The sequence below is a fragment of the Molossus molossus genome, unplaced genomic scaffold (assembly GCF_014108415.1).
Source record: "Molossus molossus isolate mMolMol1 unplaced genomic scaffold, mMolMol1.p scaffold_m16_p_17, whole genome shotgun sequence".
In the NCBI taxonomy this organism is placed as follows: domain Eukaryota; kingdom Metazoa; phylum Chordata; class Mammalia; order Chiroptera; family Molossidae; genus Molossus; species Molossus molossus.
The window spans coordinates 31,667,437-31,955,794 of NW_023425352.1; the positions used below are offsets into that span (position 1 = coordinate 31,667,437).

General features: G+C 42.4%; 3 protein-coding genes and 2 pseudogenes across 4 annotated transcripts; 3 read left to right on the forward strand and 2 right to left on the reverse strand.

The window, feature by feature from the left end:
- Positions 1-55,595: 55,595 nt before the first annotated feature.
- Positions 55,596-64,637, forward strand: ANKRD1 (ankyrin repeat domain 1). The gene is made up of 9 exons (XM_036265262.1): positions 55,596-55,855; positions 56,500-56,679; positions 57,600-57,737; positions 57,864-57,971; positions 58,995-59,093; positions 60,601-60,699; positions 60,913-61,011; positions 61,115-61,213; positions 63,834-64,637. Exons 1-9 carry the CDS (start codon positions 55,829-55,831, stop codon positions 63,942-63,944), a joined length of 960 nt encoding a protein of 319 aa, XP_036121155.1. The 5' UTR covers positions 55,596-55,828; the 3' UTR covers positions 63,945-64,637.
- Positions 64,638-71,951: 7,314 nt separating this feature from the next.
- Positions 71,952-102,161, reverse strand: RPP30 (ribonuclease P/MRP subunit p30). 2 transcript variants are annotated; one of them, XM_036265960.1, is made up of 11 exons: positions 102,074-102,161; positions 99,609-99,664; positions 98,664-98,720; positions 98,185-98,259; positions 95,171-95,242; positions 87,712-87,801; positions 78,826-78,942; positions 77,767-77,796; positions 77,328-77,365; positions 76,856-76,935; positions 71,952-72,132 (listed from the first exon to the last, which is right to left on the reverse strand). In XM_036265960.1, the coding sequence occupies exons 1-11, from the start codon at positions 102,153-102,155 to the stop codon at positions 72,023-72,025; spliced, it is 807 nt and encodes a 268-aa protein (XP_036121853.1). In that variant the 5' UTR covers positions 102,156-102,161; the 3' UTR covers positions 71,952-72,022. The 2 variants fall into 2 exon arrangements, with proteins under 2 accessions (XP_036121853.1, XP_036121854.1); XM_036265961.1 differs by lacking the exon at positions 71,952-72,132 and adding an exon at positions 75,112-75,167.
- Positions 102,162-111,796: 9,635 nt separating this feature from the next.
- Positions 111,797-187,397, forward strand: HTR7 (5-hydroxytryptamine receptor 7). Its single transcript, XM_036265144.1, has 3 exons — positions 111,797-112,393; positions 177,762-178,511; positions 185,915-187,397. Exons 1-3 carry the CDS (start codon positions 111,855-111,857, stop codon positions 185,955-185,957), a joined length of 1,332 nt encoding a protein of 443 aa, XP_036121037.1. The 5' UTR covers positions 111,797-111,854; the 3' UTR covers positions 185,958-187,397.
- LOC118632632 lies at positions 121,036-164,148 on the forward strand (annotated as a pseudogene).
- Positions 187,398-189,360: 1,963 nt separating the features above from the next.
- Positions 189,361-189,756, reverse strand: LOC118632438 (annotated as a pseudogene).
- Between the last annotated feature and the right edge of the window lie 98,602 nt (positions 189,757-288,358).

The following is a 288,358-nucleotide window of genomic DNA, read 5'->3' on the forward strand; positions in this document are numbered from 1 at the left end:
AGTGGGCTTTTTATAGCACCAGGTACTGTACTTTCATTTTGAGAAATCAATTTGCCCTTAGCCAAAGTGAGAATTAGATAAATTACTCGCCTCACATCAGATTATTAATGACTGAAACTCTCAGCCTGGAGATGTTTGAAATGTTGATCAGTGCAAACTGGAAAAACAGTCACTTAAGTGCTGCCCGCAATGTTCTGCCTTATAGGAAGTGGAGATGTCAGTAAACCTTTCAAAGTAGACTGTCCCTTTATCAGAAGCATGAAACGGGGACCCGCTGCTTCTTGGTGAGCAGTGTACAGTTACCATGAACATGAATGTGAAACAACTGGGAGCTCGCGGCTCCGTGTGAACCACACAACGCTGAAGTCACAGCTGTCCCTCTGCATCCTTTCTTTGGTTCTGGGGATTGCTTACAGAAGCTGAGAATCTGGGTACAGAAAACAAAAGAAAAACATGAGATCCAAATCTCACCCAGCCCCCGGCCGGCCCATGCACCCTGTTATTTAAGACTGAATTATACAGAAGGTACTGATGTTGGACTCCTGTGATGATAGTCTTGTCGTGTTGAAGCGTGTAGGACAAGGCCACTCCCTAGTGGTAGGGGTTGGGATTGTTCCTTAAGGAAGAACACATTCCCCCTGTCAATCACCCCAAAAGGGCAATTATATCAGAAATTGGGTTAAACCACAAATAAGAGTGGCTTAAACATATAAGGGTTTGTTTCTACGTCTAAAAGAAAGTCTAGAAGAAGGCAGATCTCTCAGGGTGGCTCCTTGGTTGGCAAGAACTAGGGCTTCCTTCTATTCTTCAGTTTAATTAGCCTTAATAAACAGCTTCTGTTTTCAGGGTCACAGGATGGCTGCTAGAGTTCCAGCCATCATATATACATCGCGGGCTGGAAGGAAGAAAAGTGGTTGAGGAAAAAAAGGGGTGTGTGAATGGATATGTCTTAAGGTGAGGCCTCCTAGCTGATTGAACTGTCTTTCTGAGTCCCCCAAACTCTTCCAAAGCTGGCTGAGGAATTAAGAAATCATCTTTTCCCTGGGCACCTCGCCACCCTACAAAACCGGGGGTGTTAGTACCAAGGAGGCAGGAGAATGAAGACTGGGGACAGCAGTCGTCTTTGCGTCTGGAAAGCAGGCCTGAACCCGGAGGGATGCAGAGGCCCTTTCTGTCTCACAGCTATTTGGCAGCTGGGTTCATTAAGAAAACAAACACACCACCACCAGCAAATCCCCAGTGTCAGGGCCCTACCACCAAGGTTTATTTCCCACTCATGCCAACCTTCTCCGTGCAGTCTGCCACCTGACAGGCTGCCCCCCACACCACTGAAAGACCCCCGAGCCGGTTCACGCTGCCCAAACCCCCTGGGCAGAACTTGTCATGTGACCCACGGCCCTGGGAAATGCCTAGGAGCCCAGGTCTGCAGGGCAGGGGTTCTGAGGAGGAGATGAACAGGCAGAGCATCTCGGAGGCTCTGCTTCTGGAGTCAGCATCCACGGAAGCGGGGTCCGGGCAGAGTGCCAGGGCCAGCCTCGGTGCAGCCACCTCGGGAGACCTCGGCTGACTTTGTGGGGGCTTCTGAAGATGAGATCATTTTAGGGCTGTCTTGAGTTGGGGCAAAAGGGCAGGACATTTGTGCCCCTGCAGCAGTCAGTCACCAATCAGGCTGTGCTGTGTGAGAGAGCTCAGCCAAGGGGACCCCAGAGGGCTGACACTTGAGGGCTGTGTGGGGAATGGGGAATACATCCTGCTTTTATCTTTGGTGGGTTTCTGGGGAGCTCATCACTGCACCTCCCCGGGAGCACGGCAGGCTCTTCCGAGCAGACATGTCTGCACAGATCACGTCTGAATCTCCTTTCGTCATCCTGGCTTTGCACCAATCACTGGCTTGACCCGTGAACCACACCGATTGTCTCCACCAGCAAGTCCACTGAGCTTGGGGAGAGAGCACGTTCTTCACCCTAACTGCTCTCTCTGTCCCTGCTGGCCACTGCACAGACTCGGGCACTGCTGAACCCCCAAAACACGTTCTGCAAGATTCCTGCTGCCCCCTTAACCAAAGGACAGATTCTCCTTGTCAACACGTGGGCTTTGCCAAACTGTCTCCTTTTGAGCTGCCTCTGGCTACCGTGGGCCAGGACTCTTCCAAGTTGGACTTCCTGCTCAGCATTATCAAACATCTACTTCTCCAGTAGTGAAAACCATTCTTGATTTTTCTTCGTAACCATGCCATGCCTACTATACACTGGTCACACTGGAAACAGCATGGCCCTGTTGAGGAACACCTGTGTAAATTCAGAATGTGTTCACGAGGTCTCCTGTGGGAGAGAATCTTGAGCTGAAGCCTCATGTTCCAGAGGGTGCTACCAGGACCCCACTTTTACTTGATCTAATCACATTCTTCCTCTGGAAACAACAGTGATGCCTGACATTTATTGCAAAGCACTTTACACGTGGCAACTTAATTTTTACAACTATCTTATGCACTATTGTTACTTTTCCTGATTTACATATAAACAAAACCAAGGCACAGACTATTGAAGACTCTTGCCTGAGGTCACATGAGGTAAAAATGGTAGAATCAGCATTGAACCCTAATTAGTCTGACTGCAGAGTTTAGGCTCTTAATCACTGTCATACTGCTTATCATTGTCCAGGGTTTCCTGTAACTCAGGTTCCTGGGGGTGAACCCACATCAGAGAGGGGTGTTTGCATGGAATGTACGGATCATTGAATGTACCGCAGTTCAAGGCGTGCATACAAAGTCCCACAGGGAACGAAACACTAGCCAGGAACCCCCTTTACAAGCCAGAATAATGCATTAAATGTCAGTGGATTTAAGGACGGGATTCCCCATGAAATATTGAAGCTAATATGAAAATATAAATGTATGAACTTTGATATTTTTAGCATGGGACAACTCATGAGTAGCTGATGTATATGTATTGTGGTTCCAAGAAGCAATAAGGTAGCAAAATTAATCCAGTTTGGAGGAGAGAGATCCATGGCCATTTGTGGGTGTGGCAGCACAGGTGGAACTGTCGCCTCCCAACATGGAGCCCCCTTGTGTCTCTCCCTGCTGAGATGCAGACACAGGTAACTTCAGCCTCACCACCCTCAGACAGGAAGCTAGCTGTCTCCAGAAAGACTCCGAGTTATAAGGTGGCCTCTTCTCAAATAACCTGCTGAGAATCGGGGGACACCTTGTAGTCTGATAAAAACCCTGGACACATGGCTCCTTCATCTCAGGTGTGACGCTGTGATGGACTCGCTCCCCACCACAGTTCCTGGGAAATGGGGCTGCAGGAAGCCTGGTGCCACGCTTCTCGCACAGGCATTCCAACCTGTCACGTTGGCTCCAGTGTTAGGATACAAATAGCCGTAATGAGGCCATAGACCAGGCTTAGCAAGTCCTGCCCGGTGATGAAATGTGCTTGCTTGCACTAGGCAGGGTCTGGAGGTGATTTGGGCCTGACAGCTCGGCCTCCAAGCCGCATTTTCCATGTGTCAGGAAAATGAACACCATGCCCACTGCACATGGTTTCAGCAATTAGACCCTTATTAATACCGCGGAGCAGCTGGAACTAGAAATAGTCTCAAGTGCTCACATTCTTTCAACACACAAATTTCAAGAGTGGTGGCAGCTGCGAAGGCCAGGTTTGCTCATCTTGGGCCCGAATTCTCACACTCCTGACTCCACGTTTTGGGTTTGGACGTTGCGTCTCTGACAGAACGAGGTTACAAAGCTCTGCCGAGGAGTCAGACCCTCTCGTTAAATGAAGTGTCCTCTCCCCCGCCTCCTTTGTCCCCTTCATGGTCACTGGTTGGGTTTTAGAAAGAAGCTTCCCTTTCAGTGTTTGGGTTTCATTTCCCCAGGTGGGAGTGTTGTAGTTCATACGTCTCTTACTCCTGTCCACCCTCTCCCCCCCACCCCGTGACCGTTTCTTCCTGTAGACCTGTGCTGGTCGGGATTCACAGGAAGACTAGAAGTGGTCAAACAGACTGCCTAGCCAGTGAGAATCCTCTGTGGCTTCTGCCTCAGTTTCTCCTAGGCATGCCTTCTCCTGTGGAGTGGCTGATTTTCATCACAGAACAATTCTGGATATTTAGATCTACTCCCTTAATCTGCCCTCGTCAACTCTATCCTAATTCATGGTCACTGCTCTGAATGAAACATTTCCAGGCAGACAGTCCTTATGAGTATCCTGGTCATTCCAGATCATTCTTTTTCGCATGTTGATCCAGCAACGAGGGTTGTAAAGTTAACCCATTGTCCTCCCTAGCAAAGGGTGTGGGACAACTTATCCTTCAGGAGTGAGTCTAACGTCATCTCCTCCAGAGAGCGTCTCCATTTAATGTATTCGTTTTCTCCACTTCTACGAATTCCTGTCATATCAGGTCCTGTTCTGGGTTAAATTGTGTCCCCCTAGAAAAGACATGTTGGCATTGCAGTTCTAGGAAACTAGTGCAAGTGCACTGAGGCCTTTGTCTTCTCTATTTGTTCTTTAAAAGTTTTTAAGCAGAAAAGTATGAAGAAGAAAATAAGCCAGTAAATAAATAAATAAAATAAATAAATGAATAGATAAAGGCTTACAGTCTTCCTGCAATTGTGTGACCCTGTAATGTGTGTGTGTGTGTGTGTGTGTGTGTGTGTTTACACAAAAGCTGTCCCTCAGAGGTAGGGTGTAAACCCAACCCAGGAGCTATTGGGGTGTGGTATGGGCAATGGGGGCGAAACCCCTGGAACTGGTTTAGTTCCCAAAGGAAGAGAATTAGAAACAAGGAGGAGTTATCATACAGACAGGCTAGGAACCATCTATCAAAAAGATTAAAATAAAAAAATTCAGAAATGACCGACTTTTAAGAATGTAGTATCAAAATATATGAACCACGAAAACATCTAGAAATCCACTAGCGTAGTGAGACGTTTTAACCCAACGCTCAATATTAAATAACTCAAGCAAACAAAAACAAAATACTTAGTAAACATGTGAAAGATTAAAACAACACATTTGATCACTTGAGCACAGCATTTCCTGTTAGTAATAAATAGAGAGCACACAGTAAACATATTTTTGAATAACTACATACTTGGACACAAAGCAAGTATCTAAAAGGAACAAATGAATCAATATACCGACCACATTTCCTTTCAAATGCTATTAAATTGGAAGCAATTATAAAAATGTAACAACAACAACAAGAAGGAACCTATGTTTGGAAATTTAAAAACACTTCTGAATTATTAATGGTTCCAAATAGAAATCATAATAGCAATGTACAAATATCTTGAGCTGAATGACAAGGGACGAACAGCCTATCCAAACTGTAAGGTGTGACTAACACGGTATGTCAGAGAGAAAGTAACAGATACACACACATGCATCTGAAAAGAAGAATGTTTGAATGTTACTGAACACAGCTAGTGAGAGATGTTAGAAAAAGAAACTGAACTCAAGAAGCAGCAAAGAGATGCAGATCAGAGAAAAAGTGAATGACGTAGAAAACAGCCGAGATGGCCAACAAAGGTAAAAGAGCAGGAAAAAAGGAAAAACGGTACAAGTGGACCATATGAGGAAGAAAAAAGAAGATATAACTATAGATAAAATATAAATGACAAAGTCAGGAGACTGCCATGTATGATGTTATTGTAATATCATTGAAATTTAGATGCAATGGAAACACTTCTAGAAAAATGTAACTCAACAAGAAATAGAATAGCTGAAAAGACATATGGCCTTTTAAATATTTAACCATTAATTTAAAATCTATCCACAAAAAGACTTGACACTTTAAACAGTTTTACAGGTAAGTTATTCCCGGTTTCAAGAAAAATTGAGTTCCTAGCCTAGGCAATCTGTTCCAGAAAAGAGAAAAAGGAGAAAACTTATAAGTCCATTATATGATATTAATATAACCCTAACAACAAAAACTGAAAGAGACTATAAAAAGACAAAATACAGGTGAATTTTATTTATAAACAAAAACATAAGATTTTCAAATCAAACACTAGTGAACAGAATCTAATAGTGTTAAAAATAGCACATCATAAGCAAGTTGGGTTATCCAAGAAATGAAAGCTTAATAACAGAAAAGCTATTAATATAATTTGCTACACACATGGTAAAGAAGACAAAATGTGATCACTTTAAAAGATGCAGGAAATGCATCTGATAAAATTTAATAACCATTTATAACTGAAATCTCTATGCATACTAGGAATAAAAAGAATAACCTAATCAAGTTTATCTACTATTAATCTATAGTACAAGTTATACTTGGTACATCTCTAAAATAATTCCACTTAAGTTCAGGAATAAGGCAAGGATGACTACTACTCAAAGTCTTTAATCAACATCGGTCTGTAAGTTCTATCCAATGGAGCAATGACAAGAAGAAGCAATAAAAGGAATAAAGATTCAAAATAAAAAATAAAAGTATCCTCGTTTGTAGATGCTATCTACTTTAAAGATCCAAGAGAAGAGAAGTAATAGGTAACTATTACAAGAAATAAGAAAAGTCAAAAGTTACCTAATTTTTAAAACTGATTTTTTGCCCTGGCCTGTTTGGCTCAGCAGTTAGAGCATCGGTCCAGAGAGACCCGGGTTCGGTTTCCGCTAAGGGCATGTACCTCGGTTGCAGTTTGTCCCCGGCCCTGGTTGGGTCGTGGGGGAGATAGCCACTCAATGTGTCCCTTTCACATCGATGTTTCTCTCTCTCTCTCTTCCTCCCACTCTATCTGAACAAAAAATGGAAAAATGTCCTCGGGTGAGGATAAAAAATAAATAAATAAAACTGATTTTTAAAAATGGTTCCTAAGCACCTGCAAAAAAAACTGTTAGAAAATATAAATTTAAAAAATATACTATTTACAGTTGTAGCAAGCACTATAAAAGCCTCATAACATAGCTATTAAGAAGGTGTAAAACATTTACAGAAAAAAAAATAAATATATATTAAATAATATAAATGAGTCATTTTTTAAGAAGATCCAAAGTAGAGAGAGATTTCTCAACATTGTACAAATGGCAAAATTTTTCTGTTTAGATGTACTTTCTTTATCAAATTTATATTATATATATATAGCTATTTTATACATTATGTACATATATAAATATATATAAACATATATACATATTTATGTATATATGTATCAAGTAGCTAATCCTAAAATATTGGAAGGGTCAGGACTAAAGAAAGTCAAAACAAATTTGAATCTATAGTCAACAATACTGTATTGTATATTTGAAATTTGCTAAGGGTAAATCTTAAATGATTTCAGTACATATATACACACAAAAGGTAACTGTGAGGTAATAATGTGCTAACTATCTTTATCATGGTAATCGTTTCAAAATATATACATATATCAAAACATCACGTTGTACATCTTGAACTTAAAAACATTATTTTTTAGTTATATCTCAATAAAGCTGGAAAACAAACAAATTTGAGGACAAAGAATGAGGGGAATCACTGCACCAACTACTAAATACAGATATCAGCTATAATAATGTTAAAATTATGGTGCTGTGGGGGAATAGACAAATGGACCAACAGCATGGTATGGAGACTTGAACCGACTCACTGGTATATGTGAATTTGTATTTAACACAAATGGCATTTCTAATACTGGGAAAGTCTGGACTATCCTTATGAGGTGCTGAAACATTTAACTTTCTATTTGGAAAAAAGATATAATTAGATCCCCATTTCACCATATAAGCAAAAGTAAATTCCAGATGGACAAAATTTAAATGTGAAGAACAAAAATTTAGAATTTTTAGAAAACAATATGGGATAATATCTTGGAGGGAGAGTTATGAACAGATTTATTAAATAAAGAACAAATACCCATAAACCTTAAAGAGATTTATGATTTGACTACATTAAATTTAAAATGTTATTCATAACAAGGATAACATATACAAAATAAAAAAGCTAGATACAGTTGGGGAGAAAATATTTGCAATTCAAATAATAACTTCAGAACAATTACAAATGTATACGAGGAAAGGATAACCCAGTTTTTTAAAAAGGAGCAAAGGATTAGAACTGGTATGTACCTCTTCTTCCTTCCTCTCCCTCTCCCTCTCCCCCTCTCTCTCTGTCTTCACACCCCCCTCCCCAAATTGGCTAGTAAACATACAAAATGCTTAAGCTTATGAGAAATCAGGGATATGTAAATCATGACAATAAAATGCCTTTTACACCTATCAGATTGAAGAAATTGTAGTCTCACAAGTGATGGTGAGGATGCAAGAAAATAGGAATTTCTAATCTGGCAGGAATGTGAATTGGTCTAGTCACTTGAGAGAGCAGTTTGTCAGAACTGAGAAAAGTGAAGAAGTGATTCCCTACTACTTAGTGATTCCACTTCTCAGTGTCTACACTAAGGAAATGACGTCATGTGCACAAACATACATGTGCAAGCATGTTCACTGCAACAACAACAGCAACAAAGCAAATATAAACTGTGGTATGCTAGGCTGCAGTTAAGTGCGTGATTTTTTTTAATTGGATGGACAGAGGACCTGAAAAGACATTTCTCCAAAGAGGACATACAGGTGGCCAACAGACATATGAAAAGATGCCCAACATCGCTAACCATCAGAGACATGCAAATTAAAACCACACTGTGATATCACCTCACACCTGTCAGAATGGCTATCATCAATAAATCAACAATCAAGGGTTGATGAGAATTTAGAGAAAAGGAAACCCTAGTGCACTGTTGGTGGAAATGCAGACTGGTACACCTCCTGTGAAAAACAGCATGGATCCTCAAAAAATTAAAAACTGAACTACCATATGACTCAACAATTCAACTTCTGGATAGTTATCCAGAGAAATCCAAAATGCTAATTGGAAAAGATATGTGCACCCCTACTGCAGCCTTATTTACAATAGCCAAGATATGGAAGCAACCCAGGTGTCCATCAATGGATAAATGAATAAAGAAGATGGGTACATGTACACAATGAAATATTACTTAGTCATAAAAAGAATGAAATCCTGCCATTTATGACAATGCAGATGAATCTAGAGGGTATTGTGCTAAGTAAAATGAGCCAGACAGAGAAAGACAAATACCTACGATTTTACTTATATGTAGAATCTAAAAATAAATAAATGAGTGAACAAACTCATGGATACAGAGAACATTTGATGGTTGCCAGATGAGAAGGACATTGGGGGAATGGGTGAAAAGGTGAAGAGATTAAAACATACAAATTGCTAGTTATAAAAATTGTCATGGGGATGCCAAGTATAGCATAGGGGATATAGTTACAACACAGTTATAACTATGCATGGTGTTAGGTGGGTTCATAAGTTACATAAAAGTCTAATCACTATGTTGTATACCTCAAACTAATGTAATATTGTGTGTCAACTGTAACTGAAAAACAAATTTTAAAAACTAAAAATGATCCTGGCTGATGTGGCTCAGTGGATTGAGCGTCATCCCATGGACTGAGGGGTCCCAGTTCAATTCCCAGTCAGGGCACATGCCCAGGTTGTGGGCTTAGTCCCCAGTGGGGGGCATGCAAAAGGGGGCTGATCGATGTTTTTCTCTCACATCGATGTTTCTATTTCTCTCTCCTTTTCCCTCTCTCTAAAAAGGCAATTAAAAAAAACAAACTGTTAAAAATGAAAATGAATTAACCAGGTCTATAATGTCTCCATACAACATAAGTCTCTAAAATATGTATATATATGCATATATGTATCAAGTAGCTATAGAGTAAGAAAAGCAAGTTGCCAAAGAATATAAACAATATGATTCTATTTATATAAATGGACACACACAAAACAATAGTAAATGGTGTTTTGCATGTACAAATACTTAGTGAAGGTAAAGAGTCATGCATGGAAGTAATACCAGCTTCCCGCAGAGGTATCTCTGCAGAGGGAAGGAGGGATGTGAGTGAAAGGGGGGGTGGCTTTATCTTTTGGTCTTTCTTTTGTTGGGAGTGATCTAAAGCAATATGGAAAAATGATAACAACCGTTAATCTGGATGGTAGGCATGTGGTTGTCTGTTTTATTTTCTGCATCTTCCTATATGTTTGAAATATATCTTTATATTCAAAATCAAAATATAGAAACATTTTGCCCTGGCCGGTTTGGCTCAGCGGTTACAGCGTCCGCCTGTGGTCCGGAGAGACCCGGGTTCGGTTCCCGCTAAGGGCATGTACCTCGGTTGCAGTTTGTCCCCGGCCCTGGTTGGTCGTGCGGGTGGCAGCCACTCGATGTGTCCCTTTCACATCGATGTTTCCCTCTCTCTCTCTCTTCCTCTCTCTCCCTCCCACTCTGTCTGTGCAAAAAATGGAAAAATGTCCTCGGGTGAGAAAAAAAAAAATATATATATATAGAAACATTTTTTAAGAGCCGAAAAACAGAAGTCAAGTATTTTGGCTCTGATCTTCTTGAACATGATAAACATGTGTGCGACTCTCATGGGCCAGGTATGGGAAAGCTAGTTGTCCGAGTAGTGGTCCCAAATTCAAGGCCTACGTGTTTGAATGGGGAGAAAGGTAACAACGATTCCTTATCTTTTTGGTACCTGCCAATGACAAAAACAAGCTGCAGTTTTTCATTTGAGCTAAATATAAATTCAACAAGGAAAGACCCATGTGGAGGGCTTTCCTCAGGGCCACATGCTTGGCTGTCATGCCTACAGATGGCAGTCACAAGTTCCCTTTGATTGCCAAACTGACAGTGGGTGGTGGTGCCTGTCTGTGCACGTGGCATCACCAGGGCTGCTGGGCTCCAGGCCATTTCACGGCCGACAAGTAGCAGGGTTCTTCTGCAGAGGCCGTGCTCTCCCACATCGCCCTGGATAACTGGTTTACTGGGGTAAAAGGAGCGCACTATGGAGAAAGTGGTTGCCAAGGGTTAGAGTGGGGGAGGACTCAGGGGCAAAGCACTGGGGGGTTTAGGGCACTGTATGATACCACAGTGCTGGATACCTGTCATTAGACATTTGTCCAAAGCCATGAAATGTACATGCTCAAAGTGAACCCTAATGTAAGCTATGGACATTGGTTAATTGTGATGTATCAGGGTAGGTTCATCAATGGTAACAAATGTACCACTCGATGGGGGATATTAATAATGAGGGAGTCTATGCATGTGTGGGGCTAGGGGTATACGGGAAATCTCTGTATCTTCCTCTCAATTTTGCTGTTAACCTAATACATACTGCTTTACAAAAATAAGTCTTTTGAAAAAGGACCACAGAGTGTAGTGGGTAAGACAAATATGAAGATTAAGACATATGTCCAGCCTGGCCGGTATGGTTCAGTTGGTTGAGCATTGTCTGCTGTACCAGACAAGAGGTCACTGGTTGAATTCCAAGTCAGGGCACATACCAGGGTAGCAGGCTTGATCCCCAGCAGGGAGCGTGCAGGAGGCAGCCAATCGATGTTGATGTTTCTCTCTCATGGATGTTTATCTCTCTCTCTCCCTCTCCCTTTCTCGCTCTCTAAAATCAATTTAAAAAATTAAAGTAAATAAATAAATAAGACATATGGTCCATAAAAGAGGTAGAAACAATATGTTAAAAGAATGGGAGATGAGGGAAGAAATGATATTTTAGAGGATTTCTTGGAGTCAACAGAATTTCATATCAGCCTCATTCCTGGTCAATGAGTGTATACCACTCAAATCCCTATCTGAAGGGTAATATGGTGTCATCCCAAATTGCTTTATGGAGTCGACATAGGAATGTGCCAGTTAGATTTAAACCACGATTCCACTCCTCTCCCTCGCTCAGGTCATAGCATGCTGGAGGATGCTATTCAGCACAGACAATACGCCACCAGAGTGACTGCAGACACAGCACTTGGAGAGACAGAGAGACAGGAGAGGCAAAGAACGAGTTGTAGCAGTAGCAGGTACGATGTAAGAATTACTGGTGTTTCCTAACAAAGGCCTCAATCAAGAAGTAGCTTTCCCAGCTGAGACCAGTCTCCTTGGAACAGCAGCAAATGGATGGCAAGAAAAGACCTGGAGGTCTCCTCACTTTTAGGTGAACATAAACTACAAATTGAAAGCAGAATGTATGTCCCACAGTTGGCTATGGGATTCTGTGAGAGGCTGAACAATGGCCTGCAGATATACCCCTGCCTAATCCCCAGAATCTGTGAACATGGCGTTATACGGCAATAGAGACCGCGGTGTGTGAGTGAGTTAATGCTGATGAGTCCGGGAGATCACGGTGGATCATCCAGCTGCGTCCTCAGGGCACTCACGTGTCTCACGAGAGGGGGCAGAGGGAGATCTGACACAGAAGAAGGTGCTGTGAGCACTGATGCAAGACCCTCTGTTGCTGGCTTTCAAAATTGAGGAAGAGGCTCTTGGCCAACAGATGCAAAGAAGGCAGCTCTAAGAGGTAGAAAAGGTAAGAAGCTGGATTCTCCCCAGCTTCCAAAGGGCCCAGCCCTGCCAACACCCTGACTCAGTGAGACTGACTGGACTTCTGATCTGAGTTTGCTGTAATTGTTCCAGCAGTCATAGGAAATAATACTGAGTTCTTTGGCTATCTTGATATAAGATTTCTAGGCATTTTGATATGGAGAAGTTGATACCCACTGGATGACAAGAGTCAAGATTCTGCCCCTCAAGAAGGCAGGGGCGAGGGGAGCGATATTCTGGGGCAAAGATTTGCATGTAAGTGGTGGCCTGGGGGTGCCCTGGGGAAGGCCGCTGTGCAGGGGTGCGGGAAGCAGACCTGGGCAGAGGGTGAAACTGCCCTTCACTGCAGTAGTACATAGGCCGCAGCCAACCCAGCAGGGAGCTCTGGAGTTGGGGTGGCCCTGAAAATTTGTCCTGAATTGAGCAAGGGGGCCAATCCTTTGCACCCCCACATTGACCAGTCATCAGATACAGGCTGTTCTAGGGGTTGTAATCTTGAGTCCACAACCTTTATCAGAAGGCAGTCCTGCCCTGGCCAGTGTGGCTCGGTTGGCTGAGCGTCTCCCATGCACCAGAGGTTGCAGGTTCAGTTTGTGGTCAGGGCACACACCTGGGTTTCAGGCTGGATCCCCAGCAGGGGGCATGCAGGAGGCAGCCAATCAGTGTTTCTCTTTCTCACTGATGTTTCTCTCTCTCTCTCAAATCAACATATATAAAGGCAGTTCCTGGGGAGGGACTCAGCTATAGGCTCCTGGCAGCTGGGAGGGGGTGTGCCTTGGTCCTGAGGCAGAGGTCCGAGCAGTACACAGTCTCTGCTGTACCATGGGGGCAGCCCCAACATAATTGTATCCGATTAACTTCCTGCTCTAAAGATGGAAGGGACAGTTTCTTGCTGACCCTGCTCTCTGGCCATCTTTCAGAGGCGCAGTCCAAGTCCTGAGTCTGTGTGATTCTTTTAGAAGCTCGCTGAAAGCGGCTCAGGGACACCTTGGGCAAAGAGGCTGAACTAACGAAGTGATTTGGTTTTGGACTGAGGATTGAAAACAAACCTCCCAATGGAATATTTGAAAAGCCTCCGAGAAAGCCCCCGAATAAATACCAGAGCCCCTTGTGCCATCGGACAGAATTGTTGTTTTGGTCTGGATTTCTGGAACTTGCACTGTGCCCTGGCTGATAGATGAAGCCATGTGGACAGCACAGGGAGCCCAGAGCCAAACCCTGTCCCCACCATCACACCACACCAGGCACCAGCCAACTCTGGCTTCACACTCCAATGCCAAGGCTCTAGTCTAGGGCAAAGCGGAGCTGAAGTTGATTTCCAGAGAGGCCACTGTCAGAAGAACAGCCTTGATTAAACAAGCCGAGCTTTGGTTTCAGCCTTTTTACTCCACATTATGCTAAAAGCCCCCCCTGGCCCTGGCTGGTTTGGCTCAACAGTTAGAGCTTCGGCCTGCAGTCTAGAGAGACCCGGGTTCGGTTCCCGCTAAGGGCACGTACCTCGGTTGCAGTTTGTCCCTGGCCCTGGTTGGGTTGTGCTGGAGGCAGCCACTCGATGTGTCCCTTTCATGTCAATGTTTCTCTCTCACTCTCGTCCTCTCTCTCTCTCCTGCTCTATCTGAACAAAAATAAAAAATAAAAGGTTCCCCGCACTCTGCCCACGACTGCACTGAGCGTAACTTAGGGGTGTATTAGTGACTTGGAACCACCCTGGGGCTCAGTGATATCCCTCTGAACGGACTGGTGTCTGAAGGTCTGGGATCTTGTTTTACTCTGACATCTGTTAACAGTGTGACCTTGGGCAAGGCACTGCTCTCTGAACCTGCTTTCCGCCCCTGCAGGACAGGGTTGCATAAAATTATCTCTAAGATTCTGTCTCGTCTTCATGCTGAAAGAAATCTGTGGTCCTTCTATGGGCATGGAGTTTGCAGAGAATGACATGCATTTGTACAGATGCTGGCACATCCTAAAATCTGCTTTGTTGGGAGCAAATTCCTGCCATCAGATTTCTTTCAAATGGATGAATATATGAATATATCATGCTTATTTGCATTGGCTGCGTTTCTTCAAAATCAGCAGCTTTATATTCACTTGTATCACTAAAATAGACCCCTTTCATCAGCCTGTGAATTTTCCAGGGGCTTGCATAAGAGTGGCCATTATATATTTTTTAAATCCACAGCATTATTTTAGAAGTTTAGTGGGATGATAGAATAGAAAGCCTGCTAACTTACTTGTCAGAATGTTTGCATTGCAATCTGTGCCAGCTACTCACCTTGTGACACTGGCAAGCCATTTAATCCCATTGAGCTGCTGATAGGCATGCCGGTCAAGGTCGACCCCGACTACCACACCGCATGTAGAAATTGCGAATATCAAATGGAATGGAACTCACGAGAGAACTGTGGAGTGTGTAAAGCTTATCGAAATGAAAGCGGCAGTTCTTACTTTAACACCTTCAAAGCCACACACTGGGAAACTACTCCATCACACACATCGGCTCGGGCAAAGCCTTTCCTTTTCAAAGCAGAGGTGTTCAGCCAGTCGGTGTGGTCAGAATATACAGAGTGAAGACAAAGATTTATTTTGCCAGCTTCTGAGGTTCCCAAGAGAACGATTTTCAGCAGTAAAAGTTGCTGAAACAGTTTGTGAGGTCACCTGCCCTTAGCAACCACAACTGGTGGAGAAGGAGCTGGCCCGGGACCCACCAGTGGACTGAGGGGCCCCAAGGCAGCAAGGGCAGTGGCTGCAACTCCATCACAGCCCGCGTCAACCGCATGGCTCTTCTGGCCCCAAGGACGACTGCGCATGTGGACCAAGTCACAGTACAAAATCACAGTCCTTACAGACTTCGATTTCTCCTGTTCAGATGTATTCCTTCCAGACTGTAGCAAGCCCACAGAGCAACACCGCACCTCTTCCCTTCCCCGCATCGGGTCTGAGAAAAGCCCCACCGATGAAAGACAGAACCCCACAGAGAGACCTCACTGTCATACACGCAGCACGCCTCTGCCTCTAGATGTTACAACGTCGTGAGTTCTACGCCCTTGGAAGATGACTGAGACGGCATCGCAGCACCGGTGGACAGCTGACTTCCTGTTCTTGCTGCCAGCCTGAGAGAACCCAGACAAAGCAGCAGAGCAGGAAAGTGAAACTGTGCCAGATTAGAACGGCTGACAAAAGCCCTGCTTTTATTTGCTTATTTACTGAGACTCCATTTTCCTCGTTCCACTTTTGGGAAATGCTGATGTGCTGTGCTGGTGTCTGGTAGGAATAGGCTTGGCAGGTCTGGAGGGCTGGGCTAAATCAGCATGTTGGCAGGTGGCCTCGAACTCAGGGAGTGGAAACTCCAGGGGGACGGGGCCTATTGTCACAGAAACCCAAATCTTCCCGGGTGCACGCAGGTAGGGGCAACAGGTCTTTGGGAACAGAGAGCAAGAGCTGCAGCCGAGCCGTAGGGTTCAGGGCCGGCTGACAGGCAGGTCCACACACGGTGCAGCTGAGCGTGACAGCCAAGCCCAGGAGAGGGGCCGGGGTTCGGCTCAGGATCGAAGCTCTGTCTTCCTTCCTGCAGGCAGATGTGGGCTGGTTAGGTGCACCTTGCTCTCTCCTGAGCAAGGCAGAGCTTGGCAGGTGCTTGTGATTACGGGGCCATCAAGGGTTCGGTCTTCTGGGAGGTTTTTAATGGTCCTAATATCAGTTATCAGGGATCCCATTTGTCTTCAGCCAATGAACTAGAGTTTCATATAACATAAAGTAAAACATGGTCCACTGGCGTTCACTTCCTCTCCGAGTTTCACAAACACAGACATGCACACATACTCGCATGGGATAACACACATACATGTAATACCCGCCCACACACACACTCTAACACAAACATGTCCTCACAAACGCACCCTCACAGGCCTGCCTGGGAACGCATTCCTGAGGTTGAGAAGACTTATGCTGGAGAGAATAGAGCTGAGCTGAGCTTGTAAAGATTACAGCTGTCAAAGGGATGTTCGTTTGGGAGTAGAGTGGTTTCCAAGCGGGAAGGAATTTGGGTTTGAAGTAATAAGGCTCCAGCTCTTTCTAAAATAGCTGGGCTGCCTTGGCTCTGACTGCTTTTTAACTTCCCTGAGATTTGTCATGATGTATGGTTTCAAAATAACCCTGCCCAGGACCCCAAGGTCGACACTTGCTTATTAACTAGTTTTTCCAGAATATACACAAAATGTGTCGCACACCAGACAGGAATAAGCCTGTCCAGGGTACCCATTCCTTTTTCTTTTTTTTTTTAATCCTCACCCGAGGACATTTTTCCATAATTTGTTCAGATAGAGTGGGAAAGAGAAAGAGAAATATCGACATGAAAGGGACACATCGAGTGGCTGCCTCCCGCATGACCCAACCAGGGCTGGGGACAAACTGCAACCAAGGTTCGTGCCCTTAGCAGGAACCAAACCCAGGTGTCTCTGGACCACAGGCCGACGCTCTAACCACTGAGCCAAACCAGCCAGGGCCAGGGTACCCATTCTTAAGGTGAACTCATTTCTGCTCGGTACCTCTGGACCAAGAATCGTGACCTCAATTGTCAGTAAGACTCTCCCCGCCCAGACCCCTCATGTTAGAAATACCCAATAGGATTCTTCAACCCATGGCTTTATCAAGACAACAAAAAGGCCAACTGAGAATGATTGACTCCAACTATGAAATGCGAATTACGTACAGTCTGTTACACAGCTAACCTTAACACATCTCCACGTCCTGCAGCCCTAAATAATATCGGAGTTCTGGAATCAATTTCCACATCCTTTCACCAGAGAGGTGTCTATCGGCAAATGTCTCCATCCAATCCCGTGCAGATCTTTTCCTTCCCACCGTCCAGTTTTCTATGTGCTGCCCTTTCCTATGTGCCTTATCATTTAAATTCTGAACACGTTTATGTTACACAGTCCACCCTGAGGTGGGTATCATCAGAAGGCTAATCCGTTGGCTGGCAAACAGTGTGTTATTTTAGATTATTGCAGAGGAAACTAAGGGCAGCCTGAAATGTAAGTCCATCTTTCCTTCCCTCCCCCTCCTCTTGTTCCCCTTCTGCTGCATCCTCCCTGTCCTGCTTCATCCATGGACCAGAACTCATGCTCCTCCACCCTGCACCCTCCACCCTGGAGGATCAGAGACCTGGCTGGGGAGAGAGCTGGGGAAGAGGACAGTATCCACGGGACAGGATGTGGGTGCCGGCAGGAGGTAAGGACTTGCTCCTTCATGTCCACATGGCTCATCAGTGTCCCACGCGGATTTGTTTTAGGAAAGTAGGACATCTCATGAGCATTAGCAGCCCCTCTGTGTCCATGGGCCACTGGGAAGCCAGAATTGCCTTTTTCTATCTAGAGAGACTCGACTCCCAAAAGGTTCCCTAGTAACACACTGTGAGAGAGAAGAAAAAAGACCTGCCAGGTAAATGAGCAGCATCTCCACCTATCTGGTCCCCACAGTGATCGAATCTTCCTCAAGGAAGTCTGCCCCGCGCCCCCCCCCCCAAAGTAACCAGTCTCAGTGTTGTGCCCAGAGTGAAACTGTAATAAACGATTATTACTACTTTTGCCAAGATCAAGAACATGATAGACATTTACTGAGCATGGGCTCCCAGCTTAGCACTCGGCTAACAGTGGAAGAGGAGCCGGACAGGAATGGTAGGTGAGAAACGCTGCCTTGAAAGAGTTAAAGAAATATGACAAATCACCTAGACATGCAAAGAGAGCCAACAATTCAAGTCTTTACAATGAGAACAACTTCGAGAGGTTAAATGCGTTCCCAAGGGCACATAGCTGGCAAGTGATGGGATCGGCATTCTAGCCCTAACACATCAAAGCGCTGAGCCAGTGAAGGCAGGGAAAGGAATTCTGTGCCATTCATCAAATTCCAGGCTCCAGGAAAAAGGTTTCTGAAAAATTAGTGTCAAAGCCTAGACTAGGAACTAGGCCTCTAACTTTTGGCTCAAATTACCGCGAGGTCTGGAAATTATTTCCACCCCCCCCCCCCAAAAAAAAGTTCGCTTTTTCTTATTGAAAACCAACTCCTTCTCAGATCTTAGTGCAGTTAACAGGTCTGACACTGTCATTATTTCTGGCCAACCCTTTGAATGATATCTCTAAGTCAATAGGTCAATTGTCTCCAGAGTCATGACTAAGGATGGGGGAGGCTTCACACCTTGTTTAGATCTTTCAGGAAGTTAACAGTTTTCCATCAACTGGCTCTTTCTTCTGTCCAATGCTTTGCCATTGTTGTTTCTTACTGGTGATCTTAAGACACCCCAAATTTAAGTTTCTTAGGCACCCCACAGCAATAAAGGCCATTCAAACCAGAAACACAAGTAACTATCACCCAAGACTCAGCTTCATTTGAAAAAAAGTCTCACTGAGATATTTGCACTTTGTAGCAGACTTTTCCAGCAGTCCGTCAACCCTGCCTACACCTCCTGCTCAGGAAGAGGGAAGTAAATGTGCAGAAAGCAGCTTAGATAAGACCCGGTTCTGTGCCTGGAGGGCTGGCAAGGCTGCCTGGTCCTGGTGGCTCTCCAGCCTCTGGACCAGCCCCAGGCGGCCAGCTGCCCTGCCTGCCCTTGGGTTCCGAGGTCTTCGTGTGCCCTTCCAAATGACCCACCTTTTCGTCTTATGATCCTGTTACTGGTCCTGGACAAAGACACTGTCTCGCCCCTTATCCATTTGCCACTGGACTCCTTTAATACTTTCTGTGAGTTTTAGTTGACGTTCTTTGCCACGCCTCTCTAGTTTTATGGGTTTGCTCACCTGTTTGAAAGCGTTACTTGAATTTGCTGTTTACTTAATCAGGATGAAATAACTCACGCGGAATACAGCCGCAAGCCGAAGAGTAAATCAGGGATATCTGAGACAGCAAAAGATTATCCTGGGATATAAAGCTGAATTCTATCTTTAGTCACAAATTGTGAAGGGGATTTCCACATAGCTAAAATAAAATGACTTGTTTCTTTTATTTACACAACATCAGCAAATTCCGTCGTCTTAACTCCTAAAAATCTGAACTGGGAAAACCGTCGAGACTCGTTCAACTCTAATGTTACAGATCAGGAAACGGAGTCTCAGAAAAATTAAATGTCCCATTAGGCTGCTGAGCCCAGAAAAAGTTATCTTAGACCAGAACCTGCACCCCTGGCCTTGACACCAGTGGGGAACATGTATTTCCACATCTCTTCTGTTGGTAGGAATTTCCTGATTCTCCCGGGCCAGTGGCTTCCACCTCTAATCCAAGTCCTTAGGGGCAGGCTGGGGTCTCTCCATGGCAGCCTATGCGTGATGAGATGTTGTGAAGCATTGTCTGAGCTGAAGTTCTTCCCCTGCTCCCGACTTGGCTTTATAAGGCAGAGGTAAAGCACCGTTGAGATGTTAATAAGCTCTCCGAGCTGCTCAGCATTCAAAGAAAGCCCCACTCTGGTTATAGAACTTCCCTCTCACTCGATACCACTCACCACCCACTACCAGGTGCGAGAAAGGCTTTTCTGGGGTGGAGAGTGGTGAGAGAACTGAAATCTGGAAAAAAGTTGTCTTTGGGGAAATCTATCATTTTCAAAGATAGGCTGCCCTTCCCTCAAGGAGAAGGCCACAACTAGCCCCTCCCCAAAGCTGTAGCATTAAGGTCCATGAGAAGTGTCTTGTAAACTCTCCTGGACAGACTGAAGGTCTGCTTGGCCTCTTGACCTGCTAATCAAGAGTGGTACTTGAGTCCTGGGGAGAAGGTGGAGGCAGGGCAAGTAGTTGGAGGAATAAAGGCAATACTCTCAAATTTTCATTTCCCTAAAGGCACATAAAATGGAGCCCTTTTGTGCCCAAAGTCTCCCAAGGACAGATGAGAGGAGGGTGAGCAGGGACAGCTGCACACTGCTGGGGACCACCACAGTGAAGGACAGAGAGATGCTTGTCCTGGAGAAATGGAGTATGAGTCCCCCAGCTGGTGGAGGACATGGATTTTCACAAGGGGCTAGTAATTAATGCCTGGGGGAGCTGATGAAGGCTGAATGACTGCTCACAGGCTCCTGGGTCCACTACTTGTCTACCTGTGGAGAAGCAGCCAAGATCCAGGAGAGGACCTTGAGAGCAGCCATGTTCAGAGAGGTTGTCTTATAGGGTCTTTCCTCTCCCTGCTCCTAATTCCAATACCAGAGAAATGCAGAGAAGTGACAATGCAGACGGTTCTGCTGAACTCCCTGCCCCATCCCAGGCAGCCAGAGCCCCCAGAGCGGCCTGGACTGAATGGAACGCAGGATGAGCATTTTTAAATGAATAGTTCTAAATTTAAGGACCTGATAAGACTGTTTGAATAACTGAAAGTGGAAAAGGTATAGAATCAAACTGAATGTTCTTACCTGGCTGGAAAGGAGGATTGGAAGTATCAACAAATGTTTGCTGCCACGAATCTAATGTTGACAGGAATCCCCAATCTGGGGTGCAGCAGTGAACGGAGAGGCTTTATTCTGGTGAACAGTTTGCAGACCAGGGAATTGCAGCCTCCAGGGAAACGGAAAGTGACCTTGCTGAGACAAAGGGGAAGCCAGATTTTTCTGGTTTTTCTTTTTTTTTATCCTCACCCGAGGATATTTTTACATTTATCTTCAGACAGAGTGGGAGGGGGAGAGAGAGAGAGAGAGAGAGAGAAACATCGATGTGAGAGAGACACATCGATTGGCTGCCACCTGCACAACCCAACCAGGGCCAGGGACAAACCACAACCAAGGTATGTGCCCTTAGCAGAACCAAACTCGCATCTCTCTGGACTGTGAGCTGACACTAACTGCTGAGCCAAACTAGCCAAGGCAGAAACCGGATTTTTAAAGAGAATGGTTCTGCCCTCGTCCTTCATTGGTCCATTTTTATGCAAATGAGGAGTCCGACTTTGTACAGTTTGACTGGTCCAAATAGCACTCTCCTGATTGGTTGGAATCCCATGTCCTGATTGGTCATTACGGAGCTGTTTTGATTGGTCAGTAAAGATGCAAATGAAGATATAGCTGCTGACCTCCAATTGGGCCGGGCAGGTCTCAGTTCATTGGTTAAAATACAATACCAGGAACATTTTTATAAGGGTTGATTCCTGGCAGGAATACAGTGTAGGAGGTTGGCAGGTCAGTCCGTGGCTTTTCCCTGAAATGTGGAGTACCTGAGAGGCCTCTCATGGCGATGGCTGGAGACTCGAGTTATAAATTTGTTCCCAGTTACCCACGAAGAGTTCTTGACAGATACATTCCTTCTTGAGATCCACAGAAGGAGCTGCCATTTTCTAAGTGCTCTTCATGGGCTTTGCTCTGTGCTAAGTATTTCATACGTTGCAGCAGTTATAGTGGGCTGTGGATTGGTGGGCAAAGAAAAAATAGCTTCAAACCCACTGTATGCGTTTAGTATGTGCCTGATTCACTTAGCCGAGGATACAGAAACTTTCAGAAGCAGGAGGCTCAGCTCCATAGGGTAAGAGAGATGCAGTTTATACAGGTAGATTTGCTCCTGACCTCCAGGGTCCCTAACAAAGATTTGGAGCTTCTGATGACTGTGTCCATACAAAGCAAAGTCTTAACATACCTGAGAAGTGTACTGCTTGCTCTGCCAGCGCCTTCCCATACCTGGGGTCACATTGCTATTCTGGAGCAACTGGCACTTAGGCTATCTGCTGATATTTAAGGAAATGTTCACAAATATTAGATTCTCCTGGTTCTTGGACTAAACTTGCTGGCAGCCAGGCCACATTCTCATCCATGGGGAAAAACAGTGTGTGACATTATGATTTATAATAAGCAATATATAGTTGGTCTTCATTCCCATTCCTGGCACAGAGCTCCTAAAATCTTTGACATTTCCTAAGTGATAAGAGTGATAAAGATGTTTTGATAATCATAAAAAACCCCTTTCAACTACACCTGAGATTAGGTAAGTTTTGGAAAGCACCTAAGAATGGGGGCTGGTTGCCAGGAAAACCAATGTGTGATTAGAGGTTTGGGACTTTCATTTCCACCCAACTGACCTCCAGAGAGGAGAGACGAACTAGAGGTCTAATCAGTCACCAGTGGCCAAAGATTTAGTCAGTCGTGCCTACGTAATGAAGCCTCCATAATAAAACCCAAACGACAGGGTGTGAAGAGCTTCAGCACTGTGAACGTGTGAAGGGGCAGGAAGAGCGGCGTGCTCAGAGTGAGCATGGCAGCCCTACGCCCCCTTCCCACACACCTTACCCTATGCATCTCTTCCACCCGCTGTCATAGCCTGTAATAATGAACCAGTAATCCAGTAAGTAAGATGTTTCTCTGAACTCTGTGAGCCACGCTAGCAAATTAATCAAACCTGAAAAAGGGTCTTGGAACCTCTGATCTATAACCAGTGAGTGAGAAGCACGGGTAACAACCTGGTGGGAAAGTAAGGGCAGTCTTGAAGGACTGAGCCATGGACCTGTGGGTTCTAACACTATGTCCAGGTAGACAGTGTCAGATCGAGTTAATTGCTTGGTGGTATTGAAAAACACACATACTGAGCCCAGCTGGTGTGGCTCAGTGGTTGAGTATGGATCCAGGCACCAAGAGGTCACTGGTACAATTCCCAGTCAGGACACATGTCCAGGTTGTGGGCCAAATCCCCAGTGAGGAGCATGCAGAGGGCGGCCAATCGATGTTCTCTTTCGTCAATGTTTCTCTCTCTCTCTCTCTTTCCATTCCTCTCTCTAAAAATTGATAAAGAAAAAAAAAATTAAAAAAAGAAAAGAAAAACACATACACCGAACAGAGTCAATGCCCAAGTGTCCCTGATCATTACCGCTGCCTCCAGCCTTCTGTTCCTCCACATGTGTATCATCCTTGGAAGCCCAGTATCGCAAACAGACACCATCTCAGTAGTGCCCACCACATACCTGTGAAATAGAACAAAACAGAGGTTCAAGACACTACACAAGTTTCCCAAAGTGAGCGGCCGAGCCAGATTTTGACACTGGCCCGTCTGACTGTTAGCCAGTCCTCACACTGCCTCTGTCGGGAGGCACAGAGCCCTTCCCCATCTGCTCCATCTGGTAGCTGGGTCAGGGTGGAGGCAGTGAGTTAGAGAATACTGCATCCTCGAAATGCATTGAGCCTCACTCCCCAAAGTCCTCTGAGCCTTCTAGATGCGGCCAGTGTGGGCCCTCAGAAGCCAGCCCCTTAAACCAAGACTGGCTTTGGGCTACCTTGGGATCCTCCATAGAGTGTCCTGGGCTATAGGTAGCAAAAGGCCTGTCAGCCCAGACACCTCTCTTCATAACCAGAGACACCAATTTTTAAAGTCCCTCTTGTTCGCAGCACTGTACTAGGCACCTTACGTAGATCTTCTTATTTTATCTTAACAATACCTTTGAGTTCGAATCTACTGTTAAGTCTATGTTGTAGTTATGGAAACTGAGATGTTATTTAAGATAGCAGGGTTTGGGGTGCTTTGTTACACAGCAAGAGCTAATGTCTCCAGACCTTCAGACCTGTGCTTTTTCCTCCTCGCTCTATTGAACGCCCAGCCTTAAATGGAAGACTGTTGAAGAGGGACTTCATGTGTCAGGTAAAAGGTTGGGTTAGGTGACTTTCAACTCACTCTTTCCAAAGTTTCCTAACCCTCCAGAGATTCGGTTTCTTCATTTATAAAATAAAAAACAGGCTTCTCCTAGGTCCTGCTATTAATCTGGCAAAAACATTTTTCTCCACCAACATCAATAAAGAGGATCAAACATAGTTTGTACTCATTTGGGCCGGAGAGCAATAAACATCTATTGTCTTGTTTCAGAATCATGTCCCAGGAATCTCTCCTGTCACAACATAGTCCAAAGGGACATGATCACCTTGACATTCCACAGACTGTCACAGAGGCCCATAACTATTGATTGATTATGAGGAGTAGGAAGTGACAAGTAGTTTGGAATTTGTTGTAAGAAAAAAAATTTATATATATATAATACACATGCACACACACATATATATTTATATATAGATATATATATATATATATATATATATATATATATAGAGAGAGAGAGAGAGAGAGAGAGAGAGAGAGAGATTCAGATACTTTCCACATCAGTCACGTTTTGGGTCTAATGGTTGGATCATGCTGGGACATCCCTTCTAAGATAAAGAGCAAGTTGTGTGCTCTGCCTTCCTCTGCACTAACAACAGGTGCAGCACTAAACGGATTCCTTCGGATCCTGGAGGTAACACATACTCCACTTGGGAATTCTTCTCCAACACATGTATGGAGTGATTCAGAAGGCTGCCAGATCTGCGTGGGACCCAGATTAAGAAAGGCTCAGCAGATTCAGGCTGCAATAAAAGTGTCCTGCCATGTGGTCCCTTTGATGCATCAACCTCAGTAACGTTAGAGACAGCGACAGTAGATATCAATGCTGAGTAGTGTCTCCACTGAGGCCCATTAGGCAAGTCACCACACAGAACCCAGGGTTTTGGAGTAAGGCCACATCATCTATGGTAGAGAACTGATCACCATTTGCAAAGCAGCATCTGGTGTAGTACTGAGCTCTCCTAGAGGTTGAGTGCCTGAGCATAAAATTACTAATCATGAGGTGAGTATTATTAGATCTACCAAGTCACAAGGTCAGGCAATCCATCATATGATGGAAATAGTACATTCAGATTTGGATCCAAGCAGACTCCTAAAGTACAAGTAAGTTTATGTAAACAGATAAACAGATAACACAGACTTTCACATCACCTCTCTTCGTTGTACCAATGCCTTGTGCTCAGACCTCACCTATGGCCTCACAGGGTGCCCCCTGCAACCATCTGACAGAGGATGAGAAAACCCCAGCCTGCTCACAGATAGGTGCTAGGTGGACATATACAGCTATCACATTTCAGAGCCACCACACGGAGGTAGCCCTAAAGGACAGTGCTGAAGGAAAGTCCTCCCGGTTGGCAGGGCTTCCGGCAGTACACGTAATCATTCATTTTCTATAAAGCAAGAAATAGCCTACGGTACAGATATACACAGAGAAGTGGAAAATGGCAGGTCCGGATGGTTATGATCCTGGGAGAAGAAAGATTAGAAGACTAGAGAAAAGGAAGTGTGGTCAAGAGGCTTGTGCAAACGGGAGCAACACGACTGTCCCATTGAAGAGGACGTGCTGAGCCCTGGCCAGTTTGGCTCAGCGGTTAGAGCGTCGGCCTGCGGTCCGGAGAGACCCGGGTTCGGTTCCTGCTAAGGGCACGTACTTCTGTTGCAGTTTGTCCCCGGCCCTGGTTGGTCGTGCGGGTGGCAGCCACTCGATGTGTCCCTTTCACATCGATGTTTCTCTCTCTCTCTCTCTGCCTCTCTCTCCCTCCCGCTCTATCTGTACAAAAAATGGAAAAATATCCTCGGGTGAGGATTAAAAAAAATAAAAAAAGAGGGCGTGCTGAGCGGGCAGGCAGGGTGAGTCATCCTGTGGATGTTAGCCACCTTCTCCCCTCAGCCACCCCAGTAACTGGTCAATGGGCCCGGTAATTGACCACTGCGGCAGGGATGGGAAATATAAATGGGCCTAAGATATAAATGGGCCTGAGATCAAGGCTCTCAGGGCTCCTCCAGCTATGGCCACTCAGGAAGGCCCATCCTCACAGTTGCAGAGATGCCACGGAACACTGGATGTGGGACTATATCTTGAAGAAACCAGCCAGCCACATAGTGGTATAGATTATTAATTATATGATTACCAGATTACTAGAAAGGGTTACACTGAACCCCTTCCACTCTGGATAGAGCAATGACTCCTCCTTACCAGAATGATACCTACTCCCTCTGGTTATGGTTTGCTTTCCCCACCTCCAGTGCCTCTTTCTGCCTGGTTTATTGACATGATATTCCCACATAACATTGTCTCAGATCAATGGACCTCTTTCACAGTGGGGGTGACCTTTGGCCTATAACTATGGAACTCATTTGTCCTCTTATATACCAAATCACCAGCCAGCATGATAGAACGATAGGATGGTGAACACACCCTGCAGAATTAGGGTAATACCCTCCGGGTGCCGTCTATACACTGAACCCTTAGCTGATACATGGTGTGTCCCCAGGAGCCAGGCATCAGTGAGGTGAAAGTAGGATTGACCCCTCTCACCATAGTTCCCAAGGATCCACTTGTACAGTCTGTGCTTCCTATTCTTGCAGTTTTAGTCACTGTTATTTTAAGTGTTTTGTTTTCATGAATGGTCAGGAAAGGATGTTTCCATAGGGAGCTCAGAGAGAGTTCCACCGAATCTGAAACTACTCTTAGCATCAAGTCACTTTTGGCATCTCATGCCAATGTGCCAAAAGATTGAAACAGAAATTACCATATTAACTCATTTTCTTGATTATCATGAAGATCTGTTGTATAGTCAGGGCAGGAAGAAGTATATGTTGATCAGAGGTGTTTCTTTTCTTCTTTTTTTTTTTTTAGCCTGCGGTGTACTTTAATTTTATTTTTTAAATTAATTTAGTTTCTATTTACTTACTTGTTTGATCAGAGGTTTTCTTGGTGCTTCCATGCTCGGTGACAAGCACAAATGGGTAATGGCAGGAGTCACGACCTAACAAGGATGAAACAACTGAGTTCCAGTCTCAGGTGGCCGTCCTATACCTACTGCAATGTAGCAAGGGTGAGACATATAGAAAGGAAAATGATAAATATAATGATAGCCTAGGACCAGTTGCAGCAGCAGAGACGAGATTGCTCTATTTAGTCCTCCTGAATTGAGTATTTAATAGGCCTGGAGACTGGTCACCACTTGGCAGGTTCTCTGATGACTGGCTTTAACACAGGCCACGATGGATCCAAGCAGTGTAAAGGGTGGATTGTATTGGTCCAGACATGGTCCTTGCCTCACATCTTCTTAGTCCACCTCTTTACTCTAGAATGCAGCCAATTTTATGGCTTTAAATACCATCTCCATATACTCTAAGTATATCTGCAGCTTGGACTATGCTCCCGGGCTCCTATATCTATACTACTTCCTCAACATGTCTTCTAGGTGGCTAATAGACATCTCAAGCTCAACATATATTTTTTTTAATCCTCACCCGAGGACATTTTTCCATTTTTTGTTCAGGTAGAGCGGGAGGGAGAGAGAGGAACAGAGAGAGAGAAATATCAATGTGAAAGGGACACATCGAGTGACTGCCACCCGCACGACCAACCAGGGCCGGGGACCAACTGCAACCAAGGTACAGTGATACCTCGGTTCTCGAACGCCTTGACTTTCGACCAAATCGGTATTCGACCAGGAGATTCGAGAAACTTTTGTCTCGGAATCCGAACAAATATTTGGAACTCGAACTTCCGAGATGAGCCGAGTTGAGCCGAATGGCGTTCATTCGGCCCAGCGCGCCTTGCTTGCGTCATCAGTGTGAGTGCAGAGAGAGAGTCACGCTTTGTGGAGAGAGTCACGCTTTACACTGAATTTAACCCTTAGACATGGGTCCAAAGAAAGCCAGAAGTGGTAATGCAGACAAAGGTAAGCGGAAAGCTGTGAGAACAACTATTGAGCTGAAGAAAGAAATCATTGCCAAATATGACATCAACGAACTTGTGGAAGGTCACGCTGCTGAGTTAACCGCCGAGGAACTGATGCACCTACAACAACAGCAGCAGAAGGATATGGTGGAAGAAATTTCTTCTGAAGAAGAGGAGAGAGTGGAGGATATTTCTAGTGGCCTTATTCATGAAATGTGTGCAAAATGGGCAGAAATCGCAAACTTTGTTGAACAACATCACCCTGATAAAGTGGTAGCAAATAGAGCAGTTAACATTTTTAATGACAATGTTATGTCCACTTTCCGCAAAATTTCTGAAAGGAGAAAAAAACAGCAAACAATTGAAAAATTCTTCCGTAAAGAAATCAGACAAGTAACTGCAGAGAAAGATTCTGATTCTCCTCAGCAAAAGATACAGAGAACAGAAACACCCGAAAAGCAGTTACCCTCCGTTTTTATTGAAGAGGACTCCCCTTCAAGACAATAAAGGTTGGTACAGGTACAGTAAATGAAACACAATTTACTGTACTTTACAGTACATTTTATTTTATTTTTTTTAATACATACTGTACACTTTTATTTCTTGTTGAGACTTATGTTTTTCTACATATTATATACAAATTAGGCCAGTAAATAGGCATTTTCTGGGGCTTGGAACGAATTAATCCAGTTTCCATTATTTCCTATTGGGTTTCATTGCTTCGGTTCTTGAACAATTTGGTTCTCGACCGTCCTCCTGGAACGAATTATGTTCGAGAACCGAGGTATCACTGTACATGCCCTTAGCGGGAACCGAACCCAGGTCTCTCAGGACTGCAGGCTGATGCTCTAACCACTGAGCCAAACCGGCCAGGGCTCAACATATTTTTTTAAAAGCAAACCCTGATTCCTTCTCCCTGAAAACATGCTTCTCTCAGACCTTTCTGTTCTAGCACACGGCAGCTCCATTCCCGCCAAACACTCAGAGAAGAACCTTGGTGTGATCCTTGACTTTTCTCGTTTCTTATACTCCATCACAATTTCATAAGACAGTCTTGGTTGATTCTACTTTCAAAACATATTCATTCTCTGATCGCCTTTTATCACTTCTACTCTGCCATGCTACAACCAGTCCTCTCCTGTGTTACTGCAACAGCCTCTGACTGGTCTTCCTGCTGCCACCCTTGCCCCAATCTCTCTTCACCAGAGTGGCCAGAAAATCCTTCTAAAATATCTGTCAAAAATGGTCACTCCTGCCCTGGCCTGTTTGACTCAATGGTTGCAGCATTGGCCCACGGATCAAAGGGCTGTGGGTTTAATTCCTATTCAAGGGCATGTACCTAGGTTGCAGGTTTGATCCTAGACCCCTACCTCGTGTGGGAGGCAATCAATCGATATGTCTCTCTCACATCAATGTTTCTCTCTGTCTCTCTCCTTCCCTCCCTTCAACTCTATCTAAAAATCAATGGAAAAATATCCTCAGGTGAGGATGAACAGCAACAACAAAAATTGTCACTCCTCTGCTCAGGCTCACTTGTAGTTTCTCATTTTATTCAGAATAATCCAAAGTACTGCTTATGATCCAGAAAGTTCTTCATGGTCTGGCCCTCACTACCTCTCTGCCTTTCTCGCGTTACTGTAGCTACACTGCCTCTTGGCTACTCCTTAACCATGTAGTTCTGCCTCAGGAGCTTTGCACATGCAATTCCCTCTGCCTGGAAATCACTTCTTGCAGATGTTCCCACGGCTCCCTCTCCCTTCAGGCCTGTGGTGCAGCTGTTAGCTTATCGGTAAAGCCTCTCTTGGTCACCCTCTATAACATAGCAATTTCTAACCTTGTTTTCTTTTTCTGCGTGGCCTTTATCTCTGTGCAGATTACCTATTTACTTGTTTATATGTTTCTTGTTTAGCTCCACCCACTGTAGAATTTTACCTCCTTCATGAGGAACTCCATGTGATCAAGGGCTTAATTTTCTTTACTGGCCTATCCCTAGAACAATAATCGACACACTAGTAACATTCAGTATGTAAATGTGAGGCATTGTTAGGTATTACTAGGCATTATTATTATTAGGTAACATGTTAGGTATTATTATACTCCTCGTGTGCAGAAAAGATGATGTCTAAGGAGAACTTGGGTCTTTTAACTGAAATCAGTGATCCCCTTGGTATCTTGTGGGAACTGGGCTGCTGCGGTAGAGGCCGGAGTTCCAAGTTCAGTGGGGAGATTCAGACCCAGGTCTTCCCAGATCTCACGGGTCCCAGCTTTCATTGTTAGAGGCCGGAAACTGCACGTTACCGTGGTTAGGCTATGAGTGTGTCTCCCGCACAGGAAGTCAGTTAACCATGGCAGTACTCAGAAAACAAACCGACAGAACACATTTCTTCCCAGGTTTGTCTCGGAGCCGTGTCATCCTATCACCAGTGATGAGGAGCAAAGGAAAGGTGAATGCTAGTCAGCTGTTTGCAGGTGCTCTGGTCAGAATTATAGCCTCTTAGAGAGCAGAAATTCTGAAAATCAGGGTTGAGAATAAATTCAACGTAAACCAAGGGGGATTTAACATAGTTTAGTAGAGAGTTTGGGTTCTACTAATTATGTATGCTCTAAACTGTTAGTTAAAAACAATTACCTGGCCCTGGCCAGTTTGGTTCAGTGGTTACAGCATCAGCCCGTGGACCGAAGGGTCATTGGTTCGATTCCTGGTCAAGAGCATGTGCCTGGGTTGCAGATTCAATCCCTGGCCCCGGATGGGGCTGTCCTGGAGGCAGCCAAACAATGTGTGTCCCTCATATCAATGTTTCTCTCTCTCTCTCTCTCTCTCTCTCTCTCTCCCCCTCCCTCCCTTCCACCCTATCTAAAACTCAATGGTAGAATATCCTTAGGTAAGGATCAACAACAACAATAATAATAATAACCTGAACAACTACAACTGTGCACATGAAAAAAGGTTTTGAGAAGTTTGGCTCAGATTCTCAATGCTTTAAGAGGTTTTGGGGTTTTTTTTGCAATAACAGGTATGTTTTGTTTTAGCTTTATCTTAAAAATTATTTTTAATTGGAAACTGGGTAAATAAGTATTTTGGTTATCTATTGTTGCAAAACAAGCCACCCTCAAATGCTGTGATTTGAAGCAAGGATTTGTCCTCCTGTCCTGTGAGCAGGCTGGACAGAGCCTTGTTTCCTCTGGGCTCACTCATGCAGCTGTGTTCAGATGGAGACCCAGCTGCACTCGTGACAAGAGTCAGAAAACCTTTTCTCTAAAGGGCCAAATAGTCAATATTTAAGGTTTTGATGGTCACATGATCTCTCTTGCAAATACTAAAGTCTGCCATTGAGCACATAAGCAACCACAGGCGACATGTAAACAAGGGAGTGTGGCTACGTTCCAATAAAGCTTGGTGTGTGGACTCTAAAATGCGAATTTCATATATTTTTCACAAGTCACTAATTATCTTTAAAAAATATTTTTCAACCATTAAAATATTTAAAACATTTTTAGTCCAAAGGCTACACTAAATGAACCGGGCTGAATTTGGCCAGCAGGCTGTAGTTTGCCAACCCTTGGTTTACGTGGTCCAGGATGGTCTCACCCATATGTTGGGCAGTTGTTTCTGGCTGCTGTCTGGGGCACCTCAGTTCCTCTCAACAAGGCCTCTTATTCTCTAGGAGGCTGGACCAGCTTCATTCATGGAAGATTCAGGGCATCATTCTGAGTGGGGGGAAGAGAGAAACTGTCATCTTTTCTTAGAGTAAGGCACAAGTCCTGCCAGACTCAAGGGATGAGAGAATAGACTTCATCTCTTATTTTTGTTTTATTTTTTAAAATATGTTATATTGATTTTTTAGAGAGGAAGGGAGAGAGAAACATTGATGTGAGAAACATCAACCGGCTGCCTCCTGCACGCCCCCTACTGGGGATTAAGCCTGCAACCCTGGCGTGTGCCCTAATCAGAAATCAAACCAGGACCTCTCAGTTCATGGGACGATGCTCAATCCACTGAGCCACACAGGCCAGGCAAGACTTTATCTCTTGATGAGAAGAACTGTAAAATAGTGTGACTGTTATTTTCTATCTACCATGATGAGTAACTGTTATGGGTTGAATTGTTTCTCCCCCCAAATTGGACCCTATCTCCAAATAAGGCCACACATTCTGAGATGCTGGGGTTCAGACTTCAACATATTAATTTTGGGGGACCATAATTCAACCCATGACCGCAGTAAAGCACCAGAAGCTGGGAGAGAGGCATGGAACAGATTCTTCTCGCAGCCTTCAGCAGGAGCCAGCCCCCGGACATCTTGGTCTTGGAATTCTAGCCTCCAGAACGGTGAGAAAATAAATGTCTGCTGTTTACGCCACTCTCTCTGTGGCACTTTGTCATGGGAGCCCTAGGAAACTAACACAGTGATCTTAAGTAAAAGGCACTTTTTCAAGAGCTGAAAATGCAACTGGAAACCAACGAGAAATTATAACCCATTGAGGACGTGAGGTTCTGCTCTCATATGCCTCTGTTCAAATCTGTTGACTGACAGAAGTATTTCAAAAGTCACTTCGAATGTTTTTACATGTGTGAGTTACAAATACCAAGGGTTGGGAATCTTCACATTTCATACTTTTTCAAAATAGAAATCCAAGCAATAATAGTTTTGATCCTAATTTATATTTCTACACAAACACAAAAACAAATGGAAACAAACCAACAGTCAAAAATCACAATATTTAGGGATAAAAAAGGGGGCATTTGATAACATTGAGTCTAACTTCATTTACTAGCTGAGAAAAATGATGTTTGAGAAATGTGTAATTTATCTAAATCCAGGAAGTTAGTCAGAATGCTAGGGCGCTTACTAGGACCCAGATTGTGGAAGTTCTGTATCTCCTTAATCTTTTTTTTTTCTTTTTTCACATTTTTTGTTTATAACCCTTTTGTACTATTTGATTTTTTTGCAATCAAAGTAAGCAATTTTAAGCAATCACATGTACTACTTTTATAATTAAGCAAAAACACTTAAGGTGATTTTTTTAGGTAAAGAAGTGATCACAATGAAACATGAAATGGAATGTCAGCTCATGTCTCTTTATTCCTAACCAAGGGCTCTTTCAGCCAGCTGGCTCCTCTCCTCCTTTTACCCCAGAAATGTCATACTGTATAATTTTAATTTAGGGTTTGTAAACATATTTTTACATATATATTCTCATCTTTGTCCTGAATGGTAGGATTTATTATCTGTTTTACAGATAAGGAAATGGGAACTCAAGATAAATAATTTAATTGGGCAGAACTTGAACCCAGGTCTTCAGATTCCAAACTTGAACCACCTTCTACAATACTTCAGCTGCTCCTCCCCCCCCAATACAGAACAAAAACATCTCAAAACTCAAAGCCAACTGGACCACAGAATTAGGGAAATCAGCTCGTGCCTTAAGTTGTAAAATATATGTATGAATATATCATTTCTCAAATTTCTGCCGTAAATATATATAGTGAGAGGGTGTGGATTCTCCTTTGTGGCATAAAAACCAAATAGCATGAAGCATACCCCTCATGGGGTGGGGTTTTCAAACACTGTGAACCACTGTTGTCATATTCTTGCCTGTTCGGGACTATGAGATGTCACGAGTGTGTTCACCCCTCGGTTAACCAGAGCCCTCCCATCATTGAGCACTCAGGTGCACGTTCTCACAGGTGCACGTTCTCACTCCTCACAGCAGCATGGGAGAATCGGTGCAGTGAAGAGCGTGGACTCAGGAACCAGCTGCCCTGACTTCAAACTCTGGCTCTGCCACTTGCTGGCGAGTCAGTCTCCTTACCTCCTCTCTATGAGCCTCGGGGTCCCCGTCTATAAAATGAGGACAACAACTAGAAATACTAGCACTGTCAGCACATGGTGGTTCTCAATTTTAGTCACCAGTATTATTAATCCATAGCATATTATTAATTGGAAGGCATATTTAAACGATTGAAGCAATAGAGGTCAGGACATTGGACAGTGATAACCAATGGTGTTCATTCCTTAATCACAGCATGCACCTCCCAGAGCTTTTTTATTTTGGGAATTGTTAACCTAGTTTATCCCTGTTATCACTTAATGAATCATGCCTCCTTTCTGCTTTGGCTGCGAGGAAGATCAGAACTAGATTTGTGGCTTAACACTAGTGAGGATATGGAACTGGAAGGCTTGTGGATCTTTGACCTGACTCTCCCTTTTTCCTGATTATCATTCTATTCAGTTTATATTTTTTCTGATGCTAGTTTTTATTTTCTATTGTATCAAATGGCTTCTCATAAATCACTTTAAGTCTTTTGTGGGACGAAGTCAGGTATGTAGATAGGTTACTAAGGCATTTCAACTGTTGGAGTAAAAACATGAAACATTTTGATTTCTTTCAAATGCCGCTCCCAAGTCCCAATTATACTCCATCAATTCATTCTTTAAGCTTTAACAGCATCTTAGGTATATTCCATAAAATTCTTTTCACTTTTAGCTGTTAAAACTCTGCTAGTAAAATATAAAACTTTAATCTCTTACGTAGTTCAAAACTCTATACCTTTCCTCTCCTCTCATCTGGGTTCTGGCTCCTTCACTGTGTTGGGTCTGCTGTGTTGGAGTAGTGTATTATTCAGGGTTCTCCAAGAAACAGAACCAATAGGATATTATCTCTATATAGCTCGCTCGCTCTATCTATCTATCTATCTATCTATCTATCTATCTATCTATCTATCATCTATCTATCATAAGGAATTGACTCATGTGATTATGGAGACTGAGAAGTCCCCAGACCTCCAGGGGAGCAAAGGGATAGTTCCAGTTCATGTCTGAAGGCCTGAGATCCAGGAGAGCCAATGATGTAAGTTCCAGTCCGCATCTGAGTCCAAAGGTGGGGGAAGACCCATGACCCAGCTCAAAGACAACCAGGCAGAGATATCAAGTTCTCTCTTACTCGGTGTTTTATTCTTTTCAGGCCTTCAACAGACTGAATGAGGCCCACTCACATTAGGGAGGGCAATCTGCTTTATTCAGTCTAATGACCAAATGTTAGTCTCATCCAGGAATACCCTCAAAGACATGCCCAGAATAATGTTTAACCAGATATCTGGGCACTCTGTGGCCAGGTACGTTGACACATAAAATCAACCATCACAAGTGGGGACAGGGAAAGAGAAGGGACAAACTTGTTCTTCCCGAGCTGGCTGAGGTCTTCCCTTCCTGAGGCTACCCATGCTCATCAATGTCGGTGCCTCTGCGTTACAGATGTTCATGCAGCAGTTCTCTTCAGGAGGCTCCTGAAGAACCCCTCCTCCTGCCCCTGCTTTATTACTTTCCAACTAGAAGATTTGGCTCCACCTCCACCTTTCCTACTCCTGGACTCTCCTTCCACCTCCGCTCTTCCCAAGGGCAGGAGGCATATGGAGCATCCTCTTGTTGTGGGGTATTTGCCCTGGATAGACAGCACTCTCAGGTGGGTAACAGTGAGATGGCTCAAGCCCAGCTCCCAGCAGCGTACTGTGTCCAGTTGTGCACGGGAAACTCACGCTCATTGCCTGGGTCAGTGGTGGGCATGCAGCTGCTCCCAGTGGTGAATCATCCATCACCCTCCACATCTCTCCACTCCTCTTTGGTGCAGAAGCAGAAGAGCTGTCTACTCTGATTATCCAAATGGGGGAAGGGGATATCAGGGCATTTCATGCTGGAATACCCACTTTCTATGCCCATTTCTCTTGGTGCCCCTTATTACTTGGCTTTGGTGAGAAGCTGCCCCGGTCAATCTCACCCTGGGAACTATGCTAGTGTCCATGGCTAATGATCCTCCCTTAGACTTCATTCCACTCCCAGTTTTCTCTGTAGAGGACAATGTCCTCAGGGTGACAACATCTCCTGGGAGACTTTGGAAATATGTGGAGCTGTCATGTTGTCACGGTGAATGGGAGCTGGCACTTCAAGGGTGAGGCCGGGGATTCTAGACTTGCAGCAAGCCTGGGGCAGTTCCACACCACAAACTGCCTCACATCGCGCACGTCTTTCCAGGACCCTCCCAGACATTATATAATTATCTAAGCCTAGAACCTAATTTTATTTTATATAAAAATACAGTGTATTTTTATATGGCTTTCATAGACATTAGTTTTCTAGAAATATAACTACCATGTAAATCAAGAGAAGATTATATAGTACTTGTTTCTTTAGAAAATTTACCAAGTACTGTTGACCATTCGGTAGAATCACATCACTGATGACAGCTGGTTGCGCTGTTTAAGCTGCCAGTATACGGATCTGCATTTTGTTTGTCCCATGAAGATTAGGTCTATATATACACATTTAATTATTTATTCTTTATGTCAATGTAAGTATAACAACAAAGAGTCCATGATATTTAACTTTATATTAATTTATTTTTATAAAGAAAATCCAACCATTCATTTTAAGTAAGGTCCAAACAATCAAGAATTTCATTGTCTTCTAATACTATTGTGCCATAGAACAGTATCTACTGAAACTCATACTACTTTAATGTAAATGACCTCCCCTTTATTTATATTATTTCTATCATGTTAGGGCAGTATATTGGTTTTGGGGGAAATTATATGTATATCTAAGTTATATTACCTATCAATTATATTTTATATGGCAATTGGCATTGAGCATGATTATTATTCAAAGGAGGCATGCAGTGGGTGGAGTTGACAGTCATCCACATGGACTGAGGGGTGGCATGGGAGCCATGGTGACGGGGCTTCCATGGGCTAGTTCTACCCTCTCTTCCCTGTGGCAAGGTTTTGGCCCCAATTCTTATAGTGTGTGGCTATTCTTTTTGTTTTGTAGCCATAGGCCCTAGACAACAAATCTTGGGTAGGAAGAAAAGTACCCCTCAACATCTTGTTAAAGGTATATGTTAATAATATGTACTATTAGTTACTTGTGGGCAATTTCTGGATATTGAGGATGTGGGACAGGGAAATGCTCTGTAGCTTCCATCTCACAAATCCTAGCTCTGTTCCTGTGTGATATACTCATTGCTTTGCCTAGCATTACTTACTTTGGTTCAGGTATGTTTAGTTCAAATCAATTCACTTCACTTTGCTTTACATTCATTCAGTTCAGTTTCAGTTCAGTTGGAATCCACTGAATTCAAATTCTGAGAAGATTCCGAAGTTCTGAGGTAAGCCTCAATTTCCTCCTCTGTAAAATGGTGTGGTTGCACTTAGATCAGAGATGACATGACTGAGTGAGTGCTGCCACTCTTCATTCTCGGATCCATGCAGACATAGCTAATCAACTAGGACACCTTTTCTTGCCACGTCCTGATCCACCCTGAGACTGTTTTTCAAAACGACACTTCAGACTAGTCATGATCAATGAACTGGAGTGGTCCCAGGTGAAGCAGATCCAAGGGCACTGGACAAAGAGTCTTGGCCCATGTCTTGATGGTCAGATTCCAGGTATGCAACTTTGAGCCAATTGCTTAACTCACTGGATCTTAGTCTGCTTTTCTGTCAAATGGGAATCAGGGTTCTAGAAGAGATCATCCAAGATAATAAATATCAGGCTCTGTAAATGGTCTAGGGCTTGACAAATATAAACGGTTCTTACTATGACGATCTCCACAACATTCTGAGCCGAATTGACCAGGTTCTTACTATGATGATCTCCACAACATTCTGAGCCGAATTGACCAGGTTCTTACTATGATGATCTCCACAACATTCTGAGCCGAATTGACCAGGTTCTTACTATGATGATCGCCACAACATTCTGAGCTGGATTGACCAGGCCCAGGGAGGAGGGACAGAGGCTCAGAGCCAACTCTCTCTCTCTGTAGCAGGACTTCTAGGTGCCGAGTCTGCTCATGAGACAGGTACTCATTTGAAAACACAGACTGTGAAGTCAGCAGAATCCCAGATCTCTTCCTTCCTAGCTGTGCGAACAAACTGCTGTAACACACCAGGTTTAGTTTTTTCATTTGCAAATAGTGAAAATAATTGTATCTGGATTAAAGGGTTACTATGGAACTTAAACGAGCTAATTAAACATTTATCCAAGGTTGTCGCATATGGGGAATTCTCAATAAATGGTAATAAACAGGTTGGGCTGAGGGAAAAGTCTCATTACAGTTTAGAATTTACCCTAGGTAGAAAGTTTCACACCTTAGATAGCCTTTTAAAAAGACTTTGAAAACCTTTTCCAATCGATTTCATGAGCCATGAATTTAAAATATAAGCTTCCCTGCCTTTCTGACTAGAACTCTCCTCAAACAAAACAAAATACACACACACACACACACACACACACACACACACAGGAAATCTAGAAAAACGGGGATGTACCATTGCATTCTGCATTATAGCCGTTCTCCCGTACCCCTCTCTGCAGATGTCTTCTGTACCTAAAATTCATGCTGTCCATTTTGAAGATTTTCTGTAGGTTCTAGGACTCGGTAAAAATGAATTCCTTAAAAAGCCATGGAGAAATGCTTGATTAAGCAAAGCTCTTTAATTAGAAAAGTTATTCCTCCATAGGTTGGTTGTAAGTTTTTTAGTCAGCCTTTTGCTCAAGGAGAGTCTTGGAAAAATACTCAGGTGGGTTAAATCTCAGGCAAACAAAATTATCCTTTATTCTTCATTCTAAGCAACAAGCAGTTGCAGTATTCTAGAAGGTTCCTGGCTTTGGCCACAGAAAGAAATGAGAGGAATTCTTAGCATTTCAGAACTCTGAAGTGGCAATTTCTTTGAACATTCTTTTAAAAGGAGGTTGGGTGTTTTGTTTTGTTTTTTCAATCTTTCAATAGTTTTATTGTTGTACCTTATCCGGTGATTTACTCTAATTATCTAAGTGATTCTAAGGAAGATGGTTTCCCCTCCAGTAAGAGCACAGCAAAGTGATCATAACAGACATGAATGCATATCACTGTGAGATCAAAAATCAACTGAATTGTAATAAGTTACCAGCAGAGAGCCTCTGCTGCCTTTTGTAAACTGGGCTCTGGCTACATCACTCTGTCTCCTCCTGATCGGGAGAGTCTGAACATAAGGCGGGCCAGTGTCTGCGACAGTCCTGAGTTTCCTGAGCACTGTGCAGAGTGCAAGCTTGCCTGGCTACCATGATCTCACCCGGACTGAAACCTATTTCCATATTTGGGCAACCGTAGTGCTCACTCCATCAATAGAAAATGCATCATAGCAGCAGCCACAGCCAGAGCAAAAGGCAGGAACAAGGAATGGGGGGAGACAAAGAGGAAGAGAGAAAGGCAGATAGCCAGTGACTGAGAGAAATATGCTGAGCTCCATGGAGAGACAGCAGAGACAAGACCTACCCACTGGCAGACACATGCAGAATGAAACCGAGACAGAGGCAGGCAGACCAGAGAGAGGAGAAAGGGAAAAGAGAACACAAGGAATAGAAAGGGAGAGAGAGAAGACCCAAAAGTAATATCTATGTGTCTGTCTATCTATCTATCTATCTATCTATCTATCTATCTATCTATCTATCTATCATCTTCTATCATTTATATAAATATATATGTGTATGTGTGTGTTCAACCCGTTCACACACCAAAAATCCTTGCTGCTCAGTGACCTAGTGGGATCTGCTTTCCATGTTCCCACAGAGGTTGGAGGCATTTATTTGGTTTGGATGTAGAACATAAGGTAGTAGTGAGCTCAACTCAACTACATAAATCTCACCTTACCTAACAAAGGGTCATGAAGAATAAGCTCTCTTCTCTTGGAAAACTATTCATTCAGTTTTTCTAACCAATTCACGGTCTAATTTACGCTTATCAGACTAAATAAACTCTAAATGAGCACTTACTAGTTTTAGGTTTTTCTTTAACATAAACTCAGGGTATGTCCCCTCAAAGGATATCAATTAGAAACCGAGGTGCCCAGTCCAGACAACCTCCCCCCTCGTTAACTTTTGGCCCCTTTCCTCACTGACCCAGGCCTTGCTGGAGAAGATGAGAAGATAAGGACTCAGAACAACTGAGCCCTTGAGTCCCTTAATTTTGCAAGAAATCCATCTCAGCCTCGAGGAACTCTAAATTGCATCGTCACTCTTTTGCCTAAGACGTGGTAGATAAGAGTTGACAACGATCTGGTTTTCTTTCTGTCCTTATTTCCATTTCTGGCAAGAAGGGGCTCCGTCTTCTGGCATACATTCCTTCCTGGCTTCGTGCCCACCGTCCTGGGAGAGCTTAGCTATCCGTCTTCTCAAGTTTGATGGACTTGTCATTTTCTGATGCTGGAATACGTTTGTTGGGGTGAAATTTATGAACACATTTGGCTAACTGGCAGGAGCCCTGAATGTTTGAGGATTTCCTGAAGAGACACTCCAAGAACCTTCTGTGGTTTTTTTGTTTTCCTTAGGATGTGGTGTGATTTTCATCGTCTATTTGTTATAATGCTTCCCTGATGTAAAATACTCATACAGCATAAATAACCTCTCCCTGAAATACTTTAAAATTTCCAATTCTGGAAGTCTGGGTTTCAGCTCCTTGCTTTAAATACACGGCAGAAAAATTATCTCCTGGAAGAGACAGCAAACTTTTATTGGGCCCAAATAGTACTTTTTGCCATGCGTACCATTCTTAGCGTGCCTGCAAACTCGGATTTGGTCTTTAGATATTTCGATGCTGTGTGGTTGACTGCATAAAAATGAATGGCTGGTATTTTTTGTTGGATTACGTGTTTCATCCCTCTTTGTCCCATTTAGGGCTTTTTTTCCTTGATTTATTTTGTCTGGTACTAATCTTACCCCTTCTGCATTTTTGGTAGCATTACATGGCCATCCCTTTATTTTCAACCTCTCAATGTCATTCTGTGTCCCTTATAAACAGCATCTGGCTGGGTTTCTTTGTTTTACCTCATATAGCAGTATCTATGGTTTTTTTGTTTGTTTGTTTGTTTTTTTGTGTGTGGTACATGCCCCTAGCGGCAACCGAACCCGGGACTCTCTGGTCCGCAGGCTGATACTCAACCGCAGAGCCAGACTGGCCAGGGCTCTATGGGTCTTTTAAAGAAGGCATTTCACTGACTGATATTTATTCACTTGGATATAGTCCTGCCACTTTATTTCACATTTATACCAATTCATTTACTAATATGTTCGGCAAATATTATCTCTACTTTCTTGTTGCTTCTTGATATAAAGTTCTTATAAATTGCATTTGAGCTGCGGTTGTATCCATGGTGATGTTGATGGATAATGGAAGTGTACCTTTTGATACCATGCCTTGGAGAAAGAATAAATCTTGTCTGGAAGTTAATGATGTTTGAACTTGGTAAATCTTCTTGACAATGATTGCCATCAGGCTCAAGTTTTGCTGTGATGGGATTTAACGACAATACCGGTGCTCTGGACTGGAAGTCAGCTCAGGGATTGAATTAGCACCCCCCCCCCCCCCAACACACACACGTACACACTCGCTACCTGACTTTGGATATTTAATTAACCTCCGCACCTGCTAATTTTCTCGTCTGTTAAAATCCTGGGGTGATGGAGCGAATTAGCTGAAGCAATCTGAGACAGCGCTCTCCACAATGCTAGGCTTATTCCAGTCTTAACAATGTCTATATAAAAACAACAGCACTCCTCTCGTGGTTTGTGGTGCGTTTCCTTTTCAGAGCTGGGGTCTGGTTGGTATGCAGGAAAAGAGAAGGCATGTGAGCTATGTTATCTGCTTGTCATGACAAGAGGAGCCCAGTGGCAGGCCATGGGCTGAGGCACATCCGGAGCTCGGGCTGGGCCTTGGAATTCCACAGTGAAGACCCGAGATAAGGAAGCCAGGGGTGGGGGCTGCTGGATGGCCTGGGCTTCTGCTGACCAGGGCCAGGCTCTTATGAGAAGAGAGATGAGGAGGGAATGTGGCCTCCAGAGCCACCAAATAAGGAAGGACATCATCTCTCTGCCCTTCATCCAAGTGTAGATGTTAGCAACCAGAGCAGCACCCCACACCATCTCAGCACCCCCTAAACATGGCTTTGAAAGGACCTAGGACAAGCGCTGAGCTAAGTGGTACAGGAGGAGATGCTTACCTGAACAAATCAAACATTCCGTGTACTTTTCTACATGATTTCTAACCTCATTTTCTCCCCTGTGCCTCCGTTTTTTACGGAATTTACCTGGGAAGGAGGACAGCCGTCCTCTGAAGGCAGGGGCTGCTTCAAACATCACGCAGCTCCGGTGATCCCAGCCCCTCCCAGGCCCTGCCTTGCGAGGTCTGTCCAGGTTGGTGGGTCTGATCTGTTACTAACCCAATCTGACTCCCCAGGGAGCACTTGGGCTGTGCCTCCAGAGGTCATTTCCTTGCCAAACATTCCTTTTCGGTGAGAGGACATTTTCATCCCCTGGTAAACAATCCCCAGCCCGCACAAAGCCGGGGAGGATGCCTGTCCCTCTTCAAGCTCTCCACTTAGTCCTGAGCTGGTTCCAACCCCAGAGGCGTCAGTCTGCTCTGTAAATTCCTTTGTGAAACCTGAGCCTCGGCGCCCAAGGAGAGCAAAGATCTTGGAGGGATTGCAGTTTCCCTCCACCCTACCAGATCTGCTTGTGTTGGCAGCAGGAGAGTGTGTCTTTCCAAACAGCCTCTTCCCTTTCTTTGTGAGTTCAGTTCAGAAAGCACTGCCAGCCTCCTTCCAAGTGGGAGAGGTACGATCGCCTCGCTTGCAGGTCTGCACAGGAAAGAGATGACATGCCCGGGGGACTTTTCTAGTTAAAAGGGTCTGAACCTCCTTCTCAAACAGTCCCTCCTGTTACGATGGCATGGCTCCACGTACCAGAGGGCCGCGAGGTGGAGGCTGAGAGCTTCACTTTAGTTTCAATTACTGTCGTGTGTGTGTGTGTGTGTGTGTGTGTGTGTGTGTGTGTGAGAGAGAGAGAGAGAGAGAGAGAGAGAGAGAGGGAGAGAAGGGAGGGATGAATGGCGGAAAGGATGAAAGGGATGGCAAAAGAAGGAGTAGAAAGAGAAAGAGAAAGAGGAGGAAAGAAAAATCCTTTATCTGGCTGGCCTTCAGCTGAGCCCCCCAGTCTGCCACGCACCCCAGAACCCCTCACCACTGCCCTGGTGCTCGCCCCCTCCTTCAAGCTCCCGGGCATTTTTATTTTATTCCTATGCCAGCCATGTCTTAATATATATGTTTCTTCAAGCCCACAGTTTGGAAAAGAAGTAATGCCATCAACTGGTAGAGTCTTAAGAAACTTTGAAGAATAATACATTGCTTCGGTGGCAGTAAAGGAGTTACAATAAAGAAAGCCATGTCACCATTTGCACTGGGTCTGTGGGATCTCGAAGGTTTAACAAACATTCAAGCTTTCCCTGGAACCTACGGGGCACCTGAGCTGATGGACGCCTGCATTTCCCGTCTCATAGAAACGTCTGGCCCTTTCCAGTCAGGTCATGGTGAGAGGCAAGCAAGCAGGTCACAGGTAAGCCGTTCTGGCTGAGCGACTCTTCTGTCCCCAGCCTCCTGCCCAGCCCACGGCACCAGAAGCAGAGGCAGCAGAGAGAGCCCGGCAGCAGGAGCCGAGGCCCTGGCATTCCTGTGGCTCTGGAGCACTGCGGGCACTGTGGGCAGGACCTGTGCTGGACACACGCCGGCCCTCTGGCTGCTGTCCCCTCCACTCCAAGCTGAGCGGCCTTCTTTGTTTTTTATAATTAGAAAAATTTTTTAAAATTGATTTTAGAGAGAAGAAGGGAGAGGGAGAGAGAAACATTGATGAGAGAGAACATTGATTGGCCGCCTCCTGCATGCCCCCCACTGGGGATTGGGCCCACAACCTGGGCATGTGCCCTGGCTGAAATTGAACTGGCGACCTCTTGGTGCACGGGTCGACGCTCAACCACTGAGCCACACCGGCCTGGCAGTGTTACTTTTAACAAAGAGTTGCACTTGCTCTGTTGCTCTTATACGTACCTGCCCGCGTGGGTGGTATGTCTGATTTTTTATTAAACACATGTTTACTGAGTGCCTACTATGAGCCAGGGACTGCTCTAAGTGCTTGGCACACATCAGGGAGAGGAACAGACAAAAAGACACCCCTTGTTTCATGGAGCTTAAGTTCTAGGCTATTTTACTACAGAGTTTTATTTATTTTAAAAATTTGAAACATTGAAAAAATGGAGAGACTAGCACAATACGTATCTGGGTACTCCTCATCGAGATTCAGTTGTTAGTACGTTACAGTGGTGCTCTCTCTTTCTCTTTTTTTCCCTCACTTTTCTCTCTTTTTCTCTCTATCTACACACCTATTTTTTTTTCTTTTTTTTTTGCTGAACCATTTGAAAACAGATATTATGAAACCTCATATCTCCTTGGAGTAAGGACATTCTCCTATATTACCTCCAAACCATTATTACACATAAGACAACTATCATTAATAGTGTCTAAAATAAGTCTATATTCAAATTTCTTTAACTGTCCTCAAAACAGTTTTATGGCTTTTGTGTTTTTGTTTTTTTTTAAATTGCAGGATCCAACCAAAGTTCATGCATTTTGTTTGATTGTTATATCTTTTTAGTTTCTAGAATAATCCCCCACTTCTTTTTTGTTTGGCGTTTCAAGTCATGGACCTTTTTGAAGAGCCCAACTGGTTGTCTTGTTGACTATCCAATGTTCTACACTTGTCTGAATGTTGTCCATGATTGGATTCAGGTGCAACCTTTCTGGTTAGAATGTTACATTAAGTACGAGTGTGGACTTCTTACTGCAACACTTCAGGAAACGCCTAATACCGGTTGTCCCGCAGGGACAGGCTAAATAAACATTTAGTGAATGAATAAGTTACATTTATGACGTATGTATTTTTTCCATAGTCTTAATAAAGCAGAGCCTTTAACCATCAAAATTCTGAGCCCATGATAAGGATGGCTTAATTGTTTCCTACAACTTCAAGGAAGTATGTGTGTGCGCTTACATACGTATTCGTGTAAATCTAAACACTAGAGTGGTATTCTCAATTCTGGATGGAAATTAGAGTCAGCTGGAAAGGTTTAAAAACTACTGCTACCTGGGCCCTCGCATGTCTCTTGATAATATGTTTGGTCACTTGTGAAGAGGGTGTCTGCGGTCTCTCTATTGTAAAGGTGCCTTTTGCTCCTTAGTGTTTAATAAGTGATCTGTGTGATCCTTTAGTACTATGAGAATATCCTGACACCCAGTGACGTTTCACCAGATGGTGTTAGTGTTCATTGATGACCTTTGCTTCAATCAGATATTTCATTGGGGGGTAGTAAAATAGTGAACTTTCTAATATTATCCTTTTCTCTACATTATCTAGCATTCTTCTGTAAAGACGAGCTTTTCCTGTTCCCTTTCTGTCTCCATTTACTTATTTATACATTTATATTATTTGCTTATTGAATATCACTATGGACTCAATAGGTTATTTTTTTACATTCACAAATTACCATCAGATTCTTCTCGACACTCAGTATATCCCAAAGTGAGAGAGCATGAGCCTCTTCCGGCAAGTCCCCACCAGCCCATGAGTATCTGCCTGTTTTCCGCCAGGAGATAGTTCTAAGCTCATTTTGTACTTTCCTTGTCCCAGACCTGGAATCAGCTATTTCCCCAAGGAACGGGAACCTATACATGTTTTTTAACGTGACAGCGCTATAAACCTCTATATAGGAGGAGGGAGACAGAAAACATAAAAAAATACATATGTGGGTATTTACTTAGAAGGGAAATGAGCAGGAAATATGAGCTATCATACCTTCATGAGGAAAAATACTGAGATACTTTTAATCCGGCCTGGATATAGGGAGACCTGGATTTGTACCCTGATGTTGCATGTGATTTGGGACAAGCCACTTAACTAGCTCCATTGTGTTTATTTAGGGGATGGGCAAGAAATACTAAAGCCCTTTCCATGTTCCAAAATTTGATGTTCTGAAGAGCTTAATAATACCTACTTATAAGAATGATTTTCAGCTGAGGGAAGGGGGTAGTTCCTGTAAGATTTTAATGGGAGGAACTTTATCTTTTAGCTTTTCTCCCTTGACCTAGCAAGACTCATGGGAAAAACGTGCTCAATAAATGTCTTTGATGGTGATGGTCTGTCCTGAAGCTAGAATGTGACAAACAGACGAAGCTGCCAAGCTTTCAGTAAATTGTGACAAACTGTGGCAGTGAGATTTTAAGCATCGGGATGTTTACAAAGGAAGATTTTAATCTTTAAGGTAAGACAGTTCTTCCTGCCTGAGCCTGGCCCTTCCTGATGACCAAGGAATGGACTCAACGACCCCTCAGTGTTTTTACTAGCCCTACATTGCTCTGCTCCTCCAAGAACCCACACTTGAGGTTTCTTGCCGTATTTTCTATTTTATTAGGAAACTCCAAACTGCACAAAGAAATTTTTTTTTTCTAATACTCCTCACTTGAAGTCAGAAATTGCATTTTAAAAATAATTCTCCCCTGCTTTAATAAATTGGCTAAAAAGGGTAAATGGATTTTCTTTCTATGTTTGCAGTCACAGAAGCACTTATCTCTAACCCCAAGTGGATGTCCTGTGTAATTGGATGTGAAGTAATTCCAAGGTTGCATCAAAATCTTTTCAGTGTTACTATGACAATCAGACTTCCCTTTTAAAAAAATGCCTCAGTGCAAACTCTCCATCATCCCACTGTCCATTCAGTGAAATTTCATCTCATGAAGTAAGTTCAGCTTTTCAGAAAGTTGACAGGCAGGAGAGGGGAGCATTATGCATCCACATTAGCTGATTCTCCAACATACCTTCTTCCTAAGTTGTAATAGACAGTCCTCTCATCCTTATCACAGTCTCAGAAAGTTGACTGGTAAAGGCTCTGCCCTTCTAAGACTAAGAATTGGTGTAGGGGCCTCAAAAAAACACCCCATTGTTTGAAGAGCTGGTTTTTGAAAAGGTAAACAAGATTGATGGAACCTTAACTAGACCCACCAAGAAACAAAGAGAGAGATCCTAAATACATAAAATCAGAAATAAAAGAGGAGAAGTAACAAATGACACCACAGTAATATAAAGGATCATTAACAAATTGGACAATCTAAGCAAAATGGACAAATTTCTAGAAACACATAGTCTCCCAAAACTGGACCGGGAAGAGATAGAAACCTTGAACAGACCAATAACAACTAAGGAAACAGAAGATGTAATCAAGACTCTCCCAGCAAACAAAAGCCTAGGCTCCGATGGTTTCATGGGGGAGTTTTACTGAACATTCAAAGAAGAACAAACACCCATTCTCCTCAAACTATTCCAAAAAATTCAAGAAGGAAGACTCCCAAACTCGGTTAATGAGGCCAGCATAATTCTAATTCCAAAACCAGAAAAAGACACTACAAAGAAAGAAAACGATAGGCCAATATCCATGATTAACATAGATGCCAAAATTCTGAACAAAATATTAGCAAATCGGATCCAGCAATACATTAAAAAAATTATTCACCATGACCAAGTGGGATTCATCCCAGGGATGCAAGGCTGATACAATATTTGCACCACATAAACAAAATGAAAGATAAAAACCATATGATCATATCAATAGATGCTGAAAAAGCATTCGACAAAATCTATAAAAATGCTCAGCAATGTAGGACTAGAGGGATCATATGTCGACATAATAAAGGCCATATATGAAAGACCTACAACCAACATCATACTCAATGGGAAAAAACTAAAAGCATTCCCCTTAAGAACAGGAACAAGACAGGGATGTCCACTTTCGCCACTCCTATTTAACATAGTACTGGAAGTCTTAGCCACAGCAATCAGACAGGAAGAAAAAATAAAAGGGATCCAAATTGGAAAAGAGGAAGTGAAACTGTCATTATTTGCAGATGACATGATATTATACATAGAAAACCCTAAAGACTCCATCAAAAGTCTGCTAGGTTTAATAAACTAATTTGGCAAGGTAGCAGGATACAAAATTAACATCAAGAAATCAACGGGATTCTTATATACCAATAATGAACTCACAGAAAGAGAAACTAAAAAAGGAATCTTATTTACCATTGCAGTAAAAAAATTAAGATACCTAGGAATAAACTTAACCAAAGAATTAAAGAACCTATTTGCAGAAGACTACAGGACATTGAAAAAAGAAATAGAGGAAGATATAAAAAAGTGGAAGCACATACCTTGTTCATGGATTGGAAGAATTAACATCACTAAAATGTCCATACTACCCAAAGCAATCTATAGATTCACTGCAATCCCCATCAAAATACCAACGACATATTTCACAGAACTAGAACAGATACTTCAAAAGTTCAAATAGAGCCAAAAAAGACCCCAAATAGCCACAGCAATCTTGAAAAAGAAGGACCAAGTAGGTGGGATCACAATACCGGATATCAGGTTATATATTATAAAGCTACTGTAATCAAAACAGCCTGGTACTGGCACAAGAACAGGCATATAAATCAAAGGAATAGAACAGAAAACACAGAAATTGACCCAAAACACAATGCTCCATTAATATTTGACAAAGGTGGCAAGAGCATATAATGGAGTAAAGACAGCCTATTTAATAAATAGTGTTGGGGAAATTGGACAGCCACATGTAAAAAAATGAAACTGGACCATCAACTTACACCATACACAAGAATAAACTCAAAATGGATAAAAGACTTAAATGTGACTCTTGAATCCATAAAAATCCTAGAAGAAACTGTAGGCAACAAAATTTCAGGCATCATACGCAGCAGAATTTTCGCTGATACATCACCTAAGGCAACAGAAACAAAGGAGAAAATGAACACATGGGACTACATCAAACTCAAAACTTCTGCACAGCAAAAGAAACAACGATCAAAATGGAAAGGCAACCCATTGTATGGGAGAGCATAATCACCAATGATACATCAGATAAAGGGTTAATTTCCAAAATATAATATATATATATGTATATATAGTGGTCATACAACTCAACAAAAGGAAGAAAAAAAAACCAATTAAAAAATAGGCAGAGGAGCTAAATAGATACCTCTCCAAACAGGACATACAAATGGCCAAGAGACATATGAAGAAATGCTTAATGTCACTAATCATCCGAGAAATGCAAATTAAAACAACAATGAGGTGTCACCTCACACCTGTCAGTATGGCCGCCATCAACAAATCATCAAACAACAAGTGCTGGTGAGGGTGTGGAGAAAAGGGGACTCTAGTAACTGCTGGTGGGAATGCAGACTGGTGCAGCCACTATGGAAAACACTATGGTGTTTCCTCAAAAAATTAAAAATTGAATTGCCATTTGACCCAGTGATATCACTTCTAAGAATATATCCTAAGAAGCCTGAAATACCAATCAGAAAGAATATATGTACCCCTATGTTCATAGCAGCACTATTTACAATCGCTAAGATCTGGAAACAGCCCAAGTGTCCATCAATAGATGAGTGGATGAAAAAGCTGTGGTACATATATACAATGGAATACTATGCAGCTGTGAGAAAGAAAGATATCTTATCCTTTGAGACAGCATGGAGGGACCTTGAGAGTATTATGCTAAGCGAAATAGGCCAATCAGAGAAGGACAAATAGCACATGATCTCACTTATCTGTGAAATATAATGAACCGGGAGGGCTGATGAATGAAGTGGACCCAGAGACATAAAAAGGAGTATGGTTCAGACTGACAAACCTCAGAGTAGGGGGGTGGGGGAGATGGATGAGATGAACCAAAGAACTTATATGCATGTATATATAACCAATGAACATAGACAACAATGCTGGGATGGGGGTGTGTTGGGGGGAGGGGGTCTAGGGGGGAAAGGAGAAACATTTGTAACAAAAATAAATTAATGGAAACTGGAGAAAAAGAATAGCAAACCCATAAAAAACAAACAAACAAAAAAACCCTCACACCATTGTTTGGAGAAATAAGAATTTTATTTATGTATTTATTTTTAAAATATGTCTTTATTGATTTCAGAGAGAGGAAGGGAGAGGTAGAGAGCGATAGAAACATTGATGAGAGAGAAACAACAATCACTGTCTCCCATTCGTCCCCTACTGGGGATTGAGCTCTCAACCCAGGCATGTGCCCTGACCTGGAATCAAACCAGCGACTTCCTGGTGCATGGGACGACGCTCAACCAACTGAGCCACACTGGCAGGATGAATTAAAAATTTTAATATGAAGTCATTGACAGCCCTTCCTGACTTTTTATTGCTACCTTTTTGACACAAACTCCAGCAAAGGCAAGAATTTGGGCAGCGCTTCTCAGAAGAGAAGGAGGAGAGAAGAGGCCTTATCAAAATCTCTGAGGTCTGGGGACGTTTGGAAAAGCACATTCAAAATGACCATTGCTTTGATTTGGTTTGGACCCAAGTTTATCTCGACATTTCCGTTCAGGTTAACAGAAGGTGTAAACTTTTATTTTATTTTTTTAGAGAGAGAGGAAGGGAGAGCGAGTGAGAGAGAGAGAGAAACATCGATGTGAGAGAGGAACATCGATCAGCTGCCTCCTGCACACCTCCTACCTGGGATCAAGCCAGCAACCCGGGCATGTGCCTTGACCGGGAATCCAACTGGCAACCTTTCCGTGCATGTGACGGAGCCCAACCAACTGAGCCACCATGGCCAGGGCTGAGATTCTCATATTTATCAAATGGGGGCATGTTTTAAAAATTGTCAAAATACACTAGGCTGGTGAAGACTTTATGGACCATTTCCTATTTTAGAGGCTTTGGAGAATCAGCTCTACTGTCTGCATGTAACGCTGCAGTCATGAACGTTGATATCTACCTTTTGATTCAGTGGTTCTGTGACCTCAATAAAACTTTAGGGCCTCAGAAGTCATTTTGTTCAAAGCTGTCCTTTGGTAACTTGAGGATCTGAGATTCTAAGAGGTGAGAGGACTTGCTCCACTAGACACAGGGCAGAGCCAGGATTAAATGCCAGATTCCCTAATACCTCACCCCATGCCTTTTCCTCTTCACAACTTCATACGTCCACAACTGACCCTGACCCGCCTTGGCCTCGTGGCAGAAGTGCGTTACATTGTATGCAGTTTGCCTTTAATACTTCATGTGAAAACCCCATGAGGGCAGGGGACTTTGTGTCTTGGTGTGTCTCAGCTCTAGAAAAGTGCCCAACACATAACAGAGCCAAATAAATATTGACTGAGTCAATTGTGTGTGCATGTTTTCCATAACCTTGGTCAAGGCAAACTCTTTAACGATCAAAATTCTGAGACAGGCATAAAGATGGTTTGACTGCCTACTAGACCATCAAGAACCTATGTATGTATATTTACATGCACATTCATTTAAATGTATACCTTGTAGTGGCATTCTCAGTGCGGGGTAGGAAATAGAATTAACTGGAGAATTTGTTTTGAATGCCAATATCTGAACCTTGGAGCAAAGATTCAATGTCATTTACCTGGGGTGAGGCCTAGGCCTCAGCGCCTTTTAAAATCTTCCTAGCTGATGCTCAGCCATACTAAGGGGATTATTTGTTACTTAGCATTAGAAATGTTACAGATGATTTATCATGGGAAGGAGGATTTGAGATATGTGGTTGGCTAGAAAAGAATGTAAGACTCCTGCCAGTCAGCCGCCAAATATTCAGCCCCACTATGTGCCAGGCACTGTCCTATGCCCTTTGGAGTTCTAGGCCCGTAGCAAGGGCTAGGACGCTGTCAGATACTGGGTTGGGCCACATATGGAAGGTCCTGTCGTCTGGAGACCAGAAATGAGCTGAAATCTGCTGCTAGAATGTGGTTTTCCTTTACCCTTTGTGCCGGGCACTGTCTGAGGGCCCAAATGAACAGATGGCTGTCTTCATTGCGTTTGCAGAACCACGTGGTGGTGTGTCCCTGTTGGCTGACAGGGAGGGGTTCACATGTGTGGCAGAGTTTGCATTGGCACACATTAGTGACTGCGACAAGGCACCTGCTGTCAGGTCTGGGGGGAAGACCCATGTGGCCTTTGCCTACTTCTAGTGTCGGAGGCCGCTGACAACCACAAAGAGAAGCTTCTCCTGTGTTGCTCCCAGCCGTGTGGGTGCATCTTCTACCAGAGCCCTGAGAAGAAGAGGACTTTAAATCTTGACTCTGTCCTTTAAGAAGGGATGAAAGCAGATGTCACCATCCTGCTCAAAATGGCTCAGTACTTTTGGCTTTTCCATGAGTACAGGTGATTCATTCCTTGTGGGTAGGGGAGGGAAACAACCTTGAACCTTGTTTGCTTCACTTTTATGACCTCCCTTTGGCATTTTCGAGTGTGTAACTGAACCAGGGCTTGGCCGTAGGGATGCCTACATTCCTAGTCAGGCAAAGTCAGCTACTTCTCTGAGCCAAGGAAGGTGCGTAGCAGCTGGGCCTCGGAAGGCTATTAAGAGGGATGGCAAAATGAGCAATTATGAGTGCAATAAGGGAACAGGGTGTCTTCCAAGTCAGAATCTGGCTCCAGGTCTTGGAGTCCTTCCTTTTAGTACCAAGGTAGGTGTTCTAAGGACAAGGAGGATTAATAACAATAAAATTTTATGAGCTATAAAGTGCTTTGAGTGTAGCACATAAATGAGAGTGGCTAAATGGGCAATGGTATATCTGCATATGGAAATAAATCCATGAAGTTGTTTAAAATAATAAGATAAATATGTTTGTGCTGGTAGAAGGCAATCTCTAAGACATACTATTGAATGAAAAAAAATTAAGGACCAGATCGACACTCAGTAAGGCTGCAATTAAGCAAATTTCTGATATTAATTTTTTTTTTTATCCTCACCCTTAGAGAAAGGGAAGGAGAGAGAAACAACGATCGGCTACCTCCCTTACTTGCCCCACTGGATATGGAACCAGAAACCTAGGCTTGTGCCCTGACTGGGAATCGAACCCGCAACCTCTTGGTGTACGGGATGACACTCCAACCAACTGGGCCACCTAGCCAGGTCCTGATATTTTAATTTTTAACAAAACATATTTATATATTATTTCTATAGTTAATGAAATATAATATGGAAAATAAAATGTCTGAGTAGAAGTATCTTAAGATTTGGAAAGGTGAAATTGTCCTTAGAGCTGAGCCACTGCACATGAACACGGGTGGCATCTGGGCTTGTCTTTTAAACCCTGGGTGACAGCAATAAGTGCTTTAGGCCCTGCTCCTCTGACTCTGTTTCCCCAGCTGTAAATAGGTTATGTTCTGGTTCCGCTGAAATGCATCAACACTGTAGGGAGGGGGAAGGCTCGAGGTAGCTCTGGCAAAGCTCAGGGACCATTCTCCTGCTCGCTCTGGTCATAGTTGTTGGCACTGGTTGCTAAAGGATTGTAGAACCACCTCGGAGTCTTGTCTTAACTCATCTTGATAAGAAAAGGTTATGCCTAGTCTGAGGCTATGACAAAGCCAAATGGACACATTTCAGGATTTACCCCACTAGGGAAACTTTCAGGAAGGAAGCTCCTTAAAAACAAGTGACAGAGAACTCTCTTCTGGTTAAAAAGTTGTTTCAATTTTGATGAATAGTGATTGGAGAGTACAATTTTATCTTATGTGTTGTTAGGGGGCTATATAGACCTAGAATCTTGTTCTGCAAAGCAAGTCCTCTCGTCTTTGATAACAACCTGTATCCGCAGGGGAAGGAGGGCCCAGGAGTGATTTTGCTGGCCCTGAAGGTATCTGAGGATCTGCCTAGCTTGCTCCTTTTTATACGTTCAGCCCATTCCATCAACCCTTCCGCAAGTGACATCCTTTGCAAAGCTTCCCTCAAGACTTCCTGGAGCCGTCCTTCCCGAATCAGCCAAGATTGAGGGCATGATTAGGTGACGAGAGGAAGCACGGGCATGGGGAGCCACCCTGTCCACTTTCATTTGCACCCTTTCAGGTGGCCTGAACACTGAAGAGCCTTCTCATCAGTTTCGCTTGGACCCTGAGTGGGTCGAGGTATGAACGGCCCTAGAAAACCTTCTCTGAGCTCAGCGATGCTCTGCCTCTGTTGGATGGAATCAAAAGTCTTAACCCTAGCACCCGCCTGTGAGCTGTGAATCTACAGCCAGTTACTTCATGTCTCTGTGCCACATCTTCCTTCTGTCAAACGAAAGCACTGGTCACGCTCAGATGCCGATCGCACCAGCAGCTCTGGGATTCCATATTCAACACTCATGCACCGGCCCTGGCTGGGGAGCTCAGTTGGTTAGAGTGTCGTCCCCATATGCCAAGGTTGCAGGTTTGATCTCCAGTCAGGGCACACACAAGAAGCAATCAGTCAATGAATAAATAAGTGGAACAACAAATCGATGTCTCTCTCTCTCTCTTTCTCTCTCTCTCTCTCCTACTTTCTCTAAAATCAATAATAATAAAGACTTTTAAATGACCCATGACCCTTAACACCCCCCTCAGTTTGAGTCTGACCTGGAACAAAAAGGCATAAGAAATGGTAGAAAAAGCTTACATGGCCTCTTCTTACTTAACGAGACCAGTGAACATGGTTAATGGCCGTCTCCACCTCAAGAGAACACCAGGAAATGTCCTTTAAATAAAACCCTTGTAGGAGAGAACATTAGGAGGCCAGAACAGACCTAGGCGCTGCTGGGAGGGGCTCTCTCAGCCAGTGTTTGGTTTTGGGAGTCAGTGTCTCATTCAGAAAGTTCCAGAGAAAACAACCATGGGCTAATTCGTATAAGGGGGCAGGAGAGGCGTGTTTGTTGAGGGGGTGAGTTGGAAGGAATGTAGACACAGAAGGGTCAATATAGCGTCCTAATTAGCACTCCCCTCATTAATACTCTCCTTCTCTCTTCTTTTCTTTCTTTTTCTGGGAAAAAAAAAAAGGTTTTAAATGGCTTTGAAGATAGTAACCAATTTCTCTTTTAACTATTAAGAGACCTAAATATTTCTATCTAATATAACACCTGAGAGAGGAGAATCCTGAAACAGGTCTCTTTCATCCCTGCCCAAAGCAAAGCTCTAGGCTTCTCTGGCCACGCATCTCACACTGTGCATCAGAGCGGTCTGAGTGCTTGGAAAATCCAGATTCCTAGGACTCCCCACAAATGGACTCCGAATGCTCGCAGGGGCCCAGGGAGCTGCATTTTTGACAAGCGCCCATAAGTGTCTTCCACCCATCACATCTGAGAACTTTGGCTCTATGACCTAATCAAGGTCATACCGTTGCAAAGAACTGGTCTCATATAATCTATCTCAGGGCAAACTGGAATCTTTTTTGAATAAAAACTGTTCCAGTCAGTGTGCTGTTTTAGAAGACAGTGAGCATGTCATATGCTAATTATAGCCAGTGACGCCATCAAACAAAAGTGCATTACTGAATGCTTTCAATTTCTTATAATGATGGTGAGAGGGCATGTCATGGGGCCTTTTTAGCCCCAGACATCACTTCAGAGAATTCCAACAGATATAGACAAGGGCCATGGGGACTCGGATCCTTTCCTCCCGGGCTGTTTACCCATGGGAATAGGATGTCCCGAGGCAACACTTCCCCCAAGTGAAGTGCTGATAAGTCTGGTTATCAGAAAGATATTACCGGGAGTGTGATGTGCAGGGTATTTACATTTTCTTGATAGAGTTAGTCATATGAAGGCTGACAAAGAAGGAAAAGGGCAGTGCTGTGGTGCAATATCAGCCGGCAGCTGTCCCCGGGCTTCCCGATAAATAGGATGACTTGCATTGCTGAGCGGTGTGGTCACCGCCAGAGGAGTGGCCCTCTCACATTTCTTCTTGATTCACATATTCAGTGGGGTGCCTGTCATCTCCTCCCTCTCTGCTCCCCAGACACTGAGTCTGGGATGAAAATTCACCTGCCTCTGAGTTGGCCACGAGGGGGGCGGGGTGTTACTTGGGCTCCCAGGTTGGAAGATTATCTCACCGGCCCTGGCTATATAAGCTGCCTGGTGTGGAGGCGCACGGCAGGGCCAGCCCAAGCGAGTCGCCCCGCAGGAGAAAACACACAGACGGACTTCAGGCCAACATGATGATGCTGAAAGTGGAAGAGCTGGTACGTAAGACACACCATCTTGGCGCAATGAAAACTGGTCTGCTTAGCCTTGCTTTTCATTTGAAGACTGAAATGCCCTTTTCTTTCAGGTGTGCTGCACAGGTGCTCTGCAAATGTCAGAGAGGGAAAATGGTTGGTTTATGTGATGAAATAAGTGAAATTGTAAAAAGGAGCTGGCAGCAATGAATTTTCTACATATTCCTTATTTACTATCTTTCCCCCTGGTTTTATTACTAAAGTGGGGGATCACGTGCCATTATCAAAATGCCTTAGGGAAGCAGCTCTATGGCAAGAATGTGTCTGAACACTTTACAACTCAAGGCCAAGAGTTATCAAAAGTACCTAAGATGAAATTTTGTATAATCAGAGGGGGGTTGTGATTTTCTGGGAGAAATGTGACTGAGCGGATTAAAAGTGGATTTCAGCATATCAATCTAACCTAAGCCTTGATTTCACTGAGACCGCAGGACGAGCACCTGAAGGTAATCCCAGACCATCACAGCAATGCATGGCAGCTGAGGTCTGCCAGCTGCAGAGGCGGCTGTCGCCAGGGAGGACCAGAGACGTCCTGCAGCATCCTCTGCAGACAACGACCCCAGGTCAGGCTCTGCGACTTCTGACCCTGCCATCTCCTTCCCTCGTAGGTGACAGGGAAGAAGAATGGCAGTGGGGCCACTGGGGAGTTCCTTCCTGAGGATTTCACGGATGGAGAGTATGAAGCTGCGGTTACTTTGGAGAAGCAAGAGGACCTGAAAACACTTCCAGCCCACTCCGTGAGCCTTGCGGAGCAGCAGTGGAAAATTGAGAAACAACGAGAGGCAGAGGTAAGAACCTTCCGTGGAATCCACTAGTAGGAGGTTGGGGATGGAGAAGGGAAAGGAGGTGCCAAGCAGGAAGAAGCAAAGAGAGAAACAAAATAAATGCCACCATTCCAAAGATGTTTCTTTACCAAATATGAACTCTTAAAGAGGCAACATCTATTGGACAGGTTGTGGGAAAGAATTCTTGGGCAAGACTATGTCCTCCAGGTTCTGAATCAATGATTGAATGTTCTTTGACCATGTTGTGATTGACAGGCTTGGAAAGAGAAACGTGTCCAATAAATTTCTGATGTCATATGTGTCTAGTTAATCCCAAGCAAGAGACATCTTTTTCTCACTAATGTGATTTGTGGTCCATGGATCATTGTTTGACTGTGTCTACTATCTGTGTTGATAAGGTCCATGCTGCTGGGTGAATTTTCATTCCTTCCTACCTGCAGATAAAACATGCATGAGTTAGCTGTAGTCCCATGACACTGTGTTGCACGGGCTCTGCCTAGTGGACCGCTGGAAGAGATTGGCATTGATATTTCAAAGCTTAACAGTCATTATTGGATTCTTTTGGGTTAAAAAAAATTCTTGAGTATGATAAAAAAATTTCTGCAGAAATCTGGGGTTTGTTTGTGGCAGTAATTACAATATCATCACTTACAGACTAGATCCTATCTTCAATTAGTCAAAAACTGTTACTACATGCAAGAGAAGTGAAGAGGAAGGCAATTCGTTAAAAAAAATCAGACCCCTCCCCCCGCCAAATCCTTGAATAAGAAATCACTAAATAAAAACCAAACATTAATTTAAAAAAATTTTTGTGCTCAAACTGTTCACACACTTATCTCAGACCTTGCAGATTTTGTTTGGGCAGCACCAGAATGCTTGTCAGGAGAACTCAACGTGTTTTGAAATACGAGCTTCTTTTTCAGCTCAAGAAGAAAAAACTAGAACAAAGATCAAAGCTTGAAAATTTAGAAGACCTCAAAGTGATCATTCAACTGAAGAAAAAGAAAAAATACAGGAAAACGAAAGTTCCCGTTGTGAAGGAACCCGAACCCGAAATCATCGTAAGGGCGATTTGGTTGTGTGGCATTGCGTGTCCGGTGTGTGTGCGACAGGGGAATAAATATCTGTGCAGGGCTTGGCTGAGTGTTGGAACGCTCACGCTACCTCTCGCCCTATTCTGATTTTAGACAGAACCGGTGGATGTGCCTCGGTTTCTGAAGGCTGCCCTGGAGAATAAACTGCCAGTAGTAGAAAAATACTTGTCAGACAAGAACAGTCCAGATGCCTGTGATGAGGTAAGGCTTACACAAAGCACTGCAAAACCCAGCTCATTAATTTTGTGTTTCTTATGCTTTATTGCAGCCTTGCTAACATGGTGCCAAAAATCAGTCCACCTGAAACAGTTTCCCCAGCTGTGGCCACATATGCCAGCAGCACACCAGGAGAATACAGTGGTCCAAAAAGAAAAAAAAAAGCTGGATTAGTGTTATGGATTGAATCCTTTTCTTGCACTCATATACTTCTGGCTGATTTTTCACTCGTCTTGAACTTCTTAGATTCTTGGGATAGACTTTTAATAAGGGAAGGCCAACAAATGACCTTTGCAAAAAACATATTATTAGCATCATCTCTGATTGCACCCAAGCACATTAGCTCTAGAAAGGGGATTTAGAGATGGAAGTGCAACTGCTCTATCATTACTTTGCTCCTTGATTTTTAGCAGCTAATTGGCATTTTCTGGACCCCAGTTTCCTTATCTGTAAAAAGAGGGCACTGGAGTGAAATAATGCCTAAAGTTGTTGCAGCTTTAATAAGTCTATCCACCTGTTTGTATGAAGCCAATTTATCAGAAATCACTCATCCTTTTCATATTCTTTCCCCTGTGAGCTGAAATGAGGAATCATTTCTGAAGTTGAATTCAAAATGAGTCTCCCATTTTCTTAAAATGAATGGAATACTTTTTGATATTTAACTTAGCAACAGTCCCAGAGGGAAGAAGACTGTCTGATCTGCATGACAAATACTACACAAACAACGAAGGTGCAAACTACAAAGAGGGAAAAATCAAGTTCACACCCCTCGACCTAGACTTCTAGGCACTTAGAAATGTACATTGCAGGAAGCTCAGCTCTCAGCTGTAGGATAATTGTTCTAGTTCTGCAATTTTAGTGAATTTGACACTTTTAATTCATAAAGAGACACTCAAGTTTCTATCAATTAGGTCATCAGAGTCCCCAGACCCATACTTCTTAGAAAGGATTCACGCACATTTTTATATGCATTTCTCTCTCTCTTTCTTTTAATCTCCATTCTGACAGTATAAACGGACAGCTCTGCACAGAGCATGCCTGGAAGGACATTTGGCAATTGTGGAGAAGTTATTAGAAGCTGGAGCCCAGATCGAATTCCGTGATATGGTAAATATATTTGTTTGCTTGGAAATAAGCCAAAACGTATAGACTATATGAAGCTCGAGAAAAGCTACAATGAAACACTGGGCTGATTGGGTTGGAAATTGATCTCAGAGAACTAGGTGAAAGCTTATTTCTCCATACAAAGGAAAGGTGGGAGAGGAGACGAGGTCATGTGGCAAGTATTTTCTATACATACTGAAAAGGAGAGAAGTGTTCCAGGGAAAAGAAGGAAAGTGAAAGCTGTTGAGCAGAATTCAATATCCTCATCAGAGAGTTGGGTCATTATCAAGTCAGTAGCATTACTGAAAAGTAATACAGTCGACACTTGCCTTTCAACATCCTAGTCCTTCCATTATACACAGCCGTCTGTTCGTGGCCCCTTGGCTGACAGCAATGAATCGGAATTCTCTAGCTGCATGCCTTGTATGATAGATGTCGATTGCCATAGATGTGATTTGGGGCTAGACTGCATACTAAATGAATTGCATCTATGGAAAGCAGCTGCTATCCAGACCTCAATAATTCAGCTACTGTGATTTCTACAAAGACCACTATACAGCATATTTTATCAACTGAAATTGAGCTAGGAAATGCTTCATTTATTTAAATGCAGCTCAATTTGACTTTGTAGCAAGGTGGAAAAGGTATATGAAGACTCCAAAGGACTTGGCCAAAATTAAAACCCAAAAGACACACAGAAAAACAATGAAACAGACAATAAAGTTAGCATGGAAAGACACTAACATCATGAGTGTGGGATTTGAGAGGCCAGGGATATACCACGCCGAGCAGTGAAGAGGGGATAGTCTTTGAGTAAGGGCAGCGTGCAGTGACCACACATGATGATGGGGAGGGGCAGAGGCCATGCCAGCACAAAGGACAGCCGAGATCGGCAAGAGATGAGGAACATACAGGGACACAGGAAGAGGTGTCAGATCCAAATTAAAATCTTTGGAAGCAACTACTTTTATTCTGCCAGAATTTTAAAGCACATTTGTGTAGAACTTTTGAGTATATGTACTTGTCAAAAGTGGTTACAAATTCCAGGCAGATGTGGATTTGCAGACCTGTTCTACCATTTGCTGGTTGTATGTCCTTGGGTAAGAAATGTGAATCTTTTGGAGCCTTGTTTTTCTCATCTGCAAAATGAACACAGTAACACCTCCCTCATCATGTTGCCAGGAGGATGAACATGTCTGGGGTGGGCAGCACCATGCTGGCACCAGGAAATTCTCAACAAATTCTAGTTCTTATTCTTCTTAATAAATATTTATTAGATTAAGAGTCTCCTAATGAGGCACACAGCAGACACAGAAATATGCACTCCCGTTCACACACACACAGTTGAGCTAAAACAGTTGACACAATACTGTAGTTGGAATTGGGGAGCTAGACAGGGACAACCATTGTTACCAGGTGCCCTAGCAAAGCTGGTTGTTCCTGGGTCTTAGAAACCAAGGACCAGATTCTTCTTTATGTTAAGTCATGTCCTTTTACCCTCTGTGTATAGCTTGAATCCACAGCCATCCACTGGGCAAGCCGCGGAGGAAACGTGGATGTCTTAAAACTGTTGCTGAATAAGGGAGCAAAAATCAGCGCCCGGGATAAGGTATTTCTCTTCTTGCTACAGCGCGCCCCCACCCTCCTCCTCCCTCCTCTCCTTTCCCATTTCTCCTTTCCACCTTCTCCATCCTCTCTGCGGTCAGCGGAGAGCCAATACTGTGTGTAGGGTTCAACAGGGGCCCCCCAACCACTGGCCTTGGGGTCTGGGACAGCCTCGTCCTCACACCCAGCAAATCAATAGCCGTCTTGCATTTCCCAGCTGCTCAGCACAGCGCTGCACGTGGCGGTGAGGACCGGTCACTACGAGTGCGCGGAGCATCTCATCGCCTGCGAGGCGGACCTCAACGCCAAGGACCGAGTGAGTAGTCGGGCAGTCCGGCCTCCTCGCTCCACTCCTCGTTGATTCGGGCGCATTTCCGGGCCTGGGGCCCACGTTTAGCCTGTTCACTCTGCCTCTCTAGGAAGGCGATACCCCCCTGCACGACGCCGTGAGGCTGAATCGGTACAAGATGATCCGACTCCTGATTATGTATGGCGCGGACCTCAATGTCAAGAACTGTGTAAGTGCTCCAAACAAGGGACCCATTTACAAACGCGTATCTCACGGTCTCGAAATAGTCCCACAGCGGTCATATTTCAGGAGTCTCCTCTGATGGTTTAAATGCCCCTGTCCATTCCATCTGTGCGAGCCCTGGCAAAGACTGCGTGGCCTGGTCCGAGCCGGGGCCAGCCACAGTGCCTGCTGTGACTTCAGCATCTAATATGGTGTCTAGTAATTCTTTTAAAATCTGGTCGTGAAAATAAAAGGTAGTCAACTTGCTCACCTTCACAAACACAAGTGCAATCTGCCGAGGCATCCTAGCCGAGCAAGGCCTGGGTAGACAGGGACACAGACACTCACCGTTCCTGAAGTCTAAAATTCCAGTGGTCAGTGCAGCCAAGAGTCGGTTAACTCAAATGAATCAGTATATAATCCAAGTGGTTCTGAACCGTCCTCCCCTCCTCCCAGCAGTATGGTATGCTACCACTTTCGCCTGTATTTTTGAGATAATTTCCATCTATGCTCCACTTTGGTTTATCTGCACATCCCTCAAAATAATTTCCTATATTTAGGCCCTGAAAATGCTTGTATAAGTCCCTTCTACAAGTATGTATTAATTTAGTCTCATCTGTAAGCAGGGAACATAACCAACTTCTCATGGTCCCAAATTCCCAGGCAAACATCATCTAATATAAGCTTTAAAAATATCACCCAGAGGAAAAGTTGTAAATTACTGAAAAAATAACTTGAAAGCTTTTGGAAAATCACTTTAAAAAATGAAGGAAGAGAAAATTCCAGTGATCATATAATGTGAATAATTTCTTCTCCTTATTGTATTACTATGAGACAGAGAGGGAATATTTTATCATTAAAAAATAAATAAATAAACTGGCTCGGTGACAGCAACAAAGAATAAATGCAAGAACTAGAGACTTCTGCTTCGGGGGGGAACGTGCTAACGGCAGGATTCCCTCATCCCTGATACTGGAAATGGTCTTATCTAATAATTTAAATAAAGTATCAGAAAAAGAGCAGATTCGCTAAAATCTCCAAAGCTGCAGAAAATATGATGATTTTTTTTCAGGCAGTGAGACACTACCAGCAGAGATAAATAGCATGCAGATTTGGGGAGACTGTAAGTAGGCAGAAAATTAGGAGATAGATTTCAGTGGCGGGGAGTGCAAGGAATTTATAGAAGAGCCAAAAATATACAAATAGGGCTCAAAGTTCTGTGTATCAGATTCAGACTCAGGCATAAGGGTTCTGAAACTCTTAATGTCATTGACCCAGTGGATCAGTGTTCCCCCAAAAGACCAGTAAGCTATTGGACACCGTCTTGAAAGGGATTGGAAACAACACACATGTTATTATACTGTTGTCCAAACTGTCTTCCTGTCTGCCGCTAAGTGTTTCTCAAGGAAGATGCTATAGAGATGAGAAGTCCAGAGTGAAAGTGACAGGGCCACCAACTCAATATGCACAGGGGCCAGGCAGATCATATAATAACTTACGTGGGTGGTCGCGGGAATCTGTGCACATGACTTTTTTTTTTAGTCCTCACCCGAGGACATTTTTTGATATTTTGTTCAGATAGAGTAGGAGAGAGAGAGAGAGAAACATTGACGTGAAACGGACACATCGAGTGGCTGCCACCCGCACGACCCAACCAGGGCTGGGGACAAACTGCAACCAAGGCACGCGCCCTTAGTGGGAACCGAACCCGGGTCTCTCTGGAGCTCTAACTGCTGAGCCAAACCGGCCAGAGCTGTGCACATGACTTTGAAAGGTGGAGGCTCTTCCCCAATCCAGTCCACTGTTGCTCTGCGGAACCACAAGCATCCTGCTGCCAACTCTTCTGATTTTTTTCACAGATCACAAATTCAGTTGGGAAATCTCTTACTTTCCAACTGTTGACAATTAATTCTAACTTAAAAAACAACAACAACAAAAACCCCCTAAGCTCTGTTTGGACCCAAACGAAACAGATCTCTAGACTGATTTGCATCTCAAAGCTGCCAATTTGCAGTCTTGGGGTTAAAGAGAGACTTCTGAATGAATCAAGATGGAAAAATTTAGAACTTCTCTTATTTAAAGACAAGGTGACATGGTTTTAATTCCTGTAAATATCTTGAGACATATTCAAAAGGAAAAAAAAATTGGGGTCAAAAATTATTTATTCAGACATGTCATTGATGTCACCTCCAGAAAGATAAATTTCCTGGGAGAGAGCTCCAGGTAACTAGTTGTGAAAAATCTACCCGCTGGAGCAGCAATAGTACTGAGCAATAGCTGAGTATTTAAGCCAAGGTGTTGCAGCAGCTGGGTTGCCACCAGTTTTTATCAACCAAGGAATGATTTTCCAAACGGATAGGAACTGGGGATTTTTATTAATACCTGAACTAGTCCTATAGGAAAACAAAAACAAAAACAAAAACATTGCTAATGTGAAATGCCAAAAGCATTCCCGCGAGAAACAGTGAAGACTGGTTTGAATATAAACTGCAGATCGCTCACAGAGGAAGCCTAGAACACTTCCATACCATACACCCATCCATCGCCGCATTAACACACGGGGAGAGGGGATGCATTCATAGATGCCTCCCATCTGGAAGTCAAATTCCTTCATCTGTTTTGATTAGGCTGGGAAGACCCCGATGGATCTGGTGTTACGCTGGCAGAATGGAACCAAGGCGATATTTGACAGCCTCAAAGAGAACTCCTACAAAACCTCTCGCATAGCTGCCTTCTAAGAGAAACCACCACAGGCTTGCACCGGCTGCTCCGCACCTGGCACCTGCGTTTGGAAGGCACGGCCCGGAGAGGAGCAGCTGAGTTAGAAAACCCAGCTTCCCCTTGTCCACCTGTGGTCAAGCTGCACCTTATCAAGTTTTGAGAAAGCATGGGATAGAGGCGTTGACATTTCCCTTAGCAAAACTCACTCTATTTATTTGTATTTATCCCTGTCTATTTATTTATTTATTTTTACCTGTACTCCAGTACCACTGCTGCTCAGGTCCTCTGTGCTCATCGCCTTGGTGAGCAGAGCTTCATCTGTACACAACACTCCAGAGCCTTCTTAGGAAGGTCTTAACCCAGGTCAGTGAGCAGCTCTCGGTGGCTACGGACACCTCACTCACGTAGGCTGTTTCAGGGTGTTTTTTGAAGACAAAGGTGGTTATTGCCGCCCTCTCTTCTCCTGAATTTTTATTCCCGAGGTCCGAGGCAATGGAAAGCAAAGAGTGACGGACAGAGTAGAATGGCAGAGATTCTGCGAGGACAGGAAAGCCTGGCATTTCTTAGCAAGCCACGCGCTGTGCCAAGGTGAAGCGAAGGTCGTGAGTGTGATGGAGTGCCGTGGGGGGAGTGGCCACGGGGCCACGAAGAATGGGATTTGCTTAGAAGGACAAAAGTAATGGCAAATTGTAAATGTGTAAATGTATATGGTGTCGTATGTATATTTTATATTCATAATAAAAGCAAACAAATTCTAAACCTTTTTCTAAGTACTTCTAGAAGTGAAAAAGGCCCTGTAGATGGGGTTTAGCCCTCCAAGATGTTCAGATGAGGACCGTCCTGTAGAACAGTACTTCTCAGTATTTAATGTCTACAGATCACAGATGCAGATTCTGATTCTGCCAGTCTCAGGTCGGGCCTGAGATTCTAGAGCAGCGGTTCTCAACCTGTGGGTCGCAACCCCTTCGTGGGTCGACCGACCTTTTCACAGGGGTCGTCTAAGACCATCGGAAAACACATATTTCCGATGGCCTTAGGAACCCAGACACCGCTCCTCTATCCGTCTCCAGGCGGGTCCGCCCACATGCAGATACGCCCACATACAACATGAGGAACTGTATTAAAGGGTCGCGACATTAGGAAGGTTGAGAACCACTGCTCTAGAGGTTGCTGGTTTGCCACAACCACACCTTGAGCAGCAAGGTTGTGAAAACCATCAAGATGCAAAGTGGTAAATTCTTCTGGCCCCAATGATGGGGGAAAGAGACCTCTGGTGGGCAGAAGGTTTACTGCAAGTGAAACAAGGCTCCTTAAGAAGTTCCATCAGGGGTGGACTGACTGAGGTTTAACAATCATTGTGGACAGCCGCTGGCAGTGTCAAAGGCCTCTCAGAAGAAAACACACCTGGTGAGTAACTCTGACCTCCAAGGGTTTTGTTGCCAGGTGTTGGACCTGTGATGAGAGAATCAGAGTGTCCTTGCCCTGCCTTCCTGGAATAGAGGTATACTAAGACATAAATAATCAGAAATAAATATCTAGTAAATATCTATGATAAGTACAGTGAGGTAAAGAATACAGAGTTCTGTGAGCCTGAGAGGTGGCGGCATATCATGTGATGGGGTGAGGGGACTTCTACAAAGACTTCTTTGAGGCGGTGGCTTTCAGGGGAGTCTGAAGGATGACCTGGAGTCGGTCAAGCACAGACCTTCCAGGCAGTAGAGGGAACATGGGAAAAGGCAAGATTATGGGAATAGTGTGGCACTTGAGGAAATGTATGAAGGCCAACGTGAAACACCAGCACTGGTATCCCCTCCCCCCAAAAGCTCACTCCTGACAGGATCATACACATAAACCCCTTAGCTATGCCCCTAACACTTTGAGAGGACTCAGGCAGAGTCTCTGACCAGGCCTTCCAGATAGCTGGTCGTGGACACATAGGAGGTCTGAAGTATTTTTTAACCTTTTCTATCTAGTCTGCTAACAATCCAGAGTTAACTTCCCAGGGAAACAGCTTCTTTCTGTCTCCCTCCCTCCCAATGCCCTTGACCACCCCTCTGCCTCCCTCTAGGGTCCTGGTTCTATCCTCTCAGATCCTAAGGCTCAAGGTTCTTCCATTTCTTCCAAGACGCACCAACAACACAGGCAACATTTCTCTTACCAGTACAGATGTCTCACACGGCGTCATTTCGGTGTGTTGTTATGTGACCAAGTCCTCTCTATGACTTCCTCAAGTCCCCCCCCCCCCACCCCAGGAGCTGGGAGGGTAAAGGAGAGAAGAGACGCCGAGGTTAAAACACTTTCGTGTTGCCACATACAAAGATTTGCACTAGTACAGAGGTACAGATGGCATGGAAAACGTCCCGCGGAGCAAGGACACTCAGTGAGCTCTGCTAAACGAAAGATAAACAGTTCAGGCAAAAATGTCAAGTTCTCGTCCACAGGAAGTCAACTTTTATAAGCTCCTTCCTTGTCTGCCCCCGAGCCAGCTCTTTGTCCACAATCTGCCTGTTGTCTTGTGTTTTCTCAGTGAATGGAACATTCCTTTGGCCAAGAGACTTCTGGAACTTGTTCTTTTTTTTTTTTTTTTATCCTCACACGAGGACATTTTTCCATTTTTTGTTCAGATAGAGCAGGAGGGAGAGAGAGGAAGAGAGAGAGAGAGAAACATCGACGTGAAGGGACACATCGAGTGGCTGCCACCCGCACGACCAACCAGGGCCGGGGACAAACTGCAACCGAGGTGCGTGCCCTTAGCGGGAACCGAACCCGGGTCTCTCTGTACTGCAGGTCGACGCTCCAACCGCTGAGCCAAACCGGCCAGGGCTGGAACTTGTTCTTGACATTCTCTTTCCCTCACCCCTCTTTCAACCCACCATGATGTCTTCTTACTAAATATACTGGTCTGTAATCCGTCCACTTCCTCCCATCCCAGGGGCCACTCCCTTGGTTCAGATCACCACGGATTGCTCCCGGGATTACTCAATGGCCCTTGCTGGGATCCCAGCCTCTGGTTTACTTTCCTCCAGTCTGTTCTTCAAGTTGCAGCTAGAGGGATTTTTCTAAAATGTAAATCTGGCCAAGTCATTCTGCCTTTTAAAATTCTCCAGTGCCTTCCCATTTCTCCTTAATGTTTGCTGAAATCCTTCAAATCCGACCACTGTTAACTCTATTGTCATCTATTTCTCGTTACTTTGCTAGTGCTCAACTCTAAGTGTCAATTCTACGAATTGTCAGTTCCTCAAAAACTCCTGGCACTTGCTTTTGTTTCTCCATGCTGTGCAGTTCTCTGGGTCTTCTTCTCCCTACCCCCACCCCACCGCATAATTTCTCCTCGTTCTTCCTTCGCGTGAGCTGCATTTTGTCCCAGAAACCTTCTGGACCTTTACTTAGACTTTGTTATTCTTCCCAAGTTTGTTCTTGCTGTACTTTTTTCTCCAGGTCATAACATCTATCATACTGTCCCCCAAATGAAACACTTCCTCTCTTCCCTTGAATGAGAAACGCATACTCATAAAGTATTAAGCCAATTATAGAGATGAATGAGAAAAGCAAACATCACATCAATAATCCTAATTTCATGGCACTCTGATTTTTCTGTGCACATTACATATGGGCACTGTATATTTAATTTTATAATTTTGTTTTTAGTTGAACCTAGTCTATATATCTTTATAAATGGTATTCTTATGTTGCAATGTACAATGCAACATTTAACTAATCCTTTTATTATCAGGCGTGTAGGTTGCTTCCATTTTCCCATTATTTTAGACATTGCTGCAATGAACATCCTTATCCATGCACCCTTTATGCCTAAACTGTTTCTGGAGAAATACATTTACAGGAGTATCTGTAAGATTGGTATCCAATTATACTCCTTCCATGTCATTGCCTTTCCCCACAATCATGAAAATACTCATTTTATAAATCTTTTCAACCTGATCAACAAAAGAGAAATCTATTTTTGATAACTTTTGCCTGATTACTAAAAAGTTCAGCATCTTCATGTTTACTGAGCATTTGTTGGGGTCAACCGTCTTTGCCCAATTTTCTATTAAGTCAGCTTCCCTGGAAACACTTGAAATGAGGATTCCTGTGATTTATTGAGAATAAATAGGACAGAGCGGGGGAAGAAAAGAGGCAAATATGTGATTTCAAGAGAAGTCTCTCTTCAGCCCAACCCCAGGGAGCTCAGGAGCATAACCTGCACAGGTGGGCCAACCGCAAGGGATAGGAGCGAAACTTCCCAGGCATCTCTGGGTAAGGTGTCCCATCATCCAGGACAATCCTCTAGAGAAGGACGAAGAAAAACCATTCAGTCCCACCGTCAGGTGCACCAGCCTGGTAAAGGGATCTGGGTGGACACTAACAGCATTTGGCACATTGGGTATGTTTTTTTTGTTTGTTTTTATCCTCACCCGAGGACATTTTTCCATTTTTTTGTTCAAATAGAGTGGGAGGAAGGGAGGGAGGGAGGGAGAGAGAGAGAGAAACATCGACGTGAAAGGGACACATCGAGTAGCTGCCTCCTGTGTGACCCAACCAGGGCCGGGGACAAACTGCAACGGAGGTACATGCCCTTAGAGGGAACCGAACCTGGGTCTCTCCAGTCCGCAGGCCGATGCTCTAACCGCTGAGACAAACCGGCCAGGGCACATTGGGTGTTTTTTAAAAAACAGTTTCTTAAAAGATAAGGATGCTAAACCTGTCTGGAATATGCACTGTATATGTACGTTCCTAGTAGTGCTTTTCTAACAGGTATTTTTATAGAGATAAGTCAATCAAGTTTTTGTTTTCTGGCTTTGATGACCACATTTAGGTCTTTCCTAATCCAAACCTATTATTTTTAAAACTTACATTTCTCTCTATTTTACAAGTTTTGTTTTTTTAAAAAATGTGTATCTTTAATCCACCTGTATTTACTATGGGTGTATATACGGGTATGAGATGGGGAGAAGACTTTTTCCCTAAACAATAGAATGATAGCTGATAGGTAGTAGGTACATTGTACAAGACAGGTCCTGCTGAGCCTTCCACTGATATTAATCTACTTAACCCTTGCAATAATGCCACAGGTAGGGAGAACAGATAAAGGAAGTGAGGCAAGTGGTTACGTAATTTGCCCAAGGTCACAGGTGGTTAAGTACCAGCAAGTTGGCATTTAACACAGGCCATGTCTTCAGTCTGCACTGCCCTCCCGCCTGGGCAACCCACTGTGCCAACACCACTTACCGAACAACCCACCATTTCTCCGAACCGGAGTGGTTCTGGACTCCAAACTCCTTCACTGATCTGTGAGAATTTCTGCGCCACTTGTGCACTGACTACGAGTTCTGCTGTCCTCTGTAACAGTGAGCAGTTCAAGTTCCCCCCACTGTTCTACAAAATGTCCGGGCTAGTCTAGTATTTATTCTTTCAAAACACCGAGTCTAAAAACCAAGCACATACACAAGCAAACAAAAACATAGACACTTTGTTTGGATTTTGTTAAATTCCTAGATTTAGGGGAGTATTTGATGTCTCCTTATCCAAGAAAATAGAAGGTCTCCCTCCACATATTCCAGTCTTTTTTAATTTCCCTTATTTTCATTTAAGTTTTCTTCATAGAGGTCCTATACATTTCCTGGTAGTTTATGTCTTTCTGAATAGGGTCTTTTAAATTTTTTTCTTTATTGATTTGAGAGAGGAAGGGAGGAGAGAGCGACAGAAACATCGATGAGAGAGAACATTGATTGGCCGCCTCCTGCATGCCCCCCACTGGCGATTTGGCCCACAACCTGGGCACGTGCCTGACTGGGAATCGAACTGGCGACTTTTTGGTGCGTGAGTCGATGCTCAAATACTGAGCCACACTAGCCGGACTGAATAGGGTCATCTTTTAAAATGGTTATTTTCTAAAACATCACTGTTAATTAAAACTACTAGCTTTGTCTATTTATTTTGTAACTGGCCTCTTTGCTGAACTTTTATTAAAGGCATGGCCATCTTGCTACACCTCACTCAGCAGTGGCTTATGTTCTAACAAGTACACATCAGAAGGAAACCTGCTGGCTGCTATTCACTGGTGACCGACAATCCTGCCCTAGTATTTTTTTTTTTTATCCTCACCTGAGGACATTTTTTCATTTTTTGTTCAGATAGAGTGGGAGGGAGAAAGAGGAAGTGAGAGAAACATCGACGTGAAAGGGACACACTGAGTGGTTGCCACCCGCACGACCCAACCAGGGCCGGGGACAAACTGCAACCGAGGTACCTGCCCTTAGCGGGAACTGAACCCGGTCTCTCTGGACTGCAGGCCGACGCTCTAACCGCTGAGCCAAACCCGCCAGGGCCTGCCCTAGTATTTTGAACAATGAGATAAGCACGTTTTCATAAATAAAAAGCAGGCACCATCGCAAAAACATAATGCATTTATAAACTAAAAAGCACTTGTATTTCTAATCTTTTCCAGTTGCTCCTATTATATATAGTTATATCTATAATAACTTTACCTCGTTTCGAATATAACATTAAAGTCCTCAACATTATATCTGGTGCACACTTACGTGTGCCAGTCTTTTAAAGAACGGTCAAAGCCTGTTCTTGGGAGTATGGATGCATTGATGAGAGCTCCGCAGATGTTTTTCTCGAGTACCTGTCTCTTTAAAGAAAGAACTTCAGACTAGTAAATCAGTCCAAGTGCAGAATTTTTACTGGATTTCCCCCAAATCTTAGTTATCCCGTTCACACCTTCTTTGACAGCAGTTTTGAAATGATGCTTTTTCAAACCTTTCAAAAGCATCAACTTCAGTTTTCCTGGAAATTCTTCTTTTGCCCCACATGGTTCATCAGTTCTCATAATTTTTAACTAAGTTGTATAATTGTCGAATGCTAAATACAAGGGCACAAAGACTTGTGAATAAACACACACCTAACTTTTGGGACGCCAAGCAGGGACTAGGCAGAAGCAAGCTGTCACTCCTGGCACGGGGGTTGGTAGCAGTGGCCGCCAGCTTATGGGGTAGGCTCATTCATCACATTGCGCGAGTGGTAGTCAGTAAAAAATGCTTTATTTTAGAATCATTGTGGTTAATATATACAATACATAAATATATACGAACATATTGTTGCTTAAATTTTAAATCTGGAGTACATTTTAGGTGTTATCAAATGCCTTGTTAGCATTTAAGGTGATTCTGATTTTTCCACTTGACCTATTAATATTACATAGTACATCAAAAAGAACTTATATATTCTGATTCCTAGAATAATTCTCATCTTGTCATGGTACACTGTTTTGATGGTTTCCCTTTACCAATATGTTATTTAAGTATCTATTTTCATAAATGAGATTGATATAAAGCTTTCTCTTTTTGAAATGATCTTTTCTCTGGCTATCCTTTTTCTCAGAGAATTATTTGTATCAATACAGCAAAAATGCAATTATTTGGAAAAAGAAAAGGCTACTTCTACCCAGTATAACAGTCCTGCTCTTAATTGCTCGGATATTCTTAATACGACTATCAGGGAAATCAGTACGAGGTCTCAGGGGCTTCCACGTCAAAGGAGAGAATCCTGTCTCAAGGACACAGGTGGCGAGCAGCAGAGGGGAGGCCGAGTGGTTTCAGGGGCACTTCCCTCTCCTTCCGCAAACTTATAGCAAGTTCTTCTAGAAAGAACTCTGGCTTGAATATAATAAAAGAGAGGCTTAAAACAAGAACAGATCAACTAAAAGCCCACAAAAATAACCACTTTTTGAGTAGTGGGGTTAAAAAAATAATGTACAACTAAAGCAGAGCTTGCTTTTAAATGAACAAAAAACATTTTGAGTCTCTTGAAACATCGAAACATCTCCTTTAATTATACCTGTCGTTTTATCACTTACACAAAGAATATAAACTAGTCTGTTTTTCTCTTACATCTAAATTCATTAAGTTCAGTCTTTTTTAAAATGCTTCACCAGGTTTCGTTTGTTAGTTTAAAGGCCTGCATATAAAATCGTTTTTATAGACTACCGATTTCTAGCTCCATGTGCAAACAGGAAACTGCACAGAGGTTTGATTTCTGTTGTGGCTGATGGACTCGGACAAAGGGTGTTGACAGAGACTGGGAGACCCTTTCAGTCTTCACACTTGGCTTTTTTGCAAGCTGGAAGAGAATCATCATTTCCTTCTGATGGCCGAGGTTTCTTCACTGTGGAAATAATTCCAAAAGCAGTTTTCCTAGTTTCTATAAAATGGAGAAGGAAACCACAGTGCTTGAGGTTAAGACATGATTTAAAGAGGTAGTTGAACATGCTGCTTTGACATACAGCACTAGTAAATGATAAAACCACCACAAAATACTGAGTGCTGATGCCATTTACTGTTATTACCCTTCCCCTGCCCCAAATCTCCATTCCTGAGGATTACTCCAAGGGTAAGAGTACAGGCCAGGTTATCTCTAATGGCTCATCCATGCACCTTATATAGCCAGGACCCCAGTCATAGGCCCTAGTCCTGCAAATGCTTTACGTATGGGAGGGTGGATGAATCATGACAGCGAGTACAACAGTCAGTTGTATTTCTCCATGGCCGTGTGTGTGCTCACTTCATTTTACAGCACGTACCATCTCTGTCTTCCCCATCAGAGCTTCGATGTACCTCTGAAGAAGCAACCATGTTTACTGTATTGCCAGTATCCAGCAATGCCTGGTTATGTAATAGGTATTCAATAAATACTTGAGTAATGAAGAAAATAAAATTCATGTGTTTAATGATCTCATACATTGGTGATGATGGATACAAGAAAATAGTATTATTAGATGTGTAGGTGTGATTTACAGCAAAGTTCAACTTAAATTTAGCCAACCTCTAAAAATCTCCCAGTGGGCCAGGCACTGTGTCATCTGTGGAGGGTACTTTTCCTACTACACATAAGTGCATGAGAGGAAATGTAATAGGAGTGGAGGTATCCACAGGAATTAACTCCTCCTGGATAAATCAAGGAAGGTACCATAAAAGACGAGACCCTAGAAATAGGAGGGGGGGGGAGTATTCCGTTGCAAAGGCAAGGAGAGAGAGAGGTAAGGAGAACCTAGTTAGGGGGAATACATGGCTGGTGTGAAGGAGGAATGTGAAAAAATTAGGAGGCATTGAGGCTGGCAGAGTAGCTTGTGAAGAGCCACAATGCAAATGAAAGGAGGCCGAAACTCAGTGCTCAGGAAGTGGGGGCGCTAGAGAGACCCCTAAGCCATGAGAGAGTAGAATCAAAAGAACTCACTGAACATATATTTAGTGAAGAATTATTTCTTGGTCAGCGGTTAGAGCGTCGGCCTGCAGTCCAGAGAGACCCAGGTTCGGTTCCTGCTAAGGACACATACCTCGGTTGAAGTTTGTCCCCGGCACTGGTTGGGTCGTGTGGGTGGCAACCACTCGATGTGTCCCTTTCACATCGATGTTTCTCTCTCTCTCTCTCCCTCCCACTCTATCTGAACAAAAAATGGAAAAATGTCCTCGGGTAAGGATAAAAAAAAAAAAAAATTTCTTATTTCAAGTAATAAAAATAAAGTCAATTTTAAAGGGTTAAGCATTACCTTTTCATTTGTTAGGATTAACTTAACTAGTCTACTATATCTTTGCTAGTTATTTTAAAATATAAAAAAGACAAAACTGCTTTTAAGGTCATTAAAATGTCAACATAATCAGAGAGCCTCAAAATAAATAGAAATTGCCAATGATTTCCATTTCCCCGAGTGAAAAATGTTGCAGTTAGGGATGTTTATTTGTATCACTATGGTCTGAGTAAAAATCTAAAAATCAATTGAATGAATAAAAAATATAAAAATTAAATTGTGAAAACCAACACTTTGTAATAAAACAAAATGCATTTAGTTTCAAAATTCTTTTAGTTCCATTTCAGTAATGGTCTCTTTTTTTAATTACATGAATATTTAGTTCATTTAAGCTGGCAATTATAAATAAGACCTTTATAGTTATCGGATAAAGTAACTCTTTTAGTATAAATCTTTTGGAAATACATTTATTTTTGTAATAGTAAGAAATTATATTTGTATAGGGCTTTAGTTTACAAAGTGTTTTCACACATACTATTTCCTTCACTCATCCTGTCAAGGAAAATATACAACTACCTCTCAAGTACTTATGGATGAGTGCGCTATTTTTTCACGAGGAGTTAAGGTGGTGTCCCCAACAGGTCCATTGTGGTCCAATGTCTGACTGAGAACACCAACCTGGTAACCACTGGCTGAAGCCTCTGGCCCTGAACCACTTTCTTCTGTCCCTTCCCCACAACCTGACAATTGTTATTCACTAGTTTCTGGAAACCTATAGGACCCTCTAATTCTGATTCCCTGTAGCAAGACTTCTAATGTTGAAGGCAGGTAGTGTGTGTCCCAAATGTTCTGTTTTCCAGGTATCCATTCCTGCAATGCTCTCAGTATGCCTCTCGAGGAGGTTTCCAGATGCTCTAAGAACCTATTACCTGTCTTCTGGTGGTGCTCCAGCGCTTTGCTGTCCTTAAATGTGGCACTAAGGATGACAGAGAAGCCAGCTGGGATGTCATCAGTGCAGAGGACAATACTGAGACTTTAAATCCCTTTGCCTCAGAATCCTTTCCTTCTTCTACCATAGCCTAAGGCTAAATGAGCAATCTTAGGAATATACCACACTACCGTCTTAGACTGATCCCAATGTCAACTAAAACCAGGGTGACTATCCTCTGTGTGTGGTTAATTCTGCAGGGACAGCAAGCATAGACTAGTAATGTCCTGGGCACACTAGGATGAATGGTAATGCTACCTGAAGTCCCCAAGTCTTTTAGTTTAGCTCCTATAAAAGCCTAGCTTTACATATATTCTATGTTAAATAGTTCAGTTTTTTATTTTTATTTCATTTAAAAAAAATTTCAATCCATCTTGAGGAAGAAATTTTTCTATTTTTTTTAAATAAACTTCTTTTTTTTGGGTGGTACATGCCTATAGGGGGAACCGAACCCGGGACTTTCTGGTCCGCAGGCCGAAGCTCAACCGCTGAGCCAAACTGGCCAGGGCAAACTAACTTCTTTTTTAAATATGTTTTTATTGATTCCTTAGAGAGAGAGATAGAAACATCGATCAGCTGCCTCCTGCATGCCCCCCCACTGGGGACTGGGCCCAAAGTCACCAACCTGGTAACATCTGGCTGAGCCCAGGCAGGTGCCCTGCCAAGGAATTGAACCAGGATCTCAGTCCATGTGACGATGCTCAACCCACTGAGCCACACCGGCTGGGCAATAGTTAAGTTTTTTAAAGTCAAATGCAGAACCTCAAATTTTTCCCTATTATGTTTTTTTTAAAGTGTCCCTTTCTTGCTTTAGTCTACTTTGTAACACGATTGTTATCCAAACTCTTGACTCCCTACATTCATTTAAAATAGACAAAAATAATGGCAGAACTACCAAAGTGTAAGCCAATTCTTCCCTAATTTCAAGAAGATTTTGATAACATCCTGATTAATTCGGTCATTCCCAGAGGTTAATGTGATGGGTTCTAGGCTACATAACACAACAATCTCCAACTAAATATTTGAAACCGAAAGCAAAATTATTTAATTTATGGTAAGTCAATACAGTAGCCAATTCTCTCAATAAAAATAAGATCACAAAAATCCAGACAAAACACACAAGCCTTCAGTAACTTAACTAGTATTTGTATGCCAAATAACTTTGTCTATATGTATCAACCTATTCTAAAGCTTAAAATTCCTCTAGCTGATAGCAAGTGCATTACTTATTGACCACAACCACCAGTGCTAAGATTTTCAAAAAGAATGAAAATAAAACCGAAAAGTGTAAATTAAAAAATAAAAATAAAACCTCATTTTCAATCTCCAAAATCTGGGCATATACTTCTAATTCAAGTTTTCTCATCTGATGGATAAAACAGTCAATGGCTTCTAGTAGTGGAATTAATATGAAGAGGAAGACAAATGTAAATGAAATGTGAGTAAAAATGTATAGTTTGCATGTCCTTGATCATGTGAATAAAAAAAAAAAAAGCTGTATTAAATGTGGAAAGTTACCATTTGAGTTTGTTAGGTTTTTATAATGCCTTTGTTGTTTTTGTGTTCTTAATAAATGGCATGACATATATTGTTAACATTTGACTTCTTTGAAACAATGATTCAGGAGGGAAAGAAAGCACTCTCCTATGAAGCAGAGGGAGGAACAAGGAAGAGAACCCTATCAAAACACAGGCAGGGATGCCCGGCCCGTGTGGCTCAGTGGGATGAGCATCGTCCCATGGACTGAGAGAATCCTGGTTCAATTCTGGGATGGGCAGATGCCTGGGTTGTAGGATTGGTTCCTGGAGAGGGGCGTGCAGGAGGCAGCCAATCGATGTTTCTATCTCTCTAAAAAATCAATAAAAACATATTAAATATATATAGGAGGGACACACACGCAGAGCTTGAAAGAATGTACTCAGTACTCATTTCTGCAATACAAGCTATTCATTCCACAAACTACAGAAATTAAAGCTTGAAGTGAAGGATGAGAAAGTACTGCTGGGTGTGGTTAAACAGGTTGAGAAAAGACCCTCAAGGAATTCTGCAGGGCAGGACCGTAAAAGTAGACATGGCTCAAGTGATAAAAATGACTGGGTCCTAACATGGTTACTGGATGGTTTTTGTTTTAAATCCACACCCAAGGATATTTTTCTATTTATCTTCAGATAGAGTGGGAGGGAAGGAGGGAGAGGGAAGAAGAGAGAGAGAAACATCAATGTGAGAGAGACACATTGATTGGTTGCCTCCTGCATGACCCCAACTAGGGCTGAGGACTGAACTGCAACCGAGGTACGTGCCTTTGACAGGAATCAAACCTGTGACTCATTGGTTGGCAGTCTGACGCTCTATCCGCTGAGCCAAACTGGCCAGGGCACCACTGGATGTTTTTATTAGAAGAGCTTGCTCACCTCCATGGAGAAGCGCTGCTCGGCAGTTGGTGGACACCGCAGCCTTGGCATCACTTTCAGAGAGCCCAAACAGCAACCCTCTGTGGGCCATTAAGGATTTCAACCCGAGTCAGCCAAGGACAGGAGACTGACACACATACTGACACTGCCCGCCCGCCTGGTCGTGCTGGGGGAGACACTGGAAGTCTACCGCAGGTGTTAGCCCAGATGGAACACACACTGAAGAGGCTCATTTACCTTGAAGCTGTTTAAATACAGCCCCTCATTCTTGTTCTCCCTTTTCTATCTCACCCTTAGACCAGAAAACAAAAGACAACAGCTTTCTACCACCTGATGGTCTCTGTTTCTGAAGTTATTAATTGGTAAATTTACAGTAAAAGGTTAAAAGAAAAATATCTTGTAAAGTATATCATTGCAAATTCCAAATTTCCTAAAAGAAAATTTCAGTAACTTCTTACTCAGAAAAGGATACAAGTTAGCCACATCATATGGACCTCTTATTTCTAAAGGCTAAAATAAATTGAACAATAAATAGACATGAAAGGTTACTTATAACATTTCAATGACTACACTTGTAGTAAATAGAATGATTAAGGTCCAAAAGTAAGGAAGCAACTGCATAAATTTAAGTTCTTATAATTTTTGTTTTCTTAAGTTTATGAAAATATAAAAGAACCCTAAAAAGCATTCTGTAACAGTATAAAGAAAAAAACTATTTATATAAACAAAACTTGAAGCCCAAAAGGAATGAGGATAAATTTTATTCTTCAGCAATTACAATGAGCAAATACAGTTAAAAATGAAAATATGCAATAAACGTTCATTAAATTACTATTTTCATTTCTCTCCTAGAAACGTGTCAAGTTTTATAGCTTGAAAAGCGAAATCAAAGTACTCAGTGGAAGACTTACCCTTTCTGCAGCACTAGATATAATTACATTCTACAAAAAAGAAAAAGTGATCAATACTAATCTTCAATGTTAAAAAAAAATTAAGAAGTCTTATAATACAAATAACCAGTGATCAATCACATTTGAACATTTAAGGCTCTATAAATACCAACTTCCTTTCAAGATAAGGTAAATAATAAAGTGAAAGAATGAAAAGCCCTCATGTCAAACTAAAGGCAGCTTATAAGAAGAAGCAGAACAGGCCTTCCCAACGGATCTTAGAAAAGATAAATTAGTTTTAAAAACTAGTTGAAAAGGTCACATAACCTAAATTCAACTCACTGGACAAACAATTATTATCTAGACTATTCTTTTCACAGTGGTCAAATTGCAAATTCTTTATTGAAAAATAAAGGCTTTCGCCTGGTCAGTGTGGCTCAGTGGACTGAGCGTCGTCCCATGGACAGAGAGATCCTGGTTCGATTCCCGGTCAGGACACATGCCAGGGTTTTCTAGCTCTCTCTCTAAATAAAAAAAAATCAATAAAAACATTAAAAAAAAAAAAGAAGAAGAAATAAAGATAAAGGCTTTCAATATATCTTTCCTTCCCTCACATTATTCTTCTCTCGGTATTTTTCTTTCCCTTAAAAGTTGCAGAGCTCACTGAAATGGGAGATTTGGCCCTGGCCAGTTTGGCTCAGCGGTTAGAGCGTCGGCCTGCGGTCCGGAGAGACCCGGGTTCGGTTCCCGCTAAGGGCACGTACTTCGGTTGCAGTTTGTCCCCGGCCCTGGTTGGTCGTGCGGGTGGCAGCCACTTGATGTGTCCCTTCACATCGATGTTTCTCTCTCTCTCCCCCTCCCCCTCTCTCCCTCCCACTCTATCTGTACAAAAAATGGAAAAATATCCTCGGGTGAGGATAAAAAAAAAAAAAAAAAAAAAAAAAAAAAAAAAAGAAATGGGAGATTTGTTCCTGTGCCTTGAGAACTTTCTGCTTTAAGGAAAAGGAATCAGTTTGATAAACCAGTGGATTAATAATAAACTGCTAGATTTGAAAACATCCTAAAATTATGAAACCATACCTTTCCTTTGCAGACCTGCATCAAATTGAGGGCATTGGAAATTGTGTACCTCCTCATGGTGGAGTCTTTGATAGCAGGGCTGTAGACAAGTTCAAAGCCCACGCCTCGGTCAATTGCCTTCACAGGAAATAAAGAAAATACACCGTCAGGGATAAACACACACTGTCCTACTCTATTTTCACTCAAGTTCCCTCTCCCCTCCCTCTTCACCCCCCACTGCCACCTCCTGCATGTCGAGGTACAGCCTTAAACAAAGGTGGATTTACGCCCCAACAGCACCATCCACAGGAAAAGAAAACAGATCTGTGTCTCTGTTTGATCAAGCGGATTTATCTTAGCTGTGGGGAAGCTGACTTTATATAAACAGGAATCAAAAAGAGGCTATGGAGAGTCAAGTCCCAGTGGGGTGGCAAAAAGGCAAAAATTCCATGAACTACCAAAAGGAAGACTGAGATGCGCTCCCTATATTTAGGGTAAACTGTTTGGAAACACAGTAAACCAAGTAATTTGACCCAAAAATGAAGAAACAAAGAAATGAAAAACTGAAAGTTTTCCAGAGAACAGGGGTGGGAAGGCCTCTCGGTTAAGTCCCTTACTACACGTATGTTGGATGAAGTGGTACAGACAGCCACGGCTGAGCGTTAATGTGTCAGGCGCTGTGCTAAGAGGTTTACGCATGTATTTGGCCCTTATACCTCTATAAGGCATTACGGCAGAGACTGCTTATTGCCCCGATACCTGTTCTCCCCTTTTTCTTTATTAATAGAGCCACCGATTTTAAGCTGGGTTCATGGATGCCCGGCAAAAAGATGGAAGAAGGCTGGGCCCTGGACAATTTCACCTAGCTCGCCATGCTCTTGGCTTTTTACATGAGAGAGAAAGAAACTTCTTATTTAAGGCACTGTGAATGTGTAAGCATCCATACGTAAGAAAACAGCCTGGAAGTGGTGGAGATGAGACTGAAACCCACCACTACGTGTTCAGCTTCCTCTTCAACCATTCACGACAGGGATGTTCTAAGCCGCAGGAGAATGTTGAGAAAAAGCTGACATGGTTCCTCTCTTCTAAATGCTCAGTTTAGTGGGGAGACCACCAGATAAGCCAAACTTCAACTGTGACAGTGCTACCAAGGAGAAGTTTGGAAGTGGATGAGGAAGAAATTAAGTAGCTAAATCGTAGTGGGAGGAGCATCTGCAGAGGGAGGGAGGAGCACGTGGAAAGGCTCTGGGGTTGGAGACAGCAGGGTAACACATAACAGAGGCCAGCGGCCAGGGAAGAGAGGATAAGGGGAAGCCTTGGGGGAAAGTGGAGGCTAAAGAGATGGAAAGTGCCAACTGTGCAGGCCTTTAATTGGTGACAGGCTAATCTTCTAAGAGTAATGGGAAGCATCTAAGGTCTTCAGCATGAAAGTGATAATCAGACTTTCAATGGAAGTCACTTGGTTACAGTGATCTTTTGAATGAACCAAGGAAGAAAAACAGGCACAGACCAGGTAGTATGGTCCAAGTCTCTGCCTGGCAAATGAGCTTCAATTACCCAGAGGAAGAGTTGGGACTGGTCCAGATGTAACTGCTGGAGGTCTACTCCTGAGTGTGTACAGGGAATAGAAACACCTGTCTTCTTCCAGAACTGGCAGCCCACCTTAGTCAAATGCGGGCGTACCTGGAAGGCTCCTTCTACTTATCCTTGCTGAACACAAATTTCCTTGTTTACACCCTACAATCTCCCCTCTCCTTAATTTTTCTTCCAGTCTTGAGGCTCCCACATTTTGGATTTTCTTACATATCTGGTATTAATTTAATTAGCATTTACATGCTATTTTCCACACTATAACCTTCCCCCCTCTTCTGACTTTTCTCCACCTCAATTCTTTGGCTTGAGTTGATTATTTCTGGGAATGATATATGTTATAATACCCTTTGTGCCATAGTTAAATGTACACTTTATTCCTCCTCTCTAGCTTGTACATCTTAAGAGCTGGTGTAATACTTCTTTGTAACTCACAACTGCCCTTTACACAAGAATATAAAGCAGTTCACTACGGATTATCCATCATAAAATATACCCGGATGAACTTGGCAAATTGAAATTCACGGACAAACCAAAACACCTCCTTTAGCAATATTCTCAAAGGTCCCTCTAGCTATTTCTTTTACCAAAAGTTCTAATTAGCAAAGAGGCTGCCATATTTCTTTTCCTCATCCTTCTAGTTGCTAAACTCAAATACAAGGCACTAAGTTGGAGAAGAGAAGAAACAAAAGATACTATTACATACACAACTAGATGACCAAGTCCCTAGATATTCTTAATTGAAAAATAAAATTTTACACCCACCCATGGGGACCAGATCAAAATAAAACTCCTTTTTTTTGGAGGGGGAAGGTGAGAGTAAAAGGAACACAATAACCAGCTTAATTATTTTTAAAGAAAAATAGTTCTGATTTTGATCTTAATACATTAATCAAGTTTACTTTAAAACTGCTAAGAAAACTGAGACAGAAATGAGAGATAATGCGCTTCTGAAGGTTGTGAACATTCCTTTCCTAACACCTTGTTTTAAAATTTTAGACAGATAAAACACAGACTCATTACCTGGGCTCTTGCTTTTAATACCATGTTAATGAAAACTGCCTTAAGCTCATCAAATGATTGTTCCTAACAGCCTTCTCATAAAGAACGGCAGCGCCTGACTGATTGGCTTTTGTTTGCTTCTCTGACCAAAGGTGCTAAAATAGGGAGATCTCTTCACTAATGACAGTAACAGTCACAACGATGCTACAAACCAAGGGCAGGTGTGCGATACTTGAATCAAGAGATGTAGGTGGTAAAATTCCAAGAACTAAGAACTAAGCAGAGCTTAACAGAATGAGGAGAAAAAGAAAATAGGAGTTGATTACTGGGATAACATATGAATTCCCTGTTATTTTCATAAAAATTAGTTCTTTATTGAATTCAAAGGATGACACCCTTGGGGTCTCATTCCTGAGACAGGTAATTTGTCTCGGTTCACAAATCAGTTAACGTAAGAAAGCAGCGACAAGCTTACTTCATCACTGCTCCTGTCTCCCCACCCCCACTTCCCACCATCACTTACTAATCTGTGTCCTCTTCCAGTTTCTTCATACAAATATAAGCAAACAAATATATATTATTTTTCCTCTTTTGTTTGTTAGTCCTCAACCAAGGATATTTTTCCATTGATTTTTAGAGTGGAAGGAAGGGAGGGAGGGTGGGAGACAGAAACATAGATGTGAGACACATCCATTGGTTGCCTCCTGCATGACACCAACAGGGGCCAGGGATCAAACCTACAACCCAGGTATATGCCCTTGACCGAAAATCATCAAACCCACTCTAACTGCTGAATACCGACCAGGGCTATTTTTCTTCTCTTTTACCCAAAAGGTAGCCTGCTACATTCTTGTTCTGACTTGAAGGGTTTTCCATGTCAGATCATAACTTCTGCATTGTTTTATACGTGCACAGTATTTCACTGTAGAGGTACTGCATGTTTTAATGAAGCCTCTACTGATAGACTTTGTTGTTTCCATAAATTGGTAGAATAAACACTAAAACAGGATTTCTGAGTATTATGGATTGAATTGTCTCCCCATAAAAAGGTATGCTGAAGTGCTAACCCTCAGTACCTCAGTATGTGACCTTATTTGGAAATAAGGTCATTACAGATGTCATTAGTTAAGTTGAGGTCATACTGGAATAGGTTGGGCCCCTCATCCAGTATGACAGGTGTTCTTATAAGATGATATGACCAGCCCTGGCCGGTTTGGCTCAGCGGTGAGAACGTCGGCCTGCAGTCCAGAGAGACCCGGGTTCGGTTCCCGCTAAGGGCTTGTACCTCGGTTGCGGTTTGTCTCCAGCCCTGGTTGGGTCGTGCGAGAGGCAGTCACTCGATGTGTCCCTTTCACGTCAATGTTTCTCTCTCTCCCTCCCACTCTAAATGAACAAAAAATAAAAAATGTCCTCATGTGAGGATAAAAAAAAAAAAAGAATATATGACCATGTGAAGACACAGAGACAGGGAGAACACATTGTGAAGACAAAGGCAAAGATTGGAATTATACAGTTGCAAGCCAAGGATCACCAAAGACTGCCAGCAAACCACCAAAATCTAGGCAAAGAAGGGCTCCTCCATAGGTTTCAGAGACAGCCAGGACCCTGCTAACAACTTAAGAGAAATTTTTTTTCTGGTTTCCAAAGTTTATTAAAAATCAAATAGTAAAATGTTACATAAAAATGTCAATTTTAGCTTCCAGATTGTTGTTCACACACACACAAAAATGAAACACGGTATCTTTTTGTTAAACCTGTAGCATGTGACCACAGTGGTAGCCAGGCCAATTCACTCAGTCCACCCTAAGATCTTGATTTCAGACTACGGCCTCCAGGACTGTGAGGTGATAAATTTATTTAAGCCACCAAGTTTGTGGTATTTTGTTACTAATACAGTAGGTCACAGGGTATAGTTGTTGCCAAATTACCCACAGGCCCCGTGGAGATCGCTCCAATCTGCATTTATAACCAGTACATGAGAATGCCCACTTTCCCCCAGACTTCGGGCAGCGCAGCTGGGTGTATGCCAGATGGGTGATTTTAATGCGAATTTCTCTTATTATAATGAATTCTATGCATCTTTTCTCATGTTCAAGGGCCATTTGTATTTCCTTTCCTGTAAAATGTCTTCTCCATATATTTAATCCACTTTTTTATTTTTCATCATTTAAAAAAATATTTGACTCCTCAATTTCTAGGAGCTCTTTATATATTAAGGAGATTAGTCTATTGTCAATGATATGAGTGAAAACATTTCTACCAGTCTGTCATTAGTCTTTTTTTTGCATTTATCTTCAGATAGAGCAGGAGGAAGAGAGAGAGAAACATCGATGCGAGAAAGACACATCGAGTGGCTGCCACCCACTCGACCCCAACCTGGGCCGGGGACAAACCACAACTGAGGTACATGCCCTTAGTGGGAACCAAAGCCGGGACTCTGGTTCGCGGGCAGACGATCCAACCGCTGAGCTAAACTGGCCAGGGCCTGTCATTAATCTTTTAACTTTATTATTATTATTATTTTTCTATACAAAATTTTGATGCTTTAAGGTTGCTGGCACAGGTCCAAGCATTAGGTCAATGAAGTACTGAACACATTTCAGTTCACGATGTGTGACAGAAATAGTTTACCGAGCACTCACACCCAGTCAAGTACATATGGCCTGGTTCCCGGAGCCTCGCTGCCCAGACGCCAGCTACTGGGCCTCTCAGTAGGGCTAACTGGACCATGAAGGCAGACACGGATCAGGGTTAAAGGAGTGCTGAGGGGAAAACATTAAAAAGAGAACATAAAACATACAATCACAGAAAATAACTCAATGTATTTGAAGTCATTGTTGAATGGCAACAACACTAAACAAACATCAAAGGGAAAGTAAAGGTACACGCAGCTTAAGAAACAGTCTCAAACCCGAATTCATCAAGATTCCATTTTAAAATATGAAAAGACTGTGCCTAACGAGCTCTATTGTAAAGCAATTTTCAATAGCACTTCCCAGTGGTCGGAAATGACAACAGGTTAGAATAAAAGCTTGAGTACAAATCCCAAGTCAGGCTTTTGAGAGAGAAGTTGATCTGTGTGAGTCACAAACTACCTGGGTTTCAATTCCATTACCACAGTGGAGAGAATTCACATCTACCCCACCCTAGACTGTCCCGACCCTAGGGCTGCTGGGCTACAGCAGGTGTAAAAGTACTTATACTATAAATGCCAAATAATTAGGAGTCATTCGATCATTCAGGAAGAGCAGTTAAATTCAATGTTTTAGAATCCCAACTATCACATGAGAGATGTGATCCGTGTACGGGAGTCTCATACTTTGGACTCCGGGAGTCTGCAGGACTTCAGAGGGCATTACGTCACAGAAGTTATGGTGCCCAAGCACGTGAAGGTCACAAGAGCTGAGACTTATACAAACGGAGGGCTGGCACACCTAGCCCTCTTTCATGACTCCAGCCTTCTCAGCTGACAGTTCCCACATGGCTTCCAGCTGCCGGGTAAAAGACTGATGATGAGTTCCTCAGTTCAATCTCCCACTTTTCACCACCACAAAAGAAAAGAGCACAAACCCTTCCAAATGAGATCTGTGCTTCCTCGTGTGCCCAATAAAGGGATCCCTGTAAAGCCAACCTATCAACTTTTCATGGCCAAAGACTAGTTTATCCTCAAGGCCAACGGAGCAGGCAAGGACCAAGACTTGAGACTGAATTATTAACCAGCCCACTCCATGTTCTGTGCTTTCACGGTGAATATATTCTCATACACTAATGTAAACATACAGTCCCATATCCAGATTAGATATCATCAGATACAAATAATGTATACATAGCTGTACAACTATTATTTACCCCTAACAAGCAGCTGGACACCTTTTACTATATGTTTCTAGCTTCCTCTTTTAAATGAGAACTAGGTGAATAAATTAATTGGGACTCCTCTATGTGACCAGCTCACACTGCTGCCTACTTCTACATAAGGTAGACTAAAAATAATCCTGTGCAGTCTTTCTCTCCACTCCATCATCTAGTTTTTATTAAAGAACATATGCAAGACGCTCACACCAGATTTCTTTTAAAAAGCAGACTTTGTGTTAAATACTGCATATCCCTCTCACTTGTCAAATTTTTACTTTTCAGAATTCTGAAGTTGAAAAATGTAGGAATTAAGCCAAAAGTACCATCGAACAGCAGCCTTCCTGAACTTACAGATGGAATCGGGGGTGGGACGTCCTGGTGCTGTCTCCTCGGGATACCCCAGGGCCACCCTTCCCGCACCTGCCCAACACTGACGACGGACTAATGACACAGGATTTGGCCAGGTTCCCCAAGCTGCACTTTGATATGCTAAGCTAGACATATACTTGTTTAACTGAGAAATTTTAGGGAGGATCCCTTACAGGCAAGATATTGGGATATTTAAAAGGACTATGACAGAGTTGGCGCGCTCTGGAAGCTCACAGCCTGGGTTGAATGGCAGGGCATGTTCATAAGAAAGCAACGGAAAGCCCTCACCAAACAGCCATCAGAGAGCTCACTACTGTTGTGTGACATAAGGAGGTACATGCACTGCTGTCCATTCTACGGACTTGGTCTTAGCTTCACAGCTACCATCTCCTCCCAACCAAGGACATAGTACTGTACACCCTTCCTAGTTCACTAGGCGAAGAGAAAGGTCAAGGTTTTCAGTTTAACAGCAGTTTACAGAGCTGCTGCACGGGCTAATTCCCGCGGTGCCATCTACACAGAACAGGATCGACAGGCCGAGGCTGGTAAGGCTCTGCAGCCTTCTGGAGGCAGGGGTTGCTGCTTCCGGAGGAGCCGAGTGAGGCCTGCCCGACTGTCGTGACCTTGGGTACCGTATGAGTGTATGCCTTTCATCACAGGCAGCTGGGCCACGGCAGAGAGCTCACATGACAGGGAGCAGCAGACTGTCCCGACGCTGGCACTGGAGAGCTCAGTGGCTTCTCCTTGCCAGTCTTCATTTTACCACATCTGACAAGTGGGCCGTTAAACCACACAGATCTCCCACTCTAAATGCAATGGTTCAGTTCTTATTTATTTTTAGTGTTTAATTATTTATTTATAAGCACTGGCAAGCATGTGGGGAAACAATGATTGGAGCCCAAGCAGTATTTTCATGTGCTCACTACTCCTCTCAATACTCATCGGAAAAGAGCTGTTTTATAGTAGTCCCTTTAAATATATGACTTCGAAATTTTGGATACTTTTCAAGTATAGTTTCAGTGGCATATTTTTAGGGGCAGAACATAAGCCAAGTAAAATTTTTCCACACTGAATTCCATTTTTATGCACGCTACTTATCAGTTTTCTCCTCACTCTCTCCCTGTTCCTAGAATCGAGCCAACTCTGAGCAGCAGAGACCGGCAACCAACTTGAGGAGGTTGTGATTCTAGAGACTAAAGAATTGGGGAGTTATCTACCTTGAAAAATATATATATAAAGTTTTAATCTTCCAATTCTGACAGGATTAGGCATGCAATCTGTTTATTAAACTCCTTTTCTCCTTCCATAATACTTTCTGAGAATGGAGACGAAGCTTTGGAAGCCACTCTTCTGAAACAGCACCCTCCCCTCTGAGGATCTGGCTGCCAGTGCAAACAGCTGGCAGCTGTGTGGACCTTCTTGTCAGGATGTGAAGTATCACCTTGATGATGGAATAAGGCTTACAGACCGCGTGACAGATGAACGAGGAAGGGCAGGGAAAACAAGAGAAACTATGTAGAAAGGCACCATGTAGAAAGGTCATGAGAAAGATGCTACAGCAGAGGGAGGAACGAAAGTGCCCTGAGTGAAGGCTGCCCTCCTAGACTATTATAAAGCAACGTGGACTTCTGAGTAAACCAGCTTCAATGCAGACTGTCCTGTGCATGGCCCACGCCCACTGTGCTCTCCAAGCCCTGCTCGCTCCTGCACCTGCCCCCAGCTCACTGGTGCCTCAGGAATCCCCTTCATTTTCCCCTTCTTCCTTCACTGCTCGGACCCTTAGTGTTCAGTGTTCAGGCTACAAGTGTCCAACACTGTTAGTTTTCCTTCTAAGAAATAGACTTCATAAATGTTGGTTTGTAAGCCTTTCAAAAACATCTCCATAATTTACTGAATATTTTTTATTTTAAGCATTCTTTCCCCCTTTAATTAGTTTACAAAAGTAAAAATCCTGTTTTAAAAAATGATTCTTATTTATTACCTAGCCTTTGTGTTTTTCTTCTAAGAACAGTAGTTTCTTCTGCCCCTGGTCCAGCTTGCTAATCTAAATTTCTAAAGATTCAAGTGTAGAATGGAAACTGTAACACTTACCACATTAATAGGGGGTCTTTTGAAGTAAAATGGTAATTTCTCTGTGACAGTTATGCAGACTAAATCCACATCTAAATGTGTACAAGCAACCTGTCGAAAAGAAAAAGAGGTAAGCTCTTGTTTGTAGCTCTTTGGAGGTCGTCGGCTGCTTCAGGATGAAGCTGAACATCTCTTCCCCAGCCGCTGGCAGCCAGAAACTCACTGAAGTGGACGGTGAATGCAAACTTCTACCTCTTATGAGCAGCGTATGGCCACAGAAGTTGCTGCTGATGCTGTGGGTGAAACATGAAAGGGTTATACGGTTCCACTCACTGGTGGGAATGACAAACAAGGCTTCCCCATGAAGGAGGGCATCTTGACCCATGGCCGTGTCCACCTGCTACTGAATAAGGGACATTCCTGTTATAAACCAAGGAGGACTGGAGAGAGCAAGTGCAAATCTGTTCGAGGTTGCATTGTGGATGCCAATCTCAGTGTTCTCAATGCGGTCATTGTGAAAAAGGGAAGAAAGCCACCCCTGGTCTCACTGACACTACTGTGCCTTGTCCCCTGGGGCCCAAAAGAACTAGCAGAATTCACAAACTACAAACTTTTCAATCTCCCAAAAAAAGATGATGCCTGCCAGTATGTAGTGAGAACGCCCCTAAGTACAGAAGGTAAGAAACCTCAGACCACAGCACCCAGGATTCAGCATCTTATTACTCCAAGCATCCTGCAATACAAACATGGGCGTATTGCTCTGAAGAAACAATGTACTAAAAATAAAACAAGGAAGAGGCTGAAAAATACCCTAACCTTTTGGCTAAGAGAAGAAGGAGGCCAAAGATAATCACCAGGAACAGAATGCAAAGAGAAGTAGCTTCTATCTCTAAGTCTGAGTCCTGTCAAAAATCAGATTTTCTAAGAGTAACAAATAAATGAGATCAGACATTAAAAAAATAAATAAAAAAATAAGGGAAAGCCAGAAGGGAAATTCGCACGTTAAGAATGGGAAATAAGGTCAATCCTGACATAAAGAAATATAAACAGATACTGCTCACTCCAAAGGTGTTATGATGGTTCTGTGTTGAAATACACCTGATGAAATACAAAGTCAGTGGTTAGCCATTCCTTCAGGTTTGGTTTGAACAGTTTAACTGTAATCTGGCTGAAGCAGTATGACATGTCCACAGACCCTTAACAGACAGGACCCAGAGACCCTCTGATTCAGGGTCTGCTATGTAAGAATGGGTTGGTAAGACAGGCTCGGTTTGTGGAAGGTTAGACTGCTCTAGAAAGGGAAAACTGTCTGAAATCCAAGAAAAAATAAGCCAAAATGCTCCACTTTTTCTGCAAATCATTTAATTTTGTGCTAGGAATTATCTCAGGCCTGTGGTTCCTGCCAGTCTATTGAGCGGCTGAAGGAACAAGAACATGACACTACCAATGGCATTTTGCTCAAATACAGATGACAACAATCTCCATATGTGGTCACAACAGAGCTGTTACAAATCAAATGATACTGAATGCATCTTTCAGCTTTTAATTTCCCTGACCTGTGTCCTAATTTTTGCTTATAGACCAATATCCTGCATTTACATACAAAGGAGATTTCAAACTGCTTACAAAAGCTGCATGCAAGATAAACAGATAAGAACATCAGGATAAAAGGAAAATCAGGGAAGGAAAATACATTTAGGAAAAGGTTACTAGCTTAAGAGTACAGGCCAAAAGACACTGCTAGAAGATGCATATCTGGCTCTGATTTTGCCTCATTTGATCTACAGTGATGAAGAGAATTGGCCGTTTTATACTGTATTAAAAACAAGACATATTCACAATACTGGCATAAGCAGAATCGATGAACAAATTCAAACGGCCAGGTGGCTCTGCTGACAAACCAACACAGTGGCAGGGACCAAGGGAAAGGACAGACTAAGGAAGAAGGAGTAATAACAGAGATTCCTTCTTGGTCACTCCTACCCCCATACTCAGGCTCCCGGGCTCCCTGGCTTTAAGACAGTCCTAGTAACTTAGTAAGCCTGGGAAGTAATGCTGTTTTGGCAGAAACACTTGGCTCATTAAAAATCTTCCCCATCCCAACCGCTACAGCTGTCCAACTCATAAAAGAGTCATTGAAAATGTAATAAGAATGGATGAAGAGAAGCTCTGAATAGTAGACAATACAAGTTCAGCTTCTGTTCACCACTCTATCAGAATGGCAAAGATCAAAAAGTTCAGGAATACACTGCTGACACAGGAATGAACACACAGGCACTCACAGGACCCTTACATCAGTACAAGGTCTCGGAAAGTACTTCAGTAATAGGTATCAAAATTTGAAGTGTACACACCATCAACTTCACCTACAGGAATGTATCCTGCAGACTCTAGAAATATATTCTATAGCTACATACTCTACAAATGCTCAAGGATATTAGTACAAAGATAGTAACTGCAAACACCAATCACAAAAGACTAGTAGCCATTAAACATGCATCGATTTTACTTAAATAAATTATAAACAGTCCCTTTATACAGTAGAATATGCTGATTCCTAAAAGAGAATGAGGTATATCTCTAACTGACATCAGGGAACGCTCTCCAAGATACACTGTTGGGTGAAAATAGCATGGTGTTACATAAGAGGGGGGGAGGAGGGAAGGACTAGGTAAACAACATTTCTGAGAAGATACACAGAACTGGTAGCAGTGCTTGGCTCTGGAGAAAAGGAGAGGAAGTTTTAGGTGGGAGAAAAATATACTTTTCAATGATTACCTATTTGTACTGTTTGAAGTTATTATCATGAGCAGAAATTATTTTTCATTAAAAAAAGCTGATTAATTTTTTTGTAAACCCTCACCTGAAGATTTTTTTTTCCATTTATCTTCAGGTAGAGTGGGAGGGAGGGAGGGGGAGAGAGAGAGAGGAAACATCGATGTGAGAGAGACACATCAATTGGTTGCTTCCCGCTGGACCCCGACTAGGTCCGGGGACCAAACTGCAACCATGGTATGTGCCCTTGACCAGAATTGAACCCAAGACTCTTTGGTCTGTGGGCTGACGCTCTAACCACTGAGTCAAACTGGCCAGGGCTGATTCTTTTTTTTTTTAAAGGCCTGCTAAACATTCTTCCCCAGACTTAAGTTAAATTGGGCTCCTTTTCACTTATGCACTGGTCCTTTTTTCCCTATCCTATATAACTGGCTAATTAACTACCGCGTTGGTTTAAGTGCATGCATTACAATACACTTTCAGTAACAAAGGGCAGCTCCACTTGGCTCCCTCTGAAGCCTCCAACTTAAAATGTCTCAAACTGAAGAATTCATTTGCTCCTTAGCTTTCTATTAATCCACATGTTCAATTGATACATTTAGATAACTATAAAATAAGAGTGTTGTTCACATTAAAATAAAATACTTTCTAAATCATTAAAAAAGACTATATCCAAAGAATATTAATGATTACGAATCTCATTATAGTGGTTTTGGCAGGTTGTATATGAATTCATACCAGTTGTTCTTAACTTTCTTTTTTGGCCAAGGTTTCCTATGAGGATTTAAGGAAAGAGTATTCTTTTTTATTTTTATCCTCACCTGAGGACATTTTTCCATTTTTTGTTCAGATAAAGTGGGAGGGAGAGAGAGGAAGAAAGAGAAACATCGACGTGAAAGGGACACATCGAGTGGCTGCCACCCGCACGACCCAACCAGGGCCGGGGACAAACCACAACCGAGGTACATGCCCTTAGTGGGAACCGAACCCAGGTCTCTCCGGACCGCAGGCCAACGCTCTAACCACTGAGCCAAACCGGCCAGGGTGGAAAGAGCATTCTCAAAAAATGCACATATATACTCATACACTTAAAACAAGGGGAACAGGAGGACAGGGGTTCAAAATGGACGTCAGGTTAACATTATCTCGGTATTTTATAATAAATATTATGCAAAGGGAACGTCAAGCTTACCCTGATAAAAGAGAAATGCCCATAAACAGTACCTCTCAATCTAAAGTGTGTTTTAAAAAAAAAGCAAAACCAGAAAACTGCCCTGAAGAATTTATTAAAAATGGGGATTATCAACCCCACTCTTAGTGATAAATTCAGAAGTAGGGCTGAATCATCCTCATTTTAACAAACGTCCCCAGCAATTTTGAAGCTGGGGGAGCCAGAAGCACTGTCCTGAAAAACCGCCCCTTTTCCCGGAGCCTGAGGTATTGGTAGCACACTCAACAACAGTACTCTTTAAGGACTTTGGAAGCAGGAAGCAAATACAACTTTTATTTCCATTTATTTTTAATTCACTCTCTTAAAACTTTTGCTTTGTGTGTGTATATTACCTTTTGAAGCACACTGTTATAATAAAATATGCAAATAATTTATAAGAAAATAAGCATACAGCCCCGGCCGGTTGCTCAGTGGTTAGAGCATTGACCTGTGGACCAAAGAGTCACAGGTTCAATTCCAGTCAAGGGCACATTATCTCGGTGTGGTTCATCCCCAGCCCTGGTTAGGGTCCTGCAGGAGGCAGCCAACTGATATGTCTCTCTTGCATCAATGTTTCTTTCTCTCTCTCTCTCTCTCTCTCTCTCTCTCTGTCTCTCTCTCTCTTCCCCCCCCCGTTGCCCCTCCCACTCTATCTGAAGATAAATGGAAAAATATCCTTCAGTGGGGATTATAAAAAGAAAATAAACATACATATATTGGGGGTGAGGCCTCAATATTTTTTTTGAATTAACAGGGTGCACAATCTAAGTTGTTTGGAAGCCACTGGACTAAATAACCTGAGTTCACCTCACCCTGTCCAGTCACTTTAACTCTTAAATGGGAATAACTAACACAGAAGCTCCTGAAGCTTCTCTGAAACTCTCTGCCACATTCCACCCCAGCCCACCCCCACACCAAGAAGCCCTGCCCAGTGGACTCGCCTCACAACCTTTCATCTTTGCCTTATTCCCTGGGGTAGCTATGCAGAGGAAGGGTTTATCTACGAGACATCTTCCAGACACTCTGAGTGGAAAAGAGTATGCTATTTCCCATGGAAACAATGCAACTGAAGGTGGTTAGATTTTATACTGCTAATTGCTAACATGTGTGTGTGTGCATGCTTTTATGACTCATCTTAGAGACCTTGGTTTCAGAATATCATATCTACACCTGTTAAATCAATCAACTTTCAAACCAAAAAATAAAATCAATTACAGGATACAACGTCTTAAACCACAAACTGTTTGCATTTCACCTGATTCCAGACCATGATATACTTTTAAAAGCTTTATTTAAATTGCTTTTCTATAGAAAACAGGTAGAGCACTAACTTTGAGTCTTAGAGAATGGGTCAGAATTGGACAGATAAGAGGAAGTTGTTCCAATTTTAAAAACTGTTTTTATGTAATTTTTTTGAATATGTCTGTACAATCAAGTTCAAATACTGTGTAAATTATATAGTTTTCTTCCCTCTTCCAGAATACTTCTGTTTCAAGCATGTGTTTATTTTAAAAAATTTGAATAGTCAGAAAAAAAAAAGATAAACAACTAAAATTGCTGTATGGAATTATAATGTACTCTAAAACCCGAAAGTCCTAGCTCTACTACATACTACCCATGTGACAAGAAGCAGATCACTTAGCCTGAGCCTCAGGTTTTCTCTTCTATGAAATCGGGAGAGTAAGAAATATGTGTCCCAATTATCCCCCGGGAATGTTGTGTTAAAGGTAAAAAATATGTAAGTCTTTGGAAGATTGTATAAATGTCATGTTTTAAGAGTTCTGTTTGTTTCTCTAAACACTAGTAAATGGCTATGAAAATGTAAGTTATATGCTCTTAGAAATCAACTTTGAAAAAAATGTAGTATGAACATTGGTATGTTACCAACTTTTAGTGTACAACATAACTGAGTTGCTACTTAATAACAAAACTAAGTTATGCCTGGCTGGTGTGGCTCAATAGTTGAGCGTCGACCCATGCACCAAGAGGTCGCTGGTTCAACTCCTGGTCAGGGCACATACCCAGGTTGTGGGCCCAACCCCCCAGTGGGGGACATGCAGGAGGCAGCCAACTGATGTTCTCCCATTGATGTTTCTATCTCCCTCTCTATCTAAAATCAATAAAGAAAAAATATTTTTAAAAAACTAAGTTACTACTTAACATATCTGGGAACTGCCCATGCTCCTCATACTGTACACCAAGGCTCCATTAATGAATCAGAATCTCCTGTGGAACTTGAAACAAACAGATACCCAGACTCGATCCAAAACCTACTGAATCAGAATCTCTAGTGGTGGGGGCTGAACACCCCTGATTTTAAAAAGTTCCACAGGGGTCTCTGATGACTAAGAACCACTACCTTCTACTGACCTCCCCTTTTTTTGAAACAAAATTGAAAACTACTATACTTGAACATTTTATGAAGGAAGTCATCAAAGAGAAAAGTTATTCATAGATAAGTTGTGCTGTTCTCCTGCCACAATATACACATTTAAGAATTAATCATATGCCTTGAAAACTGAAGTCACCACACATCAGTCTCCTTTGTCAACAGCTCCATCTACTGGACAAACATGGGTAAAATCTTCCTATAATTTTAGAACAGATTTTGCCTAAAAATGAACTATGCTGTAAAATTAAACCATCAAAGACCAGTCTTATTTCCCCCCACGCACTATCCCATTGGTGAATATACTTTTTGAAGATGGACACTTTTTGGAACCCAAAGATAACATTCAGAACTTTCTAAAAGTATTTATATCTCATTTTACAATGTAAAACATATTTCTGAAAAACTTTATTACAGGTGTTATTTTTCCTTTGCTGTAATCATATGAAATGCCCCGTATGTTCTGTCTCAAGTTGATAAAAATGAGCATACTGGATACACAACTTTCCCTCTTGAAAAAAATAACAAAAACGGCAATTTTAAAAGTACAAAAGAAATGAAATTCATAGACTCTCAGATCAGGAGGGGGATAGTATCAGCAGATGACTGATTTTAGAGAATTTCTAGAAGTCCGAGGCCTGACATGATCTTAGCATATGGACCACACCTCAGACCATGCACTGGAGAAAGATCAGACAGAAGTAAGAACTTTTATGACACAATAGAACCTCATACCTTTCTTCACTAACGGGCAGCAGCATATAGCAAGAAGGGCAGAAATTGGAGTGATATTAAAGCTGCAAAGAGAGGGACCAACACTGACTAATAGACATTTCCAAAGATGAATGAATGAATGAAGCAGAGATAAAGAAAGAGAAGAAAACGTGATGGGCCGTTCAAATCTGAGCCTATCAAATGTCCAGGAGGAGAAACAAAACCACATATGCCACCTAAATACACCCTGTGAAATTCCAGAGCCATAAATGAAAAATCCTAAAAGTTTCCAGGGAGGGCAGAACAGATCACCTACAAAGGCATAACAATCAGACTTCTTAAAAAAAAAAAATAAATAAACATTGTTTTCTTTTACTTAATTTGTTACTTACATGAAAAAGTTTTTCTGTCTTTGGAAAAACTGCAACAATATCATACAGCCGGACCCTCGAAGAAGTTGCTCTCTAGTAATGAAAAGAATTTTATCATATAGTATCAAAAACAATACTCATGGAATTCTGCCCAGTGGCCTGGCTGCACACCTCATATACCACTGACATTTTTGCTTTGTTTTTTATGTTGGCAAAGAAGCTTTCTAAGCACACGAGAATTTAGATACCAATATCCATTTCAACAACCTTCCACCTTCCTTCCTACACTGTTACACTTTAACCATATATCAAACATTGTGTTTGAGATACAAAACTCTTAGATGGCCCTTGCTTTTATAAACTAGCAGAGGAGTCTGCCAGACACTGACTATCTGCTGTGTGCAGGACTCTAGGGGTACAAAATCATTTAAGGCATGTCTGCCCTTCATGGAATTCCCAGTTTTGTTGGGAGACAAGAAATACACTTGACTAAGTCTGAGACAATTAGATTTATAATGAGAATACTGTTAAACAGAAATTAAACTGCTAGGTGTGTAGGAAAATACCGGAGAATCCAAGGATAGAAAGAGAGAAATATATCAGTTAAAAATAAAGAATTACTATTTAAAAAAGATAATATCAAACTTATATTGTATGTGTATGTGTGTGAAAAGACTGAAAAAATATGTCTTCGAATATATAATCTCTGAATGATGGAATGTGTAATATTTCTTCTTTGCTTGTTGGCACCTTCTAAATGTTTACAGCCTCTTTTTTTTTTTAATCCTCACCCGAGGACATTTTTGCATTCATCTTCAGATAGAGTGAGAGGCAGAGAGGAAGGAACAGAAAGAGAGAAACATCGATGTGAGAGACACACATCGACTGGCTGCCACCCACATGACCCCAACAAACTGCAACCGAGGTACGAGCCCTTAGTGAGAACCGAATCTGGGTCTCTCTGGACCGCAGGCCGATGCTCTAACCGCTGAGCCAAACCAGCCAGGGCAACACAGCCTCTTATTTTGTAAAAAGAAAAGGCATAATAAAAAGTAGAGCAGGACAGAGGAGGGTTTAAAAGCAGCAGCAGGTGCTGTGTTTAAGCAGGTAAGAGGACCTGCTGGGCAGACCTGTGCTGAGACAGGGCAGGCTCCAGGTTTTAGAGAAAGCCAGGGTCCAGGATTCTCTGCCCTCTGCTTACCCACTCCCACTTGGGAAGGGGATACAAAGGGGCCATGAAGTTCACGATAACAAGAGTAAACAAAAGTCTCTGTAACGTATAAAAAAAAAATCAGTTCCATTTATGTCTAACTGGGCTTATAAAACCTGAAGACTGCTTTGTAGCTGTATATATACCACAATTGGTTTTCTAGAACTTTAGCAATGCTAATTGTTTTTTTTTAAATCCTCACCCGAGGACATTTTCCCATCTATCTTCAGATAGAGTGTGTGTGTGGGGGGGGGGGGGGGGGAGACATCAATGTGAGAGAGACACATCAATTGGTTGCCTCCCGCACGACCTTGACCAGGGCCAGGGCCCAAACCACAACCAAGGCATGTGCCCTTGACTGGAATCAAACCTGCAACTCTTTTGTCTGCCAGTCGATGCTCTGACCACTGAGCCAAACTGGCCAGGGCAGCAATACTAATTGCTATAAAGGAGGCTAGCCTTTGCTTGTTAACGCCTGTTCTATGATAGAGGAGTCTACTCTAGCTAAAAACAGCTTACTTTCTCAGGGATCTCACGTTTTCTCTTCTCCACTAGCTCCTTCTCATCATCAGCAGGTATAGTCAAGTCTCTCCCTGCTAACAAACAGAATCTACACAGCAGGTTCTCATCCACCAACATTATGCCTTCTGTTCCCCCATGGTGTCAAATTCTCAAGCAAAGTCAGCAGCACACAGTGATTGCATTTTCTCACATCCATATCATTTCTATAAACATGGTTTTTGCTATGGTAACCAATGGCTTTCCTGTCGATGCTCACCCAGACCAACCTCCCTAGCCTCATCCCAGGTTAGCCAGCTCCGTAGGCTCAACCCTAGTGGTAGTGTTTCATTTCCCAGAACACATCCTGTTTCCTTAGCTTCAGGACCTCTGCATAATCCATCCTGTCTATGAGAACACTCTCTCCCTCATGCAGCACCTGTATAACACTCACTGATTTTTCTGGCCCCACTTTGAACATCAACTTCCTTAAACTGGTTCCCAGAGCATCCTTTATTTACTACCTCCACCTTTATTAGATATTTCTCGCAGATATAAAAGGATTGTGTCTTGCTGTGGCTGGTTTGGCTCAGTGGTTTGAGCATTGGCCCGTGGACTAAAGAGTCACAGGTTCGATTGTGGTCAAGGGCACATACCTCGGCTGCAGTTTGATATCCGGCTCTGGTCCAGGTCATGCAGAAGGTGGCCAATGGATGTCTCTCTCACATCGATGTTTCTCTTTCTCCCCCCCCCCCACACTCTATCTCAAAATAAATACATACATACATACATACATTAAAAAAAAGGGTTGTGTCTGGCCCAGCTGGAGGTGGCTTAGTTGGTTGAGCATTGTCCTGTGCACCAAAAGCTTGTCAGGATACATGCCTGGATTGCAGGTTCGAACCCTAGTCGGGACACATACAGAAGGCAACCAACTGATGCTTCTCCCTCATATTGATGTTTCTCTCTCTCTCTCCCCCACTTCCTCTCTCTAACCATGTCCTTGGGTGAGGATTTAAAAATAAAAAATAAAAGGACTGTGTCTGTATTATTCACAGCAATATCCCCAGCATCCACCTTATGTCTGGTTCATGTGAGTTCAATGACTAACAGTTTTCAAAGAACTCACATACTGTGGTATCCTCTACATGTGCCATGAGAAGAAGAGATTCTTCTATATTATGTGAATTCTGAGGACAGGGAGAGCAGGCAGACATCATTCACTGGGGGTAGGAGTGTAAGAATAGGGTGAGTTGGAAAACAACACTTTCAACATGAACCAATACAACTTACAAGCCCAAAAAGAGAAGAAAGATAATTAACTTACCAAAACATTGCAGTGAGATGGATCCGAAACAATAATTGTCAGTCTAGTTAAAATTTTTATCGGTCTTGATTTTCCCTACAATCAAAAACATGCCATCAAAAAGCACAAAATACAAATGACTGATTTTCCTCTTCACCAGTGGAAGTGTTCATTAAATGACACCAGCAAAACGGGTAGTAAAGATCAGTAAAACTTAGTCTTCATTCTCAAGGAATCCATACTAGAGCTAGAGAAAAAAGATGTATGTTAACCTTCACAATGAGACCATTTAAAGTTTGCAGGACTTCAGGAGAGAAGATTACCAAAGAAGTATGGAATTGATAGTAGGAGAATGTTCCACGGAAGAGCTGAGTCTCGATGGAAAGGTAAGACTTGTAGATGGAGGAAGGGGCAGCTCAGGGTAGAGAACCATGCATGTCATTGGGTGTGTTCACACTGAACGAAAAGGTATTTTGCTTCTTAAACAATAAAACACCCACCTGTACAATTGGCAAAGTTGTAAAGAGTTCTGAAACGGCTACTGGCTTTTCAATTTCCTACAACAAACAATAAACAGTCACCTTTGATTGTACATGTTAATGGGACAAAGCATAATGGGAAACTTAGGAGGGTTGCAGAAAAGATAATTTAAAAAAGAAAGCTAATTTCTAGTATTCAAAAACACTAAATTAGCCTTTTTCTTAAAAAAACTGAAGAAAGCTGAAGAGCAGAGAAGCAGCTGCAAACATGAATAGGAAGGATGAAAAGTAGTTTTTAGACTGAAATAATCTGTAAGGTACAGTTGTTGGCCCGAAGAGAAATACATATATTTACTAATATAAATAAACATATTTACTAATATGTTTATGTTAAGAAGTACGTGACAGTTAAAACAATTAAATATTGTGATTATAACAATAACAATGCACTTTTTAAAAAAAGTGACTTTATTGAAAGTGAATTAACATCAAATCAACTTTAAGAATCCTCACAGTACAAAAAAACATTTGCACAAATATGCATCAACTCCACTATTATAAAATAAGAATAGTGCAAAGAGTGCATTTATTTTATTTTTTTAAATCCTCACCTGAGGATATTTTTCCATTTTTTTGTTCAGATAGAGTGGGAGGGAGAGAGAGGAAGAAAAAGAGAGAGAGAAACATCGACGTGAAAGGGACACATCGAGTGGCTGCCACCCGCACAACCCAACCAGGGCCGGGGACAAACTGCAACTGAGGTATGTGCCCTTAGCACGAACCGAACCTGGGTCTCTCCGAACTGCAGGCTGATGCTCTAACCTCTGAGCCAAACTGGCCAGGGCCAAAGAGTGCATTTTAAAAATTTTTTGAGAAAATGTGATTATCTGTAGGTTCCATATTACCTACATAAAAATAATTAATTATAAAAACTGGATATGATTAAGTTCAGAAAGTGTACTTTACCTGTTTCTTTTCCTTAAATTCAACAACGTGATTGATGGCAACAACTGAATAGCCAACTGAAAAGAAAAAATTGAGCATTCTTCTTAAATACACTTTTGGCCACTAAACATTCTCTTTCTTTTACATATACGCCCATCTCACTTCTAGATGTCAAGACTAGGAGGAACTTTACATAGTGGTATGGGTATGGGGCTCTGGTGTCAGACTACCTGCTTTCAAATCTAAGCATCACCACTCACAAGTTTCAGTTCTTCGTCTGTCAAAATGGTGATAACAGAACACATCATGCACCTGACATGAGAATTAAATGAGATAATACACATTGGGTGTTTTCGAGCAGTGGCTGGCACATAGTTAAGACTTTGTTTGACCTCTGTGATATGTTAATATGATACGATACATCTTAAACTCTGTGCGTCTTCTTTCCAGCTACCATTCTCTTTCATGTTTCTTTTTTTCATTTTCATCCCATCAACTTTATACTTTTTCAGCATCATCTTCATTCTTAGGCATTTTTTTTTTTTTTTCTCTTTCAGCCTCAACACAGATCACTGTTCTGGGCATTTAGACTACCAAAAATATGTCTAAATCATGACTTCTATCTTTAAGTTATTTTAACACCAGCGGGAGGAGTGGGGGTGGGAGGGCAATGACAGGATATGAAAACATAATGCATATTAGTGCCAAAATAGTGGTCCTCACTCTCATCAGTTTGTCCAATTTCCTTCCTCACTCAAATATTTATTGAGTATCCATTACTTGACAGGCCGTGTGCTAAGTGTTGAGAATACAGAAAAACCAAAAGATAAAAGAGAAATTTGCCTGTACAGTACTTTGTGCTTCACCTTTCACTCAGTCAAATCAACCAACTTTCACCACCACCACCCTCACCACCATTCTTCTTTACCATACTCCCAAGTCTACTTTAAGCTTTCTTATTATATCCACTTGGGATACCCTTTTAGCTACTAAACAATGTCACTACTATCCTTCAGAAATGTCAACTAGATTCAATTACTCCACAAACTTTTCCTAGTTTACTCATCTGGCATCTTAGGATTATTTCCCCAATCAGTCTCTGGTGTAACTTTTATTTATATAGCATATTTCTGAAGCATATCATTGGTTTCTTACATCACATCATAAACTAAGAACCAGGGCTCTATCTTCTCTATTCTTTGAAAATTCCCACTCACCAAACAGCAGTCCTTTTTACCTTTGACTTATAAATTGGAGTGACTTTCTGTCACATGACTTCTCATGTAATTTTAACTGTACACACTGGGTAACAATGTATACACACTTTACCATATATCCTTCAAGCATATTTTAAATTGGGGTAATTTTCTAAACAAATCATTATAGCTTTACTAATTTATTCCATTAGCATTAACAGTAACCACCATGTACCAGGGCTGCTGAGTGACTGTACTGAGCACAAAAAATAAATAAAAAGAATGAATAGAAAGACATGGCCCCTCTCTAAAGAATGTCATGATTCATTCAGTAAGGGAAGGCACCAGGAAAAGCTTCGTTGAGGAGGTAATACAACACAAATTACACCCAGAAAAATTAATTTTAAAGAAACCATCATAAATAGTATCGCGAATAGTATTCTCAGAGACAATGCTAATTAGTGGCTGCAATGGAAAGAGAAAGTCATTTCTCTACAGATACTTCATAAAGAGGACAAGAAGAAATGGTGTAATCCACTTTGCCAAGGTGCGATTTTTCCTGGCGCCATCTCTTTAAAGTATCACTACCAGCTCTCAGAGCTGAGAACTGAGGAATGGATCTTCCTGCATAAAGCTCTTTAAACTCTTCTAGCTCCACAACTAAGGAAGAAAACAGCAGTCATGATTAGTTCCAATAATTAAAACAGGTTTTTATGTCTCTGGGCTTTCGCATTAATTGGATTCAAATATGAGCACCCTTCCAGCATTTTGGCCATGTTGTCCCCCTCCCCCCAATATATCTTCTTCTATCTACCCTTCCTATAAATATTATGCCAAATATTATTCCAACACTCATGTCCCTCCCCCTTCTCCGGGCTCCACAGTACTCCTCGTTTGTGCATCTGCTTCCCGCATTTGCTCCTGACACTGTCGTTAAGTGGCAGGCAAGTGTTGACATTAAAGGCACGAGCATAGGAGATTGCATTTGGAAGCCCTGGCTTCTACCATCCTTCAGCTGTGGGGCCCTATACAAATCCTCCACCTTCTCACGGCCTCAGTTTCCTCAATCTGCAGGGCAGAAGAAGCTGGACTGGCTAATAGCTCCCCAGTGCCTTTGAATTTCCCGCGATCGGGATCCGAGCAACACCATGGGAGCCATCAGCTTCCAGGGGCACCCCAGAGACCCGAACGAGTCCCAGCCTCGCCAAGTCCCTCCCAAACGCGGCCCGACAGTCTGAGGGGCAGCGAGGCTTGGCAGGCACGGTGGACCGCGAAGCCAGAGCGACTCACGGTGAGCGGCGTTTTCCACGAGCCCGCGAAGCGCCTTCGGATCGGAGCCGGCTCGCAGGTCCAAATCTGCAAACACCGCCATGCTGAAGTCACATGACCACCCGCGCGCCCGTCTGCGCAACCGCTGGGCCCGCCCCCTGAGGCATGCTGGGACTTGTAGTTTACGTAAGCAGTCACTTGCCTCGCCTTCAAGTACCAGCAAAAATTAGTGTGTCAAAACCAACAAACAGACCCACTTTACTCCTTCTTTGTGTTCTTCTGAATGATAATTTTTGGTTTCCCCAGGAGAAATGCAAACCTCCCACCATTTCTCCTATTAAATGGTGTATAAAGTGATTCTTTAGAAATGTTAAGAACACAGTATTTATTGAGTGCCTACCATGCACCAGTAACTCTCGCTAAAAGCTAGAAATGCTTTTTTAAAAGACATAAATAATCCGTTTTTCTTTTCTTCCCTTAAAGTCCATGCCTTTGTTCAAAATGAGCTTATCGGGAAGAGGGGGACTCCGACCTTAAGACCTCCAAAGAGGACTACTGCCTGAGAACAGCAAGCGGTCTTTTCCGCCCAATCAGAACTGGCTGTGACGTCGCACGCTGCTTTCCATCACACTTAACGTCTGCAACCACAAGGTGGCAGGGCTCTTCCGAGGATGCACGGTGAGCTCCAACACTGGCGTGGCAAAAGACAGGTTTGATAAAAGAGGAACGAAATTGAAATATTTTCCAGTTTTCCAGTAGATAAATGTTCAAAGTGGTGTCAACAAAAGTTCGCTGCCACCAATTCAGTGACAACAGGAATCCCAGTCTACCAGGTAAAGGATAAATTTTACTAAAGTACAGTTTGCAAACGGGAAACCCAGCCTCCAGAGGAAATGGAAAGTGGGCCTCCCCTTTGTGGGCCTCCCTTGAGATAAAGGGGAGACCCACTTACATACAGACAGTACCTGCCCTGGTCCCTGATTGGTCTCTATTTTTGCAGATTAGGAATACAGATTTACACAGTTCCATTGGTCCAAGTAGCATGGAACCTATTGGTCAGAATCATACGTTCTGATTGGTTGTTACGGCGCAGCTCTGATTGGTCAGTAAAGTTGCAACTGAGGATAGAGTTTCATATCTTTGGTTAACAGGGCAATTCTCAGCCCACTAGTTGAAAAATGATACCAGGAACTCCTTTATAAGGGTTATTAAAATGGCGCCAACATTCATTGAGCACTTTACAGAGAGCTGGTCAATGTGCTGAGTACTTATCTACATACCTTATTTAAATTTCAATGCAACTGTGAGTTAAGTACTTTTTTGTTGTTTTTTAGGATTTTTCTTTTTCTTTTGCAATAAATGCATTTTACATCTGCAAAATCTACGGCTTAAATGATCATGGTAGAAGCACATGTAGATTCAGGCAGTTTGGTTCAGTTCTCACTTTGTTAACAGTTCCGTGGGCAAAGCAAGCAGAGAGGACAGTTGGAGGATGTGAAGGGAGGAGGGAGGGAGGAGGAGGAAAAGGAAGAAGAGAATGGAGTGCTGGAGGGAGAGGAAGTAGGGCAGGAGAGGAAGGGAAAGGAAGTGGAAGAGGGAAGGGGAAGTGGGCAGAGAGAAATGATAAGACAGAATAGGGAACAGAGAAGAGGGGCAGATGTTGGCTGGGCGGGTAGCAAGGCAGCAAGGCTCTGGACATTTCTGTCTGGAAAGTAATAGTACTGTATAATTACTTTAAGTATTTTATATTCATTATCTAATTTCATTCTCAAAACCAGCTAATGAGAGATGTGTTCTTTCTTTTATATCAAGGAGGAGTCCTGGGCTCAGAGAGGATGGTTCTTGCAGCATTGCCTCTTCCTTGGGAAGCTTAGAAAGAGAGGATGGGTTTTGGCATCCAAAGCAACCTTTGAGCCCATCTCAGTCTCCCTGAGTACCTTTCTCGGGCTGGCCCATAAAAGTCAGTGCACTCTGGATTAGTCTTTGCCCTTATCCTCTTTTCATTTGTGTCACCTTTCCTGGGTGGGCCAAGACACACTCCACTGGGTTCCTGTCCTCTGGCAGCTGAGATGGAGCAAGACCAGAAAGCAGTATTAAAACATAACTTACGCCCTGGCCTGTTGGTTAGTGGTTAGAACGTCTGCCAATGAGGGCCAATGAGGCTCAGGTTCGATTCCAGTCAAGGGCACGTACCTTGGTTGTGGTTCGTCCCCAGCCCTGGTCAGGTGGTGTGACATGAAGGCAACCAGTCGATGTGGCTCTATCACATTGATGTTTCTCTCTCTCTCTCTCTCCCTCCCTCCCACTCTATCTGCAAAAATAGTAATAAAATAAAACATGATTTGCACAGGTGTGTCGAGAGCATATGACAGGGCCTTCTCTCCCAGATTGAGGGGGTATTTTAAGAGATTTATAGAGGATAAAGAGTGACTTCTGGAGGACGTAATGCTTGAACTAAATTTTGATGCATGAAATCGAGAAGGATTAAGACACAGAGGTCTGGAGTGTATTCAGATCTGGCACAAAGTAGGACTCAGTCAAAAGTTTCAGATTTAATTATTGAACCCAGGAGCTATTGTTCACCTTCATACCCACATCTACACAACTGCAGCATGGTTAGGCATATTCAGTTACCTAAACACATGGTCCCAAATCACTGAGCTGTGCATGTTGTGCACTGGCATGGTATATCAGCAACTCAAACAGATTACAGTTGTCCCTCGCCACTTCGCCTTTCCCGGCTTCACCCTATCGCAGTTGTCTCAAATATATTCATTAAAAAGTTGACCGAGACCGTGAATATGATACAGCGCGTGCTTCATTGTCTGAGTCAATTACACAGCCCTGTATTACAATTGCAATGAAAATTACTGTACGTATGGATTGTAGGCCTATGTATTCGAGCACCCAGGAATCCTTCAACGCCAGGTGCAACCGCTAGAGTCTGGCATGGATTAACCGTAATAAAAGAGGGATGACTGTATCTCTCTCTTCTTCCCAATGATGATGCATTGAGATGCTCTTCCTCCAGGCAGACTTACATTTAACCCTCTCCACCACATGCCTGGTAAATTGGTGCAGTAAGCTACCTGCTCAACTTTCCCCAGAGGCTCTGATAGAACATTCTAGAGGAGTTCATTGCTAAAGCTAGAACTCTAAAGGAGTTCCTTAGGATATCTCCAATCCAGGAAGCTTCTCTCAATAATTCCTCCCTCATCTTGCCTTCCCCCAGAAACTCCCATTACTGACCTGATACCATGAGGACCAGTTCATTTTCTGAGCTGGGGTGGTGCATCCCTGCTTGCAATGTTAGTTTTTTTTTTAAGTGCAATTAATATGAAAGTGAACATTTTTTATCCCTATGATTCTATAAAAAGTTTGAAAATAAAAGACAGATGGATAAAACTTGTATAAAAATCAGCATCATGAAAATAAAAGATACCTTTCTAAGACACAATGTATGTCTGAGAAAAGAATGCAGCTTAAGACATGATTAATGAAAAAAATCAAAGACATAACTATCACCGGTATATGGAAAAGATGGGTGATGATAAACTTAATGAATGGAAAGAAAAGAACTAAAATTTCCACAGGGTTGGTTTTTCTTTTTTTTAATTAAAAGAAATAAATTTTTTTTTCCTTTATTAATTTTTATAGAGAGAAGAGAGGTAGAGGGAGAGAGAGAGAGAAACATCGATGAGAGAGAACATTGATTTGCCGCAGGGTTGTCTTTTTAATGCAAGTAAAATAAGTGACTGTATTAGTCAGGGTTCTCCAAACAGAACTAAGAGAATATATATACAAAAATAAACACGAGAGAGAGAAAAATTTATTTTTAAAAAGGAATTGGCTCTCATGACTATGGAGCCTGACAAGTTTCAAGATCTGCAGCTGGCAAGCTGTAGACGCAGCAGAGCCGATGGTACAGTTCTAGTCTGAAGACAGGCAGGCTCAAGACCCAGGAAGAGCTGATATTTCCATTTGAGTCCAATGACAGGAAAAAACCATTGTCCTAGCTTGAAGGCAGTCAGTTAGGAGGAATCCTGCCTTACTGGAAGAAGGGTCTGCTCTTTCGTTTTACTCAGGCCTTCAAGTGATTGGATGAAAGCCACCCATACTAGGGAGATTAATCTGCTTTACTCAGTCTACTGGTGCAAACATTAACTTCATTCAGAAGAAACCTTATTCACACACCCAGAATAATGTTTGATCAAATATTTGGACACCTCATGAACCAGTCAACTTGATAGGTAAAATTAATCCTCACAGTAATGTGGTCTTAAAATTGTTGCATATTTTTGCCCTGGCCAGTTTGGCTCAGCGGTTAGAGCGTCGGCCTGCGGTCCTGAGAGACCCGGGTTCGGTTCCTGCTAAGGGCACGTGCTTCGGTTGCAGTTTGTCCCCGGCCCTGGTTGGTCATGCGGGTGGCAGCCACTCGATGTGTCCCTTCACATCGATGTTTCTCTCTCTCTCTCCCTTCCTCTCTCTCCCTCCCACTCTATCTGTACAAAAAATGGAAAAATATCCTCGGGTGAGGATAAAAAAAAAAAAATTGTTGCATATTTTTTAAAAAAATGTTGCATATTAAGTGAAAAACAAATTGCTCAGGCAACTAATACTTTTTACAAGGAATATATATTGAGGCAAGAGAAAGAATAGGTCCTAAACAGAAACTAGATTTGTTTGCAAACATAGTAACTATAATTTCTATTACTCAGTATCTTGAGAATATAGCTTAGAACTTCTAGGATATATTATATAAAAAACTAAATGATCTCTAGTATTTTTTTTTATTGCAGCTGATAATCAAGTAAATATATAAAAGCTATTTGTATTGTTGAGAATTTCGACTTGACTAAATCTTTTGGAAATGGTGCTTAAAAATGGCACATCATCAGGAAGTGACTTATTTTTGTGTATGGAGAAGAATTTTGAGAATTTTAGGGTAGACTTGTCAGAATTGGTAACCATGGCTAACACTGACTCCTGCCAGGGCCAGTGTTAACATCAGACTTATACAACATAAAAAAATGTGACAAGATTTTGCCAAGACAGAATTTTAGCCAATTTATTATACTATTAACCAGAAACGATATTGAGCTCCAAACTTAAAAACTATGTAAATAATAGCCACGGTAACTAACCATGCCTCACACACAGTTCATACTCCAAATAGCTGTAGTGGATGCTGAAGAAATGTTCTGCTGGAAGATACTCATTTATTAAGTTTTCCATGGAAGTTCCTTGTGAAATTTCTATTGGGGAATAGATTCCCCGCTAGGGGGTGTGCATGTACCATCTACAATCCAGAATGGGTGGTACAAAAAACTGAGTAATTAAATAAATAAATACGTGTTCTTGGATCTATCTGTTCTCTGGTTTTCTGTTCATCTTTTTAAAATTTTAAAGGTTACATTTATTTTGTAAAGAGAATGAAAAATTTCTAAATGGAAAAAACCAAAGGGAAAAAAGTACTTTTTTTTTTTTTTTTAATAGTTAGGGATAATGCGGATAAAAGCATAATTAAAGGGAGCATGTATCTAAATTAAAACAAAACTCTAAGTCACTTTATTTTTTTTATTATTATTTTTAATCTTCACCCGAGGACATTTTTCCATTTTTTTGTTCAGATAGAGCGGGGGGGAGAGAGAGACACACACACACACACAGAGAGAGAGAGAGAGAGAAACATCGATGTGAAAGGGACACATTGAGTGGCTGCCACCCACACGACCATCCAAGGCTGGGGACAAACTGCAACCAAAGTACATGCCCTTAGCAGGAACCGAACCCGGGTCTCTCTGGAGCTCTAACCACTGAGCCAAACTGGCCAGGGCCTCTAAGTCACTTTAAGTTGAGTAATTCTTTTACTTGAATGACTCTTGGTTATAGGCATTATTCTGTACTAAATTTTTTCGACAAACGTTTATTAAACACCTACTATGTGTCAGGAATAAGAAAATACCCTAGCCTTTGGGGAGCTCATAGTCTAATGGAGAGGACAGTTATGTAAATATAAGGTATAATGCAACACTAAGTGCTATAATAAAGATTTGAAAAATATGCGTTAAGAGCCTAGAATGGAGGATACTAGCTATAGTGAAGTAATTGTCACAGAGAAGGAGATATTCCTGTTTCTTTGACTAATGGCTTTTATTCGAACTGGGCCTCCCCAATATTTCTGTTGACAGATTTCAGTCTTGGTCACTAAGATGTGTATTCTGTTTCTATGCTACAGCTCTACAGCCCGACTGGCAGCCACAGGGTAGTATTTGGATGTTTAAACACAATAATCTTAGCACTACACCTGTCTAAGCACTCTAGTTTTCCTAGTCTTTTCTCATTCAATTCTGGGGTCAAGGGACACCCAGACAATTAATTTACTTTAGTTATGCAATGGGGTATAAAAGCGAGCACCCAAAAACTTTTGAGAAGTAAACCAGTAGTCCTGTAGGAAGTCAGTTGCATTGTCATTGGAAATTAGTGGAACCCCAGGCAGCATGACATTAGTATGCTTAACTGACTAGTGGGTTACTAATGATTCCTATGGCATAGAAAGCTTTCTTTTACTTGTGTTTCTTAAATAAATCTAGATTGTCAGAGTGTGCTGGCTTATGGGAAAATAAACTCTCCGATGCTTACGTTCTATAGATGCGATATGTGGTTCTCTATAGATGTGATTAAACATATCCAATTTCACGAGCTAGATGAATGGTACCTAGAAGAAAGAAGAGCTTATAAAAAGCCAATTCTGGTTGTAGGAGCTGCTGGGCTGTAACCCCCTAGAGCAGTTTTGAGAGTGGGGGGTTGCCAGCTGAGAGATTACATCACAATGCTGTAATTCTCAGGTGCCCTCATTGACAATTTAATGGGAATGCAGTTACTGGAGATGCGAGTCTAGACAAGGTTTGGTACTTTTTAAAGCAGCAGTTATTTTTTAAATGAAGCAAACAAAAGGAATAAAATTTAAAGACATGGTTTGACATAGATGCCAACACTTCTCTAGTTATCTCCAGTGTGAGTGCCAAAGAGTGGGCATGTGGGTGGGGAGAGCAGTTGGGGGTCGTGGTGGTGAAGGAAGCAACACCTCAATATAGATTTTAAAACACCAGGAAACCAAGGGCAAAACAAATAAATTTAGATGAATGTTGAGGTATTTTATGAGTATTTTTTGAAGCAGTATCTTTAGCTTTTCTTTGGAGAAAATTATGGAAAAGCATACACAAGATTTTAGCATTTTTATGAAGATAGATTGTTAGTCAAAATGAGAGGGAAACTGAAAGAATTCCAGACTATTCTGTCAGGATTTTGGAATAATACAATGACAGATGAAACTTAAAGTCAACATAAGCAAGGTAATGCTGCAGAAGCTGAGATTTTCAATAACTATGTTTATACATCATGACAGCTTATAAATTAAATCCTAGAACTCTTAGGAAATACACTCAGCCATCAGCAAGGATAATATAATAGAGGTGACTGCTCTATAAAAAGGGGAGTTTGGACCTGATGCTGTATTGAAATGGGAGAGGAAGTGAATTGGAAAGTAGCATTTTGCTATTTGGTGAGTCTGTATATCCTACGGTTAGAAAACAAAAGCAAAAAAAATCAGAAGTTGCTATGACATATAAGTGGATTGCGTAAAGGCTGGTAAGTGTGCAGGTGCAAATTACATTGACTGTAGATTCAAATAAAAACAAAACTATTGCTTTTCAAATTCTTTGTATAATTAATTTAAATGGATTATTATTTAAAAGACAAGACAAGCTGACCTGATTAGAGTACTCAAGGAAAAAAAATAAGTAAAAAATATTTTGTAAAATTTATTATCATAATAAATTTTTAAGAGGCCTTGAGACAGTTTTAAACCTCAAAACAAACAAACAAACAAAAAACTGAAACATTTCAATGCAGTCATGTCTGATCATTGACAGGTCATTAAACTTCTGCCAGTCTCTATTTCCCTCTCTGTATTGAAGAGTTAACAAATGGTTTCTCAAATGGCCCTCTACTACAAAGTAGTTTTCTTCTGTCTGAAATTATGTTTAATATTAACATAAGTAAAGTTGAAGAAATTTCTGCATCCATCTTCTTAACTATTAAATAGTATTGCTGTGTGGCCTACATATTATCTTGTACTCTTCCTCTCATTCAATGTATTGATATGCTTATCCCAGGCAGAGGAGAGCCCCCTGACATTTTCATAATATTGAGTGAGCTGTGAACATTGGTCCACCTTTCAGGGATTTTGTTTTTTCTACTTCAAATTTTGCTTTTGAATTTGTATAGGGAAAAAATATGGATATAGTAATGATAAGAAAAAAAAAACCCACAAAAAAACACCCTGAGTTTGAAACTTATATTTACTAGTTGATGGCAATAGCAACTGTGTTTCCTTATCTGCATAAATAGGTGTAACACCCATATTAAAGAATAAGAGTATTATTCAGCATTCACATCAATACATTCTGAGCTTTCTGTTCTTTTTCTTTATAATCTGCTAGGGTCTAACTAAAAAAAAAAAATAAAGATTTAATTATTTTTTAGAGTCTTAAACTAAAGAAGTCACTGCTGGCTTCCAATAAAACCTTTAAACAAAATAAAGTAAGCCTCACAGATAAAAATCAGCCACTGTGATAGCGTTTGAGTACCACGGGGATTTTAGGCAATAGGCATTAAATCAACACACACCTCCAGAATTCTTGTGCAGAACACTGTAACCGGTCATTTATTCGTTTCTGTGCAAGATTTCCAGGGAAAGTTAACGCTCCTTTCAACATATTAAGCTCTGAAGTCTGAGTCTAAAAGCAGCAGGGTCTCTTTTCACAGCTCCGGGTCTGTTTTCGATGCCTGGAGGGTTCATCGGAATGTGTGTAAGCCCCCCGCTCCCCCTCGGTGCCAGGACCTGAAGGCATCTTTCCCTCTCCCTTTTCTTTCTCCGAGATTCCATCCCTACCCCATCCAGGTCCCTCTCCTTTTCTATTTTCGCTTTCTCCCATAAGTGGTCAAAATAGGAAACGGAAGTATCTATTTGTTGCTTGGTATAGTGCTCGAAAGGCTGTTTTCATTAACAGGAAAAATTCCTCTCCGGCGCTTCGCTGTGCCGGCAGCCCGCGCGCCCGCTGGCCCCCAGTCCCCTCCGCCGAAGGTCGCTCACTCCTGGGAGGAAGCGCGGGTCTGGCGGAGGGCTGCGCCTCCCGCCGCCAGAAGGACCCGCGGGAGAGCGGCGCGGGATTCCCGGAGGCGCGGCGAGCGCCGTCCCCCGCCCTGCACGGGGGCGCGGGGAGGCGGCGGCCCCTGCCCGGCGGGGAAGCCCGTTCCGGGCCCCAGGGGCGAGGGCGGCGGCGGCGGCGGTGGGGACGCGGCGCGGCTGCCGCAGGGGAGCGGCGGCGGCGGCGGCGGCTGGCGCGAGGGGCGGGGCGCACTCCGCAACTTCTGCGCTGCTTCCCCGGCGCTCTCCGCCGAGCCGCGCGGCGCCTGCGGGCTGCGGGCTGCGGGCGGCGGCACGGCCAGCCGAGCCCAGTCCGCCCGCACGACAGCCTGCGCGTCCCGGGCATCCGTCGGGTGCCCGAGGCGCCTCCTGCAGGGAGTCTCCGCGCGGCCGCGCTCCCGCCTTGTCCGCAGCGGCTGGGGGTCCGGGACGTGCGGGGCCGCAAGGCCGAGCCGGGCGCCCCCCAGCGGCCGGCGCGGGCCCCATGGCTGGGCCGGGCGGAGCGGAACCGGCGAGGTGAAGCCCCTGGGCCGGCAGCCGGAACGCGTGGCGGGGGTGCCGGCTCCATGGGCAGCAGCGCACAGCAGCACGATGATGGACGTTAACAGCAGCGGTCGCCCGGACCTCTACGGGCACCTGCGCTCTGTCCTCCTGCCGGAGGTAGGGCTGCCGGACCTGAGCCCCGACGGCGCCGGCCCGGTCGCGGGCTCCTGGGCGCCGCACCTGCTGCGCGGGGTCCCCGAGGTGACCGCCAGCCCCGTGCCCACCTGGGACGTGTCCCCGGACAATGCCTCGGGCTGTGGAGAGCAGATCAACTACGGCAGAGTCGAGAAAGTTGTGATCGGTTCCATCCTGACGCTCATCACGCTGCTGACGATCGCTGGCAACTGCCTTGTGGTGATTTCGGTGTGCTTCGTCAAGAAGCTCCGCCAGCCCTCCAACTACCTGATCGTGTCCCTGGCGCTGGCCGACCTCTCGGTGGCCGTGGCGGTCATGCCCTTTGTCAGCGTCACAGACCTTATCGGGGGCAAGTGGATCTTTGGCCACTTCTTCTGCAACGTCTTCATCGCCATGGACGTCATGTGCTGCACGGCCTCAATCATGACCCTGTGCGTGATCAGCATCGACAGGTAAGGGCCGGGCACCCTGTCCCGGGGTCCGGCTTGTGGATGTGCTTGCTGGTAGCTCTGCCCGCTCGCCTTTCCTGGGAGGGGGTAAGCCAGGCTTCACGGCAGGATGAAGAGCTGCGCTTAAAATGTCCCCCCCCCCCCCCCCATCAACCCTACACCAACCAACTTCAGTTACAGCAAAGCCTATATTCACCTTTAAAAGAAGAGCCTGGACTGTTCTGGTTTACTCTAGTGAGGATGTTAAGACCAAGGTTAAGAGTATTTCAAGCATTAGCAGTTCCACCAGGGGGTCCCTTGTCTTGGTTTTCAGGAGGAAGTCATTTGGTCCTTTCTGAGCTTGACAAACCCTTGCTGTGAATCCTAAAGAGTGAATTCTTTAAGAAATCTGTCGGAGGTAAGTCACCTTGCTTCCCTGATTGTAGGATCTGCTCCCCAGGCCAATGAAAAGACCAAGGTGGTCTCAGAATTGGGGGTCTACATGTCTTAACTTTGCACCCCTATGATTGCTAATTGTGAATCTCATTCTTTTGGAAGTCTAGTTTTAGCGTTTGGCAACGCAGTTTGCATCCTTGTAGGCTCATTGACTGGAGCCTCACTCCCTGTCTGAATGGTTGGTTCTAGCCTTTCATCACATTCTTTGGGGATTTTCTCTTGAGAACTCTCCCCACCAGAGTAATTGAAACCATAGGCTGACCATCTGTCAGAGAGGCTGGGGAGAAAAATTCCTGCCTTGGGAATCAGATTGGACTAGGAGATCCCCATACTCAAGATTACAGGATTCTGCAGTGGAACCAGTCTTCGGCCCTAGAAATACTGTGCAGTTGACAACTTGAAGTATACTCCCAATACTTTTTGGCCACAGAACAACTCTCTGCTTCTCTTGAAACTAAAATATTAAACCTTAATATTGACACTCAGAATTCTGTTGGTATTTTAAAACCAGCATAGAACTGGTATTCTGTGGTTTAATGATATAGAGAAATGGTTGCTTATTTTCTTTGGGGACCTACAGAACCTTTAAATATGTAGACCTTTAAGCATAGGAGAAATAATTGATGCCTCCACACTTTAAATGACAGTGCAAAGGATGGTCTGTCAGGAAACTGAGATATTTTTTTCCCCCTTCCTCCCTGTAAACACTGCTATTTGTAGTTTGTTGATATTTAACATGTTCTGTTATTTTACTTCTTGGCTATGGTTTATAATAACTGAATAAAGAGAATGATAGGAAAGGGAATATTTTCAAGGAAAAGAAATACATTGTAGCTGCATTTAGTTAAGCAGCTAGATTGTTTTTTAAAAAGTGGATCCTGCCATTTTATATATTACGTTAGGAGCTTCTGACAGGAAACAAGGAATTATTTTTAATAGTAGAAGATGAAATGCATTGAGAATATTAGCTCCAAACTTGACAGCTGATGTTCTGAATTACTGTAGTTAAGAATGTAAAAAACATATGCATTTTCAGTCTGGTTGTGGCAACAGGAACTAGGAAAGCTCACTCAATATATATATAGTGAGCATAAACATGAATTATAAGCGCAAAAATCCAACTGCTCAGCCAACCAAAACAGTGCTTCTTGCATGAATGGAATCCTTTTAAATGGAACTTGGTGTAGTAAAACAGATAACAATTTATGCTGCAAGTAATGCATTTATAATCTGTTTTTCATTTCATAATTGATAAATGATAAACAACACAGTGTGCTATCTCGTCTCCTAAGACATTCAGTGCTTCTGTTCTGGGCACATCTGGGTTTGGTTGGGACCACCCTGAGATTCCCGTACATGAGCTAAAGGTTTTCTTCACTCAGTGTGCACGTGTGACTTACCAGCAGTAGGAACATCTTGAATACAGAGAAGAGGTTAATCCCTTTTTTTGTCAAAAATTTCTTATTTGTTCATCATTATATCCTTATGATGTCACCAATTGTGGTTATACAGGGATATAGATTTTGTCTCTTCATTTCCCATAAGAATTGTGCCATTGATGATTTCTGCATAAAAATTATTTTTGAAGATGAACATGTCATTTCCTAACATAATGTGAAGAACTGATAACATTGGGAGACACATACTACTTTTCTTCCAAGAACACACAGAACTAAAAATGAGATAAAGGAAAATACATTTGCATCTAAGGTGAATTATTTTTGAAAAGATTGTTTTCTTCAGTTCCGGTGTAGAAGGTGATCAATGATACTAAAATGTGCTAAGAAAATATGAAAAAATGTTATCATTCATTTATTCATTCCCTTTTGAGTATCTAATGTAGGTTATGCTGTGCTTTGTGCAGCATAATCGGAGATTAATAATAATATTCCTGCTTTTGAGCTCATACTATATTGTGACAGTTTGGATTTCTTTTGGGCATTTAACCTTTGGTTCATGGAACCCTTGATTTTTTTTAACCACTCCCCACCATACCGGGGTGCTTTTTCAGCCTTTTTCAATGTGAGTTCCTGCCATTTTTCTTCACAGGTTTCAACACTCCCCATATCCACCCTTTTCAGATAATGACTCATGATCATTGAAAAAGTAGCAGCCATTGGATGGGGAACTCCCTGTCTTTCCACCACCAAACAACCAACCTTTCCTACACGTACCCTTTTTATTTCCTTCTAGTTAAAAAGCAAGAAGACTTTATGTCGCAGCAAAGATCAAACCACCTGCACTTCACATCCCATGACCTCTCCCCTTCTTGAGGATTTGTTTCTTCCTTAATTCCTCATCTCTTCTTTGTCTCCATTGTTTCCTCTCAACTAGGTCAAGCTTGGCCTTCTATTTTTAAAAATATATATTTTTTTCTTTATTGATTTTAGAGAGAGAGGAAGGGAGAGGGAGAGAGGTAGAAACATCGATGAGAAAGAACATCGATTGGCTGCCTCCTGCATACCCGCCACTGGGATTTGGCCAATAACCTGGGTGTGTGCCCTGACCAGGAATCAAACCGGCGACTTCTTGGTGCATGGGTTGATGCTCAGTCACTGAGCCACACTGGTCAGGCTTGACCTTCTACTTTTAAGAACTCTTTGGCCCTCATTTTTTCCTCCAGTTACTGGTCCATTTCACAGTTTAGCTGTGCCCACAACCTCTCTTTGTTATTCCTCAGATAGATGAGTTTGACGCTCAGTAGTCTACAGTTCATTGGTTCTCCTTCTAGGATGCTCTTTTAAAAATAGAAATCAAATGACCTTTTATGTACAGTTTAAAACATGCAAAAACAGTTCTATATATTGTTTAGGCAAGCTTATATAAGAGTAAAAGGACAAAATAGTGCAGAGAAATGGTGAACACCAAGTTTGGGAGAGTGGTTTATCTTTGGTACAGTGGGTGGAGGTGCGCTCAGGGAGTAGCACACATAGCAACTATATTGGTAGTGTTTCATTTCGTAATCTTGGTGGTTAATACAGTCTTGTTTTTCTTTGTATAACTTTCTGTATGTATGAAATACATTTGAAAACTTTTTTTTGAAATACATCCATGTAATCTGCAACTAGGTCAAGAAACTGAACATTACTAAGCTCCCAGAATCCTCTCCTGCCCCTTCCCAGTTTCTGATACTCCTAAAGATAACCATTGTCCTGACTTTTAGCATCATAAATGAGATTTGCTTGGTCATAACCTTCTGTAAATGGAATAGTATATTATGTACTCGTAAATCTGTTTTTTTTCTTTTCTCAGTATAATGTCTGTGTGATTCATTCATAGTTTTTAGTTTTTACACTGTCAGTATTTTATTCATGTTTTTTTTTTTTTCTGAGTAGTATTCCATTTAAGTTTCTTATCAATTTACCTGTAGATGGACATTTGAATTATTACCAGTTTTGGGATATTACTAATAGTGATTTTATACACATTTATTTGTGGACAAGTCATTTTGTGGACACCTTTTCATTTCTTTCTTTCTTTCTTTTTTTGGCACGTGCCCCTAGCCACTAGGGCCTAGTGGGAACTGAACCCGGGACTCTCTGGTCCTTAGGCTGACGCTCCAACCGCTGAGCCAAACCGGCCAGGGCTGTTTTCATTTCTTTTGGGTAAATATAATACTGGATAATAAGGTACATTACTACATTTTAATTCTATTTACCCCTCACACCATTGGTGTTATCCTCGTCATGAATTTTAAAATACATATTTAAAAAACCCATTAGGTGTTATTTTTATTGTTATTTTAAACAATCAGTATTCATTGTCTATTTACCCACCTGTTTACCTTTTCCATTGGTCTTTATTTATTTATTTTTTTACATTATCATGCTTTCAACTAGGATTATTTTTTTCTGCCCAGTGAGATATTCATTAGCATTTTAAAAAAGTGAATGCTGGTAACAAATCTGTTTTTATTTGTTGGAAGATATCTTAATTTTACCATCATTTTTGAATGATACTTTCTCTGAGTATGGAATTCTCTATTTGAGGATTTTCCAGCACTTTAAACTATATTCCACTGTCTTTAGGCTTCCATTATTTCTGTTGAAAAATCAGCTATTAATCAACATTATTATTACTCCTGAAGAGAATGTCTTTTTCCTCTGGATGTTTTTAGGATTTTCTCTTTATCTTTAGTTTTTATCAGTTCTTCTCTGATGTCCCTTGGTTTGGCATTATTGAATTTTGTTGTTGTTTTGCTGTCAGCCCTGCAGGAATTCTTAGTAATTTCTATATTTGTCCATTGATATTTCTAATGAGTTTGCTATTATATTTTCAAATACTTCTACTGTGCTTTTCTTTCCCCTTTTGTGTTCAAGTTTACATAATTTAAACCTTTTTACACGATTATACATCTCTTATACTCATTTATTTTTCCTTTTGCATTTTCCTCTGGGCTTTACTTTTGAAAAATTTTTGACTTGCCTTCCAATTTATTATCTCTTCTACTATATCTAATCTGTTTCTCAGTCTTATCTATTGAGTTCTTAATTTCACAGTCCTAGAAAGTTCCTTGGATCCCTGTTTTGCATTTGATCCTGTTTATTGATTCTAATTCTTTGACGAGATTCTCTGCCCTTTTATCTATCTTGTGACCATATTTTGGGGTATATTAATTATAGTTAAACTCTTTTTCTACTATCTCCAGTATCTGAACCACTTGTAGTTTCTTTGTGTGTGATCTGTTTTTCCCCCACTCAAGGTTTTGGATCTGTGTCTTGGCATACCTAGTAAATTTTTATTATACTCAACATTTTGTATGAAAAATTGTCGATGTTGTAGATAATGCTATTTTCCTCCAGAGAAAATAGCTTCTAGGCAGGCATATTGGGGACTGATTATTGTAACCCAATTAGGAACTGAGCTGACTGCTATGTTTTAGTTTTGATAAAGCTCTGTCTGCCACTGGCTGATACCTTTCTAGAGTGTAGCCTTCTTGGGATTTTAGCTAAGAGCATGGGTGTTCTCAGTGATTTCTCCTCCTGGTTAGATCAGAACTCTTATTTTTCTCTCAGCACTGTGAGACTGCGAAAACTCCCACTGAGAGCTTTTTGGGAGCATTCTCCTCGGCTTCTTAGCCTCCTGCCCTTCCAGCTTCAGAATTCAGTAGATGTGTTTAGGGGAATACTAGGCAAGTGTTGGGCTTAGTTTTCCGCTTCTCACTGGGATTTTGGCCACTCATGTCTCTAATGTTTGTCTTTCTATCCTCAAGAGACTACCAAAATGTCTTCTGGCATTTTTGCCCCTTAATAGCAACTCTGCTGAGGCTCTTTGCCTGGATCTCCATCCCTTTAACCCCTCTTCCAGTCTTGGAAAATGTCCCATGAAAAAGAGTGACTACAGAAATTTGGCTTGCCTCTTTGTGGTTCTCTCTTTTCCAGGATTTTGTCTTCTCAACTCTTGGTTATCTCAACAACTCTAACATGCCTTTAAGCAGGTGTGTGTGTGTGTGTGTGTGTGTGTGTGTGTGCGCGCGCGCGCACTTTCTCCAGCTTTTCTAGCTGTTTCCATCAGAAGCATGGGTCTGAGTATCAGTCAACCCCATCAAAGCTAGAAGTAGATGTGTGCCTGAAATAACTTAAATATGTACAAAATATATAAATAGAATCACGTAAATTTCCTGCTTGAAAGCGTTCATTGGCTTTTCATTTCCCTTGGAATAACATTTAAACTCTGTAGCACATCTACAGGTTCCCTGATTTGTTCCCACCTTACTCCCCGGCAACATTTTGCTCCATATTCCATCTTGCTTTCCAGAGTATTGTCATATTGACCTTTTTTTAGTTTTTCCATCATGCCAAATTCTTTCCTACGTCAGGCCCATTCCACGCAAACCCACCAACTAATATATTTGAAAACTATGACCTTTTTTTAAGTTTTTCCATCATGCCAAACTCTTTCCTACATCAGACCCATTCCACGCAAACCCACCAACTAATATATTTGCAAAACTGGAGCTCTATTCCCTAATACTTGTTTTTTGACCCCAAGTTGGAAAGCTTAAAAGTGTTTAACCCTCTAGAATGGCAATAGTTAAAATGTCTGAAAAATACCAAATATTGACAAGGAGAGAAAACAAAGAGAACTTTCATACACTGCTAGTGGAATTGTGACTTGGTAAACCACTGTGAAAATTGTTTGCATTATTGTCATGTTGAAGATACGCCCTATGATTCTGTTATTTTACCATTAGGTATATATCAGGGAGACTCTTGTCACCAAAAGTCTTGTATAAGAATACTGATAATATTCTAATGTCGAGAAACTTGAAACCCCCAAATTTGAACAAATGCATATGTGTATCAATAGTAGACTGAATAAATATGTCGCGGTACATTCACACAATAGAACACTCAGTAATAGTTATCAAACCTGAGTGTCTATCAGAACTATCCAGAGAGCTTATTAAAACACAGGTCATTGGGCGCCAACACAAGAGTTTTGGGTTTAGTAAGTTTGGGGTGGAGCCATACAAATTCCCAAATGATTCTGATACTCCTGGTTTGGAGACATTAATTAGAGAACTGTACTATAAAGCAATGAAAATGAACAAATGATAGCTAAAACGAATCTCAAAAAGTAATTTAAACAATTTTTTATTATAAAAAATTTAAAACACATCTAAAAGTCAAGAGTATATCCCTGGCCTATGTGGCTCAGTTGGTTGGAGTGTCATCCTGTACACCAAGAGGTGGCGGTTTCGATTCCTGGTCAGGGCACAAACCCAGGTTGTGGGTTCTGTTCCCAACTGGGGTGTATGCTAGAGGCAACCAATCCATGTTTTCTCCCATGTCGATGTTTCACTCTCCCTCTTCATTCCTCTTTCTCAAATCAATACAAACTTGTCCTCAGTTAAGGATTAAAAAAATGGGGGGAGGGGTTAAGACTACTATAGTATAATGAACCGACTGTATCCATAGCCGAGCTTTAACAGTGATTAGTTTATGACCCATCTATTCAATGTACACTTTTTGCAACTCCTGCATTTTGGCAATATTTTAAATCAAATTTCAGACATCATGTCATTTCAGCCATAAATACTTTCAGGTCACAAACATAATGCTGAGCAGAAGAAGCAAAGAGGATAAAAGAACACACAATGTGTTTCTATTCATGTACAATTTGAAAACAGACAACATTGTTTAGAGACGCACGTAACGGAAAAGACAAAGAAAAGGAAGGAAATACATATGAGAATGAGGAGAGTGATTACTTCTCGGTGGGAAGCAGAGGGTTGTGATCAGAAAGGTGTGCTTCTGAGGCAGTGTAATGTTTCATCTTCTAACTGAGTGGTAGTTGCACGAGTATTCACTTGTTAACTTCCTGAAGCATCCATGTATATTGCAGGCCCTTTCCTGCATATGTATTTTGTTTTATAACAAAACAGACACAAGTATTTATTTGTTGACATCTTGTGAGGTGTATTTGGATGCGCATCAGACGTGTGATTAATCTGAGCAGATACAGTTGCTTACTGTTTTAATGCTCTCAGCAGCCATTCGTTTTTAGATTCATGTGTGAGGACGGGTCATCTTTGTGTTCTTCACGGTTACAGGAACTCATCTGGCTTATTTGCAAGGACCGTTGTCTTTAGTTCTGAGTGGTTTCTGGCCGAAGCCTTGCTTCCTCCTCGCCAGGTACTATGACTCATTTGCTTCGATGATCTGAGTCCTGCTCTTGGCTTTCGTTCTGCTGTGATCAGCAGTGCAGGGGCATTCTGGCTTCTCTGGGTCGCCTGCCGCTTTGAAGGAAGTCATCCTTGTTCATCTTTAAATTAATTTCCAGCTTGTAGATACACTTTAAGAGTTCAAAGAACCCTTTTCTAGCTTTGCGACGGGCAGGTGAGAGGGAGGAGAAGAAACAGGTCTTCTGCGCTGTCCTTCGGTGAGCTCACTTTTCCCACAATCTACTTCTGTTTTTTATGTTCAGTAACAGAAGTAACACATAGGGTGGAAATGCTAGTAGCTAACAGATGTTTAGTGCTTTATTGTTCACAGACCACTTTCCTGTATTTAAATATCCTTTGATCCTCCCTACAACCTTGTGAGGTGGGCATTATTATCCTCACTTGATGTAAGAGGCACTGGAGCAGGAAGTGACTTACCCAAGGACAGTTTGTATGGGTGGAACCTGTGTTCAGAGCCTGTTCAAATGTCATGTATGTATGTGTATGTGTATATATAGTTAATGAAAATAGTGAAAGTTTAGACATGGGCCACGATGAAGGAGACAACCCTGACATAGGTCTTAAAAGAAATGTTGAATTGGGCAATGGAAAGGCCAGAGAGTGTCCAGGTAAGGGGAACAGCAGGTGCCCCGGGTATGGAGGCAGTGAGTCAGTCTGTGAGTGAACTCACACACAGGGAGCAGGAAGGCATTCCAAGGGAGGTAAGAGCATCGGGAAAGCCCAAGTCCCTAAGACTTCAGCCCTGGTGGCGGATGCTGCTGGTCGCCTATCCCAGCCTGTACCCTCCCCTTCCTCCTTAGTTATAGGAATTCCTTTTTGTACCTGGGAGTAGCGCTGCCCAGAAAATATACTACGTTTCCTAGTCTCTCCTGCAGCTAGGTGTGGTCATGTTAATATATTTTGACTCAAGAGATGTTCGCAGTAGTATTGTGTTTTGGCTTCTTGGAAATTTTTTTTTTCATAACAATTGGTGTGTGCCCTCTTCCCTTTTTTTTTGTCTTGTTGCCTGGAACATGCGTGTGGCTCTGGCCGGCATCTTGGTTGAGAGATGGACAACCAGGGCCACACTTGGGAAGGACGACCAGAGCGCTGGAAGGGTAGCCTGGCTCCTGAGGATTGTGGCCACCACAAGGATTGCTGAACCCCGATGTCCTACTGACTGACGGACATCTGTCATATGCAGCCAAGCTCAGTCCCAACGGCTAGCCTCTGGGCCAGTTTCTTACCCCACTCGCTCATCTTTCCCACGATGTCCACGTATACTTCCTAAAACATCATCGTGAGGGAGTCGCTGTGTCTTTCTCCTTTGGAACCCTTCAGGAATAACAGCTGTCATTTCCGAGGGCTTTTTGTGCCTTATCAGTTCCTGGAGACTTTACACATGGCATCTCCTTCAATCTTCGTAACACTCCTGTAAGACTGTTTATTTAGTGTCTGTCACTGAGTGTCTTGCTGGCCAAAGGTGAACAAGACAGAGTGTGACTATTTTTAAACCCATTCTGTAGATGAGGCAACTGAGGAAACACACACCTTGTATGTGACAGGAACAGCAACCGAATCGAAAGCCCACGTGTGTCCCCTGATGTCACTGTAGCCATTGCGGGCGACATGAGGAGAAGAGTGTTAGGATGGAGCATTTGAGGTCCTTAATAATTTGACTGCAGCCTCCCTTACAGTCTCAATCTGACTAACTTCACCACAGACACCCTGCTTTTTAACAACATGTCAAAACAGAACTCATGTGCTTGCCTCCCAAACTGGTTCCTCTCCCAAGGTTCCCATACCAGTAAATGACACCAGCCTGCACATAGTTGCTTTGCTAACCATTTAGGTATCATCTTTGAAACTTCCCACCCATACCCTCACTCTCGCCAGCCTGACACCAAGTCCTGATAATTGCCCCTTCACTTTCTTTTCCCCCCTCTTCCTGGTACCAGCAGCTCATCCTAAGCCCTATCATCTTTTGTTTGGACCATTCAGAGTAGCTTCCCAGGCCTCTCCCTGTATCTTCCCCATGTGAATGCAGAATATTAATTCTAGCTGCACATTAGGGTCACCTGGGCAATTTAAAAAAATACCAATGCTTGGAGCCCACCTCTAGAGATCCTATTTGATTGGTCTGGGTGGGCTTGGGTCTCACTATGTTTGAAAATATCTCTCAAGTGATTCTAATGTATAGCCAGAGAAAGAACCTCTGAATTAGGGGGAGATTTTAAAAGTGCAAATATGATTCTATCTATGGTTCCCAAACTTACCTGCATACTAGGATCACCTAGGAATCTTCAGAGTTATGGCCCATACCTCGGCCGTCTACAAGCCCACGAATGCAGCTGGGGCTGGGACTCATGCATCGTGTTTTGGAAGCTCCCTAAATGCAGACAGGTTTGGGCACTACTGGATTATGGTTCTTGTGCCTCAAACTTTTTAATGGGTTAATGAATTCCTCTGCTCTTGGGATAAGAACCTTCACTTTTGATTGAACTAAAAGATTGTATAATCTGACTTTGCCTATTTCCCTAGACTGGGGGTTGGCAAACATTTTTCTGTAAGGGACTAGATTGTAAATATTTAAGGCTTGTGTGATCTGTGGTGTCTGTGGCACCTACTCACCTCTCTGCCATTGCAGCATGAAAGCAGCCTGGACAGTGTGGGGATGTTATGAGCATGGCTGTGTTCTAATAAAACTTTATTTGTGAATACTGAAATTTGAATTTCATATAATATTCACATCATTATTATTTCGAACTATGTTAAAATATATAATCCAGTATTTTTTTTTTTAATACTCACCTGAAGACATGTTTTGGTTGATTGTAGAAAGGAGAGGGAGGGAGGGAAGGAGGGAGGGGGAGGGAGGGAGGGATGGGAGGAGAGAGAGAGGGAGAGAGAGAGAGAGAGAGAGAAAGAGAGAGAAAGAAAGAGAAAGAAACAGTGATGTGAGAGAGAAACATCAATCGATTGCCTCCCCTAAGCACCCCGGCTGGGGAATGAACTGGAAACCTAGGTACGTGCCCTGACTGGGAATCAAACCCATAACCCCCTGGTGTACAGGATGATGCTCCAATTAACTGAGCCACCCGACTAGGACATGAAATTTATTTTTAGCTGGGGGGCTATACAGGAACAGGCAAGGGCCAGATTTGACCTGCTGGAGTTTGCTGACTTCTGCCCAGGATTTGATTCAATTCAATTATCTGTCTATACATCTACCTACCTGCCTACCTACCAACCAATCTATCTCCCTTCTCCTGCCACCCCTCCCCCGTATTCTGGAAACTGGTCTTTCTTCAGTTCCTTGACATTTTGCTGTTCAGGGCCTTTACAAATCCTTTCACCGCCTGAGCCTTTCTACCCCCAGCACACTTTTCTACCTCCTTGGCTGGTTAATTCTTATCCCTCTTCAGACAGGTCCTTAATTAGATGTTATTGTCTGATGAAAGTATTCCTAGAACCTTTAGACTATCTTAAAGTTTTATAACTCCTTGCATTTTTTTCTTCCCAGCACTCACCTCCGGTATTGATCCAGGTCACCCCCCATTCAGCTCATCTGTTAGCTTTTGGGTTAGGGTTAAGATGAGGTCATTACGAACATCAGGATCCATCTCATTCACAGGTTTAAGATAGGATCTGAGCATTGGGCCCTAACAGAGAGGCCTGGTGTGTGTGTGTGTGTGTGTGTGTGTGTGAGAGAGAGAGAGAGATGAATGGAGAGAGAGCTTGCATGTGTGAGCAAGCCAGAGGATGGTGGAGGTAAGATGTATTTAATAAGCAAATTATTATTGTTCTACTAGATATATAAGTACTATGGGGACACAAAGGGTGAATAAACACTAGCCCCATCTTCAAGAGATAATCTGTTGAGCATAAATAATTTTATTCTTATATCAGAAAATTTGGATCTTTAAAAAGTTAGGTTATACAAATTGCTTTGCAGTCAGCCCCTGTGTGATATGACCTTTCTTGAAGGAGTTTATGAGTCATTTAGCTTCTGGCTGCAAACAGTTGGATTGTTTGAGCACTTCCATCAATAAAAATCCAGGTACTCCGTGGTCTGTTTTTGAACAACCTTGCTCGAAGAATTCTTGTTAAGGACTGCTGCAAAATGATGGCTCCCAGGTCAGATCTGAGTGCTCCCTCTTCTGATGTTGTGTGTGGAAGTACAAGATGCCAGCCTCTGGGGCCTTTGGGGGAACAGTTCTAGTGCATCTATTTGGAGAGCTTCATCTTTGCTCATTTAGATGGTTTGCAGTCTCTCTTTCATCATGGCCCCTGTTCTGATTCAAATTCCTAAGCATCCTGTATTTCTGGGCATTCTGATATTCTCCACTCATTCAAAGAGATGCAGCTGGACAGCTCTCTTCCTTCAAAATGGTTCTTTCATTTGGAACATCAGGTGGAACCATCCACCTAAAGAGAGCATTTGTGGTTAAACATGGGGAGACTTACCCGGCCGGTGTGGCTCGGTGGTTGAGCATCAACCCAGGCACCAAGAGGTCACTGGTTCAGTTCCCGGTCAGGGCACATGCCCAGGTTGTGGGCCCGATCCCCAGTGGGGGGCATGCAGTAGGTGGCCAGTCGATGTTCTCTCTCATCGATGTTTCTATCTCTTTCTCCCTCTCCCTTCCTCTCTCTCTAAAATCAATAAAGAAAACAATTAAGCCCTGGCCGGTTTGGCTCAGCGGTTGGAGCGTCGGCCTGCGGTACAGAGAGACCCGGGTTCGGTTCCCGCTAAGGGCACGTACCTCGGTTGCAGTTTGTCCCCGGCCCTGGTTGGTCGTGCGGGTGGCAGCCACTCGATGTGTCCCTTCACATCGATGTTTCTCTCTCTCTCTCTCCCTCTCTCTCCCTCCCGCTCCATCTGAACAAAAAATGGAAAAATATCCTCGGGTGAGGATAAAAAAAAAAAAGAAAACAATTAAAAAAACACACACAAAAAAACATGGGGAAACTTAAATGACATACTCTAATCTACCTATAATGAATCTGTTTCAGCTGCCTGAATATTTCAGAATTATATTTTAGGGAAATGTACATTCTGTATGTTTGGTTTGAAAAAAATCTCTGATAATCGCAATAAATATGTTTCAGAATTCTTCCAGTTTGATAAATAGATTGCCTTGCGATTTCATACTTGGTGGTTTTCTGGATACTGCAGGCACCTACCACTATGGCTTCCTTTCTGGGTCACAAAAGTGATAGTCCTTTATTAGCAACTTTTAAATATATCAAAATTGCCTTTTCTTATTATGGGTGTTATAGGGATTCATCTGTTCACTTCTTCAACATCTATTGATTATTTAATCATCATTGGTTACTTTTCATATCCTAAACAAGGTAAATGAGGTCTTTTCTCTCTTGAATCTTATATTCTAGTAAGAAGAAACAGAGGAATTACACACACACACACACACACACACACACACACACACTCATTAGGAATAAGTGCCACAAGGAGAATTAAAATGGAGCAATGTGTTGGAGTGGGATGTCATGGAAGGCCTTTCTGAGGAGGTGGCGTATACATCAAGATGCAAATGAAATGATGGAGCTGATATGTGAAGATTAGGAGGACGATCATTCCAGGAAAATGGCAGCAGCTGATGTAAAGGCCTTGGGCCAATGTGATTGGAGCAGAAGGATCAAAGGAAAGCCTTGGGGAGATGAGAGTCGAGCATGGTCACACGTCATTTTGGGATTTGGGCCAGGTAAAGATTTCGGATTTATTCTGAGTGCAGTGGAACCATCGGAGAGTCTGCAGTGTAGGGTGACATGATCTGATTTATGGTTTTCATAGTTCATTGTGGTTACTTTGTGAAATGAAATGGAGAGGGGTGAGAGTGAGAGCTGGAAGACCACTTGGACGGCTTCTGCAGTAGTCAAGGGAAGAGACAAACGGGAGGAGTGAAGATGGAGGAAAGTGGAGGAATTCCAGCTGGGTCTTGGAGGTTCATTGGCAGGATTACTGATGGATTGGACGTGGGGAGTAAGGGACAGAGAAGAATAAAGAATGACTTGTGCTTTTGGCTCAAGCAACCCAGTAGATGGTGATGCTGTTTTATTGCCGTGGGAGGGGCAGTTGAACTGGTGTAAAATCAGGAGTTCTATTCTATTTTGAAGGACACATTTGATTACCAGTAAGTTTGATAGGTGTCTAGAGTTCCAGGCAGAAGTCAAGATTAGAGATACAAATTTGGGAGTCATTGTAGGTGATCTGTGAAGCCATCGGATGGACGATAAGAGATAGGAAAAGGGGTCTGGATATCAAGCCGTATGGAGGTAAAATATTTAGAGGTCATGAGAAGAGGAGGAGATAACAAAGTTTAAAGAGGGATAATCAGTGAAATATGAGAAAAACCTGGAGAGTGTGCCATCTTGGAAATTAAGGGAAATGTGTTTTGACAAAGATAAAATCAACTGTGTCAAATGCTGTGGTTAGATAGCGCTAGAAAAATGACCAAGTTGGTCAGATGACTTTGAATTCGCTGGTGATCTTGGGAAGAAGCAGTGGAATGGAAGCCCAGGTGGAGTGAGGTGAAGAGAGAGAGGAAAGAAGTAGAGACAGTGACTAGAAACAGCTCTTTCAGAACTTTTGCTGATAGTGACTCCCCTAGAAGTCAGGAAACCTAGATTCCAGCCCTGTGTCTGCTGCATTGGACCCTAATGATAACTATTTATGTACACGTCTTAAATTTTATTAGGATGGGCAAGAACTTTGGCCTCATTTTTCACTTCTACTTCCTAGCACTTAACAAAGTTCCTGGCACACAGTAGGTACTAACCATATTAGTGGAACGAATGAATGGATGAGTGAATGAATATTTTACTTAAGTAAGAAGCACTTTAGGCTTCAAACTGTGTCTGATTAACCTTCTACAGGATCACAGACACCAGCCAGGATGCAAAAAACGTTCCCGAACAAATGAATGAATCTGGTAAATTTGGGACGGGCGGGATCTTCTTCTGATATTCTTCCCTGGACTTGCAGTTGGCCAGCGAGAATATCAGTTTCCAGGAAAGAGAACAGAGTGCAGAAAGGTAGAGATTAGACCTGGAGATGTGAACTAGTTCAGGTTCCTTCCAGTTTTAACATTCTCTGATTCTGTTTGTCTGGTAATTTAAGGGGGCAATGACATCTGGCATGCCAAACCTGGAACTTCTGGGCAGTTAAGAATGGGTGTGGCCCTGGCCGGTTTGGCTCAGCGGTTAGGGCGTCGGCCTGTGGTCCCGAGAGACCAGGGTTCGGTTCCCGCTAAGGGCACGTACCTCGGTTGCAGTTTGTCCCCGGCCCTGGTCGGTTGTGTGGGTGGCAGCCACTCGATGTGTCCCTTTCACATCGATGTTTCTCTCTCTCTCTCTCTTCCTCGCTCTCCCTCCCACTCTACCTGAACAAAAAATGTCCTCGGGTGAGGATAAAAAAAAAAAAAGAATGGGTGTGGACTGATATGCACACCAAGGTCAGCCCCTATCCTATTACTACTGTACAGAATACTTCAGGGTGCTGCTATCATGCTCCTAGGTGAACCTCTAAGGTCTAGATCTGTTATTTGGTTTTCATCTTTAAAAAAGATACATGCTCTACCAGGAATAGACCATATTTTTCATTCACTTCTCTATGAAGCTTGAGAGTTAAGACACCAGCTCTGAAAACAGACACATCCAAGTTTAATTCCAGGTTTTGACCCTGGAAACCTGATCAAACTCTCTAAGCTTTTCTTCATTTGTAAAATGGGGATAATAGAACCTATTGCTTGGGGCTGTTGGGAAGGTTCAGTGAGATGGTCTGAATGCAGCCCAGGGTCTGACTGATACACGGTAACATTTAATCCTTTGTTGGGCATTTGTTTATCAAAATTTTCTTGGGGAGTTGTTAGTAATTTTTTGAATTGCCTTCTTTGTTCTTCATTCTGATCTGAAGGCCTCCTTTTTATGACTTTCTAGGGTTCCCACATCAGAGGTTTTTACTGAAGCTACACATTAAATGAATTTGTTTGAAGAGTTATTACCTTAGACAAGATGAAATTAATAGCTTTCAGTGGAAAAATTGTTCATTTTGAAAATAGGACTCTACACACGGAAAATAAAATCAAATCTAAATAAAATAAAAATCAATCATCACATAATGCCATTTGAAAAATATAATTTAGAAAAAGGAAACTTAGATTCTTCTCAAAAGGCTATATTTTTGGCCTGTCTTTTTATGACTACATAATCCTATTTTTAGAAAATGTGGGGGACTTTGCTGTTCTCAATAGATACACTTCCTGTAGGGTCACCCTGAACTGACACACTGTCCCTTGACTGGAAGTCACTGCTCCTCTCAAGGTGGCCCTTGCCACATGCATGACTCTTTCCTTCTGGGCCCTGTAACTTTCTCCCTCCCTCCTTTCTCCCTCTAGTTATGCAGTTATTCCCCCTCCCTTCCTCATAAATACCCCTTGCCTTCAGCTCCTCATGGGAACCCTGTTGGAGCTGCTGCTTGAATCAGTGCTTTCTGAGTTGCTGTTGCCTCTCATGTTGGTCTTTTATTTTTAGGTTAACAGCTGTAACATCATTTCAGTCTCTTGGAGCCTCGGTTTCCACCTTGTCAGGGTGGGTTGATAATACCTTCCTCATAGGCTACTTTGGCGATTAAATAAAAAAAATAAAAATGTATATGCAAAAGTGCTTATTCTTTTTTTGTAAGTTGTAGAGATTATTTCCTTTACTGTAGGGGTGGGATGTTACAACTGCCCTTTGAGTCAGCAGACTTGTTCTGTGGGGCCTCTGCTAATATTCGGTCATGTGCTGTACTAGTTCAGATGCTTAGGATCTTCTCCTGGGATCTGTAAACTCCTGGGTAGTTCTTATGATCCTAAAGATATAACTCAAGGACATTCTCAGGAGCTCCATTTCCTACACGGGATATTCCCATCGTGTGCGCTGGGAGTCCCGGCAGCCTCTAGGTCCTGGCTCCAGGCAGTAGCGGTGATCTGAATGTATGTTCATTTCCTCTTCCCATCAAGACTTTCCCCCTCAACATCTCTTTCAATGTGTTAGGGTCCTTCCTCCCCCAACTTTGCCCCCCAACTCCCCCCGACAACATAAACAAAATCTAAAAGCTGTCACTCTTTTAAGATGCCCTGGAACAACGGAAAGGATCTTAATTACCGTATTATACAGAACAATTTATTTCCCTTCAGCCTCTATTTCTCTTACCAGATTAGCCTAGAGTCTTCTCTTTCGGACCAGGGTCACCCTGAGCAAAAGAAAGAACCACCCACCCCGAAGGTGAATTCTGCACTTTCTCAGAATGCAGAAGCAGCAGGAATATTTCTCCCTTTTTTAAAAAACGGCAGATTTTTCTTCCTGATACATGTCGATGTGGTTATGATGGATAAAATGCAAATTTACTCAAGAGCATTTAAGCCATCATAGTAACTTGTGGTCATTCTGTATTTTTTTTCAATCAACTGATACTAAAAGTACCACTACTAGTAAGTGTGGGTTTGAAGAATATTTTGACATTTAAAAATGGTCGTTTTTGAAGAAGGATGAGAATCCCCGGGACGTACCTTTTAGCTTGGGAGATGCTGCCTGAACTCCACCCCTCCTCAGAACTAGTGGTAGCTAGCAGGTGCCAGTCTGAACGTGGTTCTTGGCCTGGGGCCTGGAATGGTATTTAGGGTTTTCGTTTTAGTTTGATGCACTGAGGAATAAGGTTTAACTAAAGCTGTTGTCTAGGGCAAATGTGAACTCAGAAACTCAGTCAAGAGGATAGCTGGGTATGGGTAGACTCTAGGAGTAGAAACTAGATATCAGGTTAAGCCTTTCTGGGGTAATTGGGGTTGTAATGATTAATTATCCACAAATCAGTGGATTTGTGGGAAAGGTTAAAGGAGAATGGGGTATGCTGTTCAAACCCAAGGTCCCAAACCTAGAAGGTTCCTAGGAGGTCCTCAGCCCTAGGCTTCTCTGTGAACAGAGAGGCAGTGTTAGTGGTAAGGGAGTAGGAGAGATTTTCTGGGAAGGGGTGCAGACAAACACAATGGTTCATATCCATGTGGTTCCACAATATAATGGTTGTGAAAACACATTTCCATGATGGTTTTTATTTCATCTTTTTGTTGCTTAATAGCTTTAGTGAAGTGTAATTTACATACCATAAAAATCACTCACTGTAAGTATATAGATCAGTGAATTGGAGTGAATTTATAGAGTTGTGTATGTATCACCACAATTCAGTTCTGGAACATCCCCAATATTTCCTGTGCCCTTTAGTCTATAGCCATTCCTATCCTTTAGTCCCAAGCAACCAGCTGTCTTCTTTGTGTCTCTATAGATTTGTCCCTGTTGGAAATTGAATATATATAGAATCATACAATATGTGGTCTTTTGTATCTTGCTTCTTTTACTTGGCATATTTTTGAGGTTCATCCCTATTGTGGTATGTATCAGTACATTGCTTTTAAATTTTATTTTTATTGATTTATTTTTATCCTCACCTGAGGACATTTTTCCACTTTCTGTTCAGACAGAGTGGGAGGGAGAGAGAGGAAGAGAGAGAGAGAAACATCAACGTGAAAGGGACACATCGAGTGGCTGCCAACCAGGGCCGGGGACAAACTGCAACTGAACTACGTGCCCTTAGCAGGAACCAAACCCGGGTCTCTCTGGACCGCAGGCCGATGCTTTAACCACTGAGCCAAACTGGCTAGGGTATATTTTATTTTTTTAAATATGGTTTTGATTTTTTTAGAGAGTGGAAGGGAGAGGGAAAGAGGGAGAAAAGCATCAATGTGAGAGAGAAACATTGATCAGTTGCCTCCAGGACACACTGCAACCCCAGGGACCAAACTGGAAACCTGGGCGTGTGCACTGACCAGAGATCCAACTGGGCAACCTTTGGTGCACTGGACGATACTCAACGAACTGAGCCCCACTGGCCAGGGCTATGAGTAGATTTAATTATTGAATTGTAGGAGTTCTTTATATATTCTAGATACAAGTCCTTCAACAGGTATATGTTTTGCAGATATTTTCTCTTATCCATAATCTGTTTTTAGTAGTGTGTGAATTATTTTATCCATTTATTGTGGGCAAATATTTATTAGCACTCAGTATGGGACGGGTACTGTTCAACACACTGGGAATAAAGAGCTAACAAAGAAACCAAGTCCTTGCTCTCTTAGAACCATGGATCTAGTGGAGTCAAACAACACATACATTTTTTAAAAAACGTAGTGGGAAGTATATTCCTGCTCTGCAGCAAAATAAAACATGGAAAGGTGAGGCAGACAAGAGCTAGTTTAAATAGAGTGGTTTGGGCATTCTCCCTGGTATGAGGACAATTTAACAAAGCTGAATGAAGTTAGGATGTAAGCTGTGTGACTAAATGCAAAGGGTCTCATTTATCATCTTTACAAATCATGACCGAGAGTGTTTCCACACTCCAAATTTCAGTGCTCTGAGGCAAAGCCCTAGGTCATGAACACCAGGGATGATATTAAAAATATTTAATGGCTACCCCTGACCACCGTGGGTGTGGATGTCGTAGGGCTAGATGGAGGAGAGGTAGGGGCGCCTCAGGGAACTTGGGGGAGTGGCTGTTTACCAGCTAGTATGGAAGTATTATAGTGTTTTAACAACTGATAAAGTCATACCAATGTTTACATATGTGGTATGAGGGAAATAGGAGTTGAATCGGGAGAATTCCAGAGGTGTCCGTGTGGAAGCACCAAGGAGAAACCAACCTAGTGTCTCCCCAGTGATTAGCAGGGCTTTTAGGGATCCTGATCTGACGCAGGCAGGCGCTGAGGCTCAGCAAGGCTGAAGTTATTTCTCTGGAGCGTTAGCTCGCAACCTGGGACCCTGTGAGAATATAACCTGGGGATCTCTCAAAAAGTACCTACTGTTTACTTGGCCACAGTCCAGGTCAATTAAATCAGAATATGTGCAGCTAGAGTTTTAAAAGCCTCCAGGTGATTCTGATGACATCTACATTTCCGAACCCAAAATTGCTTTGGGCAGGACTGTGCCCAGTCCTGAAGGAGCGACATAAAATGCAGACACCATGTTAGATTTCGCAAACAGCCTCTGGTGCTGCTTGAGGAAAAGTGGGGAGAAACAGCCACATCAGCTCCCAGTTTTGAGCACTCTTTACAGCATGTGACCTTATGTAACTCATTCACCGTCCAGGGAGACTTCATTTCCTTTTCTTTTATTACAATTATTTTTATTAATTTGTTTTTGTTACAGATGTTTCTCCTTTTCCCCCCATTGACACCCTCCTCCCCATCCCCCCACCCCATCCCCAGCTTTGTTGTTTCATTTCCTTTTCACATGAGAGAAAACTGAGGCTCAGAATGATTACAGTTGTGGGGAGAAAGAAAGTTTCCCTCAACCCTTCTGTGTTCTTGAGGCTGATCTAATAGGTCTGCATGAGACAGAGTAACAAGGAAATAATAAACTTTAATGACAGATGTATGTTTGGGAAACCCATATACATGAGTAGGTCAGAGACTGCATCCATGAGAGGTTCAGACAGAAAGGTAAAATGAAGTATATACATGTGGTGTTCTGAGCTCAAGATGAGGTACGACACCTTGTGGCTTTAGAGTGTAGGAAGGTCATCTGCAGGATAAGAGCAGATGTTTAGTAATTAGCAGATTGCCCTGCTCTATAGACAGGTCATAAAGTTATTTCTGGTAGGAACTCTTATTATGAGCAAGACCCCACATTTTAATTCTTTAAGGAAGAGGTCAAAGTGCCTCATGATCCCACAGGGTCTTGATTGCCTTCAGCTCATGCCAAAGCTCATGCCTATCCACATGCCAAAGTGGCGCATGTCGGGGAGACATGTTTGGAACCCTTTCAGCTCTGCCTTCTCAGGAAGTGTCACATTCTGGAGTTGAGTCGATCAATCATTCCATTCCTCATTAAACCAGCTTCAGTCTTGAGCTTGGGTCAGTTCAGTGAACCGACTGTGTCTCGTTTTAGGAGGTGGTGATGTGAGTGCATTCCCGAAGTCAGTCCCGTGGTGCAAGCAATCGGGTATTCATGACCAGGCTTCTCTATAGAAACAATCATACTTAGACCACTTTTGCAAATTTTCTTAGACATTAAAGCAATTAGCCATCACATTACATTAATTCCTCTTGATCACATGAACTTATGCAACCAGTAAAGCCAGGTAGAATGAAAGTGTTATATTTACTTCTGATAACTGAAGACATGTTTATTTAACCAAACCAAACTCAAACAAGCTTTATTGTAAAATATTTCCTAGATAACATGATCCTGAAAAGCATTTGGGTTAGTTTCTGTTATATTTTTGAGAATTTTTATATAAATGTGCACTTGTTTGAGCCAATTCAATAGAGCTCTGTTTACAAATTAGCAATTCCATTCAGAGGTAGAAAATAACAAAATACCACACAACACACATAAACGTGTTCTAAAATTACTGCCATGAGATGGGTTATAAATTAAATTTATACAGCCCAGCCAGTGTGGCTCAGTGATTGAGTGTCGACTCATGCACCAAGAGATTGCCATTTCAATTCCCGGTCAGGGCACATGCCCAGGTTGTGGGCCAAATCCCCAGAAGGGGGCATGCAGGAGGCAGCTGATAGATGTTCTCTCTCATCGATGTTTCTCTCTCTCTCTCTCTCTCTCTCTCTCTCTCTCTCTCTCTCCCTCCCTCCCTCCCTTTCTCTCTCTCTAAAAGCCATTAAAGAAAAAAAAATTAAGTTAATACACTCAGATGGGTAAGGCTTTTCCTTATCAATATTTGTGGAGAAGACACTTGATCTTAAGGAAGCAAGGGTGTTTTTACAGCCATTTGTATTTTAAAAAGAACTTCTCTTTTTTTTCAATGTTAGAAATTGGGGATGGTAAAGATAGGTGGGCTTGAAACTGCTTTTAGAACTGCAGTTCTGGTTTTGTTTGCAAAGACTGGTAAAATAAGGAAAATTACTCTTAATTACCAAAGAATTGGGTTGTAATTTTAGTGACATCATAGGTGGATCCACCCATCAACCACATTATTTCTAATTTGCTTCTTTCCCTCTGGGCACATGGTTTTAGTTTAGCTTAGGGGAGGGGGACTTAAAACATTCCTATCAGGCTCTGAATCTCAGGTTCCAATTTGTCCAAATTTCTGATCATCGTTATTAAATCCTTTTCAATATCTTTTCACGTGTCAGCCAAGACCAATAGTAAAATCTTTCTGGCAGTATTAAACAATTCCACGGACTACAGAAGGTGCAAAAGTTACCAACTTCCAGAGTCATTCCTTCTAATAGCCAAGAGAAAGAGCTGACAGCTTGCAGAAAGCCAGGCCAAAGCCTTAGGACACAGGTAACAGCTAATCCTGGGAGGAAAAGGATCAACAACCAACTGGTCTAAATTTGGGAAGGAAGGGATTGCTTCTCTCACTGAGTTTAGGAGGTGATCCATTTATAAAAAGATCCTGTTTGGGTTTAAGGAATTCTCTAGTTATGGCCCTTAGATTGGCCTTAGACCAAGGAGTGAAAGATACCTAAGGAGGATTGCCTATAAGGGGTAATGTCAGTCATCTTTCTCTTATTCTAGGTGCCTTTTATCTCTTTAATTTTTCATGAGCTTATTGCAACAAATCTTTCAATGAAGCTATTTGAGAGTTTTTGAAGTCTAATGGAGGTTCTTGCATACTAATTAAAAATAGGTATCTCATTCTGGTAATTTGATTCAGAAACCATTGCTTTTAAGTACATTTTTAAGTGATCTGATTAATGAAATGTTCCTCGTAGTTGCCACTGTAATTGTAGGTTATACTTTCCTTGAGGGCTGGCAGCAGTTTGGTAGGACCCTAGCCCTGGATGACGCTTAGCCTGCATTTCTGTCCGGCCATATTCTGGAGCTTCCAACCTGACAGTTACCGAGCCGAGGTCTTTGGACATAACACTTATGGGTTGTAAGATTTTGCAACCTTTTTTCCCCTTTTGTTTTTCTTCTTAAGTGAAGGACAGTTCTACTTCCAATGTCCTGATATATTTTTTACAATATCTGCAAATGTCTGAAGACAAATTGGCAGGAGTCTGAGTGGACTTTGATTTTTATTATAATGTCTGTCCTTCCATTTCTTAAGGGACTCTTAATGGCTAGTCATCATAACAATATGAGCTCTTTCTGAAAATCTTTTTTCTTTCCTTTTAATTTAGAAGCTTTTCCAATTCAAAAGATCCATCGTTTGGCCTTGATGAGTAGGATCTTAACAGCGACTCAAGCCAATAAGCCTTCTTATGGCTTAACTGTGGATGTGAGAGGCATCCCCAAAGGAGAGTGCAAAAAGATGCAACCCTCACAAGATAAAGTTAAAAACTCCCTTGACAGCTTGGCACAGTGGGACAAAAAGAAAGAGATGCCAGTCACCAGCTCCAGATAAAATCCAGTGCTTCTAACCTGCTGGCAACAGCTGACCCAGTCACAAGCCCAAAGTGAATTTCTGTGCTTCCGTCCTACTGGATATAGTGGCCCAGAATCCTCAGTCTGTTTGACTGGCCACCAAAATACACCCTGGCAAGTGCGCCTTCTGTGCGGTGGAGGCCAGAGAGAAAATAGTCTTATGGTCACAAAGACTAAGCCCTCAAGACATATGACAAGATGTAAGGAGAGACACCAGACAGAGGCAGAGAAAAACAGAATTAACAAAACCCTTGAGTACTTATACCAAATAACCAAGAGTCACTAAGCCCAAGAAGGTCTTTTCCACAAAGATTTTTCTCCTATTATCTAAAGAGGGGGAAAAAGGACTTTGACCACTCTGCTTCCACTGAACTCCGCAGCTAGGGGTCCAGGAGTCTGACTTGGTAAGAAGTTTTACCTTTGTTGGCTCATGTTCGAGGGCCCAGGATCTTCCGACTGCATCAGCTTAAGGGTGAGCAGTGACCAAATGGTGAGTGTTCTTGCTCACAGCAAATTTCCTCTACCCTTCTGGGTTCTTTTGGCTGCTCTAATAACTAAATCAACATGAGGCAGATTAACAAGTGAAAACAACCAAAATTTAATTGCATACATACGTATGGGAATCCTACATACATGAGAGTGAGAGCCGGAAAATTAAAATGAGGTATATATGACATTCTGAGCTCAGGATGAAGTAAGATGCCGCAGGCTTCAGAGGACCAGAAGGTCATTTGCAGGGTGATTAAGAGTAGATGTTCAGTAATTCGAAATTTGTCTTGTCCTATGGATAGGTCATAACAAGTTATTTCTGGTGATAACACTTATTATGGGCAAGCCCCCCAATGTAAGTTCTTTAAGGGTGAGGTAAACGTTTCTTGTGAGGCCACAGGGTTTTCATTGCCTTCAGCTCAAAATAATTTACATGCCAAAGTGGCACATTTCGAGAAGGCAGTTCTGAATACCTTCACAGTTTACACAAGGTCACACAGTTCATAAGGGGAATGGTTCCTCCTTCCGAGAGGATTAGTGTCCTTCGTGTGATGGTCCTGGAAACCTTTAGGATTATGTCCTAAACACATTCCCCAAACCTGAAGAACGGAAAAGAGACCTCCAGGTTACCACGATGTATGGCCCCAGAGAACCACATTAAAATTCGAACTTCGTGTTCTCAGAATAGTTTTTCATTTAGATTATGGTTATTTTGGGTATAATTCCAATGAAGTTGCTTATCTGCTTTCCCAGTTGTCAGATTAGAAGCAGAAAATTAGAACAGGGAGAAGAGTTGCTCACAGCAGGCGCACTGAAACAGCAGAACGTTGGAGCCAGCGCCCCACAGTGGAGGAGGAAAGTGTTCTCCTCTGTGAAATGCGTAGGTTGGACCGCTTGGTGTTTGAGGGCCCTTCCAGCTCTAAAATTCCGTGTTTTTAAGCTAAAAGCTATTACACACTCCAGAAAAACATGTAAGAATGAGAAACCTAGAAATCTGGACCCACTGTTGGGGAAATAATCCTAGAGAATTTAGTAGCTCATAGTGCGCAATACTTGAAACTTTTTATACTGACGTTGAGTCATCAGGAAAACATTAAATTTTGTTTCAGAATGCAAAAGACATGTAAACTATTTTTGAAAGATTTCATTCAAAAATGCTGATCAAAATGCTTGCTGCTTAAACATGCGGTTTTTGGAAGTTCTACTTAGTGAGACATCTTCCCTGATTCATTCATTGTTTTAAGGGGTTTTTGTTCCTCGAGAGAATAGTTCTGATAGTTGTGACAGTATCTTGCATCTATCTTTTGCTTTATACTAATCCAAAACCATTTTTCCATCCCAGTTTCCATTTAGTGCTTTGATGAGATTTCTAGTTCTTATAGGACATCTCTTGTGCACAGCCTTCTTGCGGGGCTTCTCACACGGTTTTATGGTGCGCTGTTAATGAGTCTATTAGACGCATGACTTCTTGAGGGCAAGGACCGGGTCTTCTTCATTTTGGTTCTTTTGAGTCTCAATACATGTGTGTTACATCAGTGAATCAGAGAATGAAAGAACTGCTAAAGAATAAAGCCCCTCTGTGGTTCTGCTTCTACATCCTGTAGATCTGTCTTTGACAAGGCAGTACCTCTTGGTTACCTTTCTTTTTATTCCTGTCACCACCATTCCCTTTTCTTACTGCTCTCCAAAACCACCACTGATAAATAAATCATCACATTCTGGTGGTAAAAAATTTAGAAATACGTAAGTGAATACACATATAAAGGGAAAAAAAAAGATCACCGGGAGTTCCACTATCTAGAAATAACCAACATTGACATTTTAGGGTATATCCTTCCAGTCTTTTTTCTTAGACATTTCTTATATAACCCAGCTCTCAGCTGCAGCTCCCCCAGAAGAATCTACTTACATAAAAGTATTTATAAGCAATTTATAAAATATTGTCAATTTTATTTGGCAATGGAGTTTGGGGTTTCTCTTTTAATCTTCTCTCTTTAATGGACTCCCATCTAGCCAGCTAGCTCCTGTCTTCTTCCTCCTAGTTCTTTCCTAGTCTTCTAATATTTTATGGCTCTTATTATTTATTATTCAGAGAACCTTTAAACCTTTGTGCTCATATCATTGTTCTCCTTAGAAGATAGAGGTGGTGGAGGTGGCAGAGGAGGGTGATCACTTTTTTCTCTTACATATAAATGTCTTTCAAAAGTGGTTTATATTTAGTATTTTTTTTCATTTAGAATTGTGAAATACACATACTGTTTACAATCTTACCCATGTTCAAGTATAGTTCATTAGTGTTAAGTACATTCACATTGTCATGCAAACCATCTCCAGAACTCTTTTTATCTTGCAAAACTGAAACTCTGTACCCATGAAACAACTCCCCAGTCTCTTCTCCCCTCAGTCCCTGGTAACCACCAGTCTGTTTTCTGTCTCTATGAATTATGCTACTCTAGGTACCTCATATAAGCGGAGATTTTACATCATTTTTGTCTTTTCGCCACTTAGCATAATGTGCTCAAGGTTCATCCATGTGTGAGAATGTCCTTCCTTTTTAAGGCTGATAGTATTCCATTGTATAGATACACCACATCTCATCTCTAGATGGTCCCTTCCACTTTCGGCTATTGCGAATAATGCTGCAGTAAGCATGGGTGTATTAATATCTCTTTGAGACCTTACTTTCTGTTTTTGTGTGTATATATCCAGAAGTGGAATTGCTGGGTCATATGCTAATTTTGTTTTTAATTTTTGGAGGAACCAGCATACTGTTTTCCACAGCAGCTGTACCATTTTACATTCCCACTGTGGACAGAATTTATATCCTTCTGTTTTTCACCTAAAATTATGTTGGGAGCAATTGCCACACCTTTAAGTAATTTTTCAAAATTATGACTTTGGTGACTTTTGGCATAATTATCTACCATAATTTATTTAGTAAACTCCCTAGATTTTGATATGCAGGTTGTTTCTCATTTTTGGCTCTTATTAAGAGTATGATGAAAATACTTATTTGCTGCTCTGATTATTTTCTCAGGATAATTTCTTGTATGTGGAAATTATAAGTTTGTATATTTTTTTTATCCTCACCCGAGGACATTTTTGAATTTATCTTGAGATAGAGTGGGAGGGAGAGAGAGAGAGAAACATCGATGTGAGAGACACATTGAGTGGTTGCCACCCACACGACCCCAACTGACAAACTGCAACCGAGGTAAGTGCCCTTGGCGGGAACCGAACCTGGGACTCTCTGGTCCATGGGCCGACGCTCTAACCGCTGAGCCAAACTGGCCAGGGCTGTATTTTTAATATTTATGGTACATAGTGCCACTTTGTTCAGGAAGATTATAAAAAATTTATGTTCCTACACCAAGTGTGTGTGAGAGTATCTGTTTATTCTTGCTAATATTGGGTAATAGCATTAAACATTTTCTTTTTAAACTTTGACAAATTAAGAAACAAAAATAGCATCCCATTTTGGTTTGTGTTTTTGATTAGAGATGTCCAACTTCATATTGACTGGGCTTGTGTTTCCTCTTTTGTGAATTGCCTTTTGTCTTCATTTTACTGATTTAGAAATAACTGTTATTTCTGATTATAAGAATACTGTACTCAATTTGGGACGTATAAAAAGGTATTAAAAAATTAAAATTCTTGCCCTGGCCAGTTTGGCTCAACGGTTAGAGCGTCAGCTTATGGTATAGAGAGACCTGGGTTCGGTTCCTGCTAGGGGCGTGTGCCTTGGTTGCAGTTTGTCTCCGGCCCTGGTTGGTCGTGCGGATGGCAGCCACTCGATGTGTCCCTTTCACGTCGATGTTTCTCTCTCTCTCTCTCTTCCTCTCTCTCCCTCCCACTCTATCTGAACAAAAAATGGAAAAATGTCCTCGGGTGAGGATAAAATAAAAAAAAATTAAAATTCTTAACTTTACCATGTATAGATAAGTACCATTAAAATGGTACAGATTCAAAGAATCTTTTCTTTGCATCTCAATATTGATATTAATTAAAAATTACCTTGTAAGAGCTGTTTATATTTGAAGGATAATCTTTTTATAGATGTTTCAGATATATTTTTCTGGTTTATCATTTGCTTTTTAATTTTTTTATTAATTTATTTTTGTTACAGATGTTTCTCCTTTTTTTCCCCATTGACATCCTCCTCCCCAACCCCCTCACCCTGTCCCCGGTTTTGTTGTCCATGTCCATCGGTTATGTGTACATACATATAAGTTCTGTGGTTTATCTCATCCATCCCCCTCCACCCCCTCTTCTGTGGGTTATCAGTCTGTACCCTACTTCCACATCTCTGGGTCTCAGACTGTTATGTTCATTATATTCCACAAATAAGTGAGATCATGTGATATTTTTCTTTCTCTGCTTGACTTGTTTCGCTTAGGATAATACTTTCCAGGTCCCTCCATGTCATCTCAAAGGATAAGAGATCTTTCTTTCTTACAACTGCATAGTACTCCATTGTGTATATGTACCACTGCTTTTTTATCCATCCATCTACTGATGGGACACTTGGGCTGTTTTTAGATCTTAGCTATTGTAAATAGTGTTGCTATGAACATGGGGGTACATATATTATTTCTGGTTGGTGTTTGAGGCATCTTAGGGTATATTCCTAGAAGTGGGATCACTGGGTCAAATGGCAATTCAATTTTTACTTTTTTGAGGTAACACGATATTGTTTTCCATAGTGGCTGCACCAGTCTGCATTCCCACCAGCAGTGTACTAGGGTCCCCTTTTCTCCACACCCTCACCAACACTTGTTCAGTGATTTGTTGATGGCGGCCATGCTGACAGGTGTGAGGTGATACCTCATTGTTGTTTTAATTTGCATCTCTCTGATGATTACTGATGTTTAGCATTTCTTCATATGTCTCTTGGTCATTTGTATGTCCTGTTTGGAGAGGTGTCTATTAGCTCCTGTACCCATTTTTTAATTGGGTTCTTTGTCTTCCTTTTGATGAGTTGTATGAGTACTCTATATATTTTGGAAATTAACCCATTATCTAATGTATCATTGGCAATCATGCTCTCCCATACAGTGGGTTCCCTTTGCATTTTGATGGTTGTTTCTTTTGCTGTGCAGAAGCTTTTTAGTTTGATGTAGTCCCATGTGTTCATTTTTTCCTTTGTTTCTGTTGCCTTAGGTGATGTATCAGTGAAAATTCTGCGTATGATGTCCGAAATTTTGTACCTATATTTTCTTCTAGGATTTTTATGGATTCATGAGTCACATTTAAGTCTTTTATCCATTTTGAGTTTATTCTTGTGTATGATGTAAGTTGATGGTCTAGTTTCATTTTTTTTTTTGCATGTAGCTGTCCAATTTTCCCAACACCATTTATTAAAGAGGCTGTCTTTACTCCATTGTATGCTCTTGTCACCTTTGTCAAATAGTAATGGAGCATAATGTCTTAGGTCCATTTCTGGGTTCTCTGTTCTGTTCCACTGGTCTATATGCCTGTTCTTGTGCCAGTACCAGGCTGTTTTGATAGCAGTAGTTTTATAGACCATATTTTTTTTCTTGTGTTTTAGAATAGTGCTTGGTAGATAATAGGTCTTATATAATACCTACTAGAATTAAAGACATGGGACTGGTCTATGGTTCATTTTGTCAGTTTGTTCTTATCTAGAGCTGGTTTATTTATTTATTTATTACCCGAGGACATTTTTTCATTTCTTGTTCAGATAGAGTAGGAGGGAAAGAGAGGAAGAGAGAGAGAAACATTGATGTAAAAGGGACACATCGAGTGGCTGCCACCCTCACGACCCAACCAGGGCCAGGGACAAAGTGCAACTGAGGTACATGCCCTTAGCGGGAGCCGAACCCAGGTCTCTCTGGACCGCAGGCCAATGCTCTAACTGCTGAGCCAAACCGGCCAGGGCTGGCTTTTTAGATATTAGTATTATATTAGCTGCATAAAATTAATTGGGTGAATTTACATATTTTTGTCTATATTAGAACATCTGGTTCTGGAACCATTTTTCCCCTTAATCTTTCAGTTTCCTTTTTTATTATTAGTCTGTTTCCATTGTCTATTTGTTTTGGGGTCAGTTTGGGAAATGAATATTTTTTTATAAACATTTCAAGGCAGCTGAATTATATACATTCTACCTGAAATTAAAATGGACATCTGTATTTTAAGAAATAATTCATATTTTCCCAATGAATATGTTTATTCTTCAACTCTCTTTGATTTTAATACACTATTTATTTTAAGCTGTATCTTGCTGAATATTTTTAAAGATAATCTGAGGTTCAGATGAATAATAATCTAAATAGTTAGATTATTCACTTATGTGACTTTTTAAGTTTTTGTCTTTGTTATTCATGGGGTGGGAGGTATTTTTGTGGGAAGCAGGGAGTGGCTGCTACTGCAATGTTGGCCCGATGTCATTTTCAGTGACATTTCCTTATACAATTCAGAATTGAACTTTCTGGTTTGGGTTTCTTTCCCTCCAGTCTATTTTGCCCATTTCTGCCGATTTTCTCCAAAACTACCTTGATTACTCATTTCCCTGTTGGAAGTCTCCTTATTGTTTTCGAATAAACTTAAGACACATTTGATGGTATTTAGAGTTCTCTACCCATAGCTATGTCTTCTTGAAATTTTCTCTCGTTAAATCCTTACACAATTATTCCAGCTGAATTGATCTTTGTATTCCCTTTACTTCCTCCCCAAACCTGCTTTGTAGTGTTTCTGTTTTTTTGTTTTTCTTATTTTTTTACTTATTGATTCCAGAGGGAGAGAGAGAGAGAAATATTGATGAGCGAGAACATAGACTGCTTCATCCTGCATGCCCCCCACTGGGGATTTAGCCCACAGCCTGGGCATGTGCCCTGACTGGGAACTGAACCGGCGACCCATTGGTGCATGGGTTGATGCTCAACCACTGAGCCGCACTGGCTGGGCTGTTTTTATTTTTCAATTACAGTTTACGTGCACTATTATTTTGTATTAGTTTCAGATGTACAGCATAGTGGTTAGACAATCATATACTTGACAATGTAGTCCCCCTGATATTTTAAGTATCTGCTTTGTAGTTTTTTATATTTGAACTTTGTTTAAGCTTTTATTCATATTTGGGTATTCTTTCCATCTACTCAAATGCTACTGGTCATCCTTGGCTCAAATCTGACCAACTCCATTGAGTCTTGCCTTATTATCACAGACCTGGGCCTTCCTTCCTGTGTGAGGGAAGGCAGAGAAAGGGATGAGGGAGGCACCATGGGTAGATGATCGTCAGCATTTTGGTTCTTGGGATGGATGTGTTCCTGGTGTTCACTGTATTATTTTTAAAGATAGATAGTTAACTAGCTAGCTAGATAGATAGATCATCAGCATTGTGGTTCTTGGGATGGATGTGTTCCTGGTGTTCACCATATTATTTTTAAAGATAGATAGATAGATAGATAGATAGATAGATAGATAGATAGATGAGAGGGCCATGCATGGAGCAATGTTGATAATGTGATATAAACCAAGAATCGTTGTCATTTCCATCTGGTACAGCTATAGCAAAAAAGAAAAACAAAGAGAAATCTCCTTCTGCTTATAGACTTTATCTTTTTATCTCCTCCATTAGACATTGAAGTCTTAGAACCAGGAGCTTGGTGGTGTCATATTATTAATCCCCCATTCTAGCCTGCATGAAAATAAGATTGGATGGGAATTCAAGAAATTAAGTTTGAATCATGATATCATGGTTATGGTTCTAGTCCTGAGAGCTTGCATGAACCGCGTGACTCTTAAGAGAAAAAAGTTGTTGTGGTTTTTGGGTTAAGGAATGGTTTCACATTCTGTTTCACTTCTTCTACTCAACAGAGTCATCTATTACTTTATGGGTCATAGATGCCTCAGAAAAAGAAGAGTTTAATTTCATGATGTCTGTTTTTAAACTATGCTGAACCTGGATTTGGAGGTTTCCCAGGTAAATACTAAAGAAGTAGAGAGAGCAGAAGTTTCATATTTGAAGAACGTCCCTGGCTGGGTAGCTCAGTTGGTTAAAGTGTTGTCCTGATACACCAAGGTTGGTGGTTTGATCCCTGGTCAGGGCACAGACAAGAAGCAACCAATGAATGTATCAATAAGTGGAACAACAGATCAGTGTATTTTTTTTCTCTCTCTTTCTTTCTCTCATACATACACACATACTCTCTCTCTCTCTCCCTTTACATGCTATTTAGAAAATCTGGGGTTGCAGGTTCGATCCCCCGTCTGGGTCAGGGTCATGTGGGAGGCAACCAATCGATGTGCCTCTCTCACATTGATGTTTCTCTCTTCCCCCCTCCCTTTCACTCTATCTAAAACAAAAAAAACAAACAAACAAACAAATAAATAAATGGAAAAATATCTTTGGGTGAGGATTAACAAAGAAATTCTGGACTCACATGGATCAGTACTAGCAAATGGCAATATTTTTAAATAGCTTTCTCTCCAATTTTACTGATACAGTTGCTGATAACAGTAGAAAATACCTGTTTCAAATTAACATTGAAGCAAATAACAAGTATGTGCATTTATTAATTGTTAGATGTTCGGTTTGGTGGGGGGGAAGCTGATTGATGTTACACTCTCACATCAATGTTTTTCTCTCTCCCTCTTCCTTCCTCTCTCTCCAAAAATTAAAAAAAATATATTTTAAGAAGAAGAAGGGAAGAAGTGTTCATTGTGTCTCACCCTTTCATTTTTCCAGATGGGACCTTCAAAAATATGTGTGAAAGTCTCTAGCACATTATCCAGTGTGTGCACTAAATATTTATTCTCTTGAAGTAATGAATAAATAAATGAGAAAAGAGAAAGAATATGGTAACTGTTCATATTTATTGAATGTTTACTATATGCCAGACACTCTGCTAAGTGTTTGTAATTAACCCAGGATTGTACTGTTACGAGTCCCATTTTAAAAACAAGAAAACGGAGGCATGAAGAGATGAAGTTTCATGTTCAAGGTTGCCCAGCTTGTACATGGCAGAGCATGGATTTGAGTTCTGGCTCTGTGACTATCCCACTGCACCAACAGTTGCACTTAGCAAGTCCAGTGCTTTCTCTAGTGATTTATTTTTGTTGTTAAGTGTAGCTGATATTATACAAGGCTGATCTTTCTGTCTGATTTATCATTTTCATGGACCTACAGTGATTCTTAATTTTCTATTAATCTTCAGCAGTACATTTGTCAGCAGCATTTAAAGAAACAGATCCTGTCTGGGCACTTGGATTTATAAAGTGGGTTTGATGCTCCCAGTGAGCCTTTCCACGTTTTTTTTTGTTTTTTTTTTTCCAGTTTAGGTGGATGTACTGATGTTTGTGGAGAGTCCTGCCTGACACAGTTTTATCATGGACAGAACAGACGAAAATAGCATTGAAAACCAAAGTCCTTGGTTATTTTTTCTACTTTACATTTCAATGATTGATTTTATAGCTTGGGAGGACTAGTTTCGGAAGACCAAATTGGGAAAAAAAATCACAAAGGGAAGAGTCAAAGCAATGGCATTAAGAATCGCTGGGTCTTTATGCTACGTTTCTAGAGCTTTTTGTTGTATAGCAGTACAAAGTATAGCTTCAGAAGGAAATGGTGTTTGTTTCAAATGATCATTATTTCTGGTTTCACATTTAGCTGGCAGATGTGTGAGAAACTTCATAAGGAAGGCCTCGTCTCTGGAGGAGGATGGTCAGTGCATCACTGTGATGTGATACTACATCATCGAGTTACTTAGCAAGTGCCATGGGATCTCAGTAATGGGAGTGAGTAGCTGGGGCACGGAGACAAAGGACTTCACAGTTGAGGTCATACCTGAGCAAGGTCTTGGAGAAAGAACAGGAGTTTTCCAGGTTAGGGTGTAAGGACTAGAAATACAGACTCTTTCTGACTTTTCGATCTGGGCCTATTACTGAGTTTCCTTGAATTTTTCATCTACCTCTTCTCTTCTCTATCTTCACTTTATGTCAAAGGAGAAAAGCAACTAACAATGACTAACTAGAATAAACTACTCTTTTATTTTTCCCGTTTTTGATAAGGTCTTTAAAAAAAGGTCAATTCAATTTGTTCTGCTTTAAACAAATATAGATAGAGCCTTTGTTCTTTTTTAAACAATGTTTTTATTGACTTTTTTTTAGAGAGAGAGAGAAAAACATCAATGAGCGAGAGAAACATCAGTTGGTTGCCTCTGTTACGCACCCTGACTGGGGACCGAACTTGCAACCTGGGCATATGCCCTGACCAGGAATCAAACCAACGGCTTTTCGGTGCACGGGAGGGCGCTCATCCAACTGAGCCACACCAGCCAGGGTTAGACGCTTTATTCTTATGTTATACTAATACACTGATATCACAGTTAGCTGGTATTTAGTAAAAGAATGTTCAGAGAGACTTGAATTTCTGTGGAGGTGGGGATCAGGAGCAATCATGTCCTTTCAGGCTTTATGTCTGGACCCGATCTAACTCTTGGTCTCCAGATGATCTGCTTTCACAAGATTGTGCAGTTATTTGTGTGTACATATATGTAGGTCTTCCCTGTAAGAACCTGAGATCTTCCCTATTGCACTGTGACCATGAGCATGAGTTTTCCAGATGAGTTCTGCTTAAAATATTCTGCTTTATTGATTCTTTAAGAGTACCAAGGAGCTTGATCTGTTTGGGATTTGTAATATTGTAAACTTTCTATACTAAGTGACTAGCTCTGGTTATCAGATCAAGTGTCAGAGGTCTGTAGAATGATGCCAAAGCACGCCTGTGGAGATACGCACCTGACTTATCCAGATAATTGCTGTAACCTCAAGCTGCCTGTGTGCTGTCAACCGCTCGCTCATGGTAGTCTTTCCTGTGCCAGGCCTCTATCCACTAGATGGTGCTAATATTTACTGTTGCAGCTCCAGCCCAGGGTAATTTAGTAATAAAAGGTGAATTATTTATTCAATACATATTATTGAGCTCCTATGAACCAAACTCTCCAGGGGTTGGGAATGGTGGGTTCTGAAGATATCCAGGGTGTGGACCCTGCCCTTGGGAGAGTACACTCATTGCTGTACACAGATAGCAAGGTAGCAGCATGGAAGAGGCCCTAAGAGAGAGGCAATCCCATGAAGTGGTCAGCATGCCGATACCAGAGCCAGAGTGCCTGGGTTCGCATCCCAGCTCATCCACTACCGGTTTACCAGCTCTATTACTTAATCTCTCCGGGGTGTAAAATGTGAATAATAATAGTACCTTTCTCATAGGGGAGTAGGTGAGCTAACTATGTAAAACACTTAGTTCTGAAGCTGATACATATGTTGGCTCTGCTTACCCCACGCTCAGCTGCTGGCGTACAGGCCCAGTGAAGGTGGGAAGGCCTGGGCTTCATCTGCATTACTTACTGATGGATCCCAAGTGTGCCTGGTGTGTAGTAGGCACTCCTCCTGATAAATATGTTGAACCATAAGTGTGGGTTCGAGGATGGGCTTTGTGAAATCTAGCCAAGTGAGTAGAATGTGGAACTATTAACAGGGACTCAGACACTTTCTCATTTAATCAGCTTCTTTTAGATTTCCGTCCTGCTCATTCTAAAGAAGTATCTTTATTATTAAAGAATGCCATCTTTGGGGGGGTAGAGGTGGAAGAGGGTATACGGGGGATACATGGTGATGGAAAAAAATTGAATTAAATAAAAAAAAATGCCATTTTTGTAAGAAGGTCTTCCTGAGAAAATGCAATAGTGCAGACAATGGTTTCCCCCAGGTATTCTGCTAGAGGGGAAGGAGAGCTCAGGGTGACCTTTCACCCCCTGGGGGCCTCTGGCTGGGGGAGGGGAGCACTCCTGGGGAATGTTGTAGCCACTCCTCTTGCCTGCTTTTCCTTTGCTCTTTCTGTCTGCATTGAACAAACATCTTGAAGGCAAATGTCAAGCCTAGGAATAAGAAGAGCTTAATTTGTCACATCTGAGTACAGCTGTGTGTGGAACTGCAATTTGCATTTTAATGTCCTGCTTATTCCAGAAAAGTGGCATTTTACAGATTTTCTGTATTATTCATGAATTTCAAGGCTTTGTAGTTTAAAAAATAAAAGTTCAGGTAATGACCAAGAATAAGGGAAGTTAAACTCTGTCAGGGTTTCTCCCTCTCCCCTTGTCTCATCACCGTTTAAGCATTTCTTAGCCTGTGTCTGTTATGTACCCCGATGTCAGGAGCAGACACACAGAAACGGTAACCTAGGCACCACATCTGGCCACCTCAGTAGCTTCCAAGTTCCCAAGAGAACGAGTGTGGTAAACAATCACTGACCTGCAGACAAACGGGAGCAGCGATCTCCGGCCTCCGGCCTCCGGCAGGCATCACAAGTGTTTTCCTGCTGATGGAGTGGACAAAGCATCCTTAGCCGAGGCCTGCCCTTGGCCAGGTGGCCTTTCATTAATACCCCCATGGTGGTGATCCTACCTGTGGGGGGTGTGGGCAAATGCTGAGCAAAGATCAGGTGCTAACCTGTTTGCTCTTCTAAATTATGTTTTTTGTTTGTTTGTTTGTTTTTTAAATGAAAACAGGTTCATTCAGCTCAGAGACAAACCTGGGTACAATGTGCTGGGGAAGTTTCCTCCTCAGAAGGGTCTGGAATGAGCAGCGTTTAGGATGGGGGCCAGGTGGTGTGGAAGCACCTTGTAGAAAGGCCCCGTCCCAGTGGGAAAGCACACTCCAGGGGCAGGTACGTTCCTGGGCTGCTCGGTGGCAGCCCTGACGCTCTGGGGCTCTCCCGAGGGGGCCAGGGCAGGAGGACTTGGGTCTCTGCATTCTGTGCTCGGTCCTTGTCACCAGGAGTTATGGTACAGCTTGAGGAGCCGTCAGAAATGTTGTGGGGGAGGGATTAGCACAATTTTAAGGATTAAGTAGAATAAGAATGAATCATAGTGTTATTTAAAATATATCACAAAATGGAGATTGGAAGCGGATTGCTGGAAGTCAGTGCTGGTTTTTGGCTGAAGTGGCTGTTTCCACAGATGGGGGCCTGGGGAGGGAATTCAGTTGTTCAGATAATTTTTATTTAGTGCCGATGTACCAGGTACTAAAGCACGTACTATAAGGAGGTGTGTGTGTGTGTGTGTGTGTGTGTGTGTGTGAAAGAGAGAGAGGGTGGTGGGGGGAAGAACAGAAAGGTGGGAGACCTTACATGAGTAACAAGGGAATTTGCATCTAGGATTTAAAAATCCCCTAGACTCTACTTGGTTTTCACCAAGAAGCCAGGGTTCCAGTGTATGTTTGCCGTTTCTTCAATTCGATGATCTCAATTAGATATTTAGGTCTGTCTGAATGCTTAGACACCTTTGATATTTCTGATGCCTCTAAGTGATATCTATGGGACACATACATTTTCTGCTACAGTTTTCTGTGTGTTTCATTCATTCATTCATGCATCCATCCATCTAACCAATATTTATTTAATGCCTGTCATAACAGCCGTTGTACTAGGATCTGGATTTAGGGCTGAACAAGGGAAATCATGGTTTCTACCCTAATCATCTTACATTACTGAGGATCCAACGAATAAGCAGATAACTATAGTCCAGGGCAATTGATGCTGTGATGAGGAGACGCCCCAGGAACTCAGAGCAGGGCACTCGGTGAGACTGGAGAAGTGGCATCCAAGCGGGTATCTAGTGAATGAGTAGGACTTAGCCCCCAAAAGACTATAGAGTGTTCCAGGCAGGAAAGGAGCCTGTGCAATGGCCAGGAGCTTGAGTCTCTCCCAGAGTGGCTGAGAGCATGGATGTCTGAAGAATGAACTGGACAGTAATATAGAACTATAGGTACTGGTGCTAATGATGCTGAGTCACATGGTCAACTATTGTGTGTTCTGAATTAAGGCAAGAACCATCCTGACCGACCATTTTAGAGAGAGGGGATCCTGTCCGACCATCTTAGAGAGAGGGTTAGATCCACAGAGGACCAAGTAAGCACACATTAATCCCCATTCTTTAAGTAAACTTCTTGGTTTCCTTACACTCTCCTGTTATTGGCTTTGTTGTGGTCACTACTCCATTATAATAATGATGTTTGAATATTTTCTAAAAACTAAGTATTAATAGAATTTATTCTTGTAGCTGACATTGATTGAAGACAGCCTGTATGTCAGACACTGTACCACGGTTTTTACAAACTTTCTGATTTAAACCCAGACAAGGTCCTATAGGGGAGGACCTGTTGTCTTGTTTTGCAAAGAGGACCAGAGGCTACCAGAGATGGAGAGACCTGCTCTCAGCTGCTCACCTGGTAAGGATTAGGTCAGGGATTCAAACCCAGACTGCTTATCTTGGAGGCTAGGTACAGAACCCCAGTGCTTGAGCGTCTGAGAAAGAGCAACATGGAGATATTTAGTATGTGATATTACTAGATCTTTTCGGAGTCCTTTGTGATGACTTTTGAGATAATGAAAGAATTTCAGGGAATAGATGGCTATATTTCCTGAGGTGGCTGGCAACATTATTGGAGAGTTTGTATGTGGTATATTTTATGACAGATAATGTATAAAATGCTATGCCATTTCACATCATCTCTTTAATAGGACTTGTCTTAGTGAGAATGTAATTAACCTCCATATTTCTTTTGGGAATTGGATTGTACCTGTCAGAAACTAAATTTTTTAAAATCCTGCTTAAAGTTACAGAATAAAAATAATTACTATATCATGACCTTTCTTCTAAGGGCAGACCTAGTTGGAAAAATTCATGATGAAGCACCATAGCTTAATGGAAAACAAGAGGGGGAAATAAGAGAAAACTCAGCCCAAGGTGAATTAGTGGGGGCTCCAAAGTCATGATTATTGAAGCAGATGACAAGGAGAGACAAACACGAACCATTCAAATAATGGGGTCGAGAAAATACTGAGTAAATTTTAACATCGAATTAAAATCCAGTCTATTTTGATAGTATTATGGAGGGAGTACATATTCTAAAAACCCCCTAAGGCAAAAAGAATAAAAATGCTGGATAACATTTAAACAATGGATGTCATTTTAATTTCATGACTAATCTGGCAAGAACATAAGAGGAATCCTTTTGCTTCAACTAGAGAGAGAGTGAGCAGTTAGAGAGGAAAACTAGTGTGGAAGCTGGTGGCCTTCCTTGGCTATGAACGCTGAATTTCGGAGGCAATACCTAAACCCAGAGGCTTTACAACCCAGAGGCTTTACAAGTCTCATGAGGCATGGGATAGAAACTGTAACCCAATTCCAGGACCCTTGAAAGTGTTAGGGGAACTTGCAGATGAGTTAGCAGGGAAATATGCATTTCTTAACCCCGACACTGGGGAGTACAAAGTCTCTCTTGAGAATGTTTAACCATAGGCAGGCACTCATTTGGACTTGAGTTCATGCTACTCCCGAGGCCCAGGAAAAATGAACAAACACCCCAAGCTACAATTTGGTTTAAAATGATCACAGACCTGAGATCCACAGTTAAAGTTCGGGTAAGCATGAGTTCATAATCACCAAATCCTAAAGCGGTTCAGGAAACCAGGCACTACCAGCCAAAACGACACACAGCCCAATCGGCTCTACAGACTTTAGATATTATTATGACATACTGAACGGGAGATACTCATGTTTACTATGTTTAAAGAAATAAAAGATAGAATGAAAAGTAGGAGCAAGGAACAAACATATTCAAAACTAGCCAGGCAGCTTTGTGGGAAAGACCAAAAGGGATTCCAGGATCGCTGTTAGACAGTAGTACAAGCCCCCCGTGAAGTCTTGGGGAGCCTTAGGAACATGGCATAGGGCAAGGGGTTATCTTGGTTTGGAGGATACTGGTTGAGTCTAGTTGGCCATTTAAGGGCATTGTCATAGCTTTTTCAGAGTGCATTTCCTCTGGATGGGTCCAGGCCATCTCATTCCTTGTAATACAGAAAGGGTGTTAGGGCAAGACCCTAGGGAGCTCAAGGATGTCAGGAATTCCAGAGACTTTTAAGAGGTCTAGCTTTATCATTGCCATCATCATTATCATCATCATCTCCATTAACACATACCATGCTTCACATATTGTCCTGAGCATATATAATATGGATTATTTAACCTTATTAAATAAGATTTTACTTTACTTAACCTTCTTGTGTATGTGCTATCATTAACCCCATGTTACAAATGAGGCAGTGCAGTCTTAGGGAGGTTAAATAGCTCACTCAAGCTTATGAATTAGAAGTTGGGTGACTTCTGACTTCTGAGCTCACAGTTCTGATGTTTGGTAGCGCTGGAAGCTGCTCATTGCGCTCTTTGAGAATCATAGCAGCCGGTGTGGTATCCTGAGAGGTTTGGGGCATTGGGTGCATTGTGTCTTGCCCATGACTGTGGAATTGGAGGTGCTGTGGATCCCCGCTAGGGCAGGAGCCTCTCCATGATGAGGGATGGAGCATGCCCCCCTGAATTTGTGATGTCCCGTTAATGACAGGATCCAGCCTCCCAATGGAGAGCCAGGGTACAGCCAGAGGTCTATGCCTGGCCCAGAGTACAGCGTGATCCAACCCAAGCAGACCAGTGAGAAAGCCAAGGTCTGGAGCCAAAGTAGAAAGTACCCAGAGCAAGGAGAAGGGCAGGGGGAGTAATTTTTGAGTGAGGTACAGATTACAGCTGGACCGCTGCCTGCATTCACTGTAGCCACAGGCTCAAAGAACAGCAGAGAGAGGGCTTTTCCCACCTAAACCCTGTTGTGGATGCAGAAACTCTTACACACGAACATTTCTTTAAATTGATGGGGGAGGGACTTTCATTCTGATTCTCTGCTTATGAGAAAATAAAAGAAGAGGCCCCTTTATAAAACAAGACAAAATGTTTGAAATGAAGACATTTGAAATCAGATTTTTTTTTTTTCTGGTAGAAACACACAGAGTATTTTCTAGGGAAAGGAAAGTATTTACTTTCCTAGATTCTTGCATTAAAAGATGAATAGTTGCATTGTGTTAATAGTTGCATATGTTACCCTTCTGATGTCATCTGGGTTTTCTGTGGAATATGAACTCGGTTTTCTCATTGTTTCCAGGGGAGAGTGTTTAAGGACTCTTTTCCTTTTGAAAGATATGTTTAAAAGTAAAACTCCAAAGAGCTGTGGTTCATTTGTTAGGGGTTTGGCTTAAATTCTCACTATTCAGCTTTAAAATGAAGGAATATGTACTAACAGAGACCTGTCCAATGTGGAACACGTACTGTGAAGAGAAAGAAAGCAAGTTGTGGAACATGTGGAGTATGAGCTCATTTATATGAAAAGATCACATATCAACGTGCGTGAATACAATATGCGAGGAGAGTATCTGGAAAAACGCACGGTTCACAGCCATTCCTTCTGAGCGGTTTTGGAGATGGGGAAGGAGACTTTCACTTTTAAACTTACACCATTTGGTATTACTTGACATTTGTGCTGTGTAGTACTTTCACTTTCTAATATAAAAAATGAAAAACATTTCAAAATTTAAAATTTTAAGCCACGTGTGTCACAGATATAAACACTTATTCCTTGCAAGGGAGTTTTGTGTGTCTGTATTTTCTTCCTCGAACCAAAGCAACTCTTACGAGGGATAGCCAGGGAGAGCCAGGGTACAGCCAGAGGTCTATGCCTGGCCCAGAGTACAGCCTGATCCAACCCAAGCAGACCCAAGCGAGGGCCTGTGGGGTCCTCCAGCCCTCTAGGCACTGGGCTGCGTCTGTCTCTAGCTGGGACAGGACAGAACGAAACAACAGACCACTTCCCATAGTCCCATCGGGTGTTTCTTCTTAGCAGATTATAAATGCGGAGAGTTTGGTTTTGTCACTGTTGCTGAAGGGTTGTCCTTCACACCAAATGCCGGTCTGTTCCGTTTCCCGGTGGGCGGTGCCTCTCACTGTTCTTGGCACTCCCTGCGTGGCCACATGTATGTGTTTAATGTGCATCACACACCTGTGAATCCCTCACCAGCGCCGCGAACCGGACTCCACTCTTGAATTTAGAAAGACAAGTCATACACCTTCAGAAGTGTGATTGTGTGAGTGAGACAGACAAATAATAACGTGATGGGACAAGGGTAATGACAGCAACAGAGCTCTGGCTTAGCCTGGATACAGGGCTGGAGGTGAGGAATGACGTTAACCAGGATACGGGGCAGGTTGGGGCACCCTGAGGAGAGAGGCCACTCGGAGGAGCCAAAGGATGGAGGTGAATGCTGACCTGGAAGGTGCGGCCGGTGTTTGGGTCATTCACTGATATTTTCATGTGCCCTCCTGGACATGTGGCAGGCGGGTTGACTTCCCTGTCCCGCTGTGGTCAGTCGGGGCTGTGTAACATACCATGGCCAATGGAATGTGAGTGGATGTGGCAAGTGTTCTCTCTGAGTGGGAGCATTCATCTGTGGGGCGGGGTCCCCCGAGCACTCCTGCCCTGCGTGGGGATGGTGGACGCATGCCTGGGCACCGGGACATCTGCTGAGCCATCATCAAGGGGGGGAGCTGGCGGAGCCTTGCCTGAGTCACAGGCGATGTGACGTGAGTGAAACATAAATGTGTGTTGTGCTCTTGGAGTTGTTTTTGATCAGCATATAACCCGCTTCTTGGAACCGGTGCAGTATATGAGAAACAAAAAGCAGGTGGAGCGAGGAGGGGCCTGCCATGCCCTGGGAGCAAAAGGCAGGCGTAGATCATGAAGGGCCTGTCTGTTCCCGGCTGCTGCTAACCCGGATGAAACTGATTGCTTCCAGCAGTCACATCAGATTGTATTTCTCAGCAGGTTTAGAAACAAAGAGTTTCAATTTGTCATTCCGGTGCTGTTGATCCCTCTTCCTCTGTCTGTCATGACTCTTCTGTGTTTTAGCACTCTCTGCTCCATAGGGGAAGGAGGGAGAGAGCTCACCTGTGCTGGAATTCTTTCTGAAAATCTTCAAGAGGCACACATTACCTGGGGGAACACACCTGGAGGTTATGCAAGAAAAACAGCTCCTAGAGGTGGCATGTTTAAAATCCTCCCTCCCACCGGCCCTCAGCTTCCTAGTGGCTGACTCCCCCAGTCAGCACACTGTTTGGAGAGTTAGGGGTGCCTGCTCTCCCTGATGTGTGGGAAGGATAATGCCAGTGGAGGGGTAACTCAGGAACAAGGCACAAGTAAAAGGTCAGGGTGCCTGAGGCTGGAGGGAGACTATTTTGAAGTTGGAGGAATATTGGAGTCAAAACTTGAACTTGAAAATTGACTTCGGAACTGAGTCGGGAGAGGCAGGTGAGGCCCACGTGTACGTCGCTGTCCAGCTGTAAGCCACATCTGGAGAGTGGAAGAAACGGAAGCCCGGTGCCGAGGCAGTGGGCGTGGACCTGTGGGGAGTGGCCTGGGTTAATCGCAGAGGTAGAGGGTGAGTATCCAGGGTCTGTTTCTGTGTGGGACCCCAGTTCAGTTCAAAGAGCCATGTTAGAGCAGTCGAACAAGGAGACTTTCCTCCAGTTTATTACAGTCTCTGTTGTAGGATCATCAAGAGCCTCAGCATATGCAGGGGTCTGCCCTGCCCTCTGAAATGGCTGGCGTGGGGAGTGTCACCGTCCTTATCCTCTGGGACCCATGCTTCAGCCAGTCAGAGTCAAGTTCAGGGGAAATGGAGGAGGAGAACTGTACCCTTAGGAAATTGTACCAGGAGGAACTTGTACCCTTGGAAACATCCATTGAGGAATTTTCAGCCTTGTCTGAGGAGCAAGCAGGGCTGAGGCATGTGTGACTTGAGGTGGTGTGGAGAGGTGGCGTCGGTACTTGTGGACACCAGTTGTGTTCTCTTGTACTGATCCTGTCTGCACCTCACTTCCCATGAGACAGAAGGAACCCACGAGCCGGTTCCGTCGCCCACAGCTGTGGTCTGACTCCCTGTGCTCAGCTGCTGGTTGCCTCACCAGACCCATTTCTTTCACGAGGCTCTGGGTTTGTTCAGGACGGCAGTGCCTCCAGGTGAAACACTTGCCTCCCAGCCCTTGATGGATGGTGGGCAGATGGCATTGCCCAGGTGGGTGAGTGAGGTGAACGTGCTTGGGGCAGCCCCTGGAAAGGTCCTTGAGAATGGCCAGATTTGGTTGGCTTTCTCTTTTGCCTTTTGGCCTTTTTTCTCCTCTCTCCTTGCCCAGAACGTGGATGGCGTGCCTCTTTTTGTAGGAACCATCTTAAGGCCACTTGAGGTCTGTTAAGAATGGTGAGTTAGAAGGAGAGGTTTCCCTGACGACACTGTGGAGTCACTGTGCCTGCTCGGGGCTCCTGACCTCCAGAGAACAGATTGTATTTGGTGAAGTCAGTTTGGTGAGGCCGTTACATTCAGCCAGAGGCATTCCTGATGGGCATACCCTCACTCACTCCATGAAACAATCATCGTTCTCATTTGGCAGGCCGTAGGGAACTCTGGCCAGACCTCAGCTAATCCAAGACCTGAAAGCATTGGGTTTTCTTTCCTTTATGTTCTGTACATGGGTGGCTGTCATTCAGATTACTGACACGGAGGCTGTGCAACTTCTGAAATCATCCAAGAAAATTCTGTTATAGTCAGTAGACATTTCTTATGCAAGTGAAAATCTACCTACTCTATTTTAGAACGTCTTTTCACAATAAAGAGCAAAACAATAACTTTAGAATTCAATTTTTAAAAACATCTTATTCCCTAAGTATTCTGGTTGATCAGCTTTCATTTAACCTTAGAATTTAACTTTATTCTGCTTAAGGGTTGATTTTAAAATTAAAAAACAAAGCGATTTTCTTTGAAACAATGTGAAGTGTGAGGTGTAAAGTTTATGAAATTACTTATATGGCCAAAACAAATTTAGGTCTTAAAGAGAAAGAAAAAAAATAGTAAAACTTCACATCTTTTCTGAGGTTAATAGAATTTATTCAGCTACTTAAAGGATATAAAGATTGTCAGCTTTCTACTTTTTCAAATAAATGTCCTGAACTAGAGCTGACCAGTGTGCATATGGATGAGTTATATTTGAATTCAAGCATCTGCAAATAAATGTTAATGTAAAGAGAAAGCAGAACGAGACAGTGTCCATCCAACAATTCTGTCCAAGTGATACTGCATAGGAAAGTTAGTCAGACCTTTTATTATTAAACCATTCATTCATTTAAGTCCTCAAATATTTTAAAGGCATGAAATAACAAAAGGAACACATTAGAAGGAATAAAGAACAGGTGGAAACTATTGTTCCAAACTTTCAGGTCCAGTATGGTAGCCATTGGCCACATGTGACTATTGTGTACTTGAAATGTGGTTTCTGAGAAAAGTGCTGCACGTATAAAATATACGTTAGATTTCAAAGACTTTATACAGGGAAAAGACTGTAAAATACAGCATTAACATTTTTATGTTGGCTACAAATAGGAATTATAATATTTAGGATATATGAGTTAATACATTAATAAAGTTAAGTTCACCTGTTTTTGTTTTGTTTTTTCTTTTTACTATAAAGTTTAAGTTACATATGTGGCTCACATTATATTTCTTTTGGACAGTGTTGCTCTCAAACAAGTACTTGAAATAGACTCAGAAATAAAGGAGAAAGCTAGTGAATAGAAACCTTTAAAGAAAAATGAAATTAAAAGGCTGTCAGAGATTCTTGAAAAAGCCGAGTCCTGTCTAGAGTCCTGTCTCCACAGAGCAGCCTCAGCGAGCATGACAACACGTAAGTCAGGCCCCTTCTCTTCCCTGCTCAGCCCTGCAGGGCTTCTCATGTTACTCAGGGTAAAACCCAAGGCCGCAGACTGGCCTGCCAGGTTTGCTTCCTGACCGCTTTGAGATCTAGCCCTTACATTTCTCCTCACTCATTCCATGCTAGCCACTCTGGCCCTTTGGCTGCTTTTTCTTTTTTTTTAATTTTGTTTTTCTTTATTGAATTTAGAGAGAGAGGAGGGCAGAGAGAGAGAGAGATAGAAACATTGATGAGAGAGAACATCTATTGGCTGCCTCCTGCATACCCCACACTGGGGATTTGGCCCACAACCTGGGTATTTGTCCTGATGGGAATTGAACCGGCGACCTCTTGGTGCAGGGGTGGATGCTCAGACATTGAGCCACACTGGCTGGGCTTGGCTGGTTTTTGAACATGGCCATGTGCTGCTCTCAGAGCCTTGCTTGGAGGACCTGCTTTCCCTGGGTCCTCATGTGGTTCACTCTCTCACTCCTCTCTGGACTCTGCTCAGATCGGCCTCCTTGCAACTCACCACCTCCCCTCACCCTGTCACACCCTCCTCACTCTTTATCCCTGTACCCATTTAATTCTACACAGCACTTTGCACTGCCTGAAAAAAACATGTATAATTATTTGTTTCCGTGCCTTCATCACCACCATATCTTCATTGCCTAGAACAGTAGTAGAACATAGTAGGTCCTCAATAAATATTTGTTAAACGAATGAATGAAAATATTCTAAGTGAAGCAACCAAAAAAGAAAAGAGTTTAGGAAGAAAAACACAAAAATATTAATAAGATCTATCCCCGAGTGATGAGACTATGAATGATTTAAATTTATTTCTGCTACCTACCCAAGCACACCCCCTCTTCTTCCTTGTTAAGAGAACCTTACTTTGTTAAGGACTCCCTCTGCTACACATGGTCACGTTTCACTGACCCACTCATGGTTACCTTATATTTCTGTGATTGGTTTAGGAACAGCTATGTAATGTATTTCTTGCTGGTGAGCTATGAACAGAGGGCTGCCGAGAGGGCCGGCTGGGAAAGGTTTTATTACTTTAAAAAGGGATGCAGATAAAGAAACAGTTTGTCAGAGTTCCGCTGGACATGGTTTATGTGAGATGCTTGAAATGTCCATGGAGCCGCTGAGTCAGAACACTGAGGACGGCAGAGTCAAGAAAAGGGAAGGAACCCCGTCCCTGATGATGCTGTTGGGCAGACAAAGGTACTCTCTCCGGGCTGTCCTACTTTGTGACTTCCTGTTTGGGGAGCTAATATATCATTCTCATTGCTAAGGCCATCTTGAGATGGGTCTTCTGAAAATTTTTTCCCCAGCTAAATGTATCTAACTGATCCTACATTATAACAAAATTCAGGTAAACAGCCTCCAAATTATAAACCTGTCAGACAAAAGTACAGAAGTCATAATAAGAGATACTCTTATAGAATAATATTTCCCACAGGAATAAGCTAGGGATTAATTTGCACAAAATGAGTGCTTGGTCCCTAAGGGAAGAACAATTCCAAAAAAGAAGAAATACCTTGATTTATCAATGTAATTATATAAACTCGAAGTATAAATGTAACACAGAAAAGTAGAAAAACGACTTCCCTTTTCATGCAGTCTATGCTGATTCAGACGTATTTGTAGTCCTGAATTCAATTCTGTAGTCATTTTATAAGATTACCTACAGATTCTACTAAAAACAGGGAGGATTCCTGGAATAATGATTTTTGCTGCCCATAATTGTCTGGTGACCTGATTTTCATCTGGGAAACTGTCTCTACCCCTATTCTTCCTCCATGTGTTTTGGGTGGAGAGGATGCCACCCTAGTCTGGGGTGTCAGGTAGAAAGGTCATTTTTTTCCTGGCCTGCATGATTGGTTCAGGGATGCATATATGAACCAGTCAGAGTCAATAAAATGCAATACGACTTTTTTCTGGGTCTGTTGAGAGAGAGCAAACATGTTTGAATCAGATTGAACCTTGCAAAATATAACTCTGGAGCTGTAGGCAGCCTTACTACCATACATTGAGCTTGAGAATGAAGCCGTGCTGATGAGTATAGAGATGAGAATTGGAGGGAACCTAGATGCTGATGACATCATTTGGCCCCTGGATCAAGGCATTCCTGAAGCATCACTTCACCTTTTTTTTTTTTTACTTACAAGATATTACATTAGCCCTTTTGCTCACTCTTGTTTGAGTTCAGGGTTGTGTCATCTTCAATGGAAACAGCCTAATTGACTATGTGAAAGGATCATAAATGTCAATTTAAATAGTTGTCATATGTCAGTATCTCTAAAGTATGACATCCATGGAAGGACATCCATGAAAAGGCACATCTGAATTTGACATAATGTAGAACTTATAAACACTTGGTGTTGGAGGAGGTCATCGAGATATGACTACCACTTAACCCCAGGTCTGGATCCCAGCAATCGGAGACTCCCATCCCCATCCCTGCCTTTGGAATTTGTGCTCTGCTTGTCTTCCCACTTCCAGAAGCTACCCCAAGGATGTAGTCTTGAGATAGTAATGGGGTAATGAAGCTACCTGGACTGGGTGCCTAACTAATCCCAGTTAAGGCCCCCTGTGGGTATAACTGAACCTAGTTAAGGACTCTATATAGACTTAAGATTCTGACGGGTGAGTGTGGAAATCTCACAGACACCTACGACCAGCCTTGTAAGTAAGTCCCCTTGCTTATTAAACTCATCACCTACCTATCGTTAGTGGTCTGCCTTTTTCTGTGGTCTCTCCCTGCTTCCTGAGTGTGGGGCGATTTCAGGAAGCTCCCGAGGAGGTTGTGAACTAACACTTGGGACGTCCAGCAGTGTAGCTGGTTGCTTCAAGCAGCTGGACTTCTCTGTCAGTGTGTGAGTTTAGCCAAAAGCAGGGGATGCTCTAAATGGGAATTTCTATGTAGAGTTAGAATCAGGACTTCTAAGCTTTTCCAACTACTCTGTCTTTAAAAAGAAATCAATCAATTAATTAGTTTATTTTTTATAGCACAATGGTTAGACATTTATATAACTTACTAAGTAATTCCCCTCAGTAATAGTACCCACCTGGTACCACACATAGTTATTACTATATTATTGATTAGATTCCTTTGTCTATATTTTACATCCCTGTGATTGTTCTGTAACTGCCAATTTGTACTTTTTAATTCCTTCACCTTTTCACCCAGCTCCCCGCACCTAATCTGGCAACCATCAGTTTGTGCTCTGTATCTATGAATTTGTTTCTGTTTTGTTTGTTCATTTATTATTATTATTATTTTTTAGATTCCACATATAAGAAGAATCATATAGTATTTGTCTTTCTCTTTCTGACTTATTTCACTTAGCATAACACCCTCTCGGTCCATCCATGTCACAAATACGCATCTGTATGTTCATTGCAGCATTGTTAACAATAGCCAAGGTATGAAATCAACTACACTTTCAGTGGTTCTGCAGCATAAATAGAAAATAGGGATTATTCAAGAGTGTGTGCATGGCTGTGGTTTGTAAATGATTAAGTATAAAAGTGTGTATTGGTTAAGAGGAGGCTCTGGAGTCAGGAAAACCCAGTTACGAGCTTGATTAGCTATGTGACATTGGGAGAGTAAGTTAACCTCTCTGATCCTCAGTTTCCTCATTTGGAAAGTGGGGATAATACCTACCATATAAGGTTGTAAAGACGGACTCTAGTGCTGCATATGAGCATTTATTACAGAGCCTGGCATGCTGCATGCACAGTAAATGTTAGCTAGTATTATTCACATGCTATGAAAACATGAGGCAGAATTACTTTTGCTCTTCTTGTTCTTTTAGTGTAGTTATTGTGGGATAAAAGGAAATAATATATGCCATGTTTCATTAAACTTACACAGAGCAAGTTGGGTTTCGGGGTAGACACATGTATAAAAGGAATATACCCCCCCCCTCCCCCATACAAGTGGAAGTTAAGTTTTATCAGCTACAATTTTTAATTCTGGAAGATTTTTGTTTTAGTATAAAGATATATAAAAAGGGAGTAGGGGAAGAAGAGAAGAATAGAAATCGCCTTTGGACTCAAGTTATGATGGTGTTTCATTGGCTAAAGGGAAAGGCAGAGAAGAAGAATCTCTAACTTCTGGATACGTTGTGTCTCCTAGAAGAAAAGGAAGACATCTAAGTCTCTGTTCTGTACAACTACTGGCTTGTATCAGCTTCTACTACTGAATGTTATTGCAGACTAGTAGGATAGTGCCATTTGTAAGGAAAAATATTTAAAAAGGATATGAAATAAATAAATAAATATGAAATAAAGGATTAGAATGAAAGAAGAGAATAAATAACCAGCCAAATACCTGATGCCTAATTGCTTTCTAAAGTACTAAATGGATAAGAATAAAAATTATGCTGCTATGATGTGGGGTTTTGTTTTTAGGAATTTATTTTAGTGCTGTCTGAATTTAGGAAATTATTTAATTAATTTATGGTAATTCTGTTATTAGTTTTCAATTGCAGTGTCTTCTAAAATATGTTTATACATATAGTGATTTCTAACTTCTACCAAAAAGCTTTTGAAAAATTCTTTGTATTGTGGTTTTAATTTTTTATTAATTTATTTTTGTTACAGATGTTTCTCCCCCTCCTTATGTTTTAATTTACTATGAAAGTTATCATTTTATATGATATTTTCTTTTCATTTCTTTTCTTTTTAATCTTTTTTAAATTTCAGTCTATAAAGGGCATTTTTTTTGTTGTTGTTGTTAATCCTCACCTGAGGATATTTTTTCATTGATTTTTAGAGAGAGTGAAAAGGAGGAATGGAGAGGGGGGACAGAGAGAGAAAAAAAAAAAACATTGATGTGAGAGAGACACATTGATTTGTTGCCTCCTATACATGCCATGGCTGGGGCTGGGGATCAAACCTGCAACCCAGGTACGTGCCCTTGACTGGGAATTGAACCCGAGACCCTTTGGTCCATGGCCGACACTTTAACCACTGAGCCACATTTGCCTGGGCTATAAAAGGGACTTTAAAAAATTTATTCATTTTGTTTAAAAAATAAACTCTTGGTATTTGTTATTTTGCTAACTGTTTCTGTTGTTACTATTTTATTTTTTGCTTTGGTTTTGGAATCTAATTTTTAAAATTTCTTTTCTACCTTGGAATATATTATATCATCGATTTTATAAATCTAAGCACTCTTTTATTCATTTATTCTCCTAGTTATTTTAAAATATATATGTGGTCTTTTTCACGCTACCCAGAGAGGGGCCCATATAGCGTTGTTCTCAGTTCCCACGTAACTACAGGGAAATTTGCAGTGTCCGGAATCCTTCATCTGGGTGCCCTGCAGATGAAGGAGGAGGAGGTCCTCAAAGTCCTTGCAGCAGGAACCCACTTAGGTGGCACCAACTTGACTTTGAAATGGAACAGTCCACTACTAAAGGAAAAGTGATGGCATCTGAAGGGCCTGGGAGAAGCTTCTGCTGGCAGCTCTGCCATTGTCGCCGTTGAAAACCTGCTGATGTTAGTGTCATTTCGTCCAGGAGCACTGGCCAGCGAGCTGTGCTGAAGTTTGCTGCCCACTGCAGCCACTTCTATTGCTGGACTTCACCTCCAGGACCTTCACTAACCAGATCCTGGCAGCCTTCCGGGAATGGAGACTTCTGGTGGTTACTGACCCCAGGGCCGAACCCCGTCTCTCTCCGAGGTGTCTTACTGCTCTGTGGAACACAGTCTGTCCTCTGGGCTGCGTGGACATCGCCATCAGGCGCAACGAGGAGGCTCTCTCAGTGGGTCTGACGTGGTGGATGCTGGCCTGGGAAGTTCTGCGCCAGTGTGGCACCATCTCCCGTGAGCACTCGTGGGAGGTCATGCCTGATCTCTGCCTCTACAGAGATCCTGAAGAGACTGGAAAGGAAGGGCAGGCCCCTGCTGAAAAGACTGTGACCAAAAGGGAATTTCAGGGTAAATGGACCGTTCCAGATCCCAAGTCCACTGCTGCTCAGCCTGAGACTGCAGACTGCTGGGAAGGCACACGCACCCTCTGCCCATTCAGTGGCTCCGATCTGAAGACAGGGGCGCTCAGCTGCTGCTGAAGACTGTTTGCAGCCCCCACTGTGCAGGCTGCCGGGTGGGGCCAGCCACTGAGAGGTCTTAAGCTGTTCTGCAGACTCTTAACAGAATGGAAATAAGGTTGACGGAAAATAAACACTTGCTAAAAAAAAAATAAATAAAGTATATATTTGATTATACTTAGCAGTAAAGTCTAAAGCTTATTATGTTTAAAACTTTAAACCAGAAAATGCATTTTGGTAAGTGTTTGATGATTTATATTGAACTCGTATTTCAGTGGAAATATATGAACATTTGTGGTAGGCCTAGATCAGATAAGCAATTTAGTTCAGAAAGAAGACACTGAAATTGTGCATATATATGCATACATAATGCATTTCAAGATTAAGTATATTTTTAGTTGATTGCTTTGGGAGAAGATTAATAGAACTGGGTGAATTAATTAATAATTATCAACAGTGATGAATCAAAAAGAGGACAGAGAAATTTTAATTCATAACTTTCCATAGAGTTCACTGAAAAGTTAGAGGTGCCATATTTTTATGTACTTTAAAAAAACTTGAATATTGATGGTTTAAACTGCTATGCATAATATTCTTAAAGTAGAAGAAAAGTAATCCTACTTTAAATTGTAAATAGACTAAATCCAAATAGTGCAGCAACTTGAGATATGTTGAGGAAACTTGTCTTCTTGTTTGTTCTTCAAGGATGGCTCAAGAGCATACATAACCCCCCCATTCCCCTTCACTATTATTGTGAACTAAGCCATGGGCTCCAGTTAATGGGAGTGTTCTTGGCTAGTGGGAAGAAACATCAGTTCTGTGCTCTGTGTCAGTGGGACCTTCAGTACCTGAACACCAGCCTTGGCCAACAACATCCTTCCCTTTCTTTCAAAGGGCAACCAAAGGACAGGTAGCCACTAAGTTTTAGGGTTCACATCACCAAGGAAATTGTTGGGGTTGTTTCATTCTTTATATGCCTAGCTGATCACATCTGAAGTGTGGATTTCTTTTTGTCCTTGATTGGTGGACAGGAGGGTAAGAATGTCGTAGATGTTGTTTGAATTTATTCTATTATTTATTTATTACTGAATAAGTAAATGAGGGCAAAGACCTACAATGGAGTGCTATGCAGCTCTGAAAAAGCATGAAGGAGTTCTTGATGCATTGGTGTGAAAGTGTCTCCAGGATATATTGTTCAGTGAAAAAAAAGCGATGTGCAAAATAGTGTGTATAGTATGCTGTCTTATGTGTAAGAAAATGGGAGATATGAACATCTATTCCCATTTGCTTGCATTTGTATAAAGAAAAGCTGGAAGAGTACCCACGATTCTAATAAAAGTGATACATGTAAGAGGTGGGGGGTGAGGAAGATGGAAACAGGATTTGAAGTTAGACTTGTCAATATACACCTTATTATATTTAAAATTTTGAAGTATGTGAAGGCATTACTTATTCAGTGAATTAAATTCATGTTACAAAATCAAAAAGAGAAACTGTCACCCTGTATGCATGAAGAGAATGGATTAAGAAGGAGAAGAATAGATGTGGGAGGCCAATGTAGAGGCCACTGCAGTAATTCACGGAGAGAAAATGATTCTAGAGTGGTGGCAATGGAGACAAGTGGATAGGTTTTAGAGACATTGAGGAGGTAAACAAGACAAGACTGTGTTAATAACTGGGAGGGGACTGATGAATGAGAAAAAAGAGTCACAGATGACTCCCAGGTTCTCTACCACACCCTTAGATGATTTTACCAAGTCGGGGAAAGAGAAGGAGTCTTCATTGGTGGAGATGATAATATGTTTGAATGTGTTGAGATGGTGCCAGACCCACAGAAAGTGTTTAATGAAAGTCTGTTGAATGGAGGAGTGAATAAAATGCGTTAGAGATATCAAAGTGGAGATGTGAAGAAGGCAGTTGGATTTTCGGGTCTGGAGCTCCATGGGGAAGTCTCGGCTGGGGATTCAAATTTTGGGATCATCAGTTAACAGAGGTTTTTGAAGTACTGGTAAATGGATGAGAACAATGAGGGAATATAGAGTTAGAAGAAAGATGGGGTTGGGACCCAGCCTTGAGGAATTTCAAAACATAAAGGCCCCAGAGTGGAGGATAAAGCAGCAAAGAAGACCAGGCAAGAGTGGATAGAGGGGCGGGAAACCTGGGAGAGTGTGGCGATACTGAACCAAGGAAAGAGTCTCACAAAGGAGGCAGTGAGTGCCCACTGAGGGCTGCAGAGCCACCAAGTATGAGGATGGAGAAATGTCTGCTGAGTCCAGGGTGGTCATCCACGATCCCAGCAAACTCCGTCTCAGAGGCCTCCTGGATGGATGGTGGTTTGCAGTGCGTTGAGGACCCCTTCTTTCAGAGACTGGCCCCACCGTCTTCTCAAGCACCCTGTCTTGAAAACTGATGAGCCTCTTTAACTGCTCCTTTGTCTTTGTCCCTTTCCCTCATCCTTGACGGTCTCTTCTGTTTCTACAGTTATCTTTTGCTTCTGTCTTCTTCATTCATACTGCCACCTCACTAATTCAGGTCCAGCCAGCTCTCATGCCAATAAATTCCACAAACACCTACCCTGGGCTGCTTTGTTCTGTTGTATGTAGGGCAATACCACCCTCTGTTCTTGCTGTCTTTCTCAGATGCTTTGTATTACAGCCCTCTTATACTCCTATTGGATCCACTCAAATTGTAGGCTTATTTGCCCACCTTTCTGTAAAATGAGGTTCTGAGGGAAGGGAGTCAGGTGTGTTCTTTGAGTGTGTTAGGTAGTGGGTTGAAGGAAAGCTTGCGTACATATTCTGATGAGATGGGTATTCTTTCCTCGTCTTTCATGGTAAGCAGTGAAAACTCAGGGAGGAGGAGTACTTTCTCTGGTGAAAAGGATAGAGCTGGAATTCAGATCTGACTGATGCACGGTTGAAGTTGTTTTTGTTTTATCTTGATGCTGAGTATCATCTAGCTACCGAATGGAGGTGGTCTCTCTATGCAGCCTAAGGTAAAGACGCGTGGGGAACCATGCCCCAGAAGTTGAGAGAGGAGGACGTTTCAGAAAGGGCTGGGTGGTTTTTCCCAGAGAGAAGAGAAATGAAGAGTTATCAGAAATGAGAAAAAACAAACAAACAAAAAAAAATTAAAATGGAAGTGGCCTTTTAGAATCAACTGCTTTAGAGTGATTGGGTGGAAGCCAAATTATTAGGAGAACCAGAGGAAGCAGGTGGGTAGTAAGTAAAAGCAGCCGAGGTAGACAGTATGTTCAGTAAATTAGGGCTGACAGGGATGAGCACTCTGGAGGACACAGTTGTCCCTTGATATCCAAGGGGGATTGGTTCCAGGACCCCCACGGATACCAAAATCCATGGATGCTCAATCCCTTATATAAAATGGCATAGTATTTGCATATAACCTTGCTATATCTTCTATACTTTAAATCATCTTTAGATGACTTCTAATACCTAATATAATGTAAATGCTATGCAAATAGTTGTTATACTGTATTGTTTAGGGAATAATGACAAGGAAAAAAGCATACATTTAGACCTATAGGTGGAACAGAATAAAACTTGGAGAGAGAGAAAGAGAAAGAGAAAGAACTTAGAGGTCAGGCTCTAACAGTGGTGGGGAATATCCAGCCCATGGGCCATATAAGGCCCTCACATCAGTACCAGTTAACATCATGTGCCCCACAATATTAGCCTGACCAAATCAGGCTAGTTTTTAAGTTGATCATTTTGCTTGGCCCTCGAATGATGTTATAAATATCGAAATGGCCCTTGGCAGAAAAAAGGTTCCCCACCCCTGCAAGCAGCACAGGTGCAAAGCCAGTGCTCTCTAATTATGTCCTTGCTCGGGACAGTTTGGGTTCTACTGAATAAAGGCAACTTCTGCTTGAGATAGTGAGGATCTTCAACTTAAAGACACAAGCCAATCACAAATTTTAAGGAGAAGCTGGGGTCCAAACACCTTCTCTGGAAGGTAGAGATGAAAGGGTTTTGAGGTCATGATCACAATGCAGATCTGTGCCAAAACTTGCTCCCTACCCCAGCCTCTGCTCGCTGTTCCCCTCCCCTGCCTTATTTTCCTCCATTGGACGTGTAATTATCTGACCTGTTTTCAAACTTTGGGTCATGAAATCAACTGAATGCATTAAGACTAGCATTTAAAAATTCTAAAGTAGAATAGCACACAACAGAAGAGAGTGAATTGCAAGTTGTAATAAGTATATTGTGAAACTTGTTTCAATCTCGTATGTAAATATATGCATATCTATATTGATATACCTACAAATATGTACACACATATGTATACCTCCACTTCTTATTTATATACATAAACACAAGTATTTGTACTTGAGTGACTATGGAAAATATGTTTCTTTTTTAAAAACATGTTTCTATTGAGTTTTAGAGAGAGTAGAAGGGAGAGGGAGAGAGAGAAATATCAATGTGAGGGGAAAACATTGATCAACTGCCTCTCCCATGCATCCTGACTGGGGATCAAGCCTGCAACCTGAGCATGTGCCCTGACCGGGAATCGAACCAGTGACCTTTTGGTGCACACTGGCCAGGGCTGGAAAATATATTTCTTATTGTGAGAAATATTTATTCTTGTTGTGAGAAACGTTTACAAAACTCTGTTATCTATTATGCATTAAAAAAAAACTACAACTTTATTAAGACACAGAAACCATGCTTATTTTATCTGCATTTAACATAGTACTGGGAGGTAAAACTAATAGCTGAGATAATGTAAACATGATTTACGATGATTTTGTTAGGTCAAACTGGAAGCAGATTATTAAGATGAAATATATAAAGTAAACATCAAGTCCTTATACAAAAATGTCAAGTTTTTGTAACTGAGTGAGGGAAGGCTGCCCTGAGGCCAGTACCTGGGATAAAGGACCAGAACAGTCAATCCTAAGGACAAAGCTCTGGGTCTCTACCTTCTCAAAAGAAAACCACGGATGTTGGCTCAGGAATCTCTGTTTCCAGAGCTTGTCAGTGATTCTGATAATCTGACAACTTTGGGAACCACTGAGATGCGTCTGGAGATTTGTCTACTGTGAGGGAGGAGGTCTCATGGAGGAGGTAGTCAAATGTGCAAACCTTTTTTAAGCCTCACACTCCAAAAACCCCTAGATTCCAGAATAGTTCTACCCAGTTTATTTTACCCCCTAAATTATTATTCTATAGCAACAAAACTCAGGAGAAGTCATTTAATTAAAGAGCCATTGTCTATAATTTCTATACAGTTAGAATGGAAGACGGGCAGCAGAGTTAATTTGCTCTCTAATGCTTCTCGATAGATTATAACTCCTTAATACTCTTTTTTTCAAACCCCTACTTCAATGGAACTCCTAATGTGAGTTGCATACGTTTCTCAATTATATAATACTTTAGTATATAATGCCTTTGTGAGATTTACTGTATTTTAACTTTTGTATGCATTTTTAAGTTAAATTCTCAAGGCTTGCTAAGCACCCCACTTTCTAATTAACAGTGAGCACAATATGTTAGTGTGACGAATAATAACCATGCATGATAGGGAATATTCTGAAGCAGTCTAGGTAGCGTCCCCCCGCCCCCACCGCCCTCAGAGGTAAGATTTTGCTATACAAGATTTGGGAGAACGAATGTATAATTTGGACAAACACTTCCCTGAGTACCAGTATTACTTTATGTAGTACTCACGGGATTTTAAATGCCAGTGAATTCTGTTTCCTATGTACAAATTTATGAATTTGTTATAAAACACTCTTGGAAAGCTAATCAAATAAAACAATCTAAGATTTAATTATCACCTTTTTACAGATTTTATGAAGCAAATCATCTCTATTGCCAAAATCACTGAGGTGACAGGAATCCACAGAATCTTTTTTTTTGGTATTATTATTATTATTAAAATGGTATTATTATTATTATTATTATTACATTTTACATGGTCACAGTTAAAAAAATAAACAAAAATACAAAGAAAAATTTTGAAACTATTCAAATCTCTACAACTTAGATAAAATTGCTATTAATATTTTGGTAGATATTTTTCTGGACATGTCATGATACCCCCCCCACACACACATTCATACGAACACCTAGTTTTGCATAAAAAGATTAATATATAACACTGTTATTTGTATTTTTGTGCTAGACATTGTTTTCTATTCATGTTTTTGTTACTTTCATATCAATAAATAGATATGTAGGTTATATGCCGTGTGTGTGTGTGTGTGTGTGTGTGTGTGTATGCCTATCTATACATGCTTTAATATCTATATGTGCTTTAACTAATCTTTATTGATAGATATTAAGATTGGATATTTTGCCCTGGCTGGTTTGGCTCAGTGGTTATGTCGGCCCATGGACCAGAGAGTTCTGGGTTCGGTTCCTGCTAGGGGCACATACCTCAGTTGCGGTTTGTCCCCAGCCATGGTTGGGGTCGTGTGGGTGGCAACCAGCTGATGTGTCTCTCTCACATTGATGTTTCTCTCTCTCTTCCTCCCTCTCTCCCTCCCACTCTATCTGAAGATAAATGCAAAAATGTCTTTGGGTGAGGATTAAAAAAAAAAAGATTGGATATTTCCCCCTCCATTATGTGTTTAGTTAACATCCTTGCACATGTACAATTATATTCTTAAGACAAATTTCTAGAAGTCCAGTTGCTTAGCCTAAAGGTAAATGTTGATATATATTAATTACCAAACTGGCCTCCAGAACTGTTATTTAAGTTGAACTAGTTGACTCTCTCACTAGCAAAATGATGGAGTGCTTGTTTTTTTCACACTTTCTCAAACACTGACAAATGACCAAAAATCCTGTCATTATTTAAAACTTTCATCTCTTTGATTATTAGTGTAGTTGTACATATTTCCAAGTGCTTATTGGATATTATTCTTCATTTATTTGCGTCAGTATTTTTATTGGGATAGTCATCTTTTTTTTAATTGACCTACAAGAAATCTTTGAATATTGAAATACTGTTATTTGGACTCCAAGTTTGCCATTGACTTTTAACTCTGCACATAGTGATATCTGAATAAACTAAATTTCATTTTTGTTTTGTATATAAAATTTTTTGTCAAAAATTTATCAATATGTATCAATAAAGAATCCTACTTCTTGGAAATTCATTTATCACGGTAGAGTCTGGAATTGATTACCCGCTATAAACAAGGGCCGACTGTATGTCATTTTATATTGTCTAGATTTTGTGTCATAGTTAAGAATGACCTTTGTCCTTTCGGAATTGCAGAACTACTCACCCATATTTCCTCATAGTAGTCTTGAAGGTTTAAGTTTTTCTCCACAATAATCTTCAATCTAGCTGGGATTTATTTATTATTTCTTTCACACTACATTTTATTACAAGTTCTAACCCCATCACAGGGCCTTTGCACAAACTCTTTCAGGTTCTTAGCATGTATTTTCTTTTCTTTAAAAAAATTTATCTTTAGTTATAGTTGGTATACAATATTATAGTTTTAGGTGTACAACATAATAATTCAACATTTACATACCTTACGAAGTGATCACCACAATAAGTCTAGTAACCATCTGTCACTGTACTTAGTTTTATGGTATTATTGGCTATAACACCTTTGCTGTGTATTCTATCTCTGTGACTTATTTTATAACTGGAAGCTTGTACTTCTTAATTTGCTTCCCCTTTTGGCCCATTCCCCTACCTCCCACCCCTCTGGCAACTATCAGTTTGATCTCTGTATCTATTGAGTTTGTTTCTGTTTCATTTTTTTTTAATTAGAGTTTTTTAAAATTCTACTCGTAAGTTAAACCATACAGTATTTGCCTTTCTCTGTCTGACTTGTTTTACATATTGTAATACTCTGTAGGTTCACCCATGTTATTACAAATGGCAAGCTTTTGTTCTTTCTTATGGCTGAGTAATATTCCTGTGTGTGTGTGTGTGTGTGTGTGTGTGTGTGTGTGAACTTCTTTATCCATTCACCTGTCAGTGGACACCTAGGTTGCTTCCATATCTTGGCTATTGTAAGCAATGCTGAAATGAACATAGGGGAGCATATAGTTTTTAAAATTATTGTTTCCTTTTCTTTGGATAAGTATCCAGAAGTGAAATTCTGGCTCATATGGTAGTTCTGTTTTGAATTTTTTTGAGGAATCACTATACTATAGTGGCTATATTAGTTTACAATCCCACCCAAAGTGCATGAGGGTTCCCTTTTCTTCACTTCCTTGCCAATGCTTATTATTTGTTGTCTTTTCGATAGTAGCCATTTTGACTGTTGTGAGATGATATCTCATTGTGGGTTAAAAAAATTGTTTTTTTTCTTTATTGATTTTAGAGAAAAAGTAAGGGAGAGGGGGAGAGAGAGATAGAAACATCGATGAGAGAGAACATAGATCAGCCACCTCCTGCATGCCCCCGAGTGGGGATTTGGCCCACAATCTGGGCATGTGCCCTGACCGGGAATTGAACCAGTGACCTCTTGGTACATGGACAAATGCTCAACCGCTGAGTCACACTGGCTGGGTGTGGTTTTGATTTGCACTTCCCTAATGAGTAGTAATGTTGAGCATCTTTTCATTTGTCTGTTGGCCATCTGTATGTCTTTGGAGAAATGTCTGTTCAATTTAATTGGATTATTTTTGGTGTTGAGTTTTATGAGTTATTTATATATTATAGATATTAACCTCTGATTGGATATCATTTGCAAATATCTCCTGCATTCAGTTGGTTGCCTTTTTATCTTGTTGGAGGTTTCCTTCACTGTGCAAATGCTTTTTATTTTGATGTGGTCCCATTTGTTTATTTTTGCTTTTGTTACCTTTGTCTAAGGAGACATAGCCAAAAAGATATTGCTAAGACTGATGTCAAAAGGTTCACTGCCTATGGTTTTTTTTTAGGACTTTTATGGTTTCAGGTCTTACATTTAAGTCTTTAAACCATTTTGAATTTATTTTTGTTTTTATTGTAAGAAAGTAGTCTAGTTTTATTTTTTTTTGCATACATCTGTCCAGTTCTCCCAATACCATTTATTTGAAAGACTGTCTTTTCCCCACTGTATATTCTTGCCTCCTTAGTCATAGATTAATTGACAATATAAGTGTGGATTTATCTGGGTTCTCTATTCTGTTTCATTTATCTGTGCATCTGTTTTTGTGCCAGTACCATACTGTTTTGATTGCTGTAGCTTTGTAGCATAGTTTGAAATCATGGAGCACGAGTCCTTCAACTTGGTTCTTTTTTTTTTTTAAGATTGCTGTGGCTATTTGGGGTCTTTGTAGTTTCCATAAATTTTAGAATTATTTGCTCTAGTTCTCTGAAAAATGCCATTAGTATTTTAATAGAGATTGCATTAAATCTATAGATTGCTTGGGTAGTATAGACATTTTAACAATATTAATTCTTCCAGTTCATGAGCATGGTATATGTTTTATTTATTTATGTCTTCTTCAGTTTCTTTAATCAGTGTCTTATAGTTTTCAGAGTACAGGTCTTTTATTTCCTTGGTTAAATTTATTCCTAGGTATTTTACTCTTTTTGATGAAATTGTTAATGGGATTGTTTTCATAATTTCTCTGATAGTTTTGGATTTATTTTTGAATAAGAAGAAAGATAAGCCAGTTTTATTTTTACCTCAATTGCTAGCCAATTGTCAGATTTTATGTATATACAATCTTTTACTACTGATTTAAAATGACTCATCTTCTTATATTAAATTTCTTTATATATTTAAATCTATTTCTAGGATCTATTCTGTTCTATTGATCTATCTGTCTGTTTTTTTTTTTTGTTTTGTTTTGTTTTGTTTTTAATCCTCACCCGAGGACATTCTTCCATTTTTTGTTCAGGTAGAGTGGGAGGGAGAGAGAGGAACAGAGAGAGAGAAACATCGATGTGAAGGGACACATCGAGTGGTTGCCACCCGCACAGCCGACCAGGGCTGGGGACAAACTGCAACCGAGGTACATGCCCTTAGTGGGAACCGAACCCGGGTCTCTCAGGACCGCAGGCCAACGCTCTAACCGCTGAGCCAAACCGGCCAGGGCTATCTGTCTGTTTTTGAATAATTGTTATTGAGATATTATTTCTGTGGCTTTGTACTATTTATAGGATAAATATTGCTTCATTTTAATTCATTTTTAGGTTTTCTGTCTCTTATTGTATATTTACTTGATGAACTTAAACATCATTTGGTCAAAGTAACAAAAGCCCTGCTAGGTTTTTCAGCTGGAGTTGTGTAATATTTTTAGATTATTGCAGGTAAAATTGGCACTTTTATAATACTGGGTTTTCTTATTATAAATAAATTTTTCTCCCATGCATGCAAGCATACTCTTAGGTGTTTTGGTAGCATTTTATGTTTGCTTGTTTTAGGCTCTGGCCATTTTGATAGATGTTTCTAGATATTTAAATTTTTACATTTTTGCCATGAATGGGATTATTTCCTTCGATAATATTTTAAATTGTTAATTTTAAAAAGTATTGAATTTTGTTTATTTATTTTATTTTCAGAAACTTTAATGCACACCTTTTTTCCCCTTAATCATCTTTTGGTTGATTTTAGCTTTCAAAAATCTCACCAAGGGGTACATAGGAAACATGAAGTAAATATAACTCCCTTAATGTAGGACATGACTTGAGACCAATTAGAGAATGGAGCGTAAAATAGGAGAGTGTGGAATATAATTTGTACATTCAGGAAAGACCAAATATGGGTCAGTCTCACATCACTGAAATGTATGTCAGACTAAGTATATTAGAATGAATAAGCATGCTGTCCTTATATCATTTAATACTTTTAGATGTCCTTGGTACTCAATCTCTCAGGATTAATCTTTGTGAATTTTTTTAAAATTATACATTTTTTTATTGATTTTTTTTAGAGAGAGAGGAAGGGAGAGAGAGAAACATCTGTGTGAGAGAGATACCTTGATCGGCTGCCTCTTGCACGTCCACTACTGTGGATCGAGCCTGCAACTGGGGCATGTGCCCTGACTGGGAATTGAACTGGGACCTCCCAGTCCATGGGATGACAATCCACTGAGCCACACCAGCCAGGCAATCTTTGTGAATTCTGTATCATTTATATGAACTGCAGGAAGGCTGGATTTTATTAAGTCTGTGGATTCTAGTTCCTGTTTGAGCAAGGAAAATGTGAAGGATGGAAGGGAAAACTGAACTGACTTTCTCAAGTATAGGAATTGACCAGGTTGTGAATTCCAGGCTTGCTAATTTTTTTGTAAAACCTCAGAAATGAAATATAACTTCTTTTCTTGTTGTGACTAATCCTCCTTCCTCCTTCCACCAAGCACCTGTTGTTGCTCTAGCTACCCACCATCCCATCCCCCTAGGTAAGTAGGTGTAAGATGGTCTGGTCTGGCAATGCCATCTTGTGGCTACCTGGGGAACTGTATGAACGAATCTCTTCCTGTGGAACCTCCAGTCTGGGTTGGTGTCCTGGAAGCCAGGTCCAGGCTTGGGAATCAGCAGTTTATGCCTGAAGCAATAGGCAAAGTGAGAAGATAATCAAAGTCTAAGTCTTGGCAAAGGCTGCCTGCAGAAGCTGGGAAACAAGGAAGGAGCCAGAAAGTCTATATCCACAGAAGTTGGTAGACAGCAAGGGCTAGGTCCAAAAAGAGAGGTCTGCAAAGGGCTTCCAACTGGAGAGGGAGCTCTGGAACCAAAGCAAAGAAAGGGAAACTCTTTTTTTTTTCTCCCTTAACAGACTGTCTGCATTCAGTCTTCCAGCAGGGATCAGCTTAATTGTGGGTTTCCAGTCATTTCTAGCACCTTTGTTTAGGGTTTTCCTCGTTTACCTTTCTAAATTTTAATTTCATAACACTTTTTCCCTGTTGTTTAAAACTCAGATAATATCCATTGATCCCACGTAAGGCACCATGTACTTCACATTCCCTTCTCCTGCTCCCTCCTTCCCCTCTTCCTCCCTTCCTCCCTCCTTCCTCTGCTTTCCTGTTCCCTTCCTGTTCAGCTCCTACTCTTGCATTCCAGGAGAACCTTCTTTCCCATCATGCTACCTGGGAACCAGAACATAATCCTAATGACAGCTGATAAGCTGGGGATCATGCTCGTGGGTCAGCTTTCTCAGGCAAAGGGAAGGCAGAGGCTGGGCAATGGAGAAAGGGTATGACTACCCCCGGGGTCCTGGGAGGGATCAGGAGTTCCTTCAGCCTCACTCCAGGCTCAGTCCTGCCGTTCAACGCCTCCACAATTTCCCCAGGTGCCACGTGCCTGCTTTCGAGATTCTGTGTGTGCTTCGTTCGCTGCCGTATCCCCAACATGGAAAATAGCACCTGGCATCTGGAAGGAGCTCTATTAATATTTGTTGAAGGAATGGATAAATATTCTCGATGAATAAGCAACCCTAGCTTATTTCTTTTTACTATATTTCAATTTTGCCTTGTGTTACACTGATGCTAATTTTCATTGTGAATGGATGCTGTTTTGACTTCTATAGGATAATTTAAGCTTCTATAACATGCGAGGATGTTTCTAGCACAAAAATTATGTTTTTTAAAATTTCAGCCTACCAACTTGACAGACCTTCTGAAAATAACCTGTTGGTAATTTGGGGACTCTTTGTGCCTTTCCTTTTCATGTTTCGAGAATGTATCTTTTACACACATAAATGAAGTACAAAATAAAAACAAAACCAACCACAGCAACATGACCAGCTTTTACCTGTCTTGACTTCTCAGGTGCTCTTCGCATCCTCCCCAAAATAGAAGGCAAGACGGTTAAACACAGGGGAGAACACGCCGGAAAACTGAACATGACTAAGCATTGGCAAATGCCCTACTGTATGTTTTCTGTTCGCTGTGCCTCTTTTGCATTCTACATCCTTGACAACAGCGGCAGAGAAATATTTATTCTCTATGTAGAACTAAGCACAGAAAAAATGTTGGGTTTACCTAATATTTTTCAGAATTGCGCCCTTCTTGTGAGCCTTCTCAAGAGAGGAGAGACGGGGCAGGCTGTTTTATTTTATGGATTGTTCCTCTGACATTACTCTTAGGTGAGAATTTTCTGGGGGTAAAAGAGTGATCACTTGCTACTTTCCATTCCAGAACCTTAGGATTTTATAAATATCTCCCACGTCTCTGTAATCTTAAAGATGGTCTTTCGCTCCAGTGCAAAGGAACAGTTAAAATGAGTTAAAAGCTAGCCTGAAACAAGACAGCAAGCAGTGGGTGTGTAATCTCAGAGGGTGGTAGACCTTGCTTAGTTCCTGAGGATGCGTCACAACACCCTCCATCCGGCTTGACATTTTGTTCCTGGCTGGTTTTGGTGGCAGTGGTCATTAGGAGGAAGGCAGATGTTTGATCTCCGGTTTATTGACTACATGGAATTCAAGAAGCTGCAAGTTATGGCAAGAGCAGGGAGTAGCAACTACAGGCAGAGGGCTCTCAGACTGAATCCTGGCAGTGCCTCTAGCTGATTGTGTGACCTGGAACAAAATAACATCCCAGAGCCTTAGTTGACCTTTCTGCAAAATGGGAATAATGATGCCTCTCTGGAAGGGCTGTTGTGTGGTATGGAGCTCCTAGGTGTAAAGCCTAGCACCTAGCTAGCGGTCTTTCGTAGGCGACGAGTCGTGATCCCTGTCGTCACATGTTCTCTCTCCGCTTCTTTCCTAGGTACCTTGGCATCACGAGGCCGCTGACATACCCCGTGAGGCAGAATGGGAAATGCATGGCAAAGATGATTCTCTCCGTCTGGCTCCTTTCCGCCTCCATCACTTTACCCCCGCTCTTCGGGTGGGCTCAGAATGTAAACGACGACAAGGTGTGCCTAATCAGCCAGGATTTTGGCTACACGATTTACTCCACCGCGGTGGCATTTTATATCCCCATGTCTGTCATGCTCTTCATGTACTACCAGATCTACAAGGCCGCCAGGAAAAGCGCCGCCAAACACAAGTTCCCCGGCTTCCCACGCCTGCAGGAGCCGGACAGCATCGTCTCCCTGAACGGCATGGTGAAGCTCCAGAAGGAGGTGGAGGAGTGTGCCAACCTTTCGAGACTCATCAAGCACGAAAGGAAAAACATCTCCATCTTTAAGAGGGAACAGAAAGCAGCCACCACCTTGGGGATCATCGTCGGGGCCTTCACCGTGTGCTGGCTGCCGTTTTTCCTGCTCTCGACAGCCAGACCCTTCATCTGCGGCACAGCCTGCAGCTGCATCCCGCTGTGGGTGGAGAGGACATTTCTGTGGCTGGGCTACGCCAACTCTCTCATTAACCCTTTTATATATGCCTTCTTCAACCGGGACCTGAGGACCACCTATCGCAGCCTGCTGCAGTGCCAGTACCGGAACATCAACCGGAAGCTCTCCGCCGCAGGCATGCACGAGGCCCTGAAGCTCGCCGAGAGACCCGAGTTTGTGCTGTAAGGTCATTTATCACTATTTTCCTTTCATCCCCCTTCTGAACGCGTATTTCAGCAATCTTCCTGAATCGGTAGCTAGCTTATTTTCTACTAAGCACATCAGAGTTCAAGTCAGAGTTCTGCACATTCCGGTCCTCTGCCCGGCAGAATTGTGCAGGCCAAAGCTAGGCCCTTGGTTGGTTTGGAAGGGAGACTGATTTACTGATGAACCGCAGCTGATGTGCTTGATGGCAGGGAAGGTGATGTTGCTCGTCCCGTCTCCATGACTAATATCCCAGTTACGTTCTCACATCTTCAGAACATAACATTTTCATTTTCATCGCTCTTACTCGTACATCTAGGAACCCTTTTTTGATGACCTCATCCTTCACTGATAAATAAGGGAAGTAGGTTCACACAGGCTGAAAGCTGGAGAGGTTTTAGGAGGTGCTGCTGTCTTCGTAGGAGTTGAGAGCTGAGTGGCTGAGTTTGTCTAGGAGGCATTAGTGACTTTCCAGGAAGCGCACGGTGTTGGATCTGAAAAAGGGTCACGAAGGGCTAGTGGTGATAAGGAAATGAACCTTTCCCACATAACCACATGTGAATGAATTTGTTGTTGTGAAGAAGGTAGGAGACAGTATTGTAATTAGAGTCGTGAACAGGCCAAATGAAGAGTTTGCTCTAAAGTTGAGGTAGAGGAGACATCTTCATTTGGACGTCGAGGGGAAAGACACTGGAATGAGAAGAAAGAAGGTATGGGTGAGAGAGAGAGGATTAGTGTTGATTCTGTGGGAGGAGGAGGTGTTATTCCTCATTAAACTTGGCAAGAAGGAAAAGACCAGACAACTATGAACCACTGTAGCTGAGAGGACCTTCCTGGTCATCGTGTCCTTGGCCTTCGTTTGACAGAAAAGGTGACTGAGACCTGGAGAGGGAGATGTCCCACAGCGACCTTCTGGCACTAGATCCAGATCCCACATCATCCGAATCTTACTTCGCTCTACTTTCCATGTGTTAGACTCTTTAATGTGTGACGAAGGTGGCACAGGACACCTCTGTGCTCCCTGCTGTTTTGGGAGCAGCCTTGCTCAAGGAGGGTCCTGAAGGCCCTCATGGATTGCAATGGAAAGCAGAGGCTCCAGACCTAGGGCGTGCTCCCAGATGACTGTGAGAACTTCCAGGAACTCATCCTATTCTCTGTCTTCACCACAATACAGCAGGCAGAAGCATCCCCTAACAGGGGTGACGGAAACCAGATATCATCATTTCTTGTCCTAGGAACTCAGAGTTGTGAGCCTACAGATGTGCTAATGTTTTTAATATACATTTTTTGTTGTTGAAAGTATTACAGATGTCCTAATTTGGTTTTTTTTTTTAATCCTCACCCGAGGACATTTTTGCATTTATCTTCAGATAGAACGGGAGGTAGAGAGGGAGGAAGAGAGAGAGAGAGAGAAACATCGATGTGAGAGAGACACATCGAGTGGTTGTCACCCACATGACCCCAACCGGGGCCGGGGACAAACTGCAACCAAGGTACGTGCCCTTAGCAGGAACCGAACCCCGCCTTCTCTGGTCCGTGGGCCAACGCTCTAACTGCTGAGCCAAACTGGCCAGGGCAGATGTTCTAATTTTTGAACCTGGGTGTAGCTTCACAGGTATTTATTTTCACATCTATTACATATACTTCTTTGTACATGTGAAATTGTTCACAATAAAAATGTTAAAAAAACTTTCTTTTAAAGAATACAATTTTAGGTTCTAGGATGCGACCAACCTATGCCCCCAGGGATCTTTCCAGTACTCTAAAATTCTTACTGAATTGACCACTAGTGTGTGCTCACTGGATTCTAAATGCCTTCAGGGAAGGAGCTGTGTTAGTCGGATTTCAACTCGCAGATCTAGGATAGCACATAATAGGTGATAAATAAGAGCAATGATGGCTAACAGTTATTGAACACCTTTATCACGTGCTATACGCCATTCTACCTGTAAAGTAGGTGCTTCTAGCATCCTCAAGTTTCAGAAGAACCACTGAGACTCAGGGACATGAAGTAACTTACCTAAGACCACACATCTCCTTTGTGGTAGACGTGGTATGAATCACCCCAGTGCATGTGCTATTAGCTGTTGTGCAACACTGTGTCAGGTGTGTTCAGTCTGTGGCCAGCAAAGAACTGTTGAAGATTTTTGAGCTGGGGATTGTAGCCGTCAGCACTCTAAGAAGACCATCAGAAAAACCTGTGAATAGAAGGAAGTTAAGTTTGGAGGACACCTTCCTGACAGAATCTTTGTAGATTCTTAGATGAAGGAAGTAAGGAAGTGATCATTGCTAGAGTCTTAGGGCTTGGGCCAGGTGATGTTAAGGTGGGGAACTGGTGAGGACTGGGCAGAGCTTATGACATAATAGCTTTGGATCAGCGGGTGCAGCTGAACAGGGCCTTGAAGCCGGTGTTAATGAGCAAGTTATTAGCCTTGATAAGTAAGCTACATTGATTGGTATGAAGCCTTACCTTTTGGAAGCAACTCCTTTCTGGGACAAGTAGCTGGGTATTTTGCCTAGTCCCTGAGTTGTTTAGCAAAGGAACAGGAAAGTGTGTTGGTGTCACTTCTCATTTTGCAAATGTCACACAATATTTTTTCCAGCTAAAGAATAGTAACACAGTTATCAAAGACTTACTCTTAGGCACTATGCTGAGACCCTGAACTATATCACCGAATCCTTAAAATGTAAGGAGAGGTTGGTTTTCTTCATCTCAGTTCGGAAGTTGACAAAACAAGGGCTTGGGAGGTCAAAGAATGTTCCCGAAGTCATACATGGAGAAAGTGATAGAGCTGGATTGGAAGCCAGGAAATCAGAAGTGCCTTTAACTTCCATGCGACTGTGCCTGTCATAGAAGTAAGTCAGCTAACAGAGCACCCAAGGAGGTTTGCCGCTGTGCTGTGAGTGAGTGTGGAGGCTTGGACATTTTCCAGTTAGTCCAAGGCAGGAGGCAGCAAGCTTTTAAACTGTGAAAGGCCAGACAGTAAATATTTCAGGCTTTACTAGCCATAGGTCTCTATTAACACTCCTCACCTCTGCCTTTGTAGTGAGAACAGTAATAGACACAGGTGACCAAATCAGTATGGTGGAGTACCAATAAAACTTTATTTACAAAAACAGGTGGCCAGCTGGATTTGACCCACAGTCCTAGTTTACTGTCCCCTGATCTAGGAAAACAACTATCCCCTCATTACATCTCTTTCTCTGTTTGCATTTATCTTACTGATTGTATTTATAATGATAGAATATTAAAATCACTGGGGATGATTGGCCTAAATGTTCTAATGAGAGAGTTGGAATAGGCGTGCTTTAAAAAATTCTATAGCAGTCCCAGTGTGGGAATGCCCCTTTTACCTCCTTGTGTATAATTGTGCCACGCACTGAGGAGGATGCGGAAAATACGCGCGCTCTTTCCCGTCTTCGTACATGCGTTTCTGTTGGACGGACTGTACATAAACACACACGTTTTTGTAAGACGAACGAAGGCAAGTGGAGACGAGGAAAGCTGTAGGTTCAAAGGAGAGGATAATATCTCAAGCCTACCCTAACCCTGACCAGGGAAGACTTCCTGAAGGATATGGGCTCGAGTATGTCTGTGAAGGTCATCCAAGCATTTGTAACTGAAGGAGAGCAGACATGGCTTTCCAGGTGCAGGGGGCACTGCATGGAGGGGCACCAGTGCGGGACCTTATTGTGCAAAGGACAGTCTGGCTGAAGGTAAGTATTGGTGTGAGGAAAGATTGGGAGATCACAGTGGAAAAGTAGAATGAAATTAAATTCTGAAGCATCTTCCATTTCAGTCCCAAGAATTTTAGATTTTACTGTAGACAGGTGGTTCTCAACCAGGGGTAATTTTGCCCCCAGGGGACCCTTGAAAAGGTCTGGAGACATTTTTGGTTGTTACTCCCAGAGAAGGGGAGTACTTACTGATATCTAGTGGGCAGATGCCACGGGTGCTGTGGAACACCCTGTAACTCCCAGGCAGCCCCCCACAAGGACCTCCTCAGCCCAAAATGTCTGTAATGCTGAAGCAGAGAAACCCTAGTGTGCACAGTGGTCATCCATTGGCTGAATCTCCGCAAACGCGAGGATGGAATCGTCAAAGCGATGGAAGCTGATTCAGTGGCCCCGCATGGGATGAATCAGAAGCAGGGGCTGGAAGTCAAGAGTCTCTTCAGTGGCTTGTTTGCTCTAGAAATATCTGTGGGCCTACCCTGTGCAAGGCACGGTGCCTGGCCCAGTGGGGGATGGAATCTCCTGCCTCTGGAGATCTTGCCTCTCGAATCTCATGGTCCGCAGGGCTGGGCTGTGGTGGTGGCTGGTAAAGGAGTAGTGACCAGAATACCCCACACAGCCCACACTGCACGCTTCCATTCAAGTAAACGCCAGGCAGATAACCCAGAACAACTAGTAACTAATGGAGTCTCTGGAAGAATGACATGGGACATGGTGTCCTGTCCATAGCTCACAGCAAACCTTGTTAGGAGCCCTTGTTTCGTACCCATCTCTCTAGCACTCATAGTTCTGGGGCCAGCCTAGAGACTCGGGGCTCCTCCCGCTATCTCTCTAGCCCTTTCTCCCCGAAGGGCCACTTGGGTTCCGGTCTCTTCTATTTTTCCCCCTGACTCCACCTTCTTGGCTCTATTTCCTCTTCTACAGAATAGTTTTCTTCCTTCCCAGTGTAAACAGTCTACCAGCCTGTGTATTGCTACTTTCAATGTATCCCTTTCTCTACGTTGTGTTGACAGCATAAGAAGAGGCTCAGGCCCTGGCCAGTTTGGCTCAGCGGTTAGAGCGTCGGCCTGCGGTCTGGAGAGACCTGGGTTCGGTTCCCGCTAAGGGCATGTACCTCGGTTGCAGTTTGTCCCAGGCCCTGGTTGGTCGTGCGGGTGGCAGCCACTCGATGTGTCCCTTCACGTCGATGTTTCTCTCTCTCTCTCTCTTCCTCTCTCTCCCTCCTACTCTATCTGTACAGAAAATGGAAAAATATCCTCGGGTGAGGATAAAAAAAAAAAAAAAAAGAAGAGGCTCAGGAGTCCAGCAGGGACTTGGGACTCTTCGCTGGGGGAAGGGAGTGGAGGGAGCAAAACAGCCATGAGCACGCGGCTTGTCCTTTTAACGTGCCGTTCTAGAATCTTTGTGCCCCTGTCGCAAGTATTCAAATACTGGTACTATAAAGCCCAATGTGACATAAGGAGGGATGTGTTTTCTTTTTAATTTGTCAACTTTATGGATATTTTTTTTTGAACTGCTATAAATACCACATTCTGATGGCTTTTATTCTTTGACACCATTATTGTGAACGATATTGAAAAGCAGTTTCTAAAGTGCTTCCCTAGAAGATAATTTCATGAGATCGTTTTGAAGTAGCTGTTCACTCCCTCTCCCTTCTTCTGCTTGGTGACGCATTGTCCTTCTCCGCAGAGACTCGTGGCATCCCCGTCAGTGGCAGTGGTTAGTCACGGTGGAGTCCCCTGGGTTCCTGCCCTGACTTCTGTCACTGCGCTGCTTTGGGGCTTGTGCTCAGGCTTGGGTCTCAGGGTGATTCTACCAGTGATTAGAAAAGTACCGCGAAATGGGTCCCAGTGGAAACTGGAAACTGGGAAGAAGCACCAAGGCCCCTCAAACCCTGGATGTCTATGGCGGGATGTTGCTTTAAAGACAGAAAGAAGCAAAACAAAAAGTTTGCTCTTTCCTGGATATTTCCCCCCATGGTAGTGTTTTCCTCACCATTAACTAACGAACTCAGCACTTATTTTTATGAAATCATTGGTTAGTGACACTAACAGCCTGTTCGCTTCATGTGCCGTTGCCTGCATGTAACTTTGCAGCCTCTCTTTGAAGTAGGAAAGGCAGGTGATTGACCTCTCTTGCTTTCTCTAAATTTTTTTTTTTGTAGATAGTAAATACACATAGTGCAAAGTAAAACCAAGCAGTATAGGTGGGTATAGAAGAAAGACAAGCCTTGGGGGTCTTAGCAGGAAAATACCTGTGGTGGCTGTTATGAGGGGGTGCTCATCTGGGTGGGTTTGAATAGAGAGTACGATTTTCACAAGAAGGGATGGCAGGGCGGAGGTGGGGTTGGGCTGCTCAAAGCAGAGGCGCACAGATGTGGATGGGCATGTCTTCAGCAGCACCTGGAAGCTGAGTGGATTGGGGTCAGCTTGGAGGGCCAGGTGGGCTGGATGGGTGGGGGATCCATGTAGGTTTTTAGCAGGAGAGAGACCAGGACTGCAGTGTAAATAGGGGTTCACAGTGGGAGCAGAGAGATGAGCTAGGAGGTTAGTGTAAGAGTGAGGTCTCTGTAGGAGGGCCCCGTGGGAGGGTGGTGTTGAGACTAGGAAAGAAGCCAAGGATGTGCAGACATTTGGAAGAGGACTAACAGGTGGTTGGGAGGAACGGGAGGCTCTGAGGTGGTCCTGTGGCTTGAGCCTGGAGGGACAGTTCCTGAACTGCTGGGAGCTGCACAGGACATGCGGTCTACGCTGTGCTGACGGGTATGTGGGGAGAACCAACAGGGACACACCCTGTTTCCAGCGCCCATTCCCAGTGCCCAGGAGCCGGGAGCCCGGTCTGAGCCGAAGCGTGGCCTCAGTCTTGTCCTAAGGCGCCACTGTATGAAGTGAGGGACAAAGTGAGAGATGATGTCTGGTGGAGACACTGATCCTGTCACCAGGAAAAACCCCTTTGTGTAGTCTGGGAGCCCAGTGAGAAGGGTACTGTCGATGGGACGGGAAGGCAGAGGCTGGGGTGCAGGACCTGGCCCTGAAACCTTATAGCTCTCAAGTACAAGGATGTAGTTGGTAAGTTGAGTCCTGCGAAGGTACATTGTTAGAGTGCAGATCTGGAGGGAAGGTGGTGGTACCCCAAGGGGAAAGACCTCCTGAGCCATTGGCCAAGACTTGTCCATGACTCATGCCACTTCCTTGAATCGGGGAGGAAGTGAGGGAGGTGGGGTATCCATGTCTCTGCACACTGGCTTACTGTGATGCACCCTTCTAGGTCTGAAGGGGGGAACACTTCTCAGTAGTAGTCATCACTATTCTTTTCCAGTAAGGCAAGTGCAGTAGTATTTTGCAAGAACTTTTGAGAGTAGAGCCATTCTTGGCTACGGTTGTATTATAAAAATGAAGTTCTAAATGGATTATCTGGGGCTGATTTGCAAATACATTAAGGCTCTGGCAACTTGTAACAGTTACGAAATTTATTAAAAGAGCCACAGAGCTTTTTCTTTCCTTTTAGAGATGTTCATCCCTTCTCAGAAGCCACGAACGCTTCCAATTACTGAACGCTGTAAAAATTAAATCCACCCACCGCAAAAGAAAAATATTTATGGTTCTGCTAAATCATTTTCTTGTCTTCTCTCTCTCTCTCTTTATAGACAAAACTCTGACTACTGTAGGAAAAAAAGTCATGATTCATGATCAAACGCGAAATCATGGAGAGGAACAAAACGAGGCAAGACAGAGGTGGAACAGAATGCAGTCATTTGCTGAGACTGTGGAATGCGACTTCCGGTTTTCCTTGGGATGGTTCAAACGTGACAAGCAGGGTGATCTGTTGTGCAAGAATATTATGAGGGAGATGGTGATTGCTCCCTTCCCCCCACTGTGGATCAGTGCTGTTGTGTGCAAAAGAAAACAGTTCTCAGTTTCAGACAGCCAGACCAGCTCAGCAGTACCCTCAGGAACAGAGCTGAGCTCCAGAAAGGAAACAGTTTCTGGTGCTTTGCATATGTCCAAGTCCTTGCAAGTGGAAGCAAGCTCCAATGTGCACTTCCCATGCTTCTAAGTCTAGGCATTGCAGTGAATCTTCAGGAATCGTTCACGAGACAGCATTAATTTTGTTGTAGGACAGAAAGGGTGTTTTTCCAAGCTAACTGCGGTGAGCATAGTGTTGACAATGTTGCATGTCCTGTGTTAGAAAGCAGAATCCCGTCATCAAGCTCATACAAGTGATTTCCCAGAGCAGTGTCTGTTTTAAGCTTCTGTCACACAGTTTGGCTTTTCTGCAGGGTCCCTGTGACTTCCCCACCGACATACTTTCTTTATTAACTCGCTTATTGTTATATATAACTCAGGAACAGATCTCAGGATGGAGAGAATCATAAAACCCGAATAAAGCTTTTTCTAGTGTTCACATTTCTTCCAAGGGGTCCTGAGAGGTGAAGGGATTCCTTCCTTGAGGATGTGTACCTAACCTCACTGGATGTTCATTTAACGTGGGTGTAGGCACTGAACTACTGACTCTCCTGATACATGGGTGCCATGGACCCACAGGCTGGTCCATAACTGTGTGTTTTGGGAGGAAGTAGGGGAGTCATGAGGTTTCCATGAAAGGCTGTGATGCAGCTTTGTGTTAAACTGAACTGTGTGAGTCGGAGGTCACCTGGGACACTCACTCTTGGTAACCGCTCCAGATTACCATTCTGTTCCTTCTAGAGGATTTGTTTTGTCTTCTCTGTATCTTAAATCAAATGTGTGCCTGGCCAATTCTGTTTTCCTCCCTAAAGCGGTAGGCACTATGGACGGGCAGGGAAAAACAGAAAGGGTCCCTTTGAGGACAGTATTTTTTTGTAACAGGACTATGTAATGGGCTAAGGAGGCAGAAAGGCAATAGATAAGAAGAGGATGAAATGAATACAAACCTTCATTTGGTAAAAGAACTGCAAGAACATCCTATTTTCGTACCATAAATGTAGCTGTTTCCTCACAGGATAATGTGGAATCCCACCGTGGAGTATGGATTTCTTCCAACTTTCATTGACATTGCTTCTTGCCAGACACAGGGAAGGTCTGCCTTCTGGAGAGGGGAGGGGGCCTGTCCTTTCCGACCAAGCTGCACAAATTCCTGAACCGCAGATTTGCTCAAGTGACTGTATATACTTATCTTCATAATTTAAATGATTAATTCTGATCAGATAAATGTTAAATTTGAAAATGTTTTATTACGTTACATCAAATAAAGTTTATTTGTAGCTGTAATAAAGCCACAAGTAATGGTTTCTCATTGAAGGTCTGATGTCGTAAATGTCACTATATGTCGAGTAGCAGAAGGGCAAGCTTCATGTATTTGCTGAATCCCAACAGGTAGCTAAGGCAGTTCTGTAATTAATTGCATTTCATTGTGAGGATTCATCCATTTGGTAAGTTTTTCCTTTTAATGAGTATTCATTTCTTGATTTGATGAATGAGCATTGATTGGGCTTTTGCTGTCTTCAGCTGTGTGGACATGGAGGGAACAGGGATGCATAAAGCAAGTTCTTACTTTTAAGGACTTTGCCTTCAGAGAGAAGGCAGGCATTTCTCAGATCGTCACGTGTAGTGTAGTAAGTGCCATTGCGGGTTGCAGAGAGTGAGATGTTTTTTCCTGTCCATAAGACAGCATTAGGGTTAATTGGATTGGATCTAGGTTTTCAAGCATGTTTGCTTAATGTTTTTATTAGGATCTTATTTATTAAGATGGACCTGGAGGGACCTGGAGAGTATTATCCTAAGCGAAACAAGCCACGCAGAGAAAGACAAATATCACATTATCTCACTTATTTGTGGAATATAACGAACATAACAGTCTGAGGAACTGGGTAGTCCCAGAGACGTGGAAGTAGGGTACAGACTGACAATCCCCAGAAGAGGGGTTGGTGAGGGAGAGAGAAACTACAGAACTTATATGCATATATGCATGAACAATGGACATGGACAACAAAGCCGGGGACAGGGCAGGGAGGGTGGGGGAGGGGGTATCAGTGGGGGAAAAAGGAGAAACATCTGTAACAAAACTAAATTAATTAATTAAATTAAAAAATAAAATGGCTCTTTTGCCCACCTGGCTTGAACACCTGGTAAGTGAACTCTGCCTCATTCTGGCAACAGGGGCTGGGTGCTGGACACCGTGTTGCATGGATGGCAGGCAAGTGGAAGGGAAGATAGAAACTGAGAGAATGAGAAAAATGTCAAACAGTTTATACTCTTTCACATATGGCATTGTTTTTTCCAAAGGTACAACTTCAGTTTTATCCAAGAATTGGGAAGAGTCACTGCAATAAACTTTTTACACACACACACACATGTATTTTTTACAAAGAGTAAAATTCCATTCATTGCATATCAATTACATGTTAAAATTTTAACTTACTGGACACAGAATGTCATTAAAAGGAGAGTGGAGCCCTGGTCTATTTACAGGAGCCACCCTGCCCTCTTGGTGGTTGAGCTCTTTATAAGCATTTCCTAAGTAAAGTGGTCCAGCAAACTCATTCACTCCAGCTCCAGGAGGACTCCTGTGACAGGTTTACAGTAAAACTAGTTTTCAAAGATGTTTCATTTTTTTTTTTAAATGTCGTTTTACAAACACATTGCTAAAATGTTATTGACATGCCATCCAAATTTACTGTGAGGTGAGTCTCAGTGAACTGGGGCTCTAGCTGTTTTTCTGCCTGTTTCCTTTTCGAGCACTTACATAGTTAACTAACCAGGTACGGTCAGGGCAGTTAACAGCAGTGTGTGAAATGAGTACTATGTCAAGCTAGAAACGGGAAGGCACCACTCCTTCCAGGGTTGACATAAGACTTCGTGAAGGGACAGCTTCGCCCCCTGGACCCCAACCCAGATTCAGCCATCCAGGGCCAGACTCCTTCCTCTGCTGAGCCATGAGCGTGGTGGTTGAGTTATCACAAGTCAAGACTTGTCCACTTCAGGAAAACAGCCTTTACCAATGAACAAAGGCTGCACACTGCCACAGGAGCTCTACTCTGCTGTCATGTTCAAAACGACCGAGGGAAGCACCAGAGTCCATTGAGGCATTTTATTTGCACATGTGTGTTACGTCCCTAAAAAAAGAATCCCAGGATTTTCCCTCCTGTGTGTTTTCGTCTTGCTTCTTCATGGTCCGTGATGCCGCTGAGGTTGTCAGTACGATGAAACCAAACTGACGGGATGGAAGCAGGTGGTTCTGCCATTTTTCTAGATCTTTGAGTTGCACATCAAATCTGGGGCTGATTGCTCCACACTTGTTCGATCAGCCTGTGAGGTTCACAACAATTTTCCCAGCTCTGTGGTCATCAATAATTTCAAATTCGCCAATGTAACCACGCTTCATCATCACAGTTAGAAACCGGACGATGACTTTGGAGCTCGGCCTAATAAGAACCTGGCGTTTGCCTCTCTTTTCGGCATTGTTGATACTCTTCAGAGTATCAGCCAGGATGTTCATGTGCAACATTATGGCGGCCCGGAAAGATGTTGGAAAAAGCCATATATTTTTTTTATTAATTTATTTTTGTTACAGATGTTTCTCCTTTTTCCCCCATTGATGCCCTCCTCCCAATCCCCCTGCCCCGCCCCCAGCATTGTCTATGTCCATTGGTTATGACTGTTCAACAAGAATGACTGTTAAGACTAATCTCTCTCACTCTGGGGTATCAGCCATCATATTCTGAAAAGGCTGAGAGTATTGGGAAACCATGCCTGGGAGGTAAAGGACTTGTAAGCCATAACATAATGACTGCTGCCTTACTACTTAGTCTTATTTTGTCAATATTAAGGAAGGAAGTATTTATAGAGTTCCTAGGTTTTCTGGAAACTCTCGTAATTCTTAAAGCATTTACCATGGTGTCACGTGCTTGAGATGCTTCTATATGATTTTGATGATTATATTTCTATGCAGCTTTATTAGATTCTTTGTTTGCAGGCATGAGATCAAGAATAAGAATAGAAAATTCAGGCAGCTTTTCAAGTCGTTTATGCTAATATAATAATTGTCTGAATTACCATCTGTAGATGGTGGGGATTTTCATTTCAGCATTTTGATTGCCAAGTGAATCCGCAATTTAATGGATATAAATGTTTATAAATCCTGCATTTTTAAACAGCCCATGCCTCTTCCCATCTCAGGACCTCCATACGTGCTTTCCCTTTCTGTCTTTCTCTTCTTAGTTATTTATTTAATGTTTGTCTTTATCATTGCTTAATATTTCTTCAGGGCCAGAGACCATGTCTGCTTTCCTCACCAATATGCCCAGCACCTAGCACTATGCTGGGAACATATATAGTAGGTATATAATAAATATTTTTTAATGGGAAGGAGGGGATAAGAAGAAGGGAGGGAAGGAAGGAGAGAAAGGGAAGGAGGAAGGCCAGAATGGACTTGACCCCCTTTTTAAATTTGCAGGTGAGGTACTTGAGGAGACTCGGAGTGATCAGGTGACATGTGCAGTGAGTGAGGGAGAAGGCGCAGGGTTGAGCTCTCCTGTGGGCCCCGTAGGGCAGGCCCTCCCCGGCTCGGTGCTGCTGCGTTGGCACGCATTTCTCATATCAAGAGAGCAACCTTTCCTTAATTTTCTGCACGAGTGGAGCGGAGCCGTGTATGTGTTATGGCCCATATGTTGAAACTTGTTTATCTACAGCTAGCCAGATGGTCCCTAACAGCACACACAGAAGACATTTGGAAATTTTCAGAGGGTCAGCACATTTTGAAAGCCCTGGGAGTACCGCATGTTGTGATGTCATCCCTTGCTTACTGTAAGCAGTGTACGTCAGAAAAGGGAGCCCCTGTTAGAGATGAAGTGTGGAACATGCAGACCTTGGGTCCCGACTCAGGGGATCTAGTTCCCAGAGAGACAGAGGCTTATTTAATTGGATCTTTCTTTAAACTTGTTTGTCTATACTTTCTCTGGAGAAGGAAAGTAATTTCTTAACTTAAAGTACTTTGCTTTTCAAGGCCCTGCTGGCTAAATTAAGATGAAAAAAGAACCCTGCTTAGGCGGCGCAAGCCACAGAGATATGATGTGATCCTCAAGCAAAATATGAAAGCAACGTTTACTGTGTCCCCACTGAAGCAGAAGATGAGAGCGGCTGACAACAATCGGAAATAGACTCGCAGATAAAAGTGATGTTGGGCATTTGGCATGTTTTAAAAAAGCTGAGTTGAAGCAATGAAGACATCTTGTGACTGTGGCTCCCTGGACAGACACACGGGAAGTCTTAGATTCTATTCAAACTCTAGAATTTATGTTCAGAGATTGTGGAACAAGAGGAAGATAATGGAACAAGAAACTGTAAGATACTCTAAAGAAATGAAAGCCTAATTCATGATTCTTCCTCTAAGACTTTCATTGATTTACCATCCACTCGTTCGTTCAAACAAACATCCTATTATTATATGAGGCTGTAAAACACTAGAACCCAGAGGTAAGACTGAAGTGATCTCCATTCTTGTGAAGCTAAAAGTCTAGCAAGGAATCTGAATGTTGCACAAATGATTGTAATAAAATACGATGTGCATTATGCTAAGGCAAGCACAAGGAGGTTCGGAAAGAAATGCACACTTCAGTATATTGGTATAAATATAAACATTGAAATCTCAGTGGAGGAGAGAGTGGTAATCCAAAATAGCAGATGGTAAGAAATAGTTAGAGTTTAATCTTTGATGTGTTATGTAATATTTTGGTGCCAAATTACTTTCCTTAATTACATTTTGATTAGGCTATTATTAAAATGCTCTTTATTCTTCAAGCCCACACGGTCTCACAGTGGGAGAGGTGGTGCAGAGCTAAGTGAGAGGCAGCAGAAAGTCAGCTATAAATATCAAATGTCCTGGACAATTTACAAAGTGAACAATCCACTGTAAAAAAGCATGAAATGACTGTAACCATGGAGAATTACAGAGCTAGCGAATCTCATGGGCGATCTACTAGTACAACCCCCTGTTTAGCAGGGGAAAAGATGCTAAATTAGAGCTTTTTGCTTGATTTTTTTTTTAAAGGAGTGTCATATAGAGCTTTGCAAACTATCTTTGGCAAAGAATTTTTAAAAATCTGCCCCATACCGCCCTGGTTGGTTTGGCTCAGTGGTTAGAGTGTCAGCCTGCAGACCAAAGAGTCTCGGGTTCAATTCCAGTCAAGGACATGTACCTCAGTTGCAGTTCTTCCCAGACCCTGGTCAGGGCCATGCAGGAGGCAACCAGTCGATGCGTCTCTCTTGCATTGATGTTTCTCTCTCTCTCTCTCCCTCCCACTCTGTTTGAAAATAAATGGAAAAATATCCTCACCTGAGGATTAAAAAAAAAATTGTCCCATACCTATGTCTTTGAAAAATATAATACAAATGAGTTACAGGAAAAAGTGTAAAACATACAAAATATAAGCCCATCTTTTCCTTACTAGGTTCAATAGACATACAATTACATTTCAGTCAACATGGTCAGAACGCATATCACATGTAGAAAAAGGAAAGAAGCACAAAAACCGACCATTGTCTAACGCGTGTGCTGTTGCGTAATTAGGAAGGACCTTGAAGTTACTTAATTAGGACCCCCCCTTCCTGAAAGATATGTGGCATTATCATTACATATGCAGGACAGTCAGCCTGCTGTGATGAGCAGGACCTGGGTGGGGTGGGAGTAATGGGGAGGGTGAGATCTGTAAGCAGCAGCTTGTGTCTGAGAACTTGGAGGAGCAGCGGAGCAGAGATGTGCCAGACTCACAGTCATGGAGCAGAGCCTTGGAACAACTGAACTCTCCCCTGGGTTTCTGCTCTTCAGTGATCTATAATTAAATAGAATCCAGAATGCTGACCCAAAGGCACTGGAAGGTATTTAATTTTTAGAATGATTATATTAACTAAATTGTTCTTAAGGTAACGCGACTACATTTTGACAATGTCAGAGTTTGGAGGCGAAAGGTTGCGATCTTCAGTCAAGTAACCACACCACCGTAATCTTAAACCCAGTGCTCTCCAAACCTTACTCTGAATAGGAATTCTCTGGGGGATTTGTTAAATGGGAAAATTCCTGGGCTGCAATTCTGATTCATTATGTCCTGGGTTGGTTGCAGTGGAAGGTGAAAGGAGTTTTTAATGAAACTACCTGATGATTCCGGTACAGCTGATCTGGCTTCCAAAGGTTGAGAATTGGTGTTCCCAGACACGCTGGCAAAGTGAGTTATCTAGCTGATTCTGTGCTACTTGTGGGTAAAAGCATGATGCACGTGAAATAATATCTAAAGCGTGTGTAGATGCTTATAGAATCTTGTAAGAGAAATACACAGATGCTTCTCTGCACTTAATATTGGTACCCAAAATCCAACCAGCCTGTGGAAGAACACAATCTGCAAATCATGTTACCTAGTTTTCAACTATATTTGAAGACGTATGAACGCTTAGGTTGAAGTGCAGAGCTGGGTAATCCCTACATTAACTAATTAATATTGGTGCCAGTATAGGGTTAGCTGAGAATGAATGCATCATATTTATGTCCCCGTGGTCAGGCAGTTGATCAAGTGTTGGTCAACAAAACAAAGAATAGATCTTTGTGAAATGTGTGTTGAATATTAGTCAGATGTTGACCTTGGCCAAGGTCCGTGCTTTCACCATCGTATGTATACATATGGATGCTATGGCTGTGATTAATACAGCTCACATTAATTGAGTGTTTATTACTCATTAGTCATTCTGGTAATTCTCAACAACAGCCCTCAAATGTTATCTCCATTTGATTGGTATAAGGGTACTTAGACTTATAGAGCTCTAGGACATTAACTCGTAAGTAGCAAAACAGCTCTCCAGTTGGTGTGTACTTTTCCTTATATTCCACAAAATGCACCTCATTGGTTACTGACTGGTGTTGTGGGCCTGGAACTATGCATCTGAACTCTGAGGGCAATCACTCTTGGCTCTCCAAATACTACCTCCTCTTACATCGAATACTCCAAAGCAGTTGTTTAAAATTAAATCCCAGGTAATTGTGAAGAGAATGAATATATATATATACATATATATATACACACACACACACACACATACATACATAAATATAATAACCTATTGGTTCTGTTTCTCTGGAGAACCCTGGATAATACATTGCCCTGGCTGCTATTCTTCTCATTAAAACTTATCTGTTTTAGCCCTGGCCAGTGTGGCTCAGTTGGTTGGGCATTGTTCCGCACACCTAAAGGTTGCTGGTTCAATTCTCGGGTTGTGGGCTTGATCCCCTATAGGGGGTGTGCAGGAGGCAGGCGATCTATGTTCCACTCTCATATTGCTCTCACATCAGTGTTTCTCTCTCCCTCTCCCTTCCTCTCTCTCTAAAAATCAATTTTAAAAAAAGTATCTGTTCTGTGTTCCATTCTCTCATTTTCTACTGTCTCTTAACCGCTGGCCAGTTAATCAAGTACACTAATCTATTATTCAGGAGCAAAGTCCTCTTCTTGCAAGGTACATAGTTACGTCGGGGCAAGAACTCCTTGGATCCATGTCTGAGCCTGAGGGAGCATTAACAGAAATCTCAGACAGTGTGACACGTTTGCGGTGGTGACAGAAGCTCAAATCATACCTTGTGTGCCTCCTTTATTGACTAGGATTCCTTGAACCCTGCAGCTATTTAGTTACAGCCCCATCACCCCCACCCCCCAGGGGCCTCTGCTGCCGAAAGCATGCTGTTATCCAAATCCATCTGCAGGTTTCTCTCCTGGCCACACTGGAGCCCATAACTGAGGGAATCCCTAGCTTTTCAAGGCAAACGTGAATGAGGGTAATTCAGGAACAGCTGAGGTTTGTCAGGGAGACTTGGCTGTTGCCCCTGATTCTGATCTTTGTGGAGATCTTCTTCTGTGAGGCAGCTCCAGCTCCTCTTCTGGCGTGAGAGAGCAGTTCCGGTGAAGACCGGTTACCGCGATCCTCATTATCCCATCAACTTCATCAATGGCTCCCTATGAAATGTTCGAATATATTTTGGAAGTGAAGATAAAATTAACACCTGGAACTATTTCTGGGTTCATGAATCAAAGATTACTCTTAATACTACTTATTCTCTTGGCCCTTATAAATTTAATTTAGCAAACTTTTACCTACAAAAAAAGGAAAGATTCAGTTAATTAAGCCAATTAAGGGAAAATTTGGCCTAATTCCCATTTGGATCATGCAAAGCACAGATTGTTTTTGAATGAAAACCATCCTTTAAATATTACAATATGGAATGTATGGGTGCATGTAGTTCTGTGACAGTACTATCTAATAGAGACTGATGTAAGATGTTTTGTTTTCATTCCACCACAGCAAATACAAAAAAGGGCACTATGTAATTCATATGCCATTGGTGAGGACATTTGAGAAAAAGACATATTTTCTTGAAAAGAAATCATAACAGAGTTTTAGAATGATCTTATTAGACAAGTCTGAGCTTTTGAAATAATGAAGCAGAGCTTTTACATTTGATATTTCAAAGAAGAGGAGAGGAGAGGATGAAGGGTAAGAAACACCCATTCATTTATTATGTTGTCATATTTATTTTGAGTCTTTATTAATAAAAGGAAATGTTGAATATGCAATTAAGGGCCCCTTTTGTACTCTTTATTAGAGATATATGACCTTGGGTAAGTTCCCTAATCTCTGTTTCTGTGTGTCAGTTATAACAACATAAAGAACTGAGACTGATGCTCAGTGGATGTCCACTGTCGTCGCTCCTCCTCAGTCTTGTCCCTCCCCCAGAGGCAGGCACTTCCCTGAGGTTATTGTACATCCTTCTCATCAGTGTTTGTCATACGCAATTGTTGTGTCTTTAAAAATCTACCTACGTATATAAAATCTACACATATTGCCCCCTGTGTGTGCCACCCTTCTGTAGCCTGCCTTTAATTTTTCCCTCAGTGCCAGGTTCTTGAGCTCTCCATATTGAGAGATATAGATCCAGTTCACCCATTTTAATCCCACTCTCGTATTTGGTCAGCTAAATATGCTGCAGCTTATTCACCTGTTTTTCCTCTCCTGGACAGTTAATGTCTAGTTTCTTGTAATCACAAAGAATGCTGCTGTGAGCATTTCTGGGCCTGTCACCCTGCGTCTATGACTGAGGGTTTCTTCTCTATGGGGCTTTCTAACCTTTCACTTGGGTCACCCTGCCAGTTGGCACTGTGCCTCTAAACCAAGGCTGCCCTGAGGGCTGAAGAGGGCAGGCAGTATCCGGTGACACAACTACAGTCCATTTACCCAAGTAATGCAGACCATTGGGAAGCTCTGTCCCAGAGTATTGGTTTTCACATTAGGGTATGCGCCCTGCACCAATATCCTCTCTACCATGCGCACAGGAAATTCTCACACATGTACATTCGAGTTTGTGCACGCGCACACACACACACACACACACACACACACACACACACAAAAATCAGGGACTTTCTCTGTATGGATGGTGGTTAAGTAATAGACTTCCAGATCCTAAACTTGACCTGCTTGAGGGCCACATGCAAGTTCCCACCTCCTCATTCACCATCTCCTTATCCCATTTTACAAAGGAAAAGTCTCTTACCCACCCAGGACCTTCATACAGTATTGAGCCCCAAAGGGACCATTTGAAATACTGGGGCCCACATGGTATCCTTTAATTGAGGACCTTATACATTTGCAATAGAGCTTCATGTCTTTCCTTGTCTGTTAAAGGCAAAACTTGGGTGGTATTTAAAATCCAGATAAAATACAGATGTTTGGTTAAATGAGTGTCAGATACTAGCAAGTGATCTTGTATTATTTTTAGTATAAATATATCCTGAAGTAATATATATCAATCTGTGCCCAGGGACATACTTACATTTAAAAATTATTTGTTGTTGACTGAAGTTCAAATTTAACTGGTGTCCTTTGTGTGTGAGTGTTTGCTAAATCTGGCAAACCAAGTGGAGTTAGAGACCGTTTTGTGACCCATGAGGGATCTGAAGTTAGATTGTAGAGTGGGGTGGATGGACACATTTTGTTTAACGGTTTCTCATCTTCCTTTTCCCAGTTGTCTGCAAACATTGTGCCAGAGGGGAGCTCCCGTGAGAGTAAATTAAGTAAGAAATATAGAGGGCACCGTGTCTTATTTTACTGGGACAGTGAACTCATGGCAGTTCCTTGGTCTTTATCCATCTGTGTTAGACCAAGAATATTCGGGAATTGTAGAAAGCATGCTGGGAAACACCTGTCTGTGGGGAGCACAGCCGGCATTTCTCACTCCGAAGGAGAAAGTTTGGAGACTAGGTTTATGCACCAGGGCTCAGACTGGGCTCACCTGCATTACTTGCATGATTTAAGGGGTTAGGAGATAAACAATTCTGTGTTTATTTCCTACAGATCAACAATATACCCCTGAGTAAAAGAAACTTATGTTGGAAATGTTAGTGTTTTATATTTTGTTGAACATTTCTTCAGATTTATGGAAGAAACATTTCATCACCTTTGCAAAAAGATGCTTGGAAATTATAAATTCATATACACTCCTCATTTGGACTCAGATTTCCTCCTTATTGTCATCCATCAACCAATTCTCAGCTCATTTGTTCATTTCTATCATGTGTTTATTAGATTATATAACAGGTATATTTAGTGGTATTTATTTTTTTAAATGCACTTAATTAGTACTTAATATAGTGTTAGTAAGTTTCGCACTACGTCTGGTTTCATTTCTTTTATTTTGTTGTTAATTTACAACAAACCCTGTTTTATTTTTAGCAATAAGCAATATTAATATTTGAATACATGAACTAAATGAAAACAAAACTTTTCCCATTCACTTCATTAAAAGATGCATTTCCAATAAAATGTTATTTTTACATTTAATAATTATCAAAATTTGCATTATATTTAGTTTTTGATCAATGGCAATTTAGTAGTAATTTGTATAATAGTAATTAACTAGAATAAGACAATATTTAAATGACTATTTAAAATAGTCATTTAATGGTACTTTTTTAAATCAAAAAAATTTTTAACCCTCAGAGTCTTAAAGGTACAAGAAAAATATCTTGCAATTTATTGTTACGTATACATTTCTGTAACAGAAATAAACTCGAGTGCTGGGATGGGATGGAAATACAAGTTTAAAAAGTAAGATTTCCACCCTGATTGGTTAGCCTTAGCGGTCAGAGCCTCGGCCCTTGGACCGAAGGGTTGAGGGTTTGATTCCCAGTGAAGGGCATATACCTGGGTTGCATGTTTGATCCCCAGCCCCAGTGGGGTGGTGGGGGAGGCAACCAATTGATGTCATCAATATTTCTTTCTCTCTCTCTCCCCCTTCCTCCCTTCCACTCTGTCTAAAAAAAATAAATGAAAAAGTATCCTTGGGTGAGGATTAACCAAAGGAGGGGGGGGAAAAAAGGTTAGATTTCCAATGTTAAAAAAGAACTCTTGGTGTATTTTTTAAAATAGGTATTTTTTAAATCTTATGCCACTTTTGAATAGAATAATGACATTACAGTCTTATTTTTTAAATGCCAGTATTTATAACAATTGAAAAATTGCATCTTTTATAGCTAGAGATCGGGGACCTTGAGGCCTCATTTATAATTTTAAAATGTATATGTCTACAAATTTGCAAGTGGCTGCATAGTTTTCAAAATACTTGCTAGAGTGTATGTGTAAAAAATGTAGATGCCCAACAGCTCTATGGTGTGTCCACAGAGGGATTGCTGTGGGGGAGGGTGTGTCTCTTCCTGATTAGATTCTGCCAAATTCTAAGTGGCTGCCCCATTTTATACTCCCACTAGCAGTGTATGTATGTTCTCATATTTTGACATTTTCTCAAACACTTAGTATTGTTAACTTTTAAGGTCTGCCAGTCAGAACTGTAAAATGCTGTCACTTCATGGTGCTAAGTTTGCACTTGCCTGGTGACTCGTGAAGTTGAACTTCTCACGTGTTGTGCAGCCATTTGGATTTCCTCCTCTGTTGATTGCCTTCTCACATCTTTGCCCATTTTTCAGTCATTAATGTACATATTGGTAATGTAGGGAGCTAGTTTTCACAGCATGTTGACTTTTGTCGCTTATTTTGGGGAAGACACCTTTAAACGTCCTTTACTCTTCCTAGTTTTCCACCTCCTCCTTAATTTGCCAGAACTACTTGCTTCAACAAGGCATTCGTGTTCTTGATGTGTCACGAGAGGGTGTCCTCTACAGAATAACTGCTGGTTTTCCTGTCCACGTAAAGCATCAAACCATGTGGACACTTCTGACTACGTGATGAGAATTACATCTGACATGGCTAAATGTACAGGTAACTTGATACAAATGCAAAAACAAAATAAAAGCAACTTGTCACCTTACTAAAAACCTAGGGTCATGTTGATTGGTTTGATAAGATTTGATTCCTTGAAATATGAAATTGTTTAGGAAAAGGGTTCCCTCTTGAGGTATTCAGTGATTATGCAAATTACTGGCCATTCCTGACTTATGAGCTAACTGGCCAGGACAGTGGGCCATTGAAATATAACTGGTTTCTGGAATGGACTGAACCTCTTGGGTGATGCAGACAGTGGCCTGTATCCCACCACCCTTTTCAGTTCTGATGACAAGATCTCTCTTCCCAGCCCATGGATACCAACCAAGCCCCAAACTTTCCAGTCGCTTTCAGTGATAAGAAAATTTCCTTTCAGCCTGGCTGGTGTGGCTCAGTGGTTGAGTGTTGACCCCTGCACCAAGGGGTCGCTTTTCAATTCCCGGTCAGGGCACATGCCCAGGTTGTGGGCTCGATCCCCAGTGGGGGGCATGCAGGAGGCTACCAGTGGGTGTTCTCTCTCATCGATGTTTCTATCTCTCTCTCCCTCTCCCTTCCTCTCTCTCTAAAGTCAATGAAGAAAAAAAAATTCTTTCAGTGATTAGGATTCGCTGTTAAAAAGTCCAGTCTGATCCAGCTAAAAACTTGAATTCTAAAGCCAGTTTATTTATTTTTATCTTCACCCGAGGACATTTTCCCTTTTTGTTGTTGTTGTTGTTGTTCAGACAGAGTAGAAGGGAGAGAAAGGAAGAGAGAGAGAGAGAGAACCACTGACGTGAAAGGGACACATCGAGTGGCTGCCACCCACACAACCCAACCAGGGCCGGGGACAAACTGCAACCGAGGTACGCGCCCTTAGCGGGAACCGAACCCTGGTCTCTGGACCACAGGCCGACGCTCTAACCACTGAGCCAAACTGGCCAGGGCTCTAAAGCCCGTTTAAATCTTCTCTTTCCCCTAGCTCAGTTCTAACTTGAGGTCTGTAACTCCAAGACCTTCTATGGGAAAGAGGGTGTGGTCTCTGGTTTTATATTTCTCATCCTTTCTCTTTTCTCTCTAATTGGAAAAACAGGGAGGATAAAAAGGTAAGGAAGGAAGACAAGTGAAGGGACAAAAATCTGTGTTCTTCGCTGGTGTCCTTTGTGGTTCTCTGATATGGCAGTGTCTGGGTGCTGGCTGTTTTGAAGGTCATGTTTTGTTTTTTTGGGGGACACATACCCATTCTGCTGTAGTTCTGTGCTCTCCAGATAACTTCTTAAGACCCCAAGTTCCTGCCCCAGTGGCCACTCCACAACCTCTCACTGCTGGGTGACACTACCAAGTGTCTCAAGCACAGCTGCTTCTGACATCTACTCACCTGAGATCAGCTCACACATCTCGGCCACATCCCATGCTAGGACTCTGGGCTTCTCCCCCAACACTAATGCTCTTTCTCTTTGCCTTGCTGTGGAGACTTGTCCAGCCGGGCTCCCCACTTCTGATTCCCCAGACTGTGGCTACTCCAGGCGTGGTCCAGGGACCAGCAGCATTGTCCTCACGTGGAACCTTGTTAGAAATGTGCAACCTCAGGCTCCATCCTCGAAGGACTGAATCTGCTTTATACAGTGATTCCCCAGGTGAATGGAGTTTGAGAGTCCCTGACCCGGGCCAGAGGCAGCCTCTGGTCTCTGTGTTCAGGTTGACCCGAGCCTCCAGGGGCTGCACTGAGGCTCTCCCAAGTTCTCTAACAACACCCTCTTTATATTCACCCCCAGCTTCTATGGCTCAGTGTCATGCAGCTGGGGAACTGGATTGCAGGAACCCCTGGCTTCCGTGAGACTTTTTCTAGACACCTTCCTCACTTGGTCTGGAAGGGGAGCACTTCCTTTTCTTTCTCCATGCATAGAGACTAAAGCCTAGGAGTCACTGCCTCCGGGACCCTGGGAACAAACGCCAGCCCTTCCCAGGATGGCTAGATAAAGGGCGGGAGTGGGGGACTCAGAAACCAGTGTCTTCAGCAAGGCTGGGAGGGAGGTGCCCACAGGTCCACGGCTCCTCTCGTCAGAGTGTGGAGGCACCGTCACATCTTGTCCTCCATTTGGGGCTTTATTCTGAAATCCCAATGCAATGGAAAAGTTTTATTTTTGTTCTGGCCAGTTTGGGTCAGCGGTTAGAGCGTCGGCCTGTGGACCAGAGAGTCCTGGGTTCGGTTCCCGCCAAGGGCATGTACCTCCGTTGCAGCTTGTTCCCGACCCCATTTAGGGTCATGTGGGTGGCGACCAGTGGGTGTGTCTCTCTCATGTCAATTTCTCTCTCTCTCACGTCGATATTTTTGTCTCTCTCTCTCTCTTCCTCCCTCTCTCCCTCCCACTCTATCTGGAGATAAATGCAAAAATGTCCTTGGGTGAGGATTTAAAAAGAAAAGAAAAGAAAAGATAAAAGTTCTATTCTTTCTGTTACAGTAAGAAGTAGCCTATATTTTGTATGTATAACATGAAATGTGATCTAATTTTGGAAATTCTTTTCACATCATAAAAATGCCAAAGTTGGCTAGAATAAATGAAAGAAGTGTAATTTATAGGCTATGTTATTTAGACCAACACTTCTAGTGACAAGAACTAAAATAGCTGGATAAAATTGAAAGAGAAAAGCATCTCTCGAGTATCTGACAGGAGTGGGGTAGCAGAGAAGTAAGCAGAGCACAGAGCTGCTTTTGCTCCGAGGGAATCGCCCATAGGGCAAACCTGGGGTTCACTTAGGAGGGACCTGAGATGCGGAAACGAAAGGACCCCCTGAGAAGGGAGTCTGATAGGAGACCGTAAAGGACCGAGCTCCCAGGGTAAAGGCCATAACAACCTATCTCGCCCTCAATCTCACTCATACCTCAGTTCTCATGTCTACCCCTCGGCCTCTTCAGATGAGGTTGCCTTGAGTTAGTGGGAAGGAGAAAAGGGGAAAAAAACTTTCTTGTGTTCTAGGGAACCACCGACTTCTTAATTTAATTCGAGGTAGTTCAGAGTGAGCTATTATGCTTCCAGGCACCTGGAAGAATCAAATGCAAATCCTCTTTGGAGGAAGACATATTAAGCCTCGTCTTCAAAGAACTTCTGTTAGTATTTTTCAAAGATGATGCTCTGTACACAGTAAATAAGCAAACGTAAGTGAACACAAACACCCATTTCTTTGGAACTTCATTTCTTAGAAGGGCTCCTCTGTCATCTAAAACAATATCAATGTATATGCTTTTCTCCTGTTAATCTGTTCTATGTCAGTTTAATTTTCAGGCCCAGCCAAAAAGCCCCGAGGAGAACAGAGGTAACAGTTTGCTTCCCCTATGCTAACAGTTGGTTTTTGTCATTCATCTGATGTTTTATTCATCTTATGGTTTAAAATATCGATTGTGTTGTTGTTTTTATTTACATTTTAGAAAATCACAAAACTGAATATATTTTCATTTTTTTGTGTGCCTATTTTAATTTCTTTTATGTATTGGCACATTTGACCATTTTCATTTTTATAATTAATTTGTAAAGAGGTCTTCATACAGTAATAGCAGTTCTTTGTCCATCATGTATGTTACTAACTAGTTTTCCTAAATCTTTCTATAAATGTGGCATTTTATTTTTGGTGCCAGGAAATATTTAATTTCTATGAAAATTAATTTTCTTCTGTGGTTTCTGGCTTGGTGTCAAGTTAAGAAAGACTTATTCCACTCACATTATGAAACATATTTACTCATTTTGTTATACTTTTTATTAAGCATTTTAATCTGACACATTTAATATATGAAATTTAATTTTTCTCCTAACGTGGCTAGGCAGTGGCCACAAATTATTTAGTGACTAACAGATTTTTCCCCTGTGATTTGAAATGCCACATCTGCCATACACTAAATTCTTGTAATACTTGAGTTTGTTTCTGGGATTTTCTGCACTGTTTCTTGGTAGTCCATTGTATCCCTAAACCATTTCCGTCCATGTTGTTGTTGTTCAATACGAGATGCTACGATCTAATAGGGAAACTGTGTCCCCTCCCTCCCACCCTTTCATAATTTTTGTTATGGTCTTGGCAGATGAATTTTAAGATAATTATTAAATTATAAAATAATCCTGCTGGGACTGTGATCCGGATTACATGCAATTTATAGTCTATTTTAAAGAGGATCGACATCTTTACAATACCAAATCTGTCTGTCCAGAAACAAGGTATGTCTTCCTATTTATTCAATAGTTCTTGTCTATTTCTTGGTAGAGTTTTGTAATTCTTATTACTGCATAGTTTTAGTTTTCCTCCCTTTTGTTGTTGTTAGTTGCTATTGTAAATGTGGTAGTTTTCCCACTAGTTATTGTTGATACATGAAAAGACCAATTGCATTTTTGTATATTCTAAAACTAACTACCTTACTGATTCTCTTAATAGTTCCAAAAGTTGTGCCGTTTGTTTTCTTGGGGTTCACAGGTATAAAATTATGCTAGCTGGAAATAATGGTAATTTGCATCCTTCCTTCAAGTATGTATACCTCTTATTTCATTTTCCTGATTGACTGCACTGTCTTGAATGTTTAGAACAATATTAAACAATTGTGATGATCTATGATATCCTTATGTTATTTCTGACTTGAATGGAAATACATCCGTTATTTATTCCCTAAGCAAAGTGCTGACCTTAGATGTATAATATGTATTGTTCTATACTATTCAGGCAGTATCTATTCAATCCTACATCACAATTATTTTAAAATCAGCAATAGATATGGAATTAAACAAATGTTATTATAGCTAAGAGAGTATATTATGTTGATTGACTCACTAGTATCAAGTTATTTTTACAATCTTGAACAAATTTATTCATGAATTATTATCTTTTCAATGTCCCACTCAGTTCTATTCCCTATATTTTGTTTAGAATTTTTTGCCATCAATATTCATAATTGGTCAGGAGCTTCCTTTTTGTTTAGTTAGGTTTGGCCATAGTGTCATGTTGCTTATAACATATATTTGGACTATTTCCTTTTTCTTTAAACTATTCCAAGGCTCAGTAGATAAGCTTATTCTATATAGGGTTTTAAAATTTGCTCAAAAATGATCCTACTGGGTTTTTTCAATTACAGTTTATATTCAGTATTAGTTTGTATTGGTTTTAGGTGTACAGTGTAGTGGTTAGACAATCTCATACTTTACAAAGTGGTCCTGATATTTCCAGTACCCACCTGGCAACATATGTAGTTGTTACAATATTATTAACTATGTTCACTGTGCTATACTTTACATCCCTGTGACTGTTTTGTACAATTTGTACTTCTCAATCCCTTCACCTTTTTCACCCAGTCACCCTATCCTGTCCTACCAGGCTTTTTGATAGGTGATTTTTTAAAAGGTTTTTCCTTTTCTTCTGGCTTTGGTTTCAAGTTAAGAAAGGCTTTTCAGCCCTGGCCAGGTAGCCCAGTTGGTTGGAGCATTGTCCTGATACACCAAGGTTGTGGCTTTGATCCCCAGTCAGGGCACATATAAGAAACAACCAATGATGCATCAATAAGTGGAACAACAGATTGATGTTTCTCTCTCTCTCTCTCTCTCTCTTTCTTCTTCCTCCTTGTCCCTCTCTTCCTTCTGCTCTCTCTCTAAAATAAATAAAATAAAATAAAATAAAATGTGTTTTAAAAGTTGTATTTAAAAAAAAAAAGATGTTTCAATCTAATTTTATTTTATTTTATTTTTTATCCTCACCCGAGGACATTTTTACATTTATCTTGAGATAGAGTGGGAGGGAGAGAGGGAGGAAGAGAGAGAGAAACATCGATGTGAGAGAGACATATCGACTGGTTGCCACCCACATGACCCCAACTGGGGCCAGGAACAAGCTGCAACTGAGGTATGTGCCCTTAGCGAGAACTGAACCCCGGTCTCTCTGGTCCACGGGCCGATATTCTAACCACTGAGCCAAACCGGCCAGGGCTCAATATATTTATTGAGCTCAATTTTATTAAAAGTGTTTATTCATGTTTTTATATTGCTCTGTTAAAATTTTTGTCTTTAGTTAATTTTGTGCTTGTTTTTTAAATTTACATTTTGGGTTAAGTACCAGTTACATATTTTATCCTACTATTTTGATAAAAAATGTATTTCTCAAGCTGCACAAGTTGGACAACAATAGCAAAATGCTTGGTTGAGTTGGCCACACTGGAAATAAATTTTATTTACTGATAACACATACTCCAATCTTATAGTTAAATATTATTGTATAAAAGTTACCTTAGGTATGAAGGACTCAAAAACATCTTTTTCTCTTTTACAAAATTAAAAATATATATATTTTTTTCTATTTCTTTTTTGAGATACAGGAATATCTGCATCCTCCAATTTCTCAGTTCCTTTCCTATACCAAGAAGACAAACCAATCCTCTGAAAGAATTTGTCTTTCTGGAATAGCAAGACCTCATGGGCCGGTTCATGGAGACCCGGCTGACTTCTGTGGGCAGATGCTCCAGGGGACGGGTGCTTCGTGGATGCTAAGAGACATCGCAGCATAGAGGAAAGAGAAGGAATAAGAGGGACCGGACAAGGAGAGCTGCCTCCGACACTTAGATCTGAATGGACCACAACCAAAACCAAATGAGCAGCAGAAGTCTGCCCTCATTAGACAGTCACACTTTCCCCACCTTCCTCGAGCAACCAAGGGCACAGCTTCCTAGGAAAGTGTCCACTAGCCCAGAACTTCTGTGAGGATTTCCTCATCCATCCAGCAGGGACACTAGACTGCGTGGCGAGTGCTTTCTTGAGGTTGGTATTACTTCTAATGGTGAATACAAGATTTTCTGAAGCTGAAATGGAATATTTCTGAAATGAAAAGATGTTGTTTTGAAATTTAAGTGGCTGAAAAATGTAATTAGTATCCAAATGCTTTTAAAAAGTATATTTGATCTAGGCATTTGGCTAGGGAAAATCATCAGAAATAAGATAAAGATTGATGTACAAATCAGTCTACCTCAACGTGATTTCTGCAGCCTTTATAAAGCCACTTCCAATAGTGATGGTATGAGCAAAGAAACACAGATTAATAACAACTGAACATAATTCCCAAATACGTCAAGTTTTGTCTCAGTTAGGGTCCTTTGATTACGAGCAACAAAAAACCAACTGTGGTTGACCTAGGCAACTGAGCAATTTGTTGGGAAGATGTGCGTAGATCATGGATGTGAAGGAAAAGTTGAATATCTAGTTCTTGTAAAAGACGGGGCCATGGCTATGGTGGGGACGCCTTGAAGGAAGGAAGGAGTGGTCATTACAGAGCGCCACCCTCAGGATGCAGCTGCAGCTGCTTTCTGTCCTTGCCTCACTTTGCTCAAGATACGAATGTCTGAAAGGGGAGTCCTGATCACCTTCCTTGGGCCCTGTGCCCACCGTATGGCCAGGGGAACACGGGTACCCCAAGGGAAATTTTTACCAAGACTTCAGGGAACAGGGAGTGATAGCGGAGACCAGTCATTTCTGGGACACAATAAACTACATTCCCAATTTCCCTTGCAGCTAGGTGGGGACTTTGTGACTAAATTCTGGGCAGTGGAATGGGGCAGAAGTGATGTCTCCCACTACCAGGTCTGGCCAGTAAGACTCCTGCAAAGTTATGTGTGCCCTCTGTTTCTCATCTTCAGGTAGGATGTGGAAGGACCGGTGTAGGACTCAGAGGCCCTGGTGGATGTCAAACCCGCCGCGTGGAAGGAGCTGTTTTTACACCACCATATAAAGGCCACCCTCTGAACACCCCACTGGACATGACACGAGTGAGAAATAAATGTCACGATGTTAATGAAACCACCAAGATTTGGGAGATGGTCTGTTTCAGCACTTACGTTGCCCCAACGTTCAAGGACGAATGTTGGGCAGGCAAAACAACTTGGTTCCACTTCAGTTTCTGTATTTGCATGTAAAAGCCAGAGGCTACTGAAATATTTTTTAAATCTCTAGTCTAATGTCCTCACATAGCTGCGCCCACATCCTGTCCTCCAAAATTCTCAGAAAAACCCCTCTCCAGTCCCAGCTTACACCCCTCCTGGTCTTCAGCTCCAGCTGCACCCCTTTCCTTCCAAGTCTGCACCACAAAAGCTCAGACTTATCAGGTGAAGTAGAACTATCCTGGGAGAGTGCAAGAGAGATAGAAAAAGGGGCAAAGGGGAAAGTCTGGGAAAATTCATACGTTAATAATATGATAACATTTATAGCAGTGAAAATCTGCAAACCACAGATAAACATCAAACAATAGGAAAATGATTAAATGATGGCATGCTTGTTGCTGGTTATATGAATACAATAGACTTAGTTCCTATGCTCATGGAGCTTATAGTCTAATGGTAATATTTTACAGCCATTTACAATAAATGTGCTCTAGAAATATAGTTAATAATGTGAAAAGAAAATGAATGGCATAATTTTGAGTGAAAAACTCAAGGTAGGATGCTGCCTATATAGTAGTAAAATCCCAATTTAAAAAGGACCTTGCTTGTAAATGTATATGTACATGTATGTGTATGTATGCATATCAAACTGTTAAAAGTGGATATTGACATTACAGGTGATTTTTTACTTTTTAATTTCTAAATTTCAAAATGTTAGTGATAATTACATTTTTAATATGAAGTGGGGTTTATAGAGTGTTCTTCCCCCTTTTCTTACAATTTTCTACATTTTCCATGTGTCCATAGACTGCATGATTAGAAAAGCATCAATCAATTCACCGTATTGGATATCATTGTGTACTGAGAGACTGCCCAGTGGCTTCCTGATTTCACAGATGCTTACCTCCAGTAGCTCTATAGACATGAATGTGTATGTGTGTGTGTGTGTGTGTGTGTGTTAGTATGGAATATACAAATTCTAATTGGATTTTACAACAGAGTGGATTATTACCAAAGCATGGTTTGCATATGCTTACCTTGACTATATCTTCATGGACTCTAATGAAATTGAGCTTACCTGCCCTTCACAATACAAGCACTAGAATTTTATCAGATGGCTTTTAAGCAAGCAAATTCATATCCTTAAAATATAGAGATGAAATGACTAATAACATGGGAGAATTCTGTTCAAATTCATATAGTAAATTTACTGTGCCTTCCTCTTGTCAGTACGGAAATCTAGAGATATTAAAATGTAATTTACGTTATACTTAAAGAAAATGACTTTTGCTTAATAGAGTACAAAGCTACTGACTGTTAACCCCATGACATGAGTCTCTCCTTGAACTACCAAATACCACTGAGACAAGTGAGTGAATTACTAGAGGTGATTTTAATTTAGATTGCTAAAACATTTCCATAGACATAGAAGTCTGAGTTGATTAAACTTTAAACTTATCTGATTAAAGCACTTATTATATTATGGTTGAAGTTACAGGAAAGTACTTCAATTGATGGGATAATTATGAATTAATAGGGGAGGATATGACTTAGAAAATTTGTTTCAATTATTTAAGTGATTGCTGTACAAAGGATATTAAGACACTAAAATTGTCTTGACATCGTATCAAATTGCCAGGCAGAAGCTTTGAAGATGAATAACTTCATGGTGCCTATGATGCCTAATTATTTTCTGACACATTGTTCACTTAGCTTAAGAGATGAAAAGATAAAGAAAAAATATGAAAATTCAATGAGAAGAAATATTTGCCCAATTGAATATTATTGGTAACATGTCTCAAACTCATTTCCTCAGTTGCTTTTAGAAAGACATCCCCAGCAAAAGTGTCATAAGTACCCTAAATGGATCTTCCTCACTGGGAACCTTATTTTGTTTGTAGCTCTTTTTTAAAATTGTATTTTATTTTCCTTTATTGATTTCAAAGAGAGAGACAATGAGAGGGAGTGAGAGATAGAAATATCAACGAGAGAGAACATCGATTGGCCGCCTTCTGCATGCCCCCCACTGGGGATCAGACCCACTACCTAGGCACGTGCCCTGACCGGGAATCAAACTGGTGACCTCTTGGTGCATGGATCGATGCTCAACCACTAAGCCACACTGGCTGGACTGTTTGTAGCTCTTAAGCTGTTCTGTAGTTAGCCTCCCTGGCTAATGAGTGTGATTAGTGGACAGTTATGCATGTAAAACACTGATCTCCATGAACAATGTTTTTTCAGCTCAAACTCTATCTGGGAGTCATGCTTTTTTGCCCAAAAGCTAAGAAATGAAACCTTCCTTTATGCTGTAAAATGAATCACAACAGGAACCTGGGCTAAACATTGATACAAGAGCTAGAGAGAGCGAGCATCTTTTTTGGGGGTAAACCCATTTAAATATCTTCTGCATGTTCACGCGCTTAAGTGAACTGTATTCCCAAACTGTACATGGATCTTGTTACAACTTGGAATCAATCATTCTCATGAAATCGTTGGCATCTCTATAAAGTCCTGTATTAAAGAACTCTTCCATTAATTGTGACAGACAGGTGTCAGTTCTGGGTGAGCACCACTGACTACAGATGTAGAGATATCTGGAGTCCAAATGGAGAGGCCGGTTGTAAAGCTCTTTCTGTCCCTCGTGGGCAGTGCTGCCCAGCCAGCCTCGGCTGCTACGCGGTAGTGAAGCAGTTCTCCGTTCCCAGTGATGGCCTGATTCCCAACGATGTGTAGGCTTCCATTTTCAGTTTCCCTTGCTATCATTTCTGCAAGATTCGTGCTTTGTTCAGATAGCAGGGGAAGTTAAGTTTTAAGTCAATTGATAATGCCTGGCATGGCTATAATAAGTTGCTTCCACAGAGATTATAAAAAATAAAATTCTTATATTGTTCAGATCTATGAGAATATAAGATTGGATGTCAGTTTTTTTGGGCAGAGGTAGGTAGGTCCCTCCCTCCCTCCCTCCCTCCCTCCCTCCCTCCCTCCCTCCCTCCCTCCTTCCTTCCTTCCTTCCTCCTTCCTTCCTTCCTTCCTTCCTCCTTCCTCCCTCCTTCCTTCCTTCCCTTGTTCCATATAGGATTTGTGAAATTTCTAAGCCTTCATAAGCTGCAGGGCTATAAAGAGGAGAGGCGTGCCGGTTCTATTTTGGTATTTTATTTCTGCTGGTACCTTAGGGAGGCAGAGAATGACTCATGCTCCTTCAGCATCTCAGCTCTTCTCTAATTAGGGTTCATGTGTCATAGTGAGGACAGGAAGAGAGAGGTCCTAAATAGAGATCCTTACTATGAGATCTTGGACAAGTCACTTCTATTTCTTACCTACATAACAGGAATTATAATATATCTGCCTCAGAGTATTACTGAGGCATCAAAGATAATGATGACTATACATGTCATTGTGAAGTGCTATACTTCTATCAGAGCTCAGTGATATATTCCACTGCTGTGTTTGTGGGACAGAAATACAAGAAAGTGTTGCACATCTCTCCTTTAGGGAGAAGGAGTACTGCATTTTTTTTTTTCTGTTTTACTTAGGCACAAGTATAAACATTTTATGATTACTAGGGTCTATCTAGATTTAGGTATGGCGAATCAACCAATGCTTCATAGTTTTTTTAACTGGCACTTTATTTTTAAAAAATTATTATTATTATTTTATCCTCACCCGAGGGCATTTTTGCATTTATCTTCAGATAGAGCAGGAGGGAGAGAAGGAGGAAGAGAGAGAGAGAAACATCAATGTGAGAGAGACACATCGACTGGTCGCCACCCACACGACCCCAGCTGGGGCCAGGGAGAAACTGCAACCGAGGTATGTGCCCTTAGCAGAAACCGAACCCAGTACTCTCTGGTCCGTGGGCCAACGCTCTAACCACTGAGCAAAGCCAGCCAGGGCTTAAACTGGCACTTTAAAGAATATTTATAATAACAGGAAATAGCATGTTTATGTCCCAAAGATGTGCTTAATGATTAAAATGGATTATTTTGTTTAAGCCTGAAAATAATCTTGTCAAGGTTGTGTTATCTCTATGTTTATATGGGGGAACTGAGGCACAGTGAGACTCAGTCACTGGTCCACGATCTAAGTGGCAGAGGCAGGATTAAACCGACCTGAGACTCTGCTCTAAACCACCAACCCTCCTCTGCACATGCACTGATTCGTAATCAAAATGTGCTAAATATTTAAATCTGGTTAAATATGCTCTTATGAAAGCATTTTTACTCCTCTTTACTTATTTAGAACTCGTCAAAAACAACAACAACAATAACAAAAATAGAGGGAAAAATCCCTTCATAGTCAATGAAACACTAAAATGGCCACAAACTCAATCTGCAGAAATGTCTCTGAGACCTTTCTGCCCCCAGCTGTGTTCTGGACTGGAAGAGGGATACCAGAGCAGAAGCATACATATTTCTCTGAAATGTCCCGGATCTACAGGCCCATCCTGCAGTTCTTCCGGTTCATAGGATGCCTGTGGGTGTGGCAGGGCCCAGTGAGGGCAGGGGCCCCTGTGGAGACCCAGGTTACCAGTTCCAGTGGCCGGGAGGGCATCTCTGAAAGGGGAACCTCGGGGATCCCTGTGACGGTCTGCCCGTGCCATAGCCGCAGGATAAAGGAGAGCACGGAAGCAGTGCCCACCTACTCACAACGCAGAAAGGACTTGGCAGACTTCCGGATTAAGCCTCAGAGACAAAGGGAAGGACACACTTCCAGGGCATTTGGTCTCCCACCTCTGAACTTGCCCTCTGGCAGATTTCAGCAGCCCCGGGCTCCTTCTTCAAAGCAGCTCTGCCCTCCCCACACCTCAGCTCCCATTCTGAATGAGCTGAGGCTGCTCAGTTCTTAGTGCTACAGAAATGGCAAGAAGGGGCACTTGGGAAGGAGCAGAACAGTCAGGGCTGGGATTTGAATATTTGTTCAGTTTTGGGCTTGATCGGAAATGCGAGTCAGGAGGATGAAAGTGGGTTGTGAAAAAGGATATAAATGGAGCCACTTCGAAATAGAGTTGGAGCTACCTCAAACCTTTGGAATGCTTAAACTGGGCAAAATCACCCTTGGACTGGGCCAAAGCTACATTGTATTCAAAACGACTATTTGCAAAACCAACAAGAAAGCAGACACTCAAGACTACTGGACTGAAAATTAAAGGCATTCTTTAAAATTAGCTCTACCATGTATTTCTAAAGAGTAATTTAACTTATTTGTACCTATAGAAATTCCTTCCTTCTATTCATGTAAATCCCCTGCCTTCACCTCCCAATCAGAACACTGTTTCTCATGACCTCCCTGCCTTCATCTTCCAATCAGAACACAGGGCTTCTGCCTGAATCAGTGCATCCTGGATAGTGATTCTTTTGGAAATCAAATAAATACTTGTCATCTCTCACTTTGGCCTTTTAGTTTTAGGTTAACAGGGTAATCAGAGCTTAATGGATTGACTAGTGGCACGGGTTGGTTCTGATATTCTGCAGTACTCAAACTCTAAATCCCAATGTTAGAATGTCCTGTACACTTAATTCTGTCTCCTGAATCATTCGGAGTATGAGTCATACCCTTCTCCGTCTCCCAAGCATCCCTTCAGTTGCACCTCTTTGGGTTCTAACTAATGTTGCCCCTGTTTATCCCTGGATGTATTATTCACCAACTGTCTTCATTACCATTTCAGTACTGAGGAAAATACTGAGGAGGAAAAACATTCCACTGTGATGCTGCACAACACCGAGCCGAGTGTCACCTCCATGAACTTTCCCTCCTAGGGAAGGCTAGGGAAAGGCAGAGAGGGCTGCCCGTTTCTGGGAGCCATCCACAGGAGGGGCTGTATGTATACATTCCAGTCTCTCTTGTTGTTTATATGTGCTGTCAGCAAGGAACATTGGAGGCGAGTATCCTGCTGAAGTGGATGAAGACGGCCAGATGGCTGTTTCCTTTTATTCTGATCAAAACTGTCCCCTCAGCAGAGACACCAGAGCTTCTGCCCACCACGTAGGCCGTGACAGACGTGGTGAGACCGTGTCCACAGCCAAGAAGCTGAATTTACAGTGTGTACTGCTCCACATCTCTCCCCTCCCCTATTTATTCCTTAGCTAATAGTTGACCCCATTTGAAGAAGAATCACTGTTTTTATTTTAAAAGAAGTAGAAAAATAGATATCACAAAAATGAATCATCCCCCAAAATAGGAAGAGTTCAGACAAATAAGTCTGTATATTTTTTAAAAAATTTCAATGAGTGTTGATAAAGGGAGCTCAGAGGGATCTGAGACTATATAATACATCAAATAGAAAATGAATAGTGTCCATAGAACTTAAGAAAGAACTGCAGGAAAATAATGTCACTACAGAGGCAAAAAACACATTAGAAGCAACAAGAATAAAGTAAACTGTGCTGAAAACGTAGCCAGAGAGATGAGTGCTGGACAGGAAACACAAACACAAAATTGGAAAGGCGAAGATATTAAAAAGAATAGAAAAACATGACCAAACTGGAAGACAGAGGAATCATAATCTACATAAGTATAATTGATTTCCTGAAAAAGAGAATGTAATAAATGAAACAAAAATATTCAAACATTTATACATTCAAGGAATGTTTATTATGTAACTCTACACTAGACATAGGGGGGAAAGTATTGAACAAAAATATAATAGAAGACAGTTTTCCTGTACTAAATAAAACATTGAATTGCAGATAAAAAGACATAGTTTATCCTAGAAAGAGAAAACCAACAAACCTCATACAGAATAATTGAAATTCTGACCTATCTAAGGAAAATTACTGAGTTTTAGGAATAAAGTATTCCAATGTTCAGAAAATGAAATCTTTTTCTAGGACTATGTAGTGCTGAAACGGGATAATATTAAAAACCTAGAATTCTGCAAATATCTTAGGAATTGTTTTCCTTAAATACAGATTATACTGCAAGATATTATCTATGCTTATAAATACCAGTGTTTGTACACTAGTCTTTTCTTTTAAAAAGTTAGCTTTTTATTTAAAAAAATTGTTTTTCCTTTACTGATTTCAGAGAGAGAGGAAGTGAGAGGGAGAGAGATAGAAACATTGATGAGCGAGAACATCGACTAGCCCCCTTCTGCATGGCCTCCCGCTGGGGATCCTGCCCACAACCTGAGCATGTGCCCTGACCGGGAATTGAACTGGTGACCTCTTAGTGCATGGGTCGATGCTCAACCACTGAGCCACACCAGCTGGACTAGTTTTTATTTTAAAAAATTTTATTGATTGATTTTAGGGCGAGATAGAGAGAGAGATATATAGAGAGAGATCAACTTGTTCCACTTGCATCATTGGTTGATTCTTGTATGTACCCTGACCAGGGATCAAATGCACAACCTTGTCTTATTGGGATGATGCTCTAACCAACGGATACCCCGCAGGGTTGTGGACCACCCTTTTCAACTAAGAAACTGCTAAAAAGTAAATATTACTTCAAGGTAAAGGATCAAAAACTGAAATGATTTCTGATTTTTATATTTTGGTGCCATAGAAGTAGGTTTCAGATTGCAATTCAAAGCAATAATGTTATGAAAGAAACATTTTAAGAATTAAATATTACTATAATTAAAACTGTAATGTTCCGTATTACCTACATTTTATTTTGCTAACTGCTTACGCTGAGATTATATTTTTGGTAGTTGTATTTGAAAAAACGTGTTCTATTTTCTACATTTGAATTATCTGTCCACAGGCATTTAATTTGCAACCTGTTTTAGATCTGAATTAGTTACTTTATCTTAGAACTCACTGAAAATTGCACAAAGGACTGGAACACGATTCTGCCTTGACCTTATGAGGATTGCTTTTGTAAAAATTTATTTATTCTTTTGATCCCCCCTCCCAGTCCACCCATTTCATAAGATGAAAATCTTATATGAGGGAAGGAGTCTCCTTAATAGGACCACTCAGGGCTTCTTAATAGGACAATTGAGCAGTATCTACTAATTGGTTTGGTTATGCAAGTGGAAGGTTATAAAGCAGGCATTCTACATTATGTGACCTCTGTGAGCCAATGTTGAAAATCCACTGAGGACAACATTTCGAAAGAGCTGAGGATGATGTCACGATGTGTGGAGCAGTGGTGGAACCCCTGGAAACAGAGAACACACGACAATGGGCAATATGACTATTGACTGGACGGTATCATAAGTCTTGACAATGTGAAATAATTGTATGACTATTGGAAAGTAGAAATTGAGGGAGAGATAGTGAAAGATAGTATTAATTTCCATAACTTTCAAAGAAGGGAACTGATAAGTGTTAGCTAAACTTAAGATAGATAATTAAACCATTTCAAGCATAGTTTTAGAAAATAACTCTATATCTTTGGGTACTTTTTATAAATGAAATCTCTTGTAAATGAACATTCATTTGAGATTTAGTGATTATTTTCAGTAGCTCTTGAGAACCTTCTGGTAAATTAAAGGATCTAAATATAAAGTGAAAAATGGCATTGGGTTTAGGATATAGGCTATAAAAATGATCTCACACCCAGCTGGTGTGGCTCAGTGGTTGAGCATTGACCCATGCACCAAGAGGTCGCTGGTTCAATTCCCCATCAGGGCATATGCCCAGGTTGTGGGCCTGATCCCCAGTGGGGGGCATGCAGAAGGCGGCCAGTCGATGTTCTCTCTCATTGATGTTTCTATCTCTCTCTCCCTCTTCTTTCCTCTCTCTGTAAAATCAATAAAAAAGAAAAAATTTTTTAAAAAATTATCTCAGGATGTGAATAGTACATCTAGTCAAACTTTTCTTCGAAAATCTCAGAAAGTGCATGGTGGTGAAAGTCACTTTTGCTCAGTAAGTACAACATAGCTGATTTAATTTTCAGCCTTGAAAGAGATCACCGTTTACTCGGTGTATATAGTGGGTTCTTGATTATTTTGTTTTATTCAATGTGGTTTTGTTATAACATTGATGAGGAAATAAAATCCATTCCCTGGCAAGGGCCACAGTCTGTGTGGAGTTTGCGCATTTGCCCTGCGTCTGTGTGGGTTTTCCGTGGGGATTCTGGTTTCCTCCCACATCCCAGGGATGTTCATGGGGGGTGGGGTGAGTCTACACTGTGGGAATTGTCCCAGGCTAAGTGAGTGTAGGTGGGTGTGCGCGGACCCTGGGATGGAAGGGCGTCCTGTCTGGGTTGGGTCCTGCCTCATCCCCTGGGCTGCTGGGACAGGCTCTGGCCACCCTGGACTAGAATAAACACATTTGGAAAGAATTATCTGACTTATTTTTATTAATCTTTCTAAAATGTAGGTGTAGCTTACATTTATTTCAGTGTTTAATATTATAAGTGTTTGGGTCTTCATTTAGAAGTTTGGTGATGTTTTTGTGACTAGAAATACGCCGTAGGAACTCTGGTTTCTGTCAATTAGCCTGTGGTAGGATTGGTTTCCTTGTACGTCCTTTCACTCACAGTCGCAGCACCTGTTGACGACGTTAGGCGAGGACTTACCGCACTAGGTAAGGTAGTACGTTTGTGCTTGGAATCATATTATGCAAACGATTTTAATACCAAAGCCCACATTTTGTGCAGTGAGATGCTTCCCCTGCAAGACTACTGGAGGAGGTCATCGAGAAGACGTGACTGCCAGTTGACCCGTGAGCTGGGTCAGGTCAAAGGGAGGCTCCTCAACCCCTCCTCATCCTTGGAAGGTACCCTGTGCCCACTGTTGCCACTGCCAGGGCCAGTTCCAAGGATGTGGCCTTGAGATAGTAAGCTGGTGTTGAGACCATCTGCACTGCCTACCTGACTGCACCCTTTGAGGCCTCTATATAAACTTTTAAGATAACTGGCAGGTGGGTGTGGAGAGCTACTGATCTTGTAGCACCAAGACAAGACTGGTAAGTAAGATTCTTTGTTTGTTAAACCTGCCACCTACCGATCCAGTGTGCCTGCCTATTGTGGTCTCTCCTTGCCCTCCGGTACAGGGGCCAGTTTCAACCTAACAAGAGGTACATTGGCATTGAAAGTGAATGAGGAACAATGGTCGGAAATCTCTTTTGCTCATGTGTGAGGGGAACGTATATTGAATTGTTGGCACTATATAAATGTTTACTTTTCCCTTGTCTCTCTTTATATAAGTATATGATTGTATATTTGTGAGTTAAATAAATGCTTAGGTACTGTGACTCCTCTAAATATTTTTATTAAAAATAGTAGATGCTATAAGTTCATTTTGCAAATGTCTGTCATCTATCTTCCTTCCTTCCTATTTTTATATCATATATCTATTTTTGTATACCTCTGTATATCCTTCTGTGCATCCAACCATGCATACATGTATGTGTGACAAATATACATATGTGTGTGTATTTAGAGAGGCGCATGTGCTTGTATATATATGTGTGTGTATAATATACACATATATATTATATTATTATATATTATTTATGTATAATATATGTATATGTCTGTCTATCTATCTATCTATCTATCTATCTATCTATCTATCTATTAATCCATCTATCATCTATTGAGAGATTAATCTGATTTACCCGAAATGATGTCCACCATGTAGTAACAAAGACTAATTTCTGGTAGGTGGGACTCGAGTACTTTTTTATTGCCCACCCCCCTTCAGTATTCCTAGAATGGTTTTGTGAAAATATATAATTTTATAAAGTTGATAGTTATTCTGTTCTACTCTGTACACATAAAGAATTATACAAAATTAACTAGTGTGTCATGCCATTATATCTTTAGGCAGACCTGCACAAACATTGAATTTTCTACTTAGACCACCTGGGAGCTGGCAAAAGCGAATGAACCAGAGAAGTGGATCTTGGTGTCTCTCAGCCACCTAGCTCCTCATCTGTTCTCTCTGTTGGTTTCTCCTGTGGAGCTGGCTCTCAAGTCCTATAGATTCACTGCTTTTGTTCCTCTTTGGACAGGAGTCCTGAAGGCGACCTACTCTCACTAAGAAATATTCTTCATCTACCTGTCATCAGTGTTCTATTCATTTGTTCTCTTTGTTCCTTCACTTTTCTCCTCTTTGCTTCTATGCTGCTCTCTGCTTCTTTCCTCCTTGTGTTCTCTCCACTTCTCCCTGCTCTTTCTGTGGTGCCTGCTTCCCATGCTCTGGCTTCGGTGTATTCCTGTTGGATTGTCTCTTCTATTTTCTCACTCATACGATGGGGTCATTCATTGCCCTTGTAAGGGCAGCCTGCCATTTTGCCCAGGAAGGACTGACATAGTGAACTATGCCACAAGAGTCGGTCTCCTCCCCTAAACCCTCCTCTGACCTGGTGCTCAGGAATAATTGAAAGCATCTTCAGTAGAAGCCATAGAGCATGAGATCAGGGGAAAATGGCTGTGTGGCTGGTCCAGTGGCCAGTGGCACATGAAGTGGCAACAGGAATATCCTGTAGGTGCTTCATTGTACACATGCCCTGTCTGTGCAAGTGCATTTGCAGACATGAACTGCACTTCACTGACTTCTGCCTCCTGTCTGCGCAGGCTCTGTCTGCTACCAACAGAGTCCTGTCCCATTATTTTTGAAAAGTACCTGGTGGGTTCTTACATGTGCTCATGTAAATTCTCCCATATCTTCTGTTCTGGATTCATTAGTGTTTGCTGCCCAAGAAGCCCTTGAGGGAGAGACTTCTCTATGACAAGTACTGCCAGTACCTCTGTCCAATGGTAATGACAAATAAATTCTCTGGAACACTGCCAATCATCCTTATCACAGGTGCAGACATTACCCAGGGAAAAGAGGACCAGATTTGAGACCAACATTATGCTGTGGTCCTATTTCCCTAGTCTTTCCTCTTAGGTACTTATGCAAAGACCAACTTCTTCAGTCTTCAGTGAAAACAAGCAAACAGGCAAAGAAATCATTCTCATGAAAATCAACCCAGGGAGGCCACCCACCAGTTCATTACATATGATCAGACACTTGAATTCTACCACCAGTTCAGGCTCTAGTCCTGATTTTTTTCAAAGTGGAGTAAGTCAAATGCTATAGGTTTAGACCCAAACTCTTCTGAAAATCAATAACAAGATTTTGGGTTAGAATGATCTGGAACACATTGATTATTTATCTCCATCTGATCACTTTAAAATGTTACAACCACTGATAAACAATCGACAAAAACAACAAAAAACTGTAACGAAAGCATTGGTTTATTTAGTTACCTTTTCCGCTTGTCATTCTAAACACCTTTTTAATGTGTGAGTGTAAATTAGTGGAAAATTCTCAATTTGTATCTGTCTAGAAATGTCTTGGTGTCACCCTCGTTATTGAAAAAAATGCATTTTTAATAATGGCATTCTAGGTTGATCATTGGTCTTTCAACACTTTGATGATATCATTCTATCATGATAGGACCCCTATCACTGATGTTGGGAAATAATCTAACTATTAGTCACTTGTAAGCAATTTTGTTTTTTCTCTTGATGATTTTAACATCTCATTATCTTTGGAATTACTGCACCATGTCCATGTCATGTTGAGGTGTGTTTATCCTGCTACTTGCTAGGCTTCTTGAATCTGAGGATGGGTGTATTTTATCTCTTCTGGAAAATTCTTAAATATTGTGTCTTAAAAATATTGTTTCTCTATTCTTGACTCTCCTTCATGAATTCCATGTTTTCATGTTTTTCTTTCTATGTTGCTTCACATCTAACTTCTAGTCACTAACTTGTAGCCACATCCTCTCTTCATGCACCTGATTTGTTGTTCAAACTGAATGTGACGTTTTTATATTCAATTATTCTAGGAGTCCTTTTTTCTATTCAAAAAGTTTTTTTTTTAAATCTTCACCCAAGGATATTTTTTCCATTTATCTTCAGACAAAGTGGGAGGTGGAGAGAGAGAGAGAGAGAGAGAGAGAGAGAGAGAGAGAGAGAGATGGAGAGAGAGACACATCGACGTGAGAGAGACACATCAACTGGTTGCTTCCTGCACGACCCTGACCAGGGCCAGGGACCGAACCACAACTTAGGTGAGTGCCCTTGACTGGAATCAAACCTGCAACTCTTTGGTCCGCAGGCTGATGCTCTAACTGCTGAGCCAAACCAGCCAGGACCAAAATCTTTTTTAAAAAGACACCATTGAGAGAATAAAATAACAAAAGAACAAGCCACAGGCTGGGGGAAAACACTTGCAAAATACACATCCAATAAAGGACCTGTATCTAAATATACAAATAACTCAAAACTCAACAATAAAATAACAAACAACCCAATTTTAAAAATGTGAAAATATCTGAACAGGCACCTCACCAAAGATACACAGATGGCAAATAAGCATATGAAAAGATGCTCCATATTGCGAGTTATCAGGGAAATGCAAATTAAAATGGAATTTAATTAATCTTTTCCCCGATAGTTACTGTTTTCTGTGTCTGATTTAAGAAGTCTTTCTTCACTTTTAAACCATGAAATATTCTCCTATGTTATCTTCCAGAAGCTTTATTTTTGGCCTTTGCATTTAGCTCTACATGTCATCTAGAAATCCTTTTTTTTTTTTCTGTATGGTGTGAAGCAGGGTGTTATATTTCATTAAATTTTTTAGTTAATTTATTTTTCAATATGTTTTTATTGATTTTTTTTTAGAGAGAGAGAAAGGGAGAGAGAAGTAGAAATACTGATGTGAGAAATATCAATCGGCTGCCTCCTGCACGTCCCCTACTGGGGATCGAGCCCAAACCTGGACATGTGCCCTGACCAGGAATTGAACTGGGACCTCTCAGTCCATGGGATGACACTCAACTCACTGAGCCACACCGGCTGGGCTCATTTATTATATATGGATTGCCAATTGTTTTGGGGTCATGTATTATAAATGGCATTCTTCCCCACTGCTCTGAACTGTTATTTTTATCAAAATCAAATTTCCATAAATATATGGGTCTGTTTCTGGGCTCTCTATTCTTCTATTGTCCTATATTTTTATTTTTAATACTGCCTAAGTTTTAAAAACAGACTTTATTTTTTAGAGTAGTTTTTGGTACATAGCCCAATCGAGTGGGAGGAAGAGAGATTTCTCATATACTCATTGCCCCCAACCATGCATGGCCTCCCGTAGTATCAACATCTCCTGCTGGAATGCTACATTTGTTACAATTGATGAACCAAAATTCATACATTAGTTTTACTAAAGTCCATAGTTTAATTACAGTTTGCTCTATGTGTTGAAGAGGTCTATGAGTTTTGACAGAGGCATAGTATCTTTCAAAGTGGCTGTACCATGTTGCATTCCCACCAGCAATGAATGAGAGTCCCATTGCTCCACATCCTCACTAGCATTTGGTGGTGTCAGTGTTCTGCACTCTGGCCATTCTAATAGGTGTGCAGTGGTATCTTATGGTTTTAATTTGCATTTCCCTGATGACATATGATGTGGAGCATCCTTTCATATACTCAGTGGCCATCTGAACATCTTTGACAAGATATCTGTTAAGGTCTTTGGCCCATTTTTCAATTGGCTTGTTTGTTTTCTTATTGTGCACAATCTAATTTAATGTAGCTTTCTACCCTTCATAGGTCCAGTTCTCCTGCCTTGTTTCTTGCATAAACCTCCCCCTCTTTTACAATAAACTACTAGGTTTATTTCGCTGATACTTTGTTTAGGATTGCTTGCATCAATATTCCTAAGTAAGGTGTGACCTGTAACTTTCTTTTCTTGTAAAGTCTGTGTCAAATTTTAATAATCAAGTTATTATGCCTCATGAAATAAGTCTGATAGTGCTCACTCTGTGTATTTTTTGGTAGTATTTCCCTTTGAACTCAGGTTCCTATGAGTCTATGATTTTTTTGGTCCAGGTTTCTTTTGGTACATGCCCCTAGCGGAAACTGAACCCAGAGCTCTCTGGTCCACAGGTCGATGCTCCAACCGCTTTTGTCCAGGTTTTAAATGATAACCTCAGATTTTTAAATTGTTATAAACTCTTCAGATGTCCTAATTTTTTCTGTACTTTTTTTGTAAGTTTTATTTTTCTAGGAATTTTATAATTCATCTCTTCTTTCTTTCCGTGACTAACATCTCCATGAGTTGATAAGTTTCTAATTTTTTTTTAAAGCACACAACTTTTGGTTGACATTCTCCATTGTATGTATCATTTCTAGTTCATAAATTTCTTCTCATCCATCTTCTGCTTTATTTTAATTTGTGAGGTTTTTATATTTTTTTAAAGATGGGTGTTTATCTCATCAATTTTCAGTCTCTCTTCTTCTCTAATACATGATTTAAAGTTATAAATTTGTCTCTAGTGTGTTCCATGAGTTTTGATATGTTGTTTTAAATACAATTTAAATAACTTGCAATTGCCACTTGATTTCTCCTTTGGTGAAAGATTACTTAAATATTTCTGAAGTTGCAAACACATGAAGATTCTCATTTTTTTTTTTTTTTTTGCTATTGATTTCCATGTGGACATAAATATTTGTGGAAATAATATTAGATGATGTTATCTTCCTCCAGTGATGACCTAAGTTTTCTTCTGCTGGTATCTGGGGACATAGGAATTCGGGATAATCTTTAAAGATCAATATCATTCAAAGTGGATCTGCAGTCTCTGTGAGTACCTGTTAATTTCTAGGAAATTCCTATTCCTTGGGGGTAGCTCCTTAGGGTCTTAGAACAAAGCTAGTGGTATTTACCAGTCTCCTCGCTTGTCATGCCAGGACTTTCTGTTTAGCTCTTTAAGACCATTTGGCTTCCACCAATCAGTTATCTCCTGGACTTGGCAAACGTCCACCTCAAAATGGCAGCCTTAAACACTCTGAGGCCTCCAATGATCCCAGGATCTTTGCATCATAATCCTCAGTATCCCGTGAGCTCTAGAATGCCTTTTAGCAGATATATTGTACATTCACCTTGCATTTCTAATTGTCCCAAGTGGAAAGGTCTGGCTCCTCAATCTATAATTATTAAAAGTGGAAGTTTTATTTAGTTTCATTTCATATCTGTCAAGTCAATTTTGATAGTAACTTGGTCTTATCTTGTACTTATGAACCCTCTTTAATTTATTTAAACATATTAAACGTACTTATTTTATTTTTTAAAATATGTTTTTATTGATTTCAGAGAGAGGAAGGGAGAGGAAGAGAGAGAGAAACATCGATGAGAGAGAAACATTGATCAGCTGCTTCCTGCACACCCCCTACTGGGGATTGAGCCCACAACCCTGGGCAAGTGCCCTGATGGGAATCGAACCTGCAACCTCCTGGTGCATGGGTTGACGCTGAACCACTGAGTCACACCAGCCAGGCTGAACATACTTATTTTATATTCTGTATCTGATAATTGCAATACCTAAAGTATTGTGGATTTAATTCCATAGTTTTTTTTGTTGTTGTTTGTTTTTTTCCAGCTGTTGGCATTTTTACTATGGTGTCTTTTACCTCATGAGTTTAGGGATTTTTCATTGTGTGCTCATTTTCCCAGAAACTTTATCTTGAATTCTTTGAGTCCTGGGCTTAAAATATGTTAACACAGAGCCCTGGCCGGTTTGGCTCAGCGGTTAGAGCGTTGGCCTGTGGTCCGGAGAGACCCGGGTTCGGTTCCTGCTAAGGGCACGTACTTCGGTTGTAGTTTGTCCCTGGCCCTGGTTGGTCGTGCGGGTGGCAGCTACTCGATGTGTCCCTTTCACGTCGATGTTTCTCTCTCTCTCTCTCTTCCTCTCTCTCCCTCCCACTCTATCTGTACAAAAATTGGAAAAATGTCCTCGGGTGAGGATAAAAAAAAAAAAAAAATGTTAACACAGAAATGATTTTCTTTTGCTGCGGATGGGCTCTGGGGAGCATAACAAACCTGCAAACACTTTAAACATAAATTTCAGTTTAGATTTTCCTGGTCTACACAGATTAAGTTTTGGCCCCAAGATTAAGAATTCTAAGGGTAGACTTTCCCCAGCTCCTTCCACTGCCAAGGCCAAGAGAATCAGGTCTTCCTATTGTCTCCCCGGAGGGCCCAAATCCATCATGGTGGTGGCGGTGGGGGGTGGGGGCTCCAGGTTTCACTGGGGGCTTTGATTGACTTCTCACCTTATTCTAATGGAACGGTTTCCTGTCCTCCTTAGGCCTATTAAATCCCAGGTTCTAGACCTGGGATTACTAGCAGATTTTGCCTGCTTTTAAAATTTTCATCGAGATATAATTGACATATAATACCATATAAGTTTAAGGTGTAAAATGTGTGGGTTTGTTACATTTATATATTGTTATATGATCACTACAGTAGCATTAGCTAACACCTTTATCTTGTCACATATTTATAATTTTTTTGTGTTGAGAGCAGTTAAAATTTATTCTCTTAGTAACTTTAAAGTTGATAATACAGTGTTGTTGATTATAATCACTATGTTGTACATTGCATCTCCAGAACTTAATTGTCTACCTGTCATAAGTTTGCACCCTTCACATCTCCCCAGTCCCTCCACTCTCCATCCCCAGGCCCTTGTCACCACCATTCTGCTATGTTTTTACAAATTCAGTTTGTTTTATTCCACATATAAGTGATGTCATACATTATTTATCTTTCTCTGTCAATTTACCTCACAGCATAGTCTTCAAGATCCATCCATGTAGTCACAAATTTGTTCCTGCTTTTGACTCGTACATATTTCTTTATTTCTGACAGCTCAGCTATGAATTAAGAAGGGTTTAAAAAATTGTATCCAGAATTGTAAGTTTTAGGACTGTACCAGGAGCAGCTTCTCTGACTCTAGTCAGCCATGTCGCTGATACAGAAGTTTCTGCCTTGTCATTCTATACTTTGTGATTCTAAAGGGACTTTGTTAATGATTATAATATTATGTCACACATGGTATAGACCACTGCTTCCCTATTTGCATTTACCTAGGTCTTTATGAGACGAATACATTTTGACTAAAACGAGGAAATTCAGCCATTCATATGGATGTTTAGTATATTGTAATAAGTCAAACAATAGATAATTGATTAGATTCTTCATCACTAAAAAGTGCAATGTTGTTTAGACATATCTACAGTTTCTATATCCTGATTTGCAGCTATTGTTTTAGTATAAGAATAATTCATCTGGTCCGGCCAGTGTGGCTCAGTGGTTGAGCGTTGACCCATGCACCAAGAAGTCACCGGTTTGATTTCCAGTCAGGGCACATGTCCAGGTTGTGGACCCAATCCCCAGTGAGAGGCATGAGGGAGATGGCCAATCGATGTTTCTATATCTCTCTCCCTCTCAGTTCCCCTCTCTCTAAAATCAATAAAGGAAAAAAAAAAGAATAATTCATCTCTTTTGGTTTTGGCTCATCTTGTTATGTCAATGTGCTATATCTTTTGCTTAAAAATGCCAACCATATTTAAAAGATTGGAGGCATTATTTTAGAACTAGAGATTAGTGTAAGACTACAGTTAAACTGTGGTGGCATGCAATTGTGCATTGTTGACCTCAGATGGATGTTGGCATTACAAAGCAGAGGACATAAGTATCACCAATTACATCATACATTACAAAAACTTTTATCTTGGAGCATTAAAAAAATCTTGGAATCTAAAGAGTAATTTCGGATTGTTAGGGAGTTTATTAACTAAGGGATTTGCATTATAATTCATTAATTCCATTTTAGCTACGAGAAGTCTCATTCTAGTAATCAGATGACTTTCTGACATACTGAGAAGTACCATAATCTAAGAGATAGAAGCAGATACATTAGTTCTTAAGGCTAAACCACGCTTCTTCTGAGAATTTTGTTCAGTTTCTAAATAATGAGATGTGCCAAGTTTATAGTAGTGGGGCCCATTGCATTTATTGTTCCACTTGTTCTACAAGTTGATATAAAATTGAAACATATCCAGTAACATCCATCTGAGGTCAACAAAGCACAATGTGCACTAGAACACATTTGTTACTGTCCTAAGCTCTCACTGGTTTCCACATGTATCATCCTTCTTATATGAAAATGACAGACAATTGTAATTCACCTTAAGAGGGAGATGGGGGTTTGGGGGTTGATCAGGAACAAAGATTGATTTGGTTTAAACTACCCACACTCTGCCAGTTGAGCTGGCCTGACACCTCATCTGACGACAATAATAAGAGAAATAATAAACAAGCATATGTTATGGTAGCATTTTATAATTTACAAAGTGGTTTTTATTTACCTTCTCTTGTTATCCTCCCAAAAGCCCCTTGAAGTTGACAAGACAAAAATTGAATTTTTTCTTTTACAAATGAGGAAACCAAGACTTAGAGAGATTGCATGACATAGCTGAGACTGAACTCCAAATGCCCTGATTCCCAGCGGAGTGTCTTGTCCCTACACAAGTGTTGTTATTTGGCAGGACTCTTACTGTTGCTGGGGGAGAGTCCAAACGAAACGGAGGGAGGACCTTGGCCACATGCCCTTGATGGGTCTGTGGCGCGATTTCCTGACACTCTCATATTATGATTGTGGGGACTCTCATGTTATTGTGACCTCTATGTACTTAGGTCACAATAGATGCAATAGATGGATTGGAAAAGTGAGAGAGGGTGATGCTTTGGGAATTTATTCTTTTATCTTCTGTTTGTTTATTTCTACTATTGTTAGTCAAGTTAATCTTGTTTTCTTGCTTTTCAAGGGTATCAAGTTCTCTGGAATATTCCTCCCCTTTCTTTTCTTCTTTCTTACCCTGCTATTGGTTGAGAATAGAATAAGGTGGTTAATATACTGGAGGGAGTCATGTTAGTCCTTCTTGGTGGCAGCATAGGCCTAAAGTACAGTGAAGTGACAAATGACATTCCTTGTAGAAATCTGAGCAAAATGACACGAGTGTTTGATGGCGTTTCTTTCACGTGTGTGAAGACCTGCGCACCCCTGTGAGCTGGTTTTCTATGTCCCCTCCAGGTTTTGTAATGCAGGCCCACGTCCAAGGGGAAGTTAGCTTCCTGCAACATTAATTTAGGAATTGTCCATTAGAGAGTCAGAGTAGCAATAGAAGACAGCACCATGAGATTCATCAAATGGTTGATTTGGCATGTTTGGTCTGAAAGTTTCTTGTTCTCTTTAAATTTTATTGAATTTTTGTCTTTTTAAAAAATTATGGATGCTTCTCTTTTTCAACTGCCATATCCAACCTGTCACAGCCCTGCGTGGCCTATGTTTTCAGTAATGTGTCTTCATTTCTCTCCCTGTGGTCCCTGCCCGCACCCCGGTTCCAGCTTCTGTAGTTCTCATGCATCAGTCTGTCAGCTTGCTAACTGGCCTCTCTGCCTCCGTTTTGGCCCCCTCCCACCTACCCTTTATAGTGCTATCTCAGTGCGATTGTTATAAAATGCCATTCTCATCATGACACTCAACATTTAGACATTTTCACTGTTTTCTTATGCTTTTCAACAGTTTAGCATAGACCTTCCAGAAGTGGGCTTTTATATCCTCCACAGCCTCATTTTCACTTAGGTCCTCTTAGTCCAGCCAAATTCAATCACTCGCGGTTGTCTGAAGGTGCCATGGTATTTGCTGCCTTTGGCCTTCATATATTTGCAGTCTCATGTACCTGATGTTCTGACCCACCTTATCCACCTACATGGCTATTCTTCACCCTCACCACTCAGGAAGCATGTTCTTCTCTTTCCACTGCCAACCATCCTTGACTGTATAATTGTTCCAGAATCAACCCAGCACCTGGGTGTGCAGTAGGGTTACCCCTGACAAGGGGCAAATAAACTAGTCTGGAATAACTTTTTTTTTGCTCATTCTTCTACTTAATTTGAAAGTTTTATGTTTTAGAAGAAAGAAACCCAGCCTCCTTTTAAAAACATCTTCCAGCCCTGGCTGATTTGGCTCAGCGGTTAGAGCATCAGTCTGCGGTCCAGAGAGACCTGGGTTCGGTTCCAGCTAAGGGCACGTACGTCAGTTGCACTTTGTCCCTGGACCTGGTTGGTCGTGTGAGTGGCAGCCACTGGATGTGTCCCTTTTACATCGATGTTTCTCTCTCTCTCTCTCCCTCCCACTCTATCTGAAAAAAAAAAAAAATGGAAAAATGTCCTTAGATGAGGATAAAAAAATAAATCTTCCAGTTAGAGGAAAGAGGAAGCATTTTTTACAATATCGGGAAATTGTGAAGTGAGGTTAGAAATCCTGTGGTAATAGGATACCACTCCCTCTGTGATGCACTTGTGGATAAAATACCAGAAGATTCAGAGGCAAGCTAAAAAATAGCCCACACCAGAGGCTTTGAAAGTGCTCAACACCTGTTCCCAGAACACAGCCGATGGGGACCGGCCCTGAAGAGAGGCTCAAGAGCCACACACGAGAGCAGCACCCGGCAGTGTGGAGACCTGAGTGAGCCTGAAGGCTCTGCCTCTCATTCCCCCTAATACCTGCTTACGGTAGTTACTGTTTCTAAGTAGCAGCTAAAGTTCAAGAGACTAATTTTGTTCCTTAAAGAATATATAACATTTTATGTAAATAGCACAAGGCAGCAGATCATATCCTTGCCCCTCTCAAATAGTTCCGTCACATACAAGCCTCATGCAGACCTAGGTTACCCAAAAGACGCTCAAGCTCTCCGAGAAGGGAAAGCATGCTGGAGGGGACATCTTCACTCCGATGAACTTAGCCTCTCGTCTCTAACCTGCACTAAAATTCCCCAGGGGATGGCATAAAACGGAGATTCACAAATCCACATAGACCTGCTGACTCCGAATCACTGTGGGGAGCCCCAGAAACTCACATTGCCGTAAGCACACTAGGTCATCCTCACACATGTAGAACCGAGAAGGACTACTTAACTGGGAACAGAGTCATAGCATAGAAGCATCCAAACAGGAGTCCAACACACCTAGGTCCTAGGCCAGACGCAGGAGCATGCAGGTTCCCTCTCCCTCCTACAACCCCTCAGTGCCTGGAACTGTACTGTGACATCTTTCAAAAGTATTTTTTTGTAGACTAGGGGGCTCTTTTGAGCTCCCCTCTGTAACAATGCTGAGCATAGTCTTTAGTATTTGTGGAGTGCAGTCTTTCTTATGGGGTGATCATTTGGTTCATAACACCAAAGAATGAATGGATTTATCACTCCAAGCTGAAGGGGACCTAATGAAAGTCTGATCCAACATTTTACAAGGGAGGAGATGAAGGCCAAGCATATGATGGTAGAATAAGAGGGTACTGGGTACATATGGATAGAGGGGGCACTCTGAATTGGAAGAAAGGAAGGGGGTTACGTTTCGAAAGGCATCTGTGGTTCTCTGATGAACCAACCCCACAGTCTTGCCTTCCTCAGGTCTGCAGACCCATAAGGTAAGACATTTCACGGGACAGCTTGGTTCTGAGCTTCTCTGGGGTTTTAAGTCCAGGTGATCTCTCGATGGCGATCTCTGAGCACTTTGACTTGATCTCCTCTTTGTCTCATGACAATGTGAGGTAGAGAGGGGAGTGCACTTGATTAGCAACAGCAGCACTCAGGCACATTCCTAACTGACTTGTGTGATTGAAGGGAGGAGGTTGGGCTTTCAACTCATAGTGGAATGCCTTTTCCTTGACAGAGGAAGGAGTCTTGTTCCCGTGTACCCCGGGTCTCAGTGTCAGTGTACACACACATCATGTGCGCATGCACACTCACACACGATACATATATAAAGAACAAAACAGGCCCCAAATGGAGTTTCTTGTGCTAAGCCCTATGTCTCCATTTCAAGACTTAACAGAATGAAAGTTTTAGCGCTTCCAGAAATGGAATCTTACACCAGGCAATCAGGAGTCGACTGATCAGCAGGAGTTAGGAAATCTTTCCGCTAGACCCCCGCCATCCCCTAAAGGAAATCAACCTTGCAATGACCAACCCGACACTTTGCCCAGTATAACTTCCTTGTTCCCACTTCCTTCTGCCTAAAAAGTCCTTCATTTAGTACAGCTCCTCAGAGCTCCTATCTGCCAGGGGGGATACTGCCTGGTTCATGAATTGTTGTATGAAGCCGATAAGATGTTTAAAATCTACTCAGTAGAATTTTTTTTTTTAATAATATATATACTATATGCACATTGTATGTAGATACTAACAGTGTCTGTCCCTGAACTTGTGGATGTTGCCTGATTTGGGGGACGTTAGTGTCTCTTGTCATCTCAGCTGAGGACGCCCGACTCTAGATTTCAGTCCAGTGGAAACTAGTCCCTCACCCCTCATGGACTCTGTGGCCAAGGACAGTGGAGGGGGAGGAGGATTGGACTCCAGTGGAGACTTAGACTGGGGGTCCTTATTAAGTACGTCAAAAAGTTAATTTTGATATTTCACCCTTAGTTACAAAATATTCTCTCTTTATCAAAAGAACAGGAATCTCCATAACATTTCATAAACCATGCCTTTAAAGATGATTGTAAAAACAAAAAAAAAAAGCTTTCAATGTGAACTAAGTCTGAGTCTACAATGTCCTTTCATACCTTCCTCCCTCATTTCCCTTCTTCTTTAAACTTAATACTTGTCCTACAGTCAAGAACTCTTCCGAGGCTGGACACCAAGAGCTGACTTACCTGTGCTGGGCCCCAGCATCCCTCAGCTGTTGTCTCTATTTCCAAATCACACTCTCAGCTGTCCTCTGGTTGGCTCCCTCCTCCCCTTTCGGTGTCTGCTCAAACCTCCCCTTAAAAAGCAAGGCTTTCTCAGGCTGTTTTTTTTTTTTTTAATCAAAGAATGATCCCTTACCTCCCCTTTCTCAGCACTCCCGGTTCTCCTGTCCTACTTACCATTTCTTATCACCATTTCATTGGTTAGCTTGATTATTATCTAGCTGGCTCCACTGGAAATTAAACTTGCTAAGAATAGGAATTGTTATGTGTGTTGTTTATTGCTGTGTTCTTAGCACCTAGAAGACTATGGTGGTGCATAGTAGGTGCTCAGTAAATATTTGTTGAATAAGTGAGGTGTATGAGTACATGAAATAGTTAGAGAAAGACCTGTTAGAGGAAAGAAAAATAAAACATAAACTTAGCACCTCCTCTCCTGGTTCTAGCACTCTCAGGTCTCATCTTCTAAGACCCAAGGAGAGACAGGCACTTTCTTTTGTCTTACAAGTGTGGGACCAGAGTCCTTGCTATAGAAATAGGTGAAGGACAAAAAGGCAGGGGGCACTATACTGTCTCTTGCAACTAGGAAACAGGGATGGGTCTTGGGACACAAAACAGCTCAAGGACTGTGGCTCTTCATCACTCCCCAGCTTTTTCCTCAGCTTCCACAGTAGTCTTGGCCTTAATCTTCTGGCGCCCCCACATGGCAGAGCTCACGGCTGCTGGGAGTTCTAGAATAGTATCATTATAGCTCTCAAGGAAGAAAGAAAGAGTATTTTTCTTAATCGGCTATAACATCCTAGAAGATAATTTTAATAAATCTTGGCCAACTCCTCCATCTAGGATCTAAACTCCAAGAGAGCAGGGCATTTTTACTTTTGCTCGCTGCTGAATCCCATGACCCTAGAGGAGTGCCTAGCACAAAGTAGGTGCTCAGCAAAGAGTGATGGAAGGAATGAACAAATTACTGCGACCAGGGGCAGGACACCGATTGGCAACTGCTCTGAAATCAGATGGTATGGAGCAGGTGTTCTTACCCCCACCTCCCACCCAAAATAAGAAATAAACCAAGAGAGGAAAAGGTGCTGGGCAGCTGAAATATTGGGTGCCCACCAAAGTCTAAAGGTCTTTGATTTTCTTCTTTGGCCATCAGAAGGAGTGATTTTCCATTTTAATCTTAAAAAGTCCCTTCCTGGGAGAGTACAGTCTCTGGTTGATGGGAATAAACATTAAGGTTGAAGTAAACTGTGGGTTTCCCCCAGGTATAATCATGATGGGACAAAATGCCATTTTTCTAGTTATATAATGGTACAGAAACAGTGGATTAAATATATAAAGGGATTGATGGATGGATACACATTTAGATTATTTTAGAAGTTGGTTAACAGTATCACATCTGATTTTTATAAGTTTAAATGTAGGAAGGAATAAATGCAGTATATTTTCATAGATTAAAAGAATAAAATATGCTTCACAGGCAACTCAACAACATGTACTAAAAGCCTTTAAAATTGTTATATTTTTTGATCAGCAAAATGAGGAATTTCCCCAAAAATCTTTCCTAAGGAAATAACAAGAAATGTGCCAAAAATTGATGGGAAGTCAAAATTATAGCTACTTAGAAAAAAACCCCACAACCATTAAAAACCAGGAACTAAATAATCTGTGGAATATTCCTATATAAAATGATAAGATTCATGTTTTTTTAGGACACATAACACAGGAAATTATTCAGAGTATACTGTTAATTGAAAAAAGCAGAAGATGGCGGCGTAGGTAAACGCAGTATCGTGTCCTCCCACAACCACATCCAAGTTGCAACTAAACTACAGAACAACCATGATTCAAAACCACCTGAAATCAAGCTGAATGGAAGTCCTACAACTACGGAATTAAAGCAGCAGCCACATCCAGACTGGTAGGAGGGGCGGAGGCGCGACGGGCTAGTCCCATACCCACGTGTGGTGGGTAAAAATCAGGAGGACACCTCGTCTGGGAAGGTCCTCCCTGAGGACTGAGGGGGTCCCCGTCCCACACCAAGTGCCCCGCTCAGGGTTCCAGTGCCAGGAAGAGAATCTCCATAACTTCTGGCTGGAAAAACCAGCGGGAACTGAGGCTCAGGGAGGCTGAGGCAGCTGGAGCCCCAGGCAGCTCCCTAAAGGGCCCGCGCACGGACTTATCGGACTCTCTCCCTTTAAGCTTGGAGGGGAGGCAGCTCGAGGGGCGCCAGAGACATATAGGGAAGAACTGAGCTGTTTGGCACTGGAGCAAGGGCTGGAGAGGGGGCTTTCTCCGGGACAAACGTGCTGTCAGAAGCCTTTGTTCCTTTGGTGAGCCCTTCCCTGGGGCAGCAGACAGCTGCCATATCTGGGACTCCAGCAACCTGGCTCACACTGGTAGCCCTGCCCTGGTGGCTCCCTGAGGCCCCGCCTCGCCCCACACAACTTTCAGGCCCACCCAAGCTGTTGCTACTTGCAACAATCCTATGGTTATGGTTATAGGATTGGCCTGTCTTGGATCCTGCTTCAGGTTTTTCCTAAATTCTTTCAAACGAGCAGCATCTGGTCTCAGCTAGCCCCATACCGCTCATTAAGTAATACACAGAAACAAACACAGGGAGGCAGCCAAAATGAGGAGGCAAAGAAACAGGTCCCAAATGAAAGAACAGAACAAAACCCCAAGAAAAGAACTAAGCGAAATGGAGATAAGTAACCTAACAGATGCTGAGTTCAAAATACTGCTTATAAGGATGCTCAGTGAACTCAGTGAGGGCCTCAAGAGCATAAAAAAGGACCTGTGAGAAATGATTGATGCAGAGTTAGAAACGAAGGAGGCTTTAACTGAAATAAAGAATAATTTACACGGATTCATTAGTAGAGTATGTAAATCCAAGAAGCAAACCATTGATTTGGAATATAAGGAAGCAAAAAAACGCCCAATCAGAACAGCAAAAAGAAAAAAGAATCCAAAAAAATGAGGATAGTGTAAGGAGCCTCTGGGACAACTTCAAGCATGCCAACATTCGCATCTTGGGGGTGCCAGAAGGAGAAGAGAGAGAACAAGAAATTGAAAACCTGTTTGAAACAATAATGGTAGAAAACTTTCCTAACTTGGTGAAGGAAAGAGACATACAAGTCCAGGAAGCACAGAGAGTCCCAAACAAAATGAACCCCAAGAGGCCCACACCAAGACACATCATCATCAAAATGCAAAAGGTTCAAGACAAAGAGAGAATATTAAAAGCAGCAAGGGAAAGGCAGCTAGTTACCTACAAGGGAGTTCCCATAAGGCTGTCAGCTGATTTCTCAAAAGAAACTTTGCAGCCAGAAGGGAGTGGCAAGAAATATTCAGAGTGATGAAAAACAAGAACCTACAACCAAGATTACTCTATCCTGCAAAGCTGTCATTTAGAATCGATGGCCATATAAAAACTTTCCCAGACAAGAAAAAGTTAAAGGAGTTCATCACCACCAAACCGTTATATGAAATGATGAAGGGTCTTTTTGAAGAAAAAGATAAAATATATGAACAAACAAAATGGCAATGAATACATATCTATCAACAATGGAATCTACAAACAAAATGACCAGGTAGAACAGAAACATTTTCATAGATACAGAGAACATTTTGTTGGTTGCCAGAAGGGAGGGGGGTTGGGGGAATGGGTGAAAAGGGTGAAGGGATTAAGAAGTACAAATTGGTTGCTAGACTGACAAACCTCAAAGGGAAAGGGATTGGGGGGTTTGGGAAGAAATAAACCAAAGAACTTATATGCATAACCAATGGATACAGACAATAGTGTGGGAAAAGGCGGGAGGGGGGCGGGAGTGGGGAGGAGGGGGTCAATGGGGGAAAAATGTGGAACATCTGTAATACATTCTACATCCAACAATAAAGAGTTAAAAAAGAAAAAAGCATGATTGTAGATTATGATGAACATGATTCCAGTTTTATAAAATATATTAACAGTGTGGTTCTTTTGACATAAAGAATTAAAGTATGACTAGTGGATTTTATTTTATTTTCTTCTTTGTGCTTTTCTCTTAATTTTAAATTCTGACAGTGAACATGTGTTTCTTAGGTAACAACACTGAACATAAAAAAAGACTTTAACATATTTTGTTTGTAATTTCTCCAGTCCTCTTCGTATATAGAGTTTAAATAGCTAACCAACCTTATGAAATGTTTCTAGTTATATTTTACATTCTGAGATGTACATAAAAACATTTTTAAATGCATGTATTCTGTGGACTTCTTTTTGGCAGGGGGGCGCTAGAGAAATTTGGTCCTGCAGCTTTTGTATCTGCAATAATTGCACACTTCTCCACTGTTTAAATGATCTCCACTGACAAGTCCTTGCAAGAAAAAAAGTGTCTAGGAGTTATTGCAGGGAGCCCACAGGGAACATCTTTAGATATAAATTTTTAAAGGTAACAGAGGGTTGACTTGCTTTCTCTTATGTCTACCACCAATAGGATGCTAGCAGGTACTGTGCACAGCTCAACAATGGCATCTATGGATAGGAGGAGAACAATGTGGGAGGAATATAAAAGATGATTTCAAGAGGACCGATTAATTAAGGGAATAGCACACTGGTGTTATGCAGGTGGAAAATCAGGAGCATTTCTTGTTTTTAGGCTTAGGGGAAAAACGAGAAAATAAATAGAAGCAGAAGCAGATCTGCTGTGTTAGCCAGGAAAATGTGTTCCTGAGTCTGTCTTCAGTACACAGGAATGACTCCACAGGACCCAAATCTTTTCTGGTTGAATTTGACCCTGAGAAAACACTTGGTATTGCTACTGATTCATTTTTTATGTTTAGTTCTTAAAGACATCACCACTTTTATTTTAGCATGGCTTATTAATGTTAATGGTTCCACGTGTATATAACAAAAAGTGGACAGAAAAATATGTTGCTTACCTGGCAGAGGAACCAAGCAGATAGGAAAAATCGTCTGTGGAGAAGGACTAGTCACTCAGGAATGAACATAGATTTATATAAGCCAAAATTGCAGCAAAAATCTTCATTAAGGTTTTAATCACCTTACTTGTGCAAGGACTTACCATAGTTTCAGCAAGAAAACCCAAACTCAAAAAGAAGATACATTATTTAAAATAGGTTTCTTGTAGGTAACTACCTAAAAGGAACACAAATATGGAAAGACTATTTTGTTCCAAATAGTCGAAATGTTGGAAAACTTAGTGTGTTTAGTAGTGGGACAATGGTTACATCATACATTATCATATAGTTACACACTGTAATATGATATAAATACTTAAATGATAGTTATAAACATGCAGTAGCATATAAATATGTATATACTAATGTTAAAATTAATATTAAGTTTATGTATATATACATATATGTGTATATATACACACACGTATGTATATCTATATATAGTATATAAGGGAAAATTAATGGAAGCAAACACTTCAGTATATACTCCATTCCATTGTTTTGTTATTTATGCATGTTAATAATATCAGTTAGAATAGCGGCATTTTATTTTTTCCCTCCAAAATGTCTATTCTGTGGTTATATAAAAATAACTTTAAAAACTCACTTATATTCATCCCCCTCCTCTCCCAAATTACTCTGAGTCAACACCTTCCAAGAATCCTTCTAAGGTTAAGCTGACCTCATGTTCATTTTCTCATTTTGTAAAATAGAAAATATAAAGTTTATTATGTTTTTACATTGGCACGGAACATATTATTTCCCAAGAAATTTAAATTTCTTTTAAGACACAGACATTTCTTCTACTTAGGATTAGATGAGGTAATACATTCGAAAATTATTTTAGAAATAAAAGCACAATAAAAATGAAGATGACTGTCATCACCTCTGTCTTCCATGGTATAGAGTTGTGAATACAATGAACACATGTTCAATAAGTGCTTATTAAATGGATGAGTGACTTCGTAGGGACTAGTGGCACCTGAGTCCAAAGGTGGTTTTTCATGGCTATGTAAGGGCTGGGTAGCGTTGAGTGAGAATCACATTCCAGGATGGTCTGTAGGGAATACCAGAATCTCCCCAAATCCAAATATGTCTGTTCTAATGGAGTTCAGTCCATTGCTCTCCCAGCCCCCTTCGTCCTGCAAATGGATGTCTCATGACTGTCTTCCCCCAGGTGGGCACAGTCACTTCCCTTAACACTTCCTAACTGCCCGTTGGATGGTCCAAGGTGTTAGGAAGGCTGAAGCACTTAGAAGACCATGATAAAGAGAACACAAAAGGGATTCCAAGCATGGCGGCATTCAGAGGCCCTCCGTGAGGTCATCTACAGGGTGCACACCTCTTTCCTCAACTTCCCTTTCAGGGCAGCCTCCAGCCTGTTACTTACACAATCACAGTGCATAGATCTGAGCACATCTGTCTCACCTGGAGTCAAGGCCCCCAAGCCCTAAAGGACTCCAAATGTCTCTATTTCCCCACTTCCCTTCCAGGATAACTGGGGATATTTATTCCCTGAAGGAAAGGGGCCACAGGAATAAGATCTTCTCTTAAGGCTCTAGAATGAATCAGAACCCTAAAGTTGATTTTTTTTTATCCTCCCCTAAGTACATTTTTTTTTTTTCATTTATCTTCAGATAGAGCAGGAGGGATAGAGGAGGAAGAGAGAAAGAAACATTGATGTGAGAGAGATACATTGAGTGATCACCACCCACACGACCCCAACTGGGGTCGGGGACAAACTGCAACCGAGGTACGTGCCCTTAGTGGGAACCAAACGCAGGACTCTCTGGTCCGCGGGCTGATCCCCTAACCGCTGAGCCAAACCGGCCAGAGCCAGAACCCTAAAGTTTAACAATATACATTTTCTTAAACCAGGGTATTCAATTGTTCATGACACCAGTTATACAATAGAGCCCAGGTTCAGGATGGGCTGCACCGCCGCGCCCCAGTCTGTTCCTTTTTACATTGTCTCTTGCTCTGTAGGGTGAAGAGGGCCTTAGGGCTCCACACGGCCTCTCTCTGATGCTGGCTGTCCCATCTGATCTCTGCAACCCCGGACACAAATGCTGACAGAGACACACATCACTCCGTCACACGTATTCATATATATGAGTAAGACATTATGAATTCACACTTGGGGAAGAAACATTTCTTTATTGCCTATATAAACTGTAGAAACAGATCTGCTAAAAGATCTGCCCGATTTACATTTCTAAACAGAGCCCTCGGCTTCCATGGAACAGATTGCATCTGGGTGTGCATTTAGGTCTTCCCCAGCGTGTGGGTGGGTATTGCATAACCACAGGCCCCACTCAGGTGGCTTTTCACAGAACGGGAGAACAGTCATTCTTCACAGCAAACCCAAGCCATCACCCTTGGAGAGAGAGTTTTCTTGCAACTTTTCCAGCATGAAAATAAAACATACAAAAAAAGTGTTGTGAGGAAGACTAGCCCTATCAGATAGTAAAATGCATAATGATATTAAGAGTAATGAAATCAGTTTACAATCAAGGTAGAAATAGAAATATCAAGGAACAGATTACAGAGTCTAGAAATAGACCCGCATATGTTTTGGAATTTGACATGCAGGACCATATTTGAAATCAGGAAGGCAAAATTAGATTAGGTAATAAGTTATGTTTGGACAACTGGAAATTTGGCAAGAATAAATAGCTAAGACTCTTACCTCGTGTCTTACACCAAACCAAATGATTAAAACATTTACACTTGAAGAATTAAATAACAGTGCTAGAAGAAAATAGCAATAATTTTAGAGATAATTTTGTAGTGGACAAGCTCTTGGGATCTGATATATAAATCAGGAGTTATAAAGCCCAACGTCAGAAGGCTGTTTGTGTTTTTTTTTTAATCCTCACCTGAGGACATTTTTGCATTTCTCTTCAGATAGAGTGGGAGGGAAAGAGGGAGAAAGAGAGAGAGAGAGAAACATTGATGTGAGAGAGACACATTGAGTGGCTGCCACCCACACGACCCCAACTGGGGCCAGGGACAAACTGCAACCAAGGTACGTGCCCTTAACAGGAACTGAACCCAGGACTCTCTGGTCAGGTGGCCGACACGCTAACCGCTGAGGTAAACTGGCCAGGGCGAAAGGCTGTTTTTTTAAAATGTAAAAATGTTGGTGTTATAATAACACTGTAAACAAAGTAAAAATATTCAAAGGACAAAGTAGGAAAAATGTGAATATATATGATATATATATATAGTAATTTCATATGTGTATATATTCTTACAGATCAAGAAGAATAAATAAATACTCCAAAAGAAAAGAAGCAAAGCATAGGAATAAATAGTTCATAGAAAAAATGTGCTTCTGTGTATTATCTGGAAGTGTTCAAATAGGGCATTATAAATGCACACTTAGGATTTATGAGTGGGTATATTCCCACCTTTCATAATTAAAAAATGGAGATTAAGACAATAAAATACTGCCCGGCCCGCGTGGTGCAGTAGTTGAGCATTGACCCATGCACCAAGAGGTCGCCAGTTCGACTCCCAGTCAGGGTACATGCCCACATTGTGGGCCCGATCCCCAGTGGGGAGCATGCAGGAGGTGGCCAATCGATGTTCTCTCTCATCGACATTTTTTTCTCTCTCTCTCTCCCTCTTTTTTCCCCTCTCTCTAAAATCAATAAAGAAAAAAAATTTTTTTTTTAAAAAGGCAATAAAATGCTGTTTCTTATTGGTGAATCCTGGATGTTGACAAGGATGTGGTAAAGCAAACACTTTTCCTGCAATTATTATTGTTGAGAAATAATTGTCTATCAACACTCGCAATGTGCATACGTTTTAAGTCAAGGATTCCACTTCTAAGGTATGCCTGCCCAGCAACACCAAGGTACGTGTGCAAATAATGTAACTGCAGCATGGCTTGTAGCAAACAACAGGAAGTCCCCTGGCAGTCACGTCCAGGAGCAGTTATAAACGATGGTCTGCCCAAACAATAGTAAGTTCTTAAAAAGAATGAATTAAATCTGAATGTACTGATGTGGAAAGATGTCCAAATACATTAAGTTTTTACATTAAGCAAGAGATGAAACAGTAAGCTTTTAGTGATTCCCTTTGGAAAATTATCTAAAGTGTTAGATATAGATTCAGTTGCATATGCATAACTCATTTCTTGAAGAATATAAAGTACACTGTGAAGTGTGATTACATGTGGTGAGGGCACATGAGGGTGTCGGGAAAGGTAGAGGAATTTTACTTTTTATTTTATATCATTCTGCGTAATTGAAGATTTTACTCTGAATGTGTAATATGTTCACAATATATAACACATTTACTGTTTGGGACTAGTCTTGGCTAGGGCAGCAGATTATAGGGAGGAAGTCTTGGGACCTGGGTTAGCCTGGAGGCTGAGGAAGCCAGATGGGGTAAGGAGCACGTGTGATCACCCCAGAATGCCACTCTAGGGAATGCGGTGTCAGCAGGTACATGTGGTCAGCCCTGCGGTGAATCAGGAAGGTCCCAATTCCCATCTTTCCTATTCTCTCCCGTTACGGTGCCATGCAGAGGGTGGTCGGTTGGACAGCTCCCCGGGCTCTGCCGTTCGATTGGTACTAGCCTGTCATCATACTCAAGGTCTCACCTTTCTCTTAGATGAAAAGATAGAACAAAACAGTAGCCATTGTAACTGAGAAGACTCCGCTCAAGCTTCCTCGACGAGGCTCCAACATGAAGGTTCTGGAACATTCCGAAGCATCCCAGGTCTAACTTCTATAAACGTGCCTGTGCATGAGAAAACAGGGTCCTTTCACGGCAGCGGTTCGAGAGTGGTCAGGGAGTGCTAGGAAAATGTGGTCTTTGACAGGGCCTGCGTGCTATCTCTGTGGAAAGGCCGTGCTTGCTGAAAGAACTCTGGAATTTCCCAGTTCTTGACTGTCTTTGAATTTCTTCTTTCTCCTTTCTTCTCTGGGAAGCCATGCATAATCCTTTCAGCTGAGTTTTCATAACTGCCTGAGGAGGTGGCTGCTAAATATTCTTTCAGTTTTATTTTTTCTTCTATACCCAAAGCAGCACTTAGGCCCAGTCAATGGCATGGAAATAATAGGATTCTTATGAAAGGATCGGAGGCTAAGGACCTGGAAAGTCCTTTCATTTTTGATAAGTCACTGCCCTCAAGGGAAAGCTAGGAGGGAGTTTGCTCGGTCTCTGCTGGTGCAGAGGGCACTCTGAGCTCCACGGGCGTAGAGGGTAGCAGTCTCTTGCCTGCACATTTTCCCAGGCCAGGATATGTCCTTATGACCTTGAGAATTCCCTCTCTGTTGTTGCCATTACTTATTTGAGGTGCACAGGTTCCAGTGGGTGGGAACATTCTAGGGTGTGTAAACCAGATGCTTTGGGTTGGGGGTGGGGCATGTATGTGAGCTGTGGACAGGAAAAACTGGGACCGGTGATAATATTTCTTCTTTGGGCATCAAAGGAGACTCCCTGGTTCAGATGGCTTGTCTGGGAAGGAGTATACAGTTTTCTCCATGTGATGCAGTGATGTACCTACATGGTCACACTACAGTGTGTGTGTGTGTGCACGTGTGTGTGTGTGTGTGTGTGACACAGAGAAACAGACAGTGAAAGAAAGTGATAGAGCTAGAGATACTCTGAGAAAGGAAGAGATTTGGGCTTCATGTGAGCTAATTCAGACAAATGAATATTTTTCTGATCAAATTGTTGTTTATATTTGTTTTTGAAATCAAAGAATATTCTCCAAACTGTCTCATTGGTATGGTATTGTTGGTGACAATAAAATGTTAGAGTCAAGGAATTCATATCATCTGCCTCCCACCTGGTCCCCACTCTTATCCTCCCTAGAACATTCTTTGGAAAAGTGCACCTATATGGAATACACAGGAAATAAAAAAGCTCCATCTTTGACAGTTGGGTTTGGTCTCAGTTCATAGAACTCAGGTAAAGCTAACCAGACTATAAGAACATATTTTATTCTTCCTCCAGCTGTATACCCAATTAATCACGTCTGCCATCTGCAGGGGAATGGAACTACAGAGAGAGGGAGAAGGACAGAGAGGCTGTAAGAAAGCATGCTTCCAATCCAACACCCAAGATGACCTAGGCAGCAGCACCTGGAGCCGTGGGCTCAGGCTTGGCTGTTGACAGAGAGGAGAGGTCAGAGCAGTGCAGAAAACAAGCCTGGGGCCAACGTACCACTTCAGCTGCATGGATGAGAGCAGGAAAGCAGAGCCACTTCCAAGTGCATTCCATTCCCAAGTGTGCATTTCACCACACGGCAACCCGCCTACTAGTGAAAATGGCCCCACCAATGTCCTGGAGTTTAATCATCACAGCAGTCTGAATAGTCACCTGTTTCCAGTGGTGTTTGCAATCGGAAGGGGAAAAAGCAAAGAAGCCTGTGTGTGTGTGTGTGTGGGGGGGGGAGTGGGGGTTGGGGAGAGGGAATAGAAGGAAGATTCTTTAGAGCTCAAGGCTTTTGGAGGACCTTAGAAACCATCTAGCCCAATCCACATGCTTGAGAGATGAGACAATTTATTTAAATGATGTGGATTTCGCCAGCAGGACCAGGATTAGAGCCAACATCTCTGGCCTGGAAACTCTTGCACTAAACCACTTGCATATGTGAGAGCTCCTAAGGCAACTGCAAATCTCAGGATACGGAAGAGCTCTGTCGGGAAACCATATGCTGCACTGGTCCACCTCCCACTCTGGAGCATTATAAAAACAAATATCCGGCCAACTGAAGTATCCCATAGTGTAAGGATCATCACATTGCTCTTATGTTGCAATTTCATATTCATAAGGGTTTTCTTTTCTGAACATGGCATGTAGTTCTGGACATCCTAGAGAAGAACTGTCATTAAATTAGAACTACTGATGGATACATATTTTGTTAACTTTGGGTTTCGAGGCAATGCCCATTGAAATTATGTAAGGAACCAACTACTGTACGGAGTTCGGTAGTTTTAAAAGCTTACAACTGCTTTTTCACGAACTGCTGCCCTCATTTAGCAGACCCATGGAGATGGATAAGGTAGAATTTTCCCAACATAATGACTGTTCTTCAGAATAATTTCATAAAAATAGAACTAGTGCAGCCCAATTATTTCCACTCTTGTCTGAAAAGCAAGTGAAGGGTCTGAAGAATGCCTTCAGGAGCCAGTCCCAGGGGCGGAATTGGCCTTGCTGTGATTCTCTTTATATTCCCGATTATGAAACCTATTTATGAAAATACCCAGAAAAGGTTTGGGAAGAAAAGCCATGAGCTAGGAGCATTTGGTGAGTGAGGAAAATTTACTCCATGTAACCAGTTGATCTGACGTTGGACCATGATACATACAATACAACCAAAGTGGGGATGCCAGGAGTTTAGAATTCAGTTAGAAACAGTTGCTCTCTAGAGAGATAAAGATGTAGCTTATTAATCACTTGCCAGAGAACTTGGGGAGCATTCCTCTCCTTGGCATAGAGAGGCCATGAAGTTGTCCTTCTGTGTGGTGGTAGCTATTGCTGTATATGAGTCAGAAAATTAGATCCTACCCCTCTACTTGCTCCAATGATGAAGGTCAGGATTTTACCATCTGCTTAAGTCAGCTTTAGGGAACATGCAGTGGTAGTATGAGAAATATTAGACTTTGGATCCAGATGTTAGAGTTTAAATTCTGAACTCGCCACTTCTTAAATAAGGAACCTTGGGCAAGATATCCCTTTAGTGCTGTGGTTTATGTCAAAGAGTAGGTGTGACGATTAAATGAGAGAGCGTGGCCATAAAAACGCTTAGCACAGAGCTTGGCACGTGTTAAGGTCAATAAATGCTGGTAGTTAAATACCCTAGCTTCTGGTACATTATATGCATTTTAAAATATTAGCTTCATTTTTCTTCCTTTCCTCCTTGAATCCAACAATCTACTTCTCTTAAGATCACATTGCTAGTGATAGCAACTCTAATAAATGTTATTACATTATAAGCGAATAAATGTTATTACAGACAACACATGTATTTTACATTTTAGAGCTCATGTCCCCAAATAGGCATACATATTTTCTGTGAGTAGGTCTAATTTAGTACAGCAAACAACATTTGCGATTGGAACCAAGAGAGTCTTCAGAGGTTCCTTCTTGCACTGATATTAAAATAACACATTAGATGGGAGTCTTCAGGGTATGGAGAGTCAAGGGCTCTTCTCATTAAAGTTATTTGGAAGGGCACCCTGAGAGTAGCATAGATGAGGCCCCCTGGCCTAGAAGCAAGCCAAGTATTTCTGGAAATTACCTAAATTCCTTCATTTAGTGAAATGTATTCTCATGATGAGCAAAACACACGGACAGTGCCAGGGAGGTGAGCCCCACTCTTGCCAAGGTTCCTGTAGTGCATTTTGCTAGAAGACATCAGAACTCTTCTCTGAGAGGTTCCATGACCTTTGGGGAACAAGGGAAAACTGAAATACAAATTGGTAATTGTTTAATTCATGTGCTCTTAGGGATCAAAGTAAAGATTTAAGAAAAAAATTACATGGGGGATGAGCCTCAGAATGAAAGAGTATGTACTCAGCATATTCCCACGTCACTCTTTCAACCATTTATCAGGCATGTCCTGTATCCCAGGCACTCTGCTGCCTTTCTGATACATTATCTAATACAATCCTCACAACCCCTCTGGTGTGTGTTATTACCTTGATTTTAAAGATGAGGAAACAGAGGTTAAGAAAGCTTGAAGATGCAACCTATAAAAGGTGGGGTTCAGATTTGAATTTATGTCTGACCCCAAAGACCACATTCTTAGCCATTACACTAGATTACTTTGCAAGTGCGTTTGAGGTACATGCTTTGGGTGTGTGAAGGCCTTCATTGTCAACCAGTGGTTAAATGCTGGTGTTACAGTCAACATGTCCTGGGGCTACTAAAATAGTCTGAGAAGTATAAGTTTGAAACAAGATTTTCCTTGTCTGCTATATTTCAAGTTGCAAATCCTGCAGAAGGAGTTGTAGAATAAATCTGAAGAAGGGTCTCACCTCGTTCCCTCAAAGCAGGATGGAACCAGACTTGTGGAGAACTCTGTAGTCCCAACTCATTCATTCACCAACTTGCATTCAGTGTATTCATGCTCGCTCTTCATTGAGCTCACTTCTAGGCACCCGCAACACATTAGTGAGCCAGATAAATAAATCCAGGCTCTCCTGGCCAGTTTGGCTCAGCGGTTAGAGCGTCGGCCTGCGGTCCGGAGAGACCCGGGTTCGGTTCCCGCTAAGGGCACGTACTTCGGTTGCGGTTTGTCCCCGGCCCTGGTTGGTCGTGCGGGTGGCGGCCACTTGATGTGTCTCTTCACGTCGATGTTTCTCTCTCTCCCTTCCTCTCTCTCCCTCCCACTCTATCTGTACAAAAAATGGAAAAATATCCTCGGGTGAGGATTAAAAAAAAATAAATAAATAAAAATAAATAAATAAATCCGGGCTCTCTTTACATTCTGGTTTCTATTCTAGGCTCTGAAAGCTCCAGAATCCTCCTAGATATTCACAGAGGAATGGAATTTGCCAGTTTGAAACACTGGTCCAATGACATGTCTGCTCTTACAGACCTCAGTGAAAGTTCCTCTTTGTTCCTCGAGTCTACGTAAATACAGGAATATTGAAAAGCTTGAAACTGAAATGTTCCTATCAACAAATTTACACTGGTTGAATGTGGTGGGATAAAACAGACTCTGAAATCCCTCACCTTCTGGGTATGCTGCTCTGTCTGTACCATTTGTGACCACATTGATGCCTTTGGTATTCATTGGATTCTTTAAAAAAATAGTTTTTATTTTTCAGTTATAGTTGACATTCAGTATCATATTAGTTTCAGTTTTACAGCATAACGGTTGAATAGTTATATAACCTACAACAAAATGATACCCCTGAGAAGTCATTTAAAGCGTCATGACTGTAACCAAATGGGGGCCTTAACAGTTGTTTACTTTTGTCCTGGAAAGTCAGATAAATGTGTCCAAAGACTAGACATTTTGATAATTATTATAAGTTGTTTTTTTTTTTTCTCAGTATCAGAAACAATGACTCCTTCCAAAAACAAAACAAAACCCCAAGCAGGGTTTCCTGAAATCCACCCTCTCTACAAACTCCCAGGTAATTTGCTGACTATTGTCTCTGAGGCCAGGAAGAGGAGGACCCAGCATGAGAATTCTTCCCTGACAGGTAGCTGGAATACAGTGTGTTAAGCTCAGGGATTCTGAAGCTGAAATGCCTGGGTTCAAATGTTTAGCTCTTTTGTGTGACACTAGTAAGTAACTTTGTGCTTCATTCTTCTCATCGGTAAGCTGTGGCTGGTAAGAATAGTACTGTTCTCATTGTTTTCCTGTTAAAGATACATGAGTAAAATTACGTAAGGTGCCTAGAAAGGTGCCTGGCACGCAGTGAGTCTTTGATCAAAGTTAGCAGTCATTGATTATGGGTTTATTATGTTGTGAAGCTTCTGATCATCTTGACTTTTCTATTTAATGTGTCCTTCTAGACCAGTGATTTTCAACCAGTGTGCCACAAGAGTTTTTAAAACATCAAATACTGCCCTGGCCAGTTTGACTCAGCGGTTAGAGCGTTGACCTGCAGTCCAAAGGGTCTCGGGTTCGATTCCTGTTCAAAGGCACGTACCTGGGTTGCATGTTTGATCCCCGGCCCCAGTCAGGGTTGTGCAGGAGGCAACCAATCAATGTGTCTCTCTCACATTGATGTTTCTCTCTCCCTGCCACACCCCCAACTCTATCTAAAAAATGAAAATAAAAATAACCTGGCCGTGTGGCTCAGTGGTTGAGTGTCGACTCATGCTCCAAGAGGTTGCCAGTTTTATTCTGGGTCAGGACACATGCCCAGGTTGCGGGCCCAGTGGGGAGCATGCAGGAGGCGGCCAATTGATCATTGATGTTTCTATCTCTCTCTCTCTCAAATCAATAAAGAAAATATATTAAAAATAAATAAATAATAAAACATGCAATACCTGACTATGTAGTCAGGGCACTGACCTCCTGTCCCTTAGATTGTCAAATACAAAAATGACAACAGCCAACATGACAATAGCCATCCGATGTGAATGAATAAAAATCATACCTATATTTTCCATCAGATCAGTAAAAAATATAACATATTTTTTGGTGTGCTGAAGAATTTTAATAATTACTTTATGTGTGCCATGAGATGAAAAAGTTGAAAATCGCTGTTCTAGACAAATACCTGTGGGTCTCTGTAACAAGCTGCGTACTTAAGATCAGTCTGAGAAGTCTGCTCCTTACCTGCCAGGTCACTGTCTGAGAGATGTTCCCATTCCTAGGTGAAAGGCCGGATGGGGTGGAGGAAGGGAGAAAATGGTGCGTGTTTCCTGTTCCCAGCACTAAATGGGCCATTGCTTTAAAAGCTTGCGAGTCTAGGTTCTTTAATTAAATCCGCCTCATCATTTGGGGAGGAAAATAGAAACTAAAACACAAGCTAAGGAGCTATAAATTTTCCTTGTTGTATGCAGTCAAACCTGAGGCCATTTGTTACCTTGAATTTGCCTAGGACTTAAAATGTGGCCAATTATTTTGGAGACCATGGTGTGTATAATTGGTTTAGGTAAAAGGCTCACTTAAAATTCACAAGACACTGGCACCTCGTGAGGGAAGCAGTATGCAGCTGTATTTACAAGTGACGGTTCTTTCTAAAGGGTGCTTTTAAATGCCCCAGTGGCAAGGTCTGGCTAAGGAACTGTCCTGGCTAAGCACAGGTTAGCCGGACACAGGCAAGTTCTATAGCAAGGAACTCCTTGGAAAGGGGAGGCTGGAATAAATCAGCAACTTGGTTCCTTAGTAAGTTTTTGGGATGGGTGATGACCATTTAGGGGAAACTCTTGGGAATTTTACAAGTCTCAGTTTTTCTGTTTCTGTCGCAGAAGGAGTATGGAATCACGGCAGGTAACAGTGCCCGGGGCAGGTGGTTCTCTTTATCCACAGCGTGAATATTGAGTGAGAACTCGCCTCAGCTTAGCTGTCAGCAGGAGCATCAACGCGTGTTACAAATGCAAGGTACAGAGGGGGGGGGGGCTGGGCCTAAGGCAAGATTTCTTTTCCTCTTTCTGAGAAAAATACAAATTTTCCTGAGCTAAGGTTTAATGAAGTGGTGATAGAAACAAAATCTAGTGATGAGAGATACTATTCTTCACCTGTCTTTCCTACTGTTTCAATGTGCTTACTCACGGTGGGACCATAGGTAAGTTATTTATCTCTCCAGTTTCTTCCTATGCAAAATGAGATTAATAGCAGTGTCTGTTATTTGGAGTTTTTGTCAGGATTAGATGAATTGATATACGTCAAATGCTTAGAATAGTACCTGCTGGCTCACAGTAGGTAGTCTAGAAGTATTTGCTTTTATTGCTGTTCTATATTTATGTTTAATAAACAGTGTTTAGATAAGCAAATGCATTGTTCTCATGGTTTTTCTGAAGAGAATCATCAAGAAGCACAGAAGTATACTTTTTCTCATGTTCCTCATTTACTCGCTCCAAATGGGGACCTGTTTGGTCTGATCAACATGCCCACAATAGACTTAGGCCTTGAGGAGGGGGGCAGTCTGTGTAGGGCTGATCTTTTATTTGTAAACCTATTAAGCGACAGCAAACATATCTTACACACGCACACACACACAATCTCGAATGGAATGACCTATTCTATTTATCAGCATCGCCGATCCCCACGAGTATTTGGAGTGGCATTAGAAAGCCGTTCCAGGCTGTTATACACATTGCTTGCGATTTTGACAAGAATCTGCTCTTTAGAAATTCAGGAGCACAATAGGGACCCATGGAAAGCATGCCTCTCCTGCATCTATAATCATTCTCTACCTAGTGTTCCTGAAGTGACACACAGGTTGCACTGTTCCTGTCACACCTGTATTGAAAGATGGTTGGAAGACTAATGTGGTAAAATAACCAAGGAAATAGCCAAGATGTATTCTGATTAAGCACACCACTGAGCTGTATTTTGCTGAATGGAAACAGAAGGAAATGAACTCTCTTCTTATATCAAGGCTACATAGAAAGTAATCAAACATCTTTGTTTTCACTTTCTTGTCTCAGCTGCATTGAGGTTTGGGCTCCTACCAACAGCAGCATAACACACAGAGAGAAGTCCAGTTTTCCTCAGGAGAATGATGAAAGACAGTGAGTCAGCGGGCCAGCAGGTGTCTCCTGCATGGTCAATACTCAGTACTGCCCATTCCTTCCTTCACCTGGTTTTCTGACTGCCCCTGAATTAGCTCCTATTTCTGCAAACACTGCAACGGACTTGATAGAGGGGTTCTAGGCTCACCCTACCACCTCCCTAATATCCTGAAATTCTAGGCATTGACTGTTCTCAGTGGCTAACTCAGAAATATCAGAACTGCATTGGGAACATTACTACTCTGAGAAGGGACTAGAAGCATGGAAGTTCCCTTGCCTAGGCCCCAGAGTGATGCAGTAGAGAGGTTGACAAAGAGGCCTTTGACTTGAGGAGGGAAGAAGTGTTACCTAAGAGTGATGCATTAAAACAACAGTGCTAAATATAGGTTCCAGTACAGAATTAAATTGGTTAGAGTTAAATAAGACAGAGGGAAATGGAGGAATCTAACCAGGACTGAAGAGTAGCTACAGATGGTACCTGTCTTACAATGGTTTGACTTACGATGTTTTGACTTTACAATGTGATAAACATTGTAAAAGTGACAAATGTTCAGTAGAAACTCTACTTCGAATTTTGAAGTTTGGATTTTGATCTCTTCCCAGGCTAGCACGATGCAGCACGATACTGACTTGTGATGCTGGGCAGTGGCAGGGAGCCACAGATCTCAGTCAGCCTGGTGATCATGCAGGTAAACACCAATACTCTACAGTGTACTATGTGGCCAGCATTTTTTGGATACCGTGTTCTCGAATTCCATCATGTCTACAACATGCCCATCTTTGGCTCCTGCTTCTGGTGAAAAGAAGAGGAAGGCAATTCCTCTTGGGATGAAATTCAAGATAATTATCCAACTGTAGCTAAGTAAGTATTCTGAGCATGTTTAAGGTAGACTAAGCTAAGCTATGATGTTTGGTAGGTTAGGTGTGTTAAATACATTTTCAACTTATGATATTACCAACTTACAATGGATTTGTTGGGATATAACCCTATTGTAAGTTTAAGACCAATTGTGTCTATAGATAACGCTGTGTAGTTGCATTTATACGGTATGGAAGGCTTGGTTGGCACTAAGCCACAGAAGATACCTCCACTCAGCCTTTCTTAACTGAATACAGAAAATAATTTGGGTGATTGTTTTCTCAGATTTTCTAAGGGTAATACAGAACATTCCAGACACGTAAGAGAGAAGTTAATATATGGCGTACAATAGATGTTGTAGGACAGTAGAGCTTAACTCTCTAGGGTGAAGAAAGGATCCCCATTGTTGTTGGCACTACCTGTTTCAAAGACGGAGATAGCAATGTGGACAATGTACAGCTGGGAATGCCTATTCGGTCAGGGAGTAGAATATGTTTTCCTCATCCCCCTGACCCAGGATAGGTGTCAGAGTTCATATAATTATAAATTGTCATTCATTTATTCATTCATTTACTCAACAAATAACTATGAATCTCTTGCCCTATTCTAGGCGCTATGCAAAGATCAAGGGCTATAAAAGTGAACAAGAAACAATAAAAAATAAATAATGGATCATTTGTGCTATGTTGGGAAAAACTCCAAAGGTAACAGGAGAGAAAGAAAAATGATGGGTTTGGAGTGTAGATGGTGGGTGTGTTGGATGGTAGTCATGCTTCAGAGAGGGATGTTACTAAGCACACACACACTTTGCCTCAACTTGGCTGCTGCACCTGTCTGGCAGGTGGAAGTAGACATTCAGGCAATGTTTATGCAATTATGCACAGAGAAATGTTATCTCTCTGCCTCACAGTTATTTTTTAAACATAACAATTCTTTCTGAGGGTCGCTGCTATGGTGCTAGGAATCACTCTATTGCCAGTACACAGCAGAGCTGGAACATAGCAGGTAGAAAATAATATTAAATAACATTAATGGATAAATGAAAGAAACTTTTAGAACAATAAGATGTTGAATCTGTGGTGTCGTGAAATAAATAAGTTCCATGTTTTCTCTATTTATTGTTGAATTTTTGGCAGTACTAAAATACTCATATTTTTCCTGGTTTTACATACTGAAATCAAAGCAATCACAGAGACTGTAAACTCCTGAAAAAAAGTTGCATTTTTTCTTCTTGTAAAAGAAAGCATACCCTCAAGATTCTAGTTTAGTGTGTCTTGTGTGTGTTGATTTTTAGCTGTGTTTTTTTTGATCCCTGTTATATATAACATCAGACCCTTACAATGCTTTCAAATTTCAATTTATTCCTACATTGATAGAGAAGGAACTTGCAATATTTTAGAGCTTTTCTTTTATCTTTAACCAACTCTAAAGACTATTTGTGACCCATGTCTCAGTCACTTCTAAAGGGTCTATATGCTCTGTGTATGAAGCAATCATTTTCACATTTCTTGAATTTATTTTAGAACACTAAAAATTATTTATTTATTTATTTATTTATTTGGATTTCCCATCTCCAATGATCACTTGAGTTACTTCCTTATAATAAATCTCTTAATATATATAAAATAGGATATATATCATGCAATTTTATATATATCTCCTATATCTTTATCTATATCTGTATCAATCTCTATATGTATCAATCTCTATCTCTATCTCCATCTCCATCTCCATCTCCATCTCCATCTCCATCTCCATCTCCATCTCCATCTCCATCTCTATCTCTATATAGATATATATGATTCTGCTTTTTTGGAGAATTCTGGTTAATACAAACTGTCTGGTTCTTCTCTCCTGCAATCTTTTCTCCAGATGGACCAGAGAAAAGCTGGTAACAGTTTCTAGACTTGTACTGCTCTGATGGGAGACCAGAGAGATTTGAAAGAAAGCTGAGGCAGTGTCCCATTTCCCTCCCTAAAGGAAAAAATGCTGGAGCTGAAGAGAGGAACACTGAGCATTCCATTTCATTTGATTCATTGGTTCTATATTTGGTGAAACAGAAAAATAAGGGGAAAATTTTGAAACTTCATAAACTCCTCTGGCTTCTTCCTGATAACACCATGTTTTATTTTAATGCTGCGTTATATCCTCATCTTTTTAAAAATTACATTATGCTTTCAGCATTAGCTAGAGACCTATGCAAGAGGAGCAGAAGTGAATCTCAGAGAGGTTTTTAAACCAGGACTTCACATAATGTGGAGATGGCTGGAACCTGGGTTACTATCTCCAGAGAAATAGAAAAAACAATGCATTTCAACTGAGTTTTCAACAAACGAAGTTCACATGAGACCAAATTCATACATTTGGTTCCCAGTTTTGCAAAAGGTTTTATAAATGGGGCCACGCCCCCCAACTATACTACATGACAAGTTGGCTGGTAATGGCATGTAGGTGAGTGATATGGACAGCTTGGGGCAGACACAGCTCCATCGTTGTAGAAACCACGCAAGAGATGCTTTCCCAGGAGATGGGATTGGGAAGATCATTTTTCTGTACAAGAAAACAATGCTTGCCTGGCTGGTGTGGCTCAGTGGTTGAGCATCACCCCATGCACCTAGAGATCACGGTGTGATTCCCAGTCAGGACACATGCCCAGGTTGTGGCCAGATCCCCAGTGGGAAACATGCAGGAGGCAGCCAATCAATGTTCTCTCTCTTTGATATTTCTATCTCTCTCGTCCTCTTCCTTCTTCTCTCTAAAATCAATAAAGAAAAAACAACAATGCTTAACATTAGTAATTAAAACTCTTAAAAGAGCTTTCATCATGAATGTTTAGGGATTAAAAAATAGATGTATAGACCTTGTTGGTTTGGCTCAGAGGTTTGAGTGTCGACCTGCAGACCAAAGAGTTAAGGGTTCAATTCCAGTCAAGGGCATGTACTCAGTTGCAGTGGGGTACCTGCCCTGTTTGGAGTTGTATGGGAGACAGCCAATTGGTGTATCTCTCTCACATAGATGTTTCTCTCTCTCTCTCCCCCCCCACCTACTCTATCTGAAGATAAGTGAAAAAATATCCTCAGATGAGGATTTAAAAAAACAAAAATAGATGTACATAGAAGCTAAGTTGTTCTTCCCAAATATTCTATTGTAGTTCAAGGATCAGTATTTTTCTGTCTCATAGAGAACATATATTCATTTATATATTTATACATTTATATATTTATTTATGTTATTGAATTTATTGGGGTGACATTAGTTAATAACATTATACAGGTTTCAAATGTACAATTCTATGATACATCAACAAACGAAGTTCACATGAGACCAAATTCATACATTTGGTTCCCAGTTTTGTATATTGTATTGTATGTTTACCACCCCAGGTCAAGTCTTCCTCCATTACCATTTTGACATGTATTTACTTTAAACATATTAATTTGGTAAAATTTTTGTCTGCTAAAAACATGAACCCGGGGTACATTCTTGTCACTTTACACAACAAAGTAAATTAGTGAGGCTGTGCGCTTATTACTTGGATTTGGGCCCTGAAGATGATTAACCCAGAGAAATGCCCAATTCCTCCTCCAGTTTACTTTGTAATGATGAGATATCCCTGCCCCATAGCTTCACTTTAACAACATACTGTGCCCTCAGTGAAAGCTTGGGAAGCTTGGATAGACCACAACACAATATACAAACACAGATGCAGAAGTGCCGCGGGCACCACACTTTGTGAATCACAGTCGGTTTACCAGATGATTGTGACCATTTCCTCTGGCACCCTCTGTCAACACACTTTATTCATATATAATTTACAGGTGTTTTAGCTGAATTAAGGTTTGTTGCACTCCTAAAATTAGTATACACACACACACACAGATATAGAAAATGCAAGAAACGGACACTCTGGAGGAATCCCATGTTGTAGACTGCATATTTAGTCATCAGAAGTTGACTGTCCTTCAGGGGTCTTTTTAAAGGGAAATTTGTTATCTCTTTGCCCCTGAAATTGACTAATTCTAAGCAGGTCCTCTGGTCTTTTGGTCATGGGGGTTTGATCATGTGGGGCAGGTATGCTGTGAGGCATGGGCCCGCCCTGGAGGGCCTGGCAGTGCCTTGCATGCTGTCTGTCCAATACGTCTCTGTAAGGGGGTGGGGGGTGTCAGGGAGCTCTGTCGCTGGCAATTTCCTCTTAGGACACCATTTTTATCATCTCCATACATGAAGTAAAATAATGTGAAAGGGGAAACTAGAAAAGATATAGTAGATATAGTTCTAGAATCATAGACTCAAATATTTTTAAGCCACGATTGACTTTTGATATTTTTCTTGGTGTTGAGGGGCTTTTTGGTATTGGGGTATTGGTGCTCAAGATCACTCTGATCTATCACCCTAGCCCATATCCACAGTAGAACTAGTCAAACATCTGGAGGTCAATGATATTTCTATTTCCCATCCCCCAAGACCAACTTTACTCCACATTTCCAATAACATGCATCTCACCTACTTTTCATGTACTTATTTTTTCTAGTACTTATACAAAACCTAAAAGACCACTATAATCTTGATCATTGATAGGCTGGGTTAGGGAAGGAAGGTGTAATTCAGATCACGGAATTTGATTCCAATTTTGAACTGGAGAAGATAAATGCAAAATTGCAGAAGATAATTGGGATTAACTGTCTTTCTCTAGGACACACCACACTCAGTACTTAAACTTGTACCTGGTCACTACTGTTTTGCTTGATTGCTGACATCTGCATGAAAAATATTGACCTTTTATTATTCTAGAGTATGGAAGATTGCTTTCGTTGACTCTCCTAAATCCTTGAGGTAAAATAATTTGTAGGTAAGAACAAATAATAGAACTGAAATAGATCTCAAGACATCCAATTGGCCCAACTGCTTTCATGTAGTTTCTAGTTCAGCAAGGGCAAAACAAGTTTTGTTCTCATAAACAGTCTAACTAATTGCAGATGACTGCCCCAAATTCTGTGATCAAATCCAGGCTCTGGATTTGCCATAACCGGGTGGTGATGTCTGATGTCTGACCCTGGTAAGGGAGAGGAAAGTGCTGATGCTCATGATACATAGTTTCCATTCTTGGGTAAAAACAACAGAGATAGACATTAATTTCAGTTTACAATGATTTCGGCCCTGGCCGGTGTAGCTCAGTTGGTTGCATCCAGAGGTCTTAGGTTCAATTTCCAGTCAGGGCATTTGCCTGGGGGTGGGGTGAATGGGGACTCAAAATCCTGTGGGGGGCATGCAGAAGGCAGCCCATCAATGTTACTCTCTCTAAATATCAGTAAAAACATATTTTAAAAATAAGCATAAAAAAGAAAATGATTTCAAACAATGAGGAAGAGTCCTAGGTGAGCAAGAGCAGGCAAGGGGAAAACTCATTTTGCTACAGAGGAAGGAGGGTGTTGACATATAGCCATATTTTTTGAGCATGCTACCTTTTCTGAAAATGTGCTAAAATATAATAGTATTCTTTAGATGACTATGTGGACTGTAGCAGAAACTTTAAAGGCTAACAGGGTATCATTGCTTGTTTTCTAGCTCAGAACAAAATAAGAAGAGTAAAAGTATACAGCAGGTGAAAATTGGCCTTCTTCACAACTGAGTGAAATGCTCTTTCTGTGAACAAAAAACATTCTGGAATTGGACTTTCAGTGCCCTAAATTTAAACATAAATATTTTTTTTAAAAAACCACATTGTTTTGCTGAACTCTATGAAACAACAAATTTGCCACTTAATGAAAACTCTATTTCCTCATAAAAATAGAACTTGCTGTTCTTGTTTCAAATATTTTCAGAGAAACTTTTGCTGTTGTTTTAGTTTTAAAATATGGGTACCCTGTACTTCGCTTAGAAATACAACAGAAACCACAATAAATTTATTTCAGAGAGGTTGCCCTGAAAGTATGGTTAATATGTGGCTAAGGTCCAACAGGATGTCTGAGGGGCTAATGAAGTCTTTGTAAATGCAAGCAAATGGACTTTTAACTCTCTTCATAAAACGTGAGTAATGACAAATTATAATCTTGACCACATTGAATACGCGATCATTTATTATTATGTACCTTCTTGCTTCTGACTTCCTACTTTCCTTCCTTCCTCTGCCCTCCTCACCCAACTCTTCCTTTTCCTGTTTCCAGAAATATTGAGCTCCCACTATGTTCTAGGAACTACCCATGGTTCAGGGTACAATGGCACTGGGGATCCGGATAGGCAAAGATTCTATTCACAGACTCACTCTGTGGGGAAAGTTAAAAGTAATTAAAAATAATACATCGGAATGGACTGAAATGTCTATCTGTATCCCTTTTGGTGGACAAAGGGGAAATTTGGGGACTAGAAAAGAGTGATTTCAGTGTGTTAGTATATACTGATTACTGAAATGAGGAAGGGAGAGGACAAATGTATCTTTAGTATGAAATGACTTGGATTTTATTTTGCAATGAATTGTATCATATTCATATTAGTAGGAGAAATGGAATTTTAAAAAAATACATATAGACTAGCAATGATGATCTTTAGAAAGAAACTGAGTATTTCAGTGTTCAGTCCCATCCTGTCCCCCTGGGTTTGATCCTGCGATAACGTCGTTCCTGCCAACAAATGGCTCCACACTCCTCAGTTTCTCTGTAATCAGCACACATAGTCTCTCTCGATTTCAGGGGGTGGTGAAGCATGGCAAATATTATTGTGCTATAAATGTTAATTGTTAGTCAAATATTTTTACTAAACAATTTAATCTGTTATTAACCTAGCTATAGCTTAAAGAGTTTTAATCAAAACATCACACTTTTGTGGTTTTCAGAGCTGTGCCTTAATTTAAAAAACACAAAGAAGAACTATTACAAGATTGGAGGTGAAAATCAAAACCCCTAGTTTCTTTCAAATGAAAAAAGTAGTTGTCTAGGATGACACAATGCACAGTTTTTGGATTCCTCCAATTTAAGAATATCCAAAAATCTCAAGACATAAAATCCCATGCACTTGGGACCAACTGGGATTTTATATAATGCCACAGTGAAAATAATTGCAAGGATGATCTCAGTATTGCGCTAGAATCAGAAATATACCCAATAGGGGATAAATGATTAAGAATTTACTTCTTGTATTTAAATATGTTATACCTAAAATGTGTAACAAAAATGTAAGATTAAGTATAGTATTTTGGTTTGAAGACATTAAGATGATTTAAGTCTAATATTTTTGTTACCCCATAAGGTAAACTATGCTGAGCATTTCTAGCATCATTTGACATATCAGCCTGACTTTTTTTTTTGACTACATTAATTCAGTCCTTGATTTTATTTATGAGTGTCTATCGGATGTTGTCATAGAGCTACCCTTTTATAAACACCATCCTCGGGGTGGAGGGTGCTGCTGCCTTAGAATGAAGGCTCTTCGGACAGTCTCACTGACTCCTAGTCTAGTAGGCTTGCAGCAGTAGGATTAGAAAAGGTTAGAGAATGTAAACAATTAGAAATTTTAGTCATGCTGTTATTTGAGCAGCAACAGAAACAAGTGAAACCAGGCCTCTGATTGGCCCATTTGTAGAGAACTCTAATCAAGTTGGCTTGCTCATTCCCTCATATGGTTAATATATCAATGGGTAGTCGGAGGGCATTCCCTATGGAAAGCTGAAGAGATTGTGAGTAGGCCAGGGGCACCAGAAGTAGAGCCCTCGGAGGAGAAGGTGCTGGAGTTCATGCTTCTTATGTTCTGACCTGCCTCTCATCACCTTGAGTTGCAGCTGGGAAAGATGACTTCTTTTTTTTTTTTTAATTTTTTTTCTTTTTTGATTTGAGAGACAGAGGAAAGGAGGAGAGAGAGAGATAGAGACATTGATGAGAGAGAACATCAATTGGCTGCCTCCTGCATGCCCCCCACTGGGGATTGGGTCCACAACCTGGACATGTGCCCTGACCAGGAATCGAACCTGCAACCTCTTGGTGCATGGGTTGATGCTCAACCACTGAGCCACATCGGCTGGGCAAGGATGACTTCTTAATTATATCATCCTATATCTTTCTTAGGAGCAACACAAGCCTTTGAAAATAAATAAATGAACCCTTTAAAACTGCTTTACCAAAAAATAAAATAAAATTTAACTTAAATTTAATAATTTTTGCATTTGAATTTTGCTGGCTTTCCTTTCTGTTCTTTCTTGACTCAGTTCCCTGCCATGTATCTAAAATGATAAGCTTGTATATATCTCTTCATGCTTAAGTATTTCTCTTTCTTGCATATTTTGGTCATTATTTTAAAAAATGAGATATGCTTACTTTAGTGCATTTTGATTTTATCAGTTAATGATTCCCGATGAAAATTTCTCCAAGATAACTGGGTTTTCTAAGTACTGAATCATATATCAGTAATAATGTTATTTTTTCAGTGCTTATCTTTTTTATGTTACTTACTGAATTTTCTTGACCCTTTATGACTATAATAAAGAATGTTGGTATGATGTATTATTCTCTCTGTAATAGTGATTTTACTTAAAATACTTTATGACATTAGGAAAGCAAATGCCTTTCAGCATCTGTTGATATGACAAATATTTTGATGTGTCATCGGATTCTATTTGCTAAAACTTATTTTTAGTTTTGGCATCTCTATTCATGAGAAGAATTGGTCTATTTCTTATTCAAAAGACATATATTGAGCATCTGTTTTGTGTCATGTATTTGTCTGGGTACTGATGTTTAGTATTTATTTCTAGTTAATACCTTTATCAGATTTGATGTTAGAATAATTTTATCTTTCAAGTTAACTGGAGAAATTAAAAAAATTTTCTTCCTAGGAGCCCTGGCTGGTTTGGCTCAGCAGTTAGAGCGTCGGTCCATGGACCAAAGAGTCTCAGGTTCCATTCCACTCAAGGGCATGCACCTTGGTTGCAGTTTGTGCCCGGCCCTGGTCGGGGTCGTGTGGGAGGCAACCAGTCAATGTGTCCCTCTCACGCTGATGTTTCTCTCTCTCTCTCTCTCTCTCCCCCTCCCTCCCACTCTCTGAAGATAAATAGAAAAATATCCTCGGGTGAGGATTCAAAAAATATATATATTTTTTCTTAGGAAAGGAATAGGCTAAATAAATATTTGCTGGTGCTTTAAAAGATAGCTATGGGCCCTGGCCAGGTGGCTCAGTTGGTTGGAGCATCATTCCGTACACCAAAAGGTTGTGGGTGTGACTCCAAGTCAGAGCACATACCTAGGTTATGGATTCAAAACCTGGTCCATCTCACATCATTGTTTCTCATTTTCTCTCTTCCTTCCTCCCTCTCTAAAATCAATGAAAAAACATATCCTCGGGTGAGGATTAAAAAAAAACCAAAACACAAACAGCTATGGATCCATCTGGTGTTGATGTCTTTTTGAATAGTGGGCTGTTAATATCCTTTCCAATTTTATGGTGATTAGAATATTTAAGATATTTTCTTAGGTCAGTTTAAATAATTTATGTTTTGCAGGAAAAGAATTTTCAGATGTGTTTTTAATGCATTGTAAATAAATAGTTTCATGAAGTGTTTCTTGTAATTCTTTTAATGGCTCCTACATCTGTGGTTATATTTATTTTCTCAAGTCTAATATTGCTGTACTTTTCCTCTTGTTTTTTCTTATTCACGCCCTGATGAAAAAATTATCTATTCTTCCCTCCAAAAAACCAGTTTGTAGTTTTCTTTACCTTTTTCTATCCTTTCTTTTCTATTTTATTAGTTTCAGTTTTTATCATTATTTTCTCTTCACTGTTTCTCAGTTCATTTTGTGGTGTCCCCCGCCCCTAATTTTTTAAGATTAGTACTTAGGCGCTCTGCATTATCCTCCCTTGCTCTTTCCTTTTCTTTCCCTAATCCTCCCCTGAGGATATGTTTTCCATTGATTTGAGAGAAAGGAAGGGAGGGAGGGGGAGAGAGAGAGAGAGAGAGCGAGAGAGAGCGAGCAATCAGTTGCCTCCTACATGCATCCCAACCGGGGATCGAACTGGCAACCTGGGTATGTGCCCTGACTGGGAATTGAATTGAACCTGCAACCTTTCCACGTACCAGACACCTCTCCAACCAGCTGAGCCACACTAGCCAGGGCCGTTCTTTCCTTTCTCACAATAAAGGCATTTAAGGCACTAAATTCCTCTGCAGTAGAGGTTTTCCTTTATCCCATCAATTCTGAATGACAGGTTCTTTCATTGCTTTCTAGACGATTCTGATTTCCCTTTTATTGTGCTCTTTTGATCTAAGACCTAATAGGAACATGTTTCTAAATGTCTTAGTAGTAATTCTTGTCACTTTCATAGTATTTATTTCAAGTTTCATTGATGTGTGATCAGAAAGAGTCTGTAAAAAAAAAAACTTTATTTTTGGAATTTATTAAAGGTTTGAATGAAGTACGTGATTAATTTTCCAAAATGTCCATGAGTATATGAGAAAATGATATTCTCTATTTGAATGTAAATTTTCATGTATAGATTCAGTGGTGTGCTGATAAATGTTTAATAACCAGCTCTCCAGATGTGATGATTTGTAGCATTTTCCATTTTCCATGGTGAATGCACTCCCACCTCGGCCTGTTTCTAGCTACCAATGTTGGCATCACTGCATATGGAGATGGGAAGAGATGCTCACATCAGCTCTCAAAAGACGGCACAAACCAGCTTCTGTACCCTACTGCATGTACCTATTAAATCAAGTTTATTCACTACATTATTAAGCTCTTCTATGTACTTACCTTCAATGACTAGATTCTGAGAGAACTGTGTTAAAGTCTCCTATTACAATTGCGTATTTTCCAGTTTTCCTTATGTATCTAATAGTGTTTGCTCCATGTATTTAGCCTCCATGTTTATGAGCACATATAGTTTAAAATGATTTAGCTAAATTCCTAAATGTGCCTTTTGTCATTACTTAATGACTTTTTCAATCCTATGTAATGTTTTCACCTTAAATGTCACCTTATCTGATATTAAGGTTGCCATTTCTGTTTTCTTTTCCTTTGTATTTGTCTGGTCTCTCCTCGCTTGATCCTTTTATTTTTCATCTTTCTTTATCACTTTGACTTCAGTGTGTTTTCTGCAAATAGCAAAATATATGTAATCTAGTCTGGCAGTCTTTATATTTCAAATAGAGAATTCAGTCTGTTCACATTCACTGTGATGACCTGCCTTTACTTCCTTTATTTCTTCAGTCTCAGTGTGTAGTTACTCACTTTTTCTTTCCTTTTCCTTAACCTAGGTGGTTTAAGTTGGTATTTATTCTATTTCTTTACCCATGTTAACTTGGAAGTTTCAGTGTATTTTTCCCTTTTATTAATGATTTCCACCAGAAGAATAAATTCAGCTATTTCCCTAACTTGGAATGTACTCACTGTTTGATGCTCTATTTCCCCAGCTGTCCCTCTCTCCAGAATGAGCCTTTCAAAATACTTTCTGCCCACATTTCTTTTCCCTCTTTCTACCGTTAAACATTTTGAATGCTTTAATTTTTCCCTACTTCTGATTCCTAGATTCTGCATCATAATTTAGTGTCTATTAGAGTGTTCTTATAATATGTCCCTGCTATTTTAAGAGTTTTTAACCCTTATGTTAAGCAATAGCAGATGGTTTAGCATCTTTTTATGTCTATCTATATTTTTAGCTATATCTATATCCACATCCATATTTATGTACAAATCAATGTTTAATTGTTCACACATCTTTTGTCTTTTTTCATCTTGAGGTCTTTTTTTGGTTTCACTTATTATTTGGTTAATGTTTCCAAGTATTTTCCTTAAATGGTCTATATGGGTAATTTACTCTCTACAGTCTTTCAAATCCTCTGTGAAAGGGCAATCATACCTTTATAGGGTATGGAATTAAATTACAGTCTTTGTGCTTAGCTATAGATTTGATTCTACTACTTTGTAACTCCAGTATTGCAAATGCCAGTCTGATGTATATTTTTTCCACCTTGTGTAGGTAGCTTTCTTTCTATTTTTTGCTTGATAGCTTGTAAAAATTTTCTTTTTATCCTTAAGAGATCAGAAAGATCAGAACTTTTATTAAGCTTTGCCTAAGAATCTGTCATTTTGTTCGCCCAGCCTCAAAATGTTGCAGACTCAAATCTTTCCTTCTTTCAGGAATATTTTCTCCTTTTATTTGTCTAATTACTTCCTGCTCTCATCTAGCTCCCTTTAGTCTTCATTTACCCCTCTTTATCCTTCTAAAACGTCTGTTACTCATGTGGTAGGTTTCCTGGATATAGACTAAGTCTCTCACCGGTCCCTTTATGATTTTCATCTTGACACTTTTTCTCAGGTGTTTGAGATATTTCTTGCAGGCTATTTTCTAGGCTACTAATAATGATCCCCCTTAAAAAAACTGAAGTGCTACTTTTGTTTGATAAAATGTCTCCTTTAAATTAAACCAAATTTCCAGAGGCATGGGTGGGTTTTGAAGTCATGGAAGTTAGGTATTGAAATCCTTGCTCACCCTTACTTGACCTTGGACAATGTACTTACTCTCTTAAAGCTTAGTACCGCCACGATGTGGAAGAGGCTGATATCACCCACATAACTGAACTGTAAGATGATTACATCATTAGGTATTGATGGATATATTTGCAAAGTACTGGTACCTAAAGAATGTCCATAAATATTCAAGGTAACATTTGATTAAACATAAGATTAAATAATATAAAATTGAAGTCGGTGGGGAGGGGGATTGTAAAGCTTTTTAAAAAAAATAATTTATTGGAGTGACATTGGTTAATAAGATTATATAGGTTTCAAGTGTACATTTCTATGATACATGATCTGTATACTGCATTGTGTACCTACTACCCAAAGTCAAAACATGTACAATTTTCTTCAATATTAATTATGTGTTTTTATGAACATAATTTTTTTTTGCTTTTGCATAAAAAGCCTTTAAACTTTCTGATAAAACCACAATGCCTCACATTAAATAACACTTGATACTTTATCTGTAGCCCTGTGATTAAAAACAGGTATTATTATAATGCTGCCACTGAGTTAAATGATTTTCCAAAGTTTACTTGGCTAATAGGTGGTATAGATTTTACTCAATGCTCTGATAAAAAAGTTCTCCTGTTGAAGGGGGGCAGTGAAGAGAGATAAGATAAACCAAAGAAATTATATGCATGTATGCTTAACCAATGGACATAGACAACAATGCTGGGGGGCAAAGGGCAGGATCAGGAGGAGGGTGTCTAGGGGTGAAAAAGGAGAAACATCTGTAACAAAAATAAATTAATTAATAAAAAATATTGTTTGCAAAAAAAATAAATAAATAAAACAAAATTCCTTCTGTTGAGAGTCAGTGCCACAAATATCAATAACTGAATTTTACAAAATATAGTCATCACCAGTTTCTGGATTGATGTTATTTATTTAGTTATGTGTTCAATGAATATGAATAAAAATATATATGAAAGCATCTTACTGTGTATTGTTCTGAGTGCCAAGGATACAGTGGTGAGCTAAAATGGATCTAGTTCCTGCTCTCTTGAAGCTTATAATCTAGTGAAAGAGATTGTGCATTAAGCGAAGGATCCTATACATACATGTAAACTTACAGCTGAGAAGTACATATGACAAGGGATTTTTACATTGATAAGAAGGTTAGAAAAGTGTCCTCAAGGAAATGATGAGAAGGCGAGGTTAGAATGATAGTTTCTGTTAGCCAGGGGAAGAAGGTTAAGTGTGAGAGGGGCCTTCAACACAGAGAAAAGAATGTGGACAGAGGTCCCATGTCAGGAGGAAGTCTTTCAGATTGAGAGGCTGAAATCAGACCAGGGTCACTGGAACTCAGAGAGTGATGAGGAGTGTGTGAGCCGAGGCTGCAGGGGCAAATGGGGACCCAGTGACACAGGATTCTGAGAACCATGCTCAATATTTTGGTCTTTAATTTAGAGTAATGGGAAACCAGTTAGAGTTTTAAGAGGTAGGGGTGTGTGTGTGTGTGTGTGTTTATGTGTGTGCACATGCATGCCCACTTGCAGCATGTACACATGCTGATGCTTAGCAAACGTCACTTTGGTAGAAGTGGAAATAATGGAGTAGAAGAAGGCTAGAGTGGATACAGGTAAACCAGTCAAGAGAGGCAATTGAAAAAGTCCAGATGGGAGACAATGGTGGCTGGGACTAGGAGGTGACAGCAAAAACAAAGAGATAGGGCAGATTTGTAAGGTATTTCAGAGGTCAAGGCAATAGGACTGGTTGACGGGTTATATAGAGAGGTTAGGGGATAGGGGCTTTTAAGCATGAGCTCTAAATTTGTAGGTTGAATAGCTGGGTAGAGGATAGACACACTTAGTATTTTAAGGAACACTAAAAGTCAAATTTGGGGGGATTAAGATGATGAATTTAGTTGAACATATTCAATTTGGGGTGACTTTCAGATGCCATTATGGAGACGTGAATTAGTAGTTGGCTATATATGTCAGATGCTCAAGGAATAGTTGGGACTGGAGATAAAATATGTTGAGTCATCTACTACAGACGGTTATTGATGTCGAGGGAGTAGTTGGAATGGTCAATGAGATTGTTTCTCTTGTACTCTCTCAGACATTTATTTCTTGAACTCTTTTGACCACTATCTTTAGGAGATTTAAGAGCAGCAACCAGAAAGACACCCTAAATCACCAGGATTAGCTGCATCTCTGTGGATGGCAGTGGAGAGTGTCTAGGAGTCTATCTGGGCCAACAACACTTGCACTGTAGAACAGTGAAGTAAGAAAAGCAGGTAGACCAGATGGCCCAGCCCTACCAAGGTGAGGATTCGTGGTAAACTTTCCTCCTATACAGATACTGTCCTGTGAAGAAGGAGGGAATAGGAGAACATTAAAATTGGGGAAAGAAAACAGGACATACAAATGGCTAAGAGACATATGAAGAAATGCTCAACATCACTAATCATCAGAGAGATGCAAATTAAAACAACCATGAGGTATCACCTCACCTGTCAGAATGGCCATGAGGTATCACCTGTCAGAATGACCACCATCAACAAATGATCAAACAACAAGTGTTGGCGAGGGTGTGGAGAAAAGGGGACTCTAGTACACTGCTGGTGGGAATGCAGACTGGTGCAGCCACTATGGAAAACAATATGGTGTTACCTCAAAAAATTAAAAATTAAATTGCCATTTGACCCAGTGATCCCACTATATACCCTAAAAAGCCTGAAACACCAATCAGAAAGAATATATGTATACCCATGTTTGTAGCAGCGCTATTTATAATAGCTAAGATCTGGAAACAACCCAAATGTCCATCAGTAGATGAATGGATAAAAAAGCTGTGGTACATATACACAATGGAGTACTATGCAGCTGTAAGAAACAAAGATCTCTTATCCTTTGAGACGGCATGGAGGGACCTTGAAAGTATTATCCTAAGCAAAACAAGCCAAACAGAGAAAGACAAGTATCATGTGATCTCACTTGTCTGTGGAATATAATGAACACAACAGTCTGAGGAATGGGGTTATCCCAGAGACGTGAAAGTGGGGTACAGATGGACAATCCCCAGGAAAGGGGGTGGTGGGGGAGAGATAAACCACAGAACTTATATGCATGTATGCATGAACAATGGACATGGACAACAAAGCTGGGGACAGGGTGGCAGGGAAGGGGAAGGGGGAATCAGTGGGGGAAAAAAGAGAAACATTTGTAACAAAAATAAATAGATTAATTTAAAAATAATAAATAAATAAAAGCATGAGTAATTTGTGTTTGAAAAAAAATTGGGGAAAGGGCAAAACTTCTCTGAAAGGGAGTTTGAATTGACTGTTCATAAGAAATTGTTACAACACTGAAGGGGGCTTTTTAAAACTTGAGACTAAATTACTTTGAATTATCCAACTTAAGTATTTCTTTTGCCCTCATGGGTGGGAATGAGAGCCCCACAAAAAAGAGATCAGGTAGGGGAAGAAAAGGACTTTTGTTTATTTTGTTGTTATTGCACATCTGAATTATTTTGTTATATTTTGCAAATCCATACCCTTGTATTCCATAATTTAAATTGTCTGACCTGCAAGTTTCTTATAGACCTCATATCTTAAAGAGATCACAGAGCGCCCAGCTGGTGTGGCTTCATGGATTGAGCATCGTCCCATGGACTGAGGGGGGTCCCAGTTCGATTCCCAGTCAGAGCACATGCCCAGGTTGCAGGCTCGATCCTCAGTAGGAGGCATGTAGGAGGCAGCCAATCCATGTTTCTCTCTCACATTGATGCTTCTATCTCTCTCTCTCCCTTCCTCTCTCTCTCAAAAACCAATAAGAACATTTTTTTTAAAAAGAGTTCACACAGCTAGTGGCAAAGCTGAAAAAGGACAAAGCTCTTATTACCATGCTTTCTCTCAAGAACCATGATTAGATAAAAACTGTATCCCTGCCCAGTTGCTCAGTGGTTAGAGCATTGACCCATGGACCAGAGAGTCCTGGTTTCAGTTCCTGCTAAGGGCACGTACCTCAGTTGTAGTTTGTCCCTGGCCCCGGTTGGGGTCGGGTGGGTGGCAACCACTTGATGTGTCTCTCTCACATCGATGTTTCTCTCTCTCTTTCTTCCTCCCTTTCTCCCTCCTGCTCTATCTGAAGATAAATGCAAAAATGTCCTCTGGTGAGGATAAAAAAACAAAAAAAAACTGTATTTCTTTAATTTTATAAAATTCCTGAGTATTTTATATTCATTTTGTATTCATTCAGTCATGTGATAGAGTATTCAATTTGATATATAGTTTTATCATTTGTGTGTACTTTTGTGTATAAGCAGCTAGTAATTAAGGCTGATATATATAGTATTATAGGTAGTATAGTATTATAGATTATATTATATAACATACCTCTATCTTTTTTCTCTGGATTTGGTTCCCATGAGTTCAGAAGTGGAAGTTGGCCTGCTCACTCAGCAGTTTCCAGTACCTAATATCAGTAAAATCCAGAAGGATTAGGTAATCACAGCTGTGTTCAGATAGCAATAATTACAAATACTCAAGACAGCAAAAATCAGCTGTAGAGGGCAGCTGTCCCCACTCCTTACCTTGTGCCAAGGCCTGGCCAGTAAGTGAAGAGCTTCTAGAGCATGGCCTTGCAAGTGTAAATCCATAAATTAGTTGCCGCCATCACACTTCAAGTGTGTATCCAGCTCTCCCAGTGAGCATGCACCTGGAAGTCTCCACTGCATGACCTCTCAGTGGACTCCCGGGGCTCATTCAGAGACTAAGCAAGCTGGCCCCGCCTCAGCCAACTCTCTGCACCTTTTTCTCCTTTCTGTTGACCGACCAGTTTGGATAGCCCATGGAATCTTGAAGAAACAAGCTCAGTGTTGAGGTTCTCACCCCAGATCACCCAGCCAGTGACTTGGGACATGTTTTATGCTGGGGTCTCTATTCATGGTCCACACTACCTCTTGGAGGGTGGTGACAAAGACTAGAGCACCAGCATCAGACAGTACTGCATTCACATCTTCTTCTTCCAAGCTGTTTGGAAAAGCGAATGAACATGCTTGAACTTCAGTTTTCTCATGTAGAAATTGGGTGGCATAATACTCCTATCATGGAGTTATCTTGAGGAGTACATAAGCTGGCATAGGCCACATGTCTTTGAACTACACCTGAGATATAGTTAGGACCAATACATTGCATTTTATTGGTGGTGGTGTTTTTATTATTTTTGCTGTTATTTATAACGATGTCAAAGGAAAATCCTGTCAAACTGCCATAAAGTTTCTAATGTCTTAAGGAGAACAACACCTGACCTACAGCCCTTTACACACGTGGCTTTGGGGCTGATGGTAAGTATGAGCCCTGTGAGTTCCACTTCAAACCAGAAATTCCCTCTCAGATGGGACTTGATGTGCCATCTGTGCATATGTTATGGATTTCCTCTGCTAGCTTAAGCGCTGGACTTTGAATCTTTTCAGTAAGGGAAATGAAGAGAAATAATACAATTAAAAAAAATTTAATTTTAATACTTTTGAGAAATAGCACAATTTGAATCAGACGAACCCCTGGGAGATTGGAAAGCAGTAATATTGTTGCTGACAAGTTTGTAAAATCACAAGTACCCTGAGAAATTATATTTGGGGCTCTAATCCTCACGCAGCGATCATGTCCAGAATCTTCTGAAACAGGCATTGCACACTGAGGAGTCTTTCCTGCAACTCTGGGGGTGCATTGTGGTAGACACCATGGATTTGGATGTCTGGCCAGGTCCTCTTTTCTGAGAGCCGTGTACCCTACCCTGAGGCAAGAACCAAAAACCTTTGTGAGGCTCTGTTGATCACGAACAGTATGGGAGATGCAAAGGAGGAGCCTGGCTGGGTCAGAACTGGTCCCCTGGCTAACCTGGTTAAAGGCTGCCTCCAAGCCCTGGCTGGTTTGGCTCAGCAGTTGGAGCATTGGCCTGCGGACCAGAGAGTCCCGGGTTCGGTTCCCGCTAAGGGCATATCCCACCCCCCCAAAGGCTACCTCCAAGTTACTTAATGAGGAAGAGCTGGAGACTGTCGTTAGAACCCACAGGACTCGTCTAGTCCACTGGGTACCAGCGTGCACCATAGCGAGCATATTTGTCTTTACTGATGTCATCATCTTCACCAAATCTTCATAAAGGCAAACAACAAACAAACCACCTGATCAGCTCAAAGAAAATCTACTTAATGATTCCAGCTAAGGTACGAATGCCCAGTGTAGGGAAATCTGGTGAGCAGCCATCCTGCCCTCCCATAGAAAGTAGTTTAATTAGGCTTCCTTCTGTCTCAGTGTGAGAGGTGCTCTTTCAAAGAAGAACTCATTCCTGGCCTGGCCTCAGAACCCTAGGGAGATAAGACTTCTCCTGACATTTCTGAAGCAAGTTTGGAGTTTAGTTTAATTGTATCTAATTGGGCCGGGGAGTAGCTCCAAACCTTTGAGTCGCTCCCGGAGCGCGCTTTGGCTTCTGCCCCGAGGAATTTTCTTAAGCAGTCTCACTTGCAGTTTCAATCCAGAAGCACCCTGGGACAACAGAACCCGCCAGGGCCCTTTATTTTCCCTGGGAGGTGGAAAGGCAGGCAGCTGGGAGGGGCTTTCCTCCCAGGTTCCTGGCCACCTTGTATCTGACACTGAGCTTCTCAACCCTGTCAGACCTAACACCCAATTTTAGCCACATTTTGTAATGTCCTCTTTACTCTCCGAAAATGAAATCCTTATTACACAACTAAAACCCCTATATAACATCTTAGTGATAATGTAAAAGAGAAATAAAAAGAAAATAATCTCTACTAAAATGATATATGTATTTGAATATCTAAATTTTCAAAATGCGATCACAATAGAAGATGAATGAAGGTGTTAGACCCTTGCCCTCCTGTGGGACCGCGGTGACCGCAGAGACCCAGTGCAGGGTCACACAGTCTAGGATCCCCAACTACCATCAATGCTGCTGTAAGGTAAGTCACGGTACTATCCAAATGAACAAGTCTCAGAGATTTCAAACAGTGTAAACTCTTTCCTCGTTTACATGGTGGTTGAGTGTCTGCAAAATTAATACCTTGTAAAAGATACTTTGTGTTTATATGGAATGGAATTCTGTTCTGGGCTCTAGTAATCATGCATAGGTATTGTTCCTCATGGCTCTCTGCAGTGACATGTAAAAAGAATGTGGAATGGAGGACCACTTTGGGTAGGTCTGATCCAGGTATTGTGGGACATCCAACATTCTTGGCTCTTCTTGTCATTGTGACAATCAAGTGTTGGTTGGAGAAATTCTGTTTTTCATGGATTTCACAAGTTGCAACTTAAATATGTACAATTGATTCCAAACCCACACGGCTGTTCTTAGTGATGTGACAGGATGCTGGTACCCCTGCAAAAGCGATGGAGAATTGAATTCTCATTTTAATAGCCTTTCTAAGCTGCAGGCCTGTGGGCGGGTTGGAGCCCAATTCTCATGAATTTCCGTCAACTCTAGCCCATTATAAAAGTGTATTTGCACCCCCACCTCCGCTCCCGGCCCTGTGTCTGCCACCTCCCTGCCTTCACCGATTTGGCGCTGGTTCATGTGGACCACACACAGGTTGAGATGACCAAGACTTGTCATCCAGGCCATGCCTTAAGGGCTGGGCCCTTCTGATGTTTGCTCTGTCCATTCCAGTAAAAGTCTTTTTACTAACAATGGTAAGTTCTTTTTCTCTGGTCATGAATCTTTCTCTAGAAAGAGCCTAATAGCCACCAATAAATTTAGTCCAATGACATTAGCAGACAAATGGAAGTAAAAGTAGGTCGGGTGCAGTCTGTTCCAGCTGGTGTTTCGGACAGTGGAGGAATGACAGGCATTTTATTTGAGAGGGACTGGGCTACCTGTTAGCAGTGTTTCTGCCTGCTGATTCCTTCCTGACAACCGCAGCTCAGACAAAGCCTCCTCCTAATGCCTGGCTTCACAAGCTCATCTTGGTGCGCAGTCCCTCTGTGTTCTGGGCAGATTCTGCGCTCCACAGGCTTCCTTATCAGACATGCCACACTGCCTTGTAATTTACAGTTCTTTACTGTCTCCCCGATTACCCAGAGTGCCTTGTGAGCCTAACCCCTGCCTTTGAAAATGAAAAGCAAGAAAACACAAATTTTAGTTTTTAGAACAATTTTAGATTTATTTAAAAAAATTGCAAGCTAGTACAGAGAATCTTATTTATTGTTATTTAGTATTAAGATGTATGCCCCATGTTATTAATATCTTACCCTGTTATTAATATCTTACAATAATTAGTATTGTATGTTTGTTACAATGAATGAGCCAATATGATATATTATTTTCACTAGATCCACACTTCAGATTTCTTTAGTTTTTATCTAATGGCCTTTTTTTTTTTTTTTTTTTTTAAATTGATTTTTTTAGAGAGAGAGAGATAGAAAAATCAGTGTGAGAGAGAAGCATCGATCAACTGCCCCCTGTCCACCCCCTAATGAGGATCAAGCCTGCAACCGGGGCATGTGCCCTGACCAGGAATGGAACCTGGACCTCTCAGCTCATGGAACAATGCTCAGCCCACTGAGCCACACTGGCCAGGCTCTAATGGCCCTTTGTTGTTGTGCTTCTAGGATCTACCATATTACATTTAGTTGTCCTTGTCTCCTTAGACTCCTCTTGGCTGTGACAATTTCTCAGACATCCCTTGTTTTTGAAACCTTGACAGTTTTGAGGAGTAGTGGTCAGGTGTTCTGTTGCATGTCCTTCCATTGTGACGTGTCTCATGTTTTTCTTGTGAGTAGACTGGAGTTGGGGTTTCAGTGAACTTGATCATCTGGGAGAGTTAGCGTGTGTCAACTTCTTCCCTGTAAAGTTGCCAGCCCCCCAACCCTTTCCATACTGTGCCCTTTGGAGGAGAGTCGCTGCGTGTGGCCCACACTCAAGGAGAGGGGAGTTATGCTTGAGTACTAAATTATTTGGAATTCATCTGCATGGCAGATTTCTCTCTTCTCACCCATTTACCCACAAGTTTTTACATTGTTGAGGACTGAGTGCTTAGCACAGGACTGCATGAATAGTAAACACTTAATACAGCCTTATGGTTCCTGTTTTCTGAGCATTCACCGTGAATCCCTCTCATGACAATGCTAACAGCAACCTCAATGATGAGAATACTAAAATAGGAAATGCTATTTTAGAAGCACTGTTCTAGGTGTTTTAGCTCATTTAATCCTCACAACAATTCTTTTAGGATGATACTATTATCACCAAAGAGGATTTTTTAATCTAAGGTCACATAGGTAGTAAGTGAGAGACAAGATTTAAGTCTGATTCCTGGTCCACACTCTTAAAGCTATCGAGGCTGGAGTACCTCTTTGGTCTCTGTTACAACTGCCTTGGCCTTGCTGCATTGAGCTGATCCCTTAGGAGCACCGGGTTCAATATGCAAATAGCCCTTAGCTGAAAATCCTCTAGCAGAGTCTTCTGGTTTACTCCACATTTTCCTTTAAATCTGTGAGGCTTCCAAAGCACACTGGAGCAGAAATTCTTAAGAAATCATAAGAGGCCTCCTGTTTGAGGTTTTCTTTGGCACACTGATCAAATTCCCCAAGTTATGGAGTCCAATCCCTAGTATTGTGTCCTGGAAACGGTCAGACTGTACTCAGCAGTTATGAATAGGAGAAGTTGCCTAGGCTCATGGTCCTAATATTTTTCACATCTTAAAATAGGACACATAGCTTTTCATGGATTATAAGGAAGGTATAATAACAATGCTCTGTTATTGGAATTGCCAGGATAATTTGATAGTTCATGTTAAGAATTGGCCAGAATATTTAACATTGGAACTGTGATAGAAAATTAGCATATACGGTGAACATACTAATTGGATATGAATTGAGGATATGTGTATCAGCCCCAAATATCATCTCTATTTTCTTTATTGATTTTAGAGAGAGTGGAAGGATGAAGGAGAGATAGAAACATTGATGAGGGAGAACATCAATTAACTGCCTCTTGTATGCCCCCCACTTGGGGATCGGGCCCACAACCTGGGCATGTGTCCTGACTGGGAATCGAACTGGTGACCTCTTGGTGCGTGGGTTGATGCTCAACCACTGAGCCACACCGGCCAGACTCATCTCTATTTTCTATGATGCATGAACTCTGAACATTAGAGAGTAATTTCTTTGGGTCTTGAATATCCGACTGTGATGATGAGTAAAATGGGTGGATTAATGCTTTTGTAGTCTGCCCTATGTCTGGATTCCAGAGTGAAATCAGCCATTATGAATGAGAGAAGAAGAAGCAAAAGACAGAGGGGAAGCTGCTATTTTTGCAGCAACCAGCCGCTATCTTTTCATAGCAAGGAATGATGGGATCTGGTACAATTTATTTTGGTACAGTTTGTTTATGTACTGGGTAATACCATTTCAAAATAGAATCTACTCTAATCCCAGAGTTGAAGATTTTAACAGTTTATTTTTAGCTCCATTTAAAAACACAACAAAATAATATCTCCCCAAGCATGATCTTACATTTTGATTATAGCCCCAAGGAATATAAATACCTTTAGTCTATAGTTCCTTTCAGGACTCTAGAATTGCCAAGATTTCAAAGTACTCATCGAGCCTTTTAGATGCCCCTATGGAGCAGGCCAATCTGTTTGTCATCAAATAAATGTGCTAAGCTCCCACATGTGCAGGCAGCTAGAATCAGCTCAGATGGAAAAATTTTTTTATGTGAAATTACTTGTTTTACTCATCGTTTAGAGATGATTTATTGGGAAGGCAGTGTTCAGTAGGCTGTGGATAGTGGTGGCACATAACCAATAGCTCTATTACAGCACTCTTGACAGCTAATATTGATAAATGGTGAGAGAGAGAGGGAGGTATTTTCCTTCTTTCTTCACCATTTCACACTGAGGTTCATGGTCCTTTTCTTATCTGCCTGCTTTCAGGATGAATTTAGGCCCTGGTGAGGGGGCTTTAGTTTGCTTTTCTATTTTTTTTAAGTATGCGGAGCACATCAGGAGCATTCATTCATTTTATCCTCATAACATCCCTGTGATACTACTGTTATTCCCCTGTTTTTAGAGAAGCAACTGAAGCACAGAGAGGTTAAGCAATATGCCCAAGTTTGCACAGCTAATAAATGAAAGAGCTGGAATGAGAACTCAGGTAATATAACCTCAGAGTCCATGCTTTTAACCAAGATACCGTGCTGCCTTGGTGAATTTTTTGGTATAGTCATAAACAGTTAGGGTTTCTTTGCATTATCTGCTATAAACACTCTCAGTTTTCTGTCAAGAAAAAGGAGTGTGTGGACATCAAAACATAGTTCAAAGGATTTCTGTATTCTAAAAATAGTCAGAAATATGGAATGGCCTAAAGCATAAGAGTGTTTGTCATAGTGTAATTTATGAGGGCAAAAAAGAGGCACAAAGCAATGTTCCTCTGCCCCAAAGTAGGATATCAATTTAATCATTTTATTTAATTGGAAAACACACACACACACACACACACACACACACACACACACACACACATTTTTACTTGGTAAATATATAATTATCATTGGCCAGGCACTATTTTAAGTAAATATTAACTTATTTAAAGCTCAGCAAAATCCTGCGAAATGATATTATTATGTCCACTTTGCAGATAAATACCTGAGGCACAGAGAGATTGGGGAATTTGCCCAATGTGATGAAGCCAGGAATTTAGCCTTGGTAGGTTGGCTCCAGAGTACCAGCTTTAACCACTTTGCCCCTGGATGCTTGGGGGCCATGATAGTTGTGTTTTTTGAGAAATTTTGTTTTCTGTTTGTTCTTTTTTGCTTTCTTTCTTCCTTGCCTTCCTGTGGATTACTTTAATTCTGCTTTGATTTATCTCTAGTATTTATGTGTGTGTGTGTGTGTGTATATATATATATATATATATATATATATATATATATTTTTTTTTTTTTTTTCTTTCTGTTTAAAAATTTCCTTTACCTGTTCTTTTATAGTAGGTCTGCTGGTGACACATTTTTGTTATCTTTCCTCTGAAAATATCTTGACTTTCCCTTTATCTGTGAAGGATATTTTTGCTCATTACAGAAGTTTGGTTGATGGTTCTTGTCATTTAGTACTAGAAAAATTGTGCCACTTCCTTCTAATCTTCACGAATTCTGATGAGAGGTCCGATTCATTCACATTGTTTTTTCCTCTGTAGGTAACTCATCATTTCCCTCAGGCTGCTTTCAAGAGTAATTTTTATTTTTATTTTATTTTTTTGGCTTTAGTTTTCAGAAGCTTAACCATCATGTATCTTGACATTGATGTCTTTAGGTTTTTCCTGGTTGGGTTTCCTTCAGTTTCTTGTATAGGTAGGTTGATGTCTTGCCAAATGTGGGAGAATTTGGGCTATGCTTTTACTGAGTACTTTTTCACTCCATCCTCTTTCTTCAATTTTCCTGGACTTCAGTGAAATGAATGTTAATCTTTTGTTATAGTCCTACATATCCCAGGGTCTGTTTTTTTTCTTTTCTTTTCCCTTTCCCTTCCCCTTTCCCTTTCCCTTCCCCTTCCCCTTCCCCTTCCCCTTCCCCTTCCCCTTCCCCTTCCCCTTTCCCTTTCCCTTTCCCTTTCCCTTTCCCTTTCCCTTCCCCTTTCCCCTTCCCCTTCCCCTTCCCCTTCCCCTTCCCCTTCCCCTTTCCCTTTCCCTTTCCCTTTCCCTTTCCCTTTCCCTTTCCCTTTCCCTTTCCCTTTTCCTTTCCCTTTCCCTTCCTTTCCTTTCCTTTCCTTTTTCTGTCTGTTTTCTCCTTGTTATTCAGGTTGGGTAATATCTATTGTTTAATTTTCAAATTTACTTATTCTTTTTCTGCCTTCTTCATTCTGCTGTTGAGCCACCTGATGCGTTTTTTTGTATTCATTGATGGTGTGCTTTAGTTCTATAGTTTCCATTTGGTTCTTCTTCATCTCTTTGGTTTCTTTTCTGTGACATTCTATGTTTTCATTTGGTTCAAGCATGTTCCTCTGCTGATGGAAGCATTTTGTGACGGTTGCTTTAAAATCCTGTCCCAATAATTCCAACATCTGCGTGATCTTCGTGTTGGCACCTGTTGATTTTCTCATTTGGTTGAGATCTTCTCTGTTCTTGGTCTGAGTGATTTTTTAATTGATACTTGCACTGTGGGGTGTTATAAGATTCTGGATCTTATTTAAATATTTTATTTTAGAAGACTTACATTTTTTTTATTGATTTTTAGAGAGAGAGGAAGGGAGAGGGAGAGAGAGAGAGAAACATCGATGAGAGAGAACATCGATTGGCCTCCTCCTGCATGCCCCCCTGGGGATTTGGCACACAACCTGGGCATGTGCCCTGACTGGGAATTGAACTGGTGACCTCTTGGTGCACAGGTCGATGCTCAACCTCTGAGCCACACTGGCCGGGCTTTAGAAGACTTTTTAAAACACATGGAAACTCAGCACTCTGAGCAGGCAAAACCAAAAGCTGTAGGTACTCCTATAGCCCTGCACCATTGTTTGTACAGGTGTCATTTCTGCCACATTCTACTGGGAAAGCAAGCTTCAGTGTCCATCCAGATACAGGGGGAAGGGAAATCAAACTATCTCTAGATGATGGAAGTGGCAGAGTCACAATGCAAAGGGCATGTAGGAGGGGAGGGATGGTTGTGACCATCTTTGAAAATAAGTTGCCTCATTCATAGTTATTTTATGAGACAATTAGCCTTATGGAATTATGGATTACTTTTATTTCATCAATTATTTTTTCCTGTGTTCTAGTTTCCTATATCAAGACAATGCTGTCTTTAATAGTAGCAAAATATGTCAAAAAAAAAAAGTCATCTAAGTATCAAAGTATACTATATCAAATGCTCTGCAAATGGAATTCAGTAATTGTGATTGTAGCTCTTTAAAAATGTAAAATATTTAAAAATAATGACTAGGCCCTGGCTGGTTTGGCTCAGTGGTTAGATCGTTGGCCTGCGGTCTGGAGAGACCCTGGTTTGGTTCCCGCTAAGGGCACGTACCTGGGTTGCAGTTTGTCTCCGGCCCTGATTGGGTCGTGTGGGTGGCGACCACTCGATGTGTCCCTTTCACGTCGATGTTTCTCTCTCTCTCTCTCCCTCCCACTCTGTCTGAACAAAGTATCAAAAAATGTCCTCGGGTGAGGATAAAAAAAATGACTAGGACTGTTGCTGGTAGAAATGAGGACCTTTCAAGGAGTCAGGATAAAAGCCTTTCCGGGGAGCCACGCATGGGAGGGTGAGGTGTTGTGGTAAGATTTATTGGGGTTGAAATGGAATGCAGCCCCCAAGTTCCTGCTGTCTCATGTTCCAACATCCCGTTGTGGAAAAAGTCCAGCCTTGTCTTCATCAGGCCCAGAAATAGGGCCATTGACCAAAAGTTCCGCTCCTTTGGTTACAGTCCATGTCTACTAGATAGTCCCTTGTTCCCAGGCCTGCCCCGGGCCGCCCCGTCCAGGAAAAGTCCCGCCCCAGGCCTGCCCCCTCCAGGAAAAGCCCCGCCCCAGGCCTGCTCCGGGCCACCCCCTCCAGGAAAAGCCCCGCCCCAGACCTGCCCCGGGCCGCCCCCTCCAGGAAAAGCCCCACCCCAGGCCTGCCCCGGGCCACCCTCTCCAGGAAAAGTCCCGCCCCAGGCCTGCCGTGGGCCGCCCCCTCCAGGAAAAGCCCCGCCCCAAGCCTGCCCCGGGCCGCCCCCCCAGGAAAAGCCCTGCCCCAGGCCTGCCCCGGGCCGCCCCCTCCAGGAAAAGCCCCGCCCCAGGCCTGCCCTGGGCCTTTCCCCCAGGAAAAGCCCCGCCCAAGGCCTGTCCCGGGCCGCCCCCTACAGGAAAAGTCCCGCCCCAGGCCTGGCCCCTCCAGGAAAAGCCCCGCCCCAGGCCCGCCCCGGGCCGTCCTCTCCAGGAAAAGCCCCGCCCCAGACCTGCCCCGGGCCGCCCTCTCCAGGAAAAGTCTCGCCCCAGGCCTGCCCCGGGCCATCCCCTCCAGGAAAAGACCCACCCCAGGCCTGCCCCGGGCCGCCCCCTCCAGGAAAAGTATCGCCCCAGGCCTGCCCCGGGCCGCCCCCTCCAGGAAAAGTCCCGCCCCAGGACTGCCCCGGGCCGCCCCCTCCAGGAAAAGTCCCGACCCCGGCCTGCCCTGGGCCTTCCCCCCAGGAAAAGCCCCGCCCCAGGCCTGCCCTGGGCCGCCCCCTCCAGGAAAAGCCCCGCCCAAGACCTGCCCCAGGCCGCCCCCTCCAGGAAAAGCTCGGCCCCAGGCCTGCCCCGGGCCGCCCCCTCCAGGAAAAGTCCCGCCCCAGGCCTGCCCCCTCCAGGAAAAGCCCCGCCCCATACCTGCCCCGGGCCGCCCCCTCCCGGAAAAGCCCCGCCCAAGGCCTGCCCCGGGCTGCCCCCTCCAGGAAAAGCCCCGCCCAAGGCCTGCCCCGGGCCGCTCCCTCCAGTAACAGTCCCGCCCCAGGCCTGCCCCGGGCCGCACCTTCCAGGAAAAGCCCCGCCCAAGTCCTGCCCCGGGCTACCCCCTCCAGGAAAAGCCCCGCCCAAGGCCTGCCCCGGGCTGCCCCCTCCAGGAAAAGTCCCGCCCCAGGCCTTCCCCCTCCAGGAAATGTCCCGCCCCAGGCCTGCCCCGGGCCGCCCCCTCCAGGAAAAGCCCCGCCGCCGGCCTGCCCCGGGACGCCCCCTACAGGAAAAGCCCCGGCCCAGGCCTGCCCCGGGCCGCAACCTCCAAGAAAAGTCCCCCCCAGGCCTGCCCCGGGCCGCCCACTCCAGGAAAAGTCCCGCCCCAGGCCTGCCTCGGGCCGCCCCCTCCAGGAAAAGTCCCGCCCCAGGCCTGCCCAGGACCGCCCCCTCCAGGAAAAGCCCCGCCCCAGGCCTGCCCCCTCCAGGAAAAGCCCCGCCCCAGGCCTGCCCCGGGCCGCCTCCTCCAAGAAAAGCCCCGCCACACGCCTGCCCCGGGCTGCCCCCTCCAGGAAAAGCCCCGCACCAGGCCTGCCCCGGGGCGCCCCCTCCAGGAAAAGTCCCGCCCCAGGCCTGACCCGGGCCGCCCCCTCCAGGAAAAGCCCCGCCCCAGGCCTGCCCCCTCCAGGAAAAGCCCCGCCCCAGGCCTGCCCCGGGCCGCCCCCTCCAAGAAAAGCCCCGCCCCACGCCTGCCCCGGGCCGCCCCCTCCAAGAAAAGCCCCGCCCCACGCCTGCACCGGGCTACCCCCTCCAGGAAAAGCCCCGCCCCAGACCTGCCCCAGGCCGCCGCCTCCAGGAAAAGCTCCGCCCCAGGCCTGCCCCCGGCCGCCTTCTCCAGAAAAAGTCCCGCCCCAGGCTTGCCCCGGGCCTCCCCATCCAGTAAAAGTCCCGCCCCAGGCCTGCCCCGGGACGCCCCCTCCAGGAAAAGCCTCGCCCAAGGCCTGCCCCGGGCCGCCCCCTCCAGGAAAAGTCCCGCCCCAGGCCTGCCCCCTCCAGGAAAAGCCCCGGTCAAGGCCTGCCCCGGGCCGCCCCCTCCAGGAAAAGCCCCGCCCCAGGCCTGCCCCGGGCCGCCCCCTCCAAGAAAAGCCCCGCCCCACGCCTGCCCCGGGCCGCCCCCTCCAAGAAAAGCCCCGCCCCACACCTGCACCGGGCTGCCCCCTCCAGGAAAAGCCCCGCCCCAGGCATGCCCCGGGCGGCCCCCTCCAGGAAAAGCCCCGCCCCAGACCTGCCCCAGGCCGCCCCCTCCAGGAAAAGCTCCGCCCCAGGCGTGCCCCCGGCCGCCTTCTCCAGAAAAAGTCCCGCCCCAGGCCTGCCCCGGGCCGCCCCCTCCAGGAAAAGTCCCGCCCCAGGCCTGCCCCCTCCAGGAAAAGCCCCGCCCCATACCTGCCCTGGGCCGCCCCCTCCCGGAAAAGCCCCGCCCAAGGCCTGCCCCGGGCTGCCCCCTCCAGGAAAAGCCCCGCCACAGGCCTGCCTCCTCTAGGAAAAGCCCCGGCCCAGGCCTGCCCCGGGCCGCCTCCTCCAGGAAAAGTCCCGCCCCAGGCCTGCCCCGGGCCGCCCCCTCCAGGAAAAGTCCCGCCCCAGGCCTGCCCCCTCCAGGAAAAGCCCCGCCCCAGGCCTGCCTTGGGCCGCCCCTTCCAAGAAAAGCCCCGCCCCCCGCCTGCCCCGGGCTGCCCCCTCCAGGAAAAGCCCCGCCCCAGGCCTGCCCCGGGCCGCCCCCTCCAGGAAAAGCCCCGCCCCAGGCCTGCCCCGGGCTTCCTCCTGCAGGAAAAGTCCCGCCCCAAGCCTGCCCCGGGCCGCCCCCTCCAGGAAAAGTCCCGCCCCAGGCCTGCCCCCTCCAGGAAAAGCCCCGCCCCAAGCCTGCCCCGGGCCTCCCCTTCCAGGAAAAGCCCCGCCCAAGGCCTGCCCCCTCCAGGAAAAGCCCCGCCCAAGTCCTGCCCCGGGCTGCCCCCTCCAGGAAAAGCCCCGCCCAAGGCCTGCCCCGGGCCGCCCCCTCCAGGAAAAGTCCCACCCCAGGCCTGCCCCCTCCAGGAAAAGTCCCGCCCCAGGCCTGCCCCGGGCCGCCCCCTCCCGGAAAAGCCCCGCCCAAGGCCTGCCCCGGGCCGCCCCCTCCAGGAAAAGCCCCGCCCCAGGCCTGCCCCGGGCCGCCCCCTCCAGGAAAAGCCCCGCCCCAGGCCTGCCCCGGGCCGCCCCCTCCAGGAAAATTCCCGCCCCAGGCCTGCCCCGGACCGCCCCCTCCAGGAAAAGCCCCGCCACAGGCCTGCCTCCTCCAGGAAAAGCCCCGGCCCAGGCCTGCCCCGGGCCGCCCCCTCCAGGAAAAGCCCCGCCCCAGGCCTGCCCCGGGCCGCCCCCTCCAGGAAAAGTCCCGCCCCAGGCCTGCCCCGGGCCGCCTTCTCCAGTAAAAGTCCCGCCCCAGGCCTGCCCCGGGCCGCCCCCTCCAGGAAAAGCCCCACCCAAGGCCTGCCCCGGGCCGCCCCCTCCAGGAAAAGTCCCGCCCCAGGCCTGCCCCCTCCAGGAAAAGCCCCGCCCCAGGCCTGCCCCGGGCCGCCCCCTCCAGGAAAAGCCCCGCCCCAGGCCTGCCCCGGGCCGCCCCCTCCAGGAAAAGCCCCGCCCAAGGCCTGCCCTGGGCCGCCCCCTCCCGGAAAAGCCCCGCCCAAGGCCTGCCCCGGGCTGCCCCCTCCAGGAAAAGCCCCGCCCAAGGCCTGCCCCGGGCCGCCCCCTCCAGGAAAAGTCCCGCCCCAGGCCTGCCCCCTCCAGGAAAAGCCCCGCCCAAGTCCTGCCCCGGGCTGCCCCCTCCAGGAAAAGCCCCGCCCAAGGCCTGCCCCGGGCCGCCCCCTCCAGGAAAAGTCCCGCCCCAGGCCTGCCCCCTCCAGGAAAAGCCCCGCCCAAGGCCTGCCCCGGGCCGCCCCCTCCAGGAAAAGCCCCGCCCCAGGCCTGCCCCGGACCGCCCCCTCCAGGAAAAGCCCCGCCACAGGCCTGCCTCCTCCAGGAAAAGCCCCGGCCCAGGCCTGCCCCGGGCCGCCCCCTCCAGGAAAAGCCCCGCCCCAGGCCTGCCCCCTCCAGGAAAAGCCCCGCCCCAGGCCTGCCCCGGGCTGCCCCCTCCAGGAAAAGCCCCGCCCCAGGCCTGCCCCGGGCCGCCCCCTCCAGGAAAATTCCCGCCCCAGGCCTGCCCTGGACCGCCCCCTCCAGGAAAAGTCCCGCCCCAGGCCTGCCCCCTCCAGGTAAAGCCCCGCCCCAGGCCTGCCTTGGGCCGCCCCTTCCAAGAAAAGCCCCGCCCCCCGCCTGCCCCGGGCTGCCCCCTCCAGGAAAAGCCCTGACCCAGGCCTGCCCCAGGCCTGCCCCCTCCAGGAAAAGCCCCACCCCAGGCCTGCCCCGGGCTGCCCCTTCCAGGAAAAGACCCGCCCCAGGACTGCCCCCTCCAGGAAAAGCCCCGCCCCAGTCCTGCCCCAGGCCTGCCCCCTCCAGGAAAAGCCCCACCCCAGGCCTGCCCCGGGCCTCTCCCTCCAGGAAAAGTCCCGCCCCAGGCCTGCCTCCTCCAGGAAAAGCCCCGCCCCAGACCGGCCCCGGGCCGCCCCCTTCAGGAAAAGCCGCGCCCCAGGCCTGCCCTGGGCCGCCTCCTCCAGGAAAAGCCCCGCCCAAGGCCTGCCCCGGGCTGCCTCCTCCAGGAAAAGCCCCGCCCCAGGCCTGCCCCGGGCCGCCCCTTCCAGGAATAGCCCCGCCCCAGGCCTGCCCCGGGCCGCCCCCTCCAGGAAAAGTCCCGCCCCAAGCCTGCCCCGGGCCTCCCCTTCCAGGAAAAGCCCCGCCCAAGGCCTGCCCCGGGCCGCCCCCTCCAGGAAAAGCCCCGCCCCAGGCCTGCCCCGGGCCGCCCCCTCCAGGAAATTTCCCGCCCCAGGCCTGCCCCGGACCGCCCCCTCCAGGAAAAGCCCCGCCACAGGCCTGCCTCCTCCAGGAAAAGCCCCGGCCCAGGCCTGCCCCGGGCCGCCCCCTCCAGGAAAAGCCCCGCCCCAGGCCTGCCCCCTCCAGGAAAAGCCCCGCCCCAGGCCTGCCTCGGCCGCCCCCTCCAGGAAAAGTCCCGCCCCAGGCCTACCCCGGGCCGTCCCTTCCAGGAAAAGTCCCGCCCCAGGCCTGCCCCCTCCAGGAAAAGCCCCGCCCCAGGCCTGCCCCAGGCCTTCCCTGGGCTGCCCCCCCAGGAAAAGCCCCGCCCCAGGCCGGCCCCGGGCCTCCCCATCCAGGAAAAGCCCCGCCCCATACCTGCCCCTGGCTGCCCCCCCAGGAAAAGCCCCGACCCATACCTGCCCCGGGCCTCCCCCTCCAAGAAAAGCCCCGCCCCAGGCCTGCCTCGGGCCTCCCCGTCCAGGAAAAGCCCCGCCCCATACCTGCCCCGGGCCGCCCCCTCCAAGAAAAGCCCCGCCCCAGGCCTGCCCCGGGCCTCCCCATCCAGGAAGAGCCACGCCCCATACCTGCCCCGGGCTGCTCCTTCCAGCAAAAGTCCCGCCCCAGGCCTGCCCCGGGCCGCCCCCTCCAGGAAAAGTCCCGCCCCAGGCCTGCCCCGGGCCGCCCCCTCCAGGAAAAGTTCCGCCCCAGGCCTGCCCCCTCCAGGAAAAGCCCCACCCCAGGCCTGCCCCAGGCCTGCCCCCTCCAGGAAAAGCCCCACCCCAGGCCTGCCCCGGGCCTCTCCCTCCAGGAAAAGTCCCGCCCCAGGCCTGCCCCCGGCCGCCCCCTCCAGGAAAAGTCCCGCCCCAGGCCTGCCCCCTCCAGGAAAAGCCCCGCCCCAGACCCGCCCCGGGCCGTCCTCTCCAGGAAAAGCCCCACCCCAGGCCCGCCCGGGCCGTCCCCTCCAGGAAATGCCCCGCCCCAGGTCCGTCCCGGGCCGCCCCCTCCAGGAAAAGCCCCGCCCCAGGCCTGCCCCGGACCGCCCCCTCCAGGAAAAGCCCCGCCCCAGGCCTGCCCCGGGCTGCCCCCTCCAGGAAAAGCCGCGCCCCAGGCCTGCCCTGGGCCGCCCCCTCCAGAAAAGCCCCGCCCCAGGCCTGCCCCGGGCCGCCCCCTCCAGGAAAAGCCCCGCCCCAGGCCTGCCCCGGGCTGCCCCCTCCAGGAAAAGCCGCGCCCTAGGCCTGCCCTGGGCCGCCCCCTCCAGAAAAGCCCCGCCCCAGGCCTGCCCCGGGCCGCCCCCTCCAGGAAAAGCCCCGCCCCAGGCCTGCCCAGGCCTGCCCCCTCCAGGAAAAGCCCCACCCCAGGCCTGCCCCGGGCTTCTCCCTCCAGGAAAAGCCCCGCCCCAGGCCTGCCCCCGGCCGCCCCCTCCAGGAAAAGCCCCGCCCCAGACCCGCCCCGGGCCGTCCTCTCCAGGAAAAGCCCCACCCCAGGCCCGCCCGGGCCGTCCCCTCCAGGAAATGCCCCGCCCCAGGCCCGTCCCGGGCCGTCCCCTCCAGGAAAAGCCCCGCCCCAGACCTGCCCCAGGCCGCCCCCTCCAGGAAAAGCCCCGCCCCAGGCCTGCCAGGGCGCTGAGGCTGGGGGCCTGCCTGGTGCTGTCCAGGGGCCGGACCTGCCAGACTGGCCTCTGTGAAACTCCACACTCCCTTGTGCCAACCTCCTGGGTGGGGGAAGAAACTCGGGGAGGGCTGATGGTAGAGGGAAGGAGATGTGCGGGCCGGCTGCGCTCCAGCTGGCAGCGCATTGCTGTATCCAGGCTCGCGCGGAGTCATGCTGCTGCTGGGCTGCAAGCGGCTACTGGGCGTCATGCCGCTATGCAGAGAATGTGCCAGCACGCGGGGCGAGCACGTGTGACAGAGACAGAGCGCGAGAGAGCTTTGTTAAGCTTGGATTATAGTATCTCCGGTTCAGGAACGACTAGGTGCTTTTATAAACCAATCAATTTCCAATCCTTTGTGCACTAGGGCTGGATCCTTCCATAACCAATCCACTTCTTAGATCTTCCGGGATGCTGTGTCCCCTACCCAATCCGATTCTTTCCCTAGACAGACAAACCTTTATGGTCACCATCTTGGGTCCTATTGCGCATGCCTCATAGTAGAAGTCCCTCCTCCTGTGCCATCCTGGCTTCTACTGAGCATGCGCCCCGCAGTGGAATGTCTCCTGCTGTTTTTATTCCTCCCTTGGCAATGACCTTAGTGATCCTTTCTGCCCACTTTGGGGATTAGGTCCCTAGGGTGGAGGATGCAGTGGTCCCCTTAGGAGTGTATGAGGCTGTTGCTTCCTTATGAAGCAGGCTTATTGTCTGATTCAGCTCCCTAGTTTATTAGGCTTGATGTCTGATTCCCTTTGCTCTCTTCCTTTATTAAATCTAGCTGCCTATGCTAACAGGATCTTTAAACAATTGCAAATGATATTTTGCATGTCTGTCTTTAAGTCTGATTATTGGAGAAGATATTGGGAAGATATTCACTGTGTACCTGTTATCCGTGTCTTTGCACAGTTTCGGGCAAGAGAGAATGCTCACAGCCTTTTCACCTGCAGAGGACTTGAGAGTTGGAATATGCCAGATATCACTGAGAATCACTCACCCCCAATTCCTCTGCATATATTATTAGCACAGATGAAAAAACTGCCTGGATATTTGTATCATGTAACTACTACGTCCATGAAAACAGCAACAACTCTATGCACATTTCTTGCCCAGGAGAAGATTGGGCTCCTGACTCTGGGGCCCTATATGTGGATCAGAGGCTGATTGCACACAGTGTTAAAAAATGCATGTGGAATTGGATTTTAGATACGATGATGGAAATTCATTACTTCAACTATGGGAAGACTTAGGAAATACTGTTTTTCTTGTCTTGAACAATTATAACACCTTATGCTAATGTTGCACTGCACCTATTTTAGAGTGGTTTCATCTCACTTTTACTCTTCACATGACTTTCAGTGTGTTATCCATAAAATAGAAATAGTGGAATCTACATGCTATAATATTGTGAATTAGATAATCTCAATTACCTTTCTAAGGTGTTTTGTTTTTACTTTTTTTTAGTATTAAATGTGATGATAACTGTGAAAAGAGCATTTTAAATTTTGTGATGAATTCAAATGTTAACTGCTACTGTTCTTATTTGTATTCCTTTTAGGCACAGCATGTATCATTTCTTTTCTTTTTTTTTTAAATTTGAAAATAAACATTCCTAGACTTGCAGAGGTTAATCAACTTGCCATTTGTGGTATAGCAGAATGTGCCTTCGACCTACATCCTGTGGCTCATATTTCAGTAACCTTTATATTACTATTATTATTCCAAATTATTCTGTGGCTTTGGAACATTCCCCAGACTCATTTGATAATGATGAACTCTATCAGGTCTTGCATCCTCCCGTGAAGTGTGTGTGAGATCAAGTTGCACGTGTTTCTTATTGCAAAGACCATCGCTTAAATCAGGAGTCAGCAAACTGCAGCCCCTGGATCAAATCCTACCACCTATTTTTGTAATGGAATACAACCACATTTATTTAAGTATTGTCTATGTCTGCGTTCACACTACAAAGATAGAGTTCAGTAATTGTGACAGAGATTGCATCGCCTAAAATATTTATCATTTGACCTTTTGTACAAAAAGTTTGCTGACCCCTGACTTCTATCGTCATCCCAAATATTATAGAACCAATACCCATAAAGAATATTCCAGAATTCGTGAGTAACCTTAGCAGTCACCCTTTTAAGCTCTCTACCCTCAGCTAAATCAAGGTGAGCAAATGGAGTCCTTTAATTTTGCACATTTCTTGCCCAGGAGAAGCTTGGGCTCCTGACTCTGGAAGCATGTTTTCCTAGGAATCTCACTGATTATGGCTCCACTGAACATCAAAACAGGAAGGAAGGGACTTTGATGCATGCTGTTCAGCATCCTTACTCAACAGGTGAAAAAACTGAGACCCAGGAAAAGGAAGTGCTCTCCTCAGGGTAGGTGGCAGTTGGTTGTTGGATTAGAATCCAGTTATCCTGAATTCTAGTACTTCTGTTGTGCTGAAGACTGAATTAGACTGATTTACATTTCCCCACTGTGGATTGCAAGTGCGAACTTGCATCCAGATGTTCTGTGCTGAGTAAGGAAAGGTCATAGAAAGATTAAAGACATCACCCAGAAAGTTCATGTTAGGATCTGCAGCTCTTGAGCCTAAATATATAGACCAAGCAGGTCCTTGATTTGCTAAGAAAAATTACAAACAAAGAACAGACTGCACTATTCATCCTGGTCTGTTTTGCCCCCGATTTCCCTCATTTCTAATTCCCTCAAGGCTAAATATAGTGTTGATGTTACTGTCTGCCCTGATGTTATGGAGGGCTCAGAACAGACCAAGCCTGTGACAGCTGTTCAAATAGCATGAGTGAGTTCTTGGAAGGAGGGAGTTCATAAAGGGGGAGGCTGGGTTCTGGCTTTGATTTCTGAGTTTCTTTGTGTTGTTTCTGGGTGAAGATTGATCATCTTTTTAATTTATTGATTCATCAATTATGTGGAGTTTGTATAGTTTTATTAGTGAGAAAACCCAACATCTATGTTTGAGGCACCTAGGCCTACCCACTGGATTGATGTGTTTTATGGCCCAGTTCACCTGCACAAATAGCTTTGCTTCTAAAAATAATTAAATTCAGCAAGACTCCAATGGGAAACTCTAGTTGGAACCAGAAAAGACCCAACAGGAAGGCAGACAGGTAGGAGGAAATGTCATGACAAGGACAGGACTAAGGGAGTGATGTTATTGGGTAGGCCATAAAAACAAAAAAACCACCCATAATAATGATTTTTTAGAAGAAAGAAACCCTTGTGTGACATTGGTGATAACTGTCAGGACTGTGCATGGAATCTGATTTTTCCTCTGCCCAGTACCCCTTCTATTGTTCTAGTAACAGTACCTCCTTCCTTTAGGGTGCTTACCCCTCTTCACTCCATGTGGTTTGAATGGGGTTTTCCATCACAGGGCTATTTTACTGTGATTATGGATGTAGTTGTATGATCCAAGATAGGCCAATTGGATTTCTCTCCCAGCAATTTACATCTTGAGACAGAATGTGGATGGACAGAGACCCAGGTAGTTATGTTCATCTACTATGGAGATGCCCAGATCTGCCCTTCACTCAATCCTCCTAAAGCCTGGTTTCTCTCTCTTCAGTTTTTTGAGCTCATTCAGTATTTTTTCAATTTATTTATTTTTGTTTAAGTTATTCTTTTTCTGGTTCTATTTCTTACAGAATGTTTAAATAATACCAAGGAGCACAACACATCTGGGCCTAACATATATTTAAACAGCACACCATCTGTTATGTATGTGTGTATGTATGTATGTAAGTATGTATTATCAGTTATTAGTTCTGTTGCATGCATGAGCAAATTGAAATTAAAGAGAGCTTAGATAAGTTGCCAGGATTTATGCTGGTAATGAGAAAAAGAGCTAAAGTTGGAGCTCAGGATGATCCTATCCTGGATCCCTGACATCACAGAGCCCATGAGTGCAGAGGTCCTTTCTTCCTAGTGTAGCATCCTTTCCAGTACTGCTCTTAACTCTTACTTCCCTGATCACTCTGGAAGTGATGGGCATATTATGCTTTCCCAAAACAGTATAGTGGAGTTGCATCAGATACATATTTGACTTTTGTGAATTCAAGTGTTTAAACACTTGGTAATGAAAGAAGACAGGATATAGAAAGAGAGAATTTTAGTATTGCAAGTTATTCCATCTGTCAGTCTGGCTTATGAGCCAAAGGGAAAACAAGGTGGAAGAGGTGAGCATGATGATTGCCCAGTGGGTTTCAGATCTTATATCCCTCTTAATATGTGAGTATACAATCATGTATAAAATACATGGCCATGAATGTATTTTTTTTAATTAAACATTAACTCTGAAACACAGTCTATTTACACTGACCTCTCTTCCTCCTAAACTCTAGGTGTAGGTTTAATATTGTAGGAATCTGACTCTGGTGGGCTGCCTGACAGCTGGTGTTGTAATTTATGGACAGATATATTTTCTTTCTTCTTCTTTTTTTTAAATCCTCATCTGAGGACATTTTTGCATTTATTTTTATTTTTGTTACAGATGTTTCTCCTTTTTTACCCCATTGACACCCTCCTCCCCATCCCCCCCACCCTGACCCTGGCTTTGTTGTCCATGTCCATTGGTTATGAGTACATGCATATAAGTTCTGTGGTTTATCTCTTCCCTCTCCCCACCACCCCCTCTTCTGAGGGTTGTCAGTCTGTACCCTACTTCCATGTTTCTGGGCCTACCCTATTTCTCAGACTGTTATGTTCATTATATTCCATAAATAAGTGAGATCATGTGGTATTCATTTTTGCATTTATCTTGAGGTAGAGCAGGAGGGAGAGAGGGAGGGAGGAATGGAGGGGGGGAGAGAGAGAGAGAGAGAGAAAGAGAGAGAGAGAGAGAAACATTGATGTTAGAGAGACACATCGACTGGTTGCCACCTGCACAACCCCAACCAGGGAAGGGCTGCATCTGAGGTACATGCCCTTAGCAGAAACCGAACGCAGGACTCTCTGGTCTGCAGGCTGACGCGCTAACTGCTGAGACAAACCAGCCAGGGCCAGATATAT

What these genes read in the sequence shown, in the direction of transcription:
- ANKRD1 (XM_036265262.1), top strand. Translation starts at nt 55,829, where the DNA reads ATGATGATGCTGAAAGTGGAAGAGCTG. An exon ending in AGAAACAACGAGAGGCAGAG is followed by an intron (nt 56,680 to 57,599) that starts GTAAGAACCTTC and finishes CTTCTTTTTCAG; the next exon opens with CTCAAGAAGAAAAAACTAGA. An exon ending in ACCTCAACGCCAAGGACCGA is followed by an intron (nt 61,012 to 61,114) that starts GTGAGTAGTCGG and finishes CTGCCTCTCTAG; the next exon opens with GAAGGCGATACCCCCCTGCA.
- RPP30 (XM_036265960.1), bottom strand. Translation starts at nt 102,155, where the DNA reads ATGGCGGTGTTTGCAGATTTGGACCTGCGAGCCGGCTCCGATCCGAAG. An exon ending in CGTGGAAAACGCCGCTCACC is followed by an intron (nt 99,665 to 102,073) that starts GTGAGTCGCTCT and finishes TTTTCTTTTCAG; the next exon opens with TTGGCTATTCAGTTGTTGCC. An exon ending in AATTTAAGGAAAAGAAACAG is followed by an intron (nt 98,721 to 99,608) that starts GTAAAGTACACT and finishes TGTTTGTTGTAG; the next exon opens with GAAATTGAAAAGCCAGTAGC.
- HTR7 (XM_036265144.1), top strand. Translation starts at nt 111,855, where the DNA reads ATGATGGACGTTAACAGCAGCGGTCGCCCGGACCTCTACGGGCACCTG. An exon ending in TGCGTGATCAGCATCGACAG is followed by an intron (nt 112,394 to 177,761) that starts GTAAGGGCCGGG and finishes CTTCTTTCCTAG; the next exon opens with GTACCTTGGCATCACGAGGC. An exon ending in GAGAGACCCGAGTTTGTGCT is followed by an intron (nt 178,512 to 185,914) that starts GTAAGGTCATTT and finishes CTCTCTTTATAG; the next exon opens with ACAAAACTCTGACTACTGTA.